The following is a 288,358-nucleotide window of genomic DNA, read 5'->3' on the forward strand; positions in this document are numbered from 1 at the left end:
TGTGGGAGCATCATACCTGAGTTGGTAATGTAAAGAAATGGCCATTTCTGGGAGGATTGACCTCAGGGAATCAAATCCCGTTAAAGGCCTAGGAAAATTGCTTAATATCCAGGGCTTAAATAAGTTGTGGATCAAAACATTTGGCCATGATGAAGGGGAAAGGGGCACTGGACATCGAAAAAGCAACATCATTTTTTTCAGGCACTTTTTTTTACATCTAAAAAAACCTAAAAAACCTTCGACCTAAGTCATAGGTTGGTGAGGAAGGAGTAAGTGGCTGATAGGTACGTCAAGGATGAATGTCATATTTCATAGAATCTGTTCAATTTTCAAGGATATGAAATGTAAAAACCAGCCATTGTTTTGTTTCACATCATACCTTCAGCCCACAGGCACCTCTGGGTGTCATAAGATGCAATTATCTTCTCTCCCCCCCCACTTTCTGTTGATGCTCTTGGGAAGGTAATGAACCTGTGTAATTGCGGCAGAGTGTAATGATGCATGTATGTATGAGCCATGGCTTTGTGTTTGCTGTTGAATTTTTATCAATAAGGGAGATTGGATTAATATTTCAAAGTTAATGTTTTTGTTCAAGACTTTGCGTGAAAATAAACATGATTAAGTTTCACAAATGCTTGTGCAAAAATAACAGATCTTTTTAATTATACCCTTAATAGCTTTATAGATTTTTGAAAGATAAATTCTTATTGGCATTTTTGTAATTATAGGTCTTTATTGCTTTTATGAAAATAATGGTCAAGGCTCATTCACTCTTTGTTAAGACCATAGGCAAGAAATATTTCCTTGTGTCCTGAGCAGAAACAATTTCAGAAACAATTTTTTTAGAACTCTCTATAAATGTGTGTGTGCATAGTGTTATGTTTTTATTAATTCAAAAAAGAGAGGCCATTTTAAAGCATCCTGTCATCAAACAATACTATATTTCAGTTGATCCATCCTTATACTCAGCCATCAGAGAAAAGAAAACCAATTAAGCTTTGTATTGCTGGAATGAATTTGATTGAGGAAAGTATGCATTGATTTAGCCCTGAACTCCCTCATGAACTTGGTTTGGCATGACCGTGCATGTATGTGTGGTTTTCTAGCACGTTTCCAACCTCGCTGCTGCCTTCAGCTAGAATCCCAATATAGACAATCACCGGGAAGTGTGTTAGACCATTATAAATAAATAAATGCAAATTCCATACTCTCTAAGAGACCATCTGGTTTATCTACATTTTTAACTGCTGAGATCTGCAGTCATGAAAAAGCCGGCTGGGTTTCCTTGGTCTTTCTGCTGGAAATTGGTAAATCTAGTGGTCAGCCGACACTTAAAGCTGCGTAGGACTCATAGCATGTTCTTATTAGTCCACAGAAACCATTTATACTCTTCCCTTCCCTTCACACTAAAAGAAATGTTTTCCTCATAAAGAGTTCTGAGCGCCTAGAACGAGCTGTATTTAATGTCCCCATGAGATGTTTCCTGTGTTTTCCCTCATTTAATCCAGAACCATCCTTCCTGAAAACCACCAGCATGCTTAGTTTGTTGTCTTTTGTGTGCTCTGTGTATCCATGCGACCCGACGCTCCACATGTATAGCCTATAATGTATATTACAGCACTGTTTTTTGGCCAAACATGTCTGGCAGATGTTTGCTGGCTTCCACTGAATCGTCCTGATTGCTCTGGCCTCCGGAGGGAAGTCTGTGCCATACAGTAGCGGCTACAGCCGGTGTGGTTCCGTACGGGTCACGGGGAGGTTGAGGAACTGAAAACCTGGCTTCAGTGTTGTTTAAATGCACGTTCTGTGTTTTGCTTAACAACAACACTATTTCTTAAAGAGCTTCTCTAGAGCGGTGACACGAATGCATCACAGGCGTCCTTAGCTTTTCTCCATTGCCGTCCAAAACTGGCTGGAATATGGAGTGAACTGTTAAGACTATAGTGTAAATACTGCTTTAGAGGACAAATCCATCCAAACCACAGATTGTAATGAAAGAAATATGCTTAAAAACGTTCTATAAAAGAGACGTACGGATACACGTAAACCGCGGGACTCTGTGGTTTGTTATTTTATTTCTCTCAAGAATTTAGAGTAGGAGGAGGGCAGTTTAAAGACACATGAAATGTAATTGTTCTTTTAGCCTGAGCTGTTTTCAGATTGGAATACTTGACGGATTCACATGTTCTTGTGTAACTTAGGTTCATATTCAATATAGGCTTGTTATAATCAGGAACATTCAGGGGTGATGTTGAAAATGGAAAATGTGCCATGTGGGTTAAAGCCTGGGTTTAAACTGGAATTTAAAGCTGAAGTGTGTAATTTTGTGCTGCTGGTGTTATATGACCCAACGTCCCTGTTTTTCACTGTACATTTAAAGGAACATGCCACTATTTTTGAAAATAGGCTCATTTTCCAACTCTTCTAGAGTTAAAGAGTTGAGTTGTACCATTTTCGAATCCATTCAGCCGATCTCCGGGTCTGGCGGTAGCACTTTTAGCATAGCTTAGCAAAGATCATTGAATCTGATTGGACCGTTAGCATCTCGCTAAAAAAATGACCAAAGAGTTTTGATAATTTTCCTATTTAAAACTTGCCTTTTCTTTAGTTACATGTAGGGCTGGGTTTCGATTCAAATTTCAAGAATCGATTCGATTCCGATTCTCAAGATCTTGAATCGATTATCATTATTTAATTCGATCCGATCCGATCTTCGAGATTTAGATAAGTGTTTTTGAAGAAAGCATTTTTTTCCAGCTGTTACCTGAATTACAGGACTGTAGTTATGCAACATATTGATACTATTATTATAGACATTTAACTGCAAATTAATGGAGTATTGATGGTTGTAAAGAACAATCCCCCTTCCAGGCTGCTCTGGTCAGCGAACGCGCACTGTGGAGCTGTGCTGTCGCGCGCCGTCATGACAACGCAGCTATTACAACTTCCTTGGCAGTAAGAGCGCGCTGCAGTGAGAACGGCTGCGTTCTTCAGCACGGTGACGGCGGTATAACGTTAGGCTGTTCGTCCACCAAAGCGTTTTTAGCCAGCTGAAAACGCTAGGTGCTCAGCTGAAAACTCTGAAAACCGCTGTGAGCGCTTGAGAGCGTTTTGGTAGGCAGCGTTTTTTCTCCTCAGTTGAGACTTGCTTGTTGTTATTATACGGAAAATCCTACTCGCTCAGTGCCTCGGTGCGCTCCAGGCATTCTAAAAACGTGGCGCTCTCATTGAAAACAATTGAAAATGCCAGCCAGTATTCTCTGTCTGCGGCGTTTCTGGAGTTTTCAAAGCTGCCATGTTCGTTGTGTTAATGTCCTTAACATGGCAAATTTTAAATTCAATGTAGGCCTATTATTAAATCGATCCTCTGAGTTACGGATCGATCTTTAGAAATTATGAAAATCGATTCAGAATTGGTGAATCGATTTTTTTCAACACAGCCCTAGTTACATGTACTAAGATTGACAGAAAATGAAAAGTTGTGATTTTCTAGGCTGATGATGGTTAGGAACTATACTCTTGTTCCTGCGTAATAATCAAGGAACTTTGCTTCTGTACAATGGTTGAAGCAGTCGCAGTGATATTACGCAGCACCTGATAATAGGCTAACTTCCGTCAACATAACCAATGTGACAACCTAATCTTCAGTGTATTCCGGTTCAAATAGATACTGTTCAGGATCTGCGCCAAAGAAAATATCTTCTGAAACATCTCTCAGAAATGCCTCCATAGTTAAAAGGCACGCTCCCTGTGCAAGCAGGTTGTCACGTTGGCATGTTCCTTTAAAAGAGCCCATGTAAGTTCCATGTTGTGTTTGTTTTGACCAACAGAAGGCGCAGCTCCAAGTCTTTTACTCGTTCACTATGCGTACATTCGAACACATAGCCTTTCAATACGGACTCCTTTTGATAGTGTGCTGTGCACAAATGCAGGTAGTCGAAACAGGTGCCATAGAAAGTTTATCTTTGTCCAGTGTCTGCGCTATTTTTCTCCAGAAGTTATGAGCGAGATTTTATAATTTTGTGAACAAAAGTTGAGGTTATCTTATAACCACCTCACCACAAGCGTTTCTCATTGCGGGTGTCTGTTGTTGCAGTCTCTGTATTTTTTTGTTCCGTCTATTTAGTTTAGTTTTTTCTTATGAAATAACGGCCCGGGACAGTTTTGCCACCTTGTGGAGCAACTGATTAGTGCAAAACAAATTCAGTGCGACGGTTACAAAAATCTGGCGGCGTGCATACAGTATAGAGTGGTCAAGCTATGATGTCAACCTCTATAAACAACTGCTCTAGCTTTGCCGGCAGCAAATGCACTAGCATCGTGTAATCTTTATCATCATCAAACTAAGTCACATGATAACAGATTAACTCCCTGATGTATCTAACTTTAAAGTTGCGATTCAATTACAGTTTACATCTCACTAATTACAATTACATTTTGTTGCAATCCAAGTTAACAGGACACATCCTTGATTTGCATTTGTTTGCAGCTGTTTTTTTAGAATCTTGCGGCATGAGCCATTAAAATGTATACCTGATATGAAATTAGCATATATTGTTGAAAAGTATAATTGAGTTATGTAGATTTGGTATTGTAACTTCCCATAGTTTAAAGTCAAACAGCATAAATATAATATATTTTATGAATATTTTGAGTAAATTAATGCCATATAACATAATTAACATTCTTGAGCAAAGCTTTCAGTATGTGTCTCTATATTGAGTTATGCAGTCTTGAGTTATATAAGGGTGGCAGATTTTTTTTTGTGTATGCGGTTTCTATCATAAATTTAAATACATTTTAGTGTAAACGTATTAATCAGTCATGATTTATGTGTGAAAACATTTGCACACCGTCTATTTGCCCAGTTGGTAAGAACCACTGTTTTGAAAGCGTCATAGCTTTTAGACGTTTTGCGGAAATCAGCCTGCAAATGGCTTACTTATAGTTGTCTCTGCAAATTAAGTCAGATAGGAGAAAGTATTAGCACATACATGAGCTTTAAATTCCTCCAGAAGCAATTTGAGTGAACTCATTGGTGTTGAATACATCTCTTGAAGAGTGAAAATCAGTGTGTTTTTCTTTTTCCATCACTCTGCGTTAAAATGTCAGAGGCTCATTCAGAAACACGCCTGAAATCACTGTTTGCTTTGTGCATGTTAAGTCTTGGACGAGCACAATCACAAAATGTTGGTTAAATATTGACATTTGCACACATATGGATTTGCTTAGAGTGAGTCAGACTAACTAAATAAAATGTTCCGTGATTTTTCTCCCCTCCTTTTTTAGGAGAGTATAACAACCTGGATTGGGCTCCATTGTAATTGCTCCATTTCAAATATATATCTGAATGCTGTAAGGAGGCTTTGATCAGACACTGGGGATCATTTGTGCCTTTTGCCTTTATGCGGTAGTCACACAGTGTAAAGTGCAGTCCCTTTATGTCTCGGGCTTTGCTTTTCAGATGGATCTCTATATAAAAGTCATTCTCAACATGAAAGCCTCTGTTACCTGCCAATTGCGCCCATAAGGAATTAAAACAGTATTGCTCTCTCAATGTATTCTGGCAGAGGCTCGGCCTGGTTATTTAGATTCCATTCTTGTCTCGGGTATAATGAATGCTCCCTTGTTAGCCTCTCTTGGAGTCCAGAGCTATAGGGAGTAGATTGTATGAGAGAAGTACTTGCTATTTTTGTAAAGCTGCAGTAACTTGCTGGACTTGTATATTATTGTGTGTAATCCCATCTTGGGAAAAGTTAATAAAAAAATAAAAAAAACGAAAATGATTTTTATTTCCAATCTGTGCTAGTGCTTAAAGCAAATTTGCTTACCCCCATGCACAGACGTTCATTCATTCAATCTGCCTGGACAATTTGTCCGTCCAGGTCTCATTTGTTTGAGATCCATAATTCATTTGTATTAGCTTTGGACATGTTCTTTAATGAAACCTCCGTGGCCTTGAGGCCAGAGGGACTCCTCCGAGTCTCTCGGAAAGGCAAAGATGCATTGACACTTAGCAGTCACCGGCGTGCAAGCTCCTAATTGGCTGCCCTGCCTGGATCTATTTTGTCATTTAAATAACTTGCTTTCGTAAGCTTTCAATTAGCCAGGAGATTGGCACAGCGCTTTTGTCAGAGATAAATGAGCTGATATATTAAAGAGTATCCTTGGATGACAGAGGCTTCCCGTGCCACACCTCAAGACCTGCTGCCCATTGATTCTTGTCCTGGTAATTCACTAGGATCATATATCTGGCTGATCGCTACCTCTTAGGAGGAAAAAAAGAGAGATTTTTTTTCTCAGTTGTTTGTAAATTTATATGAACCTTTAAATCAAATTCCTTTTTTTCCTTTTTATGTATATTTTTTATATTGTTCAATGGCTATAACATGAATGTGTATCTATGATAAATATCTTTATACTGATGAAGTGTATATTAGGCTAGGAAAAAATTTAAACACCAATTTTCCTGCTGATACATTATAATAATTTGAATTTAGGAAATCTAATCATATTGTTACAGTGCTTAAAAATACATTTCTACATTTATTTGGGTTAAAAATATCTCCACAGAAAATAATTTATATTTTGATAAAAATTCATGGTAACATGTTAGTTTAGGGTCCAATTCTCATTTTTAAACTAGTTTCTTATTAGCATGCATATTACTAGGATATTGGCTGTTTATTAGTACTTATGAAGCACATATGAATTCCCTATTTTGCGTGACCACATTCTACATCATTACTAAAATTGTTAATTTATTAAAATATTGCTAATTAATATAAATAAATTCATAATACATAGTTTAAAAATGTTAATGTATTCAATTTGAAAAGTAAAAAACCTATTAATATATGTGCAAAATGTAAAGCATTGTTCATTGTTCTATTATGATGTTAACCAATTTTGTCATCATTAAAATGTTACCCTTGTTTGAATTACATTTTTTTTAAAAGTTGCAAATTTTACAGTGGCTTTGAGAGTCTGTGAAGTGAAATGTCCTGAGATGTTTAGTGAAAACTGGTTATATTATTACTGGTTGCTGTTTCTTGGGCATTGGTTTTTTTCAATGTTATCTTACCTTTACCCAGTAAATAAAGTTACAGAGGCCCGTCGGGAACTTTGCAGGGGTTATAGGTCTAGGTGAAGGTGATAATGTATTTAGAAACCACCCTATAATGAATGACAGGTGAACAGGTCATGGACTGGTCAAGAGCAAATAAGCAGCACTGTCTTTTACAAGGTCTTCTGGTTTAACCTGCCCCATTTCCACTCTTGTAAACCATCCACAAATAAAACCATAGATTTAGCCGGGCCTTCCGAGTTTGGAACATAATAGGTTCAACAACGCAAGGAAACTTTGCAGGGACCTCAAAAGATCACACTTTTTTTCTGGCAGAGTAGCAAAATTAGATAACAGTTCATGTTTTATCGACTTTTCCATTGACTCTATGGCGTGAAGGGCAATAGAATCATGTAGCGTCGACTGTAGCAAGAGCAAAACATCAGCTCAGTGGGATGTCAAGATGAGAAGCGAGAGATGTGATATCAGACACCTTTTCATTACCCGTAATTCCTTAAGACACAGAACCGTTTGGTATAAACGCAAAGATATATTTACATGATAACACTTGATTACAACATGTCACCATGTGTACATTGGTGAAATTTGTCAGCATCTCAAAGAACAGATTATTCGCAGACAATACAACAACCTTAAACTTTAAAACTTGGTCGTGTGAGAATTCCTCGTTCCTGTGCTGCTGAAAGCCAGTACTCCAAAATGTAATTTTCCAACAAAGAAAATAAGCCACAAGTAATCTGCTCTGTAATACCTTCCAGTCCTTAAACAAAATCCCCTGCTTTTATGACATCAGCTAGACTTTTTCACCTTTCTAATGGGATTTTGAGGGAAAATGACTTTCTGGATCACCTCTTTCAGTCTTGCTCAGAAATACTGTACTTTTTTTTTATTGAGAAGCGCTTAATTGGTTTGAATGACTGATGATACATGGGTGGAACCTCGAGCCAGGTAACATGGTGGAGAATGCGGGCAAGCCGCTGTAGGTGGATGGTGATGCATGAGGTCCACCGGTCAATTTCTCCCTCAGTGACACTTCCCTGACTGACTAGATTTTACCCCTGATGAATTACACTTGTCAAACAGCAGAGAGAAGATAGACCTGGAGTCTCATCCCTGATTAAAAATGAATTGAATTATTCAGAGCCTCCATACGAAACGTCCTTACCGGATTTGTCTTTGTCAGTCAGAATTTTTGTTGGATTTAATGTATGATAAACATTGTCTGTTAGCATGTTGTTTTGGCACAAGGCATTTTATACTCATTTTACAAAAGGAAAGCGGAGTAAATCAGGCTTGTTTGTTTCTCGCCTCAAACCTGTGGGCCTAAATTGAAGGCCTTTCTTGAAAACAAAGCCTTGGCTCGAAACGAGGCTGAACATACAGATTTTAAATTCCATTTCAAACAGGCTACTGACACCAGCTAACAGCTGACATGAGCTAGTGGTCTTATGTTCCACATGCAATAAGCCTGTAGACTGTGGACCCCTAGGATGGTTGGAAGGTAAACCTTCATAAACAAGCTTTCTGAAAGCATAGCGGGGCCTTTGGGAACGCCGTTAGCCTGTCCAGCAGTCTCTTTCAGCATGTTGTTCACACTTCCCATGTTAAGCCAGTGTCTTCATGCAGGGCTCTCGGTACTGGGAGCAAGTGAGACGTCAAATCTTTGTTCTTTAAATAATAATAAAAAAAGCTCTACATTTACTGATGTCCACGAGGCCTCTTTTTCTCATCAGCACTGAATATTTGTTAGCGTCCTTCCGCAGGTGCAGAATTTGCAGATGAAACAAAATAAACAGATACATTTATTCCCATGACATCAGAGGGGGAATTATTAAGGGTAAAGGGAAATTTGCATTTTTTTGCATTAATTCAGACAAATTTGCCTGTGTGGAGTTTATTTTGTACGTGTTTGTAGAAAAAACACTGTAAAGCACTTTTAAAATGCTTTGCATGTTTTATTAAAGCAGCACCTTTTAAGAGGGACCAAAAAAGAGGCAGATTTCAAGTTCCCTGCAGGTATGTTACTCATGAGATTGGTCGATGTTACCGCTATGCCTTTGAGATGCGCTGTTGAGTGTCTGAATCTATCTTTGTGAGTGTTTGGATTCTGTTTATTCTTTTTGGTCCCTTTTCAGGGAAATGAAGTATGAAGCTTAGAATCAGACACACTCATCCAGATATTCTCTCCTCAGAAACTCAGAAGGGCAGTAGGAAAAAAAAGATCAAAGAACAGTGCCTGAAAACCTCTCTACAAAGTAAGGAGCTTCAGAAACAAAATGTTCCGCTATAAAAAAGGTATACGAACATCTCTCAGATAAGTCAGAAAAGGTGGATTTACATTTCAGGTGCAATAGATACTCATTTTCAAAAGGAACTAACACATGGAGGATATTTGATATAAATATATCATATTAGATTTTGACTTGTAAATTTCACATATTTTGATACTTAAATATCCAAGCATTTTTAAAACTATTTCATAGCTCACTCAAAAATAAAAATGTGGTCATTATTTAATCATTCTCGTGGCATTCCAAGAATGCATGCTGTTGTTTTTTTTCTTCCATGAACCACAAAGAGAGACTTTTGGAAGAATCTATAATACATAATAAGTGTCATTAAAGTGACTCATACTTGTGTACTTGTTTTTTGTCTTCTGAAATTGCACAGAAAGGAAGATTTTGAGTGAATCAGTTTTGTTGTTCCATATTGTATGACTTCAGATGACTTGGATTTTAAAGTGCGTGAGTCATGGACCACTTTTTTTTCTTCCTGTTGTACTTTTATGCTATATTTTTGTCTTTTTGTGAGCTTGAGTCATGATTACTATAAACTGTAGTAGTATGAGCTACGCTACCATTCAAAAGTTTAGGTTCGTACTTTGATGGCAAAATGAGGTTTCCTCAATCATTCTATTATGCTGATTTCGTTGCTCCGTAAACCTTTTCTATTATTATGAATGTTCAAAACAGTACTGCTTAATATTTTTGTGGAAACTAATTTTTTGATCATTAGTGCCCAATTTTTACTACGCACTAAATATTAGCAATGACGTTTGCCTCAAACTGCTAACTGCTGCTTAATATTTAGTAAGGTAGTTGTTACGTTAAGTTATTGGATAGGGTCAAGGGATGTAGAATATGGTCATGCAGAACAAGGCATTCATTTATGCTTTAATGCTTTATTAGTACTAATGCTTTATAAGTTGAAGGCCTTATAAGTACTAATAAATAGCCAATATCCTAGTAATATGGATTAGAAATGCACTTATTGCCCCTTTTGATCCGATTAAAGCATTTGTGCTGCATACAAGTATTCATTTGTTTAAATGAATAAAAATTGTGCTAGTTGTGCACTATTGTAAACCTAATAAGAGCCTAGTTCTTTTTGCCATGACCTTGAATGAACAAACTATAAACTGAAAAGCTCATTGTGTGTAATGAGGAGCAAGGTCACATTAGGTCCTTGTTTTACTCCTCAGAGACATGACCTGACAGGTCAAAACCCACAATTTTTTAATATTTTTTTTTATATAGACACTTTTTATAGACCATTGTGCATGGTATTATATATAATTTGTGCTGGTTGACTCGTGCGTTTCATTACCTGACCCATCAGACACTTGTACCACGCACGTGAGCGCCCAGTCTATATTTAATATCTACATTTTATTCACCGCATCAGCTAACAATTGCTGAATAAAGCGGATGTTTACATGTTTTCCATTCAACAGTTCCTGAATGGCCATCTCTGGAATTGCCTGGGTTTATTGGTGACTCCAGAAATGCATTTCTATGTATGAAATGTAATTGTGAGGAACAAATACCTCTGAACTATCAGAGAAAATCAAAAGTAAAGAAATAAGAAGCCCATTTTTCACAGTTAGGATTGTCACAGGCTGGAATTGGCTTTTCCAGGATGGAAAGGAGATCTGTCAGACATTTATTAATCCAGCAATATCATTGGTGTGCGTGCGTGTGTGTGTGTGTGTGTGTGGACTCAATCAGTGTGACGTCTGTTACCATGGTGCTTGGTTGCAAAAACTTAATTCCAGATCACCTGGAGTTGTGATTGCTGTGACAGTGTTGTGGCCTCTTACAAAGACGTTTGCGAGGTGAAACATTTTTCATTTTTTCAGGTATGGCTCAGTGTCCCGTGTATTTTAGAAAGACCTGAAATTTTGAATTCAACAGGCCTTTTCCTGCTCCCTTCATTTACATATAGGCATTTTTATATTTTGCAAAGAAAAACAAATCTGGCCTGAAAACAAATGGAATGGTTTCAAATTAGGTACTGGATCTGGTAGCAACACATTGTAGGTGGAAAAGGGGGGATAGTGAGGTACATGACAAAAGAAAAGTATGCATCTACAAAATTTTTAAGTGAAAATTTGCTTATATGCTCAGACCTGGCAAAGTCGCTGCATTCCAGGAAAATCTAAACAACCCTCAAGCACTATGATAAATTCTCAATGTTTCTCTTTGTTTTAATAACCTTAACAATAGCCAGGCTCCTTCTGAGCGGAATAATAGACAGTCTGGAGTGCGAGATGTTTCCCTCCCCCTCCGTTTTCTCTTATTCTCCCTCTTTGTGCCATTTTTAATTTTCTCTCATGTTAGATTCAGCTGCTTTAAGCTATTTTGTTTTCCTGGAAGATCCGTCGTGCTAGTCTCTCCAGCAGTAGCTGCAGCCGCCATCCATTTTCCCTCTTTGCTCGACTCTCATTTTCTGGGTGCTTCATTTTGAATCTCACCCCAGGCACGCCGCTGTGCCCTGAAGCACTGTCATTGCCGTTGCTTTATGTCCAGCACTTTCTATTAGATCCCCGCAATGCTGCCAGAACCCCCGTTTTTATTCACTGGCCCCCTCATTTACATTTTATTTAATGAGGAGCCTGATCACCTGAGCACATTCATCATTCCTTCCTGCACATGGGACGTGCTCCTAGAACTGGTGCATCCCCTCCATAACTCACACACACACACACACACACACACACACACACACACACACACACACACACACACACACACACACACACACACACACACACACACACACACACACACACACACACACACACACACACACATCTATAGCCCAGCCCCACTGCACACATCTCAACCCTGTTTTATTTTGTAGGTCTGTTCAGCACCAAGGCTTTTATTTAGAACAAACTGCACTTCCTAATAATGTTCTTTATGTGCATCTTTCAGCCTCTGGGAACATGATGAGCTACACAAACCATGTTTGTAACTAGACATTTATTAAAATGATTTCTAGCAGATTTTCCTCCCTATTCCCAATTTAATTCATATCCTCTATGGCATTTTGTGTGTGTTTAAATGTATATGTGTGTCTGTGCGTATATTCTCCCCCATGGTAGTATTTTGCTGAATTAACTTTTCTTTCAGTTAAAAGTAAAATAGTTTATAATCTTTAATAATAATAATAATATTTATATATATATTTTTTACTTGGTTCTATTCTATAACTTTTTTAGACTCCATTTTTTCTTTATTTACTATCATTTTCTGGATTGTGTATTTTGGTACCATAAATACTGTTATACAGTTGTTTCCATTTTTTCCTCTCTCTCTCGTCCTTACCTTTTTCAATTCATCTCCCATATGGTATAATATTGTCTGAGTGCATTTGGCTTGGTCTTATAGAAGATATATAATATTTATGAATATAGCTGGCTTATATATTCACTTACAGGGGCGATAGTTACGGGTGTCTGTCTCCATTTACCTCGTGTTGGATTCACATCAGTCCTCAGAGTCTGTAAAGTCCAACGCCCCATCTCTAGACACATAGCCAAAGCATTGTATTGTAAATTTATGACTACGTATTGCACAGAAATTCTCATGAGAAACTGCAATGCTGTAAAATAGTTTTCCTTGGATGGCTTTCCATCATTTTCAGTCCATTTTTTAAATTTTTCTTGGCCCACCTTTACCTGTTTTTCTAAACCACTTATTTATGTTATTTCAGACAGTCTACTTCGCTCCATGGACATTGTATTTCATGTCATAATGAAAGACCGCAAAAAAAAAATTAAGCTGCATGCTGCAAAGAAAGAAAGAAAGACTGATTCACAAATAAACTACGCATAATTAGGCAATGGATACTTGTTTTTTCATGCTATTTCTGTGATTGACATCCATGGATAAAAGTGTTCCGGGCAAGACTCAATTGCATTTGTAAATATAATCAGGTTGGGTTGTAATTAGCGTTGGCTTTACAAGTAACCCCTAACAAGTCCAAATTAGTTTAATGGAGGGGTTTCTTGCTGTCTCTTTTCCTTTCTAAACTCCAGACGTAGTTTTGCTTGTATATATTGTTTTATCTCTGACCTGTGTCGTGTTTACCTGATGTAAGTATAGTCTCGGTGTTGAAGATCCTTAAAAGTAGAGACAGTGGGAATGTTTGGAGGAACGCATCTAAACTTATTCCACATGTTATCGTCTGGTCCTGGTGAGGGGCGCCATGGTTACCTTGGAACTTTAACTTTAAACAGCTGGAGTATTTGGATTGTGAAATTGCATTGCACTGCCTAAATTTACTTAAGATGAAAGCTCTTGCTTGAACACGGCAGCTCTGTTTTCTGGCCTCCAGTCAAACAATAATTCGAACTTTTTGTCCGTTTATGAGAAATGGCCTTTGTAGATAGTCTGTCAGAGTCCTATCAGATGAGATTGTGTAGCTCTTAAGTGATCATGCACAGAGGCGGGAAAACAAGATAAACGCTAATTTTCAAAGATATTCTGCAAGCCCTAAAAAGGTAGCTTGTCCAGAAATGCTAATTCGGCCACTAATTACGTTCCAAACCTTTCATTCTTTCATCAAACTTATATCTACAGAATAGTGTTTTATGAAATAGTACTGCTTCATTCTTCGTATATGCGACTTAAATAATTATAAATAAAATTGGCTGTATTGGTTTTCAGCGTGAATAGCAAGAAAACACGTGCAAAACAAACCTAAAACGGGAAAGAGCTTTGAGATTGACTATGCAAACAGATTTGACAAAAAATCTGAGGTTTATTTTTTACAGACTTCACGAAATTTACAGAAACAACTGGACTCCAGTTAGCGAAATGTGGATTTGCAGTTATCAATATGTTGAATTTTGGGGTCTAACCATACTCTATATTGTATATAACTCATCAATTAAATATCTACCATCGTATAGTCTGCCTAATTTGATGCTTTTAAATAAACATTGACAAAAACTTTATACGTTTTAGGTCTGGACAATATGACGATGTATATAACATTGATATAAACGATCACCCGGATTTAGACTTGCCTATGTTGTATATATATATATATATATATATATATATATATATATATATATATATATATATATATATATATATATATATATATATATATATATATATATATATATATAAAGTATTCTCAAATTAAATGTATGCATTTCCTGTGTCGAAATCAGGCACATATAAATGTCAGGAAACACGATCCTGGCTGGATGTCACTATCATGGATCACTGGATCTTTGGTAAGTTTTAAGGAACACTTATATCGAGTCCAACCTTTAGTTTAAACTGAAAATTGTTTGTTTTACTCACATTTTCGCAGTTTTCACTATTAAAGGTGCACTATGCAACTTTTCTGTCCGTTATAGGGCGCCTATTCAAAACAAATCTCTAGTTTGTTGATTTTAAGTTTGAGCGCAGCATCTTGGGACATGTGGTCTTCACCTCACAGCCAGTGGAAACGAGGACTCGGGCAGAAATTATGTTCATGGGCGCAGTTATTAATGTTACTGTAGTATGAAGTAAGTAAGAGCAAGACCGAGTGTTGTGGAGCTGAGCAAGAGAGCTTGAGCGATTGTCACACAAACACACGCCTCGCGAGCAGCGGGACTGTTATATTGATGGGACGGGACACAGTCACCAGACGCTGGTGCTGGCGCTATTTCCGCTTTTCCGGTCATGAGTATGAGGTAATGCAGCTATGTTTAAATTAGATACATTTGAGTGTGTTGAAAATTATGTTATGACGTTACTCTATGCGTTTGCTCGGCGGCTGCTGTGACATATGTTCACACTGCTATGGTAAAGCGTTTCTGCCAAATAAAACCAGAAACCGAGGGTAACGCAGATATGACGCAATTGACAGGTGACTCCATCAGACGCTATGCTTAGACGACGTCCCAGGTCATTGGTTAAAATAGCAATTTTTTCACAATTTACAAATAGTTGGAAACATTTGGGATATTGTAAGTACTCAACTTAACAAAATATATAACATTGGCCTAGTGGTTTTTGGATATTTTACTGCAAAAATACTACATAATGCACCTTTAACTGCAGTCATGCAGTGGGCTCTTTTGCTGCTCAGTCTGTTATGTTTATTTGTTTTTGAGTGTTTTTGTTTTTCTCAAATGACAATTATAAAATGGACATTCTTTAATTTAATGCAGTTCCCTTTTATTTTTTGCACGTTGTTGGTGCATCTTTACCCTTTGCTAAAAGTACTGAAGTAAATATATTATTTTTAGTTAAACATTAAACATGTTATTTTTAGTTAAACAGTCTACTGTATGATGCAGCTGGTCATGTAATCTCAACATGGTGGCACCCAAGACAAGGCGACCTTCTCTATGTAGAATTTTTTTTATTTCTTTTTTTTTTTTTTACTTAGCACAGCAGTTTATTTGAAGTGCATCTAAGTTATTTTAAACTTTGACTTTTCAAGTCAGAATCAGTCAGAATTGCTTTTAAACATGTTCCGGTCATGCTCCACAGCCATTGTGTTTTTACACTATTCGCAGAGGCATTATACATCACTCCTCGCTCTTTTAAGTAGCCTAAAACCCTTGCAGGTAAGCCGCCTCAAATTATGCCTTTACATCCAGCTAAGATGTCAGCAGCAAATTCCTGTCTTTTGAAATTCAACTCCCAGACAGGGCTAATATACTGGATGCCTTCTTATTGATTGAAGGGGGAGGGCTATTTGACTTAAGGTGGGTACAAATCCACATGCAGGGGTGATGCCGGAGCTCCAATCAGCCTGATTGTGATGCTGTGAAGCTCTGTATGGCTCTTTATACCGTTCCCATCAATACCCAATGGGCTTTAATCAAGCCTCTAAGGAAGCAATCATTACTTTTTCGAATCAAACCTATGAAATCAATAATTCTGCAACAGTTTAGATGACAGTAAGCGCAAACATGCATAATCATCCAAAGGTTAAGGTGCACTCTGCACAAATGAAGATCACAAAATTTGAAAAGCTACATTCATCTGTTATTAGTGCTGTCATAATGGACAAAAACAGATGGGGGCATTGCAGCTGCATGTAAACAACTGCTCTTCCTTTGTGTCTGAAAAACGTAAATCTAAAAATGTCCCAATTGCTCTCAGCAGATGTAATTGGAGCTGTTTTTCAGGCTGACATCAGCGCGAGGTGTTTGTTGTTGTTGCTGCAGTAATTTGCGTTGTATCAGCCTCGCTCTGTACGTCTAAAAACATTAAAAACCACACCAGGCATCAGAGCTTATGGAATGGAGATTCATCCCTTTGAAAACACACACACGCACACACACACACGCGTGCGCGCACACACTCACTCTTACACATGCACACACTCGTAGTGCATTAAAATGGAGATCATCACACATAGTCTCCAGGACTGGAGGGACCAAATATTTGTTTTCTCTTCCCTGAAGTGCACTCTTTCACAATGGCCATATTTACAATAATCTCCATGAGTGTGACCTGCGTGCAAAGAAGCATGCTTGCATATTTTCTCTTCTTCTGAATCTTTAATTAAAGAGCTCTAGTGGAGATAAAGGTTTATGGTTACTCTACCATAACCATGTTCACGATAACAATTCACAGGCTTCATTTGCATCATAATTTCAGGCTGCGAGCTGCTTTCTTGTGCAGTGGCAGGAAGCTGGTTTAAATTCATGAGGGTGTCCTCCGGACACAAGAGCCAGATTGGGCGACATGCTGCAGCCGGGCGGGAATGGGGCGAGACAGCTGTGTCATAACACTGGTGCTCTGGGGCTAACTGTGCCGAACTGTTGCAGCCATGTTGTCATAATCCGTGTTCACTTCAGTGGGAATATTTGCTACGGCTCGTGATGCAGAGGACAATGCGGTGACTGTTTGGGAGAACTCTTGGAGATGTGTCCGATGTGTTATTTTTAATTTGAGCATTTTGGTTGTTCGCAAGTTCACAGGGATTGTATTTGGTAATGTTATGGTACTTTGATAAATAACATAATACTGAAGCATGTAGAAACAGGTGTCTCCAAGTACATGGGTTGATGATAAAGTAAAAGAAAAAATCAGTTCTAGTATCTAGTTTAAAAGACATTTGATATTCATATTTATATATATATATTTATACCATTTTCAAGAAAATTTTAATGACTCTAAAATGTTGTGATATAACATTTATAAAAATAAGTAAGCATTATATATTTGTTAAACCTGGAATACATGTTTACATGTCTTTGTGATTTAAAACTTTTTTGTTAAGGAGTCACATCACATGATTTTACATCCTGAGCTAAACTTAACTTGTCACAAAACATGTAATATTTTAATGGTTTAACTGACCTTGAAACAGGGCTCCTGTGTATGAGATTATTATTGTTTTATGTAAAAATATTAGTGGGTCCACATGACCTTGATTTTAGTGAAGACATTTTGACATTAACTGTTTTTTGTTTTTTAAAAATAATAATAATTTAATTGGCTTTTATTCTTCATTATAATATCAGGACACCTCTTCAAAAGCTGTCCAAAAAAAATCTAATTAAATTTTAATTTTGAAATTGAAACCATGCTCATCATTGAAGAAATATGTTCATTTTGTGTATTCATTTCATGAATAAATAAATGCACAGGACAAAAAAGCATCACATCATTGACCCATATGTCTGTAAAGTCACGGTTGTACCATGGTATTGTAGGTTCCTTTTGGTAAGTGCAGCTTGAGGCCAAAGAAAGTAGATCTTACACCATGCCTCTCCACCCAACCTCAGATTGGTTTAAAAGTGAAGATACATATCTTAAATGGGTTCTGTTATGAGTCATTTAACAGACCTGCACAAGTTAGACAACAAGATTCATGCCAAGGATCCATGGTACTCAGAAAACACTTCTCATTTCCTGTAGTGCACTGTGTGAACATGTAGAGATTAGCTGTAATGAATGTTGCTCTTTCGTTTTATGCCATTTCTGAATAGCACTCTCACGATTATTTTCCCTTTAGATTTCAACAAATCAATCAATTCCCTTTATAATGGCTGTTCAGAATGCTCAAGGTAGGACTAGTTTTCTCTGGGTTATTATGAGAAAGCGTACTGTTCCTCTTCTGGCCTTTCAGACCTTCTCAAATATGTTTCTTGTTTCTTTTCTCCAAAGAGTAGGATTAAAAAAAAAAACTAACACTGCGTAATCCTACTCTCGGGTACACATAATAGCTCCTTAATGTCATGTATTGAGAATTCTCACTAGGTTTGTGCCTTGAAGGTCTCATCAGTGATCGAGGAGTTGTTCTCAGAGGGGGCTGATTTATCAGTTTACAGAAGGTCTCATGTGCCCAGAGTGGACCGAGGCCTATATGAGGTAGCGCAAGATGTTTGTTTTGCTCTGCGGGATATCTGTGACTTTGAAGGATGATTTTTGTAGTCTAGTGTGTGGAGCATGCTGTCATCTACTCTTAAGGATGTAGTGCAATAGACATCCTTCATCCCTCTCTGTTGCAATGCACAGATTATTTCCCCCTATTTTAGCAAAAAGCTATCATCAAGCACATTCATTTGTTCATTCATTCGCTCATTTGTTCATATATAGTTGTGTTATTAGTATTCATAGGTATACATACATGAGATTTAAACATATGTGCATTCGGATAGACACTGAAATGTACAATTTCATCGCATTGATAGCAAACTTAAAAGCTTCATTAAGACAGAACCTAGAAAAGCAGAGCAAATTTGACGTGTTTACTTTAGCTTTTAACATTTCATTTTATTTGCTTATATAAAGGCTTCATTCTGTTATTTCGGAGGTGAAAGTAGGTTTTCTGCATTACATAAATGTGGTGGCATTAAATATATTCCTTTTATTTGACTGCATTTTTTTTAGATAACAAAAATATTAATCACTGTTCTCTGAAAGGATTTGTACACATTTGCATGTCTCTTATTGCCTGCATTTACATTTTAGATGCTGTCAATACATTGATATTGTAAGTTATTTATATCGTCTACGCAAGGTATGAAAACGCTAGAACCACACTTTGCGTCTGAATACTAATGAGATCACGTCAGACATATATGCATTCTCAGGCAGGTCATCGGGAGGACAGCATATGTAAATGAGATGGAAACATTGGAGAATTGTGGCTTCCTACCTGGTGTAAGCATATTGGCTTTGTGTCACCTTTTGGTGGCACCCGTGTTGCAGACACATAATTTTGGAGCTCTAAATCCTCGTATTTACTTTGCAGATTTAGGTGAGGTACAATGTCTGTGGCAAAATCCCTGTTTTAATGAAAAAGTTGATAGCTTAAACCCCATACTTTGATCTTTCAGATATTGACTTTCTAGCGTAGACATGTGTAAGTAAACATAACATGCATGATTTAAGATGATTTTACCAGTTTTCGATGCCTTTCATGGGTTGAACTTGCTTCGTAAGACCCTAGAATAAAGCCCCAGCTAGAAAAATGGCTTAGTTAGTAAAAATGTACCCAATTACCCTTCAAGCTTTGAAGAACGTTAAATTAAACGATGAAGTCGTCTCTGCGTGGTTTCACAGTATTTTCCTAAGTACCTCTGTTGTGTGTTTTTACCCCCCAGGAAAAAAGACAAGCTAATAAACCATGTGCACTGCCAGCGAGCGAGGGAATGGATGCCTATGAGCGTTCCAGGTACATACTCAAGTACACAGCTCACATTGCAGTGCTTTATACCTTTAGTGGATCACATTATTTTCCCCCCTCACCAGCTCTCTTCAGGTTGCACTTTAGGTCAACACTTCAGGTTTTTTTTTTCAGGTTGCCTTTCGCATTTTCCCGTCAAAACAAAAAACCCAATGGAGGCGTGGCTGCCGTCACTGATTAATTCATCTGCTAAAACAAATTTTTACAACCTCTCCGTCCTGCCGAAAGGGTGTTCTTTGGCATTACCGATGCATAAATCAGGCAATTTGATGATTGCCGGCGCCCCGGCTAATGTTATTTCCCTGAAACAGATAACAACAATAATAATATGCACCTCATCTAGAGCTCATAAATATTGTGGTCAATCTCAGCAGAGAGGCTTCATATGCATAAAAGAGCACTTAAAAGATGTGTGTGGATGGGGCTGGTGAGCAAAAAGCCTTTTGTTGAGAGATGAGAGTTCAACATGGTGACCTAGCCGCTGCCTAGCTATGCATATAAAAACAGGAGACGGCATTAATATCTTCCCTAATGACCTTGCAAAATGAAAGACCATTACCTTGATGATTCCACCACGGAAGGCCTTGACGTTTCCTTGCACTCTAAACGAGCAAGGAACCGAGAACGTAACGAGAACGCATGTTTCGAAATGAAGGTGAAATAATTTCTATACCCGATTTTTAAACGTCGGAGGAACTTCTCTTGTCTGCGTTCGTAAACAAACAGATACCTTCTGATCAGCATGACAAATGGAGCCATTGACTAAGTCTATTCTCTGTAGGGTATCCAGGGGACGCAGCTCGATCACCTGCACGTTTACTTTATGAGTAAGGAATGTAGGGTGAAGTTATTTCTCTAATTCAAGGACATGTTGCCGCCGGGCTCGTTGAATGAAAAGCCAGACGGCTGCGGTCGCATATGCATTAGCCAAAATTCCCCTCGCTGGTCTCCTGCGTGATTGACATTGAACTGGACACACACACACACATTGGTTGCATACACGGAATGAGGACATCAGCTGCTGATGAAGCGGCTGTAAGCAACATTTGCATGTTACGTGATGTTTTTATATTGCAACAGCCCTGACTTCTACATCTGACTGCTTTCTCATTATCGGTACTTATTATAATGACCCCTCAGTCTGCTCGTTTTTCTCCGCCACCATAAATAAGCAATTTATGTTCACATGGCAACCGTTTATCTCCCTGAGCACAACCGTATGGGGTAGGTACAAAATAATCACACAGATTCTAAATAGTGGAAGAAAAAGCATTTATTACATTTTTGGCCAGTAGTACACATTCCATAATAGCAACACACACACAAAAAAATGTAAGTGCAGTCACCATGCAGAATATAAATGATCACAAGAGCTTGTTCCCATTAAACCTACCTTTCTTTAGCAGCAGAATGTATTTAAAAACCCAAAGTACAGCAGCTTTCCTTCACCTGATTACAGTTTTTAATATCCAGGTTGCGTTAAGGAAGATAAATTGCCGTCCCAGCACAATCTGACTGCTAACACAAAGACGATCTATTACAATATCAGCTTTTGTCCATGTCTCGTCTAATTAGATTCTCAAATGGATCCCGGATTCAATCAATAATTTTAATTTCACCTACCCCCCTTTTCACCGCATATTCGATGTTTGTTTTTTTAACGCAAAACAAAATGAGAGAACAAAAGGCAGTAATTTATTCGGAACGAGCGCCGGTTCCCGCAGACGAGCTCGCAGCCCATCGGTAACAGACTGCGGGCTGCAGACTCGCACCGTTCTAATTAACATGCAGATATGCATCACCTCATTGGCAATTCAAATTGCGCTTCCCTGTAATGTACCTCAAAATTGTTTTACTTCAAACATTGCATTTGATTTGCAAAGCCCCCTGGGCATCCTATAATGTCTCCCTTTATCCAGACCATCAGACCAATCTGCTCTGACTCAACTCCTCCAACAGCTTGTTTCTTCAAAAACCAGCTATTGGTCCTCCTCGGTGGGTTTCCTGCATCATTTTCCCATTGCATCCCTTGCTGTTAAATATGGTGGCTTTTCCGGAAGACTTCATTTCCATGGCACACGGGCAGGCTGGCGGACGCGTGTCTGTCTACTCAGCACATTATTAGCATGCAGTGCATATCCAGAGTCATGAATGCCAGCCTCCCATTAGGCTCAGTTTTAGTCCCTCCCCGCACACGCGCTCCCGTTTGCGGAAGTTCCGATTGTTGCGTATGGAGCACACGTGAGCGCTCCGCTCCGCTCGTCGGCGATGGCAGGGGGCCCAGCGGAGCAACAAGTGGCAGGATCTGCGGTGTGCAGTTATTCAGCGTGTTTGCAGCAGCAGGGCTGGCACGGCGCCAAATCTGCCATCTGCCTCCTTCACATGCGCCTTCTCATCCTGCCAATTTGCTCATAACGTTACGTGCCTCCCATCCTCATTTGCTTGTCGGAGGCGGGTGGCACGTGTTCCTGCCCCCGCCGCAAAAGGGGCTCTCCAAGGGCCAGGTGGCAGGTTGCCCGGTCCACGCCGTGTGCCACACGTATAAAGGCCAGAAGAAAATGTTGCTAATAAATAATACTAAAAACAAAAAAGTCCTTTTGTTAATGACTCTTGTTGTTGTTGTTTTTTCGTAGTCATGTCCTCTCCTCTATTGATGAGTTCAGTGTGAGCGGTGAGACGGATCCTGCTCACATGGGAACTTTTCCCTGTCCGTGAAGACCAGTATTGTTTTCCTGTCGGGATGCTGCCAGTGTACACACTCAGCCACTAAGCTCCTTGCATGGTTTCTTGCTACAGCCGTCTGCTCTTACCTCCAAGAGCTCTGCCACCTAGCCAGCCTTCTCCCTGCTTCCAGCTTCCAGCCTGCTGCCTGTCTGCCTTCTGCTTGCCCGGGAGAAGGAGGGAATGCTGTGGGATCTAATGCGCACGAGCCGTTTGAAGCTGCGGAAAAGTGAATAATCAATTAAGTATTGATTTCTTGTAAGATTTTGTAAATTTCAAGGCAAGACAAAGAGGATAGCTTAAGGGAAGAGCAGCAGGGACTTGGTGTAAATTAGCCAACAAACAGCACGGCGGAATAAACTAACGGCTCATCAGGATCAGACTCTCTTCACTCCTGACGGAATTAATGCTAGTTTGCGTGAAGACAATGCCGCTTTTTAAATGAGGAAGGCTGGCGAACGAGACCTTAACCCAGCCGCGCAGAGCCGGGCTAATTACACTTCCCCGCACAATGGAGCTCATTTGAATGTGGCTATGCAAATCGCACGCAGCTCATTTTTATGGATCAGAAAGCCAGCCACGTCGGGAAGAATTAAAGGCTATTATGCGTGCAAAGCAGTTTATTTTTTCCCTCTTACATGAGGGAAAATACACTTGAAAATGAGAGAAGCGTTGGAGTGTCTACATTACTCAACACAAAAGATCACACAAGGGATCTTCAAAGGATTCCTCACTGTTTCTTCTCTCTCTTTTTTTTATGGGACGTGGGGAAAAACGTGATCAAATATGCGCGTGTCAAGCTCATTGCAATGATCCGTGGATACTGATGGCGTCCTTTCTGATTGATAATTATCGTCACTGGCACGCGGAGCCGCGCCGGCGTGGATGGGGAAAAAACGAGAGGGAAAATGTTAGCCGCTAATGATATTCAGCATGCAGAACATGTCATATGCATGATGACAACTGGCAATTTTAATGAAGCCTTCGTTTTTTTTTTCTTCCCAGAAAACCGGTGCGAACTGGGAAGCGGACGAAATGAGCAAAGTTCTGCTCGTCTTTATTCCGCCACCGATTATTCCTGTGCCACCCAGTTCGCATATGCAAGTCTGCATTAAAAAAGATAAGAGAAAGCACTCTCGAGGCAGCCGAAGGCAATTAATTGGCCGGTGCGGATGAATCAATGCTGGATGTTGCCATGTTACTCCTTGTTTCTTTTCCCACAGAAGCGGTTCGGGAACCTCCGTGCCGTCCTCCACCGGCTGTGGTCTGTGTGTTTGTGGATTCTCCAGCCTTTCCAGCCCGGCGCGTGCCTCTGTTTTGCATATATGCATACGCTGTGTGGCGCTGGAATGAAGGGGGCATGCTAAACAAGCAAATTTACATGTCTATGCATAATGGCAGGGGGCACAAAGGAGGGCGCGTGCTGGCAGGGCTGCGGGAGGAGGGGAGAAGTACAAGAGGATGTGATGTAGGGGAACACCTGCACTGAAGGATCTTGGAGGATCTTGTAGAGGAACATTATGACAAGCCCCTGACAGCTCCCCCCCCCTTCACCACCTCCTTCTCGTGGGAACATTCCAGGAGGTGTGGCATGCTTACGTCTCCCAGCCTTGCCCACGTGGAAACACAGCTCGCTGGCACAGATTGGATGGCTCTGCTGAGTGTGGCACTGACAGTCCTGTGGGAAACCCACTGCTTCATTCACGCGGTTTCTCTCACGGGTCTTGGATGTATGGTAACTGTGACTGTGTGAATGGACATTTTTGGATACGTCGTGGACATTGATCTTCCTTCTAGAAGTTAAAACAAGCAGGACATTACCTTTTTCCAACAGTTTTTGGATGTTGATTTGAATATTTTCTGGTGCTTGACTCGCTGTAGATGCATTGCTACAGACACATGACTACATTTGTCTCTCATGTTCTTAATAAACATGAGAAAATCTTAACGTTGATGCTTTAAATTGCACCTACATGTGTATTTACAACAAACCGAGCCAGCACCCATGGGAACTCATTTTATACTGTTGTAAAAGCATTCCAGTATGCACCTCAAGTTAGTTGAAATTTATACTCAGGCTACTTTTAAGAACTTACTTATTAGATGTTTTGGCAAAACTTAAATAAAGCATTATGAAAGGTATTCATAATGTTTGTTATAGTCCATTATATCTTTTCATAAATAATTGTAACCAAAGTTCAAATGCATTATAATAGATACAGATTTCTTGTTACATCATAATGTGTTTTAATGCATTAAACTTTCTAAAGGTGCAACAATTAATTGATAAGTATTATAATCTATTATAATTGTGGTTACAATTATTCATGAGACCATACAATGCATTATAAGGTCAATTACAAGGCATAATTAATGCATTAAAAATATGTTAATAATGTATTACCAATGTTTTTTTTTCTTTTTGGCCACTGTATTTTTTTCCACTTTACTATAAATATGAACCCCATTTTTCTAATTAGTAAAATGTAATAATATTACAAAATAACAAATAATAGTCAGTAGTTAGTTATAAAATAGTGACCACAACATTTTATTTCATTTTATTTAGTAATAATAATAATAATAATAATAATAATAATAATAAAAACAACATTAATAAAATGTTAATTTGTAATTAAATATTTTTATTTAAATAAGCATCAGGTTTCCTCACTTTAAGTCAGCTAATCACATTTTTACACTGTATTAGTTCTATTATTTATGATCTTAAAAACAATGTGTCGTTGTGTCCAAACGTTTGACTGGTGCAGCTTTTACCAGGACATATTATGCACACTCTGTTGTGTAACTGAAGCAAAATGTCTAAAATTCCCATCTGACCACAATATGTTACTATACATACTTTTTCGGTGCACAGAAATGTGTGCTACAGTTTATGATTGGCATTTATTCATTTGGCAGAGTCTTTTATCCAAAGTGCCTCATAGTATGTTTCTCGCGAATCAAACCTTTGACCTTGGCGTTGTTAGCGCCATGCTATAGCATTTGAGCAATGTCTACGCTGTGAAGTGTAAAATGAATTCTCAGAGGGTTCAATAAAACATATTTTTGTAAAATGCACGAGTTAAGTAAATATGAAGCGATAGAATGACTTTGAGGCCTACTGAATCAACTGCCACAGTGTTTGTTTTTTAATACAGTACAGTTGATGGTTGCACACAATTATCTGAAAAGCGATCATATATGCGGCTAATGAAATGCAGTCTTCAGTCTCTGGCTCTTGAGATCACCTTTGTGATTCAATCAGTCTTATGTGCAAATGAAAGTAATTTAAAGGATAAAACAAAGCATTAATGATGAGGTCATTTACAGCAGACTCATTAAAACACTATTATACGCAATTTCCTGTAACAAATTTCATTCCGAAGAAACATTACATTGGAAATAATAAACTAGCTTACTGCCATTTAATACAATTAGTGTAACATAATGCCATTATGAGCCTAAAATAGATGCTGTCGCACAGAAGCAGCAGCGCTAACCTCTGTCTAAATGAAAGAATATTAAAGTCAGCAGCGGTATGACGTCTCTTTGTAATAGCCATGTCTAGGGTGCAATATGACAGCAGAAATATAATGTTTCATAACTGACAGTCTCTGGGTTTGTGTTGCCTGAGGTCGCATGGGGCGAACAATAAAGAGTAATTTGATTGATGGAAAATTGGAGTGGCCCATCTAACATGTTTCACCCGAGGCCTTGCAATAGCATGTACACTGGCTGATGATGTTTCACGTTTTCAGAAACTCCATTTGTTTTGTTTGGATCTGTTGCTGTATCTGGCGTTGGGGTTCGTCTTTGATATGAGACTTTAATTGTGCGGCACGGACGCATATTAGAGGTGTAATTGAATAGAATGAAAGAAACAAAAAAGGAGAAAGCCGAAGATGGATTGAGTAAGGGCTCTTTCTTTTATCAAGACGCCCAGGGATCTTTTCACACTCCCTCTCTCTCTCTCTCTCTCTCTCTCTCTCTCTCTCTCTCTCTCTCTCTCTCTCTCTCTCTCTCTCTCTCTCTCTCTCTCTCTCTCTCTCTCTCTCTCTCTCTCTCTCTCTCTCTCTCTCTTTCTCTCTCTCTCTCTGGACCCTCTTCCTCTGAGTCAACCATGACATCAGCAACAGTAAAAACAGTAGCAGTGATAAATAGATGTAAATTATCAGGTTCTCTGCTATCTTTGCTATCCATCAGATGAGTCTAGCATAAGAGAAAGCACCTTTTTTCATTCTGAGAGGAAAATATATTTCAGTGATTACAAAACAAATGTTTAATCAAAAAACAAACAAACAAACAAAAAAAAATACCCCGCAGTTGACAAGGTGATGGTTGCAACAGTTAATTCCATTGTGGTCTTTTTTTTGTGTCTTTTACCATAAATATTATATTTGTTGGCTAAGATGCATGATGAGCTCTTTGTTGTTGCAGTTGTCTATGTGAACATGCACTTCACTATTTTAGCTTTTTGTTTGCGCTATAAGTGATAGATGTCTTGTTTTTAAGAGAGCCAAGTTAAACGAGTTTAACTTTTAAAAATGTGCCTTGTGTGAATAGCCCCTTAGTCATCTAAGATTTTTAACTTGTATGCCTGTTGCTGATTCTTTCTGTCTACAGTAAGTGCCAAATTTGCAATCCATCATTTAAGGGGACAGTTCACTCAAAAAAATGAAAATTCTGTCATTTACTCATCAACCCTGTTTGTATTTCCAATGAATGTGGATTTTAGCTTTCAAGCTTTAAAGAGGCATAACACACAGTTTCTGCTTTCTGATTAATCTCATGTTAATCTTGAGTACCTATAGAGTAGTATTGCATCCTCCATATGTCCGGTTGATCCTCCATATGCATCCTCCATATGTCTCCATATGGTTGATGTGCGCACGTGCATATCCGGTAAAAGTGCACATACAAGGATTTCCGCCCTTTGTGACATCATACAGGGCCATATATACAAAAAAACAAACAAACAGAAAATAAAAATAAAAATAAGAAACTTGTTTGAATCCTGAAGTAGTGTATTTGCCACAGAAATACACAATGTCATACCTATATACATACAATACTATGTCCAACACATTTTTTTTTCTCCTTTCAATTTTGGCCATGTTTAGCATGAGCGTCCAACTTTTAAACAGTGTAAATAAGTCAGAATGCATGAAATAGGACCCCCCCCCAATAAAAAAAATGTATGCATAACACATTATGAAAGCTTCATAAGAATGTTCCATATCACTTTATTCCAATTCCTCTAAACCCATTTGATTGCATTGGGTGAGAAACAGACCAAAAGCGAAGAGGTTTTTTGGTGAACTATTCCTTTAAGACTTGATTGAACACATGCACATGTATTTACTGGATTTACTGGGGTGGCTTTTTCTCACTTTGTTCTGATTCCATGCTGGAATAAAGTTTATAAGATTAAAAATCATTTGCTTGGGTATAGAAAAAAGAAATGTGTGAAAAGACATCAGACTGTATCACAGCAACTACCATAACACTTGTTCTGTTCTCTTATTACAAAATGGCTTTTGGAGGGCAGTAAGAATACAGTTATATGATTTTAAACCAGCAGCATGCAGTATTTATGATGAGGGCTCTCAGCTATGTCAGGCAAGTAATGGGATTCTAGTCATTTTACTCTAGGATTAAAACGGGGAGCAGATTTTAACAGGGAAAAATGAATTGACTATAGCAAGAATACATTTGAAAAAAGTGCGTAAAAGGACTCCCCTGTTTTTGATTTGTGCCGGCTCGGCTGTTTATAGTGGAAGTGCAACCGCTCACATGTGTCCCGCTGCTGTCATACGCCGAGCTATCAGTGGAAAGCTTAGTTGAGTTCGGAAACACATGCCGTATCCCGTAACAAGTTACTGACGTGCTCCTCTGTGAGGTCTGAGGTGTCGGCAGATTTTCACTTTGAAATCATTCGCCACACTATAAATCAGCATTTGTTTAACTGAAACTGGGGAGTTTTTGTAAATGTTGTGTGATTGAAAACTGTTGATCTTATTAGAGGTGTAGAAATTAAACCACAAATTGTTCCACTCTTGATTTGTAAAGCAGGTAAATAATATTAAAAAATTTTATTACAACAATGTACTGTATTTATATATTTTACCCGCTTACATGTCACTGCTCACTAATTAATTTTGCCCAAAAGAAGTGATACAGGAGGTTTGACGTCATTGATGTCAAATTCCACTGTAATTAAAATAAATTGCTTAAATTTCTCTTTGTTCCTGAGAGAAAACGCCTAGTAGACTTGCAATCTAGTGCATGAATCATATGGCCCACTTTTATGCTGCTTTATTTGATTTTGTTTTAATTAAATTATTGTGACTGCATTTATGTGGTTTTTTTTCCTTTTCCCCCCTATTTTTGGGCACTGGTTATGGGCTGAAACATATCAATTTAATAGTATAATTTACATATTTTTTGCAATAACCTGATACTATGCAGAATTTGCAGAATCTTTAAGAGAACTCTAAACTGAAGAGATACAGGAGTGACATTTTTGTGATGAAGGATAAAAGCGGACTGAAATAGTTTTATGATAAACATTTTTTGTTATTATAAATGTCTCTATTTATGCTCCGTTACAGGTTCATAATTTTGTTTAGGGGGTCGTTGTTTAGCCCAGAAATCGGCCAATGCGATTTTTCTCCATCCGGAGGCTGAATTCTCCACTGAATTTGTATGTCTGTGGGGTGATTTGGGGGTGTTGGAGAGGCAGAATTTGGGGGGGTGGCAACAACTTAAAAGTACCCTGGGAAAACCACAGACTTGGCAACACAGCTGAAGGATCTGTTTTATTTTGGCTTCTTTAAAACCCGCTCATAAGAGGTGCCATATTGCATTTGATTTGTTGATTAAAAATTGTGCTAAACAGCACCAACAGTGGTTCTTTGGCTTGTAAAGAACCTTTAAAGGGCCTTAAAATGTTCTTTGTACTGCAGTGGTGCTATATATTACCCTAACCACCCTAAAGAACCACTGAAGAATCATACAGGGGCTTAACAGGTTCTGTATATTGTATCGGTGCTATATAGCACCATTGTTATCTTAAAGAACTGGTGAAGAAGCACTGAAGCACCAAGACTTGATGCTATACAGCACTTAAAGTGGTTCCCCTATGATTACGAGCCAAAGAACCACTTTTAGTACTATATAGCACAATTTTTTTAGCGTGATAAAAGCTACTGTAATTATGCTAACTGTAGCGTCAGTTTTGCCATATCAGTCCGAGCCCAAATTTAATAATGACTTAATAAGAACATTCTGATTCATAAAAATGGTGAGGTGAGTAGTTGTTGTATTGCTTAGGAATAGGCCTACTAAACATTTATTTTTAACCACTGATTGTTCAATTTCATTTGCCTTTGGAGTAATGATGTGTTTTCCATATACAAAATACTTCCTGGCTCGCCTTCAAATAAAGGTGAGCCAGGAAGAGTTTTTTGTATATGTAGCCAGCAGGCATTATGCAAATTTAATTCAGTTCGGTTCAGTTTACAATTATTTGTATAGCACTTTTATCAATACATATCACTTTACAGCATCTTTATATAAAACGGATATTCAAATTAGGAGTACAGAGGTTATTGTGTCAAACTAATGTCTATAGGTGTTTACTGTTGGCACAATTAACTTCCTTTGGCACGGACTTTGTGATTTGTGACTTTGTAGATACTTTACAATCACAAACAGCTATATTAAAGGTAAAAAAAACATAATAGGTGACCTTAAGACAAAATAAGCACTGAATGAGCTGCTTTTTTAAAGTTTAATAATTTCAGACCCAATAACAAACAGCTTCAAATGAATTTACAAAAGTGTAAGCAATTCCTAGTTGCAGTAATGTAAGATTTTATATTTAAAAATGCAGCTAGAAAGCTGTTAGGCCCTTATGTCACATCACTTCACCGGGGAGGGGATTGGGACAGCTAAATTTGTCTTCTCTAGACCTGATTGGTTGAAAAGTGGAGCGGGCATGTCGTTCTGTCCTTAACCTGCCTCTGCTCAGCTCAAAAATCTTTGACTTAGTTCTATCAACATGATCCTTTGTGTGTATTTTAAATATAGCCTCTCAGAATGAAACTGCGGTATCATTGCATTATTCAACAAGGATCTGCGAGGCATGTTATATGCTGCTCTTTTCAAAGCCGGCTCTCATCACTTTACCTGTAGGCATTGACGTTATTCTTTTCACTGTAACATTAAAACATTGAATTTTTGTTTTAATGTTTTAACATTTACTTTTGGTCGAATTTGAGTTTTGGAGTAGGCTCCTCTAGGGCCTCTCCGCTGTAAATATTTAAATATGTACTTTAAGACATTTTAAATATCCGCAATAAATTACAAATATAGAAGCTATTTATTATTTAAATGCTCTTTTGTTTATACACTTTTCTGTATTGTGATATATTACATGCATCTCCAAAGCCATTTGTTCATTTCAAGACTGTGGCTCGCTTACAGAAATTGAAGTGATGTGTTTATTATGCAGACAATATAATCCACAATTATGCATTGATTATTGTACTTCATAAATTGAACAAAGCAGGGGTAATTAGTCTCTGTCAGCGTGAAAAGACAAAAGCAGATTGAAGTCACTTAATTGTAATCCGATAGTTCTTCATCAGAAGAAGAAAAAAGCAATATGTATTCATAATGAAGTAAAGATTCAATGCATTAAGCAAAAGCAAGCATCTAAACTACTTGTATTAATGAAAACTAATGTATTCTAGCGAGTTTAAAGATGATGTGTGTAAATATTTTTGATATTTTCTCGTAGTCAGTTTAATGTTCAATATTAAGGTTATCTGCAATTAATCCATTCGTCGATTAGTTTCCCAAAATAGTGTATATTTTATTTTATATATATAAAAAGTTTTAGTAAATAGGTTACTATAGTTTTTTTTTATTTCATTTATTTTATTAATTTATAATTATTTACATTTTTGCTTTAATACTTTTTATTTATTTATTTTTGAGTGAATTTTGACCGACCAGCAGCATACAGGGAGAGTTTTCGGGAAAACCTGTTTAAAACAATCATTCTTTTTTCAATTCCGTTTGGTGAGGGTAGTGTAGTGCAGATTTGACACACTTCAGCTTTAAGTTTACTTTCATCTGGATTTCTTTCTGTATTTCTTCATTTTGCATGGCAGAGACTTTAACTCTGTCAGATCAAAGGCAAGGAGAGATCATGTTAAAGGTGTATTCTAGCCCGGTCTCCACAGAGATGGCTTTGGCACTGGCTTTATTTCGACATTATATACTGAGAATCTACCAAGACACGCTCGTGTTCATATTTCAATTTGACGAGGTGCAAAAAATACAGGCGTAATCTGCCACACAAAGGCAATGTCATTACAGATGTGGCACATTATTCCAAAGTGGCGAGCCATGCGGCGGGCAGACGCAAGATAAGGCAAAGAGAAAATATCAAAAGTGGTGAGTGAGCACTAGAATTCGTCACGGACAGATAAAATGTTCAGCAGAAAATCTTGAGGATGTGCCAATGTTTCTTTTTTCTTTCGTTCTCTGTCTTCTCCTTTCTGTCTTTTAAGCTTTATCTGACACACAATGAATGCGGCTATTTTATCTAAATAGACAAAAGTGTGGCAGCATCTAGCTGCTTTCTGAAGGCTGACCTTGACGGCGGTGTTGCAGCCATATCTGTGCCGTGCTTCATCAGACCATTGGGTTAGTTCTTTTGTTATATCATAGCGTAGTGATTTAGATCTAAAGTAAATCTGTCAATATAACATGGAGAAGAGTACAATCAATCCCACAATTCAAAGTTTACCCCCCACAGCCACACTAGAATACCGGTGCTGTATTTAATGTAATAACAGTTCAGTTTGGTTTAAATGTCACGCTCACACATCTAATCTGCTAGTTTTTTTAGTACCCTTTTTAAATTGACCTTACTTTGAGGTCACATGAGGCCTGGGAATTGTTTTTGCTGGCACTGACAAACTTGCAAAAATAATTCTGGATAAATAGTTTCCAGAAAACTCCCCCATCTGTCGTTGGCCAGTCAAACAGATAGCCACACCCCCAAAGTCATGCCATTGTTTGAAATGTTGCTATGTTGGGCTGGTCAGAAACAGCCATGTTTAAAGGAGGGACACACCATGCCGACGGTCAGCCGTTGGCAATCTAGGGCCGTTGTTGAGCGTCGAGCAATGCAGTTTTTTCGTTGTGTTTACTTAATGTGCCGTTGGCTCTATTCGTACATTGTTGTGTTTTTTTGTCCTGATTCAGCATGTTGTATGGCTTCAGGCCATCGGTAAGAGAGAGTAAGCTGCTTGGCTGTTCAGCTTAGCAAATTATTTAGTGTATTGAGAATGAAAGCACCAGTGATGAAAGTGAGCAAAGAAGTCAAGATGATACAGACTTACCTGAGTATTCCAATATTTGAATATTTTCATAATAAATAAGCCAATTTAAATGAAGAACGTGATCAAGAGGTGTTAAGAGTACCTGAAATCCATACATGAGTAAAAGTAGATTTCTTATATCAAAAATGACTCAAAACTAAAAATTCCAGTAAAAATTGAGTAAAAGTCTTAGACTATCGGATTTGAAAAGTACTTAAAGGGGTCATATAATGCCATTTTTGTACAAGTTAATATGATTATTTAGTGTCTAAATGAAAACTTTGTAATATACTTTAATTAAAAATAATATTTAGTATTTTAAGAAATCACTCATTTAACCTGGTGAAAAGCATCTCTGTTTTCAGCAAGCCATTTCTGTGCATGTGTCTTTAATGCAAAAGAGCTTTGCTCACCCCGCCCCTCTGCTCTGTGGGGGCTTTGACACAACGTGTGAAGCGTTGCTTTGACAACAGGAGAAAGTATGGCAATGCTGAGGACACATCTGTGCAAGTTCAGCCGTATCAATTTGAATCTGGATCAGCAAACCTGTGCTTTTGTAGTGCGGACGTAAAGTTTTCATTGAGAGCTGAGTGCAAACATTGCACAGTTTCTTTGTTGCATCATGACTAAATCTTCAGATGTGCTTGCCTATATAAATGCAAATAAGTGATCAGAAAACATAACTTATTCTGGAGTAATACTGAAAAAGATAATTGAGTATTTATAGTATTGAATCATGCATTTGCAGGATGTAACAGTATTTTGCAGGTATTGTGTTACTATTCATCGCCATGCAGTAATAACCGTTACAACACAATTTATTTTATTTTTTTACACATTACTTCTTAATCAGTAACAGACACCGTTATAAACCATCTACAGAAGTAAGCAGTGTGTAGTGTTACCACGTTATCTTTATCACCAGCTTGTAATAACACAATAACCATAACGCATTGTTCATAAACGTGGGATTTTTAATTATATTGAGAGCGTCATACATAGAAAGCATGCAAGCGTGCCGTGAGGGTTTCGGCTGTATGGCGTGTCCGTTTTTATTTCGGCTTCCATGTTAACACTTACACCACATTGCCTGCATGACATGCGGAAAATAGAAGAGACATTTTTTTGCCTGGAAGCGTTTCCAGGCAAAATAGAATAGGAAATGTCATTTTGACACAAATACATTAATAAATGACATTTTCATGTTTGAAAGTCTCTAGGTTAACATAAATGCATATATAGGCCTAATTGTAATAATAAAAAAAACAATTGTCAATTTTGAAATATTACAAAATATTCTGTTGCCTATTTTGCCGTCAATACCATAGATATGTATGGTCAATAGGCCACTGCCGACGTTGTCTTCGCTGTATCAGTAGGCTATTTTATATTTATGTTTAACATGAAGTATAGGGCTTCCCTGTACATCAATAGCAGCAGCAGCGCCGCGTCAGACACGCTTCTGGTGTGCAAAGACATAGAAAAAGCCACGGAGCCCCACAGCTGACACGCAACAGAAACGCCACGCTCACGCCACGCTTGCAGAGTCTCTGGCCGTGCAAGCGATTTGCAAAGATTAATATAAAGGTAACTAGAAATGTTACACTCACTTCTTCTGCAGCAGGAACATGAACAGATGGTACAGATCCTAACCTGCTTGATACTGACCCTCGTTTATAAAGTCTGATGAGAAATGATTCGCTCAAACATGAAAGCATTGACCATCGGGATATTCCCATCGAAAACAAAACTCAGCCACTGCGTCTTCAGTGGTGTGGCTTTAGGAATATCAAAATGACTGCTGTGCTCATTATTACACCCAAGAACAGAACCCCACAATTGCTTAGACGCAATTCTGCTCCAGCGTATCAACAATGGCGGATGACAGCTTGAGCTCGCTCAGGGCGGGTCTGAGGTGAAACGCTGATGTCAATCAACAGTCGTGGGAGGGGCATCCGACCGTGTGACGTCACACGGTCGAACGGCTTGATTTCAGACAGGTGAAAACATAGAAGGAGATTTAAAAAAAAAAAAAAACTTGATGGATTTTTATCATTATAGGATTGTGTACAGTCACTACCAACACACATTGTTGTATAATCAACTTGTAAGTATTTAAGTATTTTATCAACAAAGCACTAGCCTTCGACACCTGAGACATGCCAGTGAAAATAAGAAACAATTTATTGTTGTTGTATACACCAATCAGGCATAACATTATGACAGATTAAGTGAATAACATTATCTCTTCACCAATGCACATGTTAGAGGGCGGGATATTTTAGGCAGCAAGTGAAAAATGGGCAAGCGTAAGGATTTGAGTGAGTTTGGCAAGAGCCAAATTGTGATGGCTAGACGACTGGGTCAGAGCAGTTCCAACACTGCAGCTCCTGTGAGGTGTTTCTGGTCTGCAGTGGTCAGTACCTATTAAAAGTGGTCCAAGGAAAGAATAGTGGTGAACCGGCGACAGGTGATTGATGCATCACATTGATGCATGTGGGGAGCGAAGTTTGGCCTGTGTGGTCTGATCAAGCAGACGAGCTACTGTAGCTCAAATAAAATGTGGGATGTGCTGAACAAGCAAGTCCGATCCATGGAGGCCCCACCTCACAATATACAAGGTTTTGCTGCTAACATCTCCAGATACCACATCACACCTTTAGGTGTCTAGTGGAGTCCGTGCCTCGACGGGTCAGGGTTTTCTTGGCAGCAAAAGTTTCGATTTCCCTTTCTGAATGACAGAAATAGACTATTGATACCAGCTGATATAGACAGATATTTACTTGCATGCACGTGCAGAACGCACATGCTATTTGACAGTTGACCTTTAGTCCTTTTGCTGTGTTTAAACGCAGGTTTGACCGCAGCTGACATTAGGGGACAACACAGTCAGCTTTCGTCACTTCTAGCATTTAGCTTGGTGTTTCCGGGTCTTAAAAGTTCCATAATGTTTAAAATGTTCAAGGGAATCAGCCTACAAATGGCTTAATTATAGTTTTCTTTATATATTATGCTGCAATACAATAACACATTTAACAACATATACAATAACACATAACCAAAAAAATGACGCACTTCAGCTTCAAAGAGAATCAAATCAGAATCAAATCAAAGACACGAGTTAAAAATCAAGTTAAAAATCGGTTTTGAGACGCTCCTGGTGGCTATTGTCCTACTAAAATGTTTTTTTCCCCTCTTATATGATTTTTTTTCTTAATCCCATGATTCCCCAGGTGGCACATTGCCGGTGTAATGGACATAGGAAGTGCAAGCTCAGCATGCAGAAATTCAGATAAGCACTCTATTAAAAATTGAGTCTTTAATTTATTGATCAGCGAGGTGATGAGTTGGATGTGATGAAATGGGAAGGAGTGTGTGTGATATTTTAATCTCTGTCCCTCAGTTGTTATTAGTCATGATTGAGCTCTGAAGCCCATTCTATGAGGAACGACAAGTGTGGGCAAGCCAGAATCATCAAGTTTCTTTCTTTCTCACACACAAACATTTTGAGTTCAGGCTTAAAGAAACGACACTGGAGACACAATAAGAGACACAATAACCGCTTCCTATTTGCCTTTTCTGAAACTCTAATTCCTCTCTGGTTTGTTTATATATCTCTGGCTCTGTTTAATGCGGCAGATTTAAAACATACTAATGTGTTTCTTGTGCCATATTTTAATAATAACTCAAAGGCTCTTGATTTATTTTTGCCAGTTCAGCTGTAGTTTAGTATTTACAGGCCACACTGCAGCGTTTTTTGGATCTGACAGTCGTATTTAAACTCAAGTTTTGGGTCTAAACTATTATTCTATGTGTGAACACAAAACAGAAGCCACTCCTTAATGTTAGCAATGCTTTGGTTTCACGGCTGCAATAAAAAAAACATAAATTGTGTCGTTTGGTGATAGCTACTTTTGATTAATGTCATTTTAGTGACACAATTGAATTCTTACACAAATTTTAGTGACATCTGAGCCTAAAATTGACACCTGGTCATCTATTTTTTGTCTTTTCCCATTGGTCTTATGCTAAAAACCTTTCGATTTATATTTTCCTTTCATTCTTTGGGTTCATTGAAGTCTTTTTGTATGCCTTAGGGTGTTTATACCTGTTTGCATTTTATTAGATGCTTAACTTGAGATGTCATTTCAGAAGCCGAATAAATGCACTTCCAATTGCAGGACCAGGTGTCTCAGACACATGTCCGTCCAGATAACTGACAGTAGGTTTAATGCAGTAACGGAAAAATAAACAAATGAATAAATCGGAGCGGAAAGCATCACAGCATGCCTGGACAAGGCCAGTGGGCTTCGGTCTATCTGAGAAGTGAAACTAACGAGGCCTGGCAAGTGGAGCTTCGTAACAAAGGCACGGATCCACATGCAAAGAGAGAGAGGTCAGGCGAGGCCTCTGCCTTCTGGACTTTGCCTCTCCAGTTGTGACAGTTCATGGAAGCAGCTTTTACGTGAAGCAGAGACAGAAGCTACAACCGCTAATGTGAGTTTTTTGTATCTTTTTTTTCTTTTCATAAAATCAGCATATACACACAAAAACATCACATTCTTATGTTTATATTTAACATTCAATTTCCAAATTAATAGTAAGCTGGTCCTGCTATAACGCTTTCTTCTCTTCCAGGCGTTCCTCTGGATGTTTGAACATGGAGACCGAGATGTTGGCTGATGGGGTCTGGCTTGCAGTTGACTCTAGTTCATCTCAGAGGTGTTCTGTGGGATACAGGTCAACGAAAGAAAACCTTTAGACTTTACAGTAAGGTTCATTTTAAACATGAGTAAATGCATCATATGCTGACAATGAACAATATTCTTCCATTCAAAATGTTAGGGTTGCCAAGAGATGCTTACCAAGGCTGCATTTATTTGAGCAAAATACAGTGAAAACTGTTATATTTTAAAATATTATAATTTAAAATAACTCTTTTCTATTTGAATATACATATTTTAAAGAAATCTGTCAGCAGCCATTACTCCTTCAGTGTCAAATGATCCTTCAGAAATCATTCTAATATGCTGTTTGCTGCTCAAGAAACATTTCTTATTATCAACGTTGGAATCATTTGTTGGAATCTATTTTTGTGGAAACCATTTATCATGTTTTCAAGATTCTTTGAGTAATAGAAAGTTTAAAATTTGATAAAATAATTTTATCAAAGAAATTATTAATTTCTTTGATAAAAATAAAAGCAAAATGGTTGTTCATTGTTATCTTGTGTTACTTAAAGGAACACGGCGACTTTTTGGGACTTCAGCTTATTCAGCGTATCCCCCAGAGTTAGATAAGTCCATACATACCCTTTTCAAGGAACTCATGGGATGATATTATGCAGCACCTGAAAATAGTCCCCAGCAAGTTCTTTGTGCAAGCAGGTTGTCACGTTATGTTGACAGAAGTTAGCCTATTTTCAGGCACTGCGTAATATCATTGAGCCATATGAGTCTAGAAAATCACAACTTTTCATTTTCCTTCAGTCTTAGTACACGGTTTTAACTATACACATCACAACACGTAAATAGGAAAATGTTGGTGTTATTTTGTCACTTATTGAGCAGTATGCTAGATGGAGCCGTTTACCTCCAGTCTTTGTGCTAAGCTAGGCTAGCGGCGGGTGAGTCAGACACAGTTATGACATGCATGTGAGAGATGAGAATGTATGTATGGTTTTATATGGTGAATAAGCTGAAGTCCCAAAAAGTCGGCGTGTTCCTTTAATACATTAAATAATAGTAATTAATTGAACCTTATTATAAAGTGATTAAAGCATTTATTTGTGCATTCTCTTTCTGAAATAAGAAAAAAAGGCAGCCCATATTCTAATTTTTGTAATATGCATGCTGCATACTTGATTTTATTCAACTGTTAGTAATTAATGTAGATAAAATGGCCAAACCATATCTTTATAAGAAGGTGTCCATTTATTTTTGGTCATGTAGTTTGCAAAAGTGTTATGGATTCGTAATAGATATTGCAGCTCATCAATGATCAGCTTTGCAAGATTATCTTAAATATTAATCATAAATAATGACCAGATTTGTTTTTAGTGAATCTTCCATTTATGTGAACACTTGTCATCACGGACAGCAACATGTGCTTAACAGCTTGATGGTTATTAGACTTTTTTTGATGTTTTTTGTAACACACAGCTGTGGTTGTTAGAGATATCCTACATGCGACTGATGGAGTCAGAATTAGATCCTTTAATTTGGTAATGTAGAGCAACCAACATCTGGAAGTTTTATTTCACTGTGATTTCAGACTCTGAGGCCGTGAGAATGGATTTCATTCAGCCGCAAATCGGACAGATGCGATAACATTAGGTTAAACGAAATGTGTGTTAATTTTTGAAGACTGGCCTTTCCAAAGCAATTTAGATTTTCTGTGTTTGTTGATATTCTTTTAAATGTGACAACTCTGACATATGTTTCCACCACAGATGGATGAATGTGTTTTTTTTTTCTTGCTCCCCCGAAATGGTTTCATTCAGACAGGTGCTTCCTGTTCTACCCTGACATGAAATTAAACACAAGTCCAGATGGGCTGCCTGTAGACCGTCCATAACCGCCGCACTGGGCATTTAATCAAAGCGAAGAAAAGGAGACGGCAGTAAACCGCTTGCTCATGAAAGAGAAATATGTGTCGCGCTAGTATGAGCCCACGTTTGGAAAGTCAACTTTCTCTGAACCCTACATGCTTTTGCTTGGAGTTTGACACCAGACAATAGACAGAACTATCTGTGTGTTTGTCACTAATATGTGAATGTGCGTGCGGCGTTTGTCTGTGTGAATGTAAATGCTAGACTCTATATCTTGGGTCGGTCAGTTTATAGTTATTAATATAGTATGTGCGTACATTCTAGAAGATCGACTTTAACAGTTTTAAATATATGTAATTAAACACACACACACACACACACACACACACACACACACACACACACACACACACACACACACACACACACACACACACACACGTATTTGCAACACGGAACAAATATTACTCAAAAGTACAGTAAAATATTATTACAATACATTTTTTTTGCTGTAATACGTTTTAAAATGTAATTTATTGACGTTGAAAACAGTTTTAGCTGCTTATTTTTTTGTTTTTTGGGGGGAAATCGTGATATACTGCCATTCAAAAGATAGCGTTTAGTAGATTTAAAGGGGAAAAATAATAATTAATACTTTTATTTAGAAAAGGCACATTAAATTGATCAAAAAAGACAGTAAAGACATTTATGAAATGAATACATTCTAAGTTATTAAATAAAAAATATATTTATAATAAATGTTGTCCTTTTAAACTTTCTATTCATCAAAGAATCATGAAAACTATTTTTTAGCTTCACAACTGTTTTACATTAAAAATAATAAGAACTGTTTGTTTAGTTCCAAATCAACACATTACAATGATTTCTGAAAGATCATCTGACACTGAAGGAGCAATTAGTTCTGAAAATTCAGCTTTGATCACGGGAATAAATTATATTTTACTACTTCACAGTATTACTGTTTTTACTGTATTTTTGATCAAATAAATGTATCCTTGGTGATATTGAGACTACTTTCAAAAACATTAAAAAGCCTTAATGCCTCCAAACTTTTGAACGGCGATATATATATATAAACAATGTTTGTTCCACGTTCACTGTAAATAAATTGTTGGTAAGTAAGTTACCTGGTTGCCTTAAAAAAATTTACTCATTGAAATAAGAAATTTGAGTTGATACAACAAAGGATATTGGTTACATACATAGAAACTCAAAATATAATGTTATCGGAACCAGATTATCTAAGTTGATTTGACAAATGATAAAAGGTTGAAAATGATTCTTTTGCAGTGTTGCAAGTTTGATATCAATTGTTGACAATCACTCTTAAAGGGAAAGCACAGGTTGAAATTAAATATTCTAATATATCAGCCAACCAAAATACTGAATGATAACCAATATGGTGCACGTTGTGCATCCCTGAATTTCTCTTGTGGTCTCAGATGTTTAGATCCCACATATAAAAAATAGTTGACACAAAACTGTCTTTGATTAAAGCACACGAGTGTATGTTTGTATTTGATGAACCAATCTTTTTCATGTCATGTTCTTTCAGAGTAAATTCAGCCTTTGATGTGACTGTTTTGTGCTGGGTTGGCGTAACGGAGGCCTTCAGGTTTCCTTGAACATCCAGTAGGATAATAAAGCTCCAAAAGGTCAGCCATGATTGATGCTTTGTTTGCCTCTGTCATTTTCGATTACTGGACTTTGATGCTCTCAAATGAAATTGTCATATTCAGTGATATATACAATTTTCTGCTTGAATGACATTTGCCCTGTTTGTTTGTGAACTGTGTAAAATGTAACCATTAACGACCTGTTCCCTGCGCTGATATATTTCTTTGTACTAGTCATTAGTGATCATTTATAAGAATTATCAATGCGTTAAACGCTTCATAGTCTAGAGTAACTGTCTTCTGACGGCTTGTCATTCATTTAAAAATAAAAAAAGATGCTTTCTGTGTCACACATGCCAAAGAAACGAGCTTGTTTTCTTCTGTGCCGATGAATTGGGGTCGGAAATAAAGCACAGGGCCGTTTTGAGTTTGTTTTGTGTGTTTAAGCATGTGCGGTATCATTCATTTGAGAGCGAGCGTAGAAAACCCAAGCACGGCGCAAATGCGAAGGTATTAGTCAGCCGCTTGCTTTGCTTTATGAGAGCAACTGAGGGATATATAGCTCACCATGACTCTATTAAAAAAAGAGACCTGTGCCATTTGTGAAAATAGAGGTCATATACGCTAAGGTCGTGTGATACCAGTAAAATCAAACTTTTTTAATAACCAGCTATAGATCATTTCCCTCCCTTATGTGAATCTTAAACCGTAAGGTCAGTTTAGCAATGCATTAAAAAAAACAGGCAAACGGCTTCAATAAATGCTATATCAGATTTTGGGTGCACGTACAGTATTATCTTGAAGATTTCTAATCGGAATGACTGAGTGATCGGGATGAAGTGTTATATTTCTCCCTAAGTTTTTTGCTAACATATATTCTTTCTTTATGTCACATATCACCCCCCCACCCTCTCGCTTTCTCTCTCTCTTAAAGATGTGCAAGCGGTTGCTCTCCCTCCCAGCGCCTTGGGCTAGTATTTTTAGTCCTCATTTGTTTGAGGGGTTTTTAATCTGAGGACATTGAAAAGTTGTGCCCTCTGTGAAGTCGTCAATCATGCCAGGAAGAGAAGTGTGGGTTTGTGTGATTTGTTATCTGTTATTTCCCTCGCTGTGGAGAGAGTGTGTCTCAGTGCCATGCCTGTCCTTAAGGCCATCACTTACAGAGGACCACTGTCTGTCAAAAAGCACCCGCAACTTTAAGGGCTGCCTTTGTTGGCTCGGACAAATGAGGGTGACCTTTAGCAATAAAATAGACACCCACCGAGAGGAATGAAACAGCAGTTTAAATTAAGAGCGCCAAGCGGTCATTTCAAACGCTTCCTGTTGAACCTGCGCGCGGGGCGAAAGGAAAAAGAGTTTGAAGTTTTGAAGTTGATCTTAATTATACAACACAATGTGGCTGGCGGCCGTCAATAATGAAATCTACCTGGTCAGATATATTGACGAATGAGAGGAATAAAACTTAATGTGTCCTGAGGCGCTCCAGAGAGCTATCAATTATGAATGCTATCGACAGGGCACATAGCAAAGAAGAAATGGAATTATTGCACTTAAAGGCCAGGATGAGTCCGTTCTTCTTTTTTTTTGTCTCCCTACAATGAGTTACAAAAGGCTTCAAAAATCATTTATGAATATTCTAGAAGGGCACGCGGATGAGATAAGAAGTGAGTAGGAGCTTTGATTCTCGCCTCAGATTAATAGCAACTTCAAAAAGGTTGCAGAGAGTGGCGTGGCGTGATGCTTATCGATTGTGGCCGTGTTGACAATATTTTGGTGGATTTCAAAGGCACGGTCCCTGGACTCGTTGCCAATGCTGTTTGGGGTCAGGCCAAGCAGGGCTCACCAGATTTGTCTGGGATTTTTACCAGTTTTGTGGAAGATATACATTAGTATGCATACTGTTAGCAGAATTACAAATGTGTTTTCTCTAACTATTTCAATCTTTAATTAGTATATTGTGCATTTTTGAAGAGTATATAGTATGTGTCCTCCAAACTAATATTAGAAAACTGTCTTATATTTTTAGCATTTGGGTAAATAAGTAATCATGCATTGTAAAATATTTCAACCAATAAATAAATAAATAATGAATTGCTTTTGTTTTAAATAATAAATTCATACAATTAGGTTAAAGTTAAGTGACATCCTGCAGTAATGAGTTCATTTGCACTTTTTGTTTTTCACTGCAATGAATAATTGATGCAGAATGAATTCTAATCAGTATAAATGACTATAATAAAGGTACTTTTACAGTGCTATAAAACCGCACAGACATATTCAGGCAAGTGTTAACTGTTATGATGGTGGATTTTTAGCTGAAAGGTTAAACTGGGTTCTCAGGACAAGATCATATTCCCATAACTAGGTTGGGGCAAGTTCTCACATGTTTTTAAATGTTATAAATGTATTAATTACAATATTTGTATTTTTTCTCCGTTATTTGGTTTCGTATGAGATGTTGTTAGGAGACTTTAAGGTATGTGCTTATGCAGAAATCAGCTTTCATAAGGAAACCTAGAATGAGAAATATTCAATGAAAAAGTGTGACAACTAGCCCCAGTTTCCTGTGGTCAAATAATATTTTTAAAAACATATAGTCGTATTGTTTAAACTGACTTTAAGTAATGTGAACGGTTTTCTATTTAAAGATTACGTTTCTAAGTGTAGTGTAATCCATTTATTCTTCCTTTGTGTGAGTACACCTCTGTAATTAAAGCCTCAGCGATGTTTACTGGTTGGCCAGCGATTAAGTTGAGCTTGAATGCTAGGACAATCTAGTGGAACAAATAAAGGGCTATTTATTGCCGCCTCTGTTTCTGCTTAACGGAGTGGAGGTAACAGCCTCGCAGGTCTCTGGTATGGACCCCAGAAAGCTTCTACCCCCGTCTACCTCTACTTCTCTTCACTTTCTCCCTTTCCTTTTTACAGATACAAGATGAATTATTGAAAGCTTTAAGGTTTCGGAAATCCTCTGAATTTCAAGCACCTTTTCCATCTTTGTCAACTTCAGAGGCCCTTACCGGAGCAAGCTTGAATCTTTGTGTAACCTAACACTTTATTCTGCTGATGTATGTGTGTGTGTGGATGTGTTAGTCAACCAGTAAAGCTCCACATTTTAAAAGCGCTAATGAAAGTGCTTTTATTTGAACTTTATATATTTGAACTTCAATTTACAAATTAACATATTAATACAGCAGCACGGCTGCATCAGTTTGTGTCAAATCTAATGATACTGTTTTCCGGCATTGCTTGAGAATGAAGCGCTTCTTGTTCATCAATGGAAGCAAAAACATCTGACCTTTAGTGAATTCATGTCACAATTTGCTTGCATGATTAGTGACCTAGAAATGCTGCATGTCTTTCAAAGTCGTTTGTTTGAAACTTTCTGCTACCAGGTTTAAATTAGATCTTGAATCCCAGATCTCCAATGCGGTCTCAAATTTTTGGACCCCGCTGTATGTGCAGCTGTGGCACTGAGGTCTGAGAGAAATATCGTTTTAGTTGTGATGTGAAATGACGAATGTTCTGTTGGGATTCGGCACATTGCGCCCAGCCAGAGAGTGAAGGTTTTAGAGGTGTGCTATGACGGCAGATTGGATGATACTACTTGGCACTGTAGAATATTTAAAGCAGAGAGCCTCAGCATGTGTGAGAATGCTTTACTCATCTGTAAGGCTCCATGCTCCCTGACTCTGCTCAGCACGTCTGCACGTGCTCAAATAATTGAAAAATCATGTATGGGGTGAGAGATATGTGCAGCACAGAGCTGAAGAAATATCATCAGTCTCTCAATCTCTCTTTTTTTATTTCTATCGCTTTTACCCCCTCCCCCCACCTTGCCGCAAAGTCCTTTGTCTGCTCCGGCCTCAAGTGCACGAGTCTGGACGGATGGTAATCAGAGACGGAGTGGGTTAAAGGTTGAGTTTAATATAGCAAAATTAATTTACTTGATTCTTGGAGTCAGATTATAAATCTTACTTATGGTGAACTCCGCCCTTCTTTATCAGAGCCCGAGCTCATTTATCTATCCAATAAAACTGGCCACATGTGTAATAGTTCCCCCTCCGAATTTAATTTTCCATGCGTGTTAATTGCGAAGAATGGTCCGAGCCGGGTCACTCAAAAAACAAATCAATAGCTCCAAAAGATATATTCAAATGTGACCCAGAAAAGCATTTTCCCATTTTGCCTATTGATTTTGTATGTTGCTTTTTCTCGTGTGAGATTATTTCGTGTAAAAAGGGTAGAGCGGAACATGTCCGCTTGTAGCTCACTGAACGCAAGGCCATATAAGGATTAATGCGGAATACTCTTTAGAAAGCATTTGTGTGATTCCATTTTCTTTTCTGCAGTTCACAGAGGGGTCACTGTTTGTCTTAATCTTAAACTAAATTTGTTTTAATGCACTCTTATTGTGTGCATGATCATGGGCACTTGCCAGATAATCTCTTTTGGTGTCATGTGCAAATATCATCAGTAAAAATTCCATTCTTTGCTTGGAAAAGAAACTCACTTATTCTCAAAGAATGAATTGCACCCTTTTATTGTGGGTTTTATTTTTACGCACTACTTTGTTTTAGTAGCTGATTCACTGAAGTAAGGATTGGTGCATCTGGATATACACTGTGCAAAAAATGGATTTAAAGGTCCCATGGCATGGATTTTAAAAAAACCTCAAGTTTCCTGAGGTGTAATTATATTGTTAGTATGGTTTTTACATGAACAAATGTCATAATTTAGAAATAAAAGGCATTTTTTTCTATATTGATATTAACCCTCTGGCTGGAATGCTCTGTTTTAAGGGGCGTGTCTGCTGTGAGTCTTCAGTGAAAAAACACCCACTGTCGTGATTGGCTGACATCTTTGCATTTTAAATGAGATTACGTGCGGAAGGGGCGTGGTTTAGTGAGGCGCAAGCAGCAGCACTCACTGCCAGTCGAGAGAGGCGGAGCTTGGGAAAGATTGCTGAAGTGTTATTGTTCCGAGTTGTTAATTAAGAGCGCAAGTTTATTTTGTTTGTATCTGAGAGCTCTGAATAAACACGAGTGAACTTTGAAACGTTATTTCTCTAACAAAATGCTTTCACCACAGCTAACAGCAAACACACAACATGAATACAGTAAGAGCTTCTGTTGAGCATAATTACTAGAGCAGCATGATTCAAACGGCAGTTTGGGCAAGTGTGCACTGCAGATATACTTGTGATTGACAGATCCGAACATTATAAAGAGTGTTCTTTGATCGCTCCCTGTAATTTAATCATTTAAATAACAGATTTGTTTCATGCTACTAACAGAAACGACGTGATTAGTAAAGTAAAGCCTTTGATTAGTAAAGTAAAGTTTACTATTTTCATATAAAGCCTGTGCTGACATTGTGACTGATAAACTGAATCCATTCTCTACTAATTCTCTGGGCGGGCAAAGCAGAGGAAGGGGCGGTAACCTTTCCTGGTATGACGTCATAACAGGAGAATTCAAGATCTGCTCGTCTGAGCTCCTACTTTGTCAAAGGCAGAGAAAGACAGCCAGAACTCGGTTTACAACGATCAAAATTTCTAGCCATTTGGGGACAATATTCAGGCTAGAGGAACTCAATGTTGAAAAACCTCATAAAATAAAAATGTCATGCCATGGGACCTTTAAATAGGAAAATGTCTAAGAGTCTTGGATTGTTATTTTAGTGATTATAACAAACCTGATTCCAAAAAAGTTGGGACACTGTACAAATTGTGGATACAAACAAAATGCATTAGTGTGGAAGTTTCAAATGTAAATATTTTATTCACAATACAACATATATGACATATCAAATGTTTCAACTGAAAAATATATATTTTAATTGGAAAATAAGTTTTAAATTTCATGGCATTAACGCATCTCAAAGTTGGGACAAGGCCATGTTTACCCCTGTGTGGCATCCCATCTTCTTTTTATAACATTCTGCAAACGTCTGGGGACTGAGGAGACAAGTTGCTCAAGTTTAGGAATAGGAATGTTGTCCCATTCTTGTCTAATACAGGCTTCTAGTTGCTCAACTGTCTTAGGTCTTTGTCGAATCTTCCTCTTTATGATTCGGCAAATATTTTTTATGGGTGAAAGATCTGGACTGCAGACTGGACATTTCCGTACCCGGATCCTTCTTCTATGCAGCCCTAATGTTGTAATTGATGCAGTATGTTGTCTGGCATTGTCATGTAGGACAATGCAAGGTCTTCCCTGAAAGAGACAACGTCTGGATGGGAGCATATGTTATTCTAGAATTTGGATATACATTTCAGAATTGATGGCCCAGAGAAAACGCCTGCGCTTCTGGGTCATGTTTTGATATGGCTTCTTTTTTGACCTATATAGTTTTAGCCGGCAACGGCGAATGGCACGGTGGATTGTGTTCACCGACAATGTTTTCTGGAAGTATTCCTGAGTCCATGTTGTGATTTCCATTACAGTAGCATTCCTGTGTGTGACGCAGTCCCGTCTAAGGGCCTGGACTTGGGCATCAAGTAGTTTTCCAACCTTCACCCTTATGCACAGAGATTGTTCCAGATTCTCTGAATCTTTGGATGATATTATGCACTGTAGATGATGATAACTTCAAACTCTTTGCAATTTTTCTCTGAGAAACTCCTTTCTGATATTGCTCCACTATTTTTCGCCACAACATTGGGAGAATTGGTGATCCTCTGCCCATCCTGACTTCTGAGAGACACTGCCACTCTGAGAGGCTCGTTTTATACCAAACCATGTTACTAATTGACCAAATAATTTGCAAATTGGTCCTCCAGCTGTTCCTTATATGCACATTTTACTTTTCCAGCCTCTTATTGCTACCTGTCCCAAATTTTTTGGAATGTGTAGCTCTAATGAAATCCAAAATGAGCCAATATTTGGCATGACATTTCAACACTTTCAACATTTTATGTTATCTATATTCTATTGTGAATAAAGTATAAGTTTATGAGATTTATAAATTATTGCATTTCTTTTTTATTTACAATTTGTACAGTGTCCCAACTTTTTTGGAATCGGGTTTATATGTTTCTAGCATGATATATGTTTAGCAATAGTTCTTCATTCCTTAATTGATGGAGTGTGACAATTTCCATCAGTAGGTGCATCAAGTCTTGAATTGACAATTCACAAGTCAAGCACTCTGTAAAGTTTACTCCAGCACATCCCAAAGACTTTCAATAAATTGAATGCCTGTGTTTGGTGGGGAAAGAGTTAAGCATTTGCCTATTTTATTCCAACATTTTTTTTTTTTTTTTTTGTAGCCGAGCAGTGAATTTGTGTTCAATGCTGCATCCATTGCATACAATTCTGCATCCATTGCTTACACAACTCTCTGGTGTATTTGATTCTGATTAGTCAGTCATGACAATTAGTGTTCAAAAATGCCCTAATATTCACACATTTTTGCCCAGGGCAGCACTGTATGTCAAGACCGCTCATCTTTGCACACTGCAGACTCGCTCTATCTTGTTTTATACGCAACTGCCATCATCAATTGTGGTGAATATCCTAAGACGACTTTTGTATTAATAGCACTGTAATATATTTGTCTTTTTTTGGCTAGGCCAATTGTTTGTTGAATTAGAAAATGTGTTCCTTAGTGGAAGCTTTGAGATAATATAATTTACAGGAAAGATTCTAAAATGAATTTAAACTCAAATCAATATTTCTTGTCTCTTTATTTGGTGAGTGGCCATGATCCATATGTTGGATCATTTACAATCAGCTGGTCATTATCTCGAAATATTAATATTATAAGTTGTGTTTGCATTGAAAATAAAGAAAAATACTTTACTTTGGCTGAAAGTTATATCATCATTAACTCGCCCCCAAATTTCGGTCTTCTGCTGAACACAAAAGAAGATATTTTGAAGAATATGGGTCAGCAAACAAGTGGTCGTCCCCATAGACTTTCATAGTATGGACAAAAATAATACCAGGCCTATGGAAGTCAATGGGGCCCATCAAATGTATGGGTACCGACATTCTAAAAAATATCATCCTTTGTGTTGAGCAGAAGAAATAAATCCATACAGGTTTCATACAGAACAACTTGAAGGTGAATAAATGATGACCGAACTTGAATTTTGGAGTGAAATATCCCTTCGACTGGTTTTGATAAAAGATTTCTCTCTGATTTTACATGTCTTGATTAGAATCTCACCTACTAATACATTTGATGGATTAAAACTACAAGCAGTCAGCAGTTGCCTTTTTGTGCATTTTGGTGGTAGTGGTTTTAGCGTAACTAAAGAGCTGTTTCTAAGCCTGTAGTGGCATTAAGGAGCGTGATTATCCATGTTGGGGAATACCAGCATGCACTGCAAGGTGACCCACCTGGGTGCACCGGACCTGACAACCTGGCTAAATTCTGCTGATGCATCCGGCGAGAAAAGCTTGTCTCGCGCAAAGCTCATTTGGCCATAGTGATAAGAGTGAAAGGGTTCAGGTTGGATAGATTCCTTTTTCAGAATCAGATTCCTCTGCTTTGCCTGCATTGTCATTGCTAATGCTTGTTAAATAACTTGTTAAATGCTTGGTTAAGTAATAAAATGTGTTTGGTTTGCTTACCTTACAGCTAATGACATTAACCTCACACACATGAGGGTCGGCATAGCTCTCAAACGCAAAATAGACTGAGGGATTCTGAATACCTGAGCTACGGAGAGAATATGACTTCATGTTTCTTATAAAAAGGGAGGAGAAGAATCTCCCAGCCCAAAGCCTCTTGTGTATGTAGGATTACCATGATGGATAAGGTGATTACTGTATGGTTTGCCAGTTTCTTCCAGGCAGAGCCTGTGCGTAGACTAGAATAGGATTTCCTCATTCAAATTGTTGTCAGAAGTTCTCGCCTCTAACCTTGAACTCTGTGGAAGTTTGGAACATCTATCAGATTCACCCTCCAAAATGAGATTTCTACCGTCTCGTTAATTTCACGTGCAAGCGTGGCCTTTCTTTCAGACCTGTGGGCCACTTAGGGAGGGCCCTGTTATTCATTCCTTTTGAGTTAATTCATCTCGGCCTCCCTTTATGTACTTTTGCTATCGATAATTTCCCTGTCTTATTAAAGCTGCAAACAGAAAGTCAGCCATCCATGTCCATGTTTAGCCTCCCCAGATAAAGGGAAGAGTCCATCTGGATGCTTGTGAATATACATGGACTGCTTCCATCCGGGCAGACCGAGGATGGCCGTGTATATTTGACTCCTTTCAATTGCAAATTGCGAGTGTATTCCTCCAGTGAGGTGCGTCACCTTGAAGAATGACTCCTGCCCCTCTGGGACGGTGCCAAACAAGTCCTTCATTCAGAATGATAATCAGCCATAGCTTAAGAAATATCTCGCCCCTGCCTTTTAATGGTCTCCGCTGATTAGGTTTAAAATGAAGGATCATTTTGCCCATTTAGGTCGAGGCAGAATTGGACGCTCTATTCAGTAGGCAAGCGAGAGGACAAATAAATGTGCTTTTCTGTTGTTCTTCATTTTTATTTTTAATTCTGTGCCAAAAATGACTTAATTAGAAGATTAACTGTGATGTTGTTGAAAATTACATCATTCAGTTTTCAAGGTTAAATAAGAGGTTACAAGGTTAAATAAAAAAAAATTTCTTCAATTTTCGGAGTACTTGTTGACCGTTAATATTGATTTCCATTCATAGCAGGAGCATTGTTTTTGTGTAAATCTGTATTTGCCATTGGATTTCGTTTGGTGTGTGTATGCGTATGTGTGTTGCAGAGCATTTCTCTGGGTGACAGATTGAAGAAGAGCACTGTGGGTTGAATGATGGGGGGAACATGACGACGGCGAGCGTTTGCTGGATTCTCATTCGCGGACAGCCGCAACTGAGAAAATGAGGGCTGCAGCAGCAGCATTGCAGCAATATGAATGATACATTACATGATTGTCTTGGACTGAACCCCGAGAAGCATGCAGACTGCAGATGCCGACTTCCTCCTGTGGTGTCATTCTCCATTTTCAATCTCTGTGTCCGCCGCCCTCCGCCTTACTCTGGCGCTGTTCGAATCAAATATAGAATGGTAGCAAAGAATATTTACTAATTCTCATGCTCGGATGGGGTGGAAGTGGTGTTGAGGTTCATTTCCATTAGATTGAAGAAAGACGACTGAAGAAATTAACGTTGTTATTCATCTTGCCAAACATTGTGTGCTTAAAATATCTCAAAATAATTGTATCTGGATAAAATATGGAGAAAGGTCACTTCACAATGACAGATTATTTTAGTCACAATGTACATTATAGGCAAGGAAGCACACCAAATCAGAACTGTATCTGAAAACATAACTGAGAGTCAGACTATTTTACAGTTGAAACCTTATAAAGTCGCCAATCAGTAACAGTTTTATTTACTTATCAATGGTAAATATTACTTGTACTTCATGTTTGCTTAATATCTGTTTCCACAAATTCACTCTTGGTTGGAAGAGTTATGAACACACAAGTGCAGGAAAAAAAAACAACATTGTCAGGAATGGAAGCAGGCCTGTGTTTGATATGCATTTCAAAGGTCTAAAAAGGCCAAAAGTGAAAACCCTTCACCCCCACACCCTTCACCCCCACGGTTAATTATTGAGGAGATGTCGAAAGGATACATGAGTGAGGAGCATTCAAGCTTTCATCACTGTAACCTTTCATTGTCGTCTTCTCCTCTCGCATCGCCTTGCCACCGTGGCTAATAAAAAGCCTGGCCAGTGTTCTGAAAGCCAGAGCTGTAATGAATAGGCCTGATTAGAGAGCCTAACCATCCTTAACTTTACATACATTTTCAGTCAGTGTCAAATAGTGGTGTTGATTGGAAAAAAAGCTGAAAATATTCCTTGCCTTAATTTTTTTATAGCCAAACCATAAATGTGCAGCCTTTTGCGTTTGGGTGAGTGGAAAACCTTTTATCTCAGACGTCGCCTTTTGATATTTTATCCGAGATTTCTTTTAGGGCAGCAAATACACACAATTAAACATAATTGTAAGGAACCATTAACAAAATATGTACCTGAATGCCTTTGAGCAAATATAATGGTGAATGTATGTTTGAAAATGTGAATACTGGTCTTGAGCTTCTTAATTGATACAGCAACAGCAGTACAGCATGCAGAAGTCAGCCTGGAAGCGGAGGATTCCTTTGGGAATTCCTTTCCTCTTGCTGATATGAAAGTATATTGTATTATACTAGCTCCCCCCAATTGCCAGAGTTCATTGAAATTAAAAAAATGTGTTAATACGATGAGCATTTTTGAGAATCGACAACCTTTATTAATATTATTAAAACATTTTATAAGCATATTGGTAATTGTGTGTGTTTAATTTGTGATGACGCAGTGAAACATGCCAAATTGTGCTATCACATTTTTTATGTGGTTCAGATACAATAATATTTTGAGTTTCTATTTATTAAATCGATTTCCTTCATTGTACTCAAATTTTTACTTTCAATAAACTCAAAATTTTAAGGCAAACAAGTTACTTACTTTAAGTTAAACCAACAATTTTTTTACAGTGTATGTTCATGTTAGATGTCTAATTTTTTGGGGCATTAAGTGTAAACTAAAAATTCGGAAAAATGTCCAAATTGCGAGATTCGGAATGCTGAGGGAATAAAGTGTGAATTACGAGATGTACACTCAAGAATCAAAGCAAAAAGTGTCACAGTTGTGTTTTGGCAAAAATAAGCTTCCATATGCTGAATATTAAATATCCCCCGAAAGATAAACAATAGAAAATAGAAGCAGGGCGGTTTTTCTCATTTAGAAGGCTCGCAAATATCCTACCAGTTCACTAGGAGGATTTTGTTGTTGTAACCCGCATCCACCCCCCCCCCCCCTTTTTTTTTTGCGTGTGCTTGAAACCAATCCCACCCTCCTCTCTGCGGCCCCCAAGCCCACCACATCATGCTAAAAAGAATGACTGCCACAGACTGATGACTTTCAATATGCCTGCGTCTCCCGCACTAGTGAGTGGGGGCAGGGAGGGTCAGCGGTAATTCATAACTGCTTTAAAATTGTGTGGAGCACTGGCAGCAGCTGTCAGGGTGGCTGTGTAGAGGGTCTGAGTATGTAAATGTGGAGATAGGGAGTTCTCCTCCACAGGCCTCCTTCATCCCGCATCAATCAGGGCTCCTGAATACATCAGGGGTATTTTCATTATACCCTGTTATTTACTACATCAGGACAAATTACCCTGGCAGACCAGGCTGCCTTTTTCTGGGCAGCCCGATGCGGCCAACTGGGCTTTGGCTCTGGAATCTTATTGCAAACATTACGGGATAAATCTCGCGATTGAGCACATCAATCTCACTGCGCAGTGGACGGCGGCTGCCAGCACAGCTGAGATTGTTGTCCACGACTTTTCAACATTTTTTTAAATATAGGAGCTTGTTCTCTCACTTTTCTCTTGTGCTTTTCCTCATCTTCCCCTTTTTTTCTTTTCCAGAGGACATTTCCCATCCCGGTCTTGCAGTTTAATTGGGATAGAAAATAGATCTCATCCCTGTCGTAGTGACAAGGGCTTTTACATGTGGGGAGTTATGAGACTCAATCCAAACCTCCGTCCTGCCTTAACCAATGCTAGTTTCTATGCTAATGTTCCCTCCATCACGATAGATTAGGCAAACACAAACATGAAATAAGGGTGGCTTTGAAAGTGGATGGCTTTCTCATTCATTTGTAAGGTGTATGTGGTGAGATCAAGTGCACCTGCTCTTTTTTTCAGTAAGGGCTCATTCGTTCATCTTTCTTAAACCCCTTCGCCTTTAATAAGAAGCTCAGTCACTCCCCTGTCATACTCTCAAAGACAACTGCCTATCTCCATCTTCATCTGAGTCTAATCCAGCCCCCAGTTTGGTGCAGATAATACAATATTTGTAATTAAATGCGACTGCATTTGCTATCATGTCATTTATTTTTAATGAACAGTTTTCATCGTTACTGTTATTGGGATGCTCAATTTCAGTGGTTGTTTCAGAAGATTAGTTTGTTTAGGATCTGTAAATAAGCCATGTGGGCTTTGTAATCTCAAAAAGCATACTTTAACATTTAAATATTGTTGTTTTATGACCTCTACTAATCTTTTGATTAACAGAATGTTAACTTCATCAAATTTTGCCTTACTGTTGCTATTTGCTTTATAGATTTTAGATGTATTTTTCTATGATGTGCTTTTGCGGGGTAATTATTACTATATTGGATAAGTCATGTTTCTGAATAGTCTGTGGCTGCTTTAAGATTACGATTCGGGTCGTTAAGATTATTTATTTTTTCTATGCTTCTATGTTTTTATTTATGTTCACCAAGGCTGCATTTATTTGTTCAAAAATACAGTAAAAACAGTAACATTGAGAAATATTATTACAATTTAACATAATTGTTTTCTATTTTAATTCATTTTAAAATTGCATGTATTCCAGTGTTGACAAAGCTACATTTTCAAAATCCATGAATTCAGTCTTCAGTGTCACATGATCCTTAAGAAATCATAATATGCTGATTTGTGCTCAAGTAACATTTCTTATTATCAATGTTGAAGTTTTGCTGCTTATTTTTGTGGAAACTTAACTGATACATTTTTCTGGATTCTTTGATGAATAGAAAGTTTAAAAGAATTGCATACAGTATGTATGCATGTATATGTATATATATATATATATATATATATATATATATATATATATGTGTATATATATATATATATATATATATATATATATATATATGTGTGTATATATATATATATATATATATATATATATATATATATATATATATATATATATATATATATATATATATATATATATATATATATATATATATATATATATATATATATATATATATATATATAGTGTCGATTTTGATCAATTGAATGTATCCCTTTTACAAAAAATACAATTAAAGATTTGGTCAAGGAACATAGTAAAAGAATTTGAAAAAAGAAAAGGCAAAAAGTGTTATTATTACACTTGCATTGGACTATGAAAAGAGCACATTTGCTTAACAGATTTGCTGAATATATGTGGTTTTAAATGGTAATTAATTTATTTTTACTCTTCTTTAGTGGTGTACTAGTGCTGGTTTGTGGTGGACTACTGGTCTTGGAGGTCATGTTTCCAGTCTGCACACTCATTTACTAGTTCCTTCAATAATTCACATGGTGAGAAGCACTGAATAAACAGAAGATATGAAGTATGTACTGTCATGGATTTTCTGACATGCGCTCTTATACTCTGATAATGAGAGACTGCACCTCATAAAGCACCTATAGTGGTTTTCTTGGCTGTAATTTGGGGGCAAAATTGCCCTCAAAAGTTAACAAAATTTGAACAAACTTTCCTTTGGAAATATCTGATGTTATCAGTCGGTAGACAAATCATTGAAAAATCAAATATCAAATCAATATTTTATAATATTGAATTATTTTTTGAGGTTGTGTGAATAAAGTGCATGATGCTTATAAAATGAAAGTAAGATGGATCTAAAACGAAGCAACACTGGACCCCACTTACTTTCATTGTAAGGACAAAAAACCCACTGACATTTCTCATTTTTGAACAAACTATCGCTTTAAAATGAAAAATCTGCCAGTGCAGTAAGACAAAATGCATTTATATAAAATGTATGTGCTCACACATCACCTCCCTCAAAGCGTGCATGATCATGAGATATAAATATATACTTTTTTTCCTGCTGTGATTAGTGTCCAAACATCTGGCACTAATTGGCAGTAAATTATATCCCCAGTATGAAATGAAGGGCAGAGATCACAGAGTCGGCGAGGCAGGTGTCTGAGCGATCAGCAGATATCACCGTCTCCAACAGCCAAGAAAGGAGAGGGGGGAGAGCTCACTAAGACCCTCTCGGGGAAGGGTGGGGTGTGTGTGTGTGGGGGGGGGGTAGTAATGTCTAACGTGACATAATGAACACTGAAGATATGAGGAATACAGATGGTTGGAAAAATCAATACCAAATGCATTGGATTTACCACGGCGCAGCGCTCTGTCATTAAACGTAAAGATTTGCTTTGCTTTGCTGTATGAACAGTATTATTGTGTCCAGAATATTTCACAGTGTCCACGTCGGTACTAGTGCATGTTTTTCTTCAGAATTATAGCTCATAATCCCAATCACACCAAGCATGATAATAACTATATTAGCGCCCACACCAACAGACGATAGCGGTCTGTTCGTTCTAACTGTGTGCTGCAGTTTTGTCATCTGCCACTTTAAATGGTCAAGCCTTTTAAAGGCGGGTGGATTCTGATTGAATGTTTTAATCATTCATCAGCTGGAATTTTTCTTCTGAAAATGATTTCATTGGTATTCCAATGACACAATTCCTTTGTGCCATTGATGTTATAGTTGTGGTGTGGCCTTCCCTATTCTCATAGAATTATTGTAACTCATTGCAGTTAGTTATCCTTGGTATGAATGTTCCTTAAGGCTATGTTTTTATTTTACTTATTGTCTCCAAGTGTGTTATTGGTTTCCTCTTAGGCCTACCCTAATTCAAACGCAAGCAAAGTGTGTGTGAAATAACGCAAGAGTCTTCATCCCTCATGTCGGTTTGATTAAATCTGCCAGGTTTTGATGAATTGTGCCAAATTCATTAGCGTTGGGTGTGTGCGGTCCTGGGTCAGGGCCAGAAATGGCAACCAAGCGGGTGGAAGGGGCTCCCGAGAAAGAGTTCAGAGGTCGTCAGGAGAAACTTTGCTACTTCTTAACTTAATAAATCCTGACAACCTAATCATGGACCCGCCTTTGTGGGGTTAGCCTCCACAGATGGTGGAGCCGTTTAAAAAGATCTGGAGAGCCGGAGGATGAGAGGGAAGGTGCGATTGGAGCGTCTGGAGAGATCTCCAGGAAGAGAGAGGCCAGCGGGGAGCACCTTAGCAGGGGGGAGGGAAGGGTGACACGGGTGGAGACCACGGGGGAGTCTAAAGCACTTCCATCTCTTGCCATCTCCTGCAGCTTCTGATGGGAGAATATGATAAGGCCCCCGCCAGGATAATAGGCCCCGGCAAATGTCGAGGCCTGTGAAGAACACGAGGCCGGATCAAGTAGCTGAAGCTAACTTCAGGGAGAGAGCTGAAAGCCGGGAGCCGCGGCTCGCGGCTCGGCCGTGTAGGGGGCTCAGCGAAAGGGCGGGTGTGTGTATGTGACAAAGGCCATGGATGAAGGGGAGAGCCACCTACAAAGCCCAGGCTGTCTGGCAGGATTTGGGTGCCGCGTTGCTGGTAGAGATGATGCTCCCCTCTGATATCCTCGGGGAGATTATAGCAGGAGAGAGAAGATAAAAGAAATCTATAAACATGCAACTCCTCGTCTCAGCACCCGCGCAAGCTTCTGCCGAGAACGTCTTGGAAGTCTCTTCGGTATGACAGCTCGTGTCTCTTTTTCGTTCCACCTTTCCATCTTTCCACTGGCGGATCTTAATAATGGCCGCTCTGTGACACGGGTCCATGGCCTCTTCCGTTAGTGGCTCATTTGTTTCCCTCCTCCTCTGATGGCTCCGTTAAAATATCTTGTGGGAGTCTCGTTTCGTTTATAAGGTCTATTGATTCAACTCTTGCCACGATCTATTATGCTTTTGTCTTGCCTTAAGTGTCTCATCTGTACTATTCATGAACGGTCTACTATATATCAAACCCACGTTTGCTTTAGGACATAATAGATATGCTTCCATGTTTTTATTTATTTTCAATCTGTAATTTATGTTCTCGCAAGTCGGATCTGAAGAGATTAGAAAGTGCTGCTGTGTAAAAGACTACACCAAGCAGCGCGTGGCCTGACCAGACTATTAAAGTTTTCCAGGGTCTTGACCAAAAGAATGGATTTATGAGTGGTTTCTTAACATGTATTGAATGTTAGGTTTTACTGAAGGCAACACATCACCAAAATATATGTATGCGCAACCCTTAATAGGCCTCTAATGTGTTGAAGGAAATGTTTTCCATAGACTCCCTCAATGCACAGCCATGTATCATGTCAGTGCTATTCTTGAGGTGTCTGTGAAATGAAGATTTTTTGAAAATGATAGTGCCAAACAGGGATTCCTTTATTTAATTTACATTCCTATGAATCTGTAACCACCATTTTGCTGCAATTTATTTGGAATGTTGGTTGAGGTCAAGCCAGTGGAAAACAGCTTGATGGGTAATTGAGAATATTAATGTCGAAAGCAAATAGCTCCATTTGTACAATCCTATAATATGCAAACCAAAATGGTTTAGAAATATTACTAATAACACCATCCTGCTTCAGTTAAGCTAACATCCCTTTCTGTATTTTAATATTGATAATTAAAATGCATATGAGCTGACATTTTGTGAATTCTTGATAATATTCTCCTTTATAAGTTGCATTGGCTCTTTCATTGGCTCCAGGATGTTGTTGGTTCTGGGACAGTGGTTGGGGTATGGATGACCTCGCTCGAAGTGTTTTTGAAGGCAAGGCTGAAGTTTTGAAGGAAAAGCTGAAGTCAGGTATGATCAAGGTATTGATTGCCTTGAAGAATCACCTCAGTCAAAATTATTAATGAACTAGCAACCAAAATCATTAATGAGGACAAAATACTGTGGAATAAACAGCATACTACAACCCTCAGGCATTATTAATTGATCATGGGGTAGAAACTGAGAGAAAATGAAATGTTTGCATAGAAAAAAAAAATGAATGAATGCTTGCTTGCTTTAAAATCTGTTTATACACACACATACAGTCTGAAATTTGGTGTCAGTGCCGTGTCAGTGACTGCTGGAAATATAGCTTTGCCATCACAGTAAATTACATTTTAAAATAGATTATTACAGTTATTTCAAATTGTAATAAGATTTCACATTATTGCTATTTTTTATTGTACTGGTCAAATAAAAGAAGCCTTGATGAGCATAAGAGAATTTCAAAAACATGAAAAAATCCTACCGACCCCAAACTTATGTATGGGCAATGGTCAGTGATTAAAGATGGAATAAAAACAAAGTTTCCATTTTCATCATGAAAGTCTGTTACAGATGATGTTAAGGGACTCTATATGTCTATAGAAATCTAATATATCTGTATAGTGACCCTCTGGTTCTTCAGCGTGAGCTCCATGCAGAGATCACGGCCTTTAAGGTGCCTGTGCACTGTCAATCCAGCCTTCATTAGCCCTCTCTCAGAGCCTCGCCTTCTCTCTCTCTCTCCATCATCTTTGATCTCTTCATGCTCGCTCACTTCTGCATCTGATGGAAGGAATTAGAGATAGAGAGATTCTGACCATTCCACATGGACCTTGACACAGCAGAGCCAACTGGTGAGAGAAGAACAGAGCGAGAGAGATAGAGAAAGAACGAGAGAGAGCAAGTGAAATCACAGAGTGACTCTTTCCCTACGTGCCTTAACAGTGTTGGTCATAAGCTCAATGGGACATGCTTTAGACTCCCTATAGATGAGGCAGAAGGAGAGCGGGTCTTTGGGTCACAGACATAAAACTGCTGGTCTTCAGACAGGCGTTTATTTAGCAATTTTACCTCCTTGGACACTTTGGAAACTCTATTAAAATAAGTTATGTTTATTTAATTAGTCTATTAATGGTATGACTAGATTTAGTCATTTTTGTCCTTTTTCTGAATCAACAAATGGAATTTCTGCCATGTCTTAAACCGGCTATATGTAAGAATTTTTGCCAATGTGTGAACAGCTTGTAAACAAAACATAATAAGCAAGACCTACCCTGACTTCCTAGGTTGTCTTTGAAAGCCTGTAGACTGATTTTATTGTGAAGAATTTGGGACGTTTTTACCGGGAAAATCAAATGTTTGCGCATGCTTCCGAAAGCCTCTTCGAAAGACTTTTGGTCTTGACCATAGGGTGTCCCATTTTATGTCTCTGTAGCATGCTCTGCAGTCGATATGTCTCCTTGATGCACACTTTTTCGAGCCTACACAGATGCAACTTCCCGACAGTCCAAGTGGTGTTACCTCACGAAAGTGCGGACTCGTAGGAAGACCAACCATGAGTGTTTAGGGTGCCATTTGGGGCGGGCCATAATCTATAGTCTCAAATATACTGCATAATCAAACCATCATACCAGTGAAATTTCAATTACCTCATCTGTCAACATGCTGGTGAATTGCAGAGATGGTGGAGACTGTCAAATAGGAGACTGTAACAGGGCAGAGAAGAGATTGTTGAATAAAGTCGTTCATTATTAAAAAAGATTTGCGCACAAAAAGTATTCTCGTCACTTCAAAACAGTACGTTTGAACCACTGGAGTCACATTGACTATTTTAACGGCCTTTACAACCATTCTGGGCCTTGAATATAGTTGTTCTGTTGCTGTCTATGTGGGGGTCAGAAAGCTCTCGGATTTCATCAAAAAATCTTAATTTCTGTCCCGAAGATGAAAAGTTTGGAACGACATGAGGGTGTGTAATTAATGATAGAATTTTCATTTTTTGAAGGAACTAACCCTTTAACCATGGGTTTCTCACTGCTATCATTTTTATTGTGTGTTTATTTTGGTAATGAGAGGAATGCACGCAGCTAGGGCTGTCAACGAATATTCTAAATTTGAATATATATTCGAATAGTTTTAAAAAAATGAATTTCGAAGGTGAAAACTAATATTCAAATTAAAAAAATAAATAAAAAAAAAAGCGGAAAAAAGTCCCCCGCCACGGTAGTAGAGGTGTGGCTGTGCTTTGCGAGTGAGCGCGCGCCTGAGGGTTTCAATCACTGAATGAAGCCTGCTATATTTGGGACAAGAGTCGCGAGTCTGGCGACCTTAAATTGCTTGCACAAAACTCTTGATCAGCACTCAAAGTTTGTTCATTTAAAGGTCCCGTTCTTTGCGTGTTTTCGAAGCTTTGATTATGTTTACAGTGTGCAATATAACATGAGTTTATGTTTCGCGTGTAAAAAAACACAGTATTTTTCACACAATTGACTTATCTGTACAGCGCTGTTTCCTCCGTCCTAAAAACGGCCTGATGATTTCCTTGTTCTATGAAGTCCCTCCTTTAGAAACACGTAACGAGTTCTGATTGGGCCAGCACTTCCCGTGTTGTGATTGGACAGCAACTTAGCACACTTTGCCCGGAAAGGTCCCGCCTCTTACCATAACGGGGAGATGCAAGTGCTGAATGCGCGCTCTTCTCCACGTGGGAGAGCAACAAGACCACGCCCCCTATTTTGTGTGTTCTTGTGGTTTTTGAGCTTTATAATTTTACAGGTATTGTTTATGCTCTAACAGCAACATTACACACTAACTAAAGTTTGAAAGATGGAATCGCGAAGAACGGGACCTTTAAACCGTTATCTGCAGTGAGGGCGAGAGAGAGAGAGAGAGAGAGAGAGAGAGAGAGAGAGAGAGAGAGAGAGAGAGAGAGAGAGAGAGAGAGAGATGTGCGTCATTCACAAAATGCGCGCCCAGATGTTCGAATTCGTGTTTGTTTTAGAGGGAATATTCGATTGTTATTTTTGAGCAACTTTGACAGCCCTACACGCAGCACATATTAATCTAAACGCCAGCAGCGTGGATGGCATTGGGATGTTCGTTGACAGTATAATGTTGCAAAATAACTTTGCTGTGAGTATACCAGGGCTTTGAATTACACTCAGTCACTTTCAGGCAGACATTACTTTAAGTGTATTTTATGTTGTGATGGAAATTACTTCTTAAAATGTTTTGGAATAAAATGGCCAACTGCTAAGGCTTATTTTATGCAGCATTTTATGTACCTCTTTTACACAAATTTGCACAATTTCTGCATACTTGTTTGCAATTGCTGCTTGATTGGAAATGATACACAATAAAAAATATTCGGGTTGTAAATAATATTTACGTTTTTTATCTTTCCTATCTTTTTTATCTGTATCTCCTTGGAAAAGAAGTGCATTAACTTTTGAATGGAGAAAAAAAAAACATTGGTGGTGAAATAGTTTGTAATTGAAATGATAAAACAACTGTATTAATTTGTATAAAGCATTACATATTTATTATTTTACTATTTTTATGTTTGAAAGTATGATGTGTTTTAGAGACATATGACCATATTAATATCGGCCAATATGTTCATTTTTGATTTTATAGTTATCGTCAGAATAAGAACATTTGCCTGATATACCTGTTTAATCCCACCGGTCACAATTGTGACCGTACATTTTCCTTGCATATTTTAGTGTGGTATTAAAAAGCAACTATTATGAAGCAAATCTTCATTTATAATACACATTTAAGATGTCTATATGAGTTCTGGGCAGGTCTAACATTGTTGGTTAGTTTGGTCATGTGACTAAACACTTATTTCTTGGTACTGCCATCTTAACACAATGACAACATGAAAGCGCAGAAATAACAGGAACATTTTCTAAGTAACTATCTATCTATCTATCTATCTATCTATCTATCTATCTATCTATCTATCTATCTGTCTGTCTGTCTGTCTGTCTGTCTGTCTGTCTGTCTGTCTGTCTGTCTGTCTGTCTGTCTGTCTGTCTGTCTGTCCGTCCGTCCGTCCGTCCGTCCGTCCGTCCGTCCGTCCGTCCGTCCGTCCGTCCGTCCGTCCGTCCGTCCGTCTATACTTATGTCTGTCTATCTATACTTATGTCTGTCTATCTATACATACTTCTGTCTATCTGTCTATCTTTCTATACTTCTGTATGTCTGTCTGTCTGGCTGTCTGTCTATCTATACTTCTGTCAGTCTGTCTATCTGTCTATCTTTCTATACTTCTGTCTATCTGTCTGTCTATCTATACTTCTGTCTGTCTGTCTGTCTGTCTATCTATACTTCTGTCAGTCTGTCTATCTATACTTCTGTCTGTCTGTCTGTCTGTCTGTCTGTCTGTCTGTCTGTCTGTCTGTCTGTCTGTCTATCTATACTTCTGTCTGTCTGTCTGTCAGTCTGTCTATCTGTATACTTCTGTCTGTCTGTCTGTCTGTCTGTCTGTCTGTCTGTCTGTCTGTCTGTCTGTCTGTCTGTCTGTCTACTTCTGTCAGTCTGTCTATCTATACTTCTGTCTGTCTGTCTTTCTATCTATACTTCTGTCTGTCTGTCTATACTTCTGTCAGTCTGTCTATCTGTCTGTCTGTCTATACTTCTGTCTGTCTGTTTGTCTCTCTGTCTGTCTATCTATACTTCTATCTGTCTATCTATATCTATGAGATATATAAACTTCCCAATTTCCGATTTATCAATTAGTGCTTCTATGTTTAAAGTTGCTCTTCATAATTTTAAATATTTAGGAGTAATAACTACTTTTAAGTGCCTAGATCTTTCCAAGTTTTGTTGGTCACCTCTTCCCCTCTCTTTGGCCGGACACGCCAATTCAGTGAAGATGAACGTTACCTAGATTTTTGTATTTATTTCAATGGGTTGCCATTTTCATACCCAAATCCCTTTTTTTAAATTGAGTATCATGAACAATAGAAATAATTTTGAAGTAAATTCTAATCATATCTCATTCTTATATGTTGGATATGTTGTTGTAATTTTAAGTTTTAAACGTGTAAATAGGTCTAATTGAAGAATTTGTATGAATTCTGACTATGCTGTTTCCCACCGGTCACTATTGTGACCGAGTATAAAACCTAATATTTCACTAACTTAACCAACATAAAATCAAAGAAGGCATAAAGTTTGTGTGTTAGGGAGGTCTAAGGAGTAAATTGCATGTACTCAAATTGCAGGAATTTTTTTTGGATTGTTTCCATTGTGTATGATGTCGCCATGATGGTTTTGAATTGCTTGAAATATGATTGGAATGCCTTTAAAAAGTTACATTTGTGCAGTTCAAGTCTGCCATATAAAATTATAATGAGAGCATCATTATAATTGTGCGCTTGGGACATGAATTTAATGGTGAGACTTGTTTCTGTAATCCAGCCCTCAAAAATTATATACAAATTTGGATTTAGATTTATCGGACGATATATATCGGTTTTCGGCTTTCAAATATGAAGAATTATCAGTTAACTGTAAAATGTGTTGTATGAATGTAAGCAAAGAGTGCTTCAAAAACATGTCAATATTAACTGTGTAAAAGAAATGTACATCCTTTTAAAAAAAAATTCTTGTTTTTATTTTTGCACATTTAAAACTATGATGATATTTTTATGATGGATTTTATTTGTATATTGCTGGGACAAAAAAGAAAACCTATAGACCTTGAAAAGTAGCAAAAAAATAAATGATTCCATGATTGTTTGGATTTGATCTTCATACAAAACATTAAAAGTAATCTGTTTAATAAAAATCTATTTGTGTGACATAAAAGCAGTTGAAGAATCATGTAAGTGAATGGGAGTTGGAGGCGTTAGAACTACTTCCTCTTGTCCTTTTATTTATATACAAAAGAGCAAATCATTCAGTATTTGTATAGGGATGGAATTGCAGTATGACTGAAAAAGAGAGCTGAATATAATTCAAGAACGTGTGATGCTTTATTTTATGACCTTTCTCCAGCTTGCCTGTGACTGACGTGACCCTGTCATAGGATTCATAATGCATGCGATTCTATACATAGGAACGCCATAACATTACCATGGCCACTTTGCTTTCGCGTTAATACGGCACGTGGCTGTTTTTCTTGGTTTCCATGCCGGGCGCTCACAGTAATCAAAATGATTCAGCAAATAAATTTGGCAATCAAAACAGACGGGCAGAGAAGCACTCTGCCTTATTTTAATGCATATCAATTTGATGGCTAGGAATATAGAGGCGAGAATGGAGATGTTTATGCCGAATCTGCTATTTTCATCTGTGTGATTTTTGTCCTTGTGGTGCCAGTAATGGTTGTGTGTGTGTGTGTGTGTGTGTGTGTGTGTGTGTGTGTGTGTGTGTGTGTGTGTGTGTGTGTGTGTGTGTGTGTGTGTGTGTGTGGCATTCCCACAGGGGTACATGCTGCTGTCGACCCTTCACACTGAATCACACCCACATCTGAGGCTTAAACGCGCTCACAACTCGACTTTTCACCGTTCGACGCCGGCTCCAGACCATTTGCGGTATGATTTGCAGAGTTAATTTCGTTCTTCTTTTAAGATATAACACATAAACTACATGACAAATATCCAGACATCACATATCGAAGCAGCTGGGTAAGCAAAGCATCTCGGTATTTTGGTTAATATCCTCGGGAGATTGCTTAGATATTCCCCGATAAGGCAAATAACCGTGGATCGACGTTGCCTGCCTGGCACAGTTTTTTAAACGTAGCGTGCCGCATAAATATTTCACTGATTTGTTTATTTATTTACTCCAGTCGTTTTATTAGAAGGAATTTTTCTTGGAAATGCCACAGCTAATTTCCTGGCGTGGGGCGCAAGATCGAGAGGCCCAGGCAGAGTTATGGCATACACAGTGCATTTGTGTGATGTGAGCCAACACATTAAACTCACAGGAGAAAACGGGCTCAGACAGAGAAGGAGAGAGAGAGGGAGTGACAGTAGCTGTGTATATCTGCAGAGGAAATACCTTTTTTCCTCTTTCATTTGCCTTGCTCGCCTGCAGCTGTTTTAAGCATGACACAGGCAGTGTATCTAAGGAAGAGATATGCGCCGCATTAAACATACAAATCAGCAGCAGACTCCGTAGCCTGAACCCGTCATCGCCTGGATATCTGATGCAAAATTAAAGCAGATATTTATACTGAAACCAACATTACAGCATTAGTTTTCACAATTTTCCCTGAGCCCTTCTCTCTGTGTGTGTACGTCGAATACATATTCATTTCCTTTTTCTTATGTCAAGAAAAAACACCTCCAGCGACGTCAAAAACAGTGATCACAGGCTTTCCGTTTTGTTTTTCTTTTCTTTTTTTCTTCTCTCATGAAAAGATCCTTCAGGTTTTTCGTTTTTCCTTTTTTTCGGCAAATGTAATGTCATCTTTCTACAAAACACAGCACGCCCGTTTTTGAATCTGTCATATATCTTAAAAGTGCGCTTGTATTTTACGGCTTGCTCGCTTTTGTGTTTTAAAACAGAAGTCAATAGGTAACGTTCGAGGGGGAGCGTGTTTGTCAATTTGCCGTCATTCGTATTATTTGGTTTCGTGTTTGATCTCGAAATAGATGTGTCTTCATGAATTTGCCTGCAGTTCCTTAACTGTAGCATAGCATTGTCTCACTGAAATGAAAGGTGCAAACTCCGCTTATGTAATTCATCCCTTCTCTTTTTCTTTCCAAATACAAAAGAATGATTTGTAATAATGCTGCTAATGGGTGTGAGGAGGAGAAACAAACTAAAAGTAGCAGCATTGCCAACTTAACTATGTTTTCCAGTAGTGTGACAATACCTCAGCTGTTTAAAAAATATATATATATACAGTATATATTTTTCACCAATAAGTCACTTTTTGTAAAAGTAAGGTAATACAATGTTTTTTTATTATTATTACATTATGTCCCTAGTTTTTACAGTTGCGCAATCTGGGGAGTTAATCAAACTTTCTAATGATTTAGTGTGGACATTTTAAAATAATCTTTTCAAAAATTATTCACTGATTAATGGGAGTCCTCGCACAGTGCTTGTGGCAGTTTATGTTTATGGAGAAAATATTAGGTAAATGCTGTTATTTCTTGTTCTTTTTTTATTACTTACCCAAAACATTGTGGAAATGTTAGTTCCCTTTCAGGGGAACTCCCGTTGCATCGAAAGACGCTTATGGGAACGCTTGCGTGATGAAGTCATGAAGCACATGTGAAATCAGTCCAATAGTGTGAGGGCACGTCAGAGGCGGTGACGTCACCAGGAAGTATAAAGCCTGCCCAAAACACAACCGCGCTAGCTTCTGTTGTCTTCAGTAGCGCTTTGTGATCAGTGAAAAAAAACAGTGTTTTGATAGTTAGTAAAGTAACTCTTATTCAACACTATGGCGGAAAAGCAGCAGTTTAGAGTGTGTGTGCACCCTTGCCCTCGCTTCCTTTCGGGTGGGGACACACATAGTCTTTGCGTTGCTTGTTTGGGAGAGGAGCATGCACGGTCAGCGCTCGAGGGCGCTGGCTGTGGGCACTGCGAAGCGCTTCCTTTACGGACGCTCCGATCCCGCCTGGCGTTCTTTCGCGAGGACGTTCGGGCTCGCGTTCCCCGGGGCTCTGGTCCCGCTGCTGCCGAGGCACAGCGGCGATTACAGTCCTGGGGTTCGCAAGTGGATCTATCAGCGGGGATAGAGACGGGCTCAGCCTTATCTCTTCCCTCACCTGATAGATCCAGTGCCTTTTCTCTGGGGTTGGAAGCACGCACTGCGGTTACTTCCACCCCGAGGGAGGCACCTCTGATGCAGCTCTCCAGTTCTGAGGAGCTGGAGAGTGTTAGTGTCAGAGAAGTAGAGGATCCGCCTCCTCAATCACAAGCATTTGAAGAGCTAGTTGAGGTTGTGACTCGGGCTGTGGAGAGATTAAACATTGACTGGCCCGCAGACAGGCAGGACGTTCGTTCAAAAAGCAAGTTGGACGAACGGTTTTTGCCAACCCGGTCACAGCCTCAACGCCGGGGTCTACCATTTTTCCCTGATCTTCACACCGAGGTGTCAAGATCATGGGAAAAACCGGTTTCATATAGGGTGTATAGTGCACAAACATCACACTATTCCACTATAATGAATTATAAAGAGCACGGTTATGGGGAGATGCCTAAAATAGAAGATAATTTAGCAAGCTATTTATCCCCTGAGTCGGCATCTTCCCTAAAGGCCCCGGCATTACCCACTAAGCCAGTACGCACCACCTCTGCCTTAGTGGGTAAAGCTTATTCAGCGTCTGGTCAGGCAGCGGCATGTTTACACACGATGTCGCTGCTACAAGCCTACCAGGCTGAATTACTGAGCGATGTGGATGAGGGCGGGGGTATTGGGCCCGAAGTAGTGTGTGAGCTACGTCGGGCCACAGATTTGTCTCTCAGGGCCGCCAAGGAGACGGCCAAATCTATTGGTCGCTCTATGGCAGCCTTGGTGGCTACTGAGAGACACCTCTGGCTGAATTTGAGCTCTATTAAGGAGAAAGATAAGAATTTTCTGATGGACGCGCCCATGTCTCCTTCGGGCCTGTTTGGCAACACTGTAAACACGGTTGTCGACAGGTTCCAGGAGGCATCCAAACAAGCGGTAGCGTTCCAGAAACTCCTCCCCCGCCGCTCACATTTCACTGGGGCTGCTGAGCACAGAGAGCAGCCCCAAACATCAAAAGCTGGCTCTTCATACCGTGCCACACAAAAGCAGAGTGTGGCTTCTCGTGCTCCCCCTCAAAAAGATTGGGGACAGGGGAAGCGCAGTCTGCCGCAGCCTTCGAGGGGTAAGACGGATCTACGGACCGTCATTGCGTCCAAGAAGGCTGCTAAAAAGAAGTCCTGACGCCCGAGGGGTCAGGATTATGGGGGCGTTCTCCCCCGAAGGGAGGCAGAGTACACCTCATTATACGGTGCCTGTCTCCCTTCGGCGCCCTCCGGGGGCCGTTCTGCCAACCCTGCCACCTCTGGTGTTACAGGGCGCAGCAGTCTCCGACGAGCGTGCGTCCCAGGGTCCACCCCGAAAGGTAGTGGTCCTGGGGAACACGCCCCCTCCAAGGAGGGTCCTAGAGCAGCCAGTTCAGGTGTTCCCTGCCGGTTCGCCGTTACAGGGCGCCGTCCTGGCAGCTCAACAGAAACCAGAAGCCATTCTCGAGAGGATGGTACCTCTAAAAAATTTTTTGGCGGCGTGGAAGCTACTGCCAAATATTTCTCGTTGGGTCCTGCATACGATAGAGAAAGGGTATCAGATACAGTTCGGGTCTCGCCCGCCCAGGTTTTCGGGGGTCTTACCTACTGTGGTGGGCCCCGAGCAGGTTCTGGTAATGGAGCTAGAAGTGGAAGCCCTGTTAGAGAAAGGGGCCATAGAATATGTACCTCACTCAGACAGGGAAGCCGGCGTTTACAGCCGGTACTTCATAGTTCCGAAGAAGGGTGGGGGTCTGCGTCCCATTTTGGATCTTCGGGTGCTGAACGAGGCGGTCATGCAACTGAAATTCAAGATGTTAACCCTGAGACAAATCGTGCCACAGATCAGATCCGAGGATTGGTTTGTCACGATAGATCTAAAGGACGCATATTTCCATATATCCATCCTTCAATATCACAGGAAGTACCTGAGGTTTGCTTTCGGGGGGAAAGCGTACCAATACAGGGTGCTTCCATTCGGTCTAGCACTTTCACCCCGCACTTTCACGAAATGCGTAGATGCAGCCCTGGCGCCTCTGCGTCTCCAGGGGATTCGCATTATGAATTACATCGACGATTGGTTGATTTTAGCGCATTCGCATCAGGTAGCGGTTCGGCATCGAGATGTCTTTCTCGCTCATATGAAGGAGCTGGGTTTGCGGCTGAACCCCAAGAAGAGTGTGCTTTCTCCACTTCAGAGGACCACCTTTCTGGGAGTGGTGTGGGACTCGGTGCAGATGCAGGCACGCCTGTCACCAGCACGCATAGAATCCATACTGTCAGCAGTAAAGAAAGTAAAACTAGGCCAGTCACTTACTGTAAAACAATTTCAAAGAGTGTTGGGTCTCATGGCAGCAGCATCCAACGTGATACCTCTAGGACTGCTGTACATGAGACCCCTACAGTTGTGGCTCAGAACCAAGGGGTTTTCCCCGAGGGGCAACCCCTTTCGCATGATCAGGGTCACGCGGCGCTGCTTACGGGCCCTGTCTATGTGGAAAAAACCTTGGTTTCTGGCCCTAGGTCCGGTGTTAGGGGCTTCTGGTCGTCGCAGGATGCTAACGACAGATGCCTCTCTCACGGGGTGGGGAGCGGTCCTGGAGGGTCGCTCGACTCAAGGTCTGTGGGGGGACCGTCATCTCTCATGGCACATCAATCGCCTGGAGATGTTGGCGGTCTTTCTTGCCCTCAGGAATTTCCTCACAGACCTCAGGGGCCAGCACGTGCTAGTCCGCACGGACAACACGGCAGTGGTAGCCTATATAAATCACCAGGGGGGTCTGCGTTCACGTCCGCTATGCAAGCTGGCACGCCAGATCCTCCTATGGTCTCAGGGGAAGTTTCTCTCTATCAGAGCGGCTTATATTCCTGGGGTCCAGAATATAGGAGAGGACACACTGTCGAGACAGGGGTTGAGGCCCGGGGAATGGAGGCTCCACCCCGACGTGGTGGAGCAGATTTGGAGAGAGTTTGGCCAGGCCCAAGTGGATCTGTTTGCGTCTCGAGAGACGTCTCACTGTCCACTCTGGTTTTCCCTCACGCATCCAGCTCCGCTGGGGGTGGATGCCATGGTACAGGCGTGGCCGAGGCTGCGTCTGTATGCTTTTCCCCCGGTCGCTCTACTCCCGGAAGTTCTAGAGATAATTCGCAGGGACCAGGTGCGCCTTATTCTAGTAGCCCCGCGTTGGCCGGGCAGGGTTTGGTTCCCCAATATAGTGTCTCTCCTCGATGGGCATCCACTTCAGTTGCCAGTCAGGAGGGACCTCCTGTCCCAAGCAGGGGGATCAATATTTCATCCCCGTCCAGAATTATGGAACCTGTGGGCGTGGCCGCTGAAGGGGCCCAGCTCATGAGTTCGGGTCTCTCTACCAATGTGGTAGAGACCATTCTGCACTCTAGGGCTCCCTCCACGAGGAAGCTCTATGCCCTGAAGTGGACGGTGTTCACTTCCTGGTGTAGGAACCGTCACCAGGATCCAGTTCACTGCCCTCTGGGTACAGTGTTGGAGTTCCTGCAGGAACGGTTTGATGCAGGTCTTTCCCCCTCCACCTTAAAGGTGTACGTGGCGGCTATTGGTGCTTACCACACTCCTCTGGGTGGTATGTCGGTGGGTAAAGATCCACTGGTGTCTCGTTTCCTTCGTGGTACTCTTAGGCTGAGGCCTGTAGTTCGCACTAGGGTGCCGGCTTGGGACCTGGGAACGGTCCTCCAGGGCCTCTCCCAGGCTCCCTTTGAGCCTTTGGAGGAGGTTCAAGACAAGTTTGTTACGTTAAAGGCGTTATTCCTTCTCGCTATTTCTTCTCTTAAAAGGATAGGAGATCTTCAAGCTCTGTCAGTGGCACCCTCGTGCTTGGAATTTGCACCTGGCATGGTCAAGGCCTTCCTTCATCCTAGGCCAGGTTATGTTCCTAAGGTCCCTACTCATGTAGCTAGATCTATTGTACTGCAGGCCTTCTGCCCTCCACCTTTTCTCAATCCGGACCAGGAGAACAGTAATTTGCTTTGCCCAGTTAGGGCTTTAGATGCTTACGTCCACAGAGCTGCCTTGTGGCGTAAGACTGACCAACTGTTTGTGTGCTTTGGGCCCCCAAACAGGGGAGCACCGGCATCTAAGCAAAGAATGAGCAAGTGGGTGGTTGAGACTATCTCACTGGCTTATGAGTCGGTCGGACGGCCTTCCCCCTTGGCCGTCCGGTCTCACTCTACGAGGAGTATGGCGGCCTCTAAGGCTCTTATTTCAGGAGTGGCCCTTCAAGACGTTTGTGATGCGGCGGGCTGGTCCTCACCGCACACATTCGTTAGGTTTTACTCTCTGGACCTAGACTCTACTCCAGGGTCTGGGGTCTTGTCTCTCTAAGTGCTGTTTTCTGCACACTGGACAGGCACGTCTCGCTATGGTGGCGTTGGTATGACGTTCCCATAAGCGTCTTTCGATGCAACGGGAGTTCCCCTGAAAGGGAACGCCTCGGTTACGACTGTAACCTCGGTTCCCTGAAGGGGGAACGAGCGTTGCATCGTACTGCCATATCTCCTACATGCCTGTCAAAGCACTACTTCAGACTTCGAAGCTAGCTTGGTTGTGTTTTGGGCAGGCTTTATACTTCCTGGTGACGTCACCGCCTCTGACGTGCCCTCACACTATTGGACTGATTTCACATGTGCTTCATGACTTCATCACGCAAGCGTTCCCATAAGCGTCTTTCGATGCAACGCTCGTTCCCCCTTCAGGGAACCGAGGTTACAGTCGTAACCGAGGCGTTCTCAGACTTAGTTTCCAAAGCAGACATCCTATTTAGTTATTTATTAAGTTAATTTTAATGGAAATAGAACATTTGCTTTAGATTTTGGCAACATTCTGGGAATGTTAGGTTATGGTTTTAAAAAAGAGAATCTTTAGAATGTTACATCATTAAAAAATAGCTGTTTCAATTTAAAAAAGTAAGTTTTCATGCTGCCTTATTTTTAAGTTTAGTCAACTTGAAATGTGAATTTGTACTAAGTGACAACTTGGATATTTGAGTTGACTAAACTTGTTAAGATGTTGTTAAAAACTTGTTAAAAATGTTAAGCCAGCACAAAGACTTACTTTTTTAAGTTGAAACAACTAGTTTTCTTTTACAGAATTAGTTATTTTAAAAATAACCAAATAAGAACTTTGTACTAACACTTAGCAGATTACACAAATTAATGTTTTTGTTTAAATTATTGTGCAGGTCTGATAAATATTCGGATATTTAGACCAGTGTTCATTTCGTTGACGAATAATTTTCGTCAACAAACTTTTTTTCACAGACGAAAACGAGAAGATAACTAAATAAAAAACAGTTTTGAATTACTTAACCTATGATGCAAATCTTCAAAGAATAAAGACGAGACAAAAATGTTAGGGAGGGACGATTAGGGAAAAGATCCAGTCAGAACTGATGTCCTGTGTGTAGTAGATGCACACATATGTATTGTAACGTGAAGATCTAACAGTGGGAAAACACGTGCTGTTGAGCTTCTACAGGCTCACGTGACTGCGCTTCATAGCGGGTCAATCAATGAATAGCGTACGTTTATGCCAGGTGATTATCTATGAACTAATGCTAAGGAATAATGACAATGTTTATATAGTAATATGTTTTAGAAGGTAGTAACAATGCACATTTTATCTCTCTCTCATCTGTTCTTGAAAGAGAAGCCTCCAACTGCAATACTAAGGTGCATTGCATTTCAAAATAAGAGTCATAGTGTATTTCGAGCTTGTTTATACTTACCTGGTTGCCTTAAAATTTTGAGTTCATTGAAATTAAAAATTTGAGTTAATACAATGAACATTTTTTGAGATTTGACAACCTTTATTAAAATATTATTAAAAAATGTTGTAAGCATATTGGGTAATTGTGTGTGTTTTTTTTCTGATGACGCAGTGAAACATGCCAAATTTTTTTTTTTTTTTTTTTTTTTTTTTACAGTGTACCCATTATTTATGTGTATGTGGTTACTCAATAAACTGGAATTAAATTTCATTTAATTCCCATTTTTATTTTTAGCTTCAAATATTTGAAGCTTTAGCTTAACCTAGTATATTAACTAAAACAGAAATACAACATTATAAAAACTATATAGATGGTTTTAAAAAACAAACAAAAAAGTAAATTGAGCTCTTTGAATTGTCAAAAACACAATTATGTCAAAATGTCAGTTTTGGCATGTATTCAAGTAACAGTTGGTTATGTAATGCTTATGTAATTTATGCATTACAATTTAACTAAATCATTTGATTTTAGTAAACAAAATCTACTGTAGATTCAGTCGACTAAAATCTTATATTTAGTCGACTAAAACTAAAAACAATTCAGGTGACTAAAATATTACTTAAACTAAATGGATTAATATAGTCAAAAGACTATAACTTAAACTAAAACAAAATTTGCTGTCAAAATGAACGCTGATTTAGACACACATAACCATCTTATAGCTTACAACAATAAATTAATCTTCTATCTTATACCTTACTTTATGTTGCAGCTTGACTTAGCTAACACTGTAAAGATTATCGGAGTATGTTTTACATGAAAACACTTTTTCAGTTTTTCTGTTTCAAATTATAATTTTTGGTGAAATCTGTATACTAGCAATTTAGGAGTAAAAATAGTTTTTACAACATTCTACAACCTACATTATGAATACCAAAGTGTTTTCCAACAGCACATCAACATTTAATCATAAGCAAACTGAAATTGGTGCAATCTACAGTATGCACAGTCAGCAGGCTGCCATCAATAATTGTCACAAAAGATATGCACAACTTGGACATTTGTCACTTTTTTATTAGATGGAGATTGTGAAGATGAGACAGGAAATGACTGTGAAGAGAGAGAAGAAATGGGAATAGGATAAGGGTCAGAATCTGTGAAAACTGTGTCTTCTATGTGAGCATCATGGCTCAACATGAATAGAACTATCGCTAACCGCTAGATCATGGCTGTGACATTACTAAATGACCCGTATTGACTATTTTTACAAGACTTTGTGACCTTTTTATAGCCTGGCAAGACAAAATCTGTCATTTGTCAACAGGTGGATGGAAAAAGCCTGGAATTTCTTCCCGAAAGTGTATGATCAAAGCCATACAGAGAAAAACTGAAAAGTAAACAAACAACCATAGCAATGCGCTTTGCATTTGCACTGTTTATTTCATAGAAAATGAGGAACAGGCACATTTTTTTTATTTTGCGGCCTTTTTTTCTTTAAGTCAAGTCATTTGTATTTGTATAGTGCTTTTCACAATCCATTTTGTTCCTTTATCTTTGCTGTTGGTCTGTTTATCGAACGTGTATGTATGACACATTTACATTTGCGTCACCACCTGCTTGTTCTCCCTGTGGTCATCTTGTTTAACCATAGCTAAGATAAGATATCCAGATCAAGATGTGTGTTCACAATATTGTTATAGTCTAATTGGTCTGAAAAAATGTTACAGTGAACAGAGCGCGCATTTGAGTCACTCCTTTCTACTAAATATTCTTTACCACTCTTTTCAGCTTGATCTATAGCATTTTCTTTCTTTATTACACACTGACATATATGCAAAATAATAAATAATTGTTACAGTATTCCTAATTGTATTTTGTACATTTACGGGGAAAGCTTACCACCAACAATACTTGTTTTTACCACCAAAAACATCCCACAACTGCCATATTGATTTATTTTAATTTATGCATGAAATTGATCAAAAGTGAAAGTAAAGACTTTATTATTGTTACAAAACAATTCTACACTCTAAAAATCCTTGAAAATAGGGCACAATTTACTGAAATAATTTAACAGATTTTTTTGTAGTTATTTTTTTAGCGGTGTTACACTTGTATTTTGAATTTGGCACTTCATTGCGTTCTGTTAGGGTTAACAGAAATGTCCTTAAAATTACTGGATAATGCCCGGGCAATAAGCTGCCAGTACATTTTATGGATTTATTTTTTATGGTTTAACTTCAAACGCTGAACTTACTAATAATCAAAGAAGCCACAAAATATTCACACAAAATATTGCACTGCATAACTATTTGTTATAGTTATAATAATAGTTTTTTTTGGCAGTAAATCAGCATATTAGAATGATTTCTGAAGGATCATGTGACTGAAGACTAGGTAAATGACGGCTGAACATTCATCTTTATTATCAGGATTGCGTTATAATTTCAATAATATAAACTATTTCACAAATTACTGTTGTTTTGATCAAATAAATTCAGTCCTAACTAAAAAAATACTGTTGGCTAAGTTACCTGGTGGCCTTAAAATATTGAGTTCATCGAAGTTAAACATTTTGAGTTAATACAAAAAAAGAAGAATGATGTGTATTTAACACAATGGGTGCGTTTACATGCACACCAGTAGTAAGCTGATAACTCCAAAAAATCAGCTTATTGAAATAACCAGTTTTCCCAGTTTACATGCAAACCAGTAAACGGACAACGCAAGTAAACCGCGTTTACATGACTATTTATAAACGGGGTTATTTCCTTGTAGTGCCGTCAAAAATAATAATGTCCGTATATCTGAGTTTTTCAAATGTTACGTCAGTTGTGATGTTAAATAAAGCTGCACCGTGTCAGAGGGAGATTTACGGCTCATATTAGCGTTTTGACTGAACTTCTTCTACTTCTGCTACATGTGATGAGAAGAACACATCTTTACAATTTTCTGGGTCTTAAACGAGTCTGCGTTTGTGATATATGTTCTTATTTCATGCAAAACGCCAACTCGCTCTGTCTGGATGCATTTAAATCTGCTCTAAATTTGTGTTTTTGTCACCTATCACGCATGCGCACTTCAATAAGCCGACAGAAAACAGGTTAATGTGTTTACAAGCAGCGCGAAATCGAGGTAAGAGGCAAAAAACTACCTATTCCGACCGGTTTATGCTTACGCCATTTATGACATTACTCCAGTAAAAGAAAACGGGTTACCGCGTTTACATGACCATGTTCATTGTCGGCTTATTGGGCATAATCGGCTTAAGAACGTGCATGTAAACGCACCCAATGTTATCTAAAGGAGATTTTGTCTAAAAAAAGTATCAAAAGTTGATACTTTTTTTGTTTTATTTTTTTACAATGATGGTGTTAGTGTTCTTTTGTGCCTGGATCAATTTGGTATAACATAAAGCTATCCTCTCAGTCTAAAGCAGCTGCACATGATGGACCCTTTTTTAATATGTGGTTATGTGACAAAAAATTGTATGCTAGTACCACTAAATTCTCCCTTATGGGTTTTTCCTTGTCCTATAATACATAAATACGCATTGTCTTTCTTACCAAAGTGTACACTGCAGTGATGGGTAGGTCTTAGGGGCGGGATAGGGGTAGGTCATTTGTACAAAATCAAACAAATTGACCAACTTGTTCAATGTACAATGATTTTTGCTCAGTCGTACAAATTCATAAGAGATCCTAAAAATTCGAACAAATCAGCCACCTTTTAAAATATGTACAAATTGCAGTGAGATTGGGTTGTTCTTACGGGTGCTCGCAGATGCTCTCTCGCTGTCTTTAGTGGCATGATTCTGCTTTTTCGTCCCAGTGCAGCTCTGGATTTTTGTTAAGCCCCTGTGGCCTGTGGGTCAGGTGCTGTCTGGAAGGAGAGAAAGAGGGAGACTAGAGAAAGGGAGAGAGAATGAGGTAGTTTTTTTGGAAAGACTATCTCCACTACCAAAAGATCATCCACCAGGGAGTATATGCTGCACATCAACCAGCCAGGCCAACATGGAAACTCTAAGCCAGGACTTCCCCATGAGGGATCCTCCCTTGTGATTGCCCATTCTCATGAATATAGTTTGTAAAGGTAAAAAACAAAAACAAAAAAAAACTTTCTTCTGTGAAACACAAAAGGAGATTTTAAGGAAAATGTCAGAGCTGCTGCCTGCAATTATGTCATTCCATATTTTAAACTTAAATGTTTTCAGCAAAAATGGATTTAAATTTTAGTCTGTAAACCTTACTACGTTATTTTGTTCCTTTAAACAGTTCAAAATGGACTTTTATTTTTTCTTAATTTTTTAGGGGGGGATATAGAATATGTGAATCATATGCTCGGCTTGTATGGGCGTGCCGCACTGAAGACTTGGAAGTAAACGCCCACGGCTAGGATTGGATAAGATTTGCATATTTAATGAGCTTCAGCTCCTGTCAGTGCACATGAGGGATTGTTTTGAGATTGTGTGGGGAAACGGCAACCGGAATGTTTCGCCCACAGGGTCACACCGAATCACAATGAACCAACAGCACCTCAAATAAAGAATTCTTCAGCCTTTTACAGCATGCTAAGGCAGGCTATGTTCAGTTCGACATGTACACATAATCAATATATGTCAAACGATATGTAATTTAGCATTAGCGTGTTGCTTGCTTCATTCATGTAATCTCATCCTGTCTTTAAATCCAGACTTTTGTTTACAAACGAATCTGTGGTGAAATGAAGGAACAAATGCGCAATGTCTTCCCAATGTGAGCTAGATATTCATTCAAAATAAAGTTAATATAAAATATTGGAATCCGAAGGAAGCTTATGCGGCATATTTATTGCTTAGAAGTTCGATCCGGTTTAGCTCTATGTAGGCCTATGTCATGTCAGAAATGAGTCGGTGGGCGGGGCTACAGAATCAGGCATTGTTCATCGTATGTTGAGGCAGTGTTTCACCGCACAATGACATCAAGGTGTGGCATATTCTGAGATCGATTGTTTGCTGGGCCTGGTGTCTATAAAAGCTTTTCTTTGACTAACAAGGAAGTTTTCAGCTCTGAAACTTATATTACTATGACCTTTTATCAAAAGGGAAAGTAGTTTTTTTTTTTTCTCAATTCATCACCCCTTTAAGATTTTCAAGTATACAGGTACAGAAACTAATCAAATGTAAAATAACAAATATAGTTACAAAAACTATTCAGTTAACAACAGCTTTGTCTTTTGTTGTGTGGTTAACGTTATTATAGAGACGGCAGCAGGAATATTAGGCTGCTGTCATTTTAAGAGCAGATCCAATATACTGTTAGGCCCCGATCAGACAGAACGCGTTTTTTTTACAGTGAGAGGCGCCATTTTTAAATTGTTTTCTAATTGGCAGTAAGCATTTTGCGCATTTTGAATCTGTTTATACGCCCCGGGTGCCTTTGATTTTGTAAATTTGATAAAATTTTACTAAAAAAAACCTCAACATTCACGTTTTTCCCCCCATTGTCCAATCAAATGATTGGAGAGATGTGCCTTCCGTTATGGTGAAGGTTATCGTTGTTAGACTGAGAGGACAGCTGATTCGGAGGTTGCCTAGCAACATAAAAAAACACAGCACTGCTCTTTTCTAAATTAATAAAGGTCAACCAAACAAAGGCAGTGCGGTCCTCACGTTTTCAAACCTGAAAAACGCGTCCTCTCTGACCTTACACACGGTTTCTTTCTCTCCTGTTACCTTCACTTAAGAAGTAACCGACTGTGTTTATGAGGATATTCTGACATTTTTGTGTGTATTTGTCAGTTCAAGTGTTGAAGAGAACTAGTTATTCAATATGGGAGGGTATTTCTGTCCGCACATTGTTTTGTATGTGAAAACAGCGTGAGTCTTCTTGCACTTGAATGGTTTAAAGTCATATTAAAATGCACACAAAAGAATCAAAACTTTCATTTCATATCAAGTATCCGATTCCTGACCTTAAGTATTCTGGAATTGTTTTATGATTTCCAACCCTATATATGAATAATTTTTAAGTCGTTATTTGCTGAAAATACGAAAGTTGTATGGATTACTTTTATGGGTCTTTTAAAGCTCAAAGTCCGCTTTCATTGTATGGAAAAGAAAACAGCTGCTTTTGTGTTCAGTGAAAGAAAGAAAATGCCATTAAAATGACATGAGGGTTTATAAATGATTTCAAAGTTAGTAGCACCTTGTTTGGAGCTGGTCTGGACTTCACCACCAACTGTTGTGATTTCAGCAGTTCTCCTAACATTCCCTGCCTGGCCATCTCAAAACGAACACAGCCTGGTCTCGGTATAAATTTCACCCCCCAAAATGAGAAAAAAAGCCAATCCCTGGCCAAAGGATGATATCGTATTCATGCACAGTGGGGTGCAGCTCCAATCATTAATCTCCGTCCAACATGTGAGAAATCCTAGAGATGAATAACCGGGCAGAGAGCGCGGTGTGACCTCTGCGCTAGAACAATGGACCCTCATGTGCTTTCCAGCTTAGCAGACAGTCCGGAATTTCTGTTTGGAAGCAATAGCTACTGTCTATATAATATTTAAGGCCTATTCATGGAGTAACTGGCAAAGAATTAAAGGGCTTCCGCTGCTCGCATCTGCTGGAGAAGGATGTGGTCCTGTGCCTGCTCCTCCTCTCCTGCCTCTGTGCAAATAGCACAACATAGGAGACAGTTGTTTCTGGCTGCCCCTATGCCTGTCATGGCTGTCAAGAGAAATCCCATGAATTATGACTCTTCCAGATGTAAGAGATTTCTAAGTTGCCTTGAACAGCCTGCGGTTTGTGGTGAGAGACAGACAGAGAGAAAGAGAGAGGAGTCCATACTTTGTCTCATTCGAAATGCTCACGGTCAATGTTTTTTCCTCTTTCTTTTAACTCATTTCATTTTCTCGCTGTCTGTTATACAAATCTACCATTTTGTACCACTTAAGCAAAGATGAAACGAACAATACAGTTCAAAAGAAAATGGAAAAACACAATGATAAAATCCCTTTGTTGTGATTTTTTTTTGTCTTCTTCCCTGGATATATTTGATATAGAAAATGAATTCATAAACATAAAATAGTTTCGTTTTATTTGCATTACACGACAGAAGTTTAATGTGTTAATGTTTTTTTCTGTGTGTTACGATGCAGTTCAAAAGAAGTGGAAAAGTGCAATTATCCAGTTGTTTTATATTGTTTCCTTCAATTATTGTATGACAAAAAGATTTTGCAGGGTATATTTGGTTTAAAAGATCTAGACAATTTATTCGTAAAAACATAACATTTTTAATTACATTTTTAAGATAGAAACTAAATAAAACAGTCATCTTTCATTCTTTCGAAACACACGCATGTACGTTACTCATAACTTTGCCGTTTAGTCAGTGGTGCTCATTAAGACTTTGGGGAAGGACAGTTTATTTGAAATTATTAAAGCATTAGGTTCACTAATGTATCAGTTTAAAACAAAAATCAATAACTGAAACCTAATCTGAGTCTCGTTGGAAACTCTTCTGGCTGGATATGTTTTCCTCGCTCTGCTCTTAAATGGTAATGCAATTTGCCATCACTAAAACCTTCCCTGTAATTGCTGATTGCCCTGGTCTGAGCTGAACTCACATATTAGATATGTTCCAACTTATTCCCTTCCTCGTGTCACACGCACACTTTGATCATTGTAACCTTCTCAAGCACCTGGACGTTATTATTATTCCTCATGTCAGCTGTCACACTAGTCATTGCTGTTCCACCTTACTTAGTCTGTCTTAAACACTCTTAATGACGGGCTTAACATCGGTTTCCCCAAACCCTTGCCGCGCATCAGTGTCCGTGAGTCCTGCATGGAAATGAAACGAGCTAAATGAGCTTAATTAGGAGCCGGGTGTATCTGTGTGGCTACTTCAACATCTGCTAGCGATTGCAGGGGATTCGTCTGATCAGGGGTCAGGCTACAAGGACCCGGAGGCATAATTGTTTTAATTCAGCAGTACGTTTACCGCATTGGGTGTTTATGTGTGCATGCGTGTGCATTTGATTATGTTTTCAGAATTCGGTGCAGCTTTTCTTTTACACGTGACTCGTGAACTTCCTAGTCTAGGAGCTCAGAACCCTTAAAAGGATAGTACACACACACACACACACGTTTGTTTTTGTGACATATGGGGACATTCCATAGGCGTAATGGTTTTTATACTGTACACACCATATTTTCTATCCCCTTACATTGCCCCTGCCCCTAAACCTACCCATCACAGGAAGCATTCTGCATTTTTACTTTCTAAAAAAACTCATCCTGTATGATTTATAAGCATTTTGAAAAGTGAGGACATGGCCAATGTCCTCATATATCACCTTCTCCTTTTAATACATACGTCATACCCATGTCATTATACACATTTGTGTCCTCATATGTCACAAAAACACCCCCCCCCCACACACACACACACACACTTCTATCATCTTTTAATTTCCATCACGTCATTCCAAACCTGTAGGACTTTTTTTTATTTTGTTGTTTGGTTAACTTTTTTTTGCGTTTAACTCAAAAGGCTGTTGTTTCCATAGTGTTATTTTAGCAGAATTTATATACAATTATAAATATTTAGTTTAGTTTTCATTTTGGTTTAAGTTTTAGTAATGTTACATGTGTTTGTCATTTTTTTCATTAGTTGTTTCAAGTTTGTCTAAGGTATGTCCAAGTTATTTCAGTTTTAGTTTGTGTCATTTTAGTGCTTTTACTAAAGTTTTTCATCTACTATTTATTTATTTAAGCAATTTTACTTAAAATGATTTATTTTAGTTAACAATAACATTTTCCATATAATATAAGTAAAAAGCTTCACAATTACCATAAAACATAAAAATAACATCTCATGTGCTATATTCATGAAAAGTCATAACATTTCTTTGTGTTGTTAACTTTTTGTGTGGAACTGACCAAAACATTACATTAATATTGACAATCAAGCTACCCCTTTAAAAACTGCTTTGGCAGGAAGGCTGGGGAAAAAACAGTAGGAGAAAGTGAGACGGAGAGAAAGAAATATATCATATAGGTTGAACATGTTTAATGGACCGTCTACATCAAGCTCATTTGATCTGAACTTTATGTAGCCGATAAAACCTCTTCACCTTACAGGTGCCAATTTCACATTGGTAAGTTTTTTCATTACAAGCTGGTTCCTTAGATTTTTCTCAGAAGTGTTTAATGTATTCATCAGCAACATGTCCTGAAGCGGTGGAAGTAAATCTTTGTTTTATGTGAATTAAAGAAGCACTGATGCACAGTCCTGTTCCGCTGGAGCTCAAAATCTGGCATGCCCTTGAAAATCTCAACTAAATCAACAGGACCGTGCACCAGTTCAGCCGAGGAAATGATACTGATACTCAGAAATTCAGCGCCATTAGCATTCCGATGGCGGCATTAACTTTAAGGCGCAATCTGCACTGCTTTCAAGTTGAAACGGGAACCCTGAACTAAAAAGCAGACAGTTTTGTGTAGCATTAGTGGCACCGGCAGACAGCTCACACTTCTCCTCTGGTCGCTCCTTTAGACACATCTGTGCTTTCTCCACCTCCTATGGCAAAAAAAAAAGCTCTGAAAATTGTCAGGATTTACAAGGTGACAAAAAATGACATTGCCTTCTAGCCAGAGCATGTGCTTTTGTATTGTTAGAGACTTCCTAAATGGACTTTTGGGAAATTTATGAGGAAATGCGTCAGGATAAACGGTCTTCTCTTGTTTCTGGGATGTATGAATATAGAAGGTGAGAGATTTGTTTTTCGTAAATGACTAGACGGGATTGAATTCAGATACACAGTTCTGAGACTATGCAAAATCAATTGCACATTTTATCAAGAGCAAATTGTTTAGGCGGTGGTCCTCCTTAACCACGCTTTCTTTTTTCCGCAGTTAATTACAATCTTGTGTGATGAGAGATTTGACTTTGTGGCAACACTTAAGGCTTAACTTGAACTATTTTCTCCTCTTTTGTATCCTGTTACCCTGCGTTTCAGATCTGTTAATGAGTCTGAACACAATTAGCCCACCATTTTGACATCTTAATTGCTGCTATTTGATCCGGGAGATCGGGTTCCCTCACAGATGCAGCACTTAGCTTGATCTTATAGATTATTGCACCCGGAAGGTTCTTCCTTTAAATGTAGCTAACAGGTTGAGAATTAATGAATCGTCAGCCTTATATATCCTACCATGCTTTTTCACTTCTAGTCTTTCGCTGGCACACGTTCGACGTTCCGCTGAAATTTCTGGCATTTTTTTCTAGGGTTTTCCCACTCTTCTTTGGCACTGTCAGAGTTTTGCTTTGTTGTCATGGTGCTGAGCCATCACAGTTGTCTTGGCAACATGTGTCAGTTTTCATGGAGAGCATATAAATGTCATGCAAAAAAGAGACGATTTGCGAATCAAAGTCTCTGCTGCCAGGAGTTTGTATCGGATGGTATCCGCACTGCCATGTTCAGCACGAGTTTCAACAACCACCATAAATAGCTCAACACACACACACACACACACACACACACACACACACACACACACACACACACACACACACACACACACACACACACACACACACACACACACACACACACACACACACACACAAACACACACCTCTGTCCTGGAAGTGTCACAGTTATCCAAGTATTTTAACAGCACATTATCTTTGTGCTGCTGGTGCTGCTCCTATTGCTTCTGTGATTATAATCAACACTGACCCTGGCCTTAGCTCAGTGGACTGGCCATTTTAGACTAGGTGTCATGTTTCATGTTTTATCACACATTCCATGTACATAATGATTTTATGCTGTACAAACTATATATTAAATACCCTAAACCTTTGCCTAAACCTACCCATCACAGAGAACTTTTGTACATTTTAAAAAAAAAAACTGTTTTCCTCACAGGGACCAAAAATGTCCCCACAAAGACCAGGATTTCACACATTTGTTGTGACATAGCTAAACCTCAGTATTATTACTATGTTAATAGTATTTTTATTCAGATTTTTTTTTTATTGATTCTTATTTGATCCTCCTTTTAATTCTTTATAATAAATAATTTGTACTGATATTATATATATTATCTTATATAATGGCTTGTGAAATTATTCAGAATTGAATAAATAATAATATTAATAATAAACAGAATATTATAAACTTTTTTTTTTAATTCTTTGTTTATAAGTTGTTTATTATATTGTTAATATATTACTTTTAGGGCTGTCAAAGGATTAATCATGAGTCATTGCGATTAATTACATCCAAAATAAAAGTATGTGTTTTCAGAATATAAAAAAAAATATTTGAAAAGAAATATAAGATTTTTTTTTTGTGTATACATCATTTTTCTTAAATGTATAAGTGCAAGTGTGTGTATTTAAATATACATAATAATTATACACATGCAGTACACACACATATATTATATAAACACACTTTTATTTTGGATGCGATTAATCGCAATTAATCTTTTAACAGCACTAATTATTTTATATAACTGCTTGTAAAATTATATAAAATTGAATAATATCAATAACAATTAATGTAATTAGAAAATTTGTTTGTAGAAGTAATATTTTAATTATCATTATTATTATTATTATTAATAATAACTAGTGATGTCAAATTGATTAATGCCGATTATAAATGCCAAAATAAAAGTTTGTCTTTACATAATTTGTGTGTGTGTGTGTGTGTGTGTGTGTACTGTGTATAATTATAAACAAACATATGTGCATGCATATATTTAAGAAAATGTGTTATATTTATAGATAAAATAAATGTATATACATGCATTTTTTTGTATTATATACATGTATATACACAGTACACACACACACACACACATATTATGTAAACACAAACTTTAATTTTGGATGCGATTCATCTCGATTAATCGTTTGACAGCACTACTACTAACAAATTATTTTTTTCTTGTACAGACCCAGCACGCCTCACTTTTAGTTTGGCTTAAAAACTAGTTTGCTTTTAAAGTTACACCCATTGCTTTGAAACATCAGAAGGGATGTGGCACAGTTTGGCACCCAACCATGATGTAAGTAATTATTTTCAGACCGAAGCAAAGATTCATCGAGCATATCCGTCTGCCGCCTCCACTAAAGCACTGAACATGTAAATATTGGGGACCTCGTGTACTTCCTTTCTTCTTTCGCACACAAGTCCAGTGTGGAAACTTTTCGATTTTACATAGTTTAATGCTTTTCGGTTTGTCTCCAATTTACAAAGTGAATCTGAATTTATTATAAAGTAAATTGAAGTTTTTCATCTAAAATGCCACGGGGTCTGTTATATGTGTGTGTGTGTATGTGTGTGATAGCTTGACTTATTGATTATGGAGCACGGTGTGCCCAATTTCAAAGAGAAGAGTAGCAGTCGCCATGTAACTTCAGAGAATTCATTTGACTCGCTAAGGCCCTTCATGAGAAACATATGTCTGTATACTACTTCAGGTAATAAGATCTGCCTCCACTTGTAATGAAAGGACCCTGTACCATCCACACACGCACAAACACCACCGTAAAAGTGCTCCCCCAAACAAAAAGAAAGGGAAAAGCAATTTCTATTTTTGCTCTTAGCTTCTCAGTGGAATGAAATCTTGAGAATTTTTCTGGATCTGCCGATGTTCTCTCAACTCTAATAGTATGTGTGTTTGTGTTCGGTTTGGCCTGAGAGACAGTCAACTGTCTGCGTTGTACAGATTACTATCCGACGTGTCGGGATGAGGTACAGTGTATCAGAGAAACACTTGTGCTAATTTATCAACACATGGTGCTGCTGATTGGCAATCCGTCGGCCTCTGGCTTGTGGGAAATCAGAGAGAGAGAGAGGGATCGTGAGAGAAAAAGCAGCAGATGATGGTGAGAAAAGAAAGGATGAGTTTGCATGTGGACACCCTCAGGAGGCTGGTTGTTTTTTATCTCTCACTCTCAATTCTAGGACAACTGGGCCACGATCGCCTTACAAGGGCCGATTGAGTTTCAGCACCGGTTCAAAAGATAGTGCCATCTTTTATTTTCGATGGAGTGTTATGTTCATAACAAGTGGTGACTGTGTTGCATATGTGTGTGGTATGTTAACTCATATATTGGTTTTATATTATCTAGATGGTGCTTTCACACAGAGTTTCTTTATCATGCTGAAAAAACAAATAAACGTGTTGACAAGTTTATATCATGTTGATTTTTGGGCCATTTTGCCCAGTTGTTTCCTGAAACCGGGACCTAAATATTATATTAATTATCATAAACATTATTATTGTATTATTACATTTATAATATTAGTGTGTTTTTACATTAACACTTTACATTAACTAACAATGAACAATACTTCTACAGCATTTATAAATCTTGTCATTTTTGTTAAACTAATATGAACAGTTGTAATTTTATTATCTAACATTAACAAAGATAAATAAATGCTGTTTAAAATATATTACTCATTGTTAATGCTTTAAATAATGTTATCATAACGTGTTACCATGCATTGATGACCATTCACCATTGATTCTTGTTTAATTATTCTTTTAATTCTTTACATTGATAAATAATTGGTTACTTATATTTCAAAATTATTATGATAGCTTGTGGAATAATTCAAAACTAAATTATAATTATTATAAAAATAATATTATTAATAATAAATTGAATATTTGAAAATTGTTGTAGTATTTTTTTTTATTTTACATAATTTCTTCATCTGAGGATGACATTTATTTAGACTCTAGGAACGCTACAGTCTCTGTGTGAATTTTTTTATACATTCCTCATTCTGTCATCTCCATAAAACCCGAATAAACTCGTCACCCTTATATTTGCTGTGTAACGGACAATACTTTTTAGAATTACACAAATGTGACGAAAAAGTGAACCTAACAAAACTTTGAATAGGAATAGACTTGAATGTGAAACTGAAGTTTAATATGTGAAATGCTTCAGTGGTTATGTAGATGCAGTAGTCGCTGTCTGTGAGTGTGTTTGCGTGTGTGTATGTGTGAAAGTAAGGCAGTGGAGCTTGATACACTCCGTGTTTAGAGGTCGAGGTGACAGAATGGTAACCTACTCTGTCATGCTCTCTCCCCCTCTGATTTCTCTCGCTCTCTCTCTCACACTCTCTCTCTCTGCTTTGGCCTGTAGAAGAGATGCTGGTGAAAGATATAAACCCTGTTTTTTGTATGTGCATATCTCTCCTCTCCCGTCCCCGCATTTGAAATGTGAAAGGGACAGACAGAGTGGGTTATACACCAGCCTGCTCTGTGACAGCCAACGCAGTGTTTCACCTCTAAAAAATGAAATAATACAATAAACATTACTGATAGAAAGGAGTCTGAGGAGAACAAAATGGAACTTTTTAAAGTGGTGAGTAAAACTTTCTTTAATCCGTAGTCTTTTATAAGCGCTTTCTGAATCCGTAAAGTGAGTCGCATCATTTATTCGAACTAGTCGCCTTTTATCTGAATTTTCCAGGTGAAAAGATGTCACAATACTTTTTTGGTTTGTTTGGACAAAACAACAAATACACAAAGGCAGGCATATAGAAAGAGAAGGGAGAGTGTGTGTGTACAGGTAAAATGTCTGTAAATGAGGTAACATGTTGTGACAGCTGAGCTAATCGTGAATAGATGTTAGACGCAGACTCTGTGTCCTAAAAGGGTGACGACTCCGCTTCATTTGGGTTTCCCACCCTGAATGATAACGCAGAGTGGGATTAAAAAATGTGCAGGTGAGGCCGCGTGCAATAGCGGTCCCTGTCACTGCGCCCCCTTATTAAGATAAATATTGCGATGGGGGGATTTTCAGCAGCGGCTGGAAAAAGGGACAGACGCATTTATCTTCCCTCTGTTGGTGTTTTGGGTTTGTTGGGAAATAGGTTTAAGCCCCTTTAACTCACCCCCAATGTATGGAAATGTATGTGCATTTTTAAAGCAGGGGGGCAAAATTTATTTCCCCCTACACATCCGAGAAGGAACTGATAGACCCGCAGATGGCATGATAGATGGACATGTACATATAGAGACAAACAGACAGCAAACCACATACATCCCCTATAGACACCCCCCTCCCCCGCCTTCCTGCAGTATCCCTATCAACCTTTAACATAATCCATAGTTTTACATAATTCTGTTGCTCTGTGCTTCAGAGATAAAGATTATATATATATATATATATATATATATATATATATATATATATATATATATATATATATATATATATATATATATATATATATATATATATATATATATAAATATATGAAGAAAACTGCTGTTTAATAGGAGAATAAACACAAGTTTTCACTTTATCATTCCTCCAAGTGTGGACAAAGATTTTAAGGGAAAGTTAATTTGTGGTTTGTAATTAAAATCCATTCAACCATTAGGGAAATTCGGAGATCAAACGTGTATATTTGATTTTATGCAGATATTGGCATAAATTGCAAATATTATTTACCAACTGAAGCCAGACATTGGTTTCCTGGTAAATTAATAAGGAATTATTGTGCAAGTAATATTGCATTGACATCCGAAATTAATCATCTGAAATCATAGTAGTTCAGTTTTATGTGATGTGCTGAAGGATTGCTTTAAAATCAATAAACTCTGCCTTTATTGATTCAAAACTATATTCATAAAAAAAAAAGGTTTTTGAGAAATGAATATGCCTTTTGAAAAAGCTAATATTTTCATCCTTGCATGTTCTTCCCATCTTCTAGCTTTGTGTTCATTCCAGACACATCTAGAATAAACTAGTTTAATTTAATCTTTTTGCTTGGGGTGGGAAATATTTTCTGTTTTTATTTATTTAATTTTCCCCCCGGTTGTTTTTCATTTCCAAGCGGACTGATTCTGGTTGTGAGTCACAGCTAGCCAATTGTCTGTCCTCCGTTTCCACTCAAGTAAGACACATGACGTTGATCTATCAACAGTACGGCTGACAGAAAACGTTTGGGATCTATTTTTGCTCGCCGTCAGCAGGATGCGTAAAAGAATCACCTTTTCTCCATTTAGGCGGAGAGGAAATTTGCAACACGGCAGAACCCCCTTCTATAACCAAATGTAAAAATGCTCGGGATTTATTTTCATAAGGTGCGCTTGTGACTTAATCCCTTTACCAAATGTTTATAGGCCGGTGGCGGAGTGGAGGTTTGCGGGTGAACTAGTATCACAGCGCTCAAAGGTTCTAGGAAATGACCTGCAGTCTGCCAATTGAGGATATCCTTGAACTTGACTGAGGCAGAGAGAGGGAGGGAAATGACAGGGCTGGAGGAAAACAAAGGCGACCGGGCCGCAGCTACCCACAGCCTCAGCATCAGCCTCCCTCCGCTGGGTCGGGGGCGAGTCCCGCGGGAAAACGGCCATAGGCTGGGGAATCTCGTAGGTTAAACCAGGGGAGGGAGGGTGGTGCGGCTACGTAAGGCCTCCTGACCAAAACACACACTTTAAAACCCCACCCGTCCAGCCCAGACCAGCCAAATTTGCTTTTAATAGCCGCAGAAAAAGACGGTCAGAACAGCGGCTAATTGCCCATATAAGAAAACCAAAAGGTCTTTGTTGCAAATTGGCAGGAAAAGCATCTGCCCTGAATTTGATAGGATCCCCTTAGTCACACTTGTATCCATTATAAAAAAGCCAGAATAAGTACAAAATGTGGCCAAAATATGTGTGTAATTGTGACTGAGTTTAGCAACCACCCATGTTTCTTAATACTTCGACCCGGCAGATTCAAGATAAACAAGTTCAGCAAACATATCAAATTCTGTGTATTTTATTGTTGCTGAAGCCTCATGTATTTTAATACTGGTAAAGTCCCGGCTGGATTCCAATTAAAAACAGGTTTTCCTCTGCCCTGAGGGAGAACGGCTAATTATTCTGTTGTGGCGGAGTGGGGTATATTAGCTGTACACAGCTAATATACAGTACGCTTTCATCTTTTGTGTTCTTTATTCAATTTTAATAGTGTTAGCTCAAAATAATTGCTTAATTAGAGTAAGTGGGTAGAGACAGAATGGGGATGCTGCTGTCTCTGAGGAGAAACCTGGAACTGTAGAACAGGCTCTGTGGATTTAATACAGCACAGACCTGACACTAACCTTGAGAATGTGGAGCGCTCTTTTGCCTTTCTTTTGGGGACGGTGGGATTTGGTTGTGTTGTGTTCATTATATTTAAGTGTAATGCACACAACCTGAATACTGTATATTTTAATATACAGAGGTCTCAAAATGCCTGTTTTGGATAAGCCACACTTTAAAACTGTACAAATGTCATTGCATTAGATAACAAAACATCAAAGCAAGTATTTTGAAGAAACACTTTTTAAGTAAAACATTTCACTAAAATAAGTCTAATTCTACTATACTATATCAGCAGATACATCGTTCAAAGACATTTAAGACAGATTTGGACACTTTTAGTTAATGTAACTCTTATAAGACACCTTTGTGGCTTCATACATTGAGTAAAATGAGTTTAAGGCCCAGTTGGTAGTCATTAGCCCGGGCTCAGATTAGTATTACCTGGTGACCTCCAGTCATTTGTAATAATTGGGGAGGTTATCTGTGATCTTAATCCTGTGCGAATGTGTAATTTGTAAAGTAAAAATTCCCCTGCAAATGACCTACCATTTTCCACCGAACACCGAAGTCCTGTGATAGCATTAGTCCCGCACAAATCTCGATTTGGTGCCAGGTTTTGGCAGGGTCGTATATAATTTTTTTTCAAGATTTTTGTTTCTTATGCGCCATTTTGTCCATCTTTCACGAAAAATGGAGATTGCATCTGTATTTTGGGTGCTGGGTCATATCGCTATGCACCATACGACTATACAATTTGCAGAAGAGAAAGCTGCAAACCATCAGAAGAGCAGAAAAGAATGGAGATGGATGATATGCATAGCAGCATATACTAAGGAACATGCTGCTGTTTATGATGTATCATAAAGCTAGTGTTACAAATGTATTTTGTGTTACAAATAAATCAAGCGTAAAGCCTAAGCTATTAGATTTTAACCTAGTGAAATGTAAATGAAAACTATAACTGGACCATAGAACAGGACTCTCAACCAGGGGATACGTCAAGCCTTGGCATCATATCCCAGAGATAAGTCAGTAAAATTGAGTAAAATCACAGGCTTCGCTTGCCCCTTGCGAATGAGCCACACGAAATTGACGATAACGGTATCATTTTCAAAAACTTGCACGTGGAAACCGATTTTCAAAAGTTTGTTTCATGCCCCAAAATGCCATTGTTGGGTAAATGAATGGCCAAAACACATTTGGTTTTCCATTTTTAGTTGAAGTGTCTTGCAAACGGCTTAAGTGTGACTTAAAGGGATAGTTCAGCCAAAAGGAAGATTCTGTCATTCCAAATCTGTTTGATTTGAAGAACAAAATAGAAGATTTTTTTGAAGAATGTCTCAGTATTGTTTTTGTACAATCAAAGTAATTGGGTTACAAGTGTTTGGGGGAAGGGGGGAGGGGGCCAGTTAACTTTTTTTTTTTTTTTTTTTTTTTTAATCTTCTATGATCTTCTGAAGAAAGAAGCCATTCATATTTGCAGTGACAGGATGGTGAGTAAACAATGATATAATTATTTTTGGTCACAGAAAAAGACAACAACATTGTTCAGTCCTAAAACATTTGCCCTATTAAAAATGAACGCTTGCAGATATGAAGGTAAGCTTAAAAACAGACCATCTGAGATGCCACAACAGAATAATTGTCTGACCGGCCAATTGAGCGTTATACAATATGTAATATATGGGTATTTTGTACAGCCTCCAGCCACCAAGATGTTTTCAATTTAGCATGGCTCTACAAACATGATATCACTTTCTCTGAGCTGTTCCAGATCAGGATGGCCACAGCCATCCGAGGTGATCACCTCGTCCAACTCAAAGGCTTTCTTGAGGAAGAGTAATTCCACAGTTGCTGAGGTACTGAAAAAGCAATCTGCAAAAATACCCCAGGGTCATGTCTTTGGTCGGATGATTTGTGTGAAATGTCATATATTAAATATAAGTTCGACATTGAGCCACACACTGTAAAAAGTGCTGTTTCCCCCCAGCCGCGTTTTAGGTCAAAGCAAATGGTCACAAAGGAGACGGAACTCTTCCACCATCTCACACACGCACTCCATCTTTCCAATCTTAGAACGGGTGGAGGCCAAAAATGACACGCAGCTGCATTTCATTTGCAAATGCGAGCAAAACTTTTTCTTTCATTTGCTTTAGCTTTTTTTCCCCCCTCCCAGAATTCACAGTTCACTCCAATTTACGTTCTTGCTTTTCCTGCACCTCTGTCTTATCTGGTGTGGGTTTCATCTGCCATGCAATAAGAAAAGGACAAAGCTTGTAACTAATTCATAAAGTCCAGCCGTCTCCTGAGAGGTGCCGGAAAGAGAACGCCGTCTCTGGGGATGTCAGAAAGTCAGTCAAGCCAGCAATCCTGCTGTCCATTCGACTCCATGAGATATGACAGAAGAGCTACAAAGCATGTCGTTCTCAAGAAGGACAATTGATGTTTTCCTTTTTTCCTCCCCTTCCTTTTTTCTGTCTATCTGTTGTTTGTTTTCAGCCTTTTTTTTCTTGAAAGTTTCCACTCGAGGCAATCGTGAAAAAATCGTGCAGGATATGAGCTAGCATGCTTTTCGTATCTGAATCGTATTTTGTTTTTGTTTGTACATACATAAATATAAATAAGTTTATGGATTTGCCCTCAGAGCCTTGCGTAAGCCTTTCTAATATCAATTAATTGACATGCATTTGCTAAAAACAAACAGAAGTCTTTTTACCCATGCAGATTGCTCTGCTATGCCGCTTTCCGTTGGTCTCGTACAGCAGGTTTACTGATTTATCAATTTAACCTTGAAGGTGTTTTTTTTTCACCAGTGTCTATAGTATTGCAATGAAGCTTTGAACACATGCAAAGAATAAACTGTAGGAGAGGTCAGGATGTTTGTTCGGTTTATTTTATTATCTGTAACTCAGTGCTGTTTTTTGCGCTATGTATCACATATTTTGATGTTATTATCTGTTAGATGTAATATTGTTTTAAAAGGTTACAATGCATCCCTAAACTTTTGTTGCAAACAGCAATGGAAACCTGAAGAAAATGTGAGGTAATTAGTTACATTAAATGTTTCAAGTTAAGAAATGTAAAGTTTAAGTGGGCATTAAGTGTTTGAATTGCTCTTATCTTTAAATATTTGCGTAAGCTAATTCATACATTTCACTTAAATTTATTAATGAGGTGAATATTAGGGGAGTCATCTCACCTTAAATATTTTTAGTATTGGGAACTTGGCTAGTTTTAACTAATTCAATAAATTATGCCTTGCTAATTGGTGACACAATGCTTTGATGACATTAGCATAGCATAGCACTTGCTTAATGAGTACCGCAATATAAAACGTTTAAAATCTATATTTTCAATCTAAGTTCATTTTCCACTCGTCACATGATGGCAACCCTACACTGTAAAAACAAAAATTCTGGTCTCCAATTGAACATTTTCACGTGACTGATCACATCTACATTTTTCAGTTGGCTGAATTGAATTTCTGGAATTTTTTTTTTTTACAATGTACAAAAAACTCCCACTTAGCATTCATTTTGCACAAAACATTATATGACATTTAATTTTGGCATTTACTCTCCCCTTTGAGTGGCATGGCAAAGCATGCTCGTAAATATAAATCCCAGCCCAGTTTCAGATAAATTTAAGTTTGCCTATATTAAAAGAAACAAGTTCATAAAACTCACAATAATGAAACCATTCATATTACTTAAAAGGTTTCAGTTTTGTCAACTCAGAAAAAGGACGTATACAAAAGTTAATCTGATTAAACTAATTTGTTTAATTTGAGTTCTACTCAAACCAATTATTTATTTTGAACATTAGGATTTACAAAGCACCTCACAACCAGGGTGATTCATACAGCAGGTGGGACAATCTATATACATACAGTACATATTGTGTTAACTTTCATTATATTTTGATCATTTCAGACGACAGAAGTATTTTAATTGGATGATTGTGGTAAATTGCACTTATTTTGTCTTTGGGGAACATATGTAGCTTCTGAAGGGCATTAATATTTAAATTAAAAATAAAAATAAAATTAATAAATAAAATTATATAGAAACAGTCAATTTTCTAAGACACATGCTTATGACTGTATATGTGCATTTGCTGGTCCAGCCTGAAAAATTCAGTTGTTGTCGGATTTTGTTGATGAATTCAAATATGAAATTTAATCGTAATCTTAGTGAATGTAATGGAGAATTTGATGTTTCCCCATTCAAAGCAATACAAGCTGTACTTACATGACTGAAATAGCTGCCTGAGAGGTGATTCAAAGATGGCCGCCATGTGAAATAAATTACGTGTCTTAAACGAGACTTCTCAGGACAATCAAGAAACTCATGATCAGCTATCATAAAATATAAAATCAGACGTTGATCATCCAAACAAAAAAGGCATGTAAACTTTTGAACTGGTTCATTTATGTAAATTCAGTTATTTTTTCTTGTGGATTATGTTATGTAAAACTTTTTTTCAATGGTATATAAACTTGAACAGAACTATATATAAGTGTCAGACAATAGCCAGGTTTCCATTTCAGATTTCTGCGAAACTGTTGCAATAATATCTAAATGTAAATAAAGACACGATTGCGAAATGACGATGTTTTCATTCCATATTTATTTATTCCTCTCGCGATAAGTCATTCCAAAAATCATGGCAATGGGTGGGTTTACCCATATACGTAGGTTTACGTATATATATCGCAGCCACTGCACTAGCCATTATTTTTAAATCGAAGGAGACCTATGATATCTAAGCATTAATGGCAAGGAAAGCCCCTTGTACTTGAAAGTGGCCACAAATGAGCTCTTTCTAGGCGTTTCGGATAAATTGTGACATTTCTTTGTTGTTAAGAATCCAGTATTCACGTAATTCTTTTGTCTTTTATGAAAGAACTGGGTCGTCTCCAAACATACCGTGCCTTCTTTAAAGAATGATCGACTTTTACGTGACATACAGGTGAATTTTTCTATTGCATTTCTTTTTGAATTGCCTGAAAAACAACCTCATGGAAGTGTAAAATCTTTTTTGCGATATATTGGGAGTTTTTGCTAAATTGACGGGTTTCACTTTCCATTGGGAGTATTTTCAATTCGCAATTTGAAGGGCAATGGCTTGTGTGTAAGTCAATTTCACAATTGTTGGCACTCATTTTGTTCAATGGTTCGAGTAGAAATGGGGAAAGTAGTGTTAAAATCGTCAAATTCGAATCAAATGAAACAAGAATCCACTGATTCGAATTATTCCAGTTTTGTCATTTAACATCCATTAACTTTTTTGACCTCTAAATCCTTTATATGTGCACACAGAGACTTTGAATGTTGCCTATGATTTCATCAACAATTTCATCCAAAAGTGGTTAAAGTGATGGTCTTACACATCCTACAGTACCTGGTCTATATATGTGCACCCACACATGCAATAAAACTTCAAAGCTGAACTCAGACTATATTACCAGACCAGTGGATGTAGGCGAGGAACAGCGTAATGTTCACTTGTGCATGGGAGGAGATGAAAACCATCTTGAGTTATTTGTTCTAAATTGTACCGCTCTTAACTAGTCCTTAATCTTTCATTAGGGCTGTGCAATGTCTAAATTCATATGAGCTAAATCAATCGCTACCTTGAGGACTTTGATGAGTGTGTTTTGCTGGATTTTGATCCTTCTTTATACATTTATGAGCATTTTGAGGATGGGGAAAACAGAAATATGCACCAGAGGCATGTGTGATGTGGGCACATCCAAGAATCCATAATGGATCAGACAAGAAGCTCATTATGAAGATTTGCCTAGGGTCAGCCTTTCGGTAGCACAGGATGGCGAATCTTGAACAATGGGGGTCTTAAAAGGGAGAAGGATCAAAGGGCCCAAACAGGCCATCACAATCCAATTGAAATGTTTTCTGGGCATCATAAGGAGGTAATGGATGGACGCGCAGCAAAAAAAAAAAAAGGAAAAAAATAGTGGTGGCCATTTTGAATGCGACCCAAATTACAGTCTGTTGAAGAGTGGATGGAAAATTCACATGACAGACTTATGCACTTCTCAGCTGTGCATTGTGTTTGGGTTTGAAGCCAGTCATTATAGATGCCCAAATGCATTTCACACACTTCGGTAATGAGCCTAAAGCATACTTTCTTTTTGGGTTTTAGTCAAAAAGATTTGTATATAATGGCTATAATTTCAATTATTTCAAATAACGTGTCCAATAAATTCTTTTATGTTTCTTCCAGTCCCAGTAATGTGTCATCCAGCTTCGACCTGCATTCACTGGCCGTTCTCCTGTTTCCTGTCCAGTGTGGGTTTGTGCGAGTGCTTTAGATCAGGTCGCCGGATGATGAGGAGGTCGTCCTGCCCCCTTCAGCCCCAGGTAGTGTCCACCTCTCACACCAATGATGAGTATGTCCTCATGTATATAGACAGCATGTCGCCCACGTGCAACATCAACCTGTACAATGGCATGTTGGAACCAGACAGGTACCAGAAGTGTGCTTATGACATGCGTCAAAGAAAAGTATGTATCTGACTTTGTTTAGCTGCTGTCAAAGTAGCCTAAAAAGTCAACAAAACCAAACATAGTATTTCTGTTGTCATTTATTCACCCTCATATCATTTAAAATCTGGAAGACTTTTTTTCTTACAGGAGAATTTTGTAATAATCATTCTTTTCCATGCAAACACAATGACTGGTATGAATGACGGGGACTGAAGAGTTCAAACTTTAGATATACTAAGCACTATAATACACAATTAAAGGTAGAGTAGGCAATTTTTTTCATAAACACTTTTTGTTATTGTGAATGAAACTCTCTTTACATCCTGATAGCAATTAATGATAGATGTGGTCTAAATATTCAAAAATGTACATATAATGTCTATTTAAGTCTCAAGACCAAACAATTATCGTCCAATCATTACATTAGGTCCGAATGCAATAGTAGGATGTCCTACCTGCCTGTCAACGTATATTTCCATACCTTCCTCCTGAAACAAAGCAATGAGCTTGTGCATGAATGAGTTGGTTCTCAGACTGATTTATGTACATTTATGTCAGCACTATCAATGTGAAATGAATCTGCAGCAGTCAGGTGGTACAAATAGCTTTTTAAGTTGTTTACATTCATTATTATTGTATTGTGCTTTGAGACATGAGGTCTTATGCTTTCAAAGCTAGTTTGTTATTTCTAGCTGCTCTGCAATTGCTTCCCTATTTTTATAAATGTAAGACTTTATAAGTCATACGATCGCTTTGTGTGAGAAACAGACAGAAATTTAAGCTGTTGTTTACTGATAATCGTCCCCTCCAGTGGTCTGAGTCCTAACCCTAAGGCCGCGTGTCCACCAATGCATTTTATCCAGCTGAAAACACTAGCAGCTCTGCTGAAAACGCCTTGCTGTGGGTGCTTGAGAGCATTTTGGCAGCACAGTGTTGTTTTCATTTGAGACTCTTTGCTTGTTATGATATGGAATATCTGCAGAAGTTTAACAAGATCGTTTGTTTCTGTATTGATTGTATATAAAAATGGCGATACAATGTTAAGTATTTTCTCTGGCTCTGGTTTTAAATTGTTTTGTTCTGTTATTATTCTTGCTGTTTTCATCTGTTGATGTTGTACAAGCAGAATGTGGCGGTTGGTTGGTGTTATTTTTGTCCCGCCCCTCCTCCATTCTGATTGGACGGCTGGGTGAAAAGTGACAATAGCTGCGTTTCCATTACCCCTCAAATTAAGCAAATTGAAATTGCGAATTGAAAATACGCCCAATGGAAACGCGGATAATTCGCAAAAACTCCCATATATCGAAAAAAAAAGGTTTTATGCTCTCATGAGGTGGTCTTTCAGGCAAATCGAAAAAGGACATTTCGCAAAACTGCAATGGAAACGTTTTTTTTTCCTCACATTTACAGGTCATCTGGTGTGGTGACGCATTGCTGCAACATAGGACCTATATATAATTTTTTCCACTCAATTGTGTTAGTTTCAAAGTTAGGCTATGTTTTCTTTAACCCACCGATAAAGGCGCCAACATTTTTTTCATTTTTTCCTTCTTCCTTTAAGACAGCGGCAATACTCTGTCATTTTTAGCTATATAAGTTCATGACATGATTATAAACTATAAACTGTCTACTTTTATTCGTGGAACAAATTATTTTGCATGCACTCACTCCAATTCTATCTTCATTTGCCACAAATATTTTGTTGATTTAATGCCAAATTTTTCTTTTCAAAAGCAATTGTGTTCATATTTCCAACAAACAAAATTTCTAGCCAAAATAACGAAAGTGGTTAAAAAACAAAAACAAAAAAACATTTGAGTTAACATGCAAATTCAAACATTTCGCTTTTCTCTATATGCGTCAAACTTGCGTGCGTAAAAGATCATTCTTTACAGATGACGGTTTGTTTGGAGAGAAGACAAGACAGAGTTCGTATTAAACTCATAAAAGACAATACAATTATAGGAATACTGGATTCTAAACACAGAAATGCCACATTATCATGAAGACCTTGAAGCAGATCTGACACACACACCTCATATTCGTGGCACTTAAGTAAGCTAAGGTAAGCTTCCTTGCCATTAATGCTTGGATAACACACATCTCCTTCCAATAAAAAGAATGGTTAGCGCAGTGGATGGGATATACAAACCATACCAAGTGCCATCATTTTGGAATGACCTATCGCGAGAGGAAAATAATAGGTTTTAGTCACATAACAGCGCCTATGGAAACGCTGTCATTTCGCAATAGTTTTTTATCGACATTTAAGAAATATCGCAAAAGTTTTTCACAAATCTGTAATGGAAATGCGGCTAGTGATGAGTGCTGCAACTTACTCAAAGTTGAAAATTCTTCAACTCTCGGCAACCATTAAAAACCGCTGAACGCACCACGCTTGAGCGTGAAATAGTCGCTCAGCACCTCGTTCCGCTCCTGCCGTTCTAAAAACTTGCCGTTTCTTTTGAAAACATTCATATCTAATACATCATGAATTCATCCTTCAAAGCGTTTTGCAAACTATATCACCTGATTCAATGAAAGGATCTGGTAAAAAAATAATGATTCGTTTTTTTCTCATGAATAATGACTTAAAATGGTCTGTTGCTCACACAAAGCTTTTGTATGGATTCTGAAGACTTGGAATATAGTGCATAAGATTTATGGCCTGCATTTATGATTTTACAATACTTTAATGCTGTTTTTGCATTAAACCACATTTCATTGTGATTCCCATGGAAAAGAGCAACCAGGACATTATTCTTAATTTGTTCTTTTTGCGTTTTGTGTGCAGAGATAGTCATATGATTTGGAATGAGAGTGAGCAATCATGACAGAATTTTTATTGTGAGTGAACTAATCCTTCAAACTCAATTGTTCAGGATCCATCTTGTCCAAATGGGCGAGAGGACACGGCCATGATGTACTGAGAGAGTCTCTAAATAGCAGTGTCTTATATGCCTTTCTATATTCTTACAAGCTATTTTGTACAAGTATGTTCAGCGCTTATGAGAGAGACAATTTCATGCAACTATTATTTCTACAATCCCATCTTTCATGAAGGGCTATGACTGCTGAGTTTTGTTCTATGGTATTTTTTTGTTGTTGTTGATAATGTCATGATCAGATGTAATAAAAACACCAAACTATTCTCTATGAAAATCATTACGCCATTTTTGAGGTAGTTAGACATTGTCTCTTGTTTTGTGAAAACAACGTTTATGAAGGACAAACAATAGCATTTAAGGGTCCCATAAAAAGAAAATATAACTATGATGACATTACTTTCTCATGGATAATGTCCTATTTTGCCGAACAACCTCAAATTAGAGTAATTTTAAGAGCGGCACAGCAAGCGAATGCAAAATACTCTGTCGGTTAGTTCATGGCCATTCTAGAAATATTAAATAGTCATTAAGGAAGCACAGATGAAATTGGATCGGTTGTAATTTCTTCTGTTTGTGTGAAGCTCACACCTTGCGATATACATCATTTATTTAGTGTTTTTTTAAAGTTTTTTTTAGGGTGGCTGCTAAGGCACTACACATTCAACAGCTCTGTGACCCTGCGATGGAGCGAGAGAAAGAGAAACACTCTCAGTCATGCCTCCTGTGAAGTGTTGTCCCTCTTTATAGTGCTTCTGAGCACATTGATTTTACTATAGTTTGGCATTACCTGCGGTAACTAATGCACGGGGGTCTACCCTTAGGGAGCAGCTGGACTTTGCGCATTAATTCGGAGCCCCTGTTTGAGTACGCCACGGCATACGCTGTCTTTTGTCTATTATCCTTCTCGTCTGTTATTCCCAAATATTGACATCGGCCGTTTTTATTAGCGCTAACCGCTTGCTAGCCTCCCAGCCTCATGCACGGCTCTATTTCCTGCTATTGATTGGCTTCTTCAAGCCAGCAGGTAACTGTCCTCTCAGGCTGTCCTGAGGAATCACTTCCAATGACTTTATACGCACAATTTACACGGTGCGCTTTAAAGAGAATATTATCCTCAATCCAAATCGTCGCCCCCTCCTTCCCCCGACCAGGTCAATATCCCACAATGCCGTGTTTTGTGCCCTGTCATGTGCTTGTTATTAAAAGCAACAGAAATCGACATTTCAGCAATATGTCTCTCATAAAATGATGGTGCCGCAGACAGCCTGTACCCCTTACATGTTATTATAACAGAGCACTGTTGTGGTCTGTTTACATAAGACTTTATTCTGTGTGTACGTGTGCAAAGGGATCGTCCGTGATGTGCTAAATATAATCCGAACAAGATTCCCAAAGTAATCCGTGAGCAAAAATGTTCTGCAGCGCGGAATGTTTTCGATTACTCTCAATCAGGCGACAGACAACAAAGAAACGTTCATTTTAAGAATATGAAGTGAAAATAAAAGGCAGAAAACTTTTCGGCCCGGCTCAGTATAACGTTTAACATACCAAATATGGGATTTTGTGTGTTTGGGGTTTAAAATGGTTCACATTAAAATGTTCAAAGAATTTTTTTTTTCTGTCAAAGGTCAAAAGTATAACACAATTACACCGCATAACGGAGCTTTAGGAAACACACCGCCTTCAGCAGCAGCAAAGCTGTGCAGTGTTTTTCTTTTTTTGGGAGGGGGTGGGGGTCAAAGCAGATTTTTTATGGAAAAAATAAATGTATATCTTGTTAAACGGACGTCAAATAAGCAGAGTTTGTTTAATTTACTCGGCTTTCATTAACCCTGTAATTTGGGTTTGTTTGAGCTGCCTCCTGAGGAGAGTTTTGCTTACAAGTGAGTCAGCCAGTGCAAAACACACAAGCCCACCTGTGAGGACCAGCCTACGCCTTACACGACGACTAAAGGCTGTAGTTCACCAGTTTAAATACCTCTCAGTCTATGGCGAATATAAAATCAACCCGTGTGACATGACCGAAATGAGCGGAAACCGCAAACAAATCGCAAAAGACGACTTGTAATTCATGATAACTGTCGTATGCTCGGCTGGACTACCTTAAGAGATTTTTGCTAAAAAATATTTGCTCTGGTGCTCATAAACAACTTTCTTATTTCTTGCTTTCCCCTGAGCTGAAATGTAGACTGTCACAAAAGGTGCATTCATGGAAAAAAAAGAAAAAAAAAGAGAAGAATCCCCTCACCCGGATCCTCGGTGGCAGGAGATGAGCTGCTCGCTTCCAGAATTAAATTATTTTTAAATGCAGCTTATACATTTTACATGACCTGTGCTTCCTATTCCTCTCTCTCCTTCTCTCTCTCACTCCCTTTTTTTCTTTTCTCTTTTGAAGAGCACAAATGGGGGAGTCAGGATATGAACCCCAGGAATCACAGACTTGCTGAAAGTTCCCCCGCTCCGGCCTTCTCATACGGCGTTCCTGCCGGAGCCCACCTGAAAGCCCCTGACCTGCTGATTTACCCCCAGTAAAACCTGTCCTGATCCACCTCCCCCCTTCTTGAAAGGACTCGGCGTTGCCTGCAGAAAAGACAGGACTGCCAGTCGACGCTGCAGACACACAAAGGCAGGTGTGGTAGGCGAACAGCTTGTGTGTTTGTGTTCGAATACTGCGGTTTGCTTTCTGTACCGTTTCTGTTTGTCTGGGTTTCTCAGTCCCTGTACTGTGAGGGTGTATGTGTCTCTCTCTATCTCTCTCTCTATCTCTCTCTCTCTCTCTCTCTCTCTCTCTCTCTCTCTCTCTCTCTCTCTCTCTCCGTACAGTCTCCCACTGAGTGTGTGTGTGCATGCGTGTGTGTGTGTGTGTCTGGGGTTTAATGCCAGCAGGATAAAAAGGAGGCTTTGCAGACTAAGGTTTGATGTGCTGTTTGTCTTGGTTTGCCTCTCGCTGAGTGTTGTGGGGTGGTTCTTTTGGATTTATCTGCCTTTCCTCTGTTCCCTCCTGTCGAGGAAAGGCAGAGCAGACGGAATACGGTCCCGGGACATTTAATCTTTAGGGAATTTCATGGTAGTTAGTGCTTGTCATCGATGGAGTCAGATGTAAAATACTGGTGCAGTTCCGTATTGGTCGATTGAGTGTCTCGGACGTATCCAAGGCCAAATTTTCAGCCGTTTCCGAACGGTGCGCGGTTAACGCAACACGCTTCGGCTCTTGTGGGAGACTCGAAGCTAAAGATTTTAAGGTTTTTGTGCCTTGTCTGTTATGTTTATTCAGACCATATGTGTTAGCGTGAGTGTTGTTTACATGCGTGCGGGTGTACGTGTGGACGTACGGATGTGCGCGGTGGAATTTCTGCAGAAATTTCCCCAGGTCTCTTTATGCTTTGTTTTTTATTGCCATTGAATGTCAGGGAAGTAATCAAACCCATCAGGTCAGTCGGGTCTCAGTCCACTGACAGGCGTACAGTCAGGGGCATTCATTTCAAGAGCGCAGCTGCTTCCACAGTCTGACACGACTGTGTTAGTCCAAACCCTGCGTCTTTAAAGCCTTGTCCAAACATATTTTAATGTGGGTTATATATTTTTAGGCTAGGTCAGACTGTGTGACGTTATTAAGTTTATGATCTGACAGATGGCTTTTTTTTCTTATTTAAAATGATTTATTTGGCTAAATGCATCTTACAGGACATGTATTACAATGAATCGACAATAAACGAAGATGTTAAAATGGAAGCAAAACCCCCCCTAAAAAACAGTGCCTTTCAAATCCATACAAACATGCAGGTTAATACAAAAAAATCATTTGTTAAATAGAATAATCCCCCCTCCCTTCAGAGATGACTCTTAGGCCTTCATAAGTGAGCTTTAATATTTTGACAAGCTGTTCAATCAGATGTTTTAAGAACATTAAATGTGGCAGGCTGTCTGTTCCCCAGGTTTCTGTGAAATGGTGTGTTTTCTGTCTTTCGTGACCCATTTTCCTTTGTTCTGTGAATGAACGTAACCAAGACACACGTAACCCCTCCTGAATGATGTCGAGAAGGATTAAACCAGGACCGGGCCCTGACAGACATGCTTATGGAACAGTAAAAGTCGCCTATTCGACAAAACGACTTCCTTTTCCACCACTCCATTATCAACTAGTTTGATATATAAATTATTCTGATTAATAATTTGATCCCCTTGATGAATATTCCTATTATATATATATTTTATAATATTATTATTATAATATATTATTAAAATATTATTAAAAGATTTTGTAAGCATATTGGGTAATTGTATGTGTTTTATTTCTGATGACGCAGTAAAACATGCCAAATTGTGCTATTTTCATGATTTATCAAATTTTTTTATGTGGTTCAGATACAATAATATTTTTAGTTTCTATTTATTGAACAAATTTCCTTCATTGTATTAACTCAAATTTTTAATTTCAATAAACTCAAAATTTTAAGGCAACCAGGTTACTTACTTTTTTAAGTTAAACCAACAAAAAACAGCAATATTTTTTACAGTGTGTATATATATATATATATATATATATATATATATATATATATATATATATATAGCCCAAAGTACTGCCTTATTAAAGTGCATTGTAAGTAAACCTACTTTGGACACATAAATAGCTTTTTATTCAGAATTTTTATGGTAATTTTTTTTTAATTATGTAATTTTATAATTCCTATGCATGTATATTTATATATATACTTCATATTTAAGGACATTTTAATAGATTGACAAAAAACAACACTTGACTGGTTAAAACGTCATTCTTATTTTTTTGTCTTATGAAAAATGTAAATAAAAATGAAATGCAGCAAGCACCCTCAGACATAAATACAATAATTCTTCATATGCCATGATATTCTGATTGGTCAGGTACACTTCTTTTTCAGGGTTTTTATTCGGTCTGAGGAACATATTCAATTATTAGAATCAAATTGTCACATGTCACTGGAGTATCTTAGACGCCACACATTCCAACAGTAAAATTCCGACTCGGCTGAACATGCGAGATATGTGTACATGTATATTCCATTCATGTGCCTTCGCGGGGTATGCGTGCATATATGCATGTGGGTTCGTGTAAGAATTTAAGCATATATGTGCGTTGTATATGATGCTCCCCAATTCTCACAGACATCTCTCCACCTCTCTGCATCCTCTCATCTCATATCTCTCTCTCTCTCTCTCTCTCTCTCTCTCTCTCTCTCTCTCTCTCTCTCTCTCTCTCTCTCTCTCTCTCTCTCTCTCTCTCTCTCTCTCTCTGTCAGAGACACAATCTGCACCACAAGCTCTGTTCTGAGCCTGAGCAGGTTGCTGTCAGTTTAAAAATGACTGTAATAAAAGTGACCATGAAGATGGATTTTGTGATTTTGCGTTTCTAATCAGTCATCTGTGAAGAGGACTTTTGCTTTGATTCAGCAGTGCCCTGACAGGTCAGATTGATAGTGCACAGGGGATAAAAAAAAGAAGGAGGAGGAGGAGAAGGAGAAGAAGAAGGTTATTAACTGTCTTCCCATTAAAGTTGGGGATCTGGGTCTGTGGCCAGTGAGACAGGCGTGATTTAAGCGGAAACCTCTCTCAGGTGAGAGGAGAGGGAGTCTCATTGTCCAGTCTCACTCCTCACACTTCTGCACCAGCAGATTAGACTCAAATTATCTCCTCTGCAGCCCTGGCTGTGTGAGAGAGAAACCCCTCGCAGTGCACGTATGACTGCTTGCATGCATATGGAGTATGAATGTAATCTTATGCCCGATGAGCAGGGTGATACAAAACAGACTCTCGCTATTTAAATCTCTTTGCTGTAATTCAGTATTTATATAACTTTTTGACATAAAAAGGAACTGTTCAAAAAGATGAATTATTTAATATTTTAATAATTTTATCACTGAACTTATAGCTCTGATTCACTCAACAAGCTAATAAATGCGTTGCAAGTAAAATTATTCTAAAATCATGCGCATGAAAGACAGCACTGGCAGGAGAGACATATCGCAAATGAATTCAAATCGCACAATGTGTTTTGTGCATCTGACATATCATAGGAAGAAATCAAAGCACAGAAATTGCTCGCTTTAGAAACCCCAGCGAAGGGCTGTCAGCACCTCCTCAACATCAGCGCTTTCAAACAAAGCTCACGGACGGGCGCTTACCTTATGCATGACAATCCATCGACTCCCTTTAACCAATCCACAATCACCTTCATACACCTCCAGCGTGAAGAGGAGACACGCAGATTTTATTAACCCCCCCTCCACCCCTTTTTCCAAGTGTCCTTAGTGCTGCCACTAGTGAAATATCAGTGCAAACAGACTCCAGCCTTTTTCTGAGACACCAAGGAGTCGTTCTCAGCTGTCTGGCCCACGGGTGCGTTTTAAATGTGAAAAAGCCTGAGATTCCCGTCCGTGGGATTCAGAGCCGCCAGCTGACTGTCCACAAACCAGCCCCGCTACACGCCGTCCTGCCATAACTACCTTACATAGCAAACATATAAAGTAAACATACAAATAATTTGGTTAATTGATGTTTTAGGTGAGTTCTTGTCCTGATGAGACAAGCCTCAGGCCTATTAAATAAGATATCATATGCTATAAATCAATCAGCAAGCCTTACGGATTATTGTAATCAATAAGCAATCTGTCTGGCTAATCAGTTTATCTGACACTATGCATTGTTTTTAAATAACACCGAATATTTTAAATGTTGTATATTTATATGAGAATACAACATATTGTGAAAAGAGCCATTTAGCCGCTCATGTGTGATGTGTCCTGACATTTTGTTTTTGACTGAGTGCATTTAATTTGGGGATGTGATATGGGTATTCCACAACAACCAAAAACATTGGCTCCAAATGTGTCTGACTATTCAAACGAGTCAGTGTTTTGACACATTAGCTCATTTGTTTGGCTAATTGGAATTTAATCATTTAGGAATTCTGTTTAATTATGCAAATCCACACAAAGCATTTGATACACACATTCCCCAAGATGAAAATATCACATACAAATATCAAAAATTGTTGCATGCGGCTTTACGCTGTAATCATTTCAATCTATGTTAACATGTTTACATCCTGTTAATTCCCCCAAATGTGCAGTAACTGATACAGCGCAGCCATTTAACGTGTATTTTATTCACACGATGCCGCGTTTTTTCCTGTTTCTTCTATGTAAAATCCAAGCCGCTTGACCAAGTTGACTGTTATCATCCAGTTTGGCTGATGGGTTTAGAATCTGTCATGTTGCCATGGTTTTGCTCTCTTGCCTTTCCTGTGCTGACCAATGGTAACCAGGTAATCCGCTAAATAGAATGCATCACTACGTATGGGGGAGAGGGCAGCTTCTAACCCCAGGAGAGAGGCAGAAAAAAAAAAAACATCCAGCCATGTTAAAGACTCATTTGAACAGGGAAAGCTGGAAATGCAATTATCTAGCACACAAAAAGACAAATAATTTAATAAAGTTCATAAAAAGAAAAGCACAGTTTCTTCTCTGCTTCAGAGCATTAGCCATAACCCAGTGAAATATACACTCTCCTGAACAGGGGCGATGGCTTGAACTGATATGTGTTCTGAATGATTCTGGTTTTAGTGTGTGTTTAAGTGCAGCCCGCTCAGTAGGTGTTCTGGTCGTGGGGGCTTAAACTCATGTAATCGGGAGGGTCTCAGTCGCTGTCCAGCTACAACCAGCAGGCTGATATGTACTTATAGTTAATTAGCTAAATATTGATTGTTTCATTGATTAGATCACTGTAATGATTTTGCATGCTCGGTCATCTTTATTAACAATCTTCAGTTTAAAACAAAATAATAGCAATAATTAGAAGTGTGAATAATATAATAATAACAATAATAATTGTTATTGACATTTATTGAAATGATCAGTTACATTGCTGTGCGTTTCTTTGGTTTACACCAAAAATAATATACTTAAAAATAAACCTCATATTAATAATCATACTTAATAAATTAAGCAAAGCAGGCGGCTATACATTCAGGGGCTCAGGATGCATGGAGAATCCCTGGCTTTAGGATAGATGGCCGGAGATGCAACTCCTGCCCGTTTGTCTATTAAAGAGGGATCAACAATGAAAACCTCCGCACCACGAGGAGCAAAGGGCCAAGTGGGAGGGGGCAGTGGGGGTGAATGGACTCAAAGAGAGGACCAAGTGTGTCTCTGAGAGTGTAGTTTAGTGTACATTTCCCGATGAGATCGACCAGCCAACTGAAGTCACTTTTCAAACAACCATTTTCCCCTCTCAAACGTCTCGCTAAATAGTCCACAGTCACTCTCATTGATTTTCTTTATCAAATAAACAGAATGGCACCGCGTGCCTGGCCGCCTCCCTCATCCGTGATCCCGGGACCCGTGCAGCAGCTGGGAGCTCGTGTGAATTTACCACATTTAAACATAGGATTATCATATTGATGGCTGTCATTAAAACTCTGTAGTTTCAGTACAGCAGCCTGTATATCATCTAGCATGTCAAATTAATTATTTCGTCTTTTCATTTATTAGCCTACTGAAATCTAAGGCGAAAATATTCTAATTTGTTTGTAACACCAAACCTCTTTTCTTTTTAAAATACACAATGCACATTGTTGTTAGCAGCAAATGTTATTGTTGTGTATACAAGTATTTTCTAATAATTGAATCGCTTATTTATGCTCTCACTGCTTTCTGCCTCTTCATTTTGTTTCTCATGAAAGCTGAAAGTCGTGTCTGATACCAGTCTCATGTCGTATATGGATTTTCGTTTATATAATCGATCGAAATGTCCCAATACATTGATCGAAAGTCCAGTGTTTTACAAACAAGCATTTGTGAATCTCGATTTTACGTTGGAAGTGATTTTGCCACGACGTTGTCCACATATTGTTCTTGTGTTTGTTTGTTTGTATTAAACATAAAATCAAAAAAAAAAAAAAATGAAATATACAAACGCACAAAAGCATTGTGCGGTGCACTTCTTATTCTCTTGAAAAAGAAAGAAGCAAGCACGTTCTAATTGTTGAAATCATTCTGAATGACACGTCGTTGCGGTATATGAAATTAAACTTAGATAAGTCCGCATTGAGGGAGGCTGCACCCAATCCCCAACTTATTTCCCATTTTGTGTTCCAGCATCACCGCGCTCCGCTCTTTTCAATGACAATGTGCCAAATCTAGGCATTTTCAAAAGAGTTTCCATATGCTATATGCGGAGCATCAGAGAGACAGAGGACACCGGGATGCCCTTTTATACCAAAGGTACACGCGATTTATTTTCTTTTTGCTGGCGTTTTTAAACAAGAGATGGGGATACATAATGCTAAAAAGAAAATAATGTTTTAAACAGACTGCACGTGAAATATGTCGGTTTAGTGTACATGTCATTTTTAAAAGACAAAAGAGAGCTGATCGGATACAGATGGCGGAGATTTTTTTTGTTTAATTTGTGGTGGATGGATGTTAAGCATTTTGTTTTATGAGAGAACTGAGATTCTTATCTGGGACAATTTTGAATCGATTTGATTCTTTTGAAGGGAAATCAAATATTGAATTTGAAATTAATTTTCTTGTGGTAGATAGGCTAGTTTGCAACTTTTGTGGCTATGATTGTTGTTGTTGTTTACTCAAAGTGTGATCAGTTTTGTGAATAGGCTACTTTGCCAAATAATGTAATGAAAAGTAATTTTATAGCTAATCAATTATGTTTTAAATACATTTAGATATTTTCGTTCTGATAACGCTGTTTGGCTTAGGCTATTGCAAGGATATTTTCCCGTCGTCCACAAATAGCCTATAGTGAAAAGTTTCTTGAAGTGTGTGTGAGAGAGAATTGAGAATTTTTTGAAGGAACTTAATTCTCTGTTTTGGATAGTGCTTCATGAGGCTACAAAGGGTCAGTCACTGTCAAAACGTGACCTCAGACCCCAGAGGGCGCCAGGCGGTTTGGGCAAACCTTTCATTTGTGGGGCAGGACAGACATTCACTCCTTCAATACGTCCAAATAACCGAAAAAGAAACCCTGAAGTCATTAGACATCGTACGTTTTAGAAAGACAATTATAAGAAATCACAGGTCGCGAATTGTATGATGATTGCTTTATTGACATTTCACTTGAATCAATATTCATGCAGTTTTTGATACGTCTCATAGACCACACTTTAAAATGTCATAAAAAAGCGAACAAAGCTTTGATATTGTTTGCATATCCGTACCGCTAAAAAATGAAGAAAATACATTGAAATAAGGCAATAAACAAATAGGCTAACGTAATCACCGATAAATGCTAGTCAGTGCACGTCAGCTTTTACCAAACAACAAAAAAGAAAAGAAAAAACTCAATACAGCACATCACAAAAACATACCGCAACAAAATAACAATCTTTAATTAATCCGAGATGTGTACACAAATGAAGCGATTTTCATCAGATAGCCTGAGAGAAAGAAAAGCAGAAAGTACGAGGGTGGACACGAGCACATTTGAAAGTGCTACACATACTAAGATAAGCATATCAGCCACGCAGCTTCCACTTTCTCCATTTCACAGCCTAAAACAGTTCAAAAGACAGCACAACTCTTATAAAAACGCTAAATGTATCCGTCAAAGTATACTTGCATAAGAGGTGAGACCTTTAAATCAATAGTTTTAAAGTCCTCCGCGATGAGCAGCAGAAATACAGTCGTCAGTGGCAAATAAATAACCTTTACTCCGCCGCTTTTGCTTTGCGTTTATGAAGTAAAATCTGAAGCTCTCCGTGTCCTATTGCGAGCTCGTCTCGGTCTTGTTTCTGTTCTCGTTCATCCTGCCGAAACACCACTTGGGTCTGGCAGGCATGAGTCCCCCGAGGACTGGAAACAGTGGATCAGGGGTGAAGAAGTAACGCCTCTGTTGACCACCTCTCGCCCATCCAGAGACCCACAGTATATGCCAATCCAAGGGCTCGTGTTTTACTGCAAACACAGCTTTGGTATAGCATCCTTATCGTGCGATCCGGAAACAGAGCCTCGCTCAATTCAACCCCTTCGATTTTTTCATAAAGGAGAGCCGATCTTTTGATTTTCTTCACGATTAACATCTTATAAGGTCTTCTTTCAATGGGCAGTTTTAAGGAGATCCAAACTAGCTAATCAATCGGAGCATTTGCTTGCGAGTATGAATATGAACTAAACGCCTGATGAGTAAAGGATGTAAAGTTCATAAGCCATAATGCTCTTTTACACAGAGCTTTAATTAGTTCCGAGGCCCATTTACTGCCAAGTAGCCTACTTAGAAGATTCATTTTGAACACATGCCTTTACTGAAATATTCTATTTAAATATTCAAATTTACCGGTGCATACATATTTTTTGTTTGTTTGCTAACCAAATGTGTAGTACAGGTGTCATCAAGTGCCTTAATATCTTTTATAAAACAAAATAATATTCGCAAGCTGCACGTTCTCTTACAATAAAACACAATACAATAACTAAACATCATTATAGCCTTTAAAACTGGGGCGATTTGTCCATTTAATCTGCTCTGCTATTGTAACCTACATTTTACGTGTCAAGCGGATACCTGTGCAATATTCACATTTTTCATATGTTATGCTTTCTCAATTATTTACATTGCATTTCATTGAAGACTTGGGCTACATACTGTGGTAATAACAAAAATGGCCATTTCAGTCGTGTTGTTATTAAATCGTTTTATAACATTATTATTATTTAATATTGTGATTTACACTTTAAACTATTCCATACATTAAAGACGGATTTTATTTCAACACTAGTGTCCTGCCGTTTAAAATCTGTAAATGCATCGAAGCGTTTAAGGAGATTCATCATTTCTATCTTTTAAAAATAAATGTTGAGGAAGCATTGCTGATGCTATTTAGGCCGACTGCATAATAAACAAAATCAGATATCCTTATTCATTTAATAACAGCAGACTAACCTTTTAAGAATGCCATCAATTACATGTTACCTTAAAAATCTCTGAATTTATTTATTTTTGGTTTAAAAATAATAAGCGGCTGTGATCATAGGTATGACTAAAACAAATCTATTGTCCCACCAAATGTTCCAGGCCGTTACAGGACGTCTTGCCCACCGAAAAAGATTTCCCCCTATTAGATCATTTTAGGAATCTGGCTCGTACAGCCCTTCGGCTCTCCAAGTTGAAACAGCGCGTCATTTGCAATGTGGAGACTGTTGATCACCTCACTAATTACGTCTCTCTCTTTCTGCCTCGCGCGCTCGCTCTCCCTCCCTCTCTCTCTCTCTCCCTCCCTCCCTCTCTCTCTCTCTCTCTCATTCCCAGAGTGCATATCGAGAATAGACACACAAAGACATGCGCACTCAACTTAATCAGCCATTTTTTTAAACAGGGCTAAAACGATAATAATTAGCAGAATAAAGACATATCGGATTTTCATTTCCTTACCTCCTTTCCCTTACCCCTCCACAACCGAAACTGCTAGGCAGTCGTCGACACATCTTTTACACAACCGGACCCAAAGGATCGACTCTTACTGTAGTATTTACGTTTTTTCCAATAAAGTTGGAGGATTACTGTTACATTTTTTTCTTTTTATCCTTTTTTGTTACCTACTTGCGCTACAATTGGATGTGATTTTCTTCAGAAAAAGCAAATATCAAGAGAAGAAGCGGAGGGAACTGCGGGGGAAGAAAGTAAGTTTTTTTCCCTTCAACTTTTATTGAGTAGTTGGTGTTAAATTTAGGTCGAGTATTGATTTTCTTTCGCGACTGGTCTTGCCGAATCTGCGCTATTCCGCTGTCGGATTAGGGCTTTATGTGATATAATTTCGACAAATGTCAGCATTGAAATATTTTCCTCTCAGATTGTAAAACAGTCGTTTTACCGAACAGCCGCGAACTGTCAGGAGATGTTGCCCTATAGTATCTACCGTAAACCTTTCCCCGATCCCATATCGTTTCCTTTGCAAGCAAACCGTCATAAACGTTAAGTTTCGCTCTATTTTATAGCATTATTCGCTGATACTGGGTAAACGTGGACAGATTTGTACGCTCGCGGCTGTTGTGTTCGCCTCAGGAGTTGGACTCGCCTCATCACAGCAAACGCTAAACAGCAGGGCTTCCTTACATTTGACCAAATTATTACTCGTATAGCCCAAACAGCATAAGTCATGCATTTCAAATAACATCTGTTCGAAAAGGTAACGTGTTGTTAAGGACAAACATATCCTGTAAAAGCAAGAATCGCGAAGGCTACGTTTTGTCACGACGTCGCAAGGCGCTCCGGACCGGTGTTTTTAGTCATGCGTCTTGAGATAGACTCAAAGCAGTTCACCAAGATGACTAAAATATTCTTCTTCGTACATTTCTGTTACCTGCAACGTATAAGAGAGTCTCTCCAGGCTGCGGCTCGATAGAAGGGATTGAACTCTAACAGCAGCCGAGGGTCTCTTCTGCAATATCCCGGACTCCAGACGTAAAAAACGGAATAAAAAAGGTCATATTTTCATCAGAAAGCCCAATCCGTGTTTAAACTACTTCTGTCTTCTGTCTTTCCCGTAAGTTTCCTTTTCTTCTCCCTTCATTCCCTTTACGTTTTTCCTGAGAGAATTGTCCCCGAGTTTATAGTAAGGTCTGTAGAATCTTAAAGTTCAGAGTTTTCGTTCTATTTTTTTTTTTTTTTTTTTTTGGTAAAACGTTAACATTGGCATTGAAGACCGTGGCATGTGTGTGAGCGTTTGGCTTTTGGGTTGATGGTGAGTGTGAGACAGAGTCTTGGCTCCGATTGGAACGCGACAGTGACAAGGGCATCGATCGCTTCCATTGAGAGCACAGAAAAAACACAGGCAGTGGGGAGGCAGAGCACAGAGCCGCGGTGTGTATAGCTGTGTGTCTGCGCTCTCTGCTCTCTAAACCACCAGATTTTCACTGCCTGGATCGCCGTATTTTTTTTTAGGATTTTCACGTTGTTTTGGGGGTTACTGTTTACTGTTGGCAGCATGTTTGCTTGTTTGTGTATTACCTGAGCTGCGTTTGATTTTTCTTCATTAGACATTGTGGATTTGTACGCTTTTTTTGCATTAATACGATCCTTTATGGAGACCTGGATTTGTTTGCAAATTGGAATTGAACTGGACATCTGTGCATCTTTTTTTATTGGATTCGTTTTTTCCCCATATATATAATTTTCTTTATTCATTTAGTAATAATTTAGTAATAACATTATTATTATTACTATTACTATTATTATTATTATTATTATTATTATTATTATTATTATTATTATTATTGTTATATGCATATTTATGTATTGCATGTAAATGTAGTGTTTTCTATTTTTTTGTATTATTATACAAATTATTTTGTATTTATTAATGAATAAAAGGTTGTTTCATTCAGCCATTCTGTTGATTCTGTTGCTGTGTGACAACAACACTTAGATGCAAACATTTTATTTAAAATGCTTTTTTCTGAGATCTTCAGATTCACAATGCATATGGACCTCGTAAGCGTGCTTTGATTTAATATCAAATGTTTTGCGTTTTTGTGTCCACATAATTTCGTCCATTTGACGCAGCTCGGAATATCGTGAAGCCAATGCGAGGAGCCTTTAATAACTCTTGAGACATGTTCTGCAGTAAGATTGGCTGAGGCTTCTCCTAGGGTCGACAATGTGTCATTTCCATGAAGCCAAATTGCCCACTGCCTATATGATATTAATGTGCAAATCAATATTTCAGGGATTAAATTTCCCTTCTTCATTTTTTATGGTTTCTACCTCAATAAGTCTCAAGTCTAATAGAAGAGGCTGGATGATTTAAAATCCGCCTCTGCGGAGTGGCTTGCTACAAGCCTATCACAACGTTCTGCTGTTCAGTACCGAAACTCCTATGGCAACGTGCAGGGGTTGACTGCCACTGCTTTGTGACATTAAGACACCCAATTTGGCTAAAAGGCTGAGAGATGACTGCGTGTTCGGTTGAATGCTAATACGTGGTTATCCCAGTATTGATAGTTGTAAAAGAGAAGCCCCATTTAAACACACACTCATACACACACATACACACACTGATGTTTGCATTGACATGCATTCAGACACAAACACACACACATGCACAAATTTGACAGCATCCATCTTTAAAAAAAATCACACGACCAACCATCATCACTAGTATCAGTTTCCCCGTGAAACGCTGCAATTTAAAAATAAAAAAATCTGTAAAGGCCTTCTTCGTGAAACAGACAGGGAAATACAGTTTCTATTTTCGAATGTGGTGATGTGAACCATTTAAAGCACCATGAGCTTCAATCCACCGGAGCACGGCTTATTTCATTGCAGTCGTGGAAATTCATTGTTGGTCAGCAATACTGAGAAGAACCAGGAATGTTTTTTTTTTCTTTTAGTTTTCTTTAACCCTGATATTATCATAGTCCTCTGAGCTTTCTGCTGTCTATCATTAGGTGTTTGTTTTTTATTCATCTCGCACCATCTGGGCTACGCTTCACGGAGCGGCATGAATTTCATATGTGATAGAACATTTTTTCCATTTGGTCTCATTTTAAACCTTTGAACAGACCAATTTAATTTCGCCGGCACAGAAGGGAAAAAAATGTATGGTGGAGGACAAAGGCCTTTTTAATCTGGCTGCGACTGTATGATTTCCTTTAAGATTCCCTGTCTATTATGAATTCAAAAGCTGAATGTTGGTGCGATGAGATATTGTCCATTTTTTGTTTTTGCTATCATTTTTTGAATAAATGTTTAAAGTGTGCTCTAATAAAGACTTTTGAATTTTATAACAAGACCGATTTATTTTAGCTCTTGTTTATTAGGTACTCATTTGCTAGTACTTGTTGTGGTTTCCCGAGCACATTAACCATTTAATAAACTCCGGTGGGTCTCTGTGTGTTTGTATGTGCACTCCTCATAGATAGCATTGTTTTTAAGAGGAACTGTAGTGCTTTTGTTGTGGGCCCAATTGAATTTGGTTCGGAGGATGCAGTACTTGCCCTGGTCCGCAGAGCAGTGGGTGGAAAGCTGAGAAGTCAGGAGCTGGCTTAATGTATTAAGGGGGGCCTTTTTGTGTCAGCCCCGAGGCATTTCTGAGGCAGAAAGAGCCTCCCCTGCTTAGAGGCTTTCTGAAGGGTTAAACACTTGGATGGGGTTCAAGCTCCATAGCGCCTAGGGAAAGTGCATTTGAATATGTACAAGTTTCATGTAATTAGGACTTAATTTTATTAACATATGCAAATTGTTAACTCTGAGGTTTGTTCAGCTGGTGGAGATCATCTGAGCACAAACGGCTCATTGTTCCTGGGGCAAATAATGGATTTGGAGTCGGACGGTGGCAACGCATAACCAGCTATCTAATTTAAGTCGTACCATGGCGAAATTTCATTAGTAGCCATGGAGATGGGTTAATTGTGCTGACTAATGGCCCTGACTACGGCGGTGGCCCCCCAACAAAAACAGCAAAAGCACAACGGCTTACTTAATCTGCCTCACGATAACACTTGTTTAGACACGTTTCTCTCATGTGGGAATTTGCATATGCAAATACGGGGTCTTCCTGATCTCATTCGTCATGTCGGGCTGTCAAACACGCAGAAAGACAATGAAAGCAAGAGCGAAGGCTGTTGCTGATCTCACCACAGAATGGGTAGCATTATTCAGGCCGACAACATTCTTTCATAATTTGTTTCTGATTAATAGACCAGACTGAGGCTCGTTCTGTTCGGGGCTTTTTGCAAAGAGAAGGTCAGGTCAGAAAGAGTTTCCACAGCAACTAAAGATCTATTCTTTTCCCTTTGGCTAATTAAATCACATTCTTAAGGCCTCTCCACTTTTTTGAGGAGAGTGGAAGAAGAGGAAGAAAAAAATACTGTCTCAGATAATCTCTAGTTTCCTTCAGCTATAGACGGGGGAAGCCTGGTGCAGTGCTAGTTCTCCTGAAGTAATCCTGTTTTTTGACAGAAATGTAAACTGATATAATTGCTTTTCAGGAAAGGGAATGCAGGGTTTGTACAAGTGTAAAAAGCATCGGAAAAGGATTAGCATTTTTTTGCATAATGCACAGCGGCTTTGAATGGGGCACTGAATGGTTGACTGAGTGACTTAGATGAAAGCAAGATGGAAACGGTGCCTTCTCGTCCTTTCTTTCCAGGCCCCCGCTTGTCCCCAAAGATGTTTGTTGAGGACTTGAGACAACAGGCGCAGGCTTCATATTCCTGAAGCCTCCCAAGATGCCTGCAGATTTTGTCATCATGTGAAGTAATATGTATGATAATGGTCTCTCTCAACTGGCAAATAGCAGCCCGTATGCTTTATTCAGTGGCGTTCAGGCACAACAGCAGAGATAGGGAGTGGATTCTGCAGAGATGGGATTTCTTTCTTCCTCCAGTGTCCTCAATTTAAACAGGAAAGGTTTTGATTGAACGCTGGAAAGTGTGTACTTTTCGTTCTTTTACACTCCTCAATATAAACAGGAACGAGAACCCAAGGAACATGCTTGTAATCCTTTTGTTATTCCTAGAAAAACATTCCAAGCTTGGAATTTTTCTGTGTGGATGTGCGCGTGTGAAAAATAAAACGATTAACAAAGCATGCATATATTATAGATGAGACATTTTGGGGGACGGTCTGATTCTAGCGCTAGTTTTTTTTATTGGGGGAAGGTGCCGCTGTGACGTGAGCAGCACTTCCGTGATCTCAGCGTCACTGACGTCGCAATCTATTAAATGAACGCGAGCTGCTGCTAGAGACCTTTTTCCTGTGTTTTGTTGTGTTCCGTGAGGCCTTGATCATCTTTCACTGACCTTTTATAGACTAGAGCTATCCTTTCATATGCAAATGATTAAGGGAAAGGAATTGTAGCCGGGATAAGTGCTCACAGGTTATCATGAACAAAACGATTCTTCTTCTTTTCTCTTCTGTCTCTTATTCCAACCGTTCCAGAGAGAAAAGCAAGTAGCTTTGAGTCGATTGTGAAAGGTGGCGATGCCAGTCTTTTTAACTCTGGCCCTAAAGAAAAGGATACACCGTGGATGACGGCTCACGTCTGTGCATTTCAAACAAAGCTCGCAGTTAGACAAGTCATGCTTTAGTGTCTGGTTGAATCAGGCGTGTACTGACAAGCTCAACCAGATGTTGATGTGGGCCCGGTTGCCAAGTGAAACTTGTATGCTGTGAATTGTCCCCCCTTTCCGCCCCCACCGGCCCTTACTCCACAGCTTGGATGTTAAAAACGTCTCTTCCTCTTCTGCGACTTACACTCCATTCCCCCCGATGTGTGAGAACACATGACTGATGAGGACATGGACATTTCAAACAATCGTAAGGGTTGTTATGAGAAGGACTTGTTATCGTGAGGAAATGTAATTTTTGTCCTCATTGAGAACTTTCATTTTTGAGCGCAGTTATCTAAATGTTTTTGTTGCTCTTGGTCCTTTGCCAGTCAGGATTACATTACTTTTACTGTCAGCTTGCGTCTCATCGGAGAAGGGGATTTTTCCCCTTCATATTCTCAGGCCTTCTTTGGTTTTTTGTGACGCCTTCTCTACAGGATATTAAAAAGAGGGGGGAAAAAGAAATCCAACTAAAGCAAAATTTAGACATCTCATTGGAAAAGGCAGTCATGTGTGGAAATTAACAGAACAGACCAAAATATAGTGTATAAAATCCAGAGAATAGGTTTTAAGCAACAATTTAGGTTAAAGACCCTGTGGTGTGTAAAAATAAGCTAATATTCTCTGAGAGGAGTTCTAAGGAAACATTTTTAATTTACTGTAATATTAGGTATACATATTAGCATTTGACATTACGTCTGTTTCAAAGCAGGTGAGATTTGAGGCTGGAAATCATGCCGTGCAACAAGGTAATCTTGTGAAGATTTGTGTCTCTGTATATCACAGCATCGCTAAAAGCAACCGGGTGTACATTAAAGCTAACCTCCACATTGACAAAGTATGATACAGAGGGATTGCCAAATAGCCACAGCTGATGTGAAGCACCTTATTTCATGTCCAAGTACAGTTAAACGGGCAAAGGTTGAGCTTAACAGTCTCATCCTGTTGCTGTTTCTCCATCCATATGTACTGTAGATAAAACTTTATGCGATCTCCATTTAGACAGATGTACACTCAAAAATCATATGCACCCTCGTTGCCGATCTCAGCTGGATAACAAGCCCATTATTAGTCGTCAAGAGAGGGTTGAGACCATAATTGAATATGTATGACCGGTAGTGCCTTATGTAAACAGATAAATGAGAGCCTGCCCTCATGAATATTCATGCTGCTTCATCTGGCCTTATGATGAGGATATTAACACGGCTGTTCCACTTGTGTGTATGTGTGTTATGGATGCTAACGATTAATCGACAATCCATTAATTGTTGATAATTTAATCGATATAAGTAGTGGTGGTCGAATAAGCAAGGTCATCATTAGAGTGCATAGTTTTGAGGTGCATGCTGCTCATGCGCAAAACACGTTCAGCACACACACACACACACACAAGGAAAAATGAAGCGAGCATGCTGTAGTTACATATTCTAAATGTATTAATGCCTTCAGGCCATCCAATGGATTATGTAGGCTAGCTGTTTATTTTGAAACATAATTAACCAAGGGTCCAAAAAAAAACAAACAAGAGATTTTACTTAACTTTACCACTACTTACTTTTGTAAATGCAGCAATAAAAGTACATAGAATAAACAACAAGTAATAATATCCTAGCTGATGAGTGATGATCTCCAGAGCTGTTTCAGCTGTGCACTCCTATTCTAAGGCGCATGGTAAATCAAGACCTGTCAATTTGAGCAATCAAACCGATCCAAGCGAGCTCTAGCTGTAAAACAGTGTCCGACTGGTCTCTTGAAGTCATCCCTACCCACTATACCCACCCACCGAGATCCAGTTTCAGTTGGTCGAACTTTTGAATGACGTTGGAAAACACTGCGTCATGTTCGCTATGCGTTCGGATCCCGGAAGTCCTGTAGCTTCAGCCAAGCAGCATGTCGTCACTCCGTGGTCTACGCATTGTCATGTTGCGTTTGTGCTCGCTCAAGACCACCTGCTCTAATTAAAGATATGTCATCTATCTACTATGGTTTACTAATATTTTGCAAATTTTAAAACAATCATTTTTCATACAAATACTTGGTATAGTTCGGTCTTTAACTGAAACAAATATTCTTGTTTTATTACGCTATGGTTGAGCAATATGACACATGTCTGTTATGTACAATGATTTTACAGATCACACTTTTTAATGTAAAGTTGTTTTTATCACTATGGAAAACAGTACTTCTAGTATGTGATCATATACCTTATATTCACTTCTCAACACCTATTTTGTGTTGGTTGATCAAGGAACTTGGTAGAGCCCTCACTTCAGATTTAAGAGGTAAAGGTTAATGATTTGGCTAATCGATTAATTGATCTCTAACTATTGATTATGGGAATTTATGAAAATTGACATCCCTAATGTGTATAAAGAAAATGAGCAGTTTTCCAGACATGACACTGGCCCACTGTTTGCATTTGTCCAGAGGCTGAGCAGGAGAAGTCCCTGGAGAAGAATTTGGTTAATGCTAGACTTCTCATATCCTGTCTCGCTCTGGTCTGGCATGTGTGCTGGAATCATCTTTAATTATTTGCTTTAAAGGGGGTTAGACTTTCCATCAGTGCAGATGAGTGGCACGGACTGAGGGCTGGTTTTGTGTGGGCGCTCGAAGTCCTGCCGTGGGTCGTCGTCTTTTTAGTTTTAATGACGTGTAGTGACGGAGTGAGATTAAATGTGCGGTTCGCGGAGCTCACGTTAGAGAATCGCGGTGATGAAATGAAAAGAACAAAGTATCGCACTGAGCCGAGAGAAGAAAGATAATGGTATCGTCTGTATTTGGGGCTTTTGAAGAAACAATGATTTTCTGCCTCACCTTGTCCTCATTCTGGAAAATTTCTTTTAGTTTTATGCGGAGACAATAGGGTCACCGGCTTGCCGTGCCCATAACCATTTAAGTTATGGACAATCAAAGAAAGTGTAATAAAAAAGACCTATGGAAAGTGTATGAAAAAACCATTAAGGAAAATGGAGGTCCTTTGGGGTGTTTCATATAAAATCAAATCAGAGGTCTTTGCAAAGATCAAGCGATGCATATGAATGGCGAACCGGAGGGCTGTTAAATCTGACGATGGATGGGGCTAGAAGAATATTTGAGAAAGCACAGATTATTTTCCATTAAATGCCTGCGAGTCTGTGAGATTTGTTGAAACAAATGTATATGTGCCATTTCATGCGCTCGCATCTGGGCTTTGCATTTCAAAACACTCCCTCACCGCAGCTTTATGCTTATTACTGCATGGCATTTGATAGCAAAACAAATCATTCTTCCCCCTGACTATTACCATTCAGAGCTGTAGGTATAATGTGTTTTCTTTGCTTTAATTAGTTGGCGGTTATGCTGATCCAGAGCTTGTTTTCTCTTCTAGGTTGTCATTGACCTTAAAATACCCCCAGTGTCTTGTTGAGGCCTTAGCGATCTGAAAAACATAACACAATGTGGCCTTCCCCACTGCAGCGTGCTGATAATGTTACAGCTGGGCCAAAGCGGCCCATATAGGCTTTCAAATGGCATAAGTGGCAATAACCACAGACTCTTTTAATGTTTCTCTTCATTAGCACTGCTCACGGATATTTTTTCGGTCTCTTGCCCTTTTCATCTGAGAAAGAAACAATTTTCGTCTCTCTTATACCATGCCATTAAATTAATGATTTTTTTAATGAGTCAAAAAAAAGGATTAATCATTTTACTATGTGCGTCATTTTGTCTGGTGATTGTAGGAAGCAGACGGAGCGACGTGACTGCCAGATTCGTCGAAATTAACTTTGAAAATTGAATCGGTAGTTTGCGTGACATTCCGTTTATTTGATAATGGAATATTGTGGCCCTAATTTCAACTCATTCTAATTACATCTGACAGTTGTTTGTTTGGAGTGAAATCCAATTAAAGTGTACACTTTTCAAGCGGAATACTCTGGTTCCTTCTTAAAGAAATAATGACCCCATGATGGCTCTGAAAATAAATGTTTTTTTTTTGTGGGCATACAAGGGTAAACTCGCAACAGCTGTCAGAACAGAGTTTGTTTAAAAAGCAAATGCCTTTGGTCTAAAGTTCATTTGGAGAGCTCTCTAATTAAATATAGGCCCGAACCTTAAGTTAATTAGTAATTCTCTGGCTCCAGAAATTAGAGCGATCTGGAGCACAATCTCTCGTGCTGCCATATAAAGGCATTAGGGCCTGTATGGGAGAACTTAGTTAGCAGTAATTCATGCTTTAATAGATTGTTTGACATGTTTTGTGAAATTCCTGCGTGAAGAACGCTCGGGTTAGCACATTGCTAGCGGTGCTGGAATGCATGCAGGGATACCTGGCCTGTGATTATGTTTATAATACTAGATAATTACAGGACTTGCAGGCTGGATGCTCCGTCTTTACTGAGCAGCTTGAACTTTAAACTTTTATTGTTTCTCGGGGAAAATGACAGCACAGAAAGGTCAAAATCTGCGAATGAAAAACGGCTTTCGTTCCAAATGGCGCCTGCTTACCGCTCCCGGCCCACGCGGTAGCGTGTCAAAACATTCATCAGGTTAAAGTTAGTTAACGGAGGACGACCGTAGGAATATAACACCTGTCCGACAGGCTTAACAGGGTATATTTTTAGATGGCTTGTTAAACTGTGAATTTGCCCCCTCCTGTGTGTTTTTTTGGAGGTGAAATATGTGGCCTGTGTTTAACTTTGTGTCTGTGTGTTTGGTACTCACCTCTATCTTTGGCAAGCATGCGTTTGGTTTGTTTGAAGCACAATAACATGAGCTTCGGTTGCAGGATTGACGGTTTTTTAATTCTGCTTTATTTATTTTTATATATTGGAAGGGGGCAGTGCTTTCAAACAGATGTGCCTAAAACTACGATTTATGTAACTGGTAAGCGCTTTCATATTGTATGTATTGTACTCCACAAGAACATGTTTGACCAGTAGATTAATATTTATTTAGCACAGGGAAATCAAGGGATTAGTCAGTCATCATTTTAACTCTAATCCTGCTCGGCAAAAACTAGACAAAGAGGGTGATTACTGAACATGGACTGACAAAGCTACAATTAGATTCTCTGCTTTTCTTGTCGAGAACGGGGGGAAAACACTCACACACAACACACACACAAAGGGATAAAGCTCAACTTTTTTCTCCCTTCTGTGAAGAGAGAAAAAAAGCAGAAAGCAAACATATTCATCACCCGTGCTTGCGCGGACAGCGGAAAGATCACGAGATGAATTCACATCAAGCCTGTGAATCAGAGAAAACAACTCTAATTTTAGTCAGTGCCTCCTTTGAGAAATGTGCGTTTTTAGTGAGTCGGTGTGTTTAGTCATATTCTCTGTCAGTGCCTGTGCATGTTTGTATTTGTTTGTGTGTCATTACTATAAAGAGGAAGCAGCATATCTGCTTTACTAATTAAGCCATAAGACTCACCAGGGGCAACGCTCTGATTTGCATCTGGCTTATTTCTCTTAGCAAAACACACACGGCAAATATGCCTGATGGGTCTCAGGTGGGCAAACGTGCGTGGTTGTCTCTGCGATGCTCTCTAAGTCAACTGTCGAAGTTAACTTGGCAAAGCTGAAGCAGGAGAGAAAGAGGTGGGGTTAAAGGGATGATCTGCCGTCACGTGGACACGGGCACCAGAGAAGATGTGAAACCAGATGTGGGGTGAAAAAAAGGCTAAAGAGGAAGACTAGTGGGGAACCTGCCAGCATACGTTCCCCTTTCCCCTCCTTCTCTCTTTCTCAGTTGAAAAAGAATGTTAATGATTTTTTTCACCCCCCTGCGCTCCTCCAGAGACACAGCCTCATTGTTTGTCGTGAGGACCTTTTCTTTCAAACTTAATTACCTTCTCCCCTTTTTTCTGTGACTTGGACCGAAAGTTTGCACTGTGTTGGGAGAGGTCGTCACACATTCTTTTTTACGCTCCTTTTCATTAATCCGGGGTGTGCAGGCATTTTCTCCCCGTGTTGGGACGGTAGGGGAGGGTAATGGAAGAGCCTCGGAATGATCCGCAGGAAGCTTAAAGCCGGTTAATGCAGTATAATAGTCTGGACATAGACTGGCCTTTGTTTGTGCGGTTCATTTCGAATCAGGCGTAATTAACTCCAGAGTGTTTCCAGATTGCCAGCGAGGAGAAATTGCAGCCTTCTCTGCTTTGAATTGAGAAAAGACATTAGCTATGTAGATTATGTTTCCCTTTGATACGGGCCTCTCCTGTTAAAAGTTTTCGAATGGGCGAGGGAGTCGTATAAACCCAGTCTTTTTTGTCCCCCTTGTTTAAAGGGACTTTTGGAAGTCATTTTGAATGTAAAACTCGTCATGTGATGCTGTTTTTTAAATCAGGTTTTTCATACTTGCAGCTTGTTTTGTGCTTCAAATTGTTTGACTCCTTTGTTAAACGCCAGCCACAGAAAGGTAATTTGTACAACAGCTAAATAGACGTCTTTTTGCTGATGTGGATTTGCCACACCCGACAGTAATGATATGTTGTGTATTGAAAATGAGGCCCTTAAATGTGGTTATGGCACAGGGGAGATATCCTGCTTCTACTGTTACACCTCTGGGCATCGACAGGGTCGGGAAAAGCCTTTGTGAAAAAAGGGTCATGCAAAACCGTTTTCCCCCCTCACTCCTCTCCCCTTTGCAATTCTTTCTCTCTCTCTCTCTTTTTTGGACTTAAACAAGAAAGAATTAAGCCTCCCGGTGTCCTTGGAGGCTAGAGAAGCTCTTGATGTTTGGATAATACCACTTTGATGGATTTTTCATCAGTTCTTTCTGCATGGCAACAAATAAACAAGTATAATTAGACTTGTGAAGGCCCATTCATGGCTTTGTTAGGATTAGATATATGTGCAGTTTGCATGCTGTGACTCTCCTTTGTCTTTCCCTAACTCACTATGACATTTTGATAGAGGATTTAGTGTTGAGAAAAACCCCAGCAGAGGCTGGGGTGACCTTTCTTAAATCGGATATAATTTGAAGGCGTTTTACCTATTTTTCCAGTTTTTTTCCTTCACATTCGTACTGCAGTTCCACTTGAATAACGCACGACACACATGTGCACGCTAACGTTTAACGTTTGTCTACGACTCCTATGGAAAAAAAAGGACGACCTGAAAAACTATTTAGGGAAGAAAGGGTGAGTGAAATCCTTTTTCTTAGGGAGGCGGGTGGGTTGGATCAGGGGAGTCTTAGCACTCGGGTAAACCTAGCATTCCTACTCCATTATTCCTGTCTCTTGATCAGATCACATTCTTTTTAATCACTTCACAGGCAGCGTCTCCACAGAGCACCGAGAGAGAAGCTGAGACAGTCTTAATTAAAAAAACAGAGGTAGAAACACTGTTTGCCATCTTTTCCTTCTAATGGGAACGGGAGCCATTTCCATGCAATGAGATCTGTCCTTATTGTTTTGAGAGAGCGCTCTTTTGGTTCCAAGAAAAAGAGCTTAGTATTTGTTTTTTTTCTTCTTTTTGTAGCCTTTGCTTTTTAGACCAAATAGAAGGAGGGAAAGCAAGACGAGAGAAAATCTGTTTCACAGTTAAGTTACAACACGTTGGAGGAATTGTTGAACGGTATATAGAAAAAGGTGTTAAGGGGGGGGGGGGGCAGTCAAAAAGAACATAGAGCTCCTTTTAATAGCAAAGTACGCACTTAAGACTACTTTCTGTCTTTTGGGTGAAAAAGAGAGTATGTTAACTTTTGAGATTTCCTTTTCGGTTTGAAGAAAGATGCCTGCATGGGATTCTTTTAAAGTTGTTCTTGTCAGGCATATCGAGCAATTGAGAATGCCTGGATTATATTCGGTGACTTGCTGTAGCAAAAAGTGATTTATTTATTTAATTATTTATTGTGAGAACAAATTGATGGGCACGCTCAAGTTACCAGGCTGATTGTCAATGAAATGTCTTCTGATGCGAAATATCAATATGAAAGCTGGAGGTGCTCTCAGCATCCCCGGATACTTGCCTTGTATCAAAACAAGCGCAGCTCTGAGCTGTTTAGCTCTTTTGTGCCTTGCTTTATAATTCATAGCCATGTAATGATTCACATGCATAGCCAAAAATGTAGAGACACAGGCAAATCCAGAGGATGCATCTCTCTCAGCACTTCAAGTGTCAAGATATGCATAATTCATCTCAAACTGCGCGTTTTATGTCCGGACCGCATTAAGCGATGTTGTGTGTTACGGCTCGGAAGATAAGCAACAAACACACCTGAAAAGAAAGAAAAAAGAGAATGAGGAAACCAGGTGTGTAATTACAGCTTCCATATTGTATTTGATACCTTTTAAAGACTGAATTCAAACAGAAACAAATCACAGGCAGCCGCTGACAAGGTAGACACATGAGGGAGAGTGTGTGTTTTGTGAAGGTTGCTTGTTTTATTATGTGCAGTGGGTTTTGTGTTAACGTCGCTGGAATGTTGTGTGTGGCTCACACACTCACCCAGCGCCCACAGGCCCTGGAGGCACAGCTGCTGGCTCTGTGATCTTACACCAGGAGATGCAGAAATTATCACAGGAGAACACTGTAATCTAGCCCTTGCTTCCCTGCCAAACGTATGTTTTTGGAGACGTATTCCTCTCGGCTTACATAAATGACCCCCGTCCCACTATGCCACTGCACACATGCATAGACACACCTTTTTCTTTTCTGGTGTGAAGCTAATTTTAATAGGTGCTAATTTTGCACTAATTGCTGCGCTGTTTTGCCCTCAGGGCATTTGGGAGCAATCTCAGGTCTTTATTTTCACAGCAGTACATTGTGCACCCCCATCATCTTATTTATTATACAATTTAATTTTCACTTCATTAATGTGATGGCTTATCTGCATTGTTTTTTATTTCTGAATGTTTCCTTGTGTTAGCGGATGAGATTATATTATGAACAGCACAAATATTTTGTTTCTGTGTGTAATATTCATATTATATAGGCTACTCAGTGTACTTAGCCATATTATAAATTAATCCCCAAATTGCTTTTGATCAAAATAGGTATCAACACAAAAAAAGTGATTTGCACACAGCGAGGTGGATAGGCCATGGCTGTAATTGTTGTTTAATTTTGCATCATCTTTTAACCTAATTCCCATTTGACAAAAAAAAAGTGCTTTTCCAAATTGCATCGTGTTCAATAAGCTATTATCAGATTTCCTATATTCTTGAGAATAATTAGAAAATAAAGCCTGGCACAGCAGACAGGGCTGCCGTTTTAAAATTCTGAGACTGTCTTGAGTGCATTTCATTTTAATTGAAAGCACAGCAGTTGCAAGCCCGTCATTGTTGGCCTTCACCACAAATCTCTACCTCTTCTGTACACACTGATATCACCCTGAAAATTTGGAGCAGCTGGGTTTCTCTTTACTCTCCGGGCTTCATTCGCCGAGCCTGGGCATGGTAGGCACATACGCTTTGGTTCCAACTCTATTCAGTGTCCAAACTTGTGTGCTGAGTCCCAGTCTTTGAATCTGCATTGCCAGCCTTGAGAATAAATTGTCTGTGGTCCAAGAAAAAAAAAAAAAATGATTGAAGGGTTTTCATCAGCAAGGTGCGCGTATGATTTGTGAAAGCCAGGAGAGACCCTGATTGAGGCAGTGACAGTTGGGAGATGGGCAGCCATCCAGGATAGATAACATCACAATGGTATTTCAAATGGTGTGCTTTATGTGTTTGGGTTTTTGTGAGCTGCCAAGGATGAAAAATGAAAAACAAAAAAGTGAAAAGAAATTGCGAGATGGCCCTCCCGGGGTGACTGGACTTGGTGTGCTAAATATTAATTTGAGTTTGGGGTGAATGTCGGAGAGGCAAAAGCGTGGGTTAGAATTTGGATGGCTGCTTACTCAGGGCTTGTTAGATACCTGCTGGGGGATCTCTCAGAGGGAAGATTTGGAGTAAGCTGATTTACTGAATAACATAGGAACCAAAGAGATACCGCCTCTCTCTGCCAAAGTGGTCATGATTTAAATGTGGTGGTTCATCCCCCTTTTCTTTGCTTTTCGTAATTATGTTGCAGTGATAAAGGGGCTCACAGAAACGTTTGAGTGGGAGTGGACTGATTTTAAGGGGAGTGCTTCACTGGTTATTGAAAAAATATTGTACTTAAACCTTTTTTAACTATTGAAATCTCTTATTAACGTCAGCTAAAATCAATGGAGTGTGTGTCTACATTTAAAAATCGCACAGCTTTTTTTCTAGATAGTTCTCTGCTGCTCATTTTTGAGCTAATTCATGAGTAATTGCAGAGCAGGAATGCTCTCTGTATTATCAAGGACAGCACATGCTGAAGATCAGGTACGCCATCATTATACACGTTCTAATATGTCTTTGCTCTCTTTTGTTTTTTTATTTATGCAGGTCCCTGACAGGCTGGATGAAATGAGATCCCCATGTAGCGATTACCATGGAAACTTGTGACTCCCCTTCTCTCTCAAGGCAGGAAAATGGGCAGCAGATATCAAAGCTACGTGAGACGACACATCTTGATAATGAGGTGCCAGAGAAAGTCCCTGGGATGGAGCCTGACAAGGAAAACAGCCCTGCGGATGACAACCTGAGGACGGAGGAGAGCCGCCGAGAGACCGCATCAGGATTGAACGTGGAGAATGCGATAGGCGCGGCCACTAAAGAGATCCCCTGCAACGAATGTGCCACTTCCTTCTCGAGTTTACAAAAATATATGGAGCACCACTGCCCGAACGCTCGCCTTCCCCTTCTGAAGGACGAGAACGAGAGCGAGGTCAGCGACCTTGAGGACAGCGATGTAGAGAACCTGACAGGAGAGATAGTTTACCAGCCAGATGGCTCAGCTTTTATTCTTGAGGACTCCAAAGAAGGTGGCCAGAATGCCCAGTCAGGGGTTAAAAGCCTCTTCTCCCCAGCACTGTTTTTCAAACTCCCAAACTGCTGCTGGGGACAAGACTGAGCAGTCGGCCACAGCCCCCATGTCCTTTTATCCACAAATGATCAATACTTTTCACATCGCTTCATCCCTCGGGAAACCATTTACGGCCGATCAGGCTTTCCCAAATACCTCAGCATTAGCAGGAGATGGTCCTGTGTTGCACAGTTTCCGTGTCTACGATCTCCGACACAAGAGTGATAAAGACTATCTTACCATTGATGGTGCAGCCAAAAACTCCTGTGTGTCCAAAGATGTTCCAAACAATGTGGACTTGTCTAAATTTGATGGTTGCATTAGTGATGGGAAAAGGAAACCTATTCTGATGTGTTTCTTGTGCAAGTTGTCTTTTGGTTATAGTAGGTCATTTGTAACCCATGCTGTGCATGATCATCGGATGACCCTCAATGAGCAGGAGCAGAAGCTCCTTAGTAATAAATATGTCTCTGCAATCATACAGGGCATTGGTAAAGACAAAGAACCTCTTATAAGCTTTCTGGAACCAAAAAAAAACAATTCTGTGTTACCACATTTTTCTACTGCAAACTTCATGGGCCCTGATCCAGGCATTCGCAGCCTGTGGAACACCTTTCACATGGAAAACGGTGATTCCCTGCAGGCTGGTTTTGCCTTCCTGAAAGGAAGTGCCAGTTTGGCATCTTCTGCAGGCCAGTCGCCCAGGAGTGCCCAGATGCCAAAGGCTGAACTGAACCTCGGGGTTGCGGCCACCTCGGCGCTCAAGTCCCCCATCGGCTCCGCGTCTCACCAGCGCTCGTCACCAGGGGCTGGGTGCAGGGATCAGGAGAGCAACTGTGAACGACAGAAGGACGTTAGCACTTTGCATGCGAATGGTGAGCTCCCCATCAAAAGCGAGCCCAGAGATGTGCTTGATGCTGAGGAGGACGAAGACATGTATTCGAACGAGCTCGACGACGATGGTGTTTGTGAACTTGGGGATAGTACCAGTAGCAAAGATTTCCCTCTCTTAAACCAAAGCATTTCTCCTTTTTCGTCCAGTGTGCTAAAATTTAGTGAAAAGGGTACTACTTCCTCTGTGACTGTTGCCAATGACCTAGAGAAGACAAAGCAAGCTGCTGCCATCTTGGACTACAGCAATGACTCTTTGAGTGGAGGCAGCAAAGATGGCTGCGACTCCAACAGCGGCAGAGATGGCAGTCCACCATCTCTTCCTCTTGACCTGATGCGACGAGACGATGAGAGCCCAGGCCCATTGCACCAGCATGCTGCCACACCCAGCACCCCTGGCACCCCTGGCCCAGGAGAGGGCTCTCCTGGAAGTGGAATCGAATGCCCCAAGTGCGACACTGTCTTAGGTTCCTCCCGTTCACTTGGTGGTCACATGACTATGATGCACTCACGGAACTCCTGCAAGACGCTGAAATGCCCCAAATGCAATTGGCACTACAAATACCAGCAGACCCTGGATGCTCACATGAAGGAGAAGCACCCAGAGTCTGGAGGCTCTTGCGCCTATTGCCGCACAGGCCAGCCTCACCCTCGACTAGCTCGGGGTGAGAGCTATACCTGTGGCTATAAACCTTTCCGCTGCGAGGTGTGCAACTACTCCACAACCACCAAAGGCAACCTTAGCATACACATGCAGTCAGACAAGCACCTCAACAATGTGCAGACGCTGCAGAACGGAGGAACGGAAGCCATCTACAACCACACTGCTCCTGTGTCAAACCCTAGCCTGAGCAGTTGTGGCACACCCTCGCCCTCTAAGCCCAAACAGAAGCCCACATGGAGATGTGAGGTCTGCGACTATGAGACCAATGTGGCTCGCAACTTGCGCATTCATATGACAAGTGAGAAACACATGCACAACATGATGCTTCTTCAGCAGAACATGAAGCAGATCCAGCACAACCTGCATCTAGGCTTGGCGCCAGCCGAGGCGGAGCTCTATCAGTACTACCTGGCCCAGAACATCGGCCTCACCGGGATGAAACTGGATAACCCTTCAGACCCACAGATGATGATCAACCCCTTCCAGCTTGACCCTAACACTGCCGCAGCTCTGGCTCCTAGTCACGGTAAGTAGTTTTCCCTTGGATATGCTTGTCACTCACTTTCTTTTGTTCTCTCTTTCCTTCACTGACTCTGGCCTTATTACTCCTGTCATTATTGTATCCTGCTCTCAATCTGTTCCGTGATTTGAGCTGCCACGTGAGAGTCCGTTTCTTCATCTTTTTAAGCTTAGTCCTTCACTCCACCCAGAAAAATCTTAACATGGAGTGTAGGGAACAGATCTCACACAACACTAGCAGTAGCGTTTTTTGTTCTTTCACTTCGTCGATCAAGACCAAAAACAGCATTTCTGAATCTGTTTCTGAAAGCCGATACCCTTGTGCATTCATCTCATCTCCATACTTGGTATACATTAGCCTCTCAAGAAATATTGTTTCCACAACTTACTTTCATCTAGCAACTCACAAACTCTCTGTCTGACAAAATGCTATATTTGTACCATTTCTTGATCTTGTGTAATTATTAAATTCAAAGCTTTTTTTCCAAGAGGGTTGAGAGTAAGGAAAATGATGCAGTTTGCTTTCTAAAAGTGCAGAGATCAAAGGACTAAATTACAATTAAATGTAAGATGATCTGTTTTGTATTATTTTAATTTTTAGGGCAAACATTGGGCAGGCGCGTTTTATATCGATCAGTTTCATGTCTTTAAAGAGTGAGAGAGAGGAAAAAACGTGCCTGAGTACAAACTCAGGAATGCCTGGTAGGAGTAATTAAAGCTATCTGATGAGGGAGTTTAGAACTTGAAAGGGATGATTGTAATTGATCCTGATTCAATCCTATTATAGCTTTTTATAGTTAAGGCTTTATAGAAGCCATACTCCTTACTGGGGCTTTATTTTATCAAATCCTTTTGTATGGGTGCCCTACACCAGTCTCTCAGCTCTTTTTAAAATTTCATTTAAAAAAAAAAAAAAAAAACACTTTCTCTTTTTCTCCTCCCTGTGACTGTGCCCCACCTCTTCCCCACCCTTCTCTCTCTCTCTCTCTCTCTCTCTCTCTCTCTCTCTCTCTCTCTCTCTCTCTCTCTCTCTCTCTCTCTCTCTCTCTCTCTCTCTCTCTCTCTCTCTCTCTCTCCCCCCCCCCCCTCTCTCTCCCTCTCTCCCCGCAGTAAATAATGAGCTGCCTGCGGAGCTGCGTCTTGTGAGTGGTCAGCTAATGGGTGATGACCTGTCCGTCCTCTCTGCTGGGGAGCTGTCACCTTGCATCAACGACCCGCTGCTGAAACTCTTCCAGTGTGCGGTGTGCAACAAATTCAGCTCTGACAGCCTAGAGGCCCTCAGCGGGCACGTGGCGGCAGAGAGATCGCTTCCGGAAGAGGAGTGGAGAGCCGTGATGGGAGACGTCTACCAGTGCAAGCTGTGCAACTACAACACGCAGCTCAAGGCCAATTTCCAGCTCCACTGCAAGACCGACAAGCACATGCAGAAGTATCAGCTGGTGGCCCACATCAAGGAAGGTGGCAAAGCCAACCAGTGGCGTCTCAAGTGCATTGCCATCGGCAACCCCGTGCACCTGAAGTGCAATGCCTGTGACTACTACAGCAACAGTGTGGAGAAGCTGAGACTGCATGCAACAAACCAGAGGCACGAAGCGGCACTGAAGGTCTACAAGGTCAGTTATGTTTACTTTGTGTTGAACTGTGTCATGACCCACTGTCCTAGTTCTTGTATGTTCTCTGTTTCTCATAGGTTAATATTTACTTTGTTTTATTTAACTTGCATTGCATTATACGTATTTTGTCACTGCATTTGACGACGGACAATTAGTTCAGTGGTCATGGACAAAAGAACATAGAAGGTGAACATTTGTTTTCTAGCACCTTGTTGTTGTTGTTGTTTTTAATGTCAAATGTCATTAGTCCAGCTGTAAATTTGATTTGGCCTTCCATGCTCGCCCTTTTCCCAGTTTCCTTTGCTCTCTTTCCTGTAAAGACAGGAATATGCCAGTCAGCCTGTTTACACGATGCCTTTCAGAAATCAAACCTAATTGAATTTATGCCAGAAATATCAATATGTTTAACAGTTGGCCGCTGTTATAGCACTTCACTGAATTTTCACCTCTGTGGAAAGCTGCCCCATCAGCCTGGCATATAATAACAAACATCATGTGAACAGCTGACAAATTTTGAACGTGTGACAGTGTGTGTTTGTCCACATGCATGCATAAAAAAGGGAAATTGCCATGATTATTTTAGATCACCTTGCTATACAAGTTTTTAAACATGTACAAATCACGTTTTAATGTAACTTTGCGGGTCATATATTACTGCTTTGCTCCAGGCCTAAGACAGATAACTGATCCACAGCGGTGGGGGTTGAACAGAGGCCACTGCAGCCTCATCCTGTTCTTAAGTGCATTTGGGTGTTGACTTACTGGACTTGTGTGATTGCCTGAAACAATAATACTAACATCCTGAAATCATAGACCAGCATCACATCCCAGACACATTAGTGGACTCCTCTGGATAAACTGTATTAACTTAATGAGGATCTATTGACCAGCATTAGTCACTTTTGACTTGTGTGCTCGTAAGCCGGCCTGGGCTGTATATTTAGAAAAGTGAATTTAGCAGCTGACAATGGCTAGACTACATAAGAAATTGGCAGCCTTGTGATGATAGCAATAATGCGAACAATTCATTACTTTGACCCAATTACGCATATGGTCATTCAAAAGGGCTTTTTAATAGAAAAGTACAACTACTGTCACTTTCACACTGTGAACCTCCTGAAAAAGATTTAGGTCAGAACCAAATGCACCAAAAGACCTTCCAAGAATAGCAAATTGTCCTGTTTTACTTTTTTTTTTTTCATTTTCAGAAATAATACTTTGAGCTGCTTCGTGTTATTAATGTATTCAGACAGTGTTAGAAATACAGAGCAAGTAACTAAACAACAAAGGGCAAATCCTCCAATGGGTGAAGTCAGCATGAGGCAAATAAAGGGCTGAAAGAATCGCATGTGGTATTTGGAGGCCTGGCATTAAAGACACAGTCCATGGGAATGTTTTGAAATCCTTAGCAGTTTAGAAAGGGGTGGGGGGTCAGGGGGCTTGGCTAATTCTCTAAGCAAATAAAAAGACTCCATGGCAACAGAGAGCATTTCAGATCACATCGAAAGACAAATAGATTAGAGATTAGAAGAAGAGAAAGGCATAGCTTAGCTATGATCTTAGTAAGTCTCGCACTAGATTTGTTTATTCACGTGCACATGTAGTTGGGTCACTGCCTGATTATTGACATGATTGTTTGTGTTTATTCTGAAATGTATAATTAGAGTTTACCTGATTTTTTTTTAGGATCTAACACTTGCACTTTCTTTTCATTGTAAGATCAGATTGAAACAGCACATGGCTATGTAGAGTATGTAGCATTAAATGGTCCTGAACTTTTGAGTTAAATTCTAAACCAGCACAACAGTTGTGTTTTTCTTTTTGAATATGGGAAATGATGTAGTAACAGGAAGACATATAATCTAATGAAATCTGTAGTTTGTATTTTTTTTAAATTAAAAGTTAAAGTTAAAAGGTAAAAAAAAACAAAAAGGTAAAAAAAAACAAAAAACATTAGCATTCAAATGGACGCCTGCCCATTTGAGTTTTATTGGCTCACATTTTAAGAAGTGTTAGAACAGGTGATGGGGGCTGAATTTTGATGGAGAGAGAAGGGTGTCCATTTGACACGGAGGGGGTGAGGGGGTTCGCTCTGGCTCTCTCATCTCCTCGCGCCCCCACCTTTACCCAGAGAGAGGGAAATCTGTTCTACAGATGCGGCTTCTAATGCTTTTGGCAGAAACCGGACCGTTTCGCTCATGTATATTTGGTAGTAAATGTTGAGAAAAAAGAAAAAGAGGTTTCATTATTTGACTAGAAAAACACCTCGTCTTTTATGTTCAAAGGTGAAAGGGTAGCGCACTAAAGAACAAAGTATTGATGACCTTTCCATATGAGCCTCGGAACACAAACTATCATTATGGGCCAAAATTATTGAGGATACAAACAGAAAGCATATTCATTATTTTTATTGCAGCTTTGTACCTACAATTTTTTTTGGGGGTAGAGGAGTTCAGATTTTCCAGACATAAAAAAACTAAATTACATTAGCAGTACAATGTTTCTTTTTTTGTGAAAGACTAAGGCTTCTCATTGGTGGGTTTTAAAGCTCCCAAGCCCACACCTAAAACAGCCTTGGTTTTTTTTTCCACTATTATGAAGTAATTCAGCTATTAAAATAAATACAATACACATTCTTGACCTCTTAGTGTTTGGCTTTCGACTACAGTAATGATATATTATCGTCATACAATTATCGTTAATAAGCACTCAAATAAACTCAGATGTAGTCGAGTGTAAATCTGTCAAGGCCATTCAAAGGCGGTGTAACGCTTGATTAAGAAACGGTGAGAAATGTGTGTTGCTCCAAAGAGCCGATTTGCGCTGGGCACTTGGGTCATTTGAAGCCAAGAATGTTCAATGTGTTGGAAGCAGGGGGAGAAAGGCAGATATTACCCACACCTGTTCACCAGGTGGTCCTCGCTGTGCTCTTCTCTTCCATCTCCCACTCCGCCTATCATTTTCCCTCCCTTTCTGTCTATTCCCTTCTCTCTCTGTACTTCCTCTCTCTGGAGGCTTGTGTGCAGCACATAAGGATGTCCAGCGTGTATCCCCCAGTTGCGCGTCAGGAGCTATGAACTGCTTAATTACAGCAACCACCCCCCTCCCAGAGCATCCGTCATCAGTCAAGCAGAATTTTCTGTCTGTCTGGAGTACAAGGCTCCATTTACATATTTGTATTTTCCTCCTCTTTTTTCCCCTTCCTTGTCTCCTTTCTCCCTGTTATGAGCCACAGGGGCCGTAGCACACATAATGCTCCTCTCTCTGGCGGAGGCAGGCAGGGAGATGGAGCCTTAGCGACTAGCTTTCCGTGGCCTTGTCCCCAGGGAGAGGCAGATAGCCCATCTCATTATCCATGATACGGATGGCAACACCATTGGTCGGGGCAGGGAAATGAGAGGGGAAATTAAAAGAGGGGAGCAGAGAAAAGAGGGAGGAGGAGAGAATGCGAGAGTGAGGAGACTGGAATTTCAGATTTATCAAAAGCCTTTTCCCAACCCTTTTTTACATTTTTCCCCTTTCATTCTCATCCAGAAGGTCAGTATTTCCTCCTCATTTCCCCTTTTTTTCTCTCTCTCACTATTTTGCTCCATCTTTCTATACCAAGATGGCTGCCGGTTGATGGGCACATTATATTACAGCACATTCATTACTGAAGGTCAGCCTCACTCCTTCTCATTTGAAAATCAAATGCCCCATATATATGCAGCTCAAATTATTGTCTGTCATTTCCCCCGATCTGATGCTAAAATGGACAGGAGATTGAGTTGAGGGTATTTGCATAAAAAGCCATTGTGCTATAGAAGAACGAGGAGGATCTATTTTGCATGAGCCTTCATATAGCATCATCATCATTGTTGTTGTCCCTTAGCACACATTGTATTTTATTTTGGGGCGTTTTCCCACATTTTTTTTTTTACAAATACAGGCTGGATTCAAACCAGCGTCTCCAACGTGAGCATAAAAAAATGAATTCTGACAATTATTCATTCTTTTGTCATTTCAAACGTGTATAAAAAAAACTGCATAAGAATTCTTCATCTTCATTTTGAAGTTGTCAACTGTTTTCGTCCATATAATGAAAGTCAATAGCATTGGCAAAATAGCATTGGATACCAATGACTTTTATTTTATTAAAAACAACAGTTAAAAAATTCTTCTGCATAGCCTTTGTGTTGCGCCAACAGATTTGAAACGACGTGAGAAAATTGTCACTTTTTGGGTGAACATTGCTTTTAACTACCCAGAAGTGCACTGAAATATGTTGTTTTTGATAGATTTGGTTTTTTTTAACCATGTTTGTTGCCTTTACTCTCATGCTATCTGCAAAATTATACACTATACCCCATAGAAAGCATCCTGAAAGAAACCTGAGTGGAGATGAGAGAGAATGGCCAAAAAGAAAAGCGGATATGGCCCGGTCTCAGCTGTTTGTCAATAAGAGCTGGTCCCCCACAGTACCAGAGGACTTTTTGAACAGGTCCAAACGGCCTTATGAAAGCCCGGGCTTTACTTTCCGAATGCAAACAAAACCACAGGCTCACAAACGCGTCCGTTTATCCACTTACTCTCTGCAGGCATAAAAGTATGTCAGCACTCTCTCAGCCTCCCGCTCTGACCCGACAGGGAGGCCAGATTATTCAGACGCTCTCGTCTTTCACCTGCACGCGGATTACAATGGGAATCTTTCAGGGGAGGGCGCGAGGGGGAGGGGGTATAATTAAAGCATACAGACAGACGAGTGTGGGTGCAAACACAAAGCCCAGGCTTCAGCTAGGCCCTGCTGTCATTAATCCTCATAGATATTAATAGGTATTTCTCCCATCATGCCCTCCCCGCTCATAAGCAGATGGTCATCTCCACACCGGCCCCACAGGACTAACGTTTGCTGACGGACAACTTAAAGCACTGTGATAAAGTGTGGCGCCCCAGACACCCCTCTCTTTCCTGTTTTGCTGTTTTTTTTCTTCTTCTTTCTATCTATCTTGTAAGATGGGTGGGGGGCCGCCATATGAGGATGCTCTGATATTAATAACCAGATGTGATCTTCCTGTTGGCCGTGGGTCAGAGAGGCCGGCCAGGTCAGCCCATTTGTCTCTGTGCAGGCACTGTGAAGGCTATTGAGGCTGACAGGTATGGGAACCATAGCAGAGGAAATAAGACTTACCGAGCCCTGAAGGGGAGCGTGGCACTCCCAGGAACAAAGAGTGGCAGGAGTTTGTCATTTTTACCCCTTTCCTTTCTGTTCCTCATTTTTTTTCTTTTTTCTTCTTCTTCGTTTTTTCACTCCCCCCACCCCTCCATTTCTCATGGGATTTGGGCCCAGCTTAACAAAGGATGACTCACAGTTCTCTGATAAGGCCAGCCGTGGAAGGACTTGAATTGCAATAATATGATATTCTTGGTGAAATAGCTGGCTGAAGGTAATTAGCTTTGTTTTAACTCTCCAGACACAGACAGAGAGCAAACATATGACTTTGTCTGGAAAGCATTATTGGACAATAAATGTATGCCTGAACGTCACACGCTCCCCTGAGGTCTCCCCTGTAACTCAGCTGAGATTTTTCTTTCAATGCTAACCTTTATTCTCGCAGTTATTTTAAGTAGCTACACGCAGGCTGCATGTTTAAAAAAAGAAGAATCACCCCGAAGATTATTAGGTCGGTCAACAATTAACGGCAAAGAGAGAGAGTTTGCAGAAAAGATTGGAATTAAGATCAATATTGACGTGTGTCGTTTAATAACAGCTATGGCCCAGAACGGATGCCCTAGTGAAGACAGAGCAGCAGTCATGGGTGGCAGTTTTTGCTCACATTAACAGACCTGAATGCAAGAAAGCATTCCTCAAGTAATTGATTTTAAACATTAGGTGCTCACTGAATAGATAAGTAGAGTGTGATATTCGATTACAGAGCAAAGAACTCATTTAACCTCCTGTTCTTTCCTGGCCAGGATTTCCAACACAATACGATTTACCTCCCCTTAGGTTCAGCAGGATTAGACTGTTACTAGTAATCCTTAATGCTTTGAAATAGATCTGATAGAAGTCCCACTCACTTGTTTGGGATTACACCCATGATTTTTTCCACATTTAGGTAAATTAACCCGTTGAATTATCATTTTCATAATTGTCCAAAGCATTTCCGTCAGATCCAGATGGCCCTTTTGTTTAATGCGGTGTACTATAATTAAAAAATTTCCAACATCCAAATGCTCACCTTAGTTTCCTCTTAATATCATGCTTTACTGAATGCCACCAAGCTTAATTGTTCACCCAAAGGTGCAGTGTGTTTGAAAAGAAGGCTGTCTGGTTTGTGTGATTCTCCGGAGAACAAAGGCAAACATTTCAGTAATCTTCAAAGTGGCCAGTGGTATGTCGAGTGGACCGTGGAATGCAAGCTATGGCTAGGGCTTTTCAGCGAAAAAACAATGGCTTTCCTTTTATGGGTTGTAACTGCATAAACTGTGGTTGAGACATTAGCTGTATCAGTTGTATCGACTTACAATACCACAGTTTGAATTGATGTGTTTATACGCATTAGAAGCACTAGAACATTTATATTTGTCTGTATGTATTTAACATTCTTAATATATCCCCGTCGGCTCTTGATGTGTGGGTTAGTGGGTGGATAAGGTGTTATTTACTTAGACTCTTTTGATACAGCACAGGTTAAAAGCGTTCACCCCTACAGACTCGACTCCTGAAGATCTTCGTAGGCAATATGCAAAGCGTTCGGCTAAGAAGTGCTCCCATTGAGGAGTGAGAGCAGCAAAGCAAGAGGCAGGGCTCTTTAAACAAGCTCCGCTCCGTGATCCCTGCGCTCTCTTCCTCCCTCCCTCTTTCCCTCCCTCCTATAATAGGATGCAAATCAGGGACCCTCCTCTATGTTGTTTTGGAAGGGGAGAAGGCAGATGGAACATGAAAGGGTTTAATGTTTAAAAGTATGAATAGGGAAAGCACACAGCGGTGAGTCTGGGCTCATTCGGCTCTTATCAGATACACAAGGTGGGAGATTGTCTCACCGTTGCATGGGCTCGTTTTAAAGGAAAGATTTCAGCCCGTAGAGTAGACCATGCATCATAATTAGTCGGAATGTCACAGTCTCGTACTGTACTGGCTGAGGGTCACAAGCATGGATCATCCTTTCCTGTGCTTCCCACCTGAGACTATGAGCTCATAACTCTTTGTTTGCATTAAAAACACATGCTGAGATGTGGGGGGATGGTATGATACAAGATCTCCAAAATTTATTTACTTACAAATTTTGCTGCACATTATTCATATTTTATTTTGTAGTTAAAACATTTCATCATTTTATAATAGTATGTTCGGTGTTTGGAGGCAAAGGTTACGGTAAACTTCTTAATTTTCAAATAATTGTCATGGTTTTATACATTTGACAGTTAACCAGCATTCACTTTTTAAATAAATAAATGTATAAACATGTAAAATCATATAAATGGTTTGATTAAAGATTATCCAATAATTATTAAATGTATGTTTAATTCGTATTAATACCATTAAAAGTTTGAGGTGCTCTTTTTAGTAATTTGTTGTATTGTATTTAGTAATTATTTTACAAACTCTGGTGAGACGAGTATCAAACATATTCCTTACCACTGCTCAATTGGAGAACCAAAGTTTTGTGATAGCATGGCATGAAGATGATGGTGGTGCCTCTGGTCTTTTTCACCTTCTGATGGAGACAGGCTAAGCTTTTAAGGGTAATGGTAAGGTCAGTGGATTTAATGGGAGAGAAGTGTCCAGGCGACAGATTTTAAATCACCATAATATAAATACACCTCCATTTTCTTTGGGAGTTTGCTTTCTTTTAAGGCAATTTGAGGAGTAGACGAACATTCGTGTCTGTCTTAGCGGTGGGAAGGATTAGAGGAGTGAAGATTAAGGACTAGTTCTTAATCTTCCATATCAACTACAGAGGTGAGAGGTGATATGCAAATGGAATTTTCCAATGCTGCTGCTTCATGTTTAAGTCTGGTGATTCTATTATATAGACGAGAGGGTCATTTATATGGTTACCAATCAGCAACAACAGGATGTCATCAATATAGTCTCTGGCTTCGTTTCTAAACCTACCTAGACAGCATTTTTGGGCATTATAAATGTTTAATCCTGTCTACATAGGCAAAAAACGTTCCAAATGTTTGTTTTAACATTTAAACATGCCTATTACACTCCAAACAAATTCATAGTCACAGTTCACAAGGTTTTAAAACATTTTAAATGTTCAAATTGAAAGTTTGAACGTGCCTAGGATTCCAAAAATGTTGCCTAGGCACCTCTGTGTTTTTCTTTAATGTGATATTTAAATAAGCAAAGAACTTTATAATAGTAGGCTACTTTAAAACATGATCATAATGATTTAAGGATTGACAGATTGTTCTTCTGCAGTAAGACCTCTGGTTGACCTTCAACAGAGTCAGAGAGTTCAGTGGACCAGTGGGAAGAGCATACGATTTTGGAGTACAGTTGCGTGAACCCTGTAGTGTCTTAAGTTTTCGTTCATTTCCTTCTGTCATAGGAACATTATTGCAAGCCTAATGATATATACCAGATCAACAAGATTAGCACCACATGGAAATATTTTTCTTCACGTGTCTCTCTTCATCTGTTTACCGTTCGGCGAGAAACGTATGAAGCCATGGAATGATTGGTTCCCAACGCCCTGTGCACTGTTTGCTTTAATAGCGATTCGACAGGAATTGGCGCTTGCAGCGATCAATGAATTATTACGTTGCGGATCAATCCACATATTAAAATGCTGGTAAAACACAAGCACTCAGACTTCGACATGATTAATGCGGATGTAAATGTACATGAGAGGAAAAACAATATTTCCAAAGAAACACACAGAAGTTCTTTTAAGACTTTCCGCAAACCGGCTGTCAATTCGTAGATTTATGTGTTTTTGGTGGATTTCTGTTTGGACCACGCTTGGCTGGCCAACATTTACATGAACTGTTCCAAAGTCAAAGTGCAGACTGCATCGACATACTGAAGGGTTCATTGCAGACTGCAATATTCACAGTACATTGTAGCTCCACAGGACTAGTGTCCTTGGGAAAATGGGGCGTGTGTCGCCCCAGACCGGTCCTGCTGGTCTCAGCGCGATTACAGTAAATGAGAGGCTGTGGATGGACGCTGCAGCAGTTGTGGGTTTTAGTCGTTTTGGAGGGACCCCGGGGTGTGTCCCGCTCTCTTTACTGTGTCTCCACAAGCCACCTCAGACGAGAGTGTGCTGCTGAAAGACACATTGTGCTAATTCACTTATTTAACTTGGCATCCATTTGCAAGGATGATTATTATTATTATATGACCTAAGCAGCAAACCATACAGCCATGCACTGGCAGAATGTCCTAAGCCATAATTACATATGATGAACCAGACGGATTCAGAGGGAAAAAATAAATAGGGGAGGTAATTTGGGGCTCTTTGATGCATTCCTTAGGATTTGTTGAGGTAGGGGAGAGAGAAAGTTAAAAAGAAATGTTTTTTGCTCTTGTTTTGTGCCTGTAGCGGAAAAGACGGTGGCCTTGTGCACAATCTCTGAATGGAATGTAGAGGGCATACCTCTCGCACAAGAATTTCACTCAGGTTGCCAACTCCTGCGGTACCCATGATATAACATTACATTTATGTCTCCAGGCTCAATAGTGGTTACTGGTAACATGTGTTTGGACGGTGTCAGCATTGATGGAATCGTATACCTGGCCGGCCTCCAAGTAAGGCTGGAATGTGTTTAAAATGCTTTGAGGAACAAAACAAGCTTTTGTTTATTTTCTTTTTTTTTCCCCATTCTCGGGGTCCCCAGAGTTAGACCGGAAACCGGTGCCTCTTCGAAAGCATACAAACAAGTATTAAAGAAGCAGATTTTTAATTTTTTTTATTTATTTTTATGTATTAAAAATGCTCAAAAACATTATTTTTTATACCATGTTTTCTTTTTGGATTTTTTCCCACTAATGACCTGAAAGCATTTGAATGCCCTAATTTGTTTTCGTTTAGAAGCAACATATTTTTTTAACCCTTCATATTTTTCTTTTCTTGTCTGAAGGAGTCTTGTCATCCTAGCAGAACGGAGCGAATAAACATCTAGTCTCAAACAGCCCTTATCCTTATTCTGAATTCCACTAATGAGTCTGTTTTGTCACTGCAGGCAGTACAAATGAAACCAGTCTCCTACTGCCAACAGCAGACGGGCAGAGGGGAAGGCAACGAGAGGTGTTTTGTAATCATTGAAGTCAGTATAAATAAATAAGTCTCGTCAGGTTAGGGAAAAAACACGCTCCCTGGGAATTGGGGCCTAGGTTGACAGGTGATGAGGAGTCCCTGGTGCTTTGATTTGCATTGTTTTGGCAGCACAGTACGATGGCGTCTTTGCTTTAGAGTCGCCCAACTCATGCCTGATTAGGTCCTGGGAGCCCAGAGAGAACGAGAGGTGGGTGTTCGTGCCCACAATCCCGTTCAACTGGATGTGCTCTTTGGCATGCCAAGGGGCACCCAGGGACGACAAGTTAGCTAAAATGATTGGACCCCATGGGGTTTTAGACTCTTGGTTGTTTGCCAAATGCTAATCTAGAACAATTACCCATCAAAGGCAAGAGCGCTCCACTATATTGTCATAGATAGCCTCTTTGCCACCCACAACAACAGCACTTGGAGCAGTTTCAGAGATTTTCTTAGCGCTTGACAGAATAACTGCACGATTTATCCTCCAGCTTTCTGCAAAACCAAGTCGAGGTGAGAGAAACTGGAGTCTTATTCTTCTTATTTATTTATTTTAGTAATAAATAGGCCTTCTTTTCTTTGCTAGCAGCATCCTGACTTTTCGGTGGGCAGAATCTGCTACAGGATGCCACAAACATTTTGAACTTTGCAGGTAGTATATAACTGCTTTGTGAGTCTGGCAGTACTAAAAATGGTAAGCTTAAACCTCATAAATCAGAAACCCCAGGCTCGAGTCTCTGAACAGCTTGCACCAGTGCCACAGGGGTCTATAAAAGAAGGAAGAAAAATACTCGATTTCAATATAGGTCTTGAGCAAACAAAGCAGGAATGCTGATAGTGAATAAATTAATATTTTCTAGAGTTACGCAGTCTTTCTGCCCTTAAACGTTAGACATGCATTCTTGCATTGTTTTTTTTTTATGAAGACCATAAAAATGGATACACAACTGTGATTATGATTCAGAATAATTTAAGATGTGTGGTCAGGCTTGTTCACAAAGAACACAAATCTATTTCATATTAGTATGAAAATAGCTTCTAGAGGCTTCTAAAAGGGGCTACAACTCAGGATAAGATGCGCATAAATGCAATATGAGGATATGAATGCGACAATAGCTAGCCAATAGCCCTTGAGCAAATGCTTGTTTATTAGCGATAGTTATTCATCTTAATGAGGTTTAGTCATCATGCAGAGAAAACAAATTATATTGCTGTTTTTCCCAGAAATCATCTTGAGTCTAAATGGAATGACGTGATTTTTTTTCTTTCTTTCATTAACTGTACGACTACCTAAGATGAATTTATGATGCAAAGGTTACATAGACATCTGGTTCTGAATTAGCAATGAGATTGAACTCATTTAGTTTTTTGGGAGAGTCAAGAAAGATTAAGCACATTCTCCTCTTAATTTACAGACAGAAGAGGCCTGAACCATTACGTGTAGCGGTTATCCTAGAGTGGTAGGACCCTTCGAGAGGTTTGTGCGGTAATTCAGCCAGGTTTGAGTCTGTTTACAGGGAGGCAGTCCATACAAGTAGCCCCGCATGTCTTCGAAGGGCTTCCCTTTGGAAAGAAACAAAGATAGCTGTAATTAATGACCCTGAATCTGTGCCAAAAAGGCTTTCCTCTGACAACTTCAACTTAATTAAAGCTTAAGACGTTTCAATGGCCACAGAGAGCCCCTTACGGAGCGCGGCCCTGCAGACTCGTGAGAAAATTCTGCCGAGTTTATGAAAGAAAAGATGTGTGTTACCACTGGTGCCATGACTCTAATCCCTGACAGTCCAAGAATCTGTTTTGTCAAAAGGGTTTTCTTTTAGCCGGCTCACACCTGCAGGCACACCGGTACTTCCTTCAGGCCCGGAGAGGACCGGTTTTGTGTTTTAGCGGAAGATCAGATAATGGAGGCCTCGCTCAGCCTTTTGTTTTTACACATTGTTCATTAGTCTGCGAGTACTGTAGGCACACTTGATATGCTTGGTTTGCCTGGGGAACGAGGAGGGAGGTGGGACTGTTTGTTGGATTGGGGGCTTTGTATGTGTTTTAGGTGGAGGGGAGGCCTTGCATGGTGCACTACTGCACAATTTTAATGCAAAACTTTAGCCCAAATTAAAGTGCATAATTGTCAGGCAGGACTGAATGCAGGAGCCCTGCTGTTTGAAACACATTAGAGTTGAATAGAACAATATGCAAAGCTGGACAGTTCGGATTTCGCCTACAAAGCACTGTTTTAAATACTTTCTCTCTCCTTCTGTGTCTAGCCTCCGCTTGGAGTCTCTTGTCAGAATTAACAAGCTTAGGAAGCCCCACCAGCTCAGTGCGTGTGTGCGTGCTTGTCCCTAAAAAGACCAATCCAGTTTGGGTTTTGTTAGAGGCAGAGGGGGAAGGAGGCTGTTCACCTTATTCGCACCAGTTGACCCACTGGAAGCCAGAACGCCAAGAGAAATAAAGCGTTTAGGTGCAGTTTAATAGCTGCAAATAGTGCTGGAATTAGCATGAGAAAGTAGCCAGGATTTCCTCTTAAGCTTTAGGAAAAGTTTAATATTCTTTTGTGTATGCGCACATTAGAGCTAAGTGATATAGATAAAAAACAAAACAACAATTTTAATATTAATCTAAATTTATAATCTATATCTTTTTTTTTTTAAACAAACCATTTGAACTAATTCATGAATGAACTGAACTTGATTCAAACTAATTTTTTCAACTAAAATTTAAAAAGTTATTTTTTTTTAGATTTAGCCTTCAAAATATCAGCAGCATGGTGGCAGTAACACCACTGTGAGATTCACACACACATACAGTGGAGTCTGTGTAGCAGGGGTTTTTGTGTCAGCGAAGAAGAGAGAGAGAGGGTGGGAGAGGGAGAGGGAGGCCACGCGGGGGTTTAGCTTCCACTCTCCTTTGCTAATGCACCACAGGCCTTCATACGCCTCTCTATACATACACAAAGCAGCATGTGATTATTTAGACTACATAAAACCTGAATGTGTGTGTGTGTGTCAGTATATGTTTAAACTGTTTCACAACCCTCCATAGGCCGTTATGAGTGGGATGGCAGCCGAGGTGCCTCTCTCCTACCGAAAGAAGCTGCAGACCTGTGGTAGTTTTATAGCAAGGGCCTGGTAGATTTGTTTTCTTATCTTTATCGCTGCACAGATAGTAAATTACTCCCACCAGATCCCATCTTCTATCATCCCCTTATCCCTTTCTAAAGTTGCACAGTCCAGACTTAAGTTAAGCTGGACTTTTTGTCGCGGTAAATTACTCGTATGTCCCAGATTACGTGATGCCAGGCGAAGACACGTTGGCTCGTCTCCCCCTCTGCACCTCGCTTGCTCTCCCTCGTCTGTCTTTCCTCATCGGGCAGCCCCTCTAAAGTACTCGGCTTTGACAATCTCTCTTTGTTATCAGTATTTATGTTTGGGACAAAGCTGGAAGGAATGCATTTCATGTCGGGAGATTATTACGGTGGAAAGGAAGTATCTGTTTCATGTAGGTGCTGTCTCAGCCCGTGAAACAAACGATGGCTGTAATTTCATGTGAAGCGTATAGCCCCTAATGACTTTTTCCCCTTCTCTCCTTCTCTCCCCTTCTCTCTCTCTCTCTCTCTCTCTCTCTCTCTCTCTCTCTCTCTCTCTCTCTCTCTCTCTCTCTCTCTCTCTCTCTCTCTCTCTCTCTCTCTCTCTCTCCATCTGTGCTCACACCTCCTCCCCTCCTGCAGCACTTGCAAAAACAAGAGAGTGCGTGTAACTCGGAGTCCTGCTACTACTACTGCGCGTTGTGCGACTACTCCAGCCGAGCCAAGCTGAACCTGCTGCAGCACCTTCGCTCGGTCAAGCACCAGCAGAGCGAAGGTCTCCGCAAGCTGCAGCTGCACCAGCAGGGCCTTCCTCCAGACGAAGACAACCTCGCCGATATTTACTTCGTCAAGGACTGCCCTCCAAACGAATCGGGTGAGTGCACCATTTAGCCCACTCCCATACCACATACCTCCTCCTTCAAATGCAAACCCGGAGCACCTCTTCTCCCGATGTAAAACACGCCAGCTGCCTAATCTCCCTAAAATGAACATGTTGTTCCCATTACGGACCGTCTTTTTATATCAGTACCACACTCAGCCCTGTACGCAGTGACATCTTTAGCAGGCATGCAGAAGGTTATGAAACTCTACCTTGGGAGGATCTCGCAGTGAAATTCTTCCCCCTGGAGTGAGCTTTAATTTCCTTTCTCATGACCAAAGCAATTTGGCTTTCATTTAAAAGTTTTGGAGCTGCCAGAAGCTAATAAGTGTAACAGGACTGTAAAACATTCAGAGACGCACACCAAAAAAAAATAAAAAGGAGGAAAAAAAGATTAATAGTTTTATTTGAGAGGGACCTGTAATTTAAAACATAAGAGCGAGTCAGGGTCCATTATATAATAATGCCCACGTTAATGCCGCTCGACCAAATGAACGCTTAACTTGTTTTTGCATTGCCTGACCTGGCCGAGGGAAACGACTAACACGTTTTCAATGGCATTCCAAAGCTGAATTAATCTCTGTTCCCCAAAGTGTCCTGTTTATATATGAACTCCAGAACCAGATGGGATTAAACGGAGAACCATATGTGGAACTCCAGCTCCAAAACTACCCATATTGGAAATAAACGAGTGTGTTTTACATTTGGCATTAATTATATCTGGATCAAAGGTGCTTCGGAGTCTGGGTACACCAAAGGACCAGTTAGATAAATCATTATTTTGCTTTTAGAAAGACAGCCTACCTCTGTTGCGCTCACAGGCACACACACACACACACACACACACACACACACACACACACACACACACACACACACACACACACACACACACACACACACACTGTTGTAAGCATTATATGTGTATCCCACAGAGTGCATTATTGTTTTCTTTCATGAGTCGCTAGTAAACACCATATCATGTGTATTCCTTTACAGCATATTCAAATTCGAAGGTTATTCCCAAGTCTCACCTTTTCTCTTCTAGTGTTTCCAGCTATATCTCATGGCTTTTGTATTTACCCCAGTCCTTCAGAATGGTGCTAATGTGTATAAGCTAACAGACTCATTCAGAATTTATACTTGGCGTGTAACGACCATACTTTTTTCACTTGTTCGAACGTCAGACCGAGCAGCTGAGGTGGGCGGACTGCAGACAGAGTACATTACATAAAGATAAACTAGTTGTCGTTGTTTTTTTGTGCTCTAGGCGGCAGCTAATGTTTTGATTTATACACAACTACGCTAGGTTCGGTTGAAGAGTAACTAGCTTTAATAGGTTAGAGCCTCGAGTGCAGCGAGTAGGGAGGGTTAGAGGGAAAGAGGAAAGAGATTATTCAGGTAGTTTAACCCCATAATCCTAATGTTTGAAGTGCTTTCAAACGGGGCCCAACACTGGCAAGTTAAGGAAATGGATCACTGGCACCAGATAAATCGCAACTTATTTTTGTTAATTGTTCCAACTGGCAAGTATAAACAGTAAATATATAAATAAAAAGTTATCCAAATGCCAGCGCAGGAGGGAGGGGAGGTTGAATTGGCAGGGCCAGGGGGGAGTCTGCCCTCCCGATGACACAGTGCCCAATGCGTTCTCAGGATTGGGCTGGGTGCCTGTGTGTATGTGATGGTAATAATTTGTGTCTCTGCTCCAGAGAAAAGGTCCTGGAGTAAGCAACATTTCAGCCCTCACTGAATTACAGCTCTATGTTAAAGGGGGCCGGTAGGTTTTCGTGGGTATAACTCCTTAGTTTAGCATTTTCTGGTCATTAGTCAGTTTCATGAAGAGCGGGAGAGAAGAAAAAAAAGATTTATTTAACTGCTGACCTGTATCTTTCTTTTAAAAGCAGCTCTGTGGAAACGCGCCAAATAATTATAAAACCATTTGGGAATAAAGGTTAGAATGCCATTGACTTCATGTACATGTGAATGGATTTCGTTAAACAATTTTGATGCCATTTTTAAGACGTAATTAAGGGGAGATTTTGTGGCGCTTACAGTGGTTAAATAAAGGAGAAATGCATTAGTGCCAAAAGCCACACTCAGCAAACTGCAGCCCTGCCATAGCACGAGGGCCATATATCCGACTGCTTATTGTTTAATTAGACTACAAAAGCCTGCCGAAAAGGGTTTGCGCTGCAAAAACTCACCAGGGTTGTTTTTGTTGATAAACGCGAAGCTTTAAAACATGGCCCTGCCCACAGTTTAGACTTGGGTTGTGTACATCAGGAAGACAAGATTCCGGTCTTAGCAGCACGATCGCTGCGGTACATGGAAATGAATCTGTCCTCTATGGGCCCAATGCGCTAAATTAGCCAAACGAGACCAAGTATGGCAGAGCTCTCGCGGTGCACTAACAGTAATATACCCTCCTAAAGAGACTATATGAGCCCATCCTCCCTGAGAATCAGACTGCCAAGTCTCCCAGGGCGACTGTAATTCCCTGCGCTCGGGACCCAGAAGGCTCATCATTTACACAAGGTAAACATCGTGAAGCTGAGAATTTGGAAAGGCTGTGGGGTTGTGTGGTTAAGCATGTTTTTGAAGTGGCGCCCCTCATTTGTAAATCACAGTGATCTGAGCTGCGGCGTGTATGTGGTCCCTGCAAATTCGTATTTTACGATGATACGCGAATGTGTGTGTTTAATAACTTCTAAATTATATTTATGTTGATTATTTCCATTCTGGAATAACTACAGCTGGTGCTTTTCTTATAAAGCCAAATCGATAGCTTAGCATTAATATTTTATCTGTTGTATGAGTCTATTGCGTTATATTGTGTGATATTTCTATATAAATATTTAACACTGATATTTTTGATAAACGGGTTAAATAACAGTGAAGATGCATTTGTATGCATTCGCTTAGTATTTTAGTCCTCTTTAATAAAAGACAAAAGAAGAAAGCACTGTAATTGTGTGCATGTGGAGTGGGACCCATTTCCCTGGCTTGTAGCTTGGCCTGTAAAATGCCTGATGGGCTTGTTGATGCATAAAGGGCTTTTTTGCATCCTTGGGTTGCTTCTCCATTTTGTCGTGGCTCTCAGAGAGGAGATGGGATCTTATGGAGGTAATTATTTCTGAGAGTCTCCCCCACCACACTTACCCCCCTCCCTCTATGTGTATTAAAACTAGGCAAGAAGAGGAGACCTTTGTCTGGCAGGGGCTTAAACAAAAGGTCTAGCTGACTTTAGAGATGAACACGTCTTTAAATGCTGCGGCCGGATGGGAGCTGAGAGAGCCTTGTATGTCCCGCTCTTTTGTTTCTTCTGAGTGATAATGCTTCAGGAGGTTTGCAACCAGGGCCAAATTACCACCAATGCAGTGAGAACCATTTTCATGGCAGCTGTAGGCCAACAACATACACTAATGGACATGTTCTCTTTTTTCTGTTATAGATTGGCATTCAAAAAAAAGAAAGAAAGAAAGGCGCGTTTTGTTTTAGCCTGACGCAAGTGTGTATACGAAGAGGACTGCGTGCTTTGTTCGGTTACACTCCGAATACGATCCTCAAAGCTGCTCTTTGTTTTCCCTGTGGTCGCATTCTCATCCGCCTGCATTTCAGAGCCATGACAAGATATTTTAACGGTTTAGGTTATTTTTTTTTCTACTTGGAGGGCACACAAGCAATTATAACAGTTACTTTTTAGGATCGCCTCCCTAGACAGTGTTTTCAGGGTTTGTGGCCATAATTTGTAGCCATTACATAAACTGAAATGGGAAAGCAGTGAAGTGAAAGATATGACATACAGCCAAATCGGTCTCATCATTCTGTTAGCCATGGGTGATGTACTAATGCAAGGCCATCCATTTTCCCTTTGATTCCTTACACAAAGCAGGAGGCGCAGAGGCGGCCACATTCCACTGTGATTAGACGGAGACAGGCCAGGCTGCAGGAACACAAGCTTGCAGTGTTTTTTCACTCCTGCTTTCGTACCTGCAAATGTCCAAAACGACAGGAAATCAACAGGATTATCAGTCATGTTTGTAAAAATTGCTAAGTTTTTGGTGATAAAATTGTTTATACAATAAGCAGTGCCATTACAATGATCGCAAAGGAACCAAAGCTCACTTTTTCACAGAAAATAGGCCATTCCTCGTGAAACAAGATCTCCACGATGAGAGGCTTTTTGTTGATGGAAATGGTCTCAGGAGATCCATAGCCCGACCCCGGGTTTATATTGCTGTATCATTAAATGGAGACAATACTCGATGCGCGAATATTTTTTTCTCATGTCATAATAAGTCAGTTATGCGTATGTGTGTTATTATTTTTGCAAAGAGCAGTGATTTTACCAGAAAAGCTCAAAACCATTTTTCAGATGGCAGGCACTCAAGATTGAGTCATTTCTGAATAATTCCGCCCAATGCTATGATAATTATTCTGCGGTTTCTGCGTGCAGAAAGTCCAAAATTATTTTTGAAAATAGTCAGTTAGTGCTTTCGAAAAGACATGTTTTAGGACCGGCGTCCCTGGTTGTTTTTCTTTCAACGAGATCCTTCTTCGGAGAGGAGTGATACAAAAGCTAAATTGTTACCTCATGTTTTCACAGGCTGTTGTGGCCACTGACAGTTAAAATTAACAGAAATTGCAATGATTATTCGCATTAACATACCTGACTTTAAACCATTATGCTTATTTGAAGTCAGAGGGACGCTTTCCTTGCATACTAATGTGATTTTTTTTTTTTTACTCCATAAGGACTATTTTATTTATTTTTTAGTGTCTGTGACAAGTAGTAAACATCCAGGAATGTGATCCCCTTAGAAAAGTGTGACAGTTTCGATTTACATACGCTTGAAAAAGTAGGCCCTCTTTTGTTCATGCCGAACAATGCTAATAAACCTGCATAGTGAGCAGGCGACTAAAGGGGCCGTGTTTTGTAATTGTACAGTACACATGACTGCTAAAGGTGTAAGCTGACAGCCTACAGAGACTTGATCTGGTCTTAATTCGAACAGGGAGAGGAAAATTGCTCCACGGCCTCCTCATTGTGTGGTGACTCCACTGACACTAACCATAGGAGATAGTACAATGCTCTCTGTCACAGGGCATTAAGGGAAACAAGGCATTGTCAAAGCTTGGAGGACGTCACAAAGACAGGCAGCATAGAGCTCTGATAAAGCAGCAATTAACTAATTGCCTCAAGCAGTACAACAGCAGACTTGTGTTATTATTAATGTGTGATAATACGAATGGATCTCTCACACACAGATACTTCCACTGAGTTACACTTGTGATGAGACTGCAATAGTGTGACGTGTGTGGCTTCGTGTCCAACACCCTTGTCATTAGCTATCATCTACGGGAGAGCACTGGGCCCTGAATCCCTTCACTTCTGATTAGACGGCAGTTCATTGATGACTGGGGCGTCCAGGTGTCAGGGTAAAGTTAGTGACCCAGTGCATCTTGCCTGCAAGTAATTAGTCCTGACTCCAACCATCACCCCTCCAACCATCAACACACACACCCCTCTCTCCCTCTCCCCCTCCCTCTCTCACTGTCTCTCTGACCTTGCATCCTTTCTCTCATTCATTCATCTGAGATAAGATCATGTGTGTGGGGTCTGTGTAAAAAATGACACGTATATACATGTATCACTAGGGTCAGTAAGATGTTTTTTGAAAGCAGTCTTACCAAACAGTAATATTCTGAAATATCATTACAGTTTAAAATAACTATTTTGTATTTCAATATATTTTCAAATATAATTTACTATGATGTACAGTAGATAATATATATACACACACACATATATATGTGTGTGTGTGTATATATATTTTTTTAGTTTTATATATATATATATATATATATATATATATATATATATATATATATATATATATATATATATATATATATATATATATATATATATATATATATATATATATATTATTAGTTTTTTCAGGATTCTTTGTGAAAAGGAAAGTTTGAAATTTTGAAGATTTGAAATCTTTTGTAACATTATAAATGTCTTTACGGTCACTTTTAATTAATCTAATGCATCGTTGTTGAATAAAGTAATTTATTTATTTAAAAAAACTTAATGACTGCCAACTCTTAACATCATTTACACCATTCATTTTTGGTTAATGTTATTTTCTAAATATATATTTATATTTATGTTTTGTTATACAAGTTCATTATATTAAATGTATTTAATTAAAAAATGTGAATAAATGTATTATTAATGAACATGAATTAACTCCGAACATATTTATTTATAAGTTACCATTAACCTAGATAAAAAAATACCATAAATAATGTTGTTTTTAGGTCATGGTACCTTATGCACTCACTGTTTTATTAACAATTCATTTAGTCTCTTGGGTTCAGCATACATGGTGCATGGGTCTGTTTATCATCATTTCTTTCTCCTCTTCTCTACTCTGTCTCTTTTTCCTTCTCTAATAGAGACTGCTTTCCTTGTTTCCTTATTTCCTTTTCCCTGTCCACCTCATCCATCACAACAAAGTATGGAATTGATAGCCAGTATTGATTATCCATAGCAGTGCCTAATCGTGGCTAACCGTAGGAAGCTTTGCAGGTTTAGCCAGCGTCGGACCAGGGCCAGTGATAATGCAGCTGGGAATTTAGACTTAATGCTGTCATCATGTTCTAGTACAGCGACTGACCACCGCGTGTTAGACAGCGTCCCCTCTGGACCAAGGAAATGACTTAAGGACAACTTGAAATGCCATTCGCAATGCATTTAACTCCTGTAATGTGACACGTTTCCTAAACATTCAGATGGGAAATATTAGGACTTGTTTGACTGTTATATTAGTTACACTGATATTAGTGGTTATTGGTTAATACATTTAGTCCTGCATAGCTTTGGTTACATTTGCAGAAAAAGACAAATATTTTTTCCTTCAAAATAATACAATGAATTATGTGCAATATGTCAGCGACGTTTGTAGAGTATGTAAATATGCTTAATTTTTTCTCATTGTCTTGAATGTTATTTGTTAATATGTTCACAGCAACACAACAGGAATATTCACGTCTGTTTCAATCCAATTGCATAAAAGCAAACGCTCGCATTAGCCTGCTTTTTTCCATATTTTTTCCCCATGTCTGCTTCCTGCACTGATGAGTAACTCTATTTAATAGGCTGCCATTATGCAGGCAGATTGGGAAGTTGACTGGGAAGTGCTCCTAGCTATTGCTGCATTTGAACCCTGTTAATATATGCAAATTAAAAGGAGTCGGGCCTCGGGATTGGTCCTGTTTTAAATAAAACGAGAATCTGATCAAGGCAATCTGTAGATGGGGTGTTATCAGAGGGAGCTGGAGCAGCGGTTGATGATTCCTCGCCTGTATCTCTCTCTTCTATCATACTGCACTGCATTAAAGAGACATGATTCATCAAGCACAGGCACTAGTATTTTATGAAATTTCGCTCTCTAGGGCAAAGGCTTTTTTCCTTAATCAGAAGACACTGGGCTTGCTTAAAGGGATCCCATGGTGTTGAGACTTGTATGGCTTAATATAACATAAATGATGTCTCTTACTGAATTATGTAGTAGAAAACCCATGAAAGATCTACGTTATTTTAAAAATCGATTTTATATTTGGACCATGGGCGGCGCCATTTTGTTTGCGTTCTAGGTTGATGACGTAGAGTGGTTGAACTCCTCAATCAGCTGGCATTACCCGTAGCTATTTTTACCACAACGCAACTCGAAAATTGTTTCAGAGTTAAACAAAACCAATGAATTCCTTTGTAATTATACTTAAAACACACTCAAACATACATGTGCACACAAACTCACCTACACAAGTCACAAACAGATCGGCGGGCGCGCACACGACAGGCTCTGTCTCAATCGAGATGTTGGGCTGCTCAGTCTCCACGACAGGGGCTGAATCTGAAATCGACCCTATACCCTTAAATAGGGCATTATTTGAAGGGACGGACATTTGTAGTGTTGTCCGACACCATAGTGGACATGTTCGAGTGCAGTCATTCAGTCTCACGTTCACCGCAATAACGAGTGTACAGCCGATTTACAAACAGCTGTCCGACTTCACGCACTCAAACATACATGTGCACACAAACTCTCTCTCTCACACAGACTCACACACACCCCAACAGATCGGCGCGAACACAACAACACACACACACACCAACAGATCGGCGCGAACACACACACAGCCCAACAGATCGGCGCGAACACACACACACACGCACGCACTGCGCGCGCATACATAACCCTCAATCTATTCCCTTGTTGATATCCTGTTCAACACATCCTGTTCCCCAGATAGACTGTTGATAGTAGATTAACTATAATGCCTAATGTGACCAGCAGAGGGAAATATCTAGGTAGGACGATGGGATAAAGTAACGTGAGGAAGAGAGGCAGGATGTTTTGGTGATGATGCATGCGATTGAGACAGAGCAGTCAGGTGTGTGTGTGCGCGCCCGCCGATCTGTTTGTGACTTGTGTAGGTGAGTTTGTGTGCACATGTATGTTTGAGTGTGTTTTAAGTACAATTACAAAGCAATTCATTTGTTTTGTTTAACTCTGAAACAATTTTCGAGTTGCGTTGTGGTAAAAATAGCAACGGGTAACGCCAGCTGATTGAGGAGTTCAACCACTCTACGTCATCAACCTAGAACGCAAACAAAATGGCGCCGCCCATGGTCCAAATATAAAATCGATTTTTTAAATAACGTAGATCTTTCATGGGTTTTCTACCACATAATTCAGTAAGAGACATCATTTATGTTATATTAAGCCATACAAGTCTCAACACCATGGGATCCCTTTAAGTAGAGTGCTCCACTCGGCGGTCATGCCGGATTTTCATTTAATTTGTTTGTGTGGAGGGGGGCATCCAGGGCAGGTGTGTAGAAGCGTGTGCGTGTTCGCCATTATGTTTTACGGTGCATAAACTTTATGCACGCGCCTGTCAGCGAACGTATCAGTGGTGAAGTTTACTTTTATTCCTGATGGGAATTTAATGTCGCACGTTCACTTTGGAGACTCAACAATAGGTAGCATTAAGTGCTGTCATTGGGGCGAAGGCCTGTTGATTGTTCATTGACTGTGTCTAGGTGTGCTGGAGTGCTTCTGTGGCATTTGCATAATACATGGACTCAAAACCCTGATGATTTCAAGCTCATTTATAGCTCTTCAGCCCTCACAATTACAACCAAGGATACCTGAAACAAGCATCCCCTCTAGGGCTCAACCACCTTCTTTGTGTGCAAGTATAGGGGTTAAAACGGCAGGAAAACGTGGGGATTCTTTCATTAGCTGCTGCTAAGGAATATCTTTTTCTGCGGATACCTTCTCACAAACCAATTAAATCGTTCTGAATAATTCATCATTCAGGGGCGACCAAAAAGGAACAAACTGATAATAAGATCCAGATCCCAGTATGTATGCGACACAGGACAGTGCAGACACCTCCAAACCTTTGGTATGCATGAAGGATCCGTGCCACAGAAGGTCATTTTCATCTCTTTCTCTCTCTCATTGTCACATGCTTGTATTTCTGATAATGCCACATACCGTTCACACTGATTCTCTCCGCTATAATACACCTCATGCCTCTGTCAGCTCACTTTCCCATGACCTGCTCTAGAGATCGACACAATACAGTCACTTCATCAGGGCTTCCTCTCCACCGCCACTGCTTACAGCTTCAGCTTCGCTCTCAGAATCTAACCATTCTTCCCAGAAATGATTCGCTTATTGCTTAATTAGTCATAATTTTGAATGAACAAGGAGTCAGGTGATCGGGTTGAGAAAGATGGAGAGATGAGAAAATTAATGGATTGATGTGGCATGAGACTGTCTGACATTCCTGTGTGAAAGGATCATCTAACAGCTGAAGCTTGTAATCCAACCCTGTTGATAGAAAGACATCTCTTGGACCCCCTGGCCATGTTCGAGAAGCAAACTGCCCAAAGGCCCCATGAAATTGCATGACGACTGCAGTTTTCATTTCTGTATTAAGGTATTTCCTGTTGAAATAGGAAGTTTGTGCTGCACATATTGAATCATTTCTTGTATTAGTTTTTAAAAAAGCAAACATGATTTGCAAGTTGCTACTCACTTGGTGGATTGCAAAATCCTATCCCCCTTACTCAAAAAAGCCTCCCAGTGGCTGCAGCGTTTTGTTTATAGGTACTCTATTTAGTGCCTGATTAAAAATAATAGTAAATCACTTTACAGTGTATGTATTCTTAATCATAAAAATGATGTGAATCTTTTTAATAGCACATCACATTATAATATAGATCCTGAAAATTGCCAAATTAAACCTTTCCCTTTAATCTTAAATCTCTTTAAAGACACAAAACTCAATATTTATTTCCCCATGAGCTCTTTGAAAGATTCTGACCATCTTTCTCATTTCCTCCATGTTTCTTTCTTCCTCCTCTCCTCTGGCCCCACCCTTCTGGAAAAGCCATTAAAGCGTTGTCTCAGGCTTGTCAGATCATGGCCAGGCAGAGGGGAAATATTCCATCTGAGCGGCACAGTGTCTTCAAGTGCTGCAATTAAGAGTGTCAGCATGCGGCCACGGTCCTGTCTGACTGTGAGGGGACGGGGGGGTCGTCAGGTCCGTGTGACCGAACACACACATGGCTAGAAGCGAGCAACCCTACGTTCCCCAATACGACACCGCCACTCTGTTTGATAAAGGAAAACAGACGATTTGTGCAGAAACTCCACCGAGTGCAGAGCCAATGAGACACTCTTGTGGGTCAAGTGCTGCATTTGCATTTTGATGGGATGTTATCGAGTAATTAATGCACTAGTCAGAATGTATTACCCCAGGAGTGAATTGAAAGGTTCATTACCAAATCGCCCTCACTCCAGGAATAGGTATTTCTCCAGGCGTTTCCCTCTGACATGTTGTTCTTCTCTCTCCCCCTCTCTCTCTCTGTCTCATCGTGGCAGGCTGTAGAGGTGAACAGTGGCTCTTAATAAGGGCATTCACTTTGGAGAGCGCTCGTCATAGTAAATGTACACATCAGGGCCTTGCCTTCTTGTCACTTTAATTGCTTCTGGAGGTTCTTAACAGGCCAATCTTCATCAGCCCAGGCCATGTTATGAATAACTTGGGCATCGGAGGAATTCATGCTTAATAAAATGGCCCCAATTTATAAAAACAGAGTGCATTGTTTACAAAGCACACACAAGAACGCTCCACTTTACGATTATCCATTATAGAAAGACGAAAATTGGCTGGGTATCATCAACGTGCATGATAGGAGTATATATATATATATATATATATATATATATATATATATATATATATATGATGCGTATGAGTATATATATATATATATATATATATATATATATATATATATATATATATATATATATATATATATATATATATATATATGTGTGTGTGTGTGTGATGCATCAATATTACAATTAATGTAATTGTAAATGTTTTAATGTCATGATCGATAACTGATAAATAGCCAATATTCAAATGTATTGATATTGTGTCTAAATATGTATCAAAATCTATACAAATTAAGAATTTAGGCCAACCCCACCCTAACATGTTATAATTTACAGTATGAAACCTTTTAACAAAAATATGATTAAAATTAAGGAAACCTACATCTAAAATATGGGAAATTTGCATGCACAATTAAATATCCAATATCTACCAATGCTACTAAACATTTACTGATATATTGTGCATCCCTAACATTAACTATGAATAAAATTTTAATATATATTGCATTGTATACTTGTGGTACAACTGAATGTATTTTACAGCCGGGTGTATACTACCACCTAGTGTGTATTACAGCCGAATGTACCATTACTATATACTATAGTACACCTCTAATTTCTCTCTAGCCTCACTTATTTGCCCCCCCTCCTCCCCGCCTCCTCTCTGCTGCCAAAACCAGCAGCGTACAGAGGGAAATTTGAGTGTGCTATGAGATTAAAGGCTGAAATCAGGGCCTTGTGAGCAATCATCAATTCCCAAGAACATTCTTTCATCTTCCATTCTTCCACCCTAATGCTAACGGTTTCATGTCACAACATTGTTGTTGCTTTTATCATCCTATAATAACTCTCCTGCAAAAAATGGGAGGGAGATTGGAAGAATAAGAGGCTAAGACAGGCCTGTTCTTTCTCTGCCATCACTGTAAATTTACACAAGGCCCTTTTGCTGTCACTGGAGCAGTTCCTTTCATATTAGCGGTCTTGTCTTTGGCCTGGGCTTAAACCCAGATATATTCCACCAAGACATTTATAGCCATTGTTCTGTTTTCCATAATGAAATCAAGCTTTGTTTCCTGCCTCGCATGATATTTCGAGCCTAATAGCCTCAGCGGGTGCGAGCGTGGTATCTTTGATTCGTTTGTTGGGGACAAAATGGCGACCTGGTAGGCTAGCAAATCCTCGTCTTCCATCAGCCTGCTTGTCCGTCAGCAGGGCATCAACGGCACCAAACTGCAACCCATCTCCTGGCCCATCAGCAGGTCTCACACGCCAGTGAATCCGAGCCTTTTGTTCCCACTTGGGCTGATAGGAATGAGGAGGTAGACCACGGAAAAGCAGAGCAATTTTCTGCTATTTAAGCTTGGAGAGATGGTGCTCCTTGGGAATTGTGTGTATGTGTGTGTGTAGAGGCGTTTGGAGAGGAAGGGAGTTTGTTTGGAGTCACTGGATGAGATTTTTTAGATTTAGGCATGCATGGAATTGGGGGTGAGATAATCGAGGATGTGAAATTGAAACCTGTCGACTAGCAATGCCATCCTTTACTCTAATACCAAACACACACAGACAGATCTCAAACCAGTTTGCCTTTTTTGGTTATATGTGACGGTCAATAAAAAAAATACTTCATAACAGCCATTAAAACTAGTGGATATCAAGTCTTTTTTTACTGCAAAATTTCAGGATTCATTAAATGTGTTAATTGCTGTTTCTTTAATTATTTGAAATGTATTAGCAATTTGAAAATGTAAAAAAAGTGAAAATCATTAGTAGTTTTCTCCATTGTAGTAGAGGGTTTGTCCAGCTTCCCAGTTCACAATATTATAGTACAACCTATTCTAGGGTAGTGCACACACTATATAGTCATTTGAGAGCAAAATTTAAAGACTCACTGATAGAAACTGATGTTTGGTTAATTGCCTCAAAAGCAATGGCAGATTAATTACCTTTAAAAATTAGAAGAAAAGACAAACATATGCAGTGCCGTCTACCCTGTAGCCATGTCAACAAAGCTGCTAAAAGAAGCCCTTATGAAGTATGTCATGTTGTATTATTTTAATTACTGCATGTCCATGTAATTTTGCTTAAACATGTTTTTTTCTCTCTTTTACCCCAGGTTATAAAATGTTGTATGGGTGCTCATTATTAATCTAATTTATTTGCTCGTCAAGCAAGCCATGTGACGACGACTTCCTGCCTCAAATGACAATTGCAAACAGTAGCCTCCTTTTAAAGGTATAATCACCCATCTCTTCTAATTAGGAGAAGAATGTGCACTAGATACAAAGGGCTCTGTGAGGATGCAGCCCCGAGCAAGCGATAACTCCCGTGCCTCGCCGCAGCCTGATCTAGGATCGGCTTTAGGGAGGTGGTATCTGACATTAGATTAAGGGAGGTTATTTGTGGAGGGGGAGTTACTCAGGTTACATTCCTTTAAGGGAAGTGGCTGGCACCCTGTCTTCATTTCACAGGCTGGTAAAGTGAGCAAGGCCCTCTCATATTATTCACCGGGGCAGGCTGATCGAAGCTCGGCTCGATAGCACTAAACCAGCTCATGCTCCGAAGATTTGTCTTACAAAACCTTGAAAACTGCTCTGAACATCCATACATTGATTTTTGTTGGCGGGGATCTCCGGGGCTTTCATGTAGAGGCAGGATCCATGCAGGGATGAGGAGAGGGCTTCCCCCTTCGCCAGAGTGTGCCGGCAGAGCTGGGGGATTCCGTTTCAATAACCCGGCTGAAGGAATTAGAAACACACAGGGCTACTAGAGCCACAGCTCACGGTTATGCTAAAGCCTGCAAAACACACACACACTTTAACAACCTTACATGCACTTTTGTATCTAAATATACAATATAGAGTGCAACTACTGAAGTAGCTTGCGAGATTGAAGAGAAAAAGAGAAAACAAACAACAAACTGTGATGTATACCTGCATTTGGACATGCAAGGCTTTCTGTTAACATCTAAGCAGATCTTTTTCCACCTCAGAGTAAAAACAATATGGCTTAATGTCTCACAATGGGACTTTCTATCTCACAATATGTGACTTTGTATATCACAATTGTGACAATTAAACTTTATATTTTTTAATCTGTCTTATCTCACAATTTGTATGTATTATCTCAATGTAACGTTAAATCTCACTGTGTCCTAATATTTCACAATTGTGACTTTTCCCTCATAATTGCAACTTTTTTGACTTTATTAATTCTTATTTTAAACTTATCTCACAATTACCTGTTTTTTTTTTTCATTTTCTTTGAGGTGGAAACAGACGTCCATAATTTCCTTCATTCTCCCTTGTTCTTTCTCTCTTTTTGTCTCATTCTCCCTCTCCTTCACTACTAATTCCTGTGCCTTTGATGTGATAAGGAAGTGTTAAATCAAAGTGAGGCCTAATTACATATCTTGGGACTGACTGGTTGTAAGGCATTGTTCATACTGTTAGAAAGACGGGCGAGAGCGTGTGTAAAGGGAGGGCTCCACGTGTGTGTGCACGTCTCTGGCTGGCAGCTGCCAGCATGCGTGCCACCTGCTATACATCTCTCCATTAGCATAATCACTCTCCGGCAAATGGCAATAATAGTGTCATGCACCTCGGTGTAATTGCCGCTGTCATAATATGTGCCTGATGATTGTGTTTCCTGACTCGACATGGAGGGAAGCAAAGATCTCTGGTGCCACATTCACACTGAAGTGCCTTTGATCTGTGGCCCAGGAAGGACATCCCTCTATTTGTCACTCGAAAGCACCTTGTCAGATGCAAATCAGAGGTAACCACAATGCAACGGTGCCTTTCGCTAATATCACAGAAGGTTATGGGCTTTGATCACATGGATTATTAGAACTATAAACATTCACACTTTGGTGTCAAATTTCAATATATTTCTGCTTTGTACACTGTATAAGCATTACGTGCTTGCTTGTAATTTTCCAAGGAAAACTAGGAGGCAATAGACGAAAATACTTTTTTAGACACCAATGTTTTACATAATTAGCCCACTCGCATTTTCCTTTTAAGGGACAGCCAAGGCAAGCAAACGAATAGCTAATGATTGCATAGGCCAGGGGCGGTGATGTCCGAGCATGAGTGACAGCCGGCGTAGCCATTGTGACGAGCTCAGATCCTAATTGGGCCGGAGTCTGTAGAAGAAGGAAAATGGAAGAATCTGGAAGGGAGGGATTGGGGAGTGAACTGCGCAAACAGCAGACAAGCCAAACAGGAATTCTAATGGATTGCATGCTCGGCTTGCTGACACCTCATTGCACCTAACATCGCTATATTTTGCAAGGGTGGCAAAAATTATACATTTACTAAGATGGTGCGGGTTGTGGTTAGCCACCCCATTGTTTGATGTATGGCAACGAAATCGGATGGTTGGTGTACAGGTGTGTTTGCATAATAGAAATGGATGGTGGTGCCGTTTTCAACATTTTGTTTCTTTTCATTATTCATATATCCTTTACCTTTTTGACATTCCGACATTCAAGGACGCAGGCCTTGATCTTCGAATGTGGATGATAAATTCTGAGCAATCCCTCCCCTAATCGTTCAGAGCAGGAGGAAAACACACAGCCTTTTTAAAGCATCTGTGTCTTAAACTGTCATTGATTAAATGTTAACTGATATACTCCAGTTGGCAATCTTGTTAGAGCTTCCAGTAGCCAAGATAGACAGTTTAGAGTCCCGGCTGATCAATATTACAGATAAAGATTTCATCCATCAATGAGCTCCCAAAACAAAAGGTGTCTGTTACCTGATTAGGCCGGCTAGAAAGTCTCTCCCCCTCCGGACTGCCGACACAGCACGAGGAGTTCTATTCGATCGGCTACAAACATGGAGCCCTTGTAATTACAGCTCCAAACAGTTCCGCAGATAACATGCCTTTGACTTAGCTCCGGATAAAGGTTAATCTCCTCTGTCTGTCCGGCGAGATGGGTCTGGGCTTTATATATTTATTTAAGTCCTCGGCTAAGGCCAGGGCCAGGGGCTGTTACCGTGGTGCCTGGGAGGAAAGAGTTAGAACCTCCTGCATACCAATGCCAGCGCAAATGACCGAATCGATGGCGGAATGGCCACTGCTGTTTAAGAGTATCAATAAATGTTCCCTTATTTCCTCCTCAATGGCTAAGTGTTGTAGTTAAAAGTCCAACAGATGTCTTAATTGAAAGTTAATTTTAAATCAATGCAGAGAGTCATTTAAATATTGATCACGCTCTTTTGACTTGAATTGTACACGGACCATCCCATCCCAACATAATTTGCCCATTGCTTCTTTATTTTAAAAACAACTTTGTTCCAATTGAATCAATAAGCCACAATTAGTATGTTGTGAAACTGTCATTGACACTTCCTAAAGGCCCATAGCAATTTCATTGTCTTTCCTGGCACAGAGACAGCGTGTCCTTAATTACAAAGTATGTTTATGGTGTTTTAATTGTATTAGGTCACTGTAAAATCAAACAAAAGATCTCTCTAATGCAAGAACACATGAAAAACTTCATGTTTGAATGCCCTCCTGTCCTTTCATTATAGGTTCAAGCCCATTAAAGAGACATATTGGCCCCCGAAAGCAGGGCATCTGCTGTACTTCTGATTTTCTCTGTATCAGACAAATGAAGGCAAGAACGACAGGCGCTGGAAGGGGGGAAAAAATAGGGAGAGAGAGAGAGAACAGGGAACATTGTCAGAGGCCTCTGTCTATCAGGGTAATCTTATTTATTTAAAGCATATGTCTGCTGGTACTCCTTTGTCAGGGTCTATTAGGGGGCAGTGCAGCCCATATGACATTGTTTAGCAAGTAATGAAATGGACATTTTTTGCATGTTTTTATAGAGTTGGAAGGGAGCGCACGGACTCGTTCATTTTCCTCGCCGGATGCCATTTCCTAGCCATCGCCACAGATCGAGCTTCACAGCTATTGTCAGCCCCGTTTCCATTCAGAAATTTGACAGAGATTTTGTCTAATTAGATGTGGCCACTGAGGTCTTCGTTTCGGTCCGAATAACAATTCGGCGAATGTTAACATGGCCACTGTAACCTGCACATAGGGTCAGTGTTTTGATCGATCATAACAACGTGCTAGCAAAATTTGTTATTGTATTCAGTTTTGGTACTTTCCAGTCAACGTTTTCTTTTTTGAAAGATGATGCAGCTCTCTGTGTATATTTGAAAAATCCGCATGCTCTCCAGACCACCTTTTCAGCCGTCTGTGTCTCCTCTCTATGCGGTCGGAGGTTTGGCTGAGGCTTTCTGGGTTTCCAGTGCAGACCTGCACAGGGGTGACAGATAGGTCTTATTTGTCTGATAGAGTTGAGCAAGAAAATAGATCTAGAGCTGGTTACTTCATTAGGTTCTCTCATTGATTGAACCTCCTGCTGAAGTGATGCTGCAGCCTCCTCTGATAACTGCTGGTAATAGAACAAAATGAATTCTTATCACAGAGATTGGAAAGGCCATTAACCCTGGCCCCCAGTGCTTTTCAGACGTCACCGACAGGAAGCCGTGTGGTGTGCGGGAGGAAAAAAAAAACGCCATGCTCCGTCTGAGCCGAGGTCATGTTGGCGGCCGTGTGTGAAATTTCCAGCCCTTTTGGCTCCTGTGTAGATGAAACGGCTACCCGGGCAGATGTTTATAATCATGTCTTGAATAAATATTGGATGGAGTATAATAAAAAGGAGAGGGAGAAAGGAGCGAGGAGGGAGGGGGGAGAACCAAACAAGGAGGAATCTTTTTATATTATTTTCAAATACTAAAGTAAGTCTGGCTGCAGTGCCTCCTTTCTCCGGATGCCTCAGGTGATCCGAATGGCACGGACACAAAAAGCCTTTTTGTGTACGATGCAGGTGTTTGGGGTTTATCTCTGGAAACCTTTGAAGATACAAGATTTAATGCTAGTTATTTGGAACCATTAATATCCCTTATGCGGGTGAGCGCAGAAACAGAAGTCTGCAGAAATGAAGGGGGAATTTGTGTTGGTGCAGTAAAAGCAGAAGCTTTAATCTTCATCATGTTTATTCATTTGATGGAGGTGATTAATGGTTTGAAGTGCATCATGCCTCACAGAAGAGCTGGTAGCATAGGAAAACTTCCTTGGATGAAAGTAACTGACAGCAACAAAAGACGTTTTCTGATTGCTGATGCATAAGGTGTACTGCAGTAGAAGTGTGCTTGCTTTAGAGAAAGAGCAGCTTTTTTGTGTCTCCCAACAGCAGCAGCAGCAGTGCCGTGAAGGGAAATGGGCCCGCTCTCCACGTGGATGTTTAGTATTTTAGACATGGTACATTAACAGCATCTGGTTAAGATCTAAATGCTTGTTAAATACACTGAAATTTGGAAAAAGAAGGGAGCAAAAAAAAAAAGATTTGGGTAGCGGGGGACGGTGGATCAACAAGTCAGTAAAGCTTATTATCCTGAAAGTATTACAACTGGCCCTTAACAAAGTAGTACAGGGTTTCGAGTTTCAAAGATTCCTTTAAAATGGAGCGGCTCAAATGAAAACCATGGGGGGAAAGAATGTGACATCATGAAAACCTTGGGCAGCTCAGAGCCAACCTGTGGTGTGCTGGGAAATTAGTGTTCCTTACACCTCAACAAGACCAGACAGTCCAGAAATCATAATTACAACCACATTGCATTTTCACTAATGCTGAGATCAGTAAAATGATAAGAAATGACAATCATGCAATTTTTTATTATTGATTATAATAATATAATATAGTATTTTTTTAATTAAATTAAAAATGACTGATACGAAGAGCTATTGTTATTATTAATTTGTCATTAATTGTATTATTGCTAAATGAACAATGTATTAATAATCATATATAAGTCCAATAAAATCATATATCATAATATAATCATTATTATTATTATACAATTATTATTATAGTTTAATTTGTATGTAATGTATACAAACCTTGCACTGATTTTCATTGTTTGCAAAAATGCAGTCTGGTTGTAATTTATTTTAAATATTGCATTTTAAACAATGATACAATTTAGGATAGCCTAGCTTCAATAAGTTCTTTGTTATACCACAAATAAACCGTGAGTCTAAGGTGGAGGTGGGGGACACATTTTAATGAGTCATTTTTGGGGGTATCCACGGCTGTGTACGGTAGGTGTCTCTTTTACTGGCCGGATAATGACCGCACTGAGGTGTTATAGCCCCCAAGAGGAGAGAGAGTGAGAAGCCTGCCCTCCGTGTCTGTCATTATGCTTTCTCTATACCGGACAGGCCTGGTGCTTTAATGAAAAGAAACTGTCATCATATTTATACATTTCCATGGATGCCGCCACTATTTTTTTTTTATAGGTATGGTCGTTGTGCAAGGGGAACTGGCGCATTTTGATGAGGCAAAAAACACAGCATTGCTTTAATTGCGACGCCTTCTTGACCCCAGTCTCCCTCCAGCGTGCCGATCAGCCCACATCAGAGCAGGTCTCACGGGAGACTGCCGAACAGAGAACCGTCGATGATGTGTGGTTGATGTGTTTGCGGGTTTTGCTTGAAAGGGATGGCGGGGGCAGTAAAAGTTGTCTATGGCTCTGCTGTTTGCGATTAAGTTTGATGGGCAGAGAGTCTGCCGAACCCCCCTTGCACCCCTCCAATGCTGCTGACACGCTGCCTCTGTAAAGCATTCAGATTACTCAAACTGTTGCCAGGGTCAGGCGCGGGGCAGACACCGCTATGATGTATAGGAAAGCATGTCTGGGAGTTTCTCTCGCTCTTGAAATGCATACCAGAAAAACTGCAGAACACCCCGCTAAAAGACGAGGGAGAGAGAGAGAGCGGGAGGGAGAGAGAGAAGGACAGTGGAAGGAAAGAGAAAAAAAAAATGCTGTCTGATGAGACCCAGATGATAGCAACCCATCCTTTTCTTCTTTTATTCCTTCTGTTACTACCTTCGTAATTTGCCCTTTTCTTTTTCGTGACACTCCATGTTTTATTAATGCATTCCACGATCGCCTTAAAAATTTGATGCCCCCTCGAGGTAGAGACGCTCACTAGCACTTTGACACTTCATTTCCCAGCTAGGGGGACTGGGTCAGTAAATCTAGCCGACTCAAGAGAGCGCCTCACGCTGAGGACGTTGAGGAGAGGGGGCGAGTGAAGGGGGAGGTGCCACAGCCTGGCCCCTGTACCCTTAGGGTGTGACATTGTGCTGGGGTGTTTGTGTATGAGCGTGTGCGCGTGTGTGTGTGTGTTTGTGTCTCTTTTATTAACCGACCTGAAATCTGGTCATGATCACAGACATCCAGCTGGTCCTTACCCCCATCTGCCTATTGAGGCAGCTCTCTCTCTCTCTCTCTCTCTCTCTCTCTCTCTCTCTCTCTCTCTCTCTCTCTCTCTCTCTCTCTCTCTCTCTCTCTCTCTCTCTCTCTCTCTCTCTCTCTCTCTCTCTGATTAGCCCTCTGTCTTGACACTGGCTTAAGCTCAACACTACCTCCGTCCAGAGCCCCTTTGCCACCCGGCCTTTCCCCTTAACACTCTCCCCCAGTCCTACCTCAGATGCCTCCATGACAGAGGAAGTGAGGCATAGAGAGCAAGACACAAGGTGTATATAATGTACACATAGTATGCAATGAAATTTATACCATTGAAGTGTAGCTTAACATTTAAATTTAAGACTTTGCGTTATTGTGGCAGACAAAAATTGAAAATTGACTAGTCTTTAGAAATCAATATATTGTTATATGTCATTGAAGCCTATAACTGGCTTAGACATTTATATGGGAGATATATTTATAATTGATTATATTATTAGTTATAATTATGATTATTATAAAAAAATTGTTAGTACTATTTTAAATGAAAAAATGTAATCTGTATCTTAATGGAAAATACACCACAGCTTTTTGTTTCCTTAAGCACAAACGCTGCAATTTATGTCATTTATTTTTGTAGAAATGCGGCATGTACATCTAAAGATACCCCCCAGCTGTCTTACATACACACACATGGTGTGCGCACACACACACACACAGAGTGCCTTTGTTGCAGGACGTATTAGAGCACACCGTCACCGCATGTGCGCCAAAATAGCAATTTTTGCAGCCGGCTGCCAGCAGTGACAGGAGATATTTCATCCTGTTGTCAGAATATTATTAATAAAACATCAGGACTAGAGTGCAGCACAATTTTTCCTTTCAATCACTCCCAGCATCTGCCATGAAAATTTCATGCTGTATATAATTTCCACTTAATGTATTGCACTTAAAACGTCGGTGCCAGCACCGTGTGGGGAGTTTTAAAGGGTTAATTATATCATGTATCTGCAGTCGGGCCCCTCTGCTTACCAAACAATGACTTGAGTGATTGTATGCAAATATACCAATGACCTTTTTGCCTCCCCGTGGTCAATTTATATGGTTATTAAGGTTTTATAAAATGGATGAGCGCAGCACTTTGAACGCCATTTTCCTGCCTCATGTTGTCCTAATTTATTTCATTTCTCGCGGGGTCTTCCAAAATATGTTTATTTCTCCCCCTCGCTCTCGCTTTCTGTCTCTCTCTCTCTCTCTTTCTTCCCCCGTCGTGTGCCGTGTGATGGAAGCTGCATGGGGTGGAGGGGGAAAGACAGGAGTGGTTATCTGGCATTACTCAGCCTGCTAAAAATTCATTAAAATGTGACATCAGCGCAGTGAGAGACAAATGCTCTCTGGATGAAAGGGAACAGTAGGCCTTTCAGGGATTAGAGGCGCACGGCCTCGACCTATCACCTAACAGCATAAACAGATTAATCCACTGGCAGTTCTGCAAAGATACACAGAATTATTAAACACGAGGGGGGGAGGCGGGGGTAGTTGAGCCTACAGAAAAATTTCCATGTAATCTGCCCAGTGCTAACAATCTGGAGAGGTGTGTGAAGAACATTCATATTTCAGTGTCCTGGGCTTAATGAAACTAGATGGACCAGTGTCTTGTGGTATTTGTTGTGCATGTACACACACACACACACACACACACACACACACACACACACACACACACACACACACACACACACACACGGCAGTGTTTGGTGTGTTCAGATACGATTCAAAAGCAGTCACCGTAACCTCTAGTGGGTAACCAAGTGCCCTTCCTGTGTTCAATTGTAGAAGAACCAGGTGAAGACAGCGAGGAATCCCCACGAGCCTCCTCATTGGCCGCGGCCGAGGACAAAGACTTGAGCAAGAGGGACGCCATAGAAGGCAAGACAACGGAGAAGGACTCCAGTAAGACCTTTAGTTTTGGTCTTTTTCCCCCCTAGTATCCTCTCTTCAGTGTCACTTAGTCACTAACACACATTGCTCCTACCTGTTTTGCTAACAGTTCTCTTCCAACGGGGCTTTTCTTGCTAATAACAGCTGCATGTGTGGGTTGCATGTGAATGCTATCAGTAGCCTCCCGCTGACCCATTTTAATCATAGCCATCTGATGGCAGTGATGTGGATAAAGGCAAAGAATATTCCACAGTGACCACAAGATTATTTTTTTTAATCAAATCAGTTTGTACGCTTGTAATTTTTAAGCGCCTTTCATTAATCTTTGCTGTTCTTGCGATTCCTCTGATGACATATTAATTTTGTATAAGCATAGGATTAGATAGTGCTCAAGTGTATAGTTCTGTAACCCTTTTTTTATATAATTCAAGCAAACCACCACCTTATTAGAGCTCATTGTCCTCGAACTGCAGATCTGCGTACACATCTGACTGGTAGCACATTAGCAAAGGCAACAATCTTTACAAAACAGTGTTGTGTTGAGATCATGAAACATCCCCTGGAGCTAGCATCTGGCATCACTACCTAAGGCTCTTGTTATATTTGATTTGCCAAATAAGAATTCATATGTGCTTTTTTTATGTATGAGATGGAAATATATGGTCGAAATGAATATTACATTAGGCGTCTTTTCATGCACACCATACCTAGCTACATAATGTTGGGTTCAATGGAGCAGAGGAAATGCTGAAACAGGACAGAGCCTATTAGTTTAGCCAGTCGTTTATCTTTTATCCATATAGCCATGACAGGCTTGTCTGAGGCAGTTCGTACTCAATGCATTTACATGACCTATTACATGCGGCGTCATTTAACACTGCGGTTGAAATGCAGGTCCCATTTTAAACTAGCGTTCTTAAACATTAATGTGAATATGCTTGCAAACTTTTGAATTGCGACAATTTCTTTTCTTTTTTTTAAGGCTGCTGTATATTTAAATTAAAATGAGAAAATATCTGTTTAGATTTTTTCTTTAATCCATTATTTTGAGGTGCAGTCAGAATGGGTTTTAGGGGTTGCTCTGTTGAACCCATATGTTAAATGTTTTTTTTTTTTGTCTAAAGGAATAAATCCCTAATGTGGGTTGGAATATAAAACACCAGGCTCCTGCATATTAAAGATTACACATAGAGATATTCACAATGTTCATCTTCATAGGCAGCATCTCTCAAAACAGACCATTTACTTTTTCATTTTAATCTAGTGTCACTGTGGATTAATTATAATCCAAATTGCATTTTCCATGCAAATGTCTTAATCTGGATCAACTCCAGATTACTTTGTGCTCTGTTTAGATGTAGCATGGAAGCATGTCAATGTGTTGGCTTTAGGGTAAAGGGATAATTCAGCAAACACAAGCAAAGATGAAAATTAGCTGTCATTATTGCTAAGAACATTTTCTGCATACCTGCTGTAAATTAGCAGGGAGATTAAATATTGTTTTCAGATCAGCTGCTTATGAAATTTTAAATAATGCAGCTGAATTAAATAAAATGCAAGACAGATCAAATTCTGCATATTTACCATTAGCATTTGCATGTTTCCAGCTCTGAAATGAGCATTTATTTAATTTCTGTCTTCCTAGATATTAGATTAAAATAAATTAAAAGTATTTGCATATTTCATTGAAGCCCTACAGCTATGATTTCTGTTGCTGACTTAATCAATTCAGAGAGTCCTGTAGGATTTGCCAAATATGACATCCGTCGGTTTACGCCTCGTCTGAAGTGCGATGGTAAAGCTGATGGACTCGGATGCGTGTTTTTCTTTTTCTTTTTTTGCATGAGCAAAGAGAAAGCAGGGCTGCACTGTGCAAGCTGAGAATTTAGAGTGTGGTATTCAAATGTTATCTGCCGAACTGTAGGTCACACTAATGCGTAACCTTAACCCCTTGTCCTTGTAAATCACTAAAGTTCTCCGAGCGTCCCAGGGTCCTGCTTTATTTATTGCCCTGTCACCTCAGCCAGACTGGCTGGATTGAAGTCCAGTAAATTGAATAGTAAATTTATGATGCCTTTATGAAGCAATACCTGTGTAATTGGCGTTTGCAGGGGAAATAAATGTTGAAATAAAATAGCTCGTCACACAAACGCACCATACTATTTTGCATAGATTTCAGCGTTCTACTCCAGTTTTTGTTCATGTAAAATTGTATTCATGTTAGATGGTGTTATGAGATTCAAAATTAAATGCTGAAAATTAGCAGGACTTTTCACTCAGCGAGGAAGACCTGATAGATCACATTAGCGAGATATCTGTTTTTTCTTCTTTTGGTTGTTTCTCTTCTTCAAACAGAGATGTTTAAAGAAGCCTTGCGTAGGTTACATGATTTAAAAAAATTCCATTGACAGTTGTAAATAAAGATGGGTGTCCTGTCTACGGCTGTGGTCCGTGTAATGCAAACAGCTTGACTATCATAAATCACAGTTTGATTTATCTAATCAAGCTAGGTCCTGCTTCTCAAAGACATTTGTCATTCGGATGTGAAGGGGGGCTGTGGTGTCACAATTATTTTCTCTATTGCTTCATTGCACTGTGTGTGTGTGTGTGTGTGTGTGTGTGTGTGTGTGTGTGTGTGTGTGTGTGTGTGTGTGTGTGTGTGTGTGTGTGTGTGTGTGTGTGTGTGTGTGTGTGTCTTTAGACAAAGAAAAAGGGCATTCTCATTTAGTGTGAGGTACAGAGGTACAGACTACACAAAGAGCCTACCCACTGAGTCCTGACACATTTTTACATGAACATAAAGACTAACTGTGTAGTTATTAAATCATTTTATATGTATGTATATGTATAAAATATATGCCTGGTTCTGGTCATTTAGATGACAGTTCAGCAAAGCCTTATGCACAACAGAAATGGACATGTATTAAATGCTGCAATCTTGCTATTTCTTTCCTTTTCTCTCCGTTTCATTTCTGACAGCCTAGTGTGTCCATCTGCAATGCACTTTAAATGTTTATGAAAGCAGAGTGTTGATTAAGAAAATAAATCATATAGCTGTATCCTCATGTAAAGCAGATTAGCCCTCAGACCATACATTTACATTCAGTATGATGGCAATCAATGGAAGGGGCCTCATTGCATTGTGAAATGTATTTGCACCCAGTTGTCCAGGAGTCACCTCCTCACCCGGGAAATAATTTAGTTGCAGATTGACTGGAAGATGGTGAAAATTGAAAGTTAAAATTAGAAATCCCCGTAATAAACAGAAGGGGGAGAAAAAAGGTCAGATGATGCGTTACAGCAATGAGATTGGGGAGCCTCGCAAATGAGGTTTTCTGTTTGTCATGAAATGCATGTGACATCTCTTCCCCCCACCCCAGTGCAGCAGGGATATCAAGGCCAGGAGAGAGAAAAAAAGATTACCTAGCTATTTGAGACTGTAGAACATACTCTTGATACTCTTGGAAATTTGTATTGCGCCCTTGTGGTTTTTCTCCCCTCTTGTGTCACTTTCTTTGGCAGGCTAATATGTCAGGCTCCTGATATGTAAGACCACAATAAAATAAGCAGAATGCCTTGTAACGCCAAGAATTAAAATGGATGAACACGCAGCAGATATTGAAATATACTTAAATAAATACAGAGCAGAAAAAAATACTTTCCCTTTTTTACCATCCATTTTCGATAACTGCTTTGCTAAGCTTTGATTCATAAAAGTAATACACACATTTAGCCTAGAGTGACCAGATTAGAGTGAAGAACAGCGAGCAGGCCTTTCTTTGTTCACTGCATATGCAGCGAGAGGATAAATTGCATTGACTGAGGAGGCTGGGACACTGTCTGTATCTGAGGATACAGGGGTAATGAAAGATTTATCACTCTGCGCAGCATACTCTAAATACAACTGGGGGCTGATTTGCTGAATTGAGCTCAGCTAAAATGGAAATAACATGGCAACCCCCTCTAATACAGAATGTGAGGCATGGATATTCAGGGGGATGCTTGGATTTGGCTGTCTATATCCCCCAAATGAACTGCATAATGGTACCCTGACTTGCAATGCAATAACAATGAATTCGAACCTCTATTTATTTGTGAATATCTTCATTCGGTTGCTTTTGTGAATATAGATTTTTCCTGGATCCTCTAGTATTCTTGCTCAAAATCAATACACAATTTGTCTGTGGTGTAATTCAATTTGAATGCTTTTTGAATTTTTTTCTTCTTATTAATAAAATAATCTGAGTCTCGCATAATGTGAGTCGCCCAATAACCTTTTATCAGATCTACATTCCTAACAATAAGCTTATATTACCCAAACATGGCATCTTATTAAAGTAAGGGTCATTGTAACTCTGTCAGGAGATTTTTAGCATCAGGAGTCCAGAATAAGCTTGTGACAGAATATATCCTATCTGTTTATTCATAGGAATTAATACACTGGCTAAAGAAACCCTGGGGAGTGCTACAGCAGGGAAGCGGTCGCTTCAGCAGGAGAAAGAAAATGACACTCCAACCAAGAGGGCTAAATCAGCTGAAGAGAAGACGCTGTCCAATGAGCAGGTAAGTTACTCTGCTCTGTTACTCCATTTTTGTGTATAAATTGAATTCCTGATTAGATTATATTCATTCACTAGACAAAATATATAAAAAAGCATAACCCTGTCTGAGTGGTACAGGACTTGCTGAACCATTTTTGAAAGGACAACATTAAAACAGGTAGTGAGAAGTTAGGACGTACTTCATTTAATGAGAACCAGACATACTCTGAAATGGTTCATGTCAACATCCTTTATAAACTTCTGATTAGAAATTCCAGACATTCATGTTTGTTAATTTACTGACTTACTTACTTGATTCGTTTTTTTAATTAAGCTACGTGAAATGAAAACTTCAGTGAATTAGAGGACATTTCATTTTATAGACATTAGTTTTTTTTGTTTTTAAGGCATCATTTTGCAGCATCACTCGTATGTAGTCATTCGAAGAAGTGCTGTAATATATGGCAATGCTATAATAAACTTTGTCTTTTCAGGTGCAGCAGTGCCCATACTGTAATTACAGTAACAAGGATGCAAACCGTTTACAGCTGCACATCATGTCTCAGCATTCCATGCAGCCAGTCATCAGCTGCCCCTTGTGTCAGGATGTCCTCAGCAACAAGATTCACTTGCAGCTGCATCTCACCCACCTCCATAGCGTGGCTCCAGACTGTGTGGAGAAGTTACTTATGACAGTATGTGCAGCATTCATTTATTTCTGTTATATCCAAAAAAATAAAAAATATTGAAGCTGTCAGCCTTACTATCTAGATCATACTCTGACAGTGTTGGCAAGAAATAACTTGAATAAGCATTTCCCAGCCTAGCAAATACATTATGAACCGGAAAATTCTTGTCTTACAAAATCACACAACAGCAGATTTGAAAAGGATCTTTTGAAAGTCGGTATCTCCATGTGTTTTCAAGCTTTACATTTGAATACATCTATTATTTATAAATCTATTATTTATTTGTATTGTTTAACTTATTTGATTCAGTTAAGGCATTGATATAATATTATGTATGTATTTTCTTTTTTCAGGTTGCTGGTCCAGATGTTACAGTGCCCAATTCTTTGCTGTCTGTATCATTACAAGACAAAGTCCCATCTTTGATGGATTCTTCAGCTGTTATCCCTGAGGGATCAGGAAAACCCATGGGTAAGCACATTTATGTAGTCACAGTGTCATGAGAAATGTATGAACCACATTACAGAGAATTCCTTAGAAAAGTCATAACAATAATCCATTATGATGGAAATATTTTTGAAGATTTCTAAAACCTTTTTTTTTCCTTCAAAATTTCAACAGGAAACAGCTCTAAGGATTTGAAAAGTAACACAGACCAAGACAAAAGTGAGGTTGAACTTTCCAATGAGGAACTCAAACCACCAAAGGAGGCTGCTGAGGCCCCTGACTGGAAGAAAGCGAGTGGGCAAGATAGGAAAAGCCCAGACTCCCTGCAGGAGAATCTTGGTGATCTTCAGAAGCGTCAGCAGCTCTCAGTCTCTGATCGCCACGTCTACAAATACCGTTGCAACCATTGCAGTCTGGCTTTCAAGACTATGCAGAAGCTTGAAATACATTCCCAGTATCACGCCATACGTGCTGCCACCATGTGCAGTCTGTGCCAGCGCAGTTTCAGGACATTCCTTGCTCTTCGAAAGCATTTGGAGACTGGTCACCCTGAGCTGAGTGAAGCTGAAGTGCAGCAACTCTGTGGGAACCTGCCCCTAAATGGTGACATAGCTGAGAGTGAGATGCGGGCTCTGGAAGAGGCACAAGCCTTTGAGCATGAGCTAGACAAAGATGAGGAACTTGACCAAGAAGGAAAGGCCAGTCCAACTGGTAGTGACAGCAGCTCTTTGCTTGATGATATGGGCTCAGAGCCAAAGCGGACATTGCCTTTTAGGAAAGGTCCAAATTTCACCATGGAAAAATTTCTAGACCCCTCTCGTCCATACAAATGCACAGTATGCAAAGAGTCTTTTACCCAAAAGAACATTCTCCTTGTTCACTATAATTCTGTCTCACATTTGCATAAGCTAAAGAAAGTTATCCAAGAGGCCTCAAGCCCAGTTCCCCAGGAGACCAGCAACAATGTTGACAACAAACCATACAAATGCAATATCTGTAACGTTGCTTATAGCCAAAGCTCAACCCTGGAGATTCACATGAGGTCTGTACTTCATCAGACAAAAGCACGAACCGCCAAAATGGAGACTAGTACCAGTACTGGGGGTGGTAGCAGCGGAAGTACATCATCTAAAAGCCCTGTTCCACTCAATCAGGGAAACACTGATTCTGCAATTGCACCGGTATCCTCTAACAAAGAAAACACTGTAGATACCAAAGAAGTTACCATAAAACAAACTACTGATCATATCTCTGTGCAAACCACCCACCCACCATCCCAGTCATCGGCACAGCTTCAGATGCAACTGCAGCATGAGCTCCAGCAGCAAGCTGCATTCTTTCAGCCACAGTTTCTGAACCCAGCTTTCTTCCCGCACTTCCCAATGACACCAGAAGCTCTACTGCAATTCCAGCAGCCCCAGTTCCTCTTCCCATTCTACATCCCTGGTGCTGAATTTAACATCAGCCCTGAGCTTGCATTGCATTCAGCTGCGTTTGGGATGCCTGGTATGACTGGATCATTCCTAGAAGATCTGAAGCAGCAGATGCAGCAACAACATCAGCTGGGCCAACAACAACAGCTTCAGCTTTCTCAGCAGCAAGCTCAGCAGCAGGCCTCCCAGTCTCAGATGCAGCAGCAGAGAGCACAGCAGCAGAGTCACAAGCCTAAAACTGAGTCCAACCACATTCCTCTGTCTGAGATTCAAATGTCCAGAGATGCTGAAGAGCACCTAGAAAAGCAAGAGAGCAAAGCAAAGCATGATATAGCTAATGATATTGATTGTACAAAAGATGCAAAAGATTCCAGAAAGCCTAAATTTTCAGAACCTCTTATTCCTCCACCACGCATCATCTCAGGTGCTAGAGGTAATGCTGCTAAAGCATTACTAGAGAACTTTGGCTTTGAATTGGTTATTCAGTACAATGAGAATAGACAGAAAAGCCAGAAAAAGAACAGAGAGGAAGAGTTGACGGACAAACTGGAGTGTGGGCTTTGTGGAAAGTTCTTCTCCAACATGCTTATTCTCAAAAGCCATCAGGAACATGTGCACGGGCAGTTCTTTCCATATGTGGAGCTGGAAAAGTTTGCACAGCAGTACAGGGAGGCATATGACAAGCTCTACCCCATAAACCCAGCATCTCCAGAAACTCCCCCACCACCTCCCCCTCCCCCACCTCCTCCACCTCCTGCCCCAGTGACTGCTCTCCCTGCCACTACATCTGTAGGAAAATCACAGACACCATCTCCATCACCTCTACAAACTCCTCAGCAAGCACCACCTCCTCCTCCACCACCTCCTCCACCTCCAACTGCATCTCCTCAAATGCAGCTCCCTGTTTCTCTTGACTTGCCAATTTTCCCACCACTGATGATGCAATCAGTGCAACACCCTGGGCTACCCCCACAGCTTGCACTGCAGCTTCCAACAATGGACTCTTTATCTTCTGACCTCACACAGTTATGTCAACAACAACTGGGACTGGATCCAAACTTCCTGCGGCAGTCTCAGTTTAAGCGTCCTCGCACCAGAATCACAGACGATCAGCTAAAAATCCTCCGTGCTCATTTTGACATCAATAATTCTCCCAACGAAGAACAGATTCAAGAAATGGCAGACAAATCTGGCCTTCCACAGAAAGTCATAAAGCACTGGTTCCGCAATACACTCTTCAAAGAACGTCAAAGAAGCAAAGATTCCCCTTACAATTTCAACATTCCACCCATGACCACACTGGAAGACATCAGACTTGAATCCCAAGTGAACATGCTGGAGTACTACAGAACTGATGCTACGGCAAACAAAAGGTCATCAAGAACACGTTTCACAGATTATCAACTGCGAGTACTCCAAGATTTCTTTGATACCAATGCTTACCCCAAGGATGATGAAATTGAGCAGCTCTCCACTGTGCTCAACCTGCCATCACGAGTTATTGTGGTGTGGTTCCAAAATGCCCGTCAGAAGGCCCGCAAGAGTTATGAGAACCAAGCAGATACGAAAGACAGCGAAAAGAAAGAATTAACAAATGAACGATACATTAGGACCAACAACATGCAGTATCAATGTAAGAAATGCAGTGTAATTTTCCCCCGAATTTTTGACCTCATTACTCACCAGAAGAAGCAGTGCTACAAAGATGAGGACGATGAAGCTGGAGATGAAATCCACTCAGAAGAATTTGCAGAGATTAATGAGCAGTGTTCGGCAAAGCCAGCAGAGCCAGCAAAACCCTCTCTTGTAACAGCAAGCAGCTCTGGTTCCAGCTCTCCCTTAATGCCTTCACCCCGACCTGATGTTGGGAAAACCTCACCCAAACCTGAGCCTGTCCATGAAAAAACTAAATTGGGAGAGAGTGCCCCTTTACAAACACCCAAAAACCTAAATGAGTTAAAAACTTCCAAGGCTTCAACCCCACAGCCTCCGCCACAAAAAGTACCCCAACCACAAATTTCAAGACCCCATTCCCAGCCCCAGTCTACAGCTGTCCCGTCAAGTCCTCTTTCAATTGCACTGTCTTCTCTTAACAATAGTCTACCGCCCCAAATGTTACAGTACCACTGCGATCAGTGCAAAATCGCTTTCCCGACATTAGAGCTGTGGCAGGAGCACCAGCACATGCATTTTCTGGCCGCCCAAAACCAATTTCTACACTCACAGTTTTTAGAAAGGCCACTGGATATGCCCTATATGATCTTTGATCCAAATAACCCTCTTATGACTGGTCAACTTCTCTCTGGAGCTCTATCCCAGATGCCAACTCCAAGCAACTCTGGCCTTGCTGTGAACTCTAACTCTATGAAACGTAAATTAGATGAAAAAGAGGATGGATCTCATGAAAAAGATAACAGTGCAGAAGATCATCACAGAGATAAACGGCTTAGGACTACCATTACTCCAGAGCAACTTGAGATCCTTTATGATAAATACTTGCTTGATTCAAACCCAACAAGAAAGATGTTAGATCACATTGCTCGTGAAGTTGGCCTGAAGAAAAGAGTTGTCCAAGTATGGTTTCAGAACACCCGAGCCAGAGAGAGGAAAGGACAATTTAGAGCAGTTGGGCCCTCCCAAACTCACAAAAAGTGTCCATTCTGCAGGGCATTGTTCAAGGCCAAGTCAGCTCTTGATAGTCACATTCGCTCAAGACACTGGCATGAGGCAAAACAGGCAGGCTTTAGTTTACCCCCAAGTCCAATGATGCCTCAAGATGACGGAGGTCAAAGTCCCCATAAGTACAATTTTGCTGACTACCTACAATTGCCCACAAAGACTGAGATGAATGAAAGTGAGCCTCCAACTGCTTCTTCCACTCCATTTAGACCTTCTGAGATGCCACTAAAAACCTTATTGAGCTTATCATCTGTTAAAGCAGAACATAGTGATGAACTTGAGGGGCTTAACATGAGCTCTGCAGAAGCCTCTTTTGATAACAGCAAAATGGACTTTGATGAGACCTCCTCAATTAACACAGCTGTGAGTGATGCTACAACTGGAGATGAGACTAATAATGAGGTTGAAAATTTTACAATGAATGGAAATGAGAGAATGATTGAGAACAAAATGAACCAAGCACAAACCTCTGATATAAATGAGGATAGATTCCCTTTCAACATGGTTAGCCCAGCATTAAGTTTCTCTGGCAAAGACAGTGACTACTACAATTCCAGAGATGATGACATGGATGATAATGCTGACAGGAGCGAGACCTCAAGTTTGGCGGATCCAAGTTCACCCAGTCCATTTGGAAGTAGTAATCCCTTCAAGTCAGCAAAAGGCGGTGGAGAGAGACTAGGCCACAAACGTTTTAGAACCCAAATGAGCAACCTACAACTTAAAGTCCTAAAGGCTTGCTTCAGTGACTATCGCACACCTACTATGCAAGAGTGTGAAATGCTGGGCAATGAAATAGGACTCCCTAAACGTGTTGTGCAAGTTTGGTTTCAAAATGCCCGTGCAAAAGAAAAGAAGTTCAAAATAAACATTGGAAAGCCATTCATGATAAGCCAAGGCTCCCCAGACGGGCCGAGACCCGAGTGTATGTTATGTGGTGTGAAGTATACAGCCAGACTTTCAATTCGTGATCATATCTTCTCGAGGCAGCACATTGCAAAAGTGCAGGAAACCCTGGGCAACCAGGTTGATCGAGAAAAAGACTATCTTGCACCTACCACTGTCCGCCAGCTTATGGCTCAACAAGAACTTGACCGTTTAAAGAAGGCAACCGATGTACTCAACTTGCCAGCCCAGCAGCAACCTGCAGTGGACAATAATGCACTTCATGGCCTTAGCCTGCCAACTGCCTACCCAGGAATATCTGGTCTCCCACCAGTGCTTCTTCCTGGTGTCAATGGGCCATCCTCCCTTCCTGGTTTTCCACCAAATACACCTGGTGAGTTAGTATGACAAAAACACAGTGCATCTTAATGAACAGTTAATGCATTAAATGCACTTAGTGCTACTGCCCAATTTGCCTCCTTTGAAGGACTGTGACTTTCACTGATTCATAGAGACATTTAATGCATGCATTTTCTGTAACAATGTGGAACTCTTTACTATGAGTTTGGCTGTGACCCCTAAAGTTCAGTTGCTGTAATGCTTGTGCTTGTTTTCTTTCCTTATTTTTGTTGTATCCTTCTATTGATAAAGTTCTTGTAACAGTTTTGATCCATAACAGTATATCAGAGGGAAAGCCCCAAAATAATGTCTTGCAAAGTTTAGGAATGATTCTGCAGTCAAATATTTCAATATTATCTATACTACTGTATTTCAGCTTTAGCGTCTCCTGGTGCTGGCATGCTTGGGTTCCCTACTCCAGCCACCCCTTCTCCTGCCATGTCTCTCAGCAGTACCCCAACCAAGACTCTTCTTCAGACACCTCCCCCTCCTCCTCCTCAGCCCCCTGCACTTCCTCTTCCTCCCACTCCTTTGGCAGCAAATCAGACTGAGCAGCACATAAAAGAATCAGAGAAAGACAAGAAGTTAGAGAAGCCCAAGGTGAAAGAAAGAGAAGCCGACACTGCCCGTCCCGAGACCCCAATTGTGAAGAAAAGAGAAAAGCCCTCGCCGTCACTTTCAGCGCTAGGAAAATTGGGAAGTGAGGCTCAGATGGACCCAGCACAACTGCAAGCACTTCAGAATGCCATTGCTGGTGACCCAGGCTCCTTCTTAGGGGGACAGTTCTTGCCTTATTTCATCCCTGGCTTTGCATCTTGCTTCTCACCCCAACTCCCTGGCGGAGTTCAGGGGGGATACTTCCCTCCTCTGTGTGGAATGGAGAACTTATTCCCCTACGGACCTGCAATGCCGCAGGCTATCGCTGGGCTTTCACCGACTGCCCTGCTGCAGCAGTACCAACAGTACCAGCAGTCCCTCCAGGATTCCTTACAGAAGCAGCATCAGCAGCAGAAGCAAATTGAACAACAGCAGAAAACGCCCCCTATCAAGTCAACGAGTGCACAGAGCAACTCTCTCAAACCAAAAGAGGCTATTGAAACTAAGGATGATAAAGGCTCTTCAACAGAAAGCACAAATGAAGAACCCCAAACGAATACCAAAAGTTCAAGCTTTCCAGATGCGTTTATCGTTCCGTCCATCAAACACGAGTTTATATGCAGAAAGTGCCAGATGATTTTCGCTGATGAAGACTCAGCAGCTCGCCATCAGAAGTCCTTCTGTTACTTTGGTCACCCTTTTATCGATCCACAAGAGACAGTGCTTCGCAAGGCCGTGAGCAAGTACAATTGCATAGCCTGCAACGTATCCGTCAGTGGGAACGAAGCACTTGGCCAACACCTTCAGTCGAGCTTGCACAAAGAGAAAACAATCAAACAAGCAATGAGAAATGCCAAAGAGCATGCTAGATTATTACCTCACTCAGTCTGCTCCCCTTGTCCTAACACCACATCTACCTCGCAGTCTGCAGCTTCTTCTAATAACACCTTGCCTCATCTCTCTCACTTGTCCATGAAGTCCTGGCCAAATATTCTTTTCCAGGCCTCAGCCAGGAAAGCTGCTTCCTGCCCATCTGCTTCTCCTCCTCCCCTTTCCTTGCCTTCAACGGTTACCTCAACTTCGTGCAGCACCTCAGGGGTTCAAACCTCACTACCCACCGAAAGTTGTTCAGACGAGTCTGACAGTGAGTTAAGCCAGAAGCTGGATGACTTAGATAACGCATTGGAAGTCAAGGCTAAGGCGGCGTCTGGCCTAGATGGCAATTTCAGTAGTATCAGAATGGATATGTTCAGTGTGTAGGAGTGAAAACGGATCCCTTGCTTAAACGAAAAAAAGACTTTTAACTGCAGTTCCAAAGTTTCTCTAACCCAAAAAATTACAGTACCAAAAGATTGACTCAGGATTGTTTTTCCCATATTGATATGCTGGCAAGAAAATGATTGATTTTTGTTATGGACAGAACTGTTGCAGATGCTTGACTGAGCTTATATTGTATACAAAAACATGGAATAGGAAAACTCTCACAAGTTCTTTTGGAGCTTGATTCAAGCCAAAAATTCTCACGATAGCAAATTGCACCTCAGCTGGATTGATTTCCAAATGCTAGCATGTACTGTATGGGATAATGATCCAGAACTTTCAAAGAGAATTTCTCTTAGTTTAGTTAGGTGTAATTCAGTAGCTTTAAATTCTCAGGTCAGAACATAACATTTCTCATTTGTTGAAACAGCAACGAAGCCTGCTTATAAATGGCTTTTACCAAAACATGTCAAGCTTTATTGGAGGCATTTCCTTGATGTGTGTAGTGTACCAAGAGACAATGTAACTGTTACAGGACAACGCGCATATCCTTTTAGTTTGCCCTACGAGAGAGTATGCTTTTACCACTGAGGGAATTTAGAATGGTGAAGTCATGTGTATGCCCCTGTGTTTGCCAGTTTGTATTGCCACAAGCTGTATTTATATACAACACCCTTTTTTCTTGTAGAATATACTAATAATCTGTGCCAACTCTTACCTTCTTTCTTTTACCTCTCATCACACCCTTTTCTGAAGAGGTAATAATTCTAGTTTTGATAGACTCTTGAAGATTATGTGAATAGGACATTTTTTCATTTGTGAATTGCTATACTGTTACGGTACTTGCTTGTGTCTGGACTATAGTGCACTTATTTGATTTCATTTTTTTATTGTTATTATTTGAGGTAGGCCATATCTTAATTTAATAGATATCATTTCAGTGTTTGTTTGTTTGTTTGTTTGTTTGTTTGTTTTAATTATTATTATTTGTATGTAGTTCAGCAGCAGATCCACATTTGTTAGACGTTTCACACCTAACAATCCAGAGACATTTAACAATTGGTGCATCCATGAAAGTAGTACTGTATACTTGAAACTGAAAAAGTGCAAGTTGGACTAAATGTGTTGAAAAAATGGTATGAACATTTGCTTCTTTTAAACAAGAAAGCTGCTTTTAAAAAGGGGGACAAAGCATTTGTTTTATAAAATGAAAATATTTTTTTTTCCCCTGTACTTCTGTAGGACTGAACACAGTGTTACCCCTATACACTGCCATATAGTGGATAGGCTGTTTCTTCCATTCTACTCTGGGCACTTCTGTTAATGTCATGAACATAGACCATTTCCCATCATATTTAGTGATACTTGGATTACAAAGTATTATCTTATGACGTTATGCTGCTACTGTGTAATGTTTTGTTTTTGTTTTGACTTTTTTTTATTGCTTGCCATAAATTTCAGCTTCCTACTAGACAGAATACTGATTCATCATGAATTACATTGCTTTACTGTTTTCTCTTTTGTTTTCTTTTGTTTTTGGCTGTGTAACTTAAAGAATGTGAACGCTGTCAAGGGTGTTTAATTTTTACGAATCACTTTCTGGTTTGATACAGTTGGACAATGTGATTCATTCCAAAGTAACAGAAGGCTTAATGTATGAAAGTAAAAGGCTCGTGAACAAAGAAAGCTAAGCTGTTGTACATATTCGTAGTTGGCTGTGCATGGTACAAATTTATTAATATGAAGAAATGCAAAAATGTATTGCTTTTGGTATTCCTATTCTGAGATGAACAAGTAGCATGTAATGCAACTGTTTGACAGGTTAAATCAAATCATGCTTAAAAATTGTTTCAAACGATGAAATTAAGTAACATTTCATTTTACTTTTTATTGCTGTACAGGTGATTTTTTTTCTGTTTAAGGTAAAATGTCACAGTTTTTAATTCTCTTTTTTGTGGACTTTTTAATGTTCTTATTTGGATTTTTAATATTTTAACGCTTATTTTAATCCTGAAGACACTTTTTGATTGTGTTTCACAAGAGACATCTTGGCCTCCTAAGGTGCAATCCTGCCTCTGTCCAAAATATGAGCGACTGTCCTGATTCCAAAGGCTTTTAGAACTCTGCTTTTGCCTTTCCCTGAATGTGGAACAGCATTTAGAGACTGAGCTGTCAGCTAGCACTGTGCGCTAAGGTGTTAGCCTGGACCAGAATGCTTCCCACACAAAGGACTGGTAAAGCAAAAAAACAAACAAATGAAAAAACCAAAAAAACAAAAAACACAAAAACACAAAAAAACACAAAAAAAACAACAAAACAAAACAAAAAACAGGATGGTCCAATAATGTAATTGTACATAAATGTTGCAACTGCACAGCAGCCAAAAAACCTTTCTACGGATGGATAGTGTCAAGCATAAGAGGACAACCTTTTAAAGGTTGATATTAGGATTGTTCTTCTGGATATCAAAGGGATGATCAAGGCGTAATCATATTCTACACAATACGTACTTTCAACGCCTGGGTAACATAGGAAATGCACCCCAAGGTTTTAATAAAAAAAGATGCCCCTATGGCGAAAACTTTAAATAAACTAAACCAAAAATGTTATTGATGTTTTATATATAGAGAGTAGTCTCATTAGTTTTTGTTACTGTAATGTTTGAGGTCTCAGCTGTACCGTATTACGGTAATAACATGGTTTTGAAACTTTTTTTATTTTGTCACAGACCTGTTGTCATAGTTGAAATGACGTTTATTGTAGATGGTATTTGAACAACTTCTTCTGGAAATAGTTCATCAAGTATGTTTGTTGCTCATTGTTGTGATACATTAAAAACTGTATCTGCAAACCACTTCTGTGCCTGGTATCCCTGTCCTTGTTCTTTCTTCTTTCACAGACATCCGTTGAAACTTTGTACGTCGTAGCCGTCGATATCACAAGTAAAAAAATGAAAAAAATGTAAATTCGAGGAGCCACTCCTTCCTTACGCTGAGCTCATGCTGCCAATGAGCTAGGAAAGAGGTCACATTATCCCTAAATCCACACTGAGAACATTTTTAATTTCACATGGTATGCCTTTACATGTTATTTGGTTGTAATCTGGCTTTATCCAGATGCAATGGATTATCTCTAGAAGTGTCAATCTCAAGAGCCTTTCTGCAGGTATTTGTCTAAGCTTCTCCCCTGGAAGAGATAATGGATTATTCATCAATCTACCAAGCAGATCATCTAGCTGAGAATTCAGCAGAGGGAAAAAAAGGACTTTGCATAGTTGTGTATTAATCGGCAGTCGTCTTTAAAATGCCCACACAGAAAGGTGTAGGTAATTGTGGTAAATTGCATGTTAACTTGCTTTTAAAACAAACCAGACTTCACTTTTCCACACGCATTCCAACTGCAGCTAACTTTTCCCATTCCCATTAGTGACTAGAAAATGATTCCCCAAGGCATCTTTGATCACCTTTGAGACATCTAGCTTATCACTTAGCACATCCAAAACATTATTTGCATATTTTGCCATACATCTTTTATTTTAACAGATGTTTCCCTCAAACCTGTTGTGTTGAGGACACTAGGATGCCATTCCTATTATTCTTCCAGTATCTCACTGCCGCGTAGAGCTAGGGTCACTCTATTCTGTGATTGGATAGGGTTTGACCTTTGGAAGAACAATAGCAGAAGGCATTTTGGTTCTGCCCTCTCCCCACACCTTCTCTCTATCTTTCCACAGTTGTTTGCTGACATTTAAGACTCGGGGACCGATCCCAGTAGCTCTGCGTATCCTGTGCATTGTGATCTTTGTGAATTGTTCCATTGTTTTGCTCTGGAGTGAGAGAAGACATCTGACGTTAATCCACAGAATTGCACCAAGCGTCAACCTGTCCTCCTAAAAGGTATTCGGAGAACATATTTGTCACTAAAATACTGTAGTTTTAGATATCTGAAAGTGACTATCGAATAGTCTTTCGTTTATTCAAATGTTTATATCATTGATATTTCTTCAAATACTTGTCACATCAGCCAAACACACAATTAAATCCGTCAATATGGGATGCTTGGCATCTAATGGCATTTCTTATACAGTGGGCGAGATGATATGCAGCTGATGTGTCGCATGCTAATGTTTATTGACACATTTATGGTTGATATTTTCTCAAGCCATTTGTTGGGCCTGGGGACAGTAAACTGAATAAAAAGTGATTGGATCTTTGTCTCTCTTGCCACTGAAATCCCAAGTGTAGAATACTAATCCGTGTATTTAGTCCCTGAACTCAGGTCTTTCATATTAAACTGATTCAATTATAATTAAATTCTGCACATGGGAATGTATCATTCCAGCATGATCCCTAATTTACTGCAGCAAATATTGTATTATCCCCAGAAAATTCATCAGCCCAGGATTTGTAATTTATTTGCATTGAGAATAATTATAGAAACTTAACATATAATGCACATTGGTACCAAAACCATCCATCCATCCATCCATCCATCGCTAAGACGTGTTCCTGAATTCATTCTTTACCCTACTCGTAAACCTAACCACCTATAACTTCTCCCTAAAATCAGAGGGAAATGATAGGTGAACAACACTAAAGTAGAAGCGCATCATTTTGGTTGTAAGCCTTAACTGTTCCTCAAATCTGATTGGTTGTTTGAAATTTTGCTCTAAGATCAGCAAAAATGTTGTTCCAGGAACATACACTTGGTGAAATCACATTCACCCTAAACATCCATCAAGCCAGCCAGCCATCCATCCATCTTATTTTGTCCTCCATTTGTTCTCTTGCATGCTTGTTTGTTCATAGATTTCTATATTATGTCCTCCTTTAATCTTTCCTCTTTTTTAATCTCCTACTTTCACTGGTGATCACAAGAGCTATTTTAGTTTGTTCTTTGATTCATAAACTTGCTCTGTTCCCCACACCTGTGCTTCATTTACCATGTGCACCTGAGCAGTCCCACCAGATGTGTGCATTCACATTTGAGACAAAATTTTTAAAATTTTTAGGTCGCAAATAAGATAAAAGTTAACCTTAATCATAAGTTTAATATGTTTTGAGAAGAATCTCAGCAAATCATTAAGAAAAACAAAACAATAAGGACAATTTACTTCTTTCGCATGCAGATTTTTAAAGCTTACATGTGGAATTAAGTAAACTCCGCTTAAATAAGTTAAGTAAAATGAATTACACTGTTGACATTTCCCTTATACCTAAACCTATCCCTAAAGGGTTAGTTCACCCAAAAATGAAAATTCTGTCATTAATTACTTACCCTCATGTCGTTCGACACTCGTAAGATCTTCGTTCATCTTCGGAACACAAATGAAGATATTTTTGTTAAAATCCGATGCCTCAGACAGGCCTTCATTCACCAATGTCATTTCCTCTCTCAAGACTCATAAAAGGCACTAAAGACGTCATTACAAAGCCCATCTATAGTGGCTCTACAATCATTTTATAAAGCGTCGAGAATAGTTTTTGTGTGCAAGAAAAATCAAAATAACGATTTTATTTAGCTTAATTCTCGTCTTCCGTGTGGGTCTCTGATGTGAACTCACGAAGCACCACGACCCATGCCCGAGAATATGCTGTAGAGCCGGGGTTCAGGCATCCAGGATATGCACACTTTAGCCCCATTTTGAGCACTACGACAAGACCTAAAGCAAAATCAATGTAGAATTCAACAGCTTAGATACGGCGCATCTTTCTCTGCTTGTAAACAAAGTTCTTCGCTTCCGCCAGCTCTGTGTCATTTTCTCGCAGATGCGTCGTGGTGCTTCATTAGTTCACGTCAGAGACGCAAAGTCATTATTTAGATTTTTCTTGCACACGAACTATTCTTGTCGCTTCTTAAAATTATTTTTTAACCAGTGATGGACTTTGTAACGTCATCTTGAGTGCCTTTTATTGGTCTTAAGAAAGGAAATATCATTGGTGTCAATGAAGGCCTTTCTGAGCCATTGGATTTCAACAAAAATATCTTCATTTGTGTTCTGAAGATGAACAGAGGTGTCAAAAGACAGGAGGGTAAGTAATTAATGACAGCATTTTCATTTTTGGGTGAAACCCAAAAACTTTTCCATACCACCACACCTATCCCTAACTTAACCCGTATCCCACCTCAATATCAGCACAAGTGTTTCGCAATACAATATGAACATAATAAGTAGGCTACATTATACTTACTTTTTGATGTAAGTACATAGTAGTTAAGGCCACCTATTATAAAGTGGAACCGTTGAAGTTTTATTTGCAGTACTAACAAAACAATATAACACTGAATCAAACCATAGTTTTAAAGAGCATGCTTTACTTAGAATCATCTAAGTAAATAATACAATAGATATTGTGTAGACCTCAGTATTTGGTACACAATACATGACTACATTCTAAGGGTTGTTTTTGAGTATGAATATAATTTTTAGTCCAGATGCCACAAAACAGTCATCTACTAATACTAACAACAAAAGCAATGATAAAACAGTGTGAATTTAGCTAATTATTAATAATTCATGACCCAGCGCATGATGGGAACATGAATTGATATCAGAAACTTTGATATGGAATTCGTTTTTTTGAACTTGTCTGAACAAATGTTTTCACATAGAACTTTTTTTTATGTAGTAGCCTATATACTTCACCACAGAATCTTTTTTATCAGCAATTTAGCACTTTAAACCCTAATGCTCAAAATAATGAATTGCTTTGAGCAAGATAAGCATACATGAAACAAAATTGTTCAATCAAATTAACTTTTATGAGTATTTTGAACTTCCTCCTCCTTTTGAGTACACAAAACTTACACATTTAAGTTATCTGAATTGTTTCATTGGTTTGAGTTTCATGAACTTGTTTTTTTTATTTAGACTAATTGAAATTTAACTGAAACTTTCTTTTTCTCAGCATGCTTTTTATGGCACTTGAAAGAGAGAGAGTAAATGCTAAAATTAAGTGTTATATAATGATTTGGGATTTAGAAGAGTTTTTGGTATGTTTTTAGTGTGTGTGTTGGGGGGGGGGTTTACAATGTACTTACTGTGTTCAAATTGAATTGCAAAACACCTTTGCTGATATTGAGGTGTGATACGGGTAGAGTTAGGGACAGGTGGGATACGGGTAGAGTTAGGGACAGGTGGGATACGGGTAGAGTTAGGGACATGTGTGGTGGTGTGGGTCAGTTTAAGGGTAGGGTTAGGTGTAAGGGAAATGCAAACTGTGTAATTACAAATGTAAAAATGAATTACAGATGTAATTACATGCAGGTATTTTTTTAAATTTAAGTACAATGTAAAAACATGCATGTACACAATAAGTGCATTGTATCAAATGATTAATTAAAATGTTAGTACATAGTACTTAAGGCCACCTAATATAAAGTGGGTCCCTTAACTTTAAAACTTAAAAATGTACAACTGATTACCTCAAATATTTTGAGTCTTGCCAACTTGTTTGGGTTTACAGCATGTGTTCACAAAATTATGTTTATTGTGTTCTCGTAAGGTCACAGTCTGAATCTGAATCCAATTTTACTTTCTCTCTCAATATATTGTTGTCGCTTTATACTGTCCAGTCGCATTTATGCAAAAAAAGAAAAAAAAAGAATGCCAGATAAAAACAGGATTACAGCTGATAAGAGAGACCTCATTGAGACTTCAAACTTTAATACATTGTATAATATTCCCCCCAACAGCACACAGCAGACAAATATGGAGGACATCTGAACAGATAAAAGAATTATTCCATTCTGGGAGTGAAATAAGCTCCTAACATTGCCAATATCCATGTAGGTAATGTGCTCAACAAACACAAGTATCTAAGGAATGGGAGAGTAAGGAGACCTGGGAGATGTCTAAATAAGCCAGAGAGCTACACCTCCGAAACAAATGCTCGCAAAAAAAGATGCTGTTTCGAACCCGCTGGGACTTCCCAGGCAGATTGTTCTGTTATGTTTTCTGATATGCTCAGAAAACCACACCTCCCAGATGGCTTGAGATGAAGGTTGGGAGACACTATTGCTTAAGACAGATAAAACTAGTTGTATGATACCATCCCTCACAGAGAAATGTCTTATTTCCTTCTCCCAAACAAAACAATACTTCTCTGCTGATGTTCAATGCATTTTAGTTGAGGCCATACATCTAAAGAAACTCTGTGAATTGTTGAACACCTGAGGCATTGACGACGTTTAAAGAACAGCGAGGCGTTTTTTAAATTTGATTTTTACAAAAGCAACCCATCTTATTCTTTTTGTTAGCTTTCTGAATTGTGCGTAAAGTTCCGGTTTTTGTTATATAAAACGCCTGTTTGCTTCAGACTGCATTTATTTTCTTCATCAAAGTTCACTTCAGATTGCTGAATAGGAAAGCGGCTTTTATAACTTCCAGCTTTTATGTTTCTTAAATCAACAACCTGTCGTGGATATTTCAGCTGTGTAAGGGAGGGCAGGCTGAAATAGCAGATGCTTTGTCAAACCTTAAGTCTGTTTGAATTACGCAAAATCTGTTTGAGATGCATAGACAGTGAGATGCGGAAACAAATGTCCATTTTTATATAATCATAACGACAACAATGTAAACATTTACTAGAGATGAGTATTTGCTAATCTTATTTTATTTAGATGACAGATCAAAGTTGAAATACACAAAAAAAATACAGCAGTATATTTATATATGCAAAATGTGAAGTTTATAAACACATTTATCAAGTAGTAGTACTTAATCGTTTTTTATTTTTTTTATTTTTTTAGAGTTCATTCATTTAAATGTAACTTTTGTCACTGATTTATTGACTTTTGAAATGTGCCTTTACTTCTAGAGAATAGTCTCGTTGGTCAGAGAGTGTCTGCTAAGAGCATTACTGTAAATATTAATGTAAAGCAGTTTGGATTTGCTTTCCTTCACAGGGTCTGCTTGAGGGAAGCAAGGCCAAAACCTAAATCCTTCTCTTAATTTACTGCCAGCGCATGTTCCGCTGGGACCGCCGTGAATTGAGGTTGAGACGCTGCATAATACAATATTCATATTTAATTGTTTCTTACACTGGATACAACACTATGACAACCGCAGTAAACATGCCATGTTTCATAACTCGTTAAATACATTTTAAAAAGCTTTTAAGCTGAGGCCTGAATTTTTATGAGTGCTTGGACACTTTCCGAAAGAGAGCTGACATTATGAGTGAATGAGGTGATATGGGGTCCTGGTTTAACCGTAGTCAGTCTTTCTTTGTTCTATTAAACAGAAAATAGATATATTAATTTATTCATTATTAATTATTTCAGTCCTAACCGACTCTTTGCGGTTCTATGTATGTATATACATTTGTATGTATACTGTATATATCCATTATGCATGCACGCACGCACAGACACACACACACACACACATAAGTGTATAGGGTTTAATTTGGAGTTGCACCTTTGCAGCTTCAACTCTTCTGTGAAGACTTTCTTCAAGGTTTAAATGGTAAATGGACTGCATTTATATAACGCTTTTAACAGACCCTTTGGCCATCCAAAGCGCTTTACATATTGCCTCGCATTCACCCATTCATACACCGATGGCCATGTCAGCCATGTTAGGCGCCATCCAGCTCATCGGGAGCAGCTGGGGTTAGGTGTCTTACTCAAGGACACTTCGACACTTGGTCAGGTGGAACCGGGGATTGAACCACCAACCTTTTGGTTTGTAGACAACCTACATGAACCACTGAGCCACTGGCACCGTTTAGGAGTGTGTTTCTGGGAATTGTTGGCCATTCTTCTAGAAGCGCATTTGTGAGGTCAGGCACTGATGTTGGACGAGAAGGCCTGGCTCGCAGTCTCCGCTCTAATTCATCCCAAAGGTGTTCTGTCGGGTTGAGGTGCAGGCCAGTCAAGTTCTTTGTGCATTGGTGCGCAGTCATGTTGGAACAGGAACTGGCTATCCCCAAACTGTTATCCCCAAAAGTTGGAAGCATGAAATTGTCCAAAATGTCTTGGTCTGCTGAGGATAGTTCACCCTGAAATGAAAATAAAGTCAACTTCCAATGCCCTATGTCCTTCTTTTTCTTTTCTTTTTGGGACCTCAAAAGCAGAAATTTGAAAACAATAATCCTGCACGAGACTGCTCGCACGCATTCACAGGAACGTACACAGAGTAACGGCCGAGTTCAGTATTTTGACTGAATAATCCGGTTTCTTTCTCGCGTTCTTCTGAACACTTTCCATGTCTCACTGCATCATTTCAAGACACTTTTGTATAATTTTAGCCTGGTCGCTATATATTAAAAATGTATTTTTATATGCATGCTTGCGTGTTTTAATCATTTAAATGAAATACTGAAAGATGTTTACAGTAGATGGTCTGAAGCCTACATACTATCTCCGCCATTCATCGTACAACACAAAACATTTCCGTGTTATACATATTCAAACTCTGAATATCAGAGTCCTGCACGCCTGTTGCAGATTTCTTCTGGTGCAACATTATTCATTTATTCATTGCATAGATGTTGAACAAGAGGCCAGCCATTGTGTTCTCCGAGAGCGTTTGTGTGTTTTGGCAGTGCCTGTCTGAGTCCTCCCTGCATATTTACAAAGAGCACAGCCATATGTAAATTACAAAGCAGTGCATCACACGCCTGTGCTACACAAAAGATCATCTCATTTCCAAACATGGGACTTGGATTACATGCATTTCCCCTCTAAACTGTTTACCACTCGAAGGGTTTCTCAAATCATTGAGAAGAGGAAATCACAGGTCAGAGCTCAATTGATAACATTAAGAATAGATGCAGACAGTATTTACATGCCCCCCCCCAACATGTATATTTGTTTATCACAGTTTTTCTCAAACATTAATAATTTAACTTTAATATATATGGGGTGATTGGGACAATGGACTTTTTGCCATTGAGATGACTTGATGAAAGCGTCAATCTATTTAAATGTCTTTTATAACGACACATAGTTTGTTTTGTCTCTGATTCTTAAGTTTGCTATGAATGTCTTATTGATCTCAGACTGTCCATTGAATGGATTTCATAAACACAAGGGTAATTCTCTGTGTGTATGTATACGAGTCATTATTTTGTTTTGAAAAGCATCAGAAATAAACTGGTTTCATGGTCATTTGTTGACATTTTCCTGTACATGTCCATGTCCTGTGGCAACTTTTTCCCCCCTCTATTTTTACCCTTGAAACACATCTTAATCATTATATGGAAGTTGATTCATGATGAAACAGATGCTTACTGTGTTTTTTCAGAGGATCATGGGTAATGCCGTATACTCGTTAGTCTGTCTGTGGGCCGGCCTGATCATGTAGACATCAAGCCAGCACATTTGCCACTGATCGCCATAACAACCCTTCGCAAAACCCTGAAGTCTTTTCCAGTTTTCATCATCTTCATTATTTGTGTGTGTGTGTGTGTGTGTGTGTGTGTGTGTGTGTGTGTCCTTGTTTATATTACATTGTGGGGACCAAATGTCCCCATAAGGATAGTAAAACCTAAAATGACCTACATTGTGGGAACCAGCCAGCGGTCCCCACTTTTCACAAGGTTAATAAATCATACAGAATGAGGTTTTTTTCAGAGAGTAAAAATGCAGAATGTTTCCTGTGATGGGTAGGTTTAAGGGCAGGGGCAGTGTAGGGGGATAGAATGTACAGTTTGTACAGTATAAAAACCATTACGCTTATGGAGAGTCCCCAACTACATGGATAGAAATACATGGTCAAACCAAAAATGATCTAGACACCAGATATAACGTTTTACTAGTGAGTGTAGGACACTACAGTTCATTAATATAAGTTAGGATAGCAAAATAAAGTAAACTGTGACCCAAAAATGCTTCATACAGTGGACTGCAAGTAAAACTTTGGGACCAATTTTATTTAGACACTTTGATCTGAAGTGTTTTTTTCTTTAATTCCTAATGTAATTGCTTAAAGGGTTACTTCAGCGATTTAGCATTTGGCCTTGTATCAGTAGAAACCCGGGAGTATATGTGCCCCCGCCTTTATATATATAGGTAATACATATGCTGCTATATATATATATGTGTGTGTGTGTGTGTGTGTGTGTGTGTGTGTGTGTGTGTGTGTGTGTGTGTGTGTGTGTGTGTGTGTGTGTGTGTGTGTGTATTACCATGACAGTAGCATGACATTTAAGGGCAGCGATTCTTCTGATCACAAGCCCCTGGATCACCAGCTGAGATCAGACTGGATATATGGAACTATCTGAGGGAGAAAAAAGGCTTTCCACATCTGCTCTGACAAATTTACTTCTAGCCCTCACTGCACAAAGCCCTCACAAACAGGAAAGCGGAGTACAAAGAATTGAATAAGCTATTGAATAACTAATTGAATAAAATCTATAATATGTGGTTTACTGGGGCACATTAATGTTGTTGCATTAAAAGGTTAGATCACACAAAAATAAAAAAATTCTGTCATCATTTACTCCCCCTCATTTAGTTCCAAACCTGCAAGATGTTCATTTATCTTCAAAGCACAAATTAAGATATTTTAATGAATTCTTAGGGATTTCAGTCACTCCATTGACAGTCCACAGAACTACTTTGACGTGTTTCCCAAAAGCAACAATTGGTCACTAATTCCGCCGTTACCAGCGGAGTTCAACAGAACTTGCGACCATTGCTGGCTAACGATGCTTTGGGGAAATACACCCCAATGGTTCAGAATCATTTTGGCCCATCTCAAGAGCCCCATCCAGATAGAGAGCTACTTTTTTATTTGGTGACCTGAGACTCCACCAGGTGCAGTTGTTCAGTGAAAAACTGGTTCTTTCCTCATCTCTGCTATTGCCATATTCAAATATTCATTGTCAGGACAACCTGGTGTCAATGAGAGGATATCATGTAATTGTAGTACTTCGTCTTGCTCAGCTACTTCACCAACACTGCATCACGATTGAATAGGTGAGAATAACTATTAAAATGCAAAATGACTAGACGTGCAACCGTCTCATGGTGAAGTTGGGTCTTTGTGATGAAGCACCCGACCCCCCCAGAGCTGAAATTCACAAATGGCCTATCGCAGGGAAAGATGGTGTGGCGTTGTGGGCTTGGCTGGGCGGACGCTTATAAATCACCAATGGGTAAAGGGTTTTTAATGCAGCACTCTGCGCTCGCTGCCTCCATTTTCTGTCACAGCACAGTAAAAGATGAGAGGCCCGGGGGGAATACCAGCCCCCAAGATGCTCAGAGCGGAGCTGTAGGTCATGCTGTGTGCCTCTCAATGGATAAATACATAAATACATGCAGCGATGCAACAAACACCGCTGTGAGATATAAATGCATGCACAAAAATATGTTTCCGTAAGGTTAGATTTTTGAGCAACCATCTACTCTGTATAATATCAAGGAAATAATATTCAGATTGCATTTTTATATTTATCAATTACATCATTATACTTCAGACAGACAGACACTGATCCTCAGTTTGTGAGTGTATATGTATGTTAAAACACTGTGGTATCAAATGTTCTAATTTGTTACACTGTTTATTTAAGTTCAAGTTATGTTGTAATATTTTCTTTGGTCCCACTTTATATTAGGTGGCTTTAACTGCTATGTACTTACATCAGAAAGTAAGTTCAATGTATCTATTGTGTTCATTGCAGAACACTTCTGCAGATATTGAGGAGAGATACGGGTAAAGTTAGGGACAGGCGTGGTGGTGTGGGTCAGTTTAAGGGTACACTCTTAGAAGAAAAGGTTCTATCGGCGCTACATATTTGGAACCCTTAAAAGGTTATATGTAGAAGTATAGTTGAGTATACTCCAAAGACACTTTTATGCTAAAGATAATGACATGAAAAAACCCTGTTGGCACTTAAAAAGTGTTCTATATAGAATACTGCAAAAAAAAAAACAAAAAAAAAACAAAAAAAACAAAGCATTTCTTATCTTAGCAAAAACTCATTTAATTTTGAGTTATTTTTCCCCAAAATAAGACAATTACTTTTGCTTGTCTAGTGAATACTTCTTGTTTTAAGAATGTTTAGATGTTTGGATGTTTGGACTAGAAACAAGACAAAAATAATAACTAAGAAAAGCATTTTTTGCAGTGAACCTTTTAGGGATTCCAACTACGTAGCGCTGATAGAACATTTTAAGGTTCTATATAGAACCTTTTCTTCTAAGTCTAAGAGTGTAGGGTTAAGGGTCAGCAGTGTATTTATAAATGGAACTCCAGAAAATAATTGCAGATATAATTACATGCAATGTAAATGTAAAATGTAAGTACAATGTAAAAACATGCATGTACACATTAAATGCATTGTATCAACTTATTAATTTAAATGTAATTACATAGTAGTTTAGGCCACCTAATATTACATAGGTCCATTTGTTCTATTATTTTGATGTTTATTATTATTATTATTATTATTATTATTATTATTATTATTATTATTATTATTTATTATTATTATTATTATTATTAATGTTCATAACTGTATTATTATTTATTTTCACATATTTCTAGCTTTGGCAATATTGTATTATTTACATTCATGCCAATAAAGCATTTTTAATTTAATTTAATTGACAGACAGACAGACAGACAGACAGACAGACAGACAGACAGACAGACAGACAGACAGACAGACAGACAGACAGACAGACAGACAGACAGACAGATAGATAGATAGATAGATAGATAGATAGATAGATAGATAGATAGATAGATAGATAGATAGATAGATAGATAGATAGATAGATAGATAGATAGATAGATAGATAGATAGATAGACATCTTTTAAAATCTATATCGATCTATATAATCTATATAATTTGTTCATGATGATGCAGGTCACAGATGGTTCTGATGATATTGATGTTTATTGAAACTGGACAAATGCCACACATGCCTAAAAATCCAGCATGTTTTAGCAAAACAGAATGTGATTCAGGCAAAACAGTTTTGCCTTTTCAAATGTTTGAGCAGAAAAGATAATGCCCGTTTGGAAATTGCTGCGGAGCCACAGCTGTTGTGAATGCAAAGCAATCAGCCGGGGCATATAGAGGGCAGCCCGTCCTCATACAAGTGCACTGTCACCAGTCTTTTAAGAACAAGTCCCTGCTTTCAGATTGAAAGATATCTTAGAGTTGACTTTCATTTGGGTGCGTTGACAATGACCTCTTTATCGGAGGCAAAGATACGTCTTTCACTGGTGAATAGAAGTGCCCTGGACTCCAACGCGAAAATGTGTGGAATTTTCTAATATCAGATCATGCATACAAGTTTTGTTTCACACATTTTTCTCGTGGCTCTTTCAAAAAAAAGAAAGAAAAATAAATCTGTAAATAATAGAGGCAAAAAGCATACAGAGACAGCAGATGAGCAGGAGAAAGTTCACATCATCTGCACTGCTGTAAAAAGAAATGATAACATGCATGAAAATCAATTTCCCTTCTTCTCCCGCTGATCGGTATTTCCATGTTTGGTGGAGAATTTGCACACGGAACAAATTTTGTTGCTGAGGTTAATCTTCGCAGACACGACTGCTTCTGTGATTTCCAGCTGAAGTTCACAGACAGACACCTTGCAGTATGGTTTCCATGGGAACGGGGAAATGATTTCCTTGGCCAGCTGCATTGAAATGAACATCTGTATGTTGTCACCACCTTTGATTTGCACATTAGAGGTTTCAGCCTATTTTAAGCAAGCGTCTAAACCATAATTTGCCTTTCTTTTCTCTGCCACTGTCATGTTGCATTTGAATATGCTTTATTCTGTACACACACACACACACACACACACACACACACACACACACACACACATATATATACACACACACACATGTAAAGTGACAGTAAGGACAAAATATATATATATATATATATATCTATTTCAAATTAATTTTTTTTTCTTTTTTAACTTTCTGTTCACAAAGATACATAAAAAAACCTATACCGGTTCCCAATAAGCAGCACAACTGTCTTCAAAATTGATAATAATGAGAAATGTGTCTTGAGCAGCATCAGCGTTTTAGAATGATTTCTGAAGGATCATGTGATACTGAAGACTGGAGTAATGATGGGAATTATATTGTATTAAATTAGTGCATGGAAAAAATCTAAACCATTGTTATATTCTAAATCTAATATGCTGAAATTGTTTTATATTAGCAGATAAAACCAGGAAAGAGAAGGAATCATTCTACCCTGAATCCCTGTAAAATTCCATTGAGATGGGATGACTGTCATTAGGGCACAAGTTAAACATCTTTAGATGGCTGCACGCTACATTCTTCCATGTGCAAGGTTTCAATCAAACTTGCTATTTGATTATCAAAACTTTCAAAGCACTTTCGATTTGTCTTAAGCCGCAGGAAATTCAAGGGGACATCTGGAAGGATGTCTGCAGATTATTTGCAATTTTGTGTGTAGTAGACATCAATGAGAGACCTGCTCAGACTTTGGCTGGAACCCACCTCACCTCGGGCTCATTACAGCGCAGACTGGCCCATAATCCCCCTTAATTCCTCGTTGTCGTTCATTCTCTCTTTAAGCCACTCTAGTCCGGCACAGCCAATGAACGGAGGGCCTGTGGAGGCACACAGGTATTGGCTTTTCCTTCCAGGCATGCAGTCTGTCTTTGTAGTTCTCCACAGGAGTCAGCGAGGCTATCACTTACCGTGCCAAACTCATTCCCTCCACCTCAGACGTTACCAGCAGATAATGTCAGTGGCAGACTTGCATTCATTAGCATCAGCCGGGAATTGAGAGGCCCTGTGAGAAGGAGCGAGAAGACATGCCGTTGAGCTTTCTTCAACTATAGGCACTTTCATGTGTTATGAAAACCAACAACTTTTTCTTCTCTATTGGAAACCATTTCATTTTATTTCAATGATTTAATTTGATTAATTTAATATTATTTCAATGTATTTATTTTTTAGGTAACACTTTACAATAAAGTGTTAACGTTAGGTAAGGGGGGGGGGGGCACACAGTTTATGTCAATCTTGAGTACCTATAGAGTAGTATTGTTGCATCCTGCATATTGCTGAAAAGCCTTTAGTTTTGCCATATTTATAAAAGAAAGATATGCTGTACCGATCCTGTCTCAATAAAACCTAGCAGCTGGAGGCGTATCATGTGGGCGGAGTTAAAAAGTGTAAAAAAAGTATAATTTTTTTTGTAAAATGTAAATATTAAAAAAACTGTATATATTTGCTAAGCAACTTGTGTAAATAACTAATTTCTACTTTGTCATCGTAATTTGTTTTATTTGCCTGTTTTAAAAGGTGTATAGTGCTCATTGCATGCTCCATTGATATGTGATCATGTTGTTTAGTGTAGGATGTGCACTTTTAAAAAGCCGCTTTTTTTTTTTTTTTTTTTTACCACATATCAGACGAATCTCATCTAGTATTCCCCGGCGCCATTACTTCCACTGAATAAGGTCAAAATAACGGTATGATCATATATATATATATATATATATATATATATATATATATATATATATATATATATATATATATATATATATATATATATATATATATATATATATAGATATAGATTCCTCATTAGTGCCTGTTGAATGAGGCATTTACGTAAATAATCGCGCCAGTATTTTGACCTTTTTCCACAGAAGTGATGGCGCTGGGGAATACTAGATGAGATTCGTCTTATATAAGGTCAAAATAACAAATACTTGTTTCATGTCTTAAGACATCAATGTGTTGCCATGAACCACAGGGTTAAATAAGGATTCATATGTCTATGTGTTTTTACTCTCGTAGACTTATACCCATTGACATGCATTATATGACTGGCACTACGGTTGAGTTAAAAATCTTCATTTGTGCTCTATAAGAAACAAACACACCTACATATTGGATGCCCTGGCGGTAAGCAAATTAACATCAAATTTTCATTTTTGGGTTAACTATCCCTTTAAACTTTGTTAGTTCAGGAAATTTCACCATGAACTAGGCTAATGTTAATAGAAGTACTGTTAATTCTTACTTCATGTTAAACAATGTTAACTAATGAAACGTAATTTTATCATAGTTTAAATAGTATATTTTAAGGGAGTTTCATTGCCCATATAGTCCATAAGACCAAAGGTGCATCAGTTAAAATAAAAATAAAAACACTGTCAGCATGTGCAGGCTTTATGGTAATAAATCAATGCTTTTAAAGCAATGACGTATTTTAAATGTTTCCTGAAATGTGTTTGGAAGTTTGGCTGTAGTGAGAAACTGGGTCAATTATAGCAAGAGATACCGATCGCTGTTTGTTCCGCTGGTCCGAAGTGAACCATTTATGTTGAGAAATCAGTGGGTGTCAAGAAATATATCTTTTTTTTTGTCTCATTGATTCCCCATATTCCCGGTTTAGAGTGCAAATGCCCTTCCAACAGTGAAGAAACACAGATAATTGGCCACCGTTGACAAGTTTGTCCGGTAGCTGTGTTAGATTTGTTTTTTAACCATGAACTTTAGGTGATAACATTTAGTTAGGAGTCTAGAGCAGATAGCAACACATGGCAATGAACTGCTTGAAGTATTTTATCTCAGATGTTTTATTTGTTTTTAATGACTTTTGCCTTTCACAGACAAGCACACACAAACACAAACCTCCAAAGTCTCTGTATTTAAACCCAGATATAAAATAGAATACATCTTTCGGTACAGTATAAAATACTATTTAATTAAGCAATGAATAGCAGCAAAGGGTAAGTACTAGCATTACAGTCTAAAATAGAGCTCTTCAATTCAAACCTGTTAATCAGAGAACTCAATGCCAGACATCAAAGGATCAAGAACGTGTCGATTGTAATGAGCAGGATCACTCATCAAAGTGTGAATCTGGCCTTGTCTACTTAACACCAAGCGTGTATGAAAAAAAAAAAAAAAACATGGGCAATTGGCAAAGTAAATGGTGTCAAAGCCTGCAGATTTTAATGCTGATTGGAGACAGTGCAACCCCGAGTGCAAATGAGATTTCGAGAAGATACAGTGCAAACTGTTGGTTAACAACAGAGGGCCGACTTTTTAGATGTTACAAAGTCTTTGCAATCAACTCGCTGTGAAGATATTCAAGTGTTTGAAAAACTTTGTAAAATACATCCATAATCCATCTATCTAGTTATTTTCATCAAATATCCTGTGTTGGAATTAACTTGTTAAAGTGATGTGATTAAATGTCAACCCTGATGTCTGTGTTCTGTATTTTGTTTAATGGATTTGTTTTTTCACAGATTTTTTATTTTTTTTTGGGACAGTGACAAAACTACTACTACTATTTAAATTAGGAATTATAATTGGACCATTTTTTTTCCACTGGCTCAACATATAATTTCTGATTAAGCCAATATTAACACACTGATGCCACAATTGATGAAATTCAATTAGGCCAATTGAACCATCCATCCATCCATCCATCCATCCATCCATCCATCCCTAGTTGTTGAACATGGCCATCACCAAGGCTATACTAAATTTAGCAAATTTATGAATAATTTTTACAAAATGATTTACAAAAATGTAAATCTCATTTGTTGCAACTACATAAATATACAATACAATAGTATATTGCTTTACGAGATTATATTTGGATGCTTTTGAAGTCATTAAACAGATGTATTTTGAAGGACAGATGTTCCCTATCTATGTGGAAAACACCAGAACCATATGTTGTGTATATTGTAAATTGGCAACCATTACTGAACATTTCCAGAACAGTGGCGGCAAATTCCTTTAATCCTCTGAAACAAAACAAAGGTTATAAACAGTCGCTGTTGCACATTAAAAATCTTTTTAACGTTGTTAACCCAGCGCACAAGTAAACTTGGATAGTTCTGCTTATAGTGAAAGCTACACTTCTTGGTGGTCCTATGTATTCGGCTCTACGCATAATAATGTCAATGAACCCACATGAGGGCAGACCGGTGGGCCATGTCCCGATTTTCAATTCTTTGTCATGGCAAACTTGAGAGCGATTACAAAAAAATGACAAAATCTGGCAAACCGCTAGACCCCTCGTGCCCAGACAAGTGACTGATTGCCTTCACAATGGGCAATTAAGGCAATGTGGTCAGGGGGAAAAAACCTGAAGTGCGAGTTTCCAGCAGGTCTGAGTCCATCTGGATGTGTTTGGCCTGAGGCATGGCTCACTGGAGAAAGTTAACAGCAGAATAAATACCCATCTTTGCAGTCATTATTAGGCTTAAAGCATAATATGCCCTAAACTTGCATCGGTCCTACTCTGTTTGTTACAGTTTACTGGCGTATTAAGAAGGGCCATGGAGATTATGATGGGATGTCTGTCAATCTGCATCCAAGTCAACTACCCCCTGGTGCTATCTTGGCCTCTCCTTGATCTTGTGCAAATTTCCCTCTTCATAGGGGATGAGGGGAATTGGATCGTGCAGGCAGTTGAGCAAAGGCTTGTTTTGATGTTTATTCATTTGCTCGGCGCTCAATCCAAGAATGTAGAAAAGTGGACCTCTGATACACAGTTTCTATCAAACTTTAATGAGGCAGAATAAATTAGTAACACAAATGATGTTGTTTTAGAATTTTACATCATTAAGTTTGTCTCTTTGTACAAACTTCTGCATATTTCATTGCAACAAATGCTCTCGTTTCGAAAAAAAGGCACAAGCTATACGCTTTCATCAACCAATCTCTGTGATAGACTCAAACTGCAGCACATCTCAAGTCAATCGGCACAGTCTCAGCTCGGATGCAACTCCGTTCCTATGTGAATCCTGACTGGCTCTATCAATCCCACCTTGGCGGCACATTTGGGGCAGGTAAAGGAGACATCAGCAATTGTGTGGCTCTTTAGGCAGTAGTAGCAGAACACATGGTTGCAACCAATGGAGTGGGGCATTGTGGGCCACTCCCCGCAGACGGCGCACTCGGTGCAGTAAGTCTCATCTGAACCCTTCGTTCCCCTCAGGTCATTCAGAGGGGAAAACAGAGCGGCGACACCGGCCTTCAGCTTCCACACGTTTATGAGCGGCAGCAGGAAGATGAGGAACTCTGCAAAGCCGTGCCACAACAGCTCCCGGTTCAAGAACTGGAAGTTGATGTCTCGTGGACCCTGGGGTCGACTGAAGACGGGCTGCACTCCCAGCAACCGTTCGGTAAGGGTTGGAAAGGTTCCTCTTTGAAGGAAAAGTAGGAAGTTGACCAGGCTGGCCACTTTGGTGAGGCCTGTCAAGATGGCGAGTACCTTGCGAGCCTTGCGTGCATTGGACTCTGCGGGGCGGTTGAGGAACAAGCTATTGGAGCGTTCTCTCAACCACTTTTCGCCGACTGTCAGCAGAGCGAACCAGAACTTCTGTGGCCGGCTCATGGGACGGTACTTCTCTCCTGGGATCAGAATGTTCTTGTACCGGATGTTGAGCAGTGACTGGCCCACCGTGGCGCTGTTGGAGTAGACGGTGAACCTCCACAGGACGAGCTGGAGAAGGGCTTTGAGTTCTGGTTCCACAGGGGTTAAAAGCCCAGGCTTGAAATGCTGGAAACATTGGGTGAACTGTGACCAAACAAGCTGTTCCAGTGCACCATCCAGTTCAAAAGCATCCAGCTGACTGATTCTCAAAACCCGAGATAAAGGGCTTGGGCTGGCCTTGGCGAAAGGCTTGTCACCTCCAGCTGCAGCTACAAGCAGAAGAAGCAAATGGTTATGCATTTTTGCATTTGATTTGAAATCACTTTTCACATGTAAAACCCATCCTAAATTCCCTTTTAGCTGTGCAGGGCAGAGGCACAGGAGGTCTTACGCTGTTCCCTCTCGAGATTCAGTCTGAGGACAAATCACATCACAGGAGATTATCCCAACAGCACAGGCTTGGAAAAGGCAGTAAACATCCGCTATGTGGAACTACTTTACTTCGACGGCTTTTTATAAGGGATCTAAGAACTGTGACGTTTGGCAATTTTTCATGGAATGCGTTTGTATCGGGCTGAGTTTATCTCTTTAAACGCAATGGTTAAAAAACGAGAGCTAGGGGCTGTGGTGACCACCTCTTAGCTTAGGACTGGATTTGAACAATATCTGCAATAAATTGGCTTATAAAAATAGTTGAAAACATGTCCAAATCTGAAGTTAAGTCTTTTTCAATACTTTAGGTTCATCTGTGTGCCTAAAACCTTTCCTCATTTAAGAATTAAACTGAAATGGACAATAAAAAAAGGTCCAAGATGTTCACGAATCAGTTAAAAAAATTATCTGCTTTAAACAGATGTTAGAAACTAGTTACGTTTATTGTAAAATCAATCAAATCTATCCCTTTTGGGCCACTGATTACATTTCAGATGTGTCCAGCTCAAGAGTTTTTTTAGCTAGGGAAAAAACACTCGCCCAGGTGAGACAAATCACTGCGGCAGGGCACTCTAGGGATACTGCTTTTCCACGTTCTCGTCATAAGCTTTTATTGAGCAGTTTACAAGTTATGAATGAATATGTTTTATTTGGGAACATAATATTGACAGCAACCTATCAATAGTAATGTGACTATTGTCAAGGGCCTGTCAATAGTAATGTAATTATGATTTAGAGAATCACATAGATGTTAGCTCGGGCAAGTAACATCTCTTATAGGACTGCTATCAATATCAGGATTACTATTGACATGTTCTCTCAGACTCAAAGTACTTGCCAAATATATAACAACTAGACACTTTTGTCAATGTGCACTGCCTATAAAAATTAAGCAGTTGAATGTACAGGGCTTTAACCGGAGAGCTGAAAATCTATGCTTCTTATGTAATCGGCCAAATTCGTAATCAATGGCTGTGTTTACCTCTATTGTAATCAGAAGACCTGGCCTACATGAAGCGCAGTGATTCATACACGTTTACAGTGCACTAGAAAAAAAACGTCAGCCAATGAGAATGCGGCATAGCTAAAACAATATCAGTCTGAATGAACAATACGACAGAGGATAAGTAAACTGATTTTCTCATTAAATGTATATTTCAGCAATATGCCCACTTTGTTATGTATCTGGAATCAATCCTACTCGGACAAATAAGTCGAATTTTCTAGGAAATAGAGCCTATCTTCGGGCTGCAAAATGGATGGGGAACACGCATATAAGGTTATATCAGCCAAGTCAAGGTCCTGACAAGCATCCTTAAATGACAAATGCCTGACACCGGCACGGGCTATAAAACATGTTCTCCTGAGGCATCCCACTGGAGGCTCAGGCCTGCAGTTCTGCAACTGATAAGCTGGGTCACAAAATCACCTTGGGCTTAGCATTACAAGGCGGTAGGCCATGAGATTCCTGCAGCGACTGGACAATTTGGAATCGGAAGATTTTTAGGAAGCATGTGGTTGCTTGACCTTGCTTTTGGCATTCTGTCTGCTTTTGCATCTTTGCGGCAAGTCAGAGAATCTAGGCCTTATATTTCTTTATTAACAAAAAGCAACAGACTTTTATATTATATGATAAATTATTTGTCTGTAAGATGTTTTTATTTTTTTTGTAGTAGTATTTTATGCTCACCAAAGCTGCATTTATTTGATCAAAATTAGGGCTGAACAATTTTAGAAAATAATTGAATTGCTATTTTCTTATGTGATTATTTTTTAAGCTCTTTATCTTTTGTATTACTCAACAAATACAAGCAATAAATAAAATAATAATAGTATACAGTATGGGCAACATAATGTTAGATAGATTAAACATAAATATGCATAGCTTGCCAAGTGCTGTTTTATCATATCGCGATCATTATTGCAAATGTAATGAGTTGTTTAGCCCTAATTAAAATATAGTAAAAACAGTACTATTGTGAATTGTTATTACAATTTAAAATCACTTTTTTATTTGTATATATTTTAAAATTTAATATATCCCTGTGATGACCATAGACTGTAAAAAAAAAAAAAATGGATGTAGTGTCCGTGACGTCAACCATAGGATTCCAATAATCCATTCTGAAGCGTAAAGTAGAGGCGAGTTGGCCGTTGCCATCTTGCCAGCGCGTCACTACCGGCTAACAGAAAATGGGCAAAGAGGCGGGATGTGGGCGGAGCTTAGGTGACGTAATGACTATAGATGGTGGACAAATGGCTATCCACCTGTCACAAAGTAACCACGCACTTAATTATGCAGAGCTTTAAGGCTTTATAATGTAAACTATAATAAATTATTATTATTTTATATACATATTATATAAACGAATGAGTTTATATAATAAAAAAAAAAAATCACCCCTTCACAGTAGTCATGAAGGGCAAACTTAGCCGTATAGACCAAAACCATAATTTGTACCAGACTGTAAACGTTTTTTTTTTAGATCTGCTCCTTCTGGAGCCTGTCCCTAGTGGCCAGTTGAGGAATTGCAGTTTACATTACTTCCGTATTGGCTTCAAGAGACCGTGGGCTTAGTGATGACAAAGCCAAATTTCTGCAGACAGATTCCAGTTTTCACATTCAGAAATCATTTTATTATGCTTGATTAGTGCTCAAGAACCATTTCTTATTATCATTGTTGAAAACAGTTGTGCTATAGTTAATATTTTTGTGGAATTAGATTTTTTTTTCTTTCGTTCTATGAATAGAAAATTCAGACAAATAAGAATAATTTAAAATAAAAGTGTATAAATATTTTTACTTTCACTTTTGACCAATTAAATGCATCTTTGTAATACAGTAATACAATACAATTATTCACAAAAATCTTACCAACCCCAAACTTTATAAAGTTTAAAACATTAAGCAAAGATTAAAACCCCTTCGACATGCAGTGATTGCATTTTCATAAAAGGTACTAAAATCACACACGCACACTATATAAGTGCTTTTAATAAAAATGAAATCACATGTCAAATGGGTTTTTATTATCCTTCGCTTGACATTTTAAACTTAAAAAAAGCTAGTTGTCACTGTGTATTTCCAGTTGCAGATGAGGTGTCACTCAGTAAAAAAACCCTGTCTTAAACCTTCACTTCCTTTATATAATCATTTGTGCGATTAAGGTTACAGAGCTCTGGCGCCATTTTTAGCTGGCAGAAGAATTAGCCTAGCATTTAACTTTTAACTCTGTCCCAGAAGAATCTGTTTTATTATGAACACTGATGAGTATGTCAGTTTCTGAATTTTAAAGGTGATGTCATCCTGAAATGGGATTACAGGATTGCTAAAATACCCATCCTGTGACTGTTCTAATTGTTCTACGTCTGTATCATAAAATATGAATGTCTGCAAAAGCACTTGGGGTTCAAGGTCTGGTCCTAATGTCTCATCAGATTGACCCATTTCTCTAATTACCAATGAATCGCAAGAGCCACAATCTAACACGACAATGTCTAAGAAATATATTTTAAAGCAGCTATTGGTCTGACACAAAGATATGCTTTGCTAAATCTAGTTTGCACAGAATGTAAATTATTTAAAATAATTAATTGATTTTGCGAGCATGAAGGTGGAAGATTTAAAGCTGTAAGTATAGAGTTAGGCAGAAAAAACAGCTTAAAAACTCATGAAACATTTAAAGGCTGAGGCAGCAGGAACGACCGAGGAGAACAGTTAATAAATGAGAAAATTGTGAAGATGCATATTATGGTGTACAGAGAGCTGTCTGCAATTTTTCATCACCTTTATGAGATGATGTATTTGCATTAAAAATGATTTCATCTTTTTTACACTAACCATGTTCTTCTATTTAAAGCAAACAAACATTAGAACCAGCTACAGCAAACACACCATCCTTCCATTCCATGACACCACATCATAAAACCCTGCCTTTAAAATCATGTTATGTACGAGAATTGTTTTCCTTCTCACCCTCGTCCAGATTTGGCTTAGCGTGGTCGTGTGATGTTATATTAAAAGGCTTCCTGTTTACCTGGAAGCAGCACCATGGCAAACATTTTACCCACAAATGGAAGAAAGAGCTCAGTTGCAAACACATTTGCAAAACAACTTAACAATAATAGTCTGCATTTTAAGTCTTAATCCGTTTAAATGCAACACTGGCACAAATCTATAGGCGACCTTTTGACCTGGGCTGAGATCATACTGCAGTCGGAATACTGCTTTAACTCCATTCATTATGTTAAGTGTGCCATGGGCCACTTACAGCTCAATCAAATCCACAGCCATCAGCTGTCCTAATTCTGGACCATGACGCCATTTCTGATCACACTAAAACTTCATACAAACATTGTACGAGAGAACCATCATTTCATATTATACAGTAAAAGTTGTTAGACGCTAATTTATATCTCATTTAAATTGTTCATTATTTGTCATTATTAGGGGCCAAGCACCGCATTGTAATTTTCTTCTTCTTGTTCTTATTATTAACCATTATGATTCTTGGCTCAAGATGATTCGATTGCACCTGATGGTTCCATTTTCCATCATGAAAATTTTCCCACTAAAAAAACAACAACTTTTTCCTAGATGGTTTGTCTGATTTTCACGAAAATTGAATCAGATCATCCTCAGAGGCCGTACTCACAAAACATTTTATCTTACTTACAATAAGAGGTCTCCTAAATGGCATTCTTAAGAGTTTTCTCTTAAAATCTTTTCAAAAAGCTGTTGAGATTAACTTTTACTAAGGAATAGAAAGAAGTCTTAAGCTAAGAGTGTGGGCGGGGTTGACCTCGGTGCTATGGATGATGTCATCACGCTTAATAACTATGCCCACAGTGATTGGCTGATAGGGGAGGGATCTCTGTCAGTGGTTTCATTCTAGAAATATTGTAGAATGAGGTTTCATGTTGGCAAAGTTTTCAAAATAAGAAAGTTGCCCGATTCAAATAAAGATTTTAAAAATGTAGGCCACGTGTCAGTAATTAAACTAGTACATGTTCAGCTAACTGTCATTCTCGAGAGATTGCAGAATTCAAGCGAAAATTATGTTTTATAAACAAAGTTTGTGAGGAGAACGTTTAAACTGTCTATCTAATCAGCACGAGAGGAGGTATAGCCGAGAGCCGACTCACCCCCAATCACCTCGACAGTTTTCTGCCTCTCTCTGCCACCCCGAATGAAGCTCTAGGATGGCGATACGGGGGCAGAGCTCTATTGGGCTAAATTCTGAGTTCAGAGCCCTCAATCCCCTCGGACAGCATGATAAATGCGATATGATAGCGCTTATTATACAAAATAATTTGTAAGTGTGAACACGTGAAAACAACTGCTACAGGTAATCAGATGTTATTTATTTATTCATTAAAGATTTATTTTTGGCATTTTATCAGATTAAAATCTATTGTGTTGCATTTATGAAGAAAAGGTTCAACACCCATCATCTCCTCAAAGGTGCACATTGCCTTTTAGCAGATTGCTAAGGCGGATTGTGATTTGGTCTTAGTGACTTAGGAGCCCTCTTGACTACTCCTAATGTTTCACAGATTTAGGAACTAGTTTTAGTGCTAAAATGCTTTGCCAAACACTTTAAGAGGAGTTCTAAAATTAGGACTGACAAACCCATCCTTTTTTTAAAGAGTTTCTCCTAAATTGGAAAGCTAGGAGCTACTTTCAGCCTTAAAGGGTAAGTTCACCCAAAAATTAAATTGACGTCATTAACGACTCACCCTAATGTCGTTCCACACCTGTAAGACCTCCGTTTATCTTCAGAACACAGTTTAAGATATTTTATATTTAGTCTGACAGAGTATCTAAGTGAATGCACACTATACTGTCCATGCCCAGAAAGGGAATAAAAACATCATCAAAGTAGTCCATATGAGACATCAGTTAGTTCATTAGAATCTACTGAAGCATCGAAAATACATTTTAGTCCAAAAATAGCAAAAACTACGACTTTATTCAGCATTGTCTTCTCTTCCGTGTTTGTTTTCAAACCTCTAATAAAGAGTCAAACGGTTATGAATCAGCTTATTCACTGTCAGAAAAAAAGGTACATTGATGTCACTAGGGCGGTACCCTAAGGTACAAAACCAAAAAGCTACTAATATGTAACTTAAAGGTACTAATTCACACTCTAAAAGTACTGATATGTTAGCCTGACAAGCCAGACCCACATCAAGATGTTTGGTCTGGAAACTCACCATTGACAGCTCAATCTGAGGGGCGGGATAAACGGTTGTCTTTCAAACTCCCTCTGCACGCGATAGGATAGCGCTACACCAACCAGAGCAACGAAGGTGAAACAGAGCTAGTTGACAGATTAAACATTCACCGTATCCGGTCGGCTAAACTCCGAACACATCTTCCCTTTTTAAGAATGACTTCAGTGCCGTTCTTTGTTCTTTTCTCAGAGAAAAGCTTAACTCCAAGTCTTCCAGAATCGCAGTCAAAGCTGATTCGAAAGACTGACGCCGTTCGCCAGTTTCTGTGTTTACTAGAAGCACGCAAACGCAACTCGGCCGTTGTCATTATGGCCCCGCCCGCTGACTCTATACACGATGTGATTGGCCCGTCCAGATTGTGAGGAATACAGCTCAGAAGGGTATTGAGAGTTCCTAGACGACACTTGCGGGCAGATTAAATTTGCTGCCGCTAGGGTGTGTCTAGATTTCTAGGCTACTGATATGTACCTTTTAAGGTAGTAATATGTACCATTTAGGGGTTAGTAAGGTACGAAGATGTACCTTTTCACTTTTGTAACTTAGGGTACCGCCCCAGTGACAGCACAGTACGTTTTTTTTTTGAGTGTTGATTCATGATTTGGATGGCGTGTCAAACTGCTGAAATCACGTGACATTGGCGATCCGAATCATGAATCAATAAGCTGATTCATAACCGTTTGAATCTTTATTTGAGGTTTGAAAACAAACGCGGAAGAGAAAACAATGCTGAATAAAGTCGTAGTTTTTGCTATTTTTGGACCAAAATGTATTTTCGATGCTTCAAGAGATTCTAACTAACTAACTGATGTCACATATGGACTACTCTGATGATGTTTTATTCCCTTTCTGGATATGGACAGTATAGTGAGCCTACACTTAGATATGCTGTCGGACTAAATACAAAATATCTTAAACTGTTTCAAAGATGAACGAAGGTCTTACAGGTGTGGAACAACATTAGGGTCATTAATGTGGTCAATTTCATTTTTGGGTGAACTAACCCTTTAAGATGTTTTGTGAATACGACCTTAGACATGTTGACATAAAGTTGTTGTGAATGAATTTGACAAAGAAAATGCCAAATTGGCGAGGCCCTATATTCGCAGTGCTTTAGAGTATTCAAACTAAACTTGGTACAGACATCCCAAGCATGACCTGAGGCTACATGAAGCATTTTGGCAGGAGATAAGAAAATTTGCCTTTTTCGCTTATAACTTCGGAATGGCTTGCCCAAAAATCATAAATTAGTGAGTCAAATAATACTCATTTTTCCCATACTGAGTAGGGCTGGGCAAAAAAAAAAGTTTTAAATGGCGGCTTCTGGTGTATTGTTGATGTTTGTAATATTAATATTCTATGCTGTAGAATATAACAATTATGTGGAACCATTTGATCAGACATCACCCAGACGTTGCAACAACTCCTCAGCCGAGCACACAACTGCTAAAAATAGATCACATACATGCGAATGCTTGCCTTGCATTATAATCATTGTATTAAACTTGAGCGTTCACTTAAGCACATATGTTAGCCATTATAGACATATTCAAATCAACCAAATCAATAGACAGCGCAGGACCAATAATTCAAACATAATAGCTTATATTATAAAAATGTGTTATATTTTTAACAGATTTTCTCAAATAAAAGTTAACCCACTCAAGTCAGCACATTAAGGTATTGTTGTTCGTTACCACGGCAACTAATTGTGTCCAGGTATGAACGTGCTTCTCATGTATGAAAAGTAACTGCATGACGGGTGGCCAAATTGCAAGAAAAGCTTGTCATGTACTGAAAATTACAGAAAATCATCCAATATCCTTTCTATGTTTTAGAATAAATCAAGATCAAAATATCCAGATTTTTTTTTTTTTTTTTTTACTAAAATAAAGAATTTAATATACAGGTTTTAATTACCCACTTGTAAACTTATGTTCTTTCTTTTTTTTTATTTGTATAAATATAATATTTAGAATTAAATCTATATGCATTGAGTTGATTTAAGAATCAAAATCGAATCGATTTGAGCTTGCATATCGAAATCGAATCGGAACATCTGAATCGATACCCAATCCTAATACTATGGTCGTTGGCTTTTTGAATTATGCCCTAAAATGCAGTATTGCTTTCTTATCGTAGCCTACTTTAATGAAACTGGTCTTGATGGTTTCTTTGGGTCATGCTGAGAATAATGATAACAATTATGCCATTTTCACTTGAACTCTCTATCCGCCATTTTGAATTTCTTTGAAAAAATACTTTTTCGAACTCCAACTAGACCGTTTAGTCTAATTTTCACCAAAATTGGCTCATATCATCGTCAGACAATGCTGGCAAAAAGTTATCGAAAAAGCTGTTTTATAAACCGAACCATTCTCGAGTAACGCATTAACAAATTTGCTGGCATGATGCCAAGCGCATTCTGAGGCTGTATTAAACTTGATCACTGTATTAAACTACAACGCTTTGGCATACTGACACCAAACTTTTTGTGTCATTGTCACCTCATACTGACCACACCATAATAATTTGATAACAGCGCTACCTATTGGTCAAAAGTGATAAGCAAGTTAATCATATTACAGTGATTGTATTTGCGATTTTTCAGCCATTTTGACTAAAATAATCTAAAAACATATTTAATTGCTTGCTGTTTTTCTGACGCTCCCAGCCATACTTGCCTGTCACATTGTTCCTTTTTGTGCTTGGCCCCGGTAATTGCTGCTTGCAGCTATACAAGTATTATTATCATTAGGCCTACAGTTTTTCTGTATTGCTAAAACACTAAGCCCCATTCTCTGGACCAAATTCTCAATAGCCTAAAACAATTTGTCAAATAAATCCCTCTTTCTGTAAAATCTTAAACAAATTCAGGCAGTTAGACACCATTTGCAAATCTCATGCACTCTCACTCACTAAAACACATTTTGCACTGTAATGCACTTGTATTGCAAAACGCTAAACACAGGCAGGTAAAAGTTAGACTAAAATGCAGATGTCATTTTTTACACACAATGACTCAAAATTGCTCACACTTGTTTCTAATGATATAAGCCAGTTCAGTTCAGAGTCCGCACAGGTGCACCAAATATAGATGCGCACAAAATGGAAACAATCTGAGATGAGGACGAATATATGTAAGAGGAGGAAGAGGGCGAGAAAGAGCAAGGTGTGGATAGCGTTTTCAAGACAGGATACGGCACACTAGAGGGGTTTCCCTTTGCCTGGCAAGAGACGACATTGCCTGTGATGTGGACAAAGTCCTCAGGCTGGAACCAACACAAAGCCGTGATGCTGAGGAAAAAAGATTCATACTTTTTTTCTGTAACTGCATCCTTTTTATGCTGTGTAGTCCATTTTTTGATGTAGTGTCTAATGAATGATCTGTAGTGTTTATATTTTGACAGGCTGCGTGTATGATCTGAAAGCATTATTTGATTTTGAGCACAGATAAAATGGTTGAGGCATTTGATTTTGACAGGAGTCAGATGTTGATTTAGTTTGAAGATTTGGTTTTGTGTTTAAGGTTTTGAGAAAGTGTTTTAGCTATTCAGCAAAACTGTATTATCCATGAAGACACTGCAAAGTAAAAAAGAAACTACTGACAAAAAGCCATGTTGTGATTGGCTGATCTTGCTGTCAGCGAGATAATGTCCACCTAACAGGTGACCAAATAGACATGAATGGGTGAAATCGGTGAAAATGCACAAACTAATTACAACGTATAGAACTCCCCTCTCTGACATCAACACATCAAGATAAATAAATGAACTGGAAATGACTAGACAGTAGACATATTTAACTATTAACTAGTTATAACATAATAATCACAGTTTGTCATAATAGATTAATATATATATATATATATATATATATATATATATATATATATATATATATATATATATATATATATATACACACACACACACATACATATAAAGTAACGTTGCTATTAATATATATAAACCATATTACCATATGGTATTTGTTGTTGTTGTTGTTTTTGTTACGAAGCCATTTAAAATGCATAAAACAAACGTGATGCGATTTGCTATGTTAACATAACGTTAAACATAACAAACTAAAATATTATAGTATCGTTTTTATATCGACCGTGCACGTTACATTGAATGTATTGCATTAATAACACGCACGTAGACTGACAGGAGAGGAAACAATGCCCTGTTCTGCACAACACTAAATGCAACTTGATATAGAATGTGTTGTCGCAATGTCTGGTTTAGTGAGATTTGACTAGAGCAAATAAATTGAGTATAATTACCCATGATAAGACTGACAGTCCACGGGCGGACTTGGAACTGAGGCGCTGTTATTCCTTCTTTTCCGGGTTATCTCGATTAACCCCTCCTTGAAGCACACGAGCCAATTGCAAATTGCATATTCTCTGCAGCCTTGATCACATGCATCCAATCGCAATATCTGATTGAGCGAGGCAAACATGAATCGCATGGTGCTATGCATGTGGGAGAGGCGTAGCTTCACGCAAAGTCGTCATGCTTTTGCGTCTGACAGTAACCCGTCCAATCAAAATCGATAGCGTTGTTCTACAGTATGTTTTGACCAATCGCTATCCAGCAGGGGCGGGCTCTGTCGATCAGCAGGCGTTCGGGCAGGGAGAGTGGGAGACTGTGTGCAGCTGAAGAGAAGGATTAAGGCAGTTAAAGAAGGGAAATGCTTATATAAACGAGAGTCCATACTCCATAATAATAACAAGGGTTTACATAAATGTAAAGCATTTGCTTTAGTTGTTGCATTTGGTTTTGCTTGAGAAAACATCTTAGCGAGTAGCAACTGTTTTGTTAAATGATCTCCCCACGTGCTTTTGCAATGTTTACTTTGTTTTACTTTTTTACTGAAATGCCTTTTTGCTACCTGAAAAGTGTGTGTGTGCGTGTGTGTGCGTGTGTGTGTGTACACACAGGTTTATTTATTACATAGATTGGCAAATGTCCCAACAACGACATTAAAACCTGAGATCACCCACATCACAAGGGAAATTGATTAATAAACATACTAAATGGTGTTTTTTAATGTAAAAATGCAGAAAGTTTTGTATAATGGATTGGGTTTAGTTTTATAAGAGTAGGTTTAAGTGTAAGGAAACTTAAAATAGAGTTTGTACAGTATCCATATGCCTATGGAGAATCCCCACAAAGATTGCGAAATGTAGTGTGTAGAAAAAATATAGGCTACGTGGTTCACCAAACTTATTTGTATTTGTATTTTTCCTGTGGCGGCAAGAAAAATCTGTAATATTCTTCTGTGACATGCAACAGAAATAATTTATTATTATAAATATTAATAATAAATAATTTATGTTCTTTGGCAGAGTAGAAGTCCAAACACTGTACTTACAATTCAGAAAGTTAACAGGATGGTTTACCCCCCAATTTTTATTTAAAAAATTTACGGTTTTAAAAAACGTTTTTTCCTAACCGTTATTACTTTTGTGGAACACAGATTGTTAGGCACTGACAGCCTCAGTCACCATTCAGTTATTGTCTTTTTGAGTGTTTCTTTATAACAACTCCTTTTGTGTCTCACAGAAAATATTTCAAACATGATGGAACATGATGGTAAGTACATGATGACTGAAATTTATTTTTTCGTGATCTATCCCTCAAATGTCCGCTTTTCCCTCAATCCCTCTTGATGGTGTATGTCTTTGTTAACAAAACCAGTCTGGCCCACTTAAACCGAGGCTAGTATGTTCAAGAGATGTATCTGGAAGTATACATACTATTGTTTTTATGTATGAACACAATCAGTATTGACTATTGTGTAGGTACAAGATAGTTTTCACACTCTATATGTCCTTTCCAATGTTCTCAAGGTGTAGCTTTTCATGAAGATAATCATAAACCTCTAGAGGATTCTTCAACCTTTATTGATTCACATATTGTGTTTATTGTTGAAGGCTAACTGTTAAATGTTCAGATTCAACAATTCGTATCTTCATCCATGTTCTACTTGTATGTGTAGCAATAGGGACAGCTGGCATTTACCAAAAGAGACATGTCAAGTTCACATAAATATTACTAATCATTTCTGATATAACAGGGACAACATGATCTGTACTCTCTAGGTGAACATTCACATTACCTTCCTAACTGCTATTTAGTATGTGCGCCACTAATAGATATTTTAATAATTCATCAGTATCCATTGTAAATTATTCACCTCCCTGTATGGTCATGGATGCCACTGAAACTAACCTAGTTTAAAGCCATTCTCTCTGACAGAGGTGAGATTGATAATTTAGGTTAAATGTTGGTGGGTTATAAATTATGCCTTTAGCATATGTCTCATGCAACAAATAACATGCATTTGGCTAATATTTAGACTGAAATATTATCACAGCAAATGACCTTCAAATGTAGAGAACAGTGCACACTTCTCAGTTTACAGAGGAGTTCATTAGCTAGACCAGACAATATTGATGCTGGGGTAGCATATGAACTCCATTTCTATTTGTCTATGTTTTCAAGAATCAGCAGAATTAGATTGAAGACTCCATCTCTACTGTCCCAGAGGCATATTATGCTGTTGTCCCTTGACTGCAGTAACCATTGTTCTAATGTACATAATTGGCAATTGAATAGATTCAGAGCATTAAAAGCTGCTTATTTGCCTCATGCAATGTAAAGAATGCTTTGAACGTGGTAATATGAACTCCAAATGCTCTGATTGAATGGTTGCAATATATATCCAGATTTATTAACCCATTTGTAGGTTTGTAATTGTTTTAAAGTAATGGGCTTTTCAAAGTACAGCTGCTTATTGCCATCAGTTTATGCGTAGACATGATTAAAAGGAATATTCCAAATCCAAAAGGTTGTAGTTTAAAACGCACATAGTGTGCTCTTGTAATTACTTGAATTTATAGCCGTGTTGTTGTGTTTTATCAGCATGCAGCATACCTAAGCTTAATCAACCACAGCAACCTTATGATAAGCTTAGCTTATGGCCAAAAGGTCTTCTCCATCCAACCTGGAGCAGATGTACTAAAGCTTATATCAAAGCTCAAGCTAAAGTGTTCGTTTAGACAGATTGGATTTGCAGCGGTGTGGAGGGGTTGGAGATGTTGCCTTTGTGATTTCGGCAGGATTTGGACCATCAGCGGACATGCCTGGAGGAGGACAGTAGCTGTCTGCGAGCTGAGATCCAGGAGCTGAAAACCGACATTAGACCCCTCACATAAGTGATCCATCGCGCTCAACACATGCTCGGCCTGGATGTGAGTCACATGCCTGTATTCCCTTGCCTCGTTCTCTCACTCACTCAGTTGCTCGCTTTCCATTTTCTCCCTCACCCCAAAGTCATGGGACAGTCCCTCATTCATTTTTCAAAACTCATTTTCCGCCCTTGAGCTCAGGATTTTTTAATTCTGGCTTCACCTTGACTGGTGGCCTTTGGGCATGAGGGATCAACGGAGTCGGGCTTTGATCCAGTACGCCGGCATGGGACTCATTTCCAGCCCTGCCACACTGATGCGACTCAGTGGGTTCGACTTGACCTCGTGGCTCCTCTGGGCCCCTCAGGCCGCGGTCGACGAGACCCGGCTCCCTCCTCCTCTCCATCCTGAGCACCTCCAATACCTCTTTCTAATCAAACCACTCTCCTCTCCACAGTCCTGCCTTTGATCTGCATAATATGCCTCCTCCTCCTCTTCATCTCCCTTCCCCGTTTATCACATCATGTGTGAATGCAGAATGACGGTGAGGTGTTGAGAAGGTGAGTATAAATTCTGCCGGTACAGCAGGCCTAGTGAATAAAAATGTGTCTCTTCTGATTGCAGACACCAAGAAAAACAAAATGTAAATAGAAAAATGCAACTAACCAGATGATTGTACATATTTGGTATATAAAATATGTTAGAAAATAACTTATTATTATTAATTATTTTTTTAAGGCTATGCCTCCAATTAAATTTGGCAGGCAGGCTGTGTCTCCTCCATTTTTTTTCACTGGTCCCCTATAGTTCTTTCAAATATGAATTATTTATTTATTTATAAAAATGTATATATATGTATATACTGTATATATATATATATATATATATATATATATATATATATATATATATATATATATATATATATATATATATATAAAGCATTTTACGATTATAAAGGATAACAATTTAAAATAAAATCATAACATTTCATAAAATGTTTTTATTACATTTAGATAATAATAAATAATACATTAAATACTTAAAGTACAGACACACATGTGTATATATATATATATATATATATATATATATATATATATATATATATATATATATATATATATATATATAAAATTTAAAATACAATTATAAAATTACATAAGAAATTTATTGAATTGAAATAATAATTAAAAATGAAATGCTTGTGTGTGTGTGTGTGTGTGCATATATATATATATATATATATATACACTCATATATACATTTACAAGTATTTAGTTTATTTTTAATTATTATTTAAATTAAATTAATTTTCTGTTATATATTTTTTATTTGTATTTTTTATTAGTTGATTAATGTGTTTTTATATATTTAATATTATTTAAATGTAATACATTTTTTATATAATTGTATTAATATTTTTTTTCAATTGTTTAATTGTATATATTTTAATCTTATTTTTAGTTTATTTAAATCATCAATAATAATTTTAAATTAAAATAATAGTATTGTTTGTGTTTGATAATGTAAATTATGCTACCTGACATGAAAACCTGCTTGAGAACCACTGATCTAAAATGCCTTTGCTGTGTGGGGTTTGTTCTTGACAGGTTCTCCATAGTCTCCTGTGTGCAACATTCTCATGCCAAGATCCTGCTGCTGTACCTTTAGCCGTGACAAGTCGGCCTCTGCGCCAGCTGTGCCCATGGGGCGGCATCGGTCGTAACAAGAGTCGGTGTGCCCGCTTCAGTGCAACCCCGTTGTGGTGTTAGAGGATAATAACACTGCTTCCTTTTCTCAGTGTGTTTTGCTGGATGGTAAACAGAAGGGAGGAAGGACCGGCAGAGGAGCTCAGGCTGGAAGAGGTGAGTTTGTGAAATCACAGCACTGTAGCCTGGCGTGTGCTCTAATTGAAGCTGCTCCAGGCAACAGCAGCAGTAAAGCGAGCCCGTCGAGCAGCGTCGGCAGGAGTGATGACTGGCTGCTCGGGGAAGGGTCTGCCAGGTCACTATTGGAGGTTATGTTAATTCGGTTGTTAATGACTTCCTTTTGAGTGATAATTGATCAGTTTCATTACCATATTCGTCTGTAATGCTATGCCACTGCAGTAAAGCTCTGCGTAATGTATGCTCCGTTTGATTTCTGAAATAATTAACTAATTAGACTAATTAAAATCAATAGAGGTGCCAATACAAGGTTAGGCATCAGACGGCGGTCTCTATCTCTGCTCTGCCCGAGTCACCAGCTCAGTTTAAAGGAACCTAATGCTGATTTATGGGCTCTTGATGGTCATTAGTTAGAATAAATTGCACTGAGGAGCCGAGACAGCATTATTCAAGTACAGGATACTAAGTGCATTGTAAGGTCAGCAATAAGGGCAAACCTACATATGTAGTTGAATGCCCTTGTAAACCTTAGTTAATATATCAGGTCAGAACGGCGTCGGATGCCTTCAACTGTCGTTGCGTGTGCCCTCACGCTGTAATAGCTGCCAAGACATAGTCCAGATGCAAATTCAAATAACGCCATATTATAGAGGTGTTTGATTTTTATCAAGACAGCCGTGTCAGCAATTATTAAAGGCCTTCTTGAAGCAAGGTCACAAACAATATGTTGTGATTACATCAGATTGAGGGACGGCTTATTGCTCTTTCATTAGTTATCTGTTTTCCTCTGTGATCGCCATGGGATTTTACTTCTTTATTGGCTCTTGGATGCCACATTTAGTGCAGATACATCCCCCTCCGGCTCACGCCATGTGCAATGGTCTCAAAACCCTAATAAGAAGATAGTGAATTATGTAAAATCCTGACTATTTCTGACAGAGGCAGGACAAGCCAATGTATATTGGAAGGGCCGCCGTTTACCTAAATTTGTGCATTAATCTAAGATGTCAGTGGTGCAACCTTGATGGTCCATTTTCAGCCAGTCAGCCTGGTTATTTTTCTTTCCATCGCCGCTTTGGGCGTTGGTCTGGGATCTTACGTTTTCCCTGCTCCTTTCTGCCCTTATTTCCGCCATATTAATGTTCAAAATGTTCCCGAGAAGTAATTTGTGTGATGCGACATCCATGTTTTGCCCTGTTATATATCAGTACGGGCTTACTGGGCTTGTGTTGTGCACTTTTTTTCTCTCCCTCTGCAGGGTAGTTGACCATTACTTTAATAGTTTTTTTCCACACACAGGCTTTAATGATTGAGTAGTGTTTGTGCCAGCTTTTGCCATTCCTCTAACAAATTAGTTTACTGTGGTCATAACCTTCAAAAAGCTCATTACCATAAATTGCATGGCTTTTCATAAAGGCTGAGAGCTGCATTGACGAATCGCAAACAGGACCTTTCTCAGGACACTCAGACCTGCTACTAAATTAGACCCACCACTTCTCCCCCAGCGTTTCTTAATCAGCTAATGTTTTTTATTCTCTTAATTTCAGCCTCTTCTGATTTATCTGAATAACTAATACAGACACATTTATATTTCGTTTTTTTGTCATGTCTAGGAAATGCGGTGCGTATGTTGCTTGTTCAGGAAATGACATCTGTGGCATGCTGCTATTGTAAATTCACATGATTTTACTGCTCTTTAGCGCTTTAAGATTAAGATCCATTTTTCTTTTCAGTATCTGTATTTACGAAAAGAGCAACTTTCTTTTGCATTGTTACATGTGGTTGCTATCAAAGGATATGAAAACCAATAGTATTTGTTGTTTGAAGCTGTAAAGATGTTAATTGTGAAAGAAACAGCCGTGTATCTTGTTCCCTGGGTCAAAGGGAAATTAATAATTGCAGTCAATCGCCCCATATCTTTGTTTTGACTGCATGTATAGTATGACTTGTAATATAATCATTGCTGTCTGCCAAACAAAAAAGGCTTGATAAGCACCTTCTTAGTGAGATCGCACAGTTAAAGTAATTAAACAAGAACGCTTGTGAAAAGCAGCTCTGGCTTTTCAGAGCAACTGATATAGCAGCGATTCCTCCTGGGGCTCAAAGAGAGCGGCTGTACGGAATTTAATTTCAGTTATTGTCTCTTCACGGTGGCCAGTAAGATTTTCTGTCTGAGTCGTAGCACATAATGGGAGGCTCTTGAGCTTCCTGATCACCCTTCCGTTTAGTCTTTTAAGCAAGTGCTCCATGCTTCGCTCCTCCAGCCTGCTTTTATTGTTTCTCTCTCGCATTTTAATTCCCCTCAATGCATGCCGGAGTGGCCGCCCCATCCTGCTTTACTCAACAATAATATCAGGCATGCACCTTCTGTAAGCGAGCTGTCCCGCGGCTCAGTCTCTCTGCTTAATTAGCCTCACACACAGCCACACATTCGGGGATACAAAAAAAAAAGATGACACACACACAGCTCACATAATTTTCCCCTCAGTTTCCATTTTGTTGTTAGCATTAATCTACTTAGAATTGCAAGGTGCACTGAGCAAAGCTAGTTTCACCTTAATCTTTTTCCTTCATGAAATTGACTAGTGGAGAAATCCTTAACATGGATGTTTGCAGAGGTAAATTCGTTGCTCGTGCAGACATGCTTTTGGTAATACCTTCTGAGTTTTTTTTTTTTTTAAGTGCAAAAGATCCATCAGTGTTCTTGTTTGTTGACTGCATTAAGGGAGTCTTGGCTGACCTAAAAAGCCAAGCATTAGAGCAAAATAATAAAGAGTTTCATCTCAGGATCATGCATAAAATATTACCCTGCTTTTAATGGCTGCATCTTGACCCTGGTCTCTGAGTATTGTGCCCCAAAAAAACAAGTGTGTCCATGTTTTCTCCTCTAATGCACTTGATGGTAAGGGTGGCCAAGTCATCTGGAAGGCCCTGAAAGTGTGGCTGTACATTTAAGAGAAATTAAAGGAGTAGTTCACCCCCAACATTTTTAATTCTATTATCATTTATACGCCCTTACGTTGTTCCAAACCTGTATGACTTGCTTCCTTCTATAAAACATGTAAGTATGAATTTTTAAAGAATATCTTTGCCACTCTGGGTCAGTCAAGTTCTTAAATGACAAAAATGGTGTGCTACATTCTAAGTCTTTGTAGGAAGCTATATGATTGCGTTCATATGAGAATCAAAACGAAATGTAAAATTCAATTAATCCATGATCCTCTTTGATCAGTTCAGTTTGTGACCAAATAATGCGGTCTGGTTTTGTTAATTGGATCTGGAACTGATTCATTGGGAAGATCCATCAAAAAAAAAAGAAAAAAGATTGAACTGGACATAGCTATTACTCTCATGAACCTGCAAGAAAATCTTTAGTCTTTGTCCACACAAAACTGTCATATTAGAAGAGATGAAATACAGTGAACAAGTTTTCACATTTATTATGCTTTTTTTTCTTAACCCCATTTTTATTATATGAAAAGGTGTGGTTAGGACATTCTTCCAAAAATCACCCTACATATGTTAAAATGGTAGAAGGCAGTGGCGTCAATTCACCTAAAGCCAAGGTATGGCAAACTCTGAAGTCATAAATCTTACTCCTTCGACATGATGACAAGTGTGTGTGCCAAGCAAATTAGACAGATCACTGTAAAAAAAAAATGAAGGACTTTAAACTTTTTCTAGCACTTAAAGCTCGGAATATGGTCCGATTATTATATTTTTGTTCATCTGAATATAATATTTTTGTTCATCCTTCAAAGATTGTCCAAATTTGTATAACGTTTCACAATAGAGGAAAACCAATACATGGTGAAATACAAACACTTTTATTTTTAGATTTAAAAAAGACTCAAAATGACCACTATAACCAGTAAATGGCGGCAGAGGAGCACATATTGGCTTATCCATTTCCACTCTAACAGTTTTTTTTTTCCTTTTCACTTTGTTATGATGTTTTAACATCAAATCACTAATGTAATAAAAATTTTTTTCAGTTTATTTTTCATTTGTATTTTTTTAAGAGTATTTGTAGGAAAGGTCGCAAAGCTTTTCTTTAAATTGCGAATTAAATTACGCTGACAAAAACTCCTGTTTTAATCAATGACTCGGACTAAACGTCACAACAAATCTTTTATTTGCATCGTGTCCGCTTTGTTATAATGAAAGATTTGTGCGCGTCAAATGAAGTACACTTGCACTAATCAACAACAAATTCATTCAGTATTTTGAGCGATACTGTGCGGATTCTCACTACTGGTAACTGATTGGTCATTATTTTCAACAGAAATGCCTGTGATTGGCTACAATACTCAATGCTGAAAAATCTTGTCGTAAAAATATACACATCTGCAGTGTCATTAATGCCATGTGACACGAATATAACAACCAGATCACTTTAATTTACTTAAAATGATTTCTCTTTTATTAATCATTTACAAATGATATGCTACCCATAGTAATATAACTGTTGATCCTGGAATAAACACTTTGTATCGACTTGATCCGGAACCCATGGCAGCCGCCGTACCCAACTGGTAGAAGGAAAGTCATACAGGTTTGGAATGACATGAGGGTGATTACATGATGGCATGATCTTAATTTTGGGTTGAACTAACCCTTAAAGCTCCGAATGAGGGGGTAGGTCTGCTGGTGTTGCTAAAGCTGAAGCGGGTCAGTGAGAGAAAGAGCCGTGTGGTTTGGGGACTTGACCTGTGAGTAATTAACATCAGCATTGATTTCCTTTTCCCAAGAGTGACGCCTGTCACTGCACCCTTCACCACTATATTTCACCTACATGGCCAATGTCAAACCCCAGCTTTCCAAAACAACACCAAGCATGGTGTGGAGAGACTAATTAGATGTAGTAGTGTTTGTCTGCCATGTTAGGCTGGTGCTTTTGTAATGTCAGTCACGTTTCTTGCACCGTTATTGGCCAGAACATTTGAGTCCTAATAAACCTTTGAATTTATCCTTTTCATTTTGGTTGATGATACCACTGGTTGAAATATAATCAACCATTTATACCAGACTTTTTTGGTTTTTAATTAATATTCTTATATTATTGTTTGGAGACATACATTCTAAATATAAAAGAAAGAGAAAATAGTGAAATAATCCTTGATATGACTCATAAATACACCATAAACAATCATAAGATTTTGCTCATATTGCCCAGCTGTACTCTCCAGTATTTGATGTAAAAGGATTGATTGTGTTTGCTCTGAACTGACAGTATTTTGTTCCTACGATTTTATTTTCCTCTTTCCTATTAAAGTGGAGAGTATGCCGGGTACATGTTGGGTGAGCGGCCGAAATCAAAGAGCTATTCTTCGGTAAACCACAAATCAAAGGCTGGCATATACTCTAGATTTAGAGAAAGAGACACAGATTTGGACGTCTGCATCAAAAGGCATCATTCAGAGCCGCCCTGTGTCTGCATGGCAGCAGTTACGTCAATGTTTTGATCAAAATCCCATGGAGAGGAAAATGTTGTATGATCAAATATTATTATCTTAATTACATTTCATAAAATCTCTCTTTTTATCTTGCATTTCCAATTTGGACAACAGTAATTCAAGTCTGGTGATCAGTTTGTCTGAGAGGTTATGATTGTTTGATTTGTAATTCGTGGAACGCTGTAATAATTGTTATAGAAGCATGAAACTTTCTTTCGTCACGTGGGTCACCGTTCGGACAGCATCTCTCTCTACACTGTTTGATCTTGAATTTTTATTACACACATCTGTAAGTAATTCCTCTGCTTTATCTGTCTGTTTTATTTGGTTTCGTTAAATTATTGCTAATTCAAGGTTTGCACCGTACATACAGATATCTTAGTGGAAAAGCACGTTGTTTATTATACACTGCCATTCAAAAGTGTTTTTGAATGAATAATTATGCTCACTGAGGCTGCATTTATTTGATACTTCCGTTATTTTGAAGAATTTCAAATAACTGTTTTCTTTTTTATTATATTTACTTTATATTAGGTGGCCTTAAGTACTATGTACTAACATTTTAACTAATAATTTGATACAATGCACTTATTGTGTACATGCATGTTTTTACATTGTACTTACATTTTGAAAATACCTCCATATAATTACGTCTGTAATTCATTTTTACATTTGTAATTACACAGTTTGCATTTCTCTTACACCTAACCCTACCCTTAAACTGACCCACACCACCACACCTGTCCCTAACTCTATCAGTAAAAGTGCATTGCTATACAATTTGAACACATTAAGTACATTGTACTTGTTTTATGATGTAAGTACATAATGCCACCTAATATAAAGTGGAGCCACTTACATTTTAAACATTACTTGCATGTAATTACATCTGTAATTATTTTCTGTAGTTCTATTTATAAATACACTGCTGACCCTTAACCCTACCCTTAAACTGACCCACACCACCACACCTGTCCCTAACTCTACCCGTAATCTCACCTCAATATCAGCAGAAGTTTTTTTGCAATACAATTTGAACAAAATAGGTTCATTGAACTTCTTGTTTGATGTAAGTACAGTTGTTCAGGCCACCTAATATAAAGTTGGACCATATTTCCAAATGTGTTGTTATTGTCACATGATAAACAACAACAACAACAAAAAAAACATTCAAATATGTGACCCTGGAATACAAACCCATTCATAAGTCACACAGGTATATTTGTGGCAATAGCCAATAATACATTGTGTGGGTCAAAATTATATCGATTTATCTTTATTGCCAAAAATCATTAGGATATTAAGTAAGGATCATGTTCTATGAAGATATTTGGTAAATGTCCTACCGTAAATATATAAAAAATGGTCATACGAGTACTAATATGCAATGCTAAGGACTTCATTTGGACCACTTTAAAGTCAAATTTCTCAATATTTAGATTTTTTTGCACCCTCAGATTTTTATATAATTGACACGAATTTGGTGCATGATAAGCATTTTTATTATTATTATCAATGTTAAAAACATTTGTTATTTGTTAAAACACATTATTTTTGTGGAAACTGCGCAATACAATTTTGTCAGGATTCATTGATGAATAGAAAGTTCTAAAGGACAGCATTTAAATAAATCATATTTTCCCTGTGTTATTTGATCATTTTAATTCATTCTTGCTAAATACGAGTATTAATTGCTTTAGAAAAGTCTTACTGACCCAAGACTTTTGAATGTTAGTGTACTTTTAATGACATTCTCCTTTTGAAAAAACTTTTTTTTTTTTAGTTTCTCCGGTAGGTGAGGCAGCTGAGGTGTGGGGAAGCTCATGGGTGAATAAGTGGAGGAAGGAAGGTGTCGCCAGGGGGTGAATGTGCAGCTGCTTTCTGCATTATAGTTATTCACTCACAGCTGATTTCAGAAGGAGAAATTATTTGTAGCTCTATTGCACTGTATCTTTGGAATGAAGGCAGCATCTTGCTACCAGCTTTAAAGGGAACAGATAGAAATTATCCTCAAGGGTAGTTTCAGTGTGGGTAAAGCATCTCCCCCCCCCCATTTTCTTTACTTTATCTGTAAATGTATTTATATATTTAAGTGTCACGAGAATAACTCAAAATAGGAAAAGGTGATTTATTAATGCTAGCTCCCCCCTCTCTCTGTCTCTGTTTCCAACTTTTCTCATCACTTTTACATTTTTCATAATCTCCAGTTGCAGTTATTCGGTTATGTAAACTAGCACTGTCTAAAATCTCATGTAGAATAATAGTCTTTTAAAGTAAGAGAGGATTTCCATGTATGCAACATTTGACTTTGTTCCATAAAAACCTGTAAGATTATTGCTATATCAGTATTATACATAATATATAATATATATATATATATATATATATATATATATATATATATATATATATATATATATATATATATATATATATATATATATATATATATATATATATATATAGTAAGTAATAGTAAGTAACCGTATTTAAATGATACTAATGATACTACTACTAATAAATATAATCTTTTTTTCTTGTCCTTGCCCATTTTCCGCAAGAGGCAGAGCTATCATTGCTTTTTGAAAGAGTGAAATTTCACTTTTCAGAGGGTTTGCTTTGGGGGTGGACACAATTTTTTTTTCTTCTATTGACTTTTTCCAGGTTCTCGTCTTCTCCGCTTATTAGGGAAGCAAACAAATCAATATACTACACTGTGGCTGGAGTGCAGACATGAGAGCTCCGGCCCACTGTCACTAACAATCCAGCCAATCATCTGCCTCGCTCTTCAGCCCTCCTGTTCGCCCATATTTGCATTCCAGAAAGCAAGTTCCCCTACAGTTGTTTCCTGTTGATTACTGACCTCAACCAGTACTGAAAGATGTTTTTTTTGTCCATTTTGAGTTGGTAGAGGACTGTGTGTGTGTGAATATATATATATATAAAGTTATCAAAGTTATCTGAAACTATCGAGATTAATTTGTGCTGACAGTTTAACTCTGAGTTCTTGTCATATTATATATATATGTAGAGTCAAATTAGAGCCATATAAGTCAAATATGTAGAGTCAAATTATTCCGACACCAGGTATAATTTTTTATTAGTGGGTAAAGAACATAATAGTTATTTATGTAAGTGAGGTTAGCAATATTCCTTCTATATTCCATGGTCCAACTGTTAGCGGCAATTTAACAAAATGGACGTAATTGGGAACAACATCAATGTAAAATCACAGAGCGGGGTCAGCGCATGCACAGTGCGCAGAAGTCCAAGTTTCGGGAGAGTCAATAGTTAACAGACCTCTAAACTCTGTGTGGCCTTCAGATTAGCTCAAGAACAGTGTAGAGGCACTCCTAAACCTTATGGAAAGCCTTCCCAGAAAAGTTGAAGCTGTTTTAGCCCCAATGTGTGGGCCAACTCCATTTTAAACCCTACGGATTAAGAATGGGATGCCATTAAAGTTCATGTGCACGTAAAGGGAGCCGTCTCAAAACTTTTGGCAATATAGTGTATTTGTAATTTTAAAAGATTTTTGTCGGGAGGAAATCAAAAGGAGTCTCCCAAAACAGCAGTGCTTTTAAATGAACATTACAAGCAGAAAAAGGCAGGTCCTTTGCTCGGACACATTTTTATTGGATTTTTTGGCAGACGTTATTCTTGTTTTGATCCTAAGCAACAGATCCTGGCTGTAAAGTGCTATCACTCTTAGGGAGTGGAGCAACCCCTCCTTACTCCGCCCCCCTCCTTCAAAACCCCCCGTCAGACCTCCCCAGCTGGAGGGTTTTGACATCTGCTGGTTTGGGATACGAGAGAGCAGCTGTCAGCAGCAGGGAAGCCTCTTTCAGCGTCAGTTGGCGGGATGGCTGGGTGCCAGCTTGTGCCATCTGTGCGTCTGACATTTCCTTCTAATTAACAGAAGGGTTAATTGTTCTGGCAGGCTCAAATGCAGTGTCTAACATTACCCAGGGGAGATGTGTACAAGTGACAGAGTGGGAAGGTGCCGGGGAAAAGCTTGGTTAACGCCACCCGCTACCACCGTCACACTTCGGTTAACAGTCGCCGATTGGTTACCCGAGCCAGGCACAGGCAATTGGGCCAAGGTGTTTTTTTCCTCCCTGTTTCTGATGAATTATGCCATGCCTCTGTAATGATGTAGAAAGAATTGAGTTTAGAGAGGCAAAGACCACTGCCTAGGGGCAATTGGGAGGGAACAATTTGCATGTTATTACTGCATATTCATAACTAATTGTGTTAGGCTTTGCTAATAGAGCAGAATGACGGATTGAAAAATTGAGAAGCTGTTTTTACAGCCAACAAAACACACCGCCATTTCTCTCACTGGTCTACAACACTGGGTGCTGAATGATCATTAAGATACTGAGCTGCTAAATATAGCAGGTTGTTTCATTTTTCAGCCTGACATGATGTAATCTGTTTAGCGCTCTAATTTTATCCTGCTGCGTGGAAGCCATTTTTTTATGCCACTTACGATGGCACGTTGTAACACATTAATGTTTGGAAATTGGGTTTCAACATGAAACTACGCAATATTAAACATTAACATATGCGAAAGTCCTGCACGTTAATTGCGACATGATTCTTGCTGATGAAAAAAAAAATTGTAAAAAATAAAAAACAATTCTGAAAGTCAGAATACCGCTAGGTGATCTCAAAGGAGCATCGTAGTCTTTTGTTCGTCTATGGCAATTTTGTGCATTCTTTTTGGCATGTGTTTTTGATGCGATAAGTGTGAGCATATGCATGTCATGATGAATGATTAATCGCATATCATTTTGGCATCAGAGGCGGCATGAACGCTGATGCACTGACACGTTAAGGGGCTCCGCTACGCGGCGCGAACGCACATGCACACTACCTTGCAGAAGCACCCCGCGCACACGCGGCTGTAGTGAAGGGCTAAATGGATGCCCTCTGGGTTTCGGAGTCTGAGAGTGGCAATTTGCACGCCTCCCTTGGCCCCTGTGCATTGACTGGCTGTCAGGGGTGTGAGCAGAGAGGAATCTGGGCCCCAAAGAAAAGAGACAGGAGCCTTTTACCCAGCATGGGAGAGCCTGGAACAATCCGCCAGTGGAACAGGCTGCTTTTTGAAAATGTCTCGGAGAGGAAATGGGACTCAAATTGACTGCAGTTAGTTACCTTTCAAAAACCTCTCGTCTATTCACAGCTCTTTCATTTTCATCTCGCACTTCGCAAGTTTTTCCATGAATGTCAGATGACTGATATTTGGAAACCGGAACTGGATAAAGTGCTCAGATGTGTGATGTAATTGCAAGTAATTGAAACAAATCAGGCTTGAACTGTAAATTGGTTAAAAATGGGGCATGTCCTCGCCATCAGTTCTACGTGAATCATTTTGTAGTTGTTATAAAGTGGGGGTTAAATTTAAAATGTGTCTATTTTGCATTTTAAAAATGAATACACTGTAAATAATTATTTAAAAAATAAGTTACCTGCTTGCCTTAATTTTGAGTTCATTGAAATTAAAAAATTTAGTTAATATAATGAAAACTTTTGAGAATCGAAAAACTTTATTTAAATATTATTAAAAGATTTTGTAAGCATATTGGGTGTGTTTTATTTGTGATTACGCAGTGAAACATACCAAATTTGGCTATTTTCATGATTTATCAATTTTTTTATGTGGTTCAGATATAATAATATTTTGAGTTTCTATTATTTAAATTAATTTCCTTCATTGTATCAACTCAAATTTTTAATTTCAATAAACTCAAAATTTGAAGGCAACCAGTTTACTTACTTTTTTGAGTTAAACCAACAATTTTGTTTTACAGTGTAGTAATTGTGATGTAGTTTTGTCACTATTCTCCAAACCTGCACAATGACTTCTGTGGAATAAAAAGAGATGTTCGGAAGAATGTTTCTGCTGGATTTGTCCATACACTTAGAAAACATAATGTACTGTGATATAAAGGGATTTTCTGTATTGATTTTTCACAGGTGTTTTATCCGTACACTGTAAAAAATTATTTAGAGAAAAAGTTACCTGGTTGCCTTAAAATTTTGAGTTCATTGAAATTAAAATTTTGAGTTAATACAATGAACACTTTTTGAGATTCGACAACCTTTATTAAAATATTTTGTAATATTGGGTAATTGTGTGTGTTTTATTTGTGATGATGCAGCCAAATAGTGCTTTTTCATGATTTATCTTTTTTTTTAATGTGGTTCAGATACTATAATATTTTGAGTTTTTATTTATTAAACAAATTTCCTTCATTGTATCAACTCAAATTTTTAATTTCAGTAAACTCAAAATTTTAAGGCAACCAGGTTACTTACTTTTTTAAGTTAAACCAACAAAAACCAAAAAAATTTTTTTCAGTGTATAACGAATTACACATTGTTTTAGGGTTAAAGGAAATGTCTGTGAACTTAACGGATAACGTCCTGACAGGATTCTTTGCATTCCTGTCATTGCATGAACGAAAAACTAGTCATACAGCTTTGGAGGAACATGACAAAAATATCACTTTTAGGGTTAACTAACCCTTTCAGTATATATATCCATGTTCTCCCTACTTTATTAACTCATTCAGAAAAGGAAGATCAGGTGACTGTTTTGAGACCTGCACCACTTTCCACTCATGCTTTGTGATTCCTCTCTGTTTTTCTCCCTCAGTCTTTTCATGATGTAGAGCATGTCTCACATTCCCCCTTCTGTTTCGCACCTGATTCCACCATCATTCCGCACATCAGTTTATCTCCTTAATCTTTTGATGACACGGGACAACATTCAGGGGAAAAGAAGCTTGCCTGTGCATCTGTGTTAGTTTTCTATAAAGCCGCCATTTACATATCCAAATATAAGCATGGGGCGCGTGAGTTTTTGCAGTGGAAACATTAAGAAGCAATATTTATAGGATGTGGCTGGGATATCAGTCGAGAGGTGGTTGATAGCATGGCGCTTGACAGCTGTCGCTAGCAGCTTCGCAGAGCTCATCAGGAAACCGGCACTGCCTGCCCGCTCTGTCAGGGAAGTTTAGAGTGTCGTGCTGAGCTGGAGAGGTTCAGGGAGCCGAGCTCAGTGTGAAGGAAGTGCACCGACTCCTCCAACCCTCCATCTCATGCTCTGTCACATCAAGAACCCTCTCTGCTGTCTGGCCCCTCTGGATCGCCTGTCCAAAATCTGCCAAAACTCAGCCTCTGCCTCTCCTTTTCCTTATCGCTGTTGATGAGTGTCACACCGGTCAGGGCCTAACTGCTTCCTGTTGAGCTCTGCATGTATTTGTGCAATGTGGATGCTACACTCCATGACCTGATTTATTGTTTTTGATGGTGTTTTGGACAGAAGCATCATCATGGTTCCTTTAGTTCCGTCAGTAATTATCCACCTTGCTCAAATGATCAATGCAGCCACTGATAACGGCGTTTACACACTGAATAAAAAATAACATTAACATAATCAGTGTAAAAATAGTATTAAACATAATTGAATGATCCTAAATATAAGAACCATTTTTAAATTAGGTAGAACTAGCTCTTTAAAGGGTTAGTTCACCCAAAATTTAAAATTCTGTCAATAATAACTTACCCTAATGTCGTTCGACACACGTGAGATCTTTGTTCATCTTCGGAACACAAATGAAGATATTTTTGTTGAAATCCGATGGCTCAGAAAGGCCGTCATTGGCACCAATGTCATTTCCTCTCTCAAGACCCATAAAAGGCTAAAGACGTCATTACAAACTTAATTTTATGTTTTATATTTTTGTGCGCAAAAAAAACGAAATAATAACTTATATAGTGATGGGCCAATTTCAAGACAAAGATTCAAAATGTTATCAATCAGCCTATCGATTCATGATTCAGATCGCCAATGTCACGTGATTTCAGCAGTTTGGCAGCAGTGTTATTTTCGTTAACGAAGATAATGACGAAAAATATATGTCAACGCCCACTTTTTCTGTGACTAAAACGAGCTAAACTAATATCTGATGTTTTTTTGTTAACAAGACGAGACGAGACTAGAATGTTATTTGAGGAATATCGGACATAAAAATACATCATCTCTTCATATGGTGTCTTTCAAAAATGTACGTCCAACCGTCTCAGGCAGTGGCAGCTGTAGCTGGCGCCACAGGTACGGGCAGTCTAGGCTACCAAAACTCAAACTATTTTTTGTTAATGAGAATCTGGTGATATAGAGCTTCAGAGGTTGACGTCACACAGCCTAAACTCCGCCATTTTGGCTAGCAACCAGGGGAGCGCTGGAGCGGCAGTAGCATTGGTATCTATAACATAATTTAAAACCAGACTGTTTAAACCTTACTATTTCAACAGGATGGAGAGCGTTTGTGCACCAGAATGTCAGAACAGGTGGGAGAAAGCAATGGGAAATTATTTTATCGTAGTAAGTTGTTGAATGCTGTGAATTTCATTTTAATTCTTCATTCTTATCTACTTTTGCTTCACGTAATGATAAAAAATAAGTTCCCATTAAATATGATACTTAATCCTGAATAACCTACGTGCTTTTATATATAAACATCAAGAAAGGCTATTTGAAAATTCGGGACCAATAAATAAATACTGAAAAAAACGAAAAAAGACATTGATTGATTATGAATGAATTTATTTCACATACACAACACGGACCTATTGACACAGGCGCACTGTTTTGGTTCGTGTTAAGTTAACCGCTAACATAACGTTAATTCACGTTTTCTATGATGTAAAACAATAGCGTGATGCAGTTCAGTCTGCCTGCTATTATATCTGGTTTATACATAGATTTAGGCTTCAACTAAGTTTAATGGTGCAACGCAAAACTATTTAGTTGTAACTTAGTGCCCATTTACGTGAAAACTAGGCTAGTTGTAACTTGCGCACGGCTGGTGCAACAGGTCTTCTGAGAGGAAAGCTATCCGTTCCTTTATCGAGAAACGTGAAAAGCACCGCGGTGGCAGTTTTTTTAAAAGCTTGGTTTGTCTTGACAAATTACTGTTACAGTATAATTTAGATACGTCTCAGTGTAATAATATCAATACTAACACTAATGTAATAAGTAATTATCAAAACTTTATTTTAAAAGTAATATATCACAGTTTTTCTTCCATTTTTTATTTATTGATTTTGAACAGTATAAAGCTCAGAAAGCTTTGTGCTCATGGGCTCTACCTATCCAACCTGATCTCACAGAATTCCGTGAAATTAACACGGACCCTTAACTCAAAAATCCGTGGTAGTTTCACGGAATCGCCGAAAATTTTGCGATGGGTTCACGGAAGTGATGCCTATGTTATGTCAATCACAGGCAGCATCCGTGGGCCACGGATATTTTGAAGATATTTTGAAGAATGTCAGTAACCAAACAGTTAACTGGAGCCATTGACTTCCAAAAAAATAGTATAGAAGTCAATGGCTCCAGTTAACTGTTTGGTTACTGACATTCTTCAAAATATCTTCTCTTGTGTTCAGCTGAAGAAAGAAATTCATACAGGTTTGAAACAACTTGAGGGTGAGTAAAGAATGACATAATTTCATTTTAAAGTGAACTTTCCCTTTAAGGTAGCAATTGCAAGTTAACACTATTTAGTGTTGTACAATGAGATTCAATTTGTCGTCATTAGTAAATGCATTAAGAATCATACTTTTAAGGCTTTTAATAATTGTAATCTCTATTTTAACCCTTAAATGCCCAATCATTATTACATACATGATATGATATGATATGATATGATATGATATGATATGATATGATATGATATGATATACACTTTATTGTCAGACAAGTCTGAAATTTATTGCACAACGGTATCTATGTTCACAACATCCCACATACATCGACATACACTTAAGCCACCTTCTCCATACATATTCGAGTCTTTAGAGACCTGGATCTATATCTTACACAGATGGATATACCTGGCGTGATAATATAAAACTCTCCTGATATTAGAGTGACAATTACAGAAATAAATAAAATAAAGCATTTTGTTACTTTTTGGAGCTTGGAAGGGTTCAGATTGAGCTGATGTTTAATACCATCATCACTGTCCTCGTCAGAGCTCAGTATAATTAATACTGTTAATTATACCAGTACACTCAGCATCTGGCTCATATTTGCCATCTCAAACTCAAAAATTTTTACATCTTCAAAATCAATATTTTGACAGTTGACACCTTCTTCACCAGTACCTAATGCACTCAATACTTGCTCTTCAGTAAATCGCAGTCATTTTAAGTTTTGCTAATGATACTTCCTATTCTTTTGTTTTCTGCCTGCAGCAACTATGAGTGAAACGTCACTTCATCATTGTGTATTAGAGATTGTCACCTTGTGTATTAAAGATGAATTGCATTTATTCAGTCTTCAAAGATTCAATTATTGTTGTGCAGAAAAAAATATACTTACATTAGTACACATCTCGGGTCATTAGCGACCCTATACAATTATTTACAAAAAATGAATGGGAAAACAGTTATAGTTAATTGATTGTTATGTCTAACTTTAAAAAATGAACAATGAGGTGAGTTGTGAATGACGTCCCGGGTCAATAAAGACCCGAGGTTTTACAAATTAACATTAGTTCATGTATTTTCAACTTAACAAATTAACTTAATTTGTTTTTTAGGGTTTTAGTTTTAGGCAACGATAATTTCCCCGCTGCCATGTTTGCTAATGTATGGCTATACGTGGAATTAATGCTAATTAGTGAATGGCAAATAGTGAATAGAGAATTAGGTGAAATCAACAGTATAATAAGCCCACCTCAAATAGAAAGAGGAAAATTCCGTGCTTCAAACAATTAAACAATTAAAACAATTTAATTGACGGTGCAGCACAATGTCAGTGCAGATAGCACCTGGTCAAACTAGATTGAGGGTGGTTAGTGAATAAGATGCAGGATTCACTTAACAGCTGTCCCACATAAGTTTGCCTCATTGTGTACTACAAATAATGACTAAAGAGACGCAAGTCATATATGTTGTTTTCAGTGGGGCGTTTGGGCTCTGTGTGCGGTTCAACCCCAATTCCGCTGCACTCCAGGTGTGTGGTTGAACGCCCGCCCCCTGGTGAGTGACAGTGTGACAATAATGATGCAGGAAGGAGGGGAGTGAGACACACGGGCCACACAGAATTAACAGCGTAAAGAATGCCCTACTCACTACATAGTAATTATGGAGCTCACCAGGGGGTTCTGAGGAGAAAAGAAAGAGAAAGAAAGGGGAAAAAACTATACAAACTATACAATGCAGATTGGGAGATTCATTAAGACTTTCTCATTAGAGCCCCATTACCTTTGAAACTCTAACAAAGCCACAGAGGTGCCATTAGGAGCAGAATAGTGTCTGGAACAATTTTAGTCAGCTTTTCACAAGAACAACTAATGACTCCTTATAAATGTCTCACGCAAATTGCGGGCATCTTTTGAAAGAGTGCATGTTGTTTTTACAGCTTAAATGCACCGCTGCTAAGTATATTTTCAGCATAGCTGCTAATTTTAGTCATTTTGAGGGGAAAAAAAGAATTGCAGATGTATATTTGTACTGCACATGTTTTCAAAAGTGGAATCTAGGGTTGAAATATGGGCTGTTTAGATCTCAAAGTGCATTTAAGAATTGAAAGGCTGCACGTTGCACTTAATATTCTCTGTGGCCTCTTGTTCACAGTCCAAAGCCAGAGGACCTATGAAGGCTCAGGTGGAAGATCTGAGGAAACAGCTCAAGGCCAAGAGCAGGATTATTCAAAGTCTGAAAGAGGAAATTAAGACTCTTTTGTTCCAGAATGCACAAAAGAAGAATGAGGTACGGAGATGACAAAATCCCTTTCCCCCATCCTCTTTGATTGAATAGAAACAACTTTTAGATGCCGTTGAATTTTAACAATATTGCATGCTGATTGTACTCTAAGCCTTACATGTGTTGTGTATTAGGCGATGCTTTTGTTCTGCAACGAGGCAAATATTGTGAACCCTGAAGGCTCAAAATGGCATCATAGCTGAGACTCGCGTTTACTGGTTCCTACCCCTCCATCTGAGGTGTCACCAAATTAAAACCACTGCTGTTTTATCGTCTGTGGGCTATGTGTTTGCAAATTGACGGTTGCGGTAAGACTACAAAACAGATTTTTTTTTTTTTTTGCCACACATGGCACAGCCTCCAATATCAAGCACGTGCACTTAAGAATCTTGAGTAAAATGATACTTTTGTCAATTTCAATTAAAGCAAATGTTTCAAATGATGACCAGTCAGAATTTCTCCCATAAATGCTTAAGCATAAAATATAAAACTCACAATTATGTTAACACTTTTTTTTTATTGCAATATCACAAGTGACCATATAAGTTAAAATAATTTCATTCCTCCTCATTAATTTTTTTTAAAATAAATGTTTACATGTTTGTTTTTTACATGTTTAGATATATGCCGCACATGCATATGTGCGTGTGTACGCTATACTCTATATACTGTACATGCCTTTGCTCCCCACGTGCATCAATGAGCCTTGGTAGCCCATGACCCTGTCACTGGTTCACCACTGTTCCTTCCTTGAATCACTTTTGATAGAGTCTGACCACTGCAGACCAGGAACACCTCAGAAGAGCTGCAGTTTTAGAGATGCTCTGACCCAGTCGTCTGGCCATCACAATTTGGCTCTCGTCAAACTCGCTCAAATCCTTATTCTTGTCCATTTTTCCTGCTTCTAATAATCTTCTTAAAGGTATGCCTGATCGGTGTATATATACTGCAAACAAACTTGTTTTCTTGGAAATATTATTACATAGTAACTATTTAATTACTCAAAATATTGTCAACATCAATTTTAATCCTTTTAATGTTCTGTAATATATTTAATTACATCATTATCCTGGAAAGGACATAATTCTGTTGGAATTACTCCCTCTCCCTCTAAAATATTCAAAAATGTTGATATTAATATGGGGCTGCAATCATCTAATTTTGTATGTTCTGTAGATTCTGGAAATGCAGAATATGATGCAGATCATCGGTGGAGGTGTCACCATTGGATACTGGGCATGAGGATGCTGCTGGCGGGCAGAATGATGCGAGGGTTAATTTGTGTTCCTCCCAGAGGAACACGGATGCTTAAACCCTGCCTGCTTCTTACCTTCCTCCTCTCAATCATTATAAGTCTACTCCAATCCTGCAGAAGAGTCTGATTCCTCATACGAGGTACTTTGTAATCAAGCAAACGGGAGACTCTATTAGCTCACCCTGTTCTGAGAATAAAGATGCACTGACGGATGTCTACAGATTATAATTTTTTTGTTTGATGTGTGTGTGTGTGTGTGTGTGTGTGTGTGTGTGTGTGTGTGTGTGTGACTTGACGGGCAGCAGGAGGTGGTACGAGTAAGAAACAATAGGAAGTCAAGCATTTGACCATTACAAGAGGGCCTGCAAAAGAAGGTTTACACTTTGGGAATAGGTGAGTGTGTAAAAGCAAATACAGCCATCATCCTTATAACCTTTAGCTGTATTACACAGAGTGACATTAATTTGCCGCACATCCAGAGAATGAGGTTTTTAATGAGAAACTCACAGCAGGGTCACTGATTGGCTATGATCATAAGCAGTGAATAGAGCTCCTTACAATGCACTCGATTTTTATGCCCAGTACTTAAAAAAATCCTTTTTTTTCCGACACAGAGCCAGAAATTGAAATGATGTTATACTCAATAAACCAGTATGATGAGAAGTGAATTAGCCTATCAGGACAATGATATTGTCAGTTCGGTGTGTGAAGGTGTTGTACGTACTGTAGCTTTTACAGATGAGTCTCTGTGCGGCTCAGCAGTTGTCTGCTAAGCAAGAAGAAAAGGTTTTATGATACAGCCATCACCTGCAGGGATATATCAACTGGATATTAAGGAGCCTTTTTCCCTTTAATTCAATTTCAGCCCAGCACCTCTGACATATAATCTTTAATTGAGGATGGATTTATCACTATGTTTCCAAAAGCAGAGAGATAAACATTCTGATATGGCCTCTGGACAGTAATGAGGGCATCAGGAATAGGCATGGAGGGAATTATGGTTATGCAACTTCCTGTGACCTCATCAGTCAGGACACATCTTTGAGTAACATGTACGTTGATTATGTGCTTTGAACAAACAGATCTAAATGATTCTCGTGTCTTTCTCTCGTATATGGTGTGGTTTTGACTCGAGCAGCGTGGGGTAATGATTTTTATGTGGTTTTAGGAAAGTGATTCACAGTGCTGTTGTGTTAGATAATGTTTTCACAAAGGGTTATGCGACATGATAAAGCCAAAATGCAAAGCATCTCACCTCCTTCTATAATTCCTTTAACAAATAAGAACGAGGGAAGGCCCTTACGACATGTAAATTTGTCTATCCGTCTTTTTATTTTACTCACTTGGTGTCCTTGAGAAATTGTATAATATAATATAATATAATATAATATAATATAATATAATATAATATAATATAATATAATATAATATAATATAATATAATATAATATAATAAATATAATATAATATAATATAATATAATATAATATAATATAATTAATATAATATAATATAATCCATCTATCTGTATCTGTCCTTTGTGTATATTCACAGAGTATTTGTGTATTATTAAAATTATATTAATTGTATTGTATATGTATTATATTATAAAACACTTTTAAACCTGCTATAATTGCAAATTACATGATTACATATATTTTTATTACATTTTTTGAAATAATTTTATATACATTTATATAATTTTATAATATAATATTAATTATATTCTATTATAAAACACTTTTTAACCTGCCATAATTGTGTAAATTACATTAATATATATATATATATATATATATATATATATATATATATATATATATATATGTATGTATGTATGTATGTATGTATGTATGTATGTATGTATGTATGTATGTATGTATGTATGTATGTATGTATGTATGTATGTATGTATGTATGTATGTATGTATGTATGTATGTATGTTTGTATGTATGTATGTATGTATGTATGGTATGTATGTATATAGCGGAATAGGACTTCTGAGAGTACTTCGACTTGGCGCAGTAAAAAGTTCCTGCTGAAAACTCACATCTCCCCCCACCCCCTTTGACAGAAATGAGAGAGGGAGGGGGAGATGTGAGGGAGGATGTTTCAGCCGGTACTTTTTACTGCGCCGAGTCGAAGTACTCTCAGAAGTGCTATTCCGCCATACATTATAGTTCTCCTTTTTAATCTGCTTAGAGAAGCTCCACGTTTTATTTTCTGTCATCATACTTGATGGTCCAACTATTTGTGTAACTGTATTTAAAGGGAAAAGATGGAGGTGTTTGGTCGCTTCTAACTTGATCTCTGTTTGGTACCATAGTGAATGAACTGGGCTTAGTGGGCTAAGCTAAATGCTATCAGATTGTCACCGCGCGTCAGAGAGATTAAGTGCACGCACTCAGACGAGAGAGGTATGTATCAACTCGTTTTAGTTAAGGGAATAACATAGTTTCCCTTTCAGTCGGTCACGTTCGACGTACGTCAGAACTGAACCGACGAATGGAACTGAACCGACGAATGGGATCTTATTCCATTCGTCGGTTCAGTTCTGACGTACGTCTCCGTTCCCTCCTTCAGGGAACGAGGGTTACATACGTAACCGAGACGTTCCCTTTCAGTCGGTCACGTTTGACGTACGTCAGAACTGAACTGATGAAAGGAATAAGATCCCATTCGTCGTTTCAGTTCCATTCGTCGGTTCAGTTCTGACGTACGTCTCCGTTCCCTCCTTCAGGGAACGAGGGTTACATACATAACCGAGACGTTAATATGAAAACCGGTGAAGTATCCCTTTAAGGGCAGCAGACATTTTTTGTAACCTTGGCCAGATTTTTGCCTTACCACAGTTCTATCTCTGAGCTCTTCATGCAGTTTCTTTGATCTCATGATTCTCATTTGCTCTGACATGCACTGTGAGCTGTAAGGTCTTATATAGACAGGTGTGTGGCTTTCCTAATCAAGTCCAATCAGTATAATCAAACACAGCTGGACTCAAATGAAGGTGAAGAACCATCTCAAGGATGATCCGAACAAATGGGCAGCACCTGAGTTAAATATATGAGTGTCACAGCAAAGGGTCTGAATACTTAGGACCATTCGTTTTTAATACATCTGCAAAATAGTCAACAATTCTGTGTTTTTCTTTCAATATGGGGTGCTGTGTGAAATTCATTAATTATATTATATTATATTATATTATATTATATTATATTATATTATATTATATTATATTATATTATATTATATTATATTATATTATATTATATTATATTATATTATATTATATTTATTATATTAATTATATTATATTATGATTATTTTATTATAAAATTATAAAACACTTTTTAACTTGCTATAATATTGCAAATTTCATCATTATACATATATATATATTACATATTTTTTATAATTTTATGGATATCATATCATATTACGATGTATTGTATTGTATTAATTATATTGTATTATAAAACACATTTTAACCTGCTATAATTGTGCAAATTACATCATTACATATATATTTATTACACATATTGTTTATAAATGTATGTATATTATATTAAATTAATTATATTACATACATTTTTATAATTGTATGTATATTATATTGTATATTATATTAATAACATAAATTATATTATTTCTTTTTTTATAAAATATTAATAATAAATGTATTATAATAATTTTAAATTACTTGTTTATATTATTTTTGTTTATATTCAATTTTTATATTAAATAATTGTTTTTGAAAATCCATTTGGCTCAAGATGGCAATACACCGATTTTCCATAAGCCTGAGCATTTAACAGGTTCCAAGTCTAAAGCAATGCTTTCATTCAGAAAAACAAAGAGTTATTTGCATACAGACAGAGTCATTAAATGTTTGAATCATTCTAAATCAGTAATCATGCGTATAGTGCAGTGATTTGGTCGCTACCCTGCACTGATTTGTTCAACAGAGTATGTGATTCGCACCATGCCTGGCCTGCCCTTTCATAGGAGACAGGGTTGTGTCTCTTAGCTTAGGGAGTGCTGATAGAGCCAAGCAGATTTGTTTCAGCTGTTAATACCAATCAGGTCAACACTTTGAATGGATGAGTTTTATTCCCCGAGTGTCCTTGAATGGCAGTAAAACTTTAAAAATGCATTAAAAACAAATTTGTGCGGCACGGGGTTCAAACCAATTGCATGGCTCGCTCTGCCGCGTTCCCTGGTGGTGCATCTGCCAGAATTTCCACTTGCAGCGTTTTTCGCTTTTCTGCAAAGGTGATTTTATTTGTTTCTCTTGTTTATTTATTTACTTACGGGGGTTCATTCTTTTGCAGATGCTCTATATAGGGAACAATAAAGAAATAAGCTCTTTTTCTGTATCCAGAACCGAGATCGCATCTGATTACGCATTCATATTGCTGCCGAAGCGTGCAGATTACTCACACAAGTATTGATTTTCAAGCAGTGGCAGTACTATCTGTCTGCATATTAATATGAAAGTCTTGTCTTTCTCCCCATGTTTAATTTCTTTATATCTTCATAATTGATTAATGTTCTTTTGTGAGGAAGGAATGAATAATTTATAAGCCCAATAGCCTCCGGCTAATGAGAAAATGCTTAATTTCACTGAATGTGTCTGTGTTTTAAGAGCCCCACTGCTGTTGATACTTCAGACGAACACTCTTGCAACCTTCTGGAATAAGAAGCGAGCTGGCAACGGGATAATTATGTCTAACTGGCATAATGATAATGAAAGATTGAAGAGATCTTGTTGAGAGAAAGCACCTGATTGTTAGCATCTGTTTTACAGATTCGATGAATGCATTTTTAATTGTCTCTACTCCCCGACAGCCTGGCTGGCGGTTTCCCATTGAAAACGTGCCAGCTACAAAATGAAGCAAATTGAATGAACAGCACTTATCGTTAACAAGGAGCGTAATTAAATATGCAGATAGGTGCAATAATATCATTAACCTCATGGACTAGGGCCGCGCGTTCGCATTCTCCTTGATTTTGCACGTGCTGATCAAAGAGGCCACGAGTGCTCGTTGGAAATTCGCCAACAAGATGTTTCGCATTTGTCGCCGCATTAACGTCTGCATGTTAATGAACTCGGGATTTCGCTAATGACTGTATTATGTGCTAAGCCTGATATCCACACTTCACCGCTGCGAATTATCAAAGCTAGAGTGCGACGTCAAATTCCAGATGCATATTTCCCCATCTGAGTGTCAAGCTGTCAGAGCAAATATTTATCTGCTGAAACGCGTTTCTGCATCTGTTTGCCTGGCACTGATGCTAAAGTGGAGAGGTGCCGCCTCTGCTAATTATCTCATAATGTGGCATATTGTGATAAGCTACCAGGCGTCGGAGGTGTTTACCCACCGGATCTTGACACCGTGCCAACTAGGGCTGGCTGGCATCGCCACGTTCCCCTCCTCCACCTGCGCTTCACAGGCGACACAGATGCCCTCTTAAGAGGCGGAGAAAAACCTCACTTGTGTTTGCTAAGGTCTCTAATGTGCACGGCAGGGAGAGCTAATTGTATTTGCATCTAAATAGCAGTTGTAATTCTCATCAAGCGCAGATGGAGGCTGAAGCACCATGTGTCTTTATAAGGGCAAGATTCTGTGACAAAGCCCCCTCTTCTTCCAGATCACAGTGGCACCATGACCATATTTATTCTATTAACAAGCAGCCAGCTTGGACTTCTATTTTTGCTCTTTCAAGCAAGCTAGACCAGCCTCTTGTTTCGGATAATGCTCACCGCAGCTTTGAGCGTCCTGCGTCGTTTCGCCGTCTCCGGATTTTCGCTGTAGCACACATTTCGATGTGAACGTTTACATATTTTTGTGTTTTTCTTTTTCCTTTACTGTTTTGACAAACGCTGAGAACTGTTGAGTAAGGTGTGTATGGCGAGGATGAACGGCTTGTGGTGCGCGCATGAGGTTATTTAATATGGCTGAAGTGGCCTGTGTTTATGTAAAGATTAAGGGTAAATGGACTCTAATTGTGCGATTTATTTCCTTTAGTTTTGCTGAGTGATTGTTATTGCATCTGAGTATATGAAAGAGACAGTGTTCCCAGTTGGAGCGGTGGTCAGAAAGCTCCTCAGCAAAATGTAGAGCCGTTTTTTTTTTAGCCTGACCGCAGCATTTGACATTTATTATGAATGTGGGATTGAGACAAGATGCCTTTGTTGCTTACAGAGGTGGAGAAAGCCGTTTGGTGTACATATAAGATGGAGGATGAATTTCCGTTGCGGTAAACGCATCACAGTCCTCTATACGTTCCTGGCATGACACATGAAATGTGGTGTGAGAACCGCAGGCATCTGCTTAAAGAGACAGTGGTATTGAGGGGAACCCAGACTTAGATTTATGCTTAACAGGAAGTCGTCGTGACTCGTGCCAAATGTTTCATTTGCAGTGACACAGAGTACAGTAGACAAAACACATGACATGTTTACTGCATTTACAGCTTTGAGGTTTTCCAATTAAACACATTTGGAAATTGGTTTTGGTTTTTATTTGAGCAGTGTTTTTCTTTTGTGTTGATGTTTGGTCTAGGGCACCAAGCGAACAAAGAAACCCTGCCTTTATGAAATTAAATGTAATTTTAACAATAATGTTGATTTTATTTATTTATTTATTTATTTATTTATTTTGTTTTAAAAAAAATAATTATATTGACTATTTTTGGAGAAACGTTTACTTTTAATGTTATTCACTTAAAGTATTATTTATCAAACATAATTAATAACAAATTATTTATTTATTTAAAAATATTTAGTAAAATAAAAATTGGTCTAGGGCACCAAGCGACCAAAGAAAACCTGCCTTTATGAAATTTAATTTAATTTTAAAAATAATGTTGAATTTTATTTATTTAATTTAGTTTAAAAATAATTCTATAGACTATTTTTGGAGAAACGTTTACTTTCATATGGCCCTATTTTAACGATCTGAAACGCAAGTGTCAAAGCACGAAGCACAAGTAACTTTGTGGGCGGGTCTCGGCGCTGTTGCTATTTTCCCGGCGGGATAAATGGCTCTTTCGCCCGGCGCAAATCTAAAATGGGTTGGTCTGAAGTAGCTTCATTATTCATAGGTGTGGTTTGGGCGTAACGTGAATAAACCAATCAGAGCGTCATTCAACATTCCCTTTAAAGCAGGTGCGCAAGTTCCATTATGGATTGCTATTATTATGGCGTATTTACCAGGCGCACGCCAGGAGCGGTTCACAGCCGAGGAGACTGATGTTCTTGAAGAGCAGTGAAAGACAGATGTCCTTATATACATATATGTCTTGCCACTATTGGGCAAACAGGTCTGATCCTTAATTACTACAATTAGCCTGAATAATTTGTAAGCTAGATTTATGCCTATTTTTTCACATCTTCGTGGCACACTACAATGATTTCCGTCATCTTATGTGTTAATATTTTTTTAGTGTAACAATTTATGATTTGCAAAAATAACTGTTGCATCTGTGTAGATTACATGAGCAAAGTGTATGCGCGTTGTGCACGCTATACATTATGGTATAATGCGCCCTAAAAAAAAAAGCATAATGAACAACGCGAAACGCGCCACTGACTTTAGACTAGTTTTTTTCTGGTCAGTGGCGCAATTGTTTAATGGAACAGCAAAATAGCACCAGGGATTGTTTGCGCCGGAACACGCCTCCTTTTTTGCGCTGAACCGCCCAGGGAGCGCAAGTTCATTCACTAGTTTAGCGACGTGCTTCTGTGGAGGGAAAAGCACGCTTTGCGCGGGTGCAAAATAGGAATGACACATCCGTCGGTGTACAAAGTCAATTGCGCTGGGTGCAAGATAGGGCCCATAATGTTATTCACTTAAAGTATTTATTTATCAAACATAATTAATAAAAAATTATTTATTTATTTAAAAATATTTAGTAAAATAAAAAATTGTTGTCGTTTAAAAGTCATGTAAATATAAAGACTGAGTAGCCTTTTTTACCCCCACACCAGTTTAGGGGAAAGTACTTGTATCACAGTTTACCATATGAAAATATTTTTTAATATATACAAAATATGCACATAAGCAAATGTTATAGCAATTTTGCTTCATCTAATCACCTTTGGTTTTTCATAGCCTCTCAAATATTTTATAACTCCTGTTTTATTTAACTTTTGAATCTTGGGGCTGTGTTAGCACAGGCATATTTTACAAATGAATATCCATTGTGATTGGATTGGTGTCTATTTCCTTTAGAACGTATCTGTTTTCTGTTATATTACATTTTTAATCACCTTGAGCAAATCTGAAAATGAATGTAATAATTAAAACTATAAATGATAACTGAGTGATTATAATTAACTTTAAAAAAACCCAAATTAAAACAAAATCTAAAATGTTAGATTAAATGACATTAAATGAGTAATTGTGCATGGTTTTCTTGTGGAAAAGGAACATTTTTCAGTGAATAAGTAAACGTGTTTGGTAAAGTTGCTGTGGTGGGTTTTGTTGGTGCTTAAAGAGAAAAATCAATTTCAAAAGAGACTGTTGTCCCATGTGGCCTGTAGTCCCGTTGTAGCCCGTAGACTACATGAGTGTCTAAGCAATCAGAGATGGCACCGCAGACTTGCAGTTTGAGTGAAATTCTTCTATGTTTTTGTGTTTTGTCTTTTATGGAAATGTTAGTGTTTGTCTAGCTTGTATTTCCAATTTTCTATGAAATATTTGCGTACCATATCTGATATGACAATTCTCTATTAAAACAAATAAGTCTCCCGTTTCTAAAAACCTGTGGCTGCTGTACTGTCTTTCTCTCCATCATGATAATCCTCCCTCGAAAATCCTCAGGACAGTAAAATGCAAAGCAGCAGAAATGAAAGTTAGTTCAAAGTCATTAGAGCATATTAGTTGAGGTAAGCATGTTCCCAGAGGGCCTTTAAGACACAGAGTGATTAGGTGACGGCTTTCAAAACACTGTTGTTCCCTTGGATGGGAAATGAGAGAGAGAGAGCGAGAGATGGAGCAAGAGTTATGCCGCTTGTCCCGCTGCGCTTCCTCGGTTAAATCTTGAGGAGTTAGCAAGATTTAATCCCATTTCTGCCACCGCGTCTTCACTCACGGCCACTTTGCATAAGAAGTGTCCATTACGCACGCTAATGGGAAAGTGTGCTTTGAATTGAGCTTGGGGTCTTTGCATCAGACTCTAAAAAGCACACCAACACACAGCCCTAATGGGAGTACATTGCCATGAAAAGATAATTTATCAGATTTGCTGATTCACCAGTCCTGTGCCCTTGTCTGATTGTGTAAAATGATCCGGCCTCTAATTACAAGCCATCCCATCAGAATTGCAAATAGCGGTGTCCGATTGGGGTGGGCGACAGGTTTGGGGGAAGCCAAGGTAAAGGGGAGATAATAGATTCACTTTAAATGTCGTCATATCTCGGTAGAAGATGAAGTAGCATTCAGGAGATGTACATTAGTCTAAATGATTTACTCTCCTAACGAGTCTAATGTCTTCCTTTGATCGGATTACGCGGGTCGGACTTTGATTTATTTCAAGCTGCCTCTGAAAACATGCGGGTTACATTTGAATGCTTTCAGAATGCTTGACACCCGCTTTCTGTGCTGAGATCCAAAGTGAGATATTGTCTCTTACATGTGTGTTAATAAGCAATGTTTTGATCCCAAAGTCGATTGTGGCTCTTGATGTGGGCTTTTGGCCAGTTTTAAGACCTAATGGATTCTAAATGATACTGTTCTAATAAGGAGAAGGTGATTTACTGTCTCTATTGCACTAGGGTAGTAAATGTTTGCCAACCAAAGACGTGGTTATTATTTACTTCACAGCTTATGCGGTGAGGGGACATGAACAACCCATTTACAAACGTTGCAGAAAAAAGGCATGTTTTGATTTGTATCGTTTAATTTGTGTCAGTTAGCCGTGACGGATAAAGTGAAATCTCACATTTTGAATAGCCTGGGCTGAATGTTTAAGGCTTGTGTGTTCTTGTTGAATCTTAGTTTTCTCTGTTAGCTTGGTTACCATAGTAAGCAGAAAGAGATGGCCTGGTCCCTTGGACCTAATGAGTCTTTTATACACTATACTCTGCACATAAATGTTTTAAAACTCGTGTCATAACATTCGCTAGCGTACACATGACAGCTGGTATCTGTTGCTGCATATCTATCCTGAATATTTTATAACCACATCTCCAAACCCAGAAAAATCAAAACCAGAAAAGCTTTTTTTTTCTTCTTTTTCTTAGGGCATATCAAAACACTTTTTAAACTGAAATTGAATGACTAATTTTTGAGTACCTAAGTAGTTTAGGATTTTGAAGCTATGGGTGTTCAGTTCTCAAGATGAATGATATTTTGATAGTCAGGATGAGGTGGTTATGTTTTTTTCAAATGTAAACGAGCACATTTAAAATAGTGACAAAGTGAATCAAAAATATTTATCAAAAATACTTTTTAGGTCACTTATCAAAAGTGAATTTGACAACTAGCAAAAGCAAACCATCTATCTATCTATCTATCTATCTATCTATCTATCTATCTATCTATCTATCTATCTATCTATCTATCTATCTATCTATCTATCTATCTATCTATCTATCTATCTATCTATCTATCTGTCTGTCTGTCTGTCTGTCTGTCTGTCTGTCTGTCTGTCTGTCTGTCTGTCTGTCTGTCTGTCTGTCTGTCTGTCTGTCTGTCTGTCTGTCTGTCCGTCCGTCCGTCCGTCCGTCCGTCCGTCCGTCCGTCCGTCCGTCCGTCCGTCCGTCCGTCCGTCCGTCCGTCCGTCCGTCCGTCTATATCGTTTTACCGTTCTATCTCTATCATTCTATCTATCGTTCTATTGTTCTGTCTATCATTCTATTGTTCTGTCTATCATTCTATCTATATATCGTTCTATTGTTCCATCGTTCCAAATTATAATGACAATTATTAATTTATAGGGATACCATGAAAAGCAAAAGTACTAAGACAATGTCAAATTCATGTTAGTTATTTAATATATAATAATTAGTGTATGTATATATATATATATATATATATATATATATATATATATATATATATATATATATATATATATATATATATATATATATATATATATATATATCATTATTAATAATATATTTTTTAAGTTAAAAAATTATAATACAATTATTTGAATTCATTGATTTCATTATAATTATGTCAGAACAATTTGAACGAGTTGTCCATTATTTATTTCGATTTATGTGTGTGTGTGTGTGTGTGTGTGTGTGTGTGTGTGTGTGTGTGTGTGTGTGTGTGTGCTGTGTGTATTATTTGAATTCAACAATAAAATGATTAAAATAACAATAGACATTATTAATAATATTATGTTATTTTAATTGTATTATTGAATTCATTGATTGCATTATAATTATGCTATGTCAGAACAATTCGGGTTGTCCATTATTGTGTGTAAAAAGGAGCTTTGCATCAGGCTTCTCACTCTTGACCTTGCACACATGGAAAAGGTAGTTCACCATGGTAACCTGGTTCTCCAAGCTTTGCGGTTAGTCCATCATCTCAGCCCTCTTCATGTAGTACTTTTATTGGCTGCACAATTGAAATGTCATGCTTGGCCAACAGAGGAGCCTGTAATTTTTAACGCGTGATTAAATTGTCCCTGCAAAATGGAAAACACTGCCTGACCAGACAACAAAATGGGGTGAAGAGAAGCACGGTGCAGACAAACGGAGCAAATTCTGTGCTTTTTTTTAAAGACATCTGACAACGGTTTTGCATATTTGGGAACGGCTGAAAAAAGTGTCACTGAGGCACGCGATCCGGCACATCAAAGCCTGAACATGTCACTGATGTAAAGGAAATCAGGTTCAAATGAATATTAATGAGCAGAACAATTACCTCTGGGAAATGTTGTCTGCAGCTTAGCTTTACTAACATACAGCTCACCTTTGGCTCGGTGGCATCAGAGACGGAATCCCCAGCAGGCATCTCTGCTCCAGCTGCAGCTATATTTGGATGTCATTTCTGCCCTCGCTCTCCATCAGTCTGTTTCTGCCTTCTCTCTCTCTCCCTCCCTCCCTCACTTCTCCTCCCCGCACCACTATTTTTTCATATATATGTGAAACATGTGAAAGGAAATCTCCTGCCTGCAATATCTGTGGATTTGAGAGCTGTGTTATATGTCAGGTGGGATGTTTTGTAATACATACAGCTATATTAACACAACAAATAGGTTTTGTATTATTTACAGGAAATGTCTGCGGACAGTGCCACGATATCTACAGCAGATTGTTTGCTTTATATGGCCCCGTGCTGATATTATGCTACAAGTCGGACCTTTTTAATGAGTTCTATTTGAAAGAAGTAGCAAACTTATTGTCAACTTTCTGCTCCACCGCCTGCTGGACCTTTGCTTAAAACTGTACGCTATTCAGTGGTAGAGATTAGCTTAGATCCATTGATTGAACTTTAAAAGAACTCTCTGAGCAGAGAAGAACTCAAAAGGTGACTGGAGTTTAATACACAGCTCCTCACACTTTGAGCTTATACCTACACATTCCTACACATTTCTCCTCCTCCAGCTTTAGCAAGATTCACACTTTAATGCTAATGCCAGTATGAGCTTTATATAAGGATTAGATTTCTCCTAGTCTACTTTCACCTTGAACATCTGACTTGTTTTAAGAACTTTTGACTTGAGATGTAGCACACATTCGAGATGTTTGTCATTTTAATTGTACGTTTTCTTGAATGTTTGATGCTAATATGAAGCCAGCTTGCTTTTAATAATTAAATCCTCGATGATAGCAATACATTAGAAGTGATTAGTCTTCGTATATACAGCTCACTTTAAGTGTTAAAAAGCCATAGGTCAGCGTTACATTAAATTGACAAAGCCTATTGATTGATTTATCCAATTTGGATTTGCCTTGTCTTTTGCACATAAACTTCAAATATGCTGTTCATATGGGAATGGTGCCATTGATTTCCTTAACTTAAGACCAAATGCTAAAGATTTTTGGATAAGCTTCCTCATTACTTAAGCTAAAATCAATAAGGAAGAGCATCTTTTAATGAACGAGCGGTTTGTACAGCAAACTGCTGAAATGGGCCCCCGTTCATCTGCCGCCTGGGCGATCGATCATGGAGGTCTTTAAGCGAGGCCCAATTGGTTGACATTGTGGTTTATCCTTCACGTCAAAACTTACAGCCTTCGGAAAGTGAAGTGCGGTCAAAGACGCAACAAGAGTTTTTTTTCCCCCTTCCTGCCGGTTCCTCCGCCGTGCTCGCTGAGGTATGAAAAGCCAGTCAGAGGTTTAAGAGTGTTGTTTGTGCACAGACTGTGAAATATATTAGGGATCGTTTTGATTAAATGTATTTCTGAGAATATTGGAGTCTTGAATTTTAATGGCGTATTTTGTCTTCTGTTTTGTATTGGGTGCCTTAATGCGGGAGCTGAAGTTTTCTGATGGTTTGGATCAATGAGGAAACGAGAGAAAAGGAGATGTGAGATTGACCTCCCGTATAGAACACCTATAGTATCTGCCAGAGCAAAACAAACCCCTGTGGTGTGTGTAAAAACCTGCTGTTCTCAAGTCTCACACTGTTTTAATTGTCCTTGATGGTAAAAATTCAGTCTATTGTTAAAAAGAAAAAACAAACCATTGAATTTTCCACCAACATTGTCCTTCAACAACAAAACAAAACAAAAATTACTCACAAGGCTGCGCTCAAAATTGCATACTTCCCTATATAGTAGGCAAAAAACTGTGTGTGTGGCAAAATCCGTATTCACAGTACTCAAAAGTATGCAAAAAGTTGAAATTCTGAAGTGTGCATATAATGGACACTTTACTATCCCACGAGGCCACAGGAGAGGACTTATGAATGGCAGTGAAGCAACGTAACTGACTCCTTAGGTCATGTGATAATGACAACATGGCAAATATAGCATGTCTAGATCCATAATACACACATTCATAGTATATAGAACATACTTTTTGAGAGGTTGTGTATAAATGATTTACTCAAAATAAGTACCTACTCAAGAGAATAGCGATTTTGGATCCAGCTACAGTTGTTGAATTATTTAACTTGGGCTACATCTGAAATCACATACTTGCATGCTATAGTAGACGAAGAGTTGAATGTCCGAATACACAGTGCTCGTTAAAAAGTACCTGGATGAACTACTACTTATGGTGAAAAGCTGAAGATGGTCATTTTACTATCCCATGAGGTCGCGAGAAAGGATTTATGAATGACAATGATGGCAACTGATGCTGGTCACATGATAATGATAACATGGCGAATGTCATACATCCAGATTTCATTCATGCTATATAGAACATACTTTTAAGTGATCGCAGAGTACTTATTGGAGGACCCAGCTTGGTGTTTTTGAACAAACGTCATGGTGACTTAAAGAGACAGTTCACCTAAAATGTTTATATTTATGTCCTCATTAACTCAAGCTCATAAACAAGATGTACACTATATTGGCAAAAGTATTGGGACACTCCTCCAGATCACTTTCATGTCCACAGGTGTATAAAATCAAGCACTTAATCATTCAGTCGCTTCTACAAACATTTGTGAAAGAATGGAGCGAAGTGAATTCAAGCGTGGTACTGTGCAATAAGTTCAATCGTGAAATTTCCTCACTACTAAATATTCCACGGTCAACTGTTAGTGGTATTATAACAAAGTCGAAGCAATTGGGAACAATAGCCACTCAGCCACAAAGTGGTAGGCCACGTAAAATCACAGTGCGGGGTCAGCGCATGCTTTTTAGGGGTTGGGCTTGGCCCTTTTGTTCCAGTGAGAGGAACTCTTAATGCTTCAGCATACCAAGACATTTTGGACAATTTCATGCTTCCAACTTTATGGGAACAGTTTAGTGATGGCCCCTTCCTGTTCCAACATGACTGCGCACCAGTGCACAAAGCAAGGCCCATAAAGACATGGATGAGCAAGTTTAGTTTGGAGGAACTGGACTGGCCTGCACAGACTTCTGACCCCAACCCAATAGAACATCTTTAGGATGAATTAGAGAGGAGACTGAGAGCCAGGCCTTCTCATCCAGCAAGGATGAATGATAAAAATATTTTAATAAACACACTCCTAAACCTTGTGGAAAGCCTTCCCCGAATATATATATTTGCCATACAATGAAAGTCAATGGTCACACAAATTCTTTTTTTTTTTTTACCAGTGTAACTATCTTCAAATTACCTTCTTTCATGTTCTGCAAAAAAAAAAAAAAAAAAAGATTTTGTTTTGTTTTGGAATGACATATTGTTTAACCCTTCCTTTTCAAGGGTTAGTCATATAATTGCTGTTTACAAATAATATATGTTAAAGATAAAAAAAAATGTTTTTAAAGTTTTGTTATAGTTACTAGTTTTCTAACTATAGTTTTGTGTGAAGTTAGGACTAGCAGTGTTCACTTTGGCGATCTTGGTCTCTAATTTATAATTTTTATTTTATTTTTTTTTACCCTCATGAACATTAATGGAACAAACAGATTTTGCTGTTGTATAATATTGTAAAGAAATATGTCCCGAACAGCTAACCCCACAACATTTCCAAAAGCACCAATATTTTTATAGTACAAAAACAAGTATAAGAGTAGAGTAGTCATTGAACTAACTTAAGGTCACTCCTTTTAGGGTGTTGACAACACAGCAATTTTTTCACTACCAAGCCTATGCAGGTTGTGTAACTAGTTATGATTTTTTTTTTGATAAGTCACCTTGAAAATTTGTACAATGAAGTTACAAGAACAATATGATAAATGATGAAACATTGCAATCTGGTTTTGCTTAATGCTAACAGTATTGCATTTTAAATCCTTACCCTCCTGACAAAAAAAAGAAAAAAAAAAGAAGCATTTTTATGCAGAAAAATACTGAAGAAATACCTCTGCAAGCACTTCCTCTAAAGGTGTCACAGTTTTAGTCATAAATATGGAAACGGCATAAGTTCACATCACGGAAAAGAATCAAAGCCTATTGTTGTATGTCCTTTTCTCGTGTAAAGTTTGCTTTAAATGTCACACATTAGCATATGAACTTTTAAATGAGCTTGTTTGCTCAGTAATGCTGGCATGTAAATACAGATATTGAATGCATAGGTTGAATAAGCGAGGTCTGGGTGAGACTTTGGTCTTCCCAATGTTAATTAAGGCACGGCGAGGGATCTCTTCCCTGCGCCCATGCTTGGATTGACTGGTTATGTGTGGTTCTGGAAAAGTGCTTTCAACTCAGATATCCAATAGCAGCAATGGAAATTATCTGTGCTGTCTTGATTTAGGCAGACGTGATTGACAACCATCAATCCCAATATAAAATGCTTCATACATTATTCACACTCTCTGCTATCCCTTGTTGTTGGAGTGTTTTGTGTGTGTATGTGTTTGAGGTAGACAGAGCAGACACACAGCATCTGGGGACCAGCAGTGGTATCAGGAAGACGGAAAGAGAGACAGCTGTGCACTCGTAGGATATGAAAAGGAAGATGACTTGATGAGAGTGTAAAGGCTGATATATGGATATGTGCAATTCATGTACACTTCAATAGCATTCGGCGTCATTATTATTGTTTACTAGCATAATATTTAGTAGTATATAAAAAAGTACAATATATTATGATATAGTGTCCATATATTATGTATAAATAATATATTAAAATATATTATACAAACTCTATTATAAACTCCCACCTGACAAATATATATATTACACACACAGTATATGTGTAAGCTACACACACACACACACGCACGCACACGCATCATCTTGTTCTTCTCTATATGTTCCTCGTGCATTTCTTCTAATTTTACACACACAAAACAAATCCACAAAAAAATGTGAATTTATAACATGACATATAAATGGATGGAACTATAGACAGGGAGCAGATGGACACAGAAGTCCAGACAGATCGAATTATGTGTGTAATTATTTCTTTTCTGCTTTCATTCTCCCTCTTTCTCCCTCTCTCTCTCCCTTAGAGTCCTGTAGTGAGGGGAAATGACATTATGTTGCCCATACCTTCAGTACATAAAAATGATTTAATATGTACTCCGCTTTCAGCATCGAGCAGCAGTGATGTCAGTCCTGTGGTGACTCCCTGTTTTTTTTCTCCCCCGAAGTGTTTAAACGTAAAACTGTGGTAATAAAGCAATTTAGGATGTAAAATACCCCAGCCGTTACCTGCAGCAAAGCTTCCCGCCGTCATTACTGTCAGACTTGAAAAACCCAGCGGGCCTGCATGATAAACAGAAGGCCTGATCAGTTGCCGCAGTGGCCTAATCATGTTTGTAGCGCTGAATTCCTTAACCTTTGAATGACCTGACAGAATGGCAGTGACCCAATCAGAAAAACCTAATTGAATCTACCTTGTGGCTGTGCGATTTATGAAAAAATGAAATTGAAGCTGAAATATGTATGCGCCCGAGCCAAATACCTCATGAATTGCTCGGTGCTGTCTACCTATTACAAATACTTATGAAAAAAAGCATGGCTGGCTTTCTCATTACCCTTCAGATCCTTTGTAAGGATATTCCTATAGGATAATCTGATTTATTTGCAATTTTCTTTAAGCCGCTTAGTGTTTACTTCTAAGATTAATATTTGCAGTGTTATTAATACCCAGTTGTAATTATGACAGATAGAAATCTTTTTCCTTCTTTTCTTTTTTTTTTTTTGTTTAATCTAGAATTTCCCTTGTGCTTTAAAAATGGCTGACGCCTACAAAGACTTGGGAATAAAATGTGTAGGGGGAGCACAGAATGGGTCTGAGTATGTGTATAATGGAATGAATGAAGGAACCACCCTGACTGATGAGGCGGACTGTCACGCTTAAAGGGACAGTTCACCCCAAAATGAAAATTCTGGCATCATTTACTCAGCCTCATGTAATTTCAAACCTGTAGGAGGACTTGTAGGAGGCAAAAATGTTCTAGCAGCTCTTTTCCATACTATGAAAGTGGATGGGGAGCGTTTTCATGAAATGGAAGAAAGCAGCTTGGACATTCTACACATTTTTTTAAGGCACAATGCCTTTATTTAAGGCAATATGTAATTTTCACTGTTAGAGGTCAATAAGTCGTAGCTTGATGATGCCTTGATTTCGCGGAATCATGGGAGTTGTTGTCTTCACCTCTACAGCCGGTGGAAAAGAATCCAACTGGACTCGGGCAGAAATCATAATATCCATGGATGAGCTAATGTATTAAAGAATTATTAACGTTTCTGTAGAATGAAGCAGGGCGGGGCTGAAAGTTGTAGGATCGGAACGAGGTCGCCAGAGTGATTTCTAATGAGAGACAAGCGTGACACACGGCACGAGAGCAGTGGAGCTTTTATAATGCTGCAGATGACCGCTACTTCCGGTCATGTGTATGTGGGGTAATATTAGTAATAGCCTATTTATCATATTAGATACATTTGAGTGTGTTTAAAGTTATGTTATAATGCCACTCTGTACGTTTGCTCTGAAAAGCTTAACTCCAAAGTCGTGGTCAAAGCTGATTCGAAAGACCGCCGTTCGCCAGGTTCTGTGTTTACTAGTAGCACGCAAGCACAACTCTGCCGTCATTATGTTAAGCCCCGCTCCACCGACTCTATACACGATGTGATTGGCCTGACCAGAGTTTGGCTTTTACAGCTCAGAAGTGCATTGAGATTGCTAGACGACAATCGTGGCAGATTAGATTTTCTGCCAGCTAGGGTGCGTCAAGATTTCTAGGCTAGTAGCACACATAATGTATTAACTCTTTCCCCAGCTGTTAGATGCTAGGGGGCGCTATTGCACATCTTCTGAATGAGTACTAAAAATCCTGATCAAAACACATGCGAGGTAAGCAAATGCATATGTAAAATAATGTGATCATCAACATTAAATAGCATAAAAATTAAAACTATCTAATGTTACTGGAAGAAATGTGGACCCAGGACGGGCTGGGTATAATGTCATTTAATAGGCGAAGCACGGACATGGTCTGTGTCCTGGTTTAAATTGCTTATTTCTTTGGATTTAAACATTCTTGGAAACATTTGGGATAATATAAGCACACAAGTCAACAAAATACGTATATAACATTGTTCTAGTGGTTTGTGGATATTTAAAAAAAAAAATCTTACCCTTATCTATCATGTTGTGCCTAAAGATTTGAAACATGAGGGAAATGATGACAGGATATAATTTTTTGTGTAATCTGTCCCTATAAAAAATGTCAGTCTGTGCAAAGGCCATCTTCACATGGTGAAGCATTTTGTAATATTTTATTGTTTTAAATGGTCATCATTATAGCACTAAAAACAGTTCATGAAAAATAAGCACAACAAAACAATTATCTAATTACCTTACCTAAATGATGTGATCCTTTATTTTTCAAAAATTGTGGGGGCAAAATTGTGGTTGGGGCAGTAGTCATTGTGTGCATAGCAATGGATATTTTATAATTTAATGTTAAATTATGGCATCAGACATGTTTCAGACAAGCCTTTACGCATGATTTTCATTATGCTAGAAGTGGAAGAATGGTGCGTTTTATTAACCTGTTTGTATATTTTTGAATTTATATGTGAACATGTAGAGTATGATTGTCAGATTTAGTCTGTTGTTTTGACTCAAATGTTTCTTTACTGCTCCAAAAATGAAAGATTTAGATGTCTTGATGGCGCAACTGTCCTTTCGGCAGCCTCGTTTCAGTCTCTTTTAAACACAACCCACTGCTCTGCAGGTGGAATATTGTTGCAGAGAGGAGACTGAATGTTTTGTTGTTTTAGTGGAGGCCCTGCAGGAGTGCTCTAGGTCAGGTAATTTTAGCTCTGGCTGAGGAGACCAGGCATGCCGCTTTCGTCTTCCTCAAATCGGATTTTGCTCTTCTGGAACAGAGGTTCCTTCAGAACCTGCAGTGCTGTAATGAGGGAGACGCTAAAGCCAAGGTGAAGCTAATGATGCTAACAAACTCATCTCAGCAAAATTATTGATGTTCTGCCACATTTTTGTGTTTGGAAACGAGGCGTTATGTACGAGGAATAAAAGCACTACTTCATGAATTAAATAATTGATGTGGCTCGCACCGAATTAAACCGTTTTCTCAAACGATCACAGCATACGAAGTTTGCTCTGTCAGCCTTGAAATATGATGTTTTCCTTTTCTTACATCCACCTTGGTCTCTGGCATCCTTTCATAATGCATAACAAATCTATATGCCGTTAGCTCATTAGCCTCTGCTCTGTTTTCCCACATGCCAACCAAGGACAAGCAGCCCGTTGTTTGGCTGAAGTCTAAAAACAATAATCATCTCTGTAATAACATGGCTAATGACCTTTAATTGGAATTGAGCTGAGGCTTAATGACTATTAGCACCGGCTGACATTACGCCTACTCCCCCGGGTGAGCGTGCATGTGCGACCGCGCACGTGTGTGTGTGTGTGGGCTACGCGGCAAGGGGCAAGACAATACAGTAAATAGTGAATTGTGAGATGCAGCCAAGCTTGTAGAAAATAACTATTTGAGGGATGGCGCATGGACTGAACGCTGTAATTTTGACAGCTGGCAAGGTGTGGTGAGGGGGGAGCCGGGGTGAAACCTCGTATCTCAAGACCGTTGATGAATGACTCTAATTAAGGGATGAAATCAAGCATGTGAAGACAGGCGATCGCTTTAGGTCGCTGTTTGGTAGTTTTCTGCTCCTCATGCTGGACTCATCCATCTAAATATCACTGTTTTTCGCTCTCTTCTGAGTGGTGGAGGAGGAGTGCAAGAGCTCTGAGGGGTCAGGGACGGGCAGGAGGCCTGGGTGTGGGTCACGTTTCACATTTTTCTACAGTGTCCTCTCTCTGGATGCTCTGTTTTGTCCGTCATCAATTTGATTTGATGTATGCTCACTTAATCTCTGTTTGGCTCAATAGGGTTTTGTATGTCCATGCAGTCTTACCTCTATTTCTGTTGACTTCCTTTTTTGGGGGACTGCTTACACTGTCCTTGCCCTCTTTCGCAATGTTTTAATGTTTCTTGATCGCCGTCTAAAAAACCTAGATAGTGGCCTGCATAGACAGCATTTTAGGGCATTATAGGTGCATTGAAGGGCTAATTCACCTCAAAATTGACTTGCATTCATGTCATTCCAAAAAGAACGTTCAATCAGCTGTTACCACCATTTGCTTTCAAAGTGAAGCTTAGACTTTCATTTAAATAACTTATATTTTGTGTTGCATTGTTTCAGAGTACATTTTTTTTGGGTGACATTTTTCCATGTGTTCCTAAAAAAATAAATAAATATGAAATAAAAAATACCTGTAAAATAAACAGTAACAAATGCATCCAAAGTGATGAAGAAACTTTAATTTTATTGTTCCTCACGCCCCCAGATTTTGTGTTTACACCCAAATTGCGCACACCTCTCAGTACTAAATTGAATTATTTTTTGCTGCTTATTGATCTTAAACAGACAAATATACAAAAAATAATGTCAAAATGCCAGTCTTGTTACTTGTAACACAGTCAGTCACAGCGTTAGTTAGTTAGTTAGTTAGTTAGTTAGTTAGTTAGTTAGTTAGTTAGTTAGTTCTTGTTATCGTCTTCCTTTGACACTCATTCTGTTTTTTAGTTCATGGTTCAGTGTTGTTGTGTATGGATATGTTGTATGTTGCTCTGTTCATGTAGCCTGACAAGCCAGACCCACATCAAGATGTTTGGTCTGGAAACTCACCATAGACAGGGCTCAATCCGAGGGGCGGGATAAACGGTTGTCTTTCAAACTCCCTCTGCATGCGATAGGATAGCACTACAACCAACCAGAGCAACGAAGGTGAAACAGAGCTTGTTGATAGATTAAACATTCGCCGTATCCGGTCGGCGAAACTCCGAACACATCTTCCCTTTTTAAGAATGACTTCAGTGCCGTTCTTTGTTCTTTTCTCAGAGAAAAGCTTAACTCCAAGCCTTCCAGAATCGCAGTCAAAGCTGATTCGAAAGACCGCCGCCATTCGCCAGTTTCTGTGTTTACTAGAAGCACACAAACGCAATTCGGCCGTCGTCATTATGGCCCCGCCCGCCGACTCTATACACGATGTGATTGGCCCGTCCAGATTGAGAGGAATACAGCTCAGAAGAGAGTTCCTAGACGACAGTTGCGGCAGATTAAATTTGCTGCCGCTAGGGTGCGTCTAGATTTCTAGGCTACTGTTCATGTTGATCATCGTGTGGATTTCTTAAATATTAGTTTTAGTTTTATTTGTTTATTTTCGAACATGAGAGAAATAAAAATACAACAATGTTCAGACATTATCAAAAGAAACAAATAAAGGTGAAAGACAAAAAAAATTAATTAATTCTATCCCATGAACGAAAAAGGAGTAGGATGAAGTAAAACTTATATACTCCTACTCCTTTAATTATTATTTTTCCTTAAATAACATGCATATGCCTACGCCTACTCATACACATATATACATCAACACATATACATACTCATGTACACATTTGTATTTATACATACATACACCCATATATATACCTATACCCCTATATCCACCGACACATACACATACCTCAACTTGCCATATACATACATGCATAAATTCAAAATAACCACTAACAAATGTTATAACTCTTAACAAAGGAGCGCTCCCATTTTCCTACAGTACTTCTTGATACTTCTTAAGAATTTTTTTCTCTATACATTTTTTTAAAGAGGAATATGTTGGAGCATTGCTTTAAATTTTCATCTATTTTATTCCACAATTTAACTCCACATACACTGTTAAAAATTGCTGTAAAAATACGGGCGATTTCCAACAGTAAAATACTGTTATTTTAATAAACAGTTTAATCCTGTAATTTAACAGTCTAGGTTCCATAAATTAATTACTTGCAGTAAATTTACAGCATTTATGTGTAAATCCATTTGTTCCTGGAAAAAACAGTATTGGCCTGTAAAAAATATCACGTGGGGGCTTGGCATCTTCAACGCGGGTTTTTTTTCAAACAGAAAGCAGACAGTCAAAGAACAGCAACACTCCTCTGTCTAGGCTATTCTAAAGAAGGACAATGTTCAAGGTGAGTTTATTTCTTTGCAGTTATTCTATTATGTTGCTCCCAACCTGTAAAATCGCCTTTTTTCACAAGGTATTTTTGACTGTGCTAAGTTACTGAGCCCTAATCGCATTTTGCAGACAGAGCTCTCAACGGCATGAGGCCTTTCGCCTGCTAATGAATATTCTCTGAGCTCCGATTTAAAGTATTACTGCGAATTTGCTTGGTTGAAGTTAAGTTACCATTTAGAAATTATTTCGGCTTGCTTTTGTAGTAACATTAACCCTTATCTCGATTCACATGAATTTCTGGTTTAGTAAGTTAATGTTACATGATGCTAACGTTAATCTAACCAGATGCATTAATGTTATTCGCATAACGTTAATATCATGCACATAAGATGGAGAATAATTACAAAACTACTCGAAATATCCAGAACCATGATAGCAATTAAAATGTTGTGGTCAATTTGTTTAGTTTCCATGCAAATAATGTAAAGCTGTTAAAATTCCCAATGCAAAATAGATATTTAACGTTTTATATATATATATATATATATATATATATATATATATATATATATATATATATATATATATATATATATATATATAATGTTATATTTTCAATTTAGTGGTCCGAGTACTTGCTTTTTTGTGAGATTCGCATGTAACGTTATATAGTATTAAAAATCAAAGAGGTTGGTTTTGAAAGAGGAGGCAGATATTCTTGACTGCACTCGTTTTAGCAGACAGTTTTCAACAGCTTAAGTTTCACTATGCAACGTTCTCCATGCTCTGACGTCGAATTTCTTTGCTTGGTTAAAGATGAAATATTTATTAAATAATAATTGTATTCTTTTTTTCTAGGAATCAATCACTTGTTTTACTGAGTTTTACTGACATCGTATGCATCCCTAATCATTGGTGAGTTTCACGTCATGTAAATTATCAGAAAATGTATATTTTTGTGTAAACTGTTGTTTTAAGTGTTGTGTATAATTTGAAGAAAAAAATAATAATTTCAGGGAGGGCAGATAACTGTACTGAACACTGGATGATTACCCTAGACTAGAGGGTCGTGTTGTTTGTAAGGGCATACAATCACGATTTCTGAATGCAATTGGAATAATGTTTACAATGTTCTGTCTTCAATTTTCAGTATCCAGAGGAGGCATGTGGCACATTGGAATTCATTCAAAGGTATTTTGTGACCTTTAATAGTACCCTTTAAATTTGTTTATTTTCTTTTATTGTCCCGTAATTTAGCAAATTTATATTTAATCCAATATTTAAATTAATGAAAGGTAGATTTTTGTACGTTTTCTATTTTAAAGTGTGTGTGTGTGTGTGTGTGTGTGTGTGTGTGTGTGTGTGTGTGTGTGTGTGTGTGTGTGTGTGTGTGTGTGTGTGTGTGTGTGTGTGTTGGGATAAACCCCGAAAGAGGTTCTAAGACCTGCAGAGGCAAGGTGGTTTCAAAGAAGACTGGAAAACTTGTCAGCAAGAAGTCTGCCACTGCCAATCCCAAAGTTGCTTCTCTATGGAACCTCATCGATTTCGAATGGAATTTCGTCTAGGTAACTAAACTTTATGCCTACTGACACTCCCATTTGTGCAGCTTCCTAGAAGAATCAACACCGCTTAAAGGATAAGTTCATCCCAAAATGAAAATTTCCTGATAATTTACTCACCCCAATGCCATCCAAGTTGTTCATGTCTTTCTTTATTCAGTGGGGAAAAAATTAAGTTTTTTGAGGAAAAAATTTCAGAAATTTGCTCCACACAATGGATTTCAATGGCAACCAGAATGTTGAAGTCCAAATAAATATGTTTCAAAGGATTTTTAAGTGCTTCAAATGACTCCCAGCTAAGGAATCATCTGTCATTTTCTAAAAAAATAAATGAATAGTATATACTTATTAACCACAGTTGTTCATATTGTGCTGGTCTCCGTGCCAGGCATGACGTCCTCACATTGGAAAGGTCTCGCATGACATTATTAGACATCCAGGATATACACACGAAATGACCATTTTAAACAATAAACTGACACAAAACCATAAATATGTAATTCAACATACAATACAATGTGAACGATAATCCTTCTCCATACTAGTAAACAATGGGGTGGTAATTACTTTTGACCTTACCAATGGGATGACGTAATGCCTGTCACATTGCAGACCAGCACAAGATGAACAATTGTGGTTAAAAAGTATATACATTTTAATTTTCTTAGAAAATGACAGATTGAGTCACTAGATAAGACTCTATTCCTCAGCTGGGATTGAGGAGAGCCCTTTGAAGCACTTTGAAACAGCATTTATTTGGACTTCAACATTCTGATTGTCATTGAAGTCCATTGTGTGGAGAAAAATCCTGAAAAATTTACCTTAAAACACGTAATTTCTTTTCCACTGAAGAAAGAAAGACACGAACATCTTGGATGGCATTGGGGTGAGTAAATTATCAGGACATTTTCATTTTGGGATGAACTAATCCTTTACCTGCATTCATATTCAGTGGTAAGAAAGTATCTGAACCCTTTGGAATTGTATGATTTTCTGCATTAATTGTTCTTAACATTTCATGTGATCTTCATTAGTCACATAGACAAAACAAAGTGTTTAAGCTAGCTACACAAACAATTATAATCTTTCATGACTTTACTCAACACACCCCATTAGACACTCTCAGGGCTGTGTAATAAAAATGTTAATTTGGTAAGTGACTAGCTTGTTGTTATCTCTATGAACCACACATGTTGTTTTTGTGTTGTGATGGTTGTACATGAGTCCCTTGTTTGATCTGAGCAGTTAACCTGCTCAATGTTCTTCAGAAAAATCTACCATGCCCTGCACAGTTTTGGTTTTCCAGCATATTCTGCACAATTGAAACCTTTACAATAGTGACTGCATGATTTAAAGACCCATCTTTTCACAATGAGAACTACTGATGGACTCAACTATTACAAAGGGTGCCAGCGGGAGGATTTTATTCTGAAGAACAGTGGACAGTTTAACTGCTCAGAACAAACAAGGGAGTCATGAACAATTATTACCAAAACAAAACTAGATTTTTAGGAAACAAATCCATCTCTGAGTCCATATAATGTCATTGAATCGCTGTCGCATGTCTGACACTTAAAAAAGAACAGCGATTGTGATGGTAATTCATATGAACCCAGTGGATAAATCAATGCCTTTTAAAGCCAAATGATAGGTTTGTGCAATAAAATACAAAAAACTAAAAATGCTAAATTAAATAACTCATTGCTTCCAGTCTACTGTCATATGAGCACTTATCAGAGGGACATTGTGACGTGATGTAAGTGCATTGTGAAAGCTTGTTCGAGAAGTAACACAGAAGCAAAGATGACCGACATTTCGCATGAGCTTCACTTACTTATGACAGTAGATTGGAAGTAATGATTTATAGTTTAGTTAGCATTTCATTTTTTGTTTGTTTTTCTAACACAAAAATAAAGTGAGTTAAAAATATTAATATTTTTATTACACACATCTACGGTTTGGTTTCAGAAGACATTGATTCATCCACTTCAAGATTGTTGTGTTTTTTAAGTGTCAAAAGAATGGCAGCCAATCAATGCGATTGTCATGTGTATATATAGCATGGGGGTTAGAAATTTTGGATTTTTGGGGTGAACTATCCCTCTAAGGACATTGTGTTTGTCTATACTTGTGACTGGTAAAAATCAGATGAAATTTTATCATCAACTAATGCAGAGAACCAACCAATTCTAAAGGTTGAGGGTTTACAGCTTCTTTTCCCACTGTACTCTCAAATGTACTTCTTCTGCCGTAAAAAAAATGTTTTACACATTTAACTTAACAGCTCTCTTTACATATACACAATTATAATATACTCCTAAATCTACTAAATAAATGTACTCCTATCCGGCTAACTGGAAAAAACACAATCACTTTCTTTTACACACAGCTAAACTTTCTGGTCTTGTCTTGACCCCATAATCTTTCTGTTAAGATTGTTTTTTATGTTTTTCCTCTATGCTGTAACAAACATTCAAAACAAACTGCACACTCAATTGCTGTTTAAGATTAGTTTAGTTCATTAACATGATCATTTTATGTCTCTTTTGAAAGTTTTCACAGAGTATGTGATCACTAGTTTTTGCCATGTGCTTTATTTTACCACTAAGATTTTCTTGATTTTCTTTCCTTTCAGACCTGGATTTCCTCTAAGACCAGATCTGTCAAAAGCCGATGTGGGACGTGTTGGCTGTTTTTTTGCCTCTTCCTACGTTTTTTTCACCCATTGGTTCTCTTGATTATATCCTCTCAGATCTGGACTTCCTCCCAGGCCAGCTCTTTTAAAAGCAGGTTTGGGATGTTTTGACAGTATTTTTTGCCCTATCAAGGATTTTTGATCCATTGGTTATCAATGATTTCTAAAACAGTATTTAAGGAAAGAAAGTCAGAGAAAATACATTTTAAAATGCATTGAATGTATTGTTAAAACCTGTTTTAAATAAATGGCAAACAATGTACACCATAATCTATTTCTTTATTTTTTCCATTGAGTAAAAAGTCTGTTTGGAATGTCTGTAAACATTATGGTACATAGGGATGTTAATAGATATCAGACAATAGAGTAAATAGAAAACAGTATTTATATTAACTTTTTTTATACTGTAGAATTGTAGTTGGAACCATTGCTGCCAGTACTTTGTGAAATTACAGAACAGCCATACAAATTAAAAACTGTAAAATTACGGTAAAGGGCTGGAACCACAGCTGCCAGTACTTTGCTGTGAAATTACAGCATTATTGAAACCGTAAAATTACGGTAAAGGGCTGGAACCACAGCTGCCAGTACTTTACTGTGAAATTACAGCATTATGGAAACCGTAAAATTACGGTAAATGACTGGAACTAGCTTGCCAGTACTTTACTGTGAAATTACAGCATTGTTGAAACCGTAAAATTGCGGTAATGGGCTGGAACCACAGCTGCCAGCACTTTACCGTAAAAATACGGGTGAATTTTTTACAGTGTATTGATAAACAAAGTCTTTTCCTTGTTGTTCTAAATCTATTAATCTTAAAGTTTCCACATCCCCTTAAGTTGTACCCTCCCTCCCTCTCAAAAAACATCTTTTGTATATTCCCAGGCAATAGTCTATTTCTTACTTTAAACATGAATACAGCAATTTGATATTCAATTTGGTCATAATATTTTAACAATCTCGACTGCCAAAATAATGAATTTGTATGTTCACAAAATCCAACATTATGAATAATTCTCATAGCTCGTTTTTGCATTATTACTAACGGCTGTAGTGAATGTCGGTAAGTGCTTCCCCACACCTCTACACAGTAGTTCAAATACGGTAACAATAATGAACAATACAAGATGCGAAGAGATTTAAAATCCAGTATATACTTAGCTCTAGCCAGAATTGCGATACTTTTAGACAGTTTGGTTTGAATGTATTTTATGTGAGGCTTCCAACAGATCTTTTCATCTATGATTACTCCGAGAAACTTATTTTCATGCACTCTTTCTAAGTTAAACCCCTCTATCTGTATTTGTACTTGTTGATTTGGCTTACAGTTTCCAAATATCATGAACGTTGTTTTACTCAAATTTATCGATAATCTATTAATATCCAACCATTGTTTTATTTTCCTAAATTCTGAGGTGATTAATTCTGAAAGTAGCTTTAAGTTGTCTCCTGAACCAAATATATTGGTGTCATCTGCAAATAGTACAAACTTCAATACTTCCGATACTTTACAAATATCATTAATATAAAGTAAAAATAACTTTGGTCCTAACACTGACCCCTGTGGGACACCACATTTCATGCCCAAACATTCAGATGAATGCTCTCCTATTTTCACAAATTGCTGTCTGTCTCTCAGATAACTGGTTACCCAATTTAAAACTACATGCGTTCTAGTTTACTGATTAATATTTCATGATTTATTGTGTCAAATGCTTTTTTTAGATCAATAAATACCCCAACTGCACATTTATTTTGATCTGTAGCGTTTGTTATTTCTTCAATGAGTTCTGTTAATGCTAATGCTGTTGAGTTTTTTTTCCTAAATCCATATTGACTATCTGAAAGTAATTTATTTTTATCAATAAATTTCTCTAATCTATTATTAAATAATTTTTCAAGGATCTTTGCAAATTGTGATAATAGAGAGACTGGCCTGTAATTTGTGAATTGGTGTCTGTTTCCATTTTTATATATTGGAGTAACTTTTGCTATTTTCATTTTTGTTGGAAATGTACCTGTTAAAAACGATAAATTGCAAATGTTCATTAATGGTTTGGCAATCCCCTCGATTACTTTTTTTATAATTAATATGTCTATTCCATCATGATCAGTGGATGTTTTGTTTTTACATTCTTTAACAATATTTATTATTTCTTTTTCATCAACTGCTGTCAAAAATATTGAGTTAGGATTTCTATCTACTAAATTGTTATATCTACTTTCTAATGTTTGTGGAACTGGAATTTGCTCTGCTAAGTTTGGACCCACATTTACAAAAAATGTATTAAACTTATTAACCACCTCCTCCATATCATTGATGTTTTCATCATTATCAGTGAAATGATGTGGATAATTATCCTGTTTGGTATTATTTTTAATTATTTTATTTAAGATGTTCCACATACCTTTAATATTATTTTTGTTGTTATCTAATTACAAAGTTACATACATCTTTGTGTATGTTTATACAACCAGCCAGTGACATTTATGTATTAAGTGAATGTAAAGTTAAGAAAGAAAACGCATCTGTGACATTATAATGGATCTGTGCATCAGGTCTTTAAAGTGACAGCAGTCTAATTACCTGCTGCCAAATTATATTATGTAAAAAAAAAAAAAAAAAAAAAAAAAAAATATATATATATATATATATATATATATATATATATATATATATATATATATACTGTATTTGAAATATGTGAAAATGCTGAGTGGCTAGTAACTTTGGAAAACCATTAGCCACAGTGGCTGGTGAGCAAAAAAGGTTATTGTTAAGCCCAATATATATAAATGATTTCATCCATGGAACGTGAACGTGATTTTCATCGAAGGGAACAAGATTTCACCGCAAGCCCCCCTGACAATTATAAAAGACATATATATATATATATATATATATATATATATATATATATATATATATATATATATATATATATATATATATATATATATATGCGTGTGTGTATGTGTGTGTATGTGTGTGTGTGTGTGTGTGTGTGTGTGTGTGTGTGTGTGTATAATGCACTTAATTAATTGAAACGTGGAATGTTAAAGACATTATTGATAGCAAAATAACCTTTATAAAATTATACACACACTACACAGGGGTACATAGTGCATAGTATACGTGATAGTGTGTCATGCGGGACACAACATATCTATTGCAAGTCAAGTGTTCCATGAGCTTTGTCTGCTATTATGTTGTGTCTGCATGCCGCTGACTATGTAGGGCATTTCAAATCAGCCACTTGTGAGGTTCCATTTCAGTTAGAAGGCTGCCTCAGAAGGCAGCTCTCTAGGTTTTGGAACAGAGCAGTTTCTGCAGACAATTAGACATGAGCCAGGCAACGCCGCCCCCCCCACAAAGACCTGGAAAACCTTCATCAACGGAAGCCAAATTAACCAACCAGCTCTCCACCGGCCGGCAAACAAAGCTGTGTACACAAACAAAAGACTGATGAATAAAACAGGTGACACATAGAGGGTTTAGGAGGATGGGATGGGGTGGGCTTGAGCTGGGCATTGGGACCTTTCATCCAGCAGCAAATGGTGGCCTTTGTTAATGAATTCAATTTAATGTTTACTGTTCTTGAAGCTCTCCTGGCTCATATCCTGGCAGACTGCTTACTAACAAGACTGAAAGTCTGGCATTACGGCGTGTGGCTAAACAGGTCCCCCAGGGAGAGCAGCTTTTCTCTCCGTCCCTCTCTTTTTCTCTCTCTCTCTCTCTCTCTCTCTCAATCCTTCTCTTCCCCTTTTTCTCCATCCTCTGGCCTTGTATTAGAATACCTGCTCTGTGAATCGCGCTCTCTTGCTCTCTCGCTCTCTCTCTCTCTCACACACACACACACACATACAGAGCAGTGCACATGGGCAGAGGGAGCCACCAGCTGGAATATCCTGCATTCGGTGGCACACTGACAGTTTTATCTACTTTACTAACTGCTTTTGCATGTCTAGAATGAATAATTGACCTGCTTCAATAGGCACAGGACACTCACTCATTTAAAAGCACATCTAGAGGAGATATGAAATAGTAATGACTTTTAAACTTACCGGCGGCATCTAATTTCTGTAATTGTGTGCCGGCTGAATGGGGTATGATTCTTTTTTTTGTGTGTGTTTTTTTTTGCTCTCTTTTCTACCGTTTAAGGTTGTTTTTATAGTAAAAGTGTTATCGCGAGCATCACGGCTTCTCGTATAACCACACGCTACTCTGATTTATGTCTCTTTGCCTGTCTGTACTGCTATACTAATATTTATAGCTGCGTATATGCATGTATCATTATAGATACAGGGGCTGATAAATTAGTTTGCTGATGACTGTTTTATATCACAAATCATCAGAACATTACAGCCTGCTAATGCAAATCCTCTCTCGCTCTCACTCTCTCACCAGCGGTGTGCCGGAGCAGGACCACAGCATTTTAATAATGGTCATTTGTGCGATTATTCCAAAGCATCCGCGGCACGGAGGAAAAGGGATTTCTCATCGCCTCCTGCCCGCGCATCTGCGGCATTACTCAGTGTGAGCTATTGCAGGAGAGCTCATTGCTCTCAAAAATCAAAGTTAAATGGGTCATCTATCATCTGAATTTGTGTCTGGCTGACTTGTCTGAACATCACAATGATTTATGGCTTGAATTGGAGAAGTCAACCATGCATGTTTCTTAGTTTATCGTTTTATGCTGCCTTCAATTAAACCTCTATAAACAGGATGATGGCTTTACAACGTTGTCCGGCAATAAGGGCGATGAAGGTTTTGCATAAGGATGTGTAGCTTTCAGCCCTCCAATATCCCGTTGACTTTTCCGGTTGGGTTTGGGAACATGCACCACGGTGTTCCTGCTATGAAAGGAGAAGACTCGTGATGGTCTGACCATTTTTCATTAACTAAATCCTGTAATTGGATCATTCTGGGATTCTTATGACGCTATAATGTCATTAAGGCACAATCTTGATTATTCCCCGCTTGCATCAACAAGCAAATGCCACCTTAATGATCTGCCGTTTGCTTATTGTATTCTGCTTATTATTTCCCATTTCTCATTATTGCCGTCATTTTTCTAGATAAAAGTGCATGCAAAAATTCAATTTTCTGAGCCTGGAATCCAGGGGCGATAACATGTTTGCTGATTAGAACCTGAATATATGGAATTTAGCATGGCAGTTGAAGAGTAAATGGTGTTTGTGTGAGCGAACGTGTGTGTATCTCACTCTGCCAGCAAAGACGACTCCTTATGTTCCACCGGGGAATCATCCCAGTTCTTTTGCTCGTTGTGTTGCGTATGCATATCTAGACTCATCCTCAGAAATTCAGCGATGTTGATATGTGTTCTATGTGTTCCTGTTTAATGCGGGTGGTTTGTTTGAGCTTTATTTATATCTTTATTATTCGCTGCGATGGTGTAACTGCCGTGTTTATTGACAAAGGTATACCTAGGGAGATACCACATTGAAAGGCCCAATTACCTGTGTTCATCATTACAGGTTTCAGGCTGTGGAAAACAGGCTTTGATTCTTTGTTTAGAAGGTTTTATTTCTGTCAAGACAGTTGGAAAATATGTTTAAATAAAATTCCCTGCTCTGTACTCAACCTTAAAAACAAGTGTACTAACCATAATGGGCCACGAAAAGCATTTTATGTAGCTTTTGTTTTCTTTTTTCCGAGAGCTTAAGAAGGCTTTCGGTTCTTTGGGAACACATGTCACATGGGGGGAAAATGGCACAAGGTTATTGAAAAATTTAGAAGAGGAACTGATTTAATTTTCACCCTTAGCACAACGAGGGAAAGTGTAAGGACCTTGGCATTGGCTGAAGAGGGTGAAATTAATCAGCATGCTATCTCTAGTGAGCGCCAGTTAATCACAGGCCTCAGCATTTTATTAACAAAATGATATATCTGCTTCAAATTACCATATCAGGAAAACTTCCTCCCCCACCCCATGCTTCTCACATTTTGTCATTTGAAACGGAACCTTGATTAACAACATTTTTAGTCAAGGCTGTGTAGAGAGAGAGAAAGTGTGATGCAAATGAAAGGGGGCTAGAAAATCATAAATATTACATATATTGTGTCAGGGCCTTGTCTTATGGCTCCAAATATCAAATCTTTTATTCACACAGTCAGGGATAACCGTATTTAATAACAGGTGATTCTCATATTGCTTTCAAAATATAGAGTATTCAAGCCAAGGAGCTCTAAAAAGAGATACAGAGAGATCCTTTTTAGCATCCACATTCATTTTAGTGTCATCTGCTCAGCTAGCGTTGGGTTCCCCGGAAGTACATGATCTGAAGGATGCTGTCTTTGCTTATGTTGCTTTGTGGAAAATTCAGATAGTTGAAAGGGTTCACCCAAAAATGAAGACTTTGTCATTAATTAATCACCCTCATGTCGTTTCAAACCCATAAGACCTTTGTTCATCTTCAGAACACAAATTAAAGTATTTTTGATTAAATCCGAGAGGTTTCTGAACCATTAATAGGCAGCAACGGCATCGCTACTTTCAAGGCTCAGAAAGGTAGTAAAGACACCATTAAAATAGTCCATGTGACTACAGGGTTCAACATTAATTTTATGAAGCTTCAAGAATGAAGTAACACTTCTCATTGTAACACTGTCTCGTCACTTTATAACAGTAAGTTTGAACCACTGGAGTCACATGGACTATTTTAACGATATCTTTACTACCTTTCTGGGCCTGGGCAATGACATTGCTCCCTATAGGTGGTTCAGAAACCTCTCTGATTTCATCTAAAATATCTCAATTTGCGTTTTTGTTTGAACGCAGACAGACGCTTTATCAGACAGAATGCGTTTTTTAGGGTTGAAAACGTGAGGAGCACAGCATCGCCTCTTTTGGTTGACGTTTTTTAATTTAGAAAAGAGCAGTACACTGCATTTTATTTTTAAAGTTTCTAGGTAAGCCTCGAATCAGCTGTGCTGTCATGCAATCAACGTAACGGTCACCACAACGGAAGGCCCGCCTCTCCATTCATTCGATTGGACAATAAAAAAAAAAGAAAGTCTATGACATCGGGGTCTTTTCTGCCCAGAGTTCATTTTTTTTCAACTTTATGCGCTCAGAGTGCCCCTTCAAAAATGCGAGGTGCAGCAGGCAGTTAAAGCGCAAGGCAGCCAGTCCGTATGAGCAGCGCGCATAACGCATAAATCTGTTAAAAAAAGGCGCCTCTCACTGCAAAAACACGTTCTGTCTGATCGGGACATTAGAAGAATGAAATCTTTTTAACACTGGCACACTTTAGTCATGCGCAGGGACATCTCCCACTTGATCACACTACTAATATTTATGATTATATTAATCTAATAATATTATAGTGTTACATTAATACTTAAAAATGAAAATTAATATAATATGAATAAATGGTAACACTTTACTATGGGGAACACATATTCACTATTAACTACGACTTTTGCCTCAATAAACTCCTAATATACTGCTTAAGTTTTTGTAGCGTTAGAGTTCAGTGTTGGGTAGAATAAAGGGATGTAGAATAAGGTTATGCAGAATAAGACTGCATAACCTTGCAGAATAAAACTGCATAACCATATGTGCTTTATGAGTACTAATAAACAGCCAATATCATATTAATATGCATGTTAATAATCTACTAGTTAATAGTGAGAACTGAACCCTTTTTTATTCAACACACAAGAGCGTACAGTCAGAAAGAGTGTAAGGAAACAGAAATGAAGCTGTAAACAAAAAAACAAAAAACAGATTAAAGAGCATCTTGAGAGGAAAAATACCTGTACATAAGCAAAATAAAATATTAAAATAATCAATTTATGAATATGTGTAATTAATCAATTAAATAAATGGACAACATTGACAAGCAGACTAAACATTTTTATTAGCATTACTAAAAAATCTCATATTGCTTCTCATTGCATTCACATGACTTGTGTGTGAATGTAACCATATTTAGCAGGGCTGAGTACTCAAACAGGGCTGACACTGTGTGACCTTAGCGTGTGACTGCTGGTTTGATTATTTTACATCAAGATGTGCTAGAAAAATAACTTTGTGTTTACAGTTTGTCTACTTCTGACTATTTTTAATGATCACTCAAGGTCTGCCTTCTGTCCTCAACAGATTCAAAGGTGTGTGTGTGTGTGTGTGTTTTTTTTTTTGGTGCTTTCCTTTTGGCAATTGGTTTCCCTTCATATGCAACAACATTTAGATCCATCTTCATCTGCAAAAGTGATGAAAAATACTCTTTCTTTTAACTTAGATTTACAATCTGTATCACCGCCAAGAGACAGACCCCCCTCCCTTTGCCCCACTGCACTCATCCTGCTTATTTTCACCACATTTAGCTCAATTGTTCCAGCACTCAGGACCCTACTGGGCCCTAGTGCATGCTGGGATGGAGGTGTGTTTGAACACCCTTTGCATGAGTTCTGACCGGATAGTCAGATCCCAGTGTGTGTGTTTGTAGTTGAGTTGTGGCTATAAGTCCAGATGTGCATTTATTCTCATGGGGAGGCAACAGGAAAGAGAATCGGAAGGATCATCAAACCTTAAATTTCATGCATCACAATTCATATGTCAGTGAATATTGTATGTGATAGCGAGCCGCCCATTCCTAGATAAATAAATCACAGATGGTGTACAGATCATATTGAATGGATGTTGCATGGATAATATGCTTCTGTTTCCCATCCAGCCTCTATAATGTTTCAGTATCGTTTTTCTCTCTCTCGCACAAAATGGAACTGAAATGCGGCTGAAAATAAAATGTTAAACCAGTATAAGCTGGTCTTGCAGCCTGGTCAGGCTGCTCTGTTGGTTACTTTTGGGCACTTTCCTGCTGGTCAGGATGGGAAATCAGCTAGCCATTCAGCTAAACACCAGCTTGGCCAGCTGGTAGACCATCTTAAACCAGGTAAGACCAGCAAACCAGTCTAGGCAATTTTTTGTCTCTCAGCAGGGTTACATTACATTACACTTGTGCCATATTAACACATGTGCCCAAATTTTTCCCCCCAGTTTTTTCTTTCTTTCTTGAAAATCGTATTTGAATGTGCGGCAACTATAGTTGCCGGTGGGCAAATATGTTGTATATGCACCCCTTCAATGTCATATTTGAATAGAAGGAGAACATTTGGCATCTAACTCAAAATAACTGCTTTCAACAGATCAATCTTTATTCATAAGCAAATGTATTATGTATAAAAGGCGAAGAACATTCGATGCAAACTCAAAAAAGCGGCACCTATCTTATAATCTTTTAAATATGAAACTGGGTTTATACTGGAACCTGGAGCTGCAATAATTATTTTGATAATCAATCTGTTCGTTGATTCTTTGATTAATAGGATAAAAAAAACAAAAAAAAAACATTAAATTAAAATATATAAATCATTAAAAAAAAGACTTTTTTTTTTTAAATATTCAGTTTTTCACTCAAATTGTGGAATTGAAAAAAATTGTAATTAATGTAAATACATTATACAAATATATTTTGATTCAGAATTTCGGATCCCACTGTATGCACACCTGTATAATTTTGGTATCATTCAGATGTCAGACGTCTGTGATTTGTTCCACGTCCATGTGCCCTAAGTAGCCAGACTTGAATGAAAGGGAGCCAAAACTGATTTAATGGAGCAGCTCTTGCCGACACACAGGCGGTAGACTCATCCCATGCCTTCTCTAAAGGAGGCAAATGCCTCTCCTCCCTGCGCTCGGGGCCTTTGATCAGTGGCTGTTGTTACATGTAATGATTTTGCCGGCGTCGGTAGTACAGGCCAGGAATGAGAGCAGCTCTAGTTCATTATAATAGGCTCGTCGATGCCATGCTTGTATCAAGCCCCTTATTGACATCATTCAATAATGTGTGATTTATTTTATTTGCTCATTTTCTATAGTTGCATATGGAGGTTGTACTTTCAAGGCAAGAGGGGCCTTTGAGGAAGCCTCTCATCTCCAAATGTCAAAGTGCTCTCCGCGCACATGTGTAAAGCGCACACATGCATGCTCATTTGCATATGAGTGGGGTTTTTGGTGGCATGCCAGGGCTTCACTGAAGAAGACATCAGAGATGAAACCGAGTGGCTTTTCCCACCTGGAGCTAGCGCTGATTAGCCCCGGAGCAGAGAGGGGAGGAGGCCGACATGAGCAGCTGTGAAATTACAACCTGCTTAATTTAATTACCCGTGCTAATTAATTCATATCTACAGCCAAAGGAAAAGGACTTGAGTAAAGAAGTCATTAGCCTAATTACTTAATTAATTGTCTGTGGCGCCGTCCCATTTGAGCTGCGTCTTCATTATCTGATGTTTGGCCTTGGCACCAGTTTAGTATGTTTGATGAAATCTGTTCCCGGCGATAATTTCTCCCCGTCATGCTCTCGTAATGAGAGGTGTGGAGGCTCCATATGGTGGTGTTTGTGCTCCGGTACCCGTTGAGAATGTCACTTGCTTATACTATATCACCCAGCATGAGAGTGTGTGAATGTGAGAGTTTTTGTGTGTTGCAAGAGGGTTCCTGAGGTATAATTTTGATTTCTGGTGTATATATCTGTGTGTGTGTGTATGCCTTATTTTCCCATAGTGTCTCCATAGTGTTTTTTTTCCAACCTTTGCTCGGTGTTTACAAAAATGTACCTATATACAGACAATTAAAGGTGCAACATGCAGGATTTTTGCAGTAAAATATCCAAAAACCACTAGGCCAGTGTTATATTTTTTGTTCGGTTGAGTTCTTACAATATCCCAAATCTTTCCAACTATTTGTAAATTGTGAGAAAATTGCTATTTCAACCAATGAACAGGGACATCTGCACTCTAACAAAATATTTAAAAAATAAGTTACCTGGTTGCTTTAATTTTTAGCTCATTGAAATAAAAAATTGAGTTAATACAATGAACATTTTTGAGAATCAACAACCTTCATTCAAATATTATTAAGAGATTTTTATTTTTATTTTAAAGAAGCATATTGGATAATTGTGTGTGTTTTATTTGTGATGACGCAGTGAAACATGCCAAATTTCCTTCATTGTATCAACTAAAAATTTTAAATTTCAATAAACTTACAATTTTAAGGCAACCATGTTACTTACTTTTTTTCAGTTAAACCAACAATATTTTTTTACAGTGTGAGGGAGTCACCTGTCAATTGCGTCATACCCTCTGTTTCCGGTTTAATTTGGCAGAAGTGCTTTTTTACTCTTAGCAGTGTGAACAAGTGTCACAGCAGCCGCTGAGAGAACGCACAGAGTAATGTTATAACATCATTTTAAACACACTTAAATGTATGTAATATGATAAACAGAGCTGCGTTACCTCATACTCATGACCAGTTAAGCGGAAATGGCGCCGACGCCTGTGTCCCGTCATAATAAAACTCCTGCTGCTTGCGAGCCGTTTTTTCCAAAACAATCACTAGCGGCCTTGCTCAGCACCACAACACTCTGCCCTGCTCTGCTTCATACTAAAGTAATGTTAATAACCGCATCCATCTACTTGATTTCTGCGTGAGTCCTGTCCGGATTCTTTTTCACCGGCTGTGAGGTGAAAACCACATATCCCAAGATTCTGAGCTCAAACTTGGCGTTATCAAACTACGCCTTTGTTTTCAATAGGCACCCTCTAGCGGACAGAAAAGTTGCATAGTGTAGCTTTAACTGCATTTTCCTGCTGAAATGGACACTAGAGGCAGTAAAACACAAAATGTACACAAATTATGATTACAGGGCAGATTATTGATTATTGAAGACTTATTTTCATGAGGTTGGTGGCACAATACTATCTTACGTCCTATTACTATAGCGAAGGGATGAGCAACTTCCTGGAGGGCCGTTGTCCTGCGGAGTTTAGCTCCAACCCGGAAAAAAAAATCTTAAAGCCTTAGGCTGGCCACACACTTGAAGATTTTAAGCCTGATTTATTTAAAATAGTTGATTTTGAGTGTTTTAATTTGAATTTATTTAGACGAAATGGTATAGATTTTTAATATTGGTAATTTATCAGCTTATCAGCCAAAAAAAGTGAAATCTCTATTTGTCAACATCCAAACAACATTGGTTTACCACCAAGCCACAGTGTTTACCTTTTTTGGGGAATTTAAAAATATCTTATTTATAGCTGCCACTGCATGATAATTTTGTAGAAATCCACACACATCCAGCTATCCTTGTGTTTCTTAATGTTAAAATAGACAGTGAGATGATACATTGCCATTTAGCCATTCTCTACATGGCAAGAAAATAGCTTAATGACACTTTGCACATGGGGAGGATATGCCTATCCTATGCATTTAATCTGTTTGCATTGTTCTCCAGTTTAAGGATGATTTTTCACCGTGCCTCGGCAGCAAATATCCCCACCGCACTCTCATTTAGGACGTTAGCATACAATATTGAATTGGGTATATTATTATCCCGAGAACATTTGGCTAACTGCACTTTTACGACCCCTGTGTTGGGTTCTCGGGTGAAAACGGGAGTGGCGAGGGATGTTTTACGCTGCTGTGGTGACTTAAGCAATTGGATAGAAATTGATTGAGAGCGTTTGTCCGGAGAGGGCCTGGTTCGGGAAAAGCTAGATATAGGGCTTAATAACCGAGGCTTTGGTTCCAGTGTCAGCTCAGATTATATTATATATTCAAGTGATACCTAGTGTTTGTGCTGAAAGCTAAAAAGCTTTTCCCCCCTGTTCTAACACCATTGGATGTGGTTTCTGGGAAAAGCATTATGTTTGTCATTTATAGACTGTATAGATGTGCCTTGAATAATCATTTTATCCTCCCGCATTTATAAAGCTAGTGGATCGCCAATGTGATCAATTGAACTGTGTCTATTGATAGACAGACCCACACATATGGAAAAAAACATGGAGCGTGTTGCATCGGAACCTTTTATCACAAAGACATGTAAACTGAATTCATGTTGTGAATAATGCAACTTTTTTCTTGTCTCTTCTCCATCACACACACATAATAGCTCAAAGTATGTCCATGGAGTCCACTTCATGCTATGTATGGATCACCTGAGCTAGTGTGAGGAAAGATTGATTGCTCTCCACCACAATGAAACTTTTTGGGAATTAGAGAGATACTTTTTCATATTGGGCTTATGTGTTAGTATCTTGCAGCAACTCTGTATGTGTCTTTAGCAGGCTTTCCCCTTTCACATGGATGCAACATTAAATTTTGACCTGGACGACCTCTTGACCTCTCTAAGCCCAGGTGCATGATGGGCTTTATAGAAGCTGGCATTGTTGCCTTAGTGTTTACTCAAAGGGCCATGGAGAGGAACAACATGAAATCGTCAATGGTTTAATTATTTTGAAGGCTGAAGCTTTATGCTATCGTGATGCAGGAAAGTTATTGTTAAAGATGAATTGTATTTACCTCTACATTGAATCTGTGAATTGTGTCCTTATGCTGTACAACGGTGAGACCATGTGGACAATAAACGGTGCAAAGGTTGTTCCTCTGAAAGTCTCTTTTCAAGTTTTTAATCTCTGTTACAGAGTTTCAAAATTATGCACCCTTTTCTGTCACTTTAAACCTCCTTTTGCTGTTGAAAATGTCCTTGGTAAATCATTTTATTTCATAAAGTCCAGATGGTTTTGAACAAAATATAACTAGCACATTGTCCCTTTTATATCTCGTTAAAATCTGGAGTGTAGGAAGAGCTTTGGCCAATCAGGGATTAATGCGGGCGGGTTTCGCAGTCAGGAGATTCAATACTGGACTGAATGGGACATACAGGACCAGCAAAAATCTCCTGGGAGACTTTGATTGGCAAAATAATTAGCTTATTATGTCCTTTCCAGATAGGTCCTATTCTCTAGCAAAAGCCCTCTGAAATAATATTTAGGTTTAAGCCCTCGTTTCACATTTAGCAATTTGATATTCTATTTGGAGCGCTTCCGTTCAGCGGGGGTCAATTGAGACCTCAGAAATTATAAAATGAAGTTTTCATCATCTGATTTGTCGGTCTGAAGACTAAGGCTCTCGCAGCCGTGCTTCACGCAGGAGTAGGATCCTAAATGGTTATCAATTTCTCCCATTGAGTCAGAAAAAGCATGACATTTACTGTTCTTTTCATAAGACCATTTTAACAGGCTTTTCCTCTGTCTTAAAGTTTTTTTTTTTTTTTTGTAACTAATGGTGCACTGTAAAGAAACATACATAAAGTTGCCTTTGCATCTATATGAACTGGTTTTATATCAATTAAATATTATATGATTATTTTCTGTATTTACAGTGTGGCACCTGTAATATTAAATTAAAAGTGCATCGGTATTGAACCACACACACACACACACACACACACACACACACACACACACACACACACACACACACACACACACACACACACACACACACACACACACACACACACACCGATCAGGCATAACATTATGCCAAGTGAAGTGAATAACACAGATTATCTCTTCAACACGGTACCTGTTAGTGGGTGGGATATATTGAAATGGAACATTTTGTCCTCAAAGTTATGTGTAAGAAACAGGGAAAATGGGCAATAGTAAGGATTTGAAAGAGTTTGACAAGGGCCAAATTGAAATGGCTAGGGGACTGGCATCTCCAGAGCATCTCCAAAACTGCAGCTCTTGTGGGGTGTTCCCGGTCTGCAGTGGTCGGTATCGATCAAAAATGGTCCAAAGAAGGAACAGTGGTGAACCGGCGACAGGGTCATGATCCAAGGCTCATTGATGCACGTGGAGAGCAAAGGCTGGTCTGAATCACGTTTTCTTTTACATCACGTGGATGGCCGGTTGCGTGTACGTCGCTTACCTAGGGAACACATGGCACCAGGATGCACTATGGGAAGAAGGCAAGCCAGCGGATGCATTGTGATGCTTTGGGTAATGTTCTGCTGGGAAACCTTGGGTTCTGCCATCCCTGTGGATGTTACTTTGACACGCACCACCTACCTAAGCATTGTGGCAGACCATGTACATACCTTCATGGAAACGGATTCCCTGGTAACTGTGGCCTCTTTCACCAGGATAATGTGCCCTGCCACAATGCAAAAATGTTTCAGGAATGGTTTGAGGAGCACATCAACAGGTTTGAGGTGTTGCCTTGGCTCTAAATTCCCCAGATCTCAATCCTCTCAATCGAGCATCTGTGGGATGTGCTGGACAAACAAATCAGATCCAATGAGGCCCCACCTCGCAACTTACAGGACTTAAAGGATCTGCTGCTGCTCACATCCTGATGCCAAATACCACAGCACACCTTCAGGAGTCTTGTGAAATCCAAGCCTTGACGGGTCAGGGCTGTTTTGGCAGCAAAACTGGGACCAACACAATAATAATAATAATGTTATGCCTGGTCGAGTTATGCTCACCAAGGCTGCATTAATTTGATCAAGACTACAGTAACAGCAGTATTATTGGAAAATATTATTACAAATTACTATTATTCTGTTTTAATATACATTTGTATTTATTATTAAAATCTAATTTGTTTCTGTGATGGAAACACATTTTCAGCATCATTACTTCAGTCTTCTTTAGTGTCACATTTGTTGTTGTGCTCACACATGATTTGGTGCTCAAAATGTTGAATAGTTGTGGTGCCTAATGTTTTTGTCGAAACAAAAATTAATAAATAAACAATCAAAAGAAATCTTTGTACTTTGCAGTTAATTTAATTTGTACTTGAATGAAAGTATTACTTTCTTTGTATTCTTTGTATATAAATTATATTTATTTATTTATTTTGCAGAAGATGATACTGGAAGGCAGAGGGAGAGATTCTGCATTCGGGAACTTTTGCTGGCCTAGATAGCTCCCTGCAAGTGGACAGTGGATGATTACAGGCGCATCTCTAAGTCCAAACCATCAGCTCAATGTGAACAAAACATTTAACCGCTAAGGTTTGTTTCTCCACACCTTTCCTTCTATTCTCCCCGGCAACACTCCCACACTCTTTTTACTGCAACTCATTCTGACACCCATTCACTGGCACTCTCAACTTTACACAATGCACTGCGACCTTCCTCTACACAAATAATACACACAGAAAACAAACTCAGAGCACAGCGCTTCAGAGCACAACTATGAGAGAATGAGTTGAGAGCAGAGCAGTCCATGAAGAAATCGGTGTCAAACACCTCATCTTTGTCACAGAAACATATAGAAGAACATGTATAGATATAGGTAGGAACTCACTCAGAACTCATAACATAATCTTGATTATGCAACCAACAGCATACAATTTAGTTTTATCTACTTTACAATAAAATATCTAATATCCAAACGGCATACATTCAACTGGGAAAAAAAGTGCACAAAAGTCCTTTAAAGAGCACATTCCTAACGCATATACTTTGACATCTCAGGTAACCGCAGAGGTATGATCTAGTTCACATGTAGTCAAAAATCTGTAGTTGAATAAAATATATCAGAATTATTATCTAGAGACTATTCAGCAGTTGCTGGACATTGGTAGGGACATTGCTAGCATCCCTAGTAAATGGTATGCCATGTTTTCTATTACTCAAAAGTTCAGAGATCAAAAGTGAGTCAAGTCGGATAAAAGAGTTTTTAAAAAAGCAGCAGTTTCTTTCAACATTGCAAGTGACATTAGCACTTTTAATCCATCCATGAGACCTGTTGATGAAACCCAAGGTAAAAATTACAAGGTTCAGGGGCCTTTCGTTTGAAGCTCTTTCAAGAATGGCTCTAATTGCCTTTATGGTATTGAGATGTCTAATTGGCTTTGCAGTGTTTTAGCTTGAAAAACTGTGTGAGCTCATGTGTTTGCTGTATGTGTACTCTTAAACCTTTAAATGTAACAAAATTGTTTCAAAAATCGATATTTTTATATATGATATGAATTATATTATATTAATGTTTTAATAGTCTTTAACTAGAAAAGGCAATTTTCTAGTTAAAGCCAAAAAAATCTTTAAAAAACAATCTGAAAAATATTCTAGTAACAGACAAAAGATAAAAAATATCTAAAAAGCATAAATCTAACAAAATTTAGTTAAAGGGATAGTTCACCTAAAAATGAAAATTGGTCCATGATTTACCCTAGCTTTATAATGACAGTCACTTGTTGGTTTGTTTTTGAAGTCCAAAAAAAGTGCATCTATCCATCATATAACTGCGCCACACGGTTCCAGGGGGTTATTGAAGGCCTTTTGAAGTGAAGTGGTGCATTTGTGTAAAAAATTATCCATATTTAAAACTTTACAGACAAAAATTACTAGCTTCCGGCGGTCAGTGGTACACAAGTCGAATTACAACGAAAGAGTAACCCCGACGCATGTATAGGAGCATCGCAAGCTTTGACACTAATTGGGTGAGGAAAAAAATTAAATAATAATTTGTGATATAAAAACAGGTATCATTGATTTAACATAAAGTCAATTGATCTTCTTTTAGTGATGTTTACATTTTTACAGGGAAAGAAAGACTTCTTTTTTTCACAATGTGGAGGTCAGCTTTCATATACGTCTCAGTGAGGGGATTTTTCTTACCTCCGCTGTCCTCTATTCTCACACTGCTAGTGAACCCAACATACTCTGCCATCTGCACTGACTAGATCCATTCAGCATTTATGTCTGTCTCTGTGTGTGTGTGTGTGTGTGTGTGTGTGTGTGTGTGTGTTTGGAGCGAACATTAAAAAACTCCCTCACACATCCCACAATGCCTCAGAATGTTCTCTGGAGTCCTTGCAGTCACGGAGCAACTCCTCTGTCTGCCGTGGAACCTCCTGAGGCCATAAACGCTCCAGTCACCGCGCGCATCTGCTTTGTCTGCCAGATCTTCCTCTCTGTTGTGGGAGCATTTGCACAAAACCTCTTGCCTGCGACATGACAGGGCAAAATGACAGTTTTAATGCACCCTCTGCTCAAACACAAAGATGTGAGGAAGATCTGTTAGCCTAAAAAGCTGAAATTTCATCATTTTCTGGATCAACAACACTTTGAAATATAATATTTTGCTAAAATGGGTCATTCCTAAGCAGTACGTTTTTATGTCCTCTTTATACTGTATACGTCTTAATATTGGGTAAAATACTGAACCATCTTTAAAAATTAAATCATATTAGTTTTCACAATGTAACAAATAAAATGAAATAACAATAGCCCTTTTTTGGGGTATGATGGGAATTCAAATTCTCTAGTTTATAATGTATCATTATATAGTGTTTATCTATTTATTTATTCTTACTTAAAATGAAGAATTTTCGTTTCTTTAATCGAACTAAATATTTTCTTCGTAATATTGAAGGACAGTCAACAAAATCTCTTAGATTTCATTAAAAATATATCTTCATTTGCGATGAACGAAAGTCTTATGGGTTTGGAACAACATGAGGGACAGTAAGTGATGCAGAATTTTCCTTTTTTGGGTTAACTATCCCTTTAAAGAACTGACTTTCAGAAATATTCAATTAGCTTGGATGGGTTAAAGGTGCACTATGTAGTATTTATGCAGTAAATTATCCAAAAACCACTAGGCCAGTGTTATATATTTTGTTCAGTTGAGTACTTACAATATCCCAAATAGTCCCAACTATTTGTAAATTGTGAAAAAAATGCTATTTTAACCAAGGAGCCAGGACATCTGAGGGAGTTGCCTGTCAATTGCATCATATCTGCGTTACGTTCGGTTTCCGGATTTATTTGACAGAAGCGCTTTACTCTCACTGCAGTGCAACAAGTGTCACAGCAGCCGCTGAGAGAACGCACAGAGTAACGTCATAAGATAATTTTTAACACACTCATATGTATTTAATATGATAAACAGAGCTGCGTTACCTCATACTCATGACCGGAAAAGTGGAAACAGCGGCGGCGCCCGGCGACTGTGTCTCGTCTCGTCATAATAAAAGTCCCGCAGCTCACGAGGCGTGTGTTTGTGTAACAATCGCTCCAGCGGCCTTGCTCAGCTCCACAACACTCGGTCCTGCTCTGCTTCATACTACAGTAACATCAATAACCGCATCCATCAACATGATTTCTGCCCGAGTCCTATCTTCCACCGGCTGTGAGGTGAAGACCACGTCCCAAGATGCTGAGCTCAAGCTTAACATCAACAAATTACGCCTTTGTTTTAAATAAGCGCCCTCTAACGGACGGAAAAATGACATAGTGCAGCTTTAACTGCAGAGGACAAATTCCGAGTATGTGTTATCATGCTTGGCCTTCACACATCACTTTCACTTTTCTTACTCTGAATCATTTCAGTCTTTGATAAAATTATATACATTGGTACTTCCTGCCAGGAATGACTATTTTCAGGTCATTCGGTATTTACTCTATGTTATGCTCTTTTAAAGATGCAGAAACATACGCACACTATAAACCCGATTTCTCTTTGATAACCATCACATGCACCATAATGACACGGCGGCCATTTTGCCCTCTCTCAGTTGTGACGGAGTGATGGCTGTATGTTTTTTGACAGCGATTTGAAAGGCAGCTTTTGTTGCAAATACAAATCCTGAACCATGTATTAGTAATAGACTTTTTCGAACACGTTCCCACAAGTGTTGTTTCTAATGGACAGAGTGAGCGGCGGAGCTTTAATCTCACATTCAACACAGATGCGGTTGTCATTGGAGCAGACTCTTAAGTCAGCTCAAGCGAGCACTCGCCAACTTAAAAGAGCCAGGTGTTCAAAATCATTCATTGTTGTCAAAGACGGTTTGGGGCTTTAGCTATCGGAAGTTGAAGGCGTATGAAAGCTGAAATTTCTCTGTAAACTCTCTTTCCTCAGAATTCCCAGTCTACCTGCTATCTTTAAAAAACATTCTGCCTTTTGTGTTTTCTCCGTGTGGATACAGACCTGACAGTGATGTGGAATTTACTCGTGGGTTATTTGTCAACATGTTCTACATGTGTAAACTAGAACGAGGTTTCCTTAATCTGAGTCATGGAGCTTCTCAAAACTTTTTCCCTGTCTGTTCTGGAGATGATTTACTATATTACATTTCCATATTCATTACATTTTATGACATGCTTCCTCTTAAAATAAATGACAGTTCTGATTCTGAGCTTTTAACCCTATGAATGCAATTCTATCACTGGTCTTAAGTACTTTATGAAATAAGTATTTTTACAATGGTCATCTTTAAATCTTAGATTTTAATGCAATTTTAATGTAAAATAAATAATGAGCTTATATTTATGCTTTTAAAAAACAATGTTGTCCTCCATAGTAAAAGTATTTATATTAGGCCTACATTGTTAAAAATGAACCTTAAAGAACAATTTTTTGACTCTTAAAAAATACTAGTAAAGTATATTTTTGACCTAAAACTAGATGCAACCACTTGAAATAAGAAAAAATGGTTTATACTTTATTTTGAGGAGACTTAATAAGTACTGAGTAATATTGATTAACTAAGTACTAGAGCTAAGGTTAGGGTTAGGTTTTGGTTTTAGGGTTAGTTACTTGTAATTATGCATAATTTACTGTTATTACTATAGTAAAGTGTTACCCAAAAAATGTTTCACCAAGGTTAAGTTCTTAAAAAAAAATCATCCCACTGGTTTTAATTAGGAAAGTATTACTATAATCCTTTTTCCATTTGTTTCACATGGTAAAAAAAAGTCCAATGTGTTGATAGTTCACCCAAATATGAAAATTACACCATGGTTTACTCACCTTCTAGCCATCCTACACTGTAAAAAAATATTGTTGGTTTAACTTCAAATTTCGGGCTGCAATTCATTGCTATTATAAAACTTGGATTAGCAAGGATATTTTTTAATATAGCTCCAATTGTATTCATCTGAAAGAAGAATGTCATATACACCTATAGGATGGCTTGAGGATGAGTAAATGATGAGGTAATTACATTTTTTGGGGTGAACTGTCCCTTTAAACAACTATTTCTGTCTTATTTGACTCTTGTTAGAATCATTTTAAATCTCTTTTTCCTTTTTTTTCTTCTTCTTCTTTTTTTAAAAATGAAACCAGTTCATTTAGATGTTACCAAAGAAGTTTTTTACATGACTAAACATTGTTCACAGTGTACAAACTGAGGGACAAGTTTTTAGAATATTTATTATAGAATTACACAATCGATTAAATGCAATTGTAGATTTCTAATTTTTAAGTGAATTATTCTTTTAAGGTAAAAATTAACCTAGTATATCCTTTTAGAATCCAGTTTGTGTCACTCAATAGACATTAAGGTATGCTGGCCCTTTATTGCTCAACTTGCTGTGTGTTGTTATACAAATTATACATTCACCCAGGGTTGTGCAGCACACACTCCAAAACCTAGCAGTGCCATTTATTTTCCTATAAAGCTTATCACAGCCAATACCAAGAGCTGCCTGCATCCGCAGAGGGTTTGTGCAGAGTAAATGAAGGACTTTTGCTTCATTTGAATGTCATTTAGAGCTGAGATGTGAAATAGTGAATTTAACGTTTTATGACTTCCATTGAATAATAAATGAGAACATTAAGGAAGCATACTAATGATGAATATAATTGGCTTTGGGTTTTTTCCTTTAAGCACTTTTTGCAGATTTTTCCTCCACCGGTGCATGATGGGATAACTCATTTAGAGTGGCCAAACATTTTGCCCTTGAGAAAACAAAAGTCACTGGATATCAGCAGGCACTATCCGACCAACCATTAAAGTTCCTCAACACACCTGATCAGATTTAATATTTCACTCATTATCTATTCAACTTCTCCGTGGGGTCTTTGTTTTAATATGAATCACTAATGTAAGATCAGAAAGCAATCACAATCGCCAGATCCAGTTAATAAATAATGATGATCTTTAATAGTTAATCGCTGTCAGAATGGATAAATATCAGGAGGGACAATGAGTAATTTACAGTGAAGTATTATCAGATCAATATAAATGTCTTTTCTCTCTCTTATCGAATTCTGATTCTCTGTTTTCCATTTAAACATCACAGCTTGCATGATCTTTATTTATACAGTCTTTATGGATGTGCCGTTTACTGTCAAAGAGAAAAATAGAAATCCCTTGGGTTCTTGTTTACTCAGAAACCCCAAGATAAGATTAATTGATTGGTTTGAGAGCCATTTTGTCAAGCAAAAAACAACACAAAACTCACCATTATGGTGATCAGTGTTCCCTTTGGTTGGGCATTTGGAACAGTCATATTATTTTAATTCTCTTCCTATTGATGCTGTGATGCAACAAGAAAATGACAGTTATTTGGTTTCAAAGGAAAATAAGTAATAAAAATAGGTTCCTTTTAAAAGTTGACCATAGCTTCTGACTAAATAATTAACTATAGTTAATGATTTAGTTGGAAATGAGGTCACCTTTTAAAAGCAACATATAATACTTCCCTTCTTGTCCTATAATGATCGTTTACAATTGTATTGCTGACATTTATGTCATAAACTCCTTGTGAAACTTTAATTTGGTTGATATAATCCCTTTATATTTGTGACAATGTTTTGCAATTGATCATGTTTGAGTCACACACAGACTTCAACATTCAGCATGCAAAACACAGCAATGGTGACAACAATGGTAGCTATATCAAGTCATGAGTAAATCTAAAGTAAATTATCAAGCACTTTCTACAGTTCTATTTTAGTAACTGTTACATTTATACTATTATACTCATAAGTCATGCATTTGTTATAAGTAGTCAGTTGTATGATTCCATTAATGGTTCCTTTTAGCAGTTTTGAAATTAAACTTTAAAAATAATTTAGCAGTATTTTGCTAGTATGTAACTTTTTGTATGGATGATTTCTCTTTTTTTTATTTATCCCTGTAATTCTTATTACTTAAATCCATCAATGATGCATATGTAGAGGTTAGTAACCGTATTATTACTCACAATAAGTATTTATAAGCAAGAACACAACACGGTGTTCACAATACAACACATTCATAAAAATATATTCTTTTTTTTGACAGAAATCTTTAAAGGTTTTATACAGAACCTTTTCTTCTAAGAGTGCATGAGCACCAAGCAGCAGTGAAACTTAGAGTGTAGGGTTAGAGGATTTTACATTATGTGACCTTAATCTAACTTTTTTCATTTTTATTAACCTCACTACCCCCCTACCCATGTCGCAAACTTAAAAAGATTTTCATGTTGATTTTAAGGGCATTTAATTTCTCTCTCATTCTCACTCTCTCTTAGTTGCAGCAAGGAGAAAGTTAATAGCCTAGGCTTAGAAGTCAGCCCGCTCCAGTCCAAATTACAGGAAAAGACAGAACAATCTCAACAGCTGCAAGATCAAATTCTCAAGCAGCAGGAGGCTTTAAGTAGGGCAAGCCAAACTCTCAAAGACACCAGGAAAGCAGCTGGCAATAAGGTAAAAAGAGTGTGTCTCTCTCTATCTCGCTCGCTCGCTCACTCTCTCG

The 288,358-nt window shown here is 38.6% G+C and overlaps 2 protein-coding genes and 3 long non-coding RNA genes across 5 annotated transcripts; 3 read left to right on the top strand and 2 right to left on the bottom strand.

The window, feature by feature from the left end:
* Positions 1-37,651: 37,651 nt before the first annotated feature.
* Positions 37,652-106,124, bottom strand: LOC137063632 (uncharacterized). Its single transcript, XR_010901411.1, has 3 exons — positions 105,932-106,124; positions 77,041-77,151; positions 37,652-37,880 (listed from the first exon to the last, which is right to left on the bottom strand). It is a non-coding gene; the product is annotated as an uncharacterized lncRNA (long non-coding RNA).
* On the top strand, positions 37,843-65,486 carry LOC137063633 (uncharacterized). The gene is made up of 3 exons (XR_010901412.1): positions 37,843-37,923; positions 41,280-41,379; positions 65,237-65,486. It is a non-coding gene; the product is annotated as an uncharacterized lncRNA (long non-coding RNA).
* A 5,944-nt stretch (positions 106,125-112,068) lies between the features above and the next one.
* Positions 112,069-184,911, top strand: zfhx4 (zinc finger homeobox 4). The gene is given in 11 exon segments (XM_067434880.1): positions 112,069-112,441; positions 128,211-128,745; positions 128,747-130,811; positions 131,915-132,417; positions 146,392-146,623; positions 169,023-169,139; positions 173,557-173,690; positions 174,163-174,363; positions 174,711-174,828; positions 174,979-180,195; positions 180,577-184,911. Coding segments are annotated over 10 exon segments (10,557 nt in total). The 5' UTR covers positions 112,069-112,441; positions 128,211-128,256; the 3' UTR covers positions 182,058-184,911.
* Positions 184,912-200,591: 15,680 nt separating this feature from the next.
* On the bottom strand, positions 200,592-214,501 carry pex2 (peroxisomal biogenesis factor 2). Its single transcript, XM_067434512.1, has 2 exons — positions 214,387-214,501; positions 200,592-203,701 (listed from the first exon to the last, which is right to left on the bottom strand). The coding sequence occupies exons 1-2, from the start codon at positions 214,388-214,390 to the stop codon at positions 202,767-202,769; spliced, it is 939 nt and encodes a 312-aa protein (XP_067290613.1). The 5' UTR covers positions 214,391-214,501; the 3' UTR covers positions 200,592-202,766.
* A 46,186-nt stretch (positions 214,502-260,687) lies between these two features.
* Positions 260,688-265,724, top strand: LOC137064136 (uncharacterized). Its single transcript, XR_010901505.1, has 5 exons — positions 260,688-260,754; positions 261,600-261,656; positions 261,892-261,932; positions 262,174-262,306; positions 264,936-265,724. It is a non-coding gene; the product is annotated as an uncharacterized lncRNA (long non-coding RNA).
* The last annotated feature ends 22,634 nt before the right edge of the window (positions 265,725-288,358 follow it).

Source organism: Pseudorasbora parva, chromosome 24, assembly GCF_024679245.1.
Source record: "Pseudorasbora parva isolate DD20220531a chromosome 24, ASM2467924v1, whole genome shotgun sequence".
Classification (NCBI taxonomy): Eukaryota; Metazoa; Chordata; class Actinopteri; order Cypriniformes; family Gobionidae; genus Pseudorasbora; species Pseudorasbora parva.